Raw genomic sequence first — 278,504 nt, forward strand, 5'->3', positions numbered from 1 at the left:
CAGTTTTGAAGAGCATTCAGAATTGGTAACAATATAGCGTGTGCGCACGTGTTCAGATTCAAACAGACATTGGGTGCCGGTGTGCTCGCAGTGAACTGCAGTGTATGATGTGTCAGGGCGTTTGAGTGGTTCAGGGCAAATACAGTGTGTGTGCGCGTGTTCCAATTCAAACAGATACCGAATACAGGTGTGTTCACAGTCAACTACAGCATATAGTATATCGGTGTATCCGGATCAAACAGTTAAAGGCAGAATCGACTATGGCAGTTAGGTATTCTACTTTGCAAAAAATAAAACGGGAAAGAATATACCTTGGAAGCACCGTATGAAAGGTGCATCTCTAGCTCGCGCAGAAGCAGCTTTGGTGGCACCCTCCTGTCAAAACTCCTGAACTGGCGAAGTCCGTTAGGAGGCAGCACATGAATCGCTGGTCTGTAGGCCGTCGGATCGAACGACCGAATGTGAAGCGGCAAGGGCTCGGCCTCTGGGTCCATATCTATCTCTGGGGGAGCCCCACCGCCTGGAATGTCATCCACCATCTCAAGAATGGTGCGAAAATGGCCGGAAGAGTGAAAACCGGGCAAGAATATGAAAAGTCAACCGAAAAGTCAACCCCGGGAGGGTGAAAAATGGCCAGGAAGGTCGAAGTCCGAAAAGGGCACAGAAGTCGAGGTAAGCTCAAGGAAAACAAACCCCGAGTGGTGAGAATCAAGAAAAAGACGCCGAAACAAAGTTTTGTTCGGTTCAAAATATTCGAAATGCGAAGGTATTCGCGAATCGAACGTCGAAACGGGCCCTAAAACCCAGGAAAATGGCGGATCGAAGGAAGAAAAATAGCCTAGAGAGAAGGAGGAGGAAATTTCAAGCAAGAAGGAAGTGAAAATATAGGGCTAGAAGCCCTATATTTAAAGACCCGTGCCGATTTGACCAAACTACCCCGATTCAGGCATTTTTGGCCGGTCGGCCAAATAGATGGCTGGTGGACTTTTTTGGTGGCTGGTGGATGGTCGGTGACCTCCCACTATGGCCGGTGAACCTCCTACACCTTTGTTTGGGTCTTTGATGTGGCCTCCATTGCTCAACACAATGCAAGAGAGTGCATTTTTTAAGCTTAACCGGACTCTGTTTTGACCTCGGACCGTGTTTTCTGTGTGTAGCACTTGAATGAGTGCAAGGGTGTATCCTTTTTGTATCCTTTTTGTATCTTGCAAACATTCAGAAACTACTTCAAATGCATTGCATCATTATGCATGCATACACGCATTGTCATGCGCACGCCGACTTGCATTGTTATGCACCTCCAGGCGGTCTGGCGAGACCTTAAATACACTTGGTCTAGGAGACCTTAAATCCTCTGAAGGTGCAAGACCTTTGGTGTTTGTTGTGCCCGAACGACTCTTGGCGGGTTTTATCCTAGGTTGCATTGTCATGCATCCTTCGCTCGCATTGTTATGCACCGCTCATATGAGCATTTCAAAAGACATGCATTGTTGTGCGTTCAATTTCATGCATTATCATGCACATTTCATTTGCATTTCAAAAAAAAAACAAAAAAAAACAAACATGCATTGTCATGCATTCACTGTAAATAGTGCATATGTCATGCATCACTATAAATATTGCATTTACATACATTCCATTGCATATTGTATATATTGCGTTGTAGCTCGCATGCATTCACTGCATCACATCCATCTACGGCTTGCGCCTTTCCATGTTGAGCTTGGTCTGGTATGTGCCTGTATTTTTCGCGTTGAAGCACGGTTATGATATTATGTGTACGCACCTAGTGTTGTGGGTGATGGCATCGTTTCCATGTTAAATGTGGTCTGTATGTGTCCATGCCTTTCCTAGGCGAGATACGGTTTGGCCGTGTGCCTTATCCATTGTAAATATTACATTCCATTGCATATTGTATATATTGCATTGTAGCTTGCATGCATTTATTGCATCACCTCCATCTACGGCTTGCGCCTTTCCATGTTGAGCTTGGTCTGGTATGTGCCCGTACTCTTCGCGTTGAAGCACGGTTATGATATTATGTGTACGCACCTAGTGTTGAGGGTGACGACACCGTTTTCGTGTTAAACGTGGTCTGTATGTGTCCATGCCTTTCCTAGGCAAGATACGGTTTGGCCGCAGGCCTTATCCACTGCATCTATTACATTTTAGCTAGTAAATATTGCATTGTACATAGCTTGCATTGTCATGCATCTTTCCTTACATGCATTGTAGTGCATTCTTCCTTACTTTGCATTGTCATGCATCTCATTGTAAATATTACATTCCATTGCATATTGTATATATTGCATTGTAGCTTGCATGCATTCACTGCATCACCTCCATCTATGGCTTGCGCCTTCCCATGTTGAGCTTGGTCTGGTATGTGCCCATACTTTTCACGTCGAAGCACAGTTATGATATTATGTGTACGCACCGAGTGTTGAGGGTGACGGCACCGTTTCTGTGTTAAACGTGGTTTGTTTGTGTCCATGCCTTTCCTAGGCAAGATATGTTTTGGTCGCGCGCCATATCCATTTCATTCATTACATTGTAGTGCAGTGTTTTGCATCCAGCATTTAGGATCACGATCTCTCCTGAGCAGAGCATGCCTCACTTATATCATCCCACCCAATTACTTGTATCTTGTATTCCGTCCACACACTCATAGTTCTGCATGTGTACGCGCCTATTCCACTGCTAGTATTGTGGTTTGAGGGTGTCGGCACCTTTTCTATGGTAGACGGACTTTACATCTCCATCATCTTTATGATATTTGTGTGGTTTTGAACTGCTTATGGTTTGATCATGGTTCAATTGCATTGCATATCATTTGCATTGCTTATACATAGTTTTGTATATATTGCATTATCATTTTGCATCCATTCCGCATTGTTATGCGTTGTCACACATAGGTTGCATTGTCATGCACTCCTTCACTTGCGTTGTTATGCAGCTTAGATTGCATTGTTATGCATGTTGCTAACGATATCGTACCTGCTAAGTTTTCTTTCTCTTTTAGGCGCGATATTGTATGTACGGTTCATTTGAAGCTAGTGCAACCAGACGAGCTGCACAGGTATTGTATTCTCCGTGTGAGACGTATCGAGAATTGAATAATTCTCTTACATCCTTTCTGCATTGTAATGTAGCTGGGTTCTTGCTTAAAACTGTTGCATGTTATGCTTCGTTACAGCTTTCTTTGCATGATCATGAGTTATGTTCGGCTTCTTGGATTGTCAGTTGCATTTTGCCCCCGCCTTCGGGCGCATATCTTTATTGTCTTGCATGTTTGTCTAAGTCTTCGGCCTTGTCAAAAATAGGTCGTCTCTAGGCTTTGACATTCACTCCGGTCATTGTTATGACTTTCGAGTTCTGTCAAAGAGGGGCAACTGTAGACATCCCATTTTTGACCGTCCTCAAGACTTCGACATCATTGTTTGAACACTCGGTGATCATCCATGTTCGTGTTCGTCTTAGGTTCTCGGAGGTCTCGGCCATGCGCCTTGCCTCAAGACCTCTCGACTTGCCTGTTTTGTGTTTGGTTTTGCACCAAACACTTGTGTTTTGCTTTTGAGGAGCAGGGAATGGCTTGTTGGCCATCCCTACATCTTACCAGCCATGGCTTGAGGCCATCGGCCAAATGTTTGGTCGGTCGGCCATTTATTTGGTCAATTTGGCATTTTTGGCTGGCCAACCACTGTGCATCTACTTTTGGTAGATATTTTGTGCCAGCTGTGCTAGCTGGCACCCACTTTTCACCCCCTCCATACACGTGTATGGAGGGATTTCACTCTTGCTTAGCTTGTTTTGTAAGCTTTGCAAGTGTGATCCTCTATAAAGGGAGACCTTCTCCTCCCTCCTCAAGGGTTCCAGAAGTTCAAGAGAGAGCTCTGAGATTAGGGTTTGCATAGTGTATCTATCTTTATATCTCCCTCTCCTTTTGCCTTTGTGTGTGTTTGTTCTTATTTTTGTGCACAAACACCTAGTTCTACACCTTACCTTGGTTGCTGAGGAGCCAATAGGTTGGTCTTGAAGTTTTGGAGCTGGTTTGGACCTAAGGAAGCAGTTGGAGTGCTTTTCTTGAAGAAAGTCTTCAAGGGTAAGAACTTTGCCCCTTTATTCCCCATTTTTTCATAGTCTTTTAACCTACCTTGCATCTATTTTTAGACTTTGTGTATAACTAATAAAAGTCTTGTTTTTGAGTGCTCTAAATAGTTGTTTAAGGTCACTTTGTTGTTTGGGATTGTTTGACCCCTCTTAGGCCTTGTTTGATCCCTATTTTGTGCATTTTTGGTGAGCTCTGGGACCACCTTGTTTAGGCCTCCTCACCACTGAAATCCCAGATTTCAGTGGTGGGGATGGTGCTTTAAGGTCCCAAGAAGGATAGGGCCATCCCCTCTCCTTGTTGCCTTCAATGTTGGCCATTTTAGCCTCATGTGTGAGCATCTTGTTTAAGTGCATGTTGGCCATGTCTTAAGTGTTATTTGTGCTTATTTTGCCATGATATAGCACCGTTTTTAATTGGTTTAGGCACACCATTGTAGACACCCCATTTTTGACCGACTTTAAGACTCAGATGTCACTGATTGAGCGCTTGGTGATGTTGCATAATGTGCTCGTTCAGAAGTTTCAGAGTTGCGGCCGTGAGCCCTGCCTCCGGACTTCCGAACCCTCTTCTGTGCCTTGTCTCGGTTTGCGAACCAGACTCGGTTTTCTCTGTTTCTTTTCCTGAGGGGAGGGAGAGGTCCAGTAGACCATCTTTCAGTGGCCGTGGGCTGCATTTTGTGGCCGTAGGCCATTTTGCCCATTTCGGAGTCCGGTTTCCGGTTTTTCGGGACCGTTGGCCGTGTGCCTCGGTTCGGGACCGCCTAACCACCTCCGTTTGTTCTAATTTTTGACATACATCTTATTTAATCCCTTTTGAGGGACACTGGGGTCTGAGAAACCCACTTCGTGGCCGAACGCCACTTTCGGTGCTTAACAGCCCATTTTCGGGACCTCGAACTGCGCGTTTTGGTCTCCGAGCATTCGTTTTGCAACGGTTTTCGTTCATTTTTGGCAAGTACCTCTGTTTTATCACTAGAGAGGTCACTGAAGGGTGGGAGGCCAACAATTGTTGCAGCAACCAGTTATACATCCTCCGACGCCCGTTTTTCGCACTTCCGGGCTAATGTTGAACACCTTGGGCCCATTTTCTTAAACTTTGAACCACATATTTGTGATGTACACACATGGGAGGACCCTAAAAAATGGTGGCCGGCCATTAATGTTACTTGACCCTTTTGACCCCCTCCTTCCGGGCTAATGTTGAACCCCTTGGACCCTTTTTCTCGAACTTTGAACCACATATTTGTGATGTACACACATGAGAGGACCCTAAAAGTTGGTGGCCGGCCAGTAATTCCACCTGACCCTTTTGAACCCCTCTTTCCGAGCTAATGTTGAACCCCTTGGACCCACTTTCTTGGACTTTTAACCACAGGGTTGTGTTGTATACAGATAGGAGGACACCATCAGTTAGTGGCCGGCCACTAAATCTGATTGACCCTTTTGACCCCTAGCCGGCCGGCTAGGGGGTTTGGCCGGCCGGCCACCTGCAGCAAAAGTAATAGGCCCGCCGAGCTCCTTGCACTGTGCACTTTACAGCTGTGGAGCTTTATCCCCCAGAAAATATCAATATCCGGGGGATATTTTGTGGGGGAAAGTTGCTCTCCTTTTCCCCCACCTTTACACCCCCTTTTTGGCCCTTATAACTAGCTGGTGGCTTCACTTGTAGGGGTTAGAAAAATTGTTCTTCAAGCTTCCATACACAAATCCCTTTCTATACCTCTCATTTCCTTGAAAATTCCTAAGTCCCTAATCACCATTTCTTCTACACCACCAAGCTCTACCACCACCACCTCATTTCCAGCAACAAGGAAGGCTTCTCAAAGGCTAAAGGAGCTTCAAATTGGTCCAAGAAGCAATAAAAGCTTTGATCTTCAAGGGTGAGTAACACTTCTTCTCTTTTGACCCTTTTTCTTGATCCATTTGTAAGCCTTATATGCTTTTTGTTTCAAGCTCCGGCCCTAACTGAAAGGGGCCCTCTTTTGAGCTCATTTTCACTTTTCATTAAGGGCTCAACCCTGTTTGAGCCCTCCATGATGCACTTGCTTCATTGATCCTCTTATATGTCATAATCTTGCATGCTATTTTTGGCCCATGAGTAATCTGTTTTTGAGCATGTTGTAAACTGATATTAGGCTTATTTTGAGCCCCTCTTCAACATTGAAGAAGGGCTCAACACCATTTGGGACTTCCATGTTATACTAACCTTTATACTCCTCTTTTCTTCCCCATTCTTGCATGCAATGGCAGCCTACCATGCTTTTGTTTTTGGCCATTTTACAGTTCTGAAAAAGTGCTTATTTTGGTCCATTCTTCATATTTCATTTAGGTCCTTTCATGGTTTGGGACCTCCATGTGCCACTTCATGTTATATCTCTCTTTTATTCCCCATTCTTGCATGTTTAGTTAGCCTATCATGCTTTTGTTTTTGGCCATTTTACAGTTCTGAAAATAGTCCTATTTTGGCCCATTCTACATGTTTTATTAAGGGTCTTTGACTGTTTGGTGAATATTTTGCATACCTCATGTTATAGCCACTTTTGAACCTCATTTTGCATCACATTTCTATCATGTTTGTATACTGATTTTGGGGCTGCCATATACTGTAAATATTCATATTTTTGGTCCCTCTTCAGTGTTGTAGAAGGGAATTTTTCAGTTTGGATTTTGCTTATATCACTTGCTTCATTACCCCTCTTTTGGCCCCTATTCTTGCATGCCATTTTTGCCATACCTATGCTTGCTGTTTGGCCATGTTTATAACTGTGAAAGTGCCTTTTTTGGGACTGTCTAGCTTCTGTCTTTGCATTGCATGTCCATATTGTGCATGTTTGGCATAGCTATAGGCCATTTCGGGTGCCTAAATTCGCATTTCGGGACAATTCCATGCATTTGGTGTCATTTCGCCTCATTTCGGGACTGTTTTCCCCCATATTTTAGTGCTGAAATTCCATTAGAATGATTGCATGCCATTTTCATGCCATTGCATCGCATTTTGTCATCGCCTCGGTTTGCGTGCCCGTGTGCACGCATTTCGAGGCACCTCATTTTTATCCGTCGGCATCCTATGTGAGTGTGGCTGAGGCTCACTCATGTTGGTATAAGCCCACATCATCATTTCATGCCATTGCATCGCATTTTGTCATCGCCTCGGTTTGCGTGCCCGTGTGCACGCATTTTGAGGCACCTCATTTTTATCCGTCGGCATCCTATGTGAGTGTGGCTGAGGCTCACTCATGTTGGTATAAGCCCACATCATCATTTCATGTCATTACATCGCATTCTGCCATTGCCTCGGTTTGCGTGCCCGTGTGCACGCATTTCGAGGCACTTCATTTTTATCCGCCGGCATCCTATGTGAGTGTGGCTGAGGCTCACTCATGTTGGTATAAGCCCATATCACATTTTCATGTCATTCGCATTGTGTATGCCATTGCCTCGATTTGCGTGCCAGTGTGCACGCATTTCGAGGCACCTCATTTTCGTAGCATTGTGCATACTAGGTTGTATCTTAGATTGCATTCTGTCATTGCCTCGGTTTGCGTGCCCGTGTGTACGCATTTCGAGGCACCTCATTTTCACAGCATTGTGCATACTAGGTTGTATCTTAGATTGCATTCTGTCATTTTCTCGGTTTGCGTGCCTGCGTGCACGCATTTCGAGGCACCTCATTTTCGTAGCATTGTGCATACTAGGTTGTATCTTAGATTGCATTCTGTCATTTTCTCAGTTTGCGTGCCCGCGTGCACGCACTTCGAGGCATCTCATTTTCACAGCATTGTGCATACTAGGTTGTATCTTAGATTGCATTCTGTCATTTTCTCGGTTTGCGTGCCCGTGTGCACGCATTTCGAGGCACCTCATTTTCGTAGCATTGTGTATACTAGGTTATATCTTAGATTGCATTCTGTCATTTTCTCGGTTTGCGTGCCCGTGTGCACGCACTTCGAGGCATCTCACTTTCATAGCATGGTGTATGTTAGGATTGTATCTTAGTCGCATTTCATGCATGTCATGCATATTGCATCATGTTCGGAATAGGAGTTAGCCCGGGCACGGGAAACGAGGTGCGTTTCGTACTTCGAGTGACGGAACGTGTCTCAATTCCCCAGTCACCGACACTCCGGATTATCCATGATGGAGTTAGGTTTTAGCTGTAGTTTCATGTGCATTCATCCTATATCGAGTTGTGCATTTCGACTCCTCGGCCATCATGCCTCGGTATGCGTGATTGGTGGCACGAGGATCGAGACATGCATACATTTGTGAAAATACATTGCTATGCCCCTTTCCTGCTCTCTGTTGCAACAAAATCAGGAATTAGCAACTTTTCGGGACTTGGCACGCTTTTCAAGAATAACAGGTGTAAACAGAGGCTAATTGGGGCATTTCGGTGGATTTCCGCGCAAGACAACCCGGACATGCATCATCCATCAGAAGCAAGGCAGTCCCTGGCTTGCATGCCAGTTTTACCGCTTTCTTAGTTAATTCATTAATTAATTAGAAATTTGTACATTATTTGGGCTGTAATATTTGGACTGTAATATTCTTTCATTTGGGACTGTATTATTTATTCGGACCCTCTGCGCGAGGGCACAACTGTAATAAGTGTGCGTGAGTGTGATGTATGTCTTCCAACCCCACGTCTTTCTCCCTTTTATTTATCTGCTTATGATGGTTAGATTAGGGCATATTTAAATTAGCATACAGTATGACAGCATGTTTGCATTCATTCATCTGTATTGCATGCACCGGGCTCGGCGTATCATACTAACTGCATTGTACTTTCAATTTCAAAGTTGAATACATGATAGTTGTAACATTTCATATGCCATCTTGGAATAGCCGAGCCTGCTATAATTGCATTTTGCATGTGTTGCATTAGGCATTTCTGTATAGTTAGGATCGTGCATGATTTCTAATGAATTCCTATTTTGGCTTGGAGTACTCGGTAAGCTTTATGCTTTAGCATCCTTGCATGCGTGTGAGTGACTGCCATGAATAGCATGCTTACCATGAGGCTATGTGCTTATCTGATATAAGTGCCTGAATGCCTGTGGTGAAGGTTGGGTTACTTAAATTGGAAAAAGTCATCAAATGTTTTAAAGCCTACCTGCGGGTAGCAAACCATTTTCAAAAACGAACATGAAATGTTTTGTTCCAATTCAGGCGATCCAGTCTATATTTGTATGCTGTGCGCATCACATAGTAACCTAGGCTAATAAACCGGAATAAGAACTCACAATGTTTTCAAAAATTGATATCATGATTAGTAGAGGCCGGTCTATGACCGGGCGAGCGGGGGTGCTCACGAAGTGACCTTCCCTAATCGTACCCAAGTTCCCGAGCCGAGGCAACTTTGGTGATGACGGACACGTGGCCTTTTGGCACCAAGTCAGGGTTTCCTAAATTTCCCAAAAATAAAATATTTAGGTGGCGACTCTGTATCTGGCAAAGCAGTCCATGTTTGACACTTCTTTCAAAAAATCAGTTTTCTCAAAAACGATTTGCCAGATTTGGACTCTTTGGTTCAGATTAAGAACCGTGACTGACGAAAGTCGAGTCCGAGCTGTAGCGAGGTCCCCCCGCGGGCTTGTCTACAACCATGCATGCTTAGCATACTTGTCTTGTAATGCCATGAATTGCCTTAACATGTGCCTAGCATTTAGACCACCATACTTACTTGTTTTGGCCTAGCTTTGTGAAGCTTTTATGCATGTTTTAGCGTGCCCAATGTCTTTTTTTGGTTGCTCGGGTCATCCATTCTTTGCTTTGTATAGCTACCATGTAGTCCCCCTTGTGAGCCTTGAGTGTTGACCATGTGGCTATATGCTTATGTGATATAAACTGCCTGAATGCCTGTAGGTGAAGGTTAGATTGTTTGAGTTGGAACAACTCATTGAAATCCGTGTTTTAGCCTACTTGCGGGTAGCAAATTTCAAATTGTTTTTCAACCAAACGGATATGCGATGCTTTGTTCCAAATCAGGCGATCTAGTCTATACTTTTGTGTTGTGCGGATCACATAGAAAGATTAGGCTAATAGCCGGAATAAGAACACATAACGTTTTCAAAACTAAATATCATGGTTAGTAGAGGTCGATCTTCGGATCGGGCGAGCGGGGGTGCTCATAGCTGACCTTCCCTAATCGTACCCAAGTTCCTGAGCCGAGGCAACTTTGGTGATGACGGACACGTGGCCTTAGGCAACGAGTCAGGGTTTCCTAAATTCCCCCAAAATAAAATATTTAGGTGGCGACTCTGTATCTGGCAAAGCAGTCCATGTTTGGCACTTCTTTCTAAAAAATCTGTTTTCCAAAACGATTTGTCGGATTTGGACTCTTTGGTGATTTATCAATCTCACATTGCACATTGTGAGATCAGATTAAGAACCGACACACAAATCGAGTTCGAACTGTAGCATGGGGCCCAAGGGCGCGTCTACAATTGGTAAGGTGGTACTTCACCTTTCTACTATTTCAATTTAAAATAATCTTCATCAATCAAGTGTGAGATGTTTTTGTTGGAAATATAAGAAGATAACAAAAATAATTTTGAACCTTTGCGAAGTTTCCCTACTCAAGATCATCAATTTATTTTCCAGAGCTATAATTTGACAATTATTAATTTCATCAAATTGCAACAAAGGGGAAAGAAAATAAACAATATAAAACTTACTACAAACCAATAAAAAATTTCACCTTCTGAAAGTAAAAAAATTTAAGCAAGTCATTGAACGAGAAAATTAGCAAAAGGGAAAAAAAATTAATGATAGGAATAATCACAATCAAAAAGAATAAGTGCACATGTGTTTTATGTTGGAATGAAAGAAATTACGGCCTTGTTTGGTTTGTTTTTCGGAAAAAATTTTGAGAAAAATTCTCTATAAACAAATTTTCAAAAGTAATCAAACCAAACAAATTTTTCCAAAAAAAATCTCAAAATTTTGTTTGGTTACCTATTTTCCAAAATCACTATCTCTCTCATATACATCAAATCAATCACTTTTTTTAAAACTCTCTCCCCAAAACAATTTTCCAAAACCATTTCTAATAAAAAGCAAACCAAACAAGTTTTCGTACTTTTTATCTCAAAAACTACTCTACATACACAAACCAAACACACCCTACATGTTTGTAAGAAGGAACAACTCGAATCCCTATTATCTTCTTCTAGATCTGGGGCTCGGTTATTCCAAACTTCAAATGCCAATGCCTTGCTACCCAAACAAAAGCCTTCTTCCTTGTTTCACTTGTTTCCCTTGTACTCAAATCTCTTAGATCTTCACAAGGGTTGAGGCTCGAGAATTAGGGGAGAAGCAAATGAAAAACTGAAAAGTGGGATCGTACAAAAGATATGATGTGTTTGATCATATTACTAGTTGAATTATAGAATATGTGAGACTAGGGTTAGGGTTAGAAAGAAGAAGAAGAGAGAAGATGGAGAGTAAACAAAAATTATAGGAATAGGTATTAGGGTCATACCCTCCACCTTAGCCCATATTTATGTTAGAGTAATAAAATAACATAATGACAATAACACCCTCACTAATAACAACAAAAGACACTCGATATATAAATTACATATATTCGAATATTACCATTTTTTTTTGTGGGCTCGAAATAGCCTTTTTTGCAAGATTTGTCATTAATAACCTTACTCTTGATTTATATTACCAAATGAAATATATATATATATATATGTATATATATATTCTAAGCATGGAAATATACACCTCAAGCAAATAATACAACCTTAACAACTAAAGAACCCCAAACAACGAAACACAACATGGAAAGAAGATAATAAGATATAATTTCTTGGTCACACTAGTATGTTCCTAACTAAAGTGGAAAAGATTAAGGACTTTGGTTTGGAGTGGTCTTGATATGCAAACAACTAATAAATTTACTACATAGTTGTTAGCAAAAATCTGGTTTGGGTCAAATCAACAGAGGTGATTCGACAGAGAAACCACAATTTCACAAACAACAACAAATTAAGTGATTGTGGTTGGTGTTCTATGCCTTGATAGATTCAAAGACTTCTTTGGAGGTTGTAATGCGAAGATAAAATGGAAATAAATTGAAAATTAATTAAAGAACAAGTAAACTTCCCACTTAATTACAAGAATTAAATTACAAGTTCAATGTGCATAACAATTGACAGAGAAAGAACTTGGCCACAAAGGCTGAATTATAAACAAACTACTCCTAAACAAAAAGCTACTACTAATTAATTTAAGTTACTTCTAATTTCACATGGGTTGTGAATTTGGTCGAAGATCCCTCTTTACTTCGAATTTCCAACCTTTATACTGCTGGCCCTGCCACTTCTTTGCTGCCACGTGTCCCATTATGGAGCTAGTTACCTCCACTTCCTGCACAATTGCCCATGATCTCCATAACCGTTGATAACTGCTTCTTTGTTGTAGCATTCTTTTTATCTTGCAAACTAGCCACATACCATGCGTCATTTGCATGCCTAACTTCATGGCTTGGCACCTGGGCCACGTTTGGCCACATCTTACTACACTCTCAGATGAATGGATAGGAAAAACTGCACCTGCCACATCTACTCCTTTGACTGTCTCGCTGCTCTGCATTTTGGGACTCATATTCCATTATGAACTTGTGGTCTTCACACCTAGCACCCACTGGATCAACTCTCTGTATTTGTTATGCTTAATCGACAGAGAATATAAATTTTAGTGTCAACAATGCCCCATCATTCAAGACAAAAAGATGTTTTTGTTTTGAATGAATATTAGAAAGGACAAAATAAAGTTTGGACACTTATATATTTGGGCAATTCATTCAGATTTATAAAGACAAATCCACATATAAAAGCCCAAAAACTTATAATAAAACCCAGATGCTAAAATTGACCCAACACAAAATTAAATCGGCCTAACTATTAAGCCCAATTATCAGTAATAAGCCCAAGCCCAATTAGGAGGGTCCACCATAAGCTATTTGAATTCCATAATTCAAATCATCACTTCACTACTCTTAATCCCTCCGTCTTACTTTGTTCTTTGTCTCTTCAAACCTTCTGCTTCGAAACCCTTTTGCTCATACACTCCAATGGCGCCCAAACGAGTTCAAACCAAAGGGAAGAAACAAACAGAAACGTTGCCTGTGCAACGCTTCCCAACTGAGTTCCTGTAGCTACTCCGTCAGCACATCTTCAACAGCTGCATTATTTCACGCCGCGATGGTTCTGCACTAGGGGAATTAGGCCTTACTTTTATTGTAACCATTCCTAATGAACTTACTCATTATTATCCTATCGCAGACACCGAAATGATGCTCTTCAATAAAGCGAAGCTGGCTTGGCATCATTGGGACTCAAGCCGTAACCCCCTGCGCTCATGGCAAAAACCTAACCCTAATTGGAGACTTTGGGTCCAGTGAATGATGGTATATGATATTGATCTCTGGAGGGCTTTAGGTATTTATGATGCCGTTAGACTGTCAACCTTTGCCCTAGACATGGATAAATGGGCCATCAGTGCTACTGCTTGTTTTTGGTCTATCTCCTGCAACTCTCTTATGTTGAGGTATGGTATGATTTCTCTCACCATTCTTGATGTCGCTCATTTAACTGGCCTCCCTACTTTTGGCCAACATATCAGTGCACTTTTAACCCCAAAGACACCTATCAAACTTGATATTGACCTTAGTTATGGAAAATTCCAGACTACGTATCAAAAGTTTGGCCTTGAACCCTCAAATGAAGAGAGAATAACTTTTTACCTCTTGCGGCTTTCTCAACACTTCTTGTGTGTTCCTGGCTTTAAAATCACCTACGAATACTTAGCTCTTGCCACATATATCCAAGAAGGCATAGAACTAGCCTTTGATCCTTATCTTTTAGGCACCCTATATAGAGGTCTATTCTCCTTAGTTGAAAAGGAAATTGATCATAACTGTAGTGGCCCCCTCTGGCTTTTCCAAGCCTGGCTTTATACTTATTGTCCTGAAATCAGGCCTACTACCCAAACTCCATACCTCTCAGTATGTGAAAGCTATGCTAAATTCTTTCTCTCATTCAGACCAGCTATCTCCAATTCCTTCACTAAGGTGTTCACCATTCTCTATGAGCTACATATCGATAGGGATCCTCAGCTTTTCATCTCTTTCTAACATCTTCATTTTACTTCATCTAGACTCACATATATTAATGTTGAACCCCATACTCTAGATGATGACTGGAGGCAAAAACAAAAAAACCTTTTGGGCTCAAATTATTACTCCTAGATATATTCTGGTAGGAGGGTCAATCTCCACCAGTAGACTCTTAAGCAGCAGCTTTAAGAGCTATAACCCTTACCAATAAGCCAGGCAAATGGGTTTGTATCAAGCTATTTTCTGTCCCTATTTCCACCCCACAATTCATGAACAAGTTGGGGTTAGATTTCAATTTAAAGACCATTCAGATGTGAAAGCTCTCTTAGCTAAGAATCAAAACTTATTTGATTAGTTTAGCTTCTATTATTGCAACACCACACCTTACCTTACTACAAGATTTAAAGAATGGTGGCTTCTCATGAGTGCATTAATTTTTGACAAAGAAGTTCAAGTCTGCCTCTGGAATGTGTATCCTGACAACAGGAAAGGGGTGGAAATGAGCATTGGTAAACACTTGTGCTCTTTTTTACCTATACATGTTATTAAAATGGCCTTCCTTGGGTGTGTATTGGTACTGACTTGCCATGTTTCCTTCATGCAACCAAATCTCCTATCAAGGCCACTCTTTTAGCTATAGAGATGCCTGCCCAAGCCATTCTAGCCCCAAAAAACAAAGGTAAAGCTCCAATGAACCCACCAAAGAAGCACAAAGGCAATCCCTTAAACGCCACTAGCTATGAAGGATTCATCCCTTACAACCAAGGTGTTAAGATTGAAAGGAGGACTAAGAATAGACAAGAAGAAATTCAAGAAATCCTGTCCTCTCAACCACAATTGGAGGGTGGTGCATCTTTTGAGAGGAGATCAAAAAGAAAACAAGAACAATTAGTCCTTCCTCAAACTGCAGCTCCTGCTGCACCAACCTCTTCTTCTTCTAGCAGTTCTTCTTCTCTTCCTATAATGGTATAGATTTCACTCAAATTTTGCTAAACCATTATATATTATGTTTAATGTACTGACACTCTATTTTACTTTTCTTCCTCTCTTTCAGACATATAAGAGAAGAAAAATTCTCTCTCCAGCTGCACCTCCTTCTCATGAGGAATTGCCTGAAACCTAGACTAATCTACCCCCTTCTTTGCCTGAGAATAAACAGCTTCCTGAAACTCAGATCAATCCCCCTTCTATATTTGCAAACCAGACTAAACTGCCCTCTCCTCAACCAAACCCAGAACACTAACATCCTTATCATGAAGAACAAATTAGTCAAAAGAGAGTAGGCCTAAGAGAATTGGCCCCTAAACTAGCCCAAATTCTGTCTGATATTCCTCAAGGAATAGTTCTAGGAGACTTAATGGCCTTCCCTCTCAGAAGGGTGCGCCATGGAACAAATGAAGTCATTAATTTCCTTGGTGTGGCCTCTCCCTCCTCAGAAGAATTAGAAACCCTTGGCCATACTAGAAAAACTCCAGCTGACTTGGGCCATGTCAGAGAGACTCTCATTGACTTAACCGACAACCTTGACAGCCATATAGCTCTTGTCAACAGAAATTTCCCTGTCCATGACCCTGTCTTTGACCAAAATGATAACATTCATCACGATAGTCATGTTTCATTCTTCAACCAAGGGAATGAGGTTGACGGAGCTGACATTGAGGTACTGGACAACGAATCAACTTCAAGTGACATGAGAACTCCTCATGAGGTGCTTACACAACCAGTTCACTTCCCTACTACCTCTATCCAAGTACCTTCATTTCAACCACCTTCACCAGTAGATACCCCCTTACCAGTCCATACTAAAATTCCTATGAGTAAAGGGATGGGGGCTAGCCAAACCCAGATGTTCTAGCCACCAATACTCCCACTGCTCAGACATTATCAATACAAGTAATATTTTTCTCACAAATATACACCTTATCTTTTCATATTTTCTATGTGGCCTAATAATCTTTCTTTATATTGTCTTGCAAGACCACTATATCTTCCCAGATACTACTGATTGCTGAAATAGGAGTACAGACCACACCAACCCCAAGTCCTTCAAGGGAGGCTTCAACCATCTCCATCATTCCCCACATTGAAGCTACCACCATACCTTTGACAGAAGTAACCTCACCTCCAATTACTTTCTGTTTTTATATTATATTATACGTTACTTTCAATTGTTAACTTTATTCTCTGATTGTCACAGCCTGCAGTTGTCCCTCCTTCCACAATTAAAGACTAGATTCTTGGCATTTCTATTGTACAAGAAACTGTTGCCAATCTTTCTGTCGAAGAAAGAGTAAAACAACTGACTGGTGAAGAACAAAAATTGGTGGATCAGTTCTTCAACTAACTTGACCAGCCCTTAGATGATCTGGGTCTTTCTTACACCACAGTTTTGACTGACTGCCTGCAGGCCTTAGCGCCTCTAGTGCCTCAACTCTTTGACCCAGACCAATTGCAAGCTTTCCAGAACTTCCTTTCAGAACTTCCAGAATACTTAGCTGCTAGCAATCAATTTCACTCTGAGCCAAAAACTGTTGAAACTCAAAGGGATCAAATGAAAAAAATAGTCACTGCTTCGACTGAAGCCTTCACCAGATCACAGGCCCTTAGTCTTCATCTTGCCAATCTCACAGTAGAAGAAGCCTAACTGGAAGCTCAGTCAACATTTGTGAGGGCTCAGAAAGCTGCTGGTGAACAAGAACAAGCCAACATTTCTCAACAAATTCCAACTCTTCTTGTTCAAGCAGAAGGTGGCCCACTTGCAATTGAACAAGCTTAAGCCAGACTTTGGCAAAATAAAATTAGGCGCCAAACTACCCTTCAAGCCCGGAGTAGACTTTCAATGTACTTTCAAAAAGACGAGACCAAATGTATTTATTTTGATTGTACTCTTGACATAATTTAATGAAAGATATCTCCTCTTTACTCTAGTTTATCTTGGCTTGTCACGTATGCTCACTCTTGTGCTTTTATGACTTATTCATTCATTCCCACATAGTTGGATAGTATTTCTTTAGGTATTTACCATTAATAACTCTCCTATGTGGCTCACCTTCCAAAGAAACAAGATGGTTAGCTCCTCCACTAAGGACCTTATGTATTTTAAATGGACCTTCCCAGTTTGGAGACTACTTGCCATAGTTTGGGCTTTTTAAGCCAACTGGTAAGATGGTTTTCCATACTAACTCTCCTTCAGAAAACACTTTACTTTTCACTTTCTTGTTGTAGCTTCTCTCAACTTTGTTTTTCTGAGCTATCAAGTGATTAAAGACCATAATCCTTTTTTTCTCTAAGTCTTGCAATTCAATCGACATGGCTTTTGTATATTCATCTATAGGAATATCCTAATGCCTGGCCAGTCGATTAGACCTCATAGTTACTTCCAGGGGCAACACAACATCATGCCCACTCACCAACTAATATGGAGTTGTTCTTGTGCTATTTATTCTTGAGTTTCTATAAGCCCAAAGCACTTATAACAGGAGGTTATGCCAATCCTTAGGATTGTCTTCAATCATCCTTTCTAAAGTGTTCTTGACAATCTTGTTTGTTGCCTCAGCCTGCACATTTGCCTGAGCATAATAGGGTGAGGCATTCAATAGTTGAATGTCATATTCTATGGCAAACCCTTTAATCTCATCTCTACTGAACATTGTGCCTTGATTAACAGTTATGGATTGGGGTAAACCAAACATATGGATCGCATTCTTTTTTAAGAACTCAATGACTTGAGTCTGTGTCACCACTTTTAAAGGTACTGCTTCTACCCATTTAGTAAAGTAATTAGTGGCTACTAGCAAATAAGAATGTGCTATTGAAGAGGCTGGAAAAATTTGCCCTATCAAGTCCATGGCCCATCCTCTAAAGGCCAAGGTTTCACCACTAAATGAAGACTTATGGCTGAAACTCTTTGAATATTGCCATGTTTCTGGCAATTCTGACATCCTTTTGCATACATTATGCAATCTTTTCTGATAGATGGCCAAAAATAACTATGTCTGTTAATCAACCATCTCATCTTGTCACCAGCCTGATAGGCCCCATAAATTCCCTCATGTGCTTCAGCCATGGCTTTCATTTGGTCTAACTTACCAATACAAAGTAAAGTCAAACCATCATATGCCTTCCTAAATAATTCATCTCCCATGATAACATAATTTAGGGCTTGATAACTTACCTGCCTATTACTTCCTTCACTAGGATTCAATAGGTATCTAATTAAAGGAAACCTCCAATCTTCCTCTGTCACATCCAAAGTAAAAATGGGCAAGAAATTTCTACACCTATTCCCAAGTGTAGAAAAGTTTCTCCTCTTAATTCGAATCACCCTTTCTTGAGCTCCCTTAGGAATTTTTAAACCAGAAGCTGCTTGAGCCATTTCATTGGCTTCCTTATTCTCCAGCCTATATCTATGTGTAAATGTGACATGATCAAAGAAGCTGATTAACCGTTTGACCTCTATCAGATACTCTTCTAGAGCACCATTTACACATTTGAACTCTCCCAAAACTTGTCTAATGACCAACTGGGAATCCCCAAAAACTTGAAGACTTTTAATTTTGAATTCTATGGCTAACTCTAGGCCAATTATCAGAGCTTCATACTCAGCCTGATTACAAGACTGAATATGTTGTGCTTCCAACTAATATGCAAATTGGTACATTTACTTATTTGGTGCAATCAACACAATACCTGCTCACACTCCTTCATCTGTCTTTGAACCATCAAACATCAACTTCCAAGGTTCATTCTCCACCATGTTGATTTCATATAAATCTATATCGATAGATGTACAAGGGTGTTCTGCCAGGAAATCAGCCAAGGCTTGCCCTTTGACTGCTTTTTGTGGCACATACTTGAGACAATATTCAATTAATGCTAAAATCCATTTACCATGTCATCATCTCAAGATTGGTTTAGATAACATGTACTTGATAACATCTGTTTGTGCTATCACAAACACTTTTGTGGGCAACATATAATGCCTCAGTTTAATGGCTGCAAAATAAAGTGCCAAACATAGCTTTTCGACAAAGTTATACCTAGTCTCAGCATCATTTAACCTTCTACTTAGGTAGTAAATGGCTTGTTCATGACCCATATCACTTTCTTGAGCCAATAAACAAACCAATCGACATGTCAAAAGCTGAAATGTACAACTTTAGAGGCTTTCCTACCATTGGGGGCATAAGCACTGGATGGTTTGTCAAATATCTTTTGAGTAAATCAAAAGCTTCTTGATGGCATGTTTCCCACTTAAACTCATGGTCGGACTTGATTTTCACCAAAAGAGAAAATGCTAAGTTTTCTTAGCCAAATTGGCTATGAATCTCCTCAAAAAACTTACCTTCCCAAGAAAAATTTGTAGCTTTTTTTTGTTGGTTGGGGGTTTTGCCTCCAAAATTGCTCTGGCCTTATTAGCATCCACTTCTATCCCTTTATGGTGTACTAAGAAGCCCAAAAAATTTCCAGCAGATACCCCAAATGCACACTTTAAAGGGTTCATTTTAAGTTTGTAAGTCCTCATTCTTTGAAATGTCTGCTGCAAATGTTCGAAATGTTCATCAAAACTGTCAGATTTGATGGCTACATCATCTATGTAGACTTCTAAATATTTTCTAATCAAATCATGAAAAATAAAGTTCATTGCCCTCTGGTATGTTGCTCATGCTTTTTTTAATCCAAATGGCATGACTACCCATTCAGATGTCCCTAAAGCACCAGGACACCTGAATGTTGTCTTGTGTGCATCCTTTGGGTTAATAAAAATCTGATTATACCTAGCAGGACCATCCAAAAAAGGATAAAATCTTGCTCTTGGATGTTGAATCTACTAACAAGTTAGCCACTGACATGGGATATTCATCTTTGGGAGTTGCTTGATTTAGGTTTCTAAAATCTATGCACACTCTTAATTTACCATTTTTCTTCATAACAGGGACAATATTAGACAACCACTCAACATATCTGGCTGTTCTAATAAAATCAACTTTGAGTAATCTTTCAATTTCCTCCTTAACCAATAAGGTGACTTCATTGGTCATCCTTCTTTGGGGCTGTCTATGGGGAAGGAAATTTCCTTTAATTAAGAGCCTATGCTCTACCAATGTTCTATCTAATCCAGGCATTTCTTCATAATTTCATGCAAAGCAATCCACATACTCAAAAAACAAACCAACTAGTTTGCTCTTACATTTATTAGATAGATTAGCATTTACACAGATAGGCCTTTTACAGGCCTTACTCCCTAAGTTATATTCATCTAAAGGATCCTGCACATCTGCTTTAAGGTCATCAAGCTTAGCAGGAGCAGCCTTCAAATGTTCCAGTTGCACCTTTATAACTCAGAGGGCTACTATCGATAACACATTTTGCCCAAGAACAATTGGGCAAACACTTAGGGCTAAACTTGCTCTCAAAGAAGAAATAAAAAAAAAAAGCCTAGAGAAAGTAGATCTAATTACATTAGATGTCTCATCCAGCTTGTCTTCTTCTATCACTTGTACTTGCATTACTCCTCATCTTCAGCAACCTCCTCTATTACAGGCCTTTTTTGCATCTACATCAGGCTTGGCTTGGCCAATTCCTGGCCTATCTACTTAGAACCTTCCTCAATGAAGGTCTTGAACTCTTCATTTGTCAAATCTTTCCCCTGGGACTTAACCTCTTCCTTATCAATCACAACTAGACCCAAATCCTCATTATACAGCACAACTTCTATGTTATTAACATCAGCAACAAAGGGGTTTGCATCTGCCCAGTAAACTTGCATCCCTCCTTTACCACCACTGGTTAAAAAGATCAATGCTTGATGTAGAGAAGAGGGTAAACAACCATTAAGGTGTATCCAATCTCTACCTAGTAACACATTGTAGTTAGAAGTGGAGTCTATTACAAAGAAAGTTGTTCCCATTGACCTGGAACCAACCTGAAGTTGTAAAGCCACTACTCCTCTGGCCTCAGATGATCCACCGGCAAAATTACTTATATTCACATCAGTAGGAAGCAAGTCATCAACAGATTTCCCAATAGCTTTCAGTGTCCTAGAAGGAAGAATGTTGACAATGGCTTCATTATCAACTAACACCCTTTCCACTAGCACCCCATCTAAATAAGCTCTGACATATAAAGGCCTTAGATGCCTAATGAGCTTGTCTTCTGGTTTTTGTAGCACAACCTTTTCTTCATTGACAGGCCTAACCACCTTAACTGACCTCAGTAGCTTGGTTTGTGTCTCAATTAATGCTATCTGAACTACTGGTTCAGTCAAATCTTCAACTTCACCTGCCAATTTATCTGGCTGATTTGGCTTGGCCAGAAACCTCTGAGGGATGGTCATAATCATGTTGCACTCCTTAGATGGAGTTAAAAAAACCAAATTGAATAACAGCCAACTTCTCTCCAAAGTCGCCACCAGAACTATCTGACTTGACTTTATCTTCTTTAACCCCCTCATTATTATTCACGTCATCAATAGCCATCTCCCGGTCCTGAAACCCTTTCATTACCACATCTTTCTCATTGTTGTCATCCTCATCTGACATTAAATATTTCTCCAACTCTTTCAATTTATGCCTCAGCAAAGCCTTCTCAGAAAGCTTCCCAATAGGTCTGTCATCTGTCTTTTCTGGCTCCTTTTTCCTTTTCAGAATTTGAATTGGTTACACTGGATGGGCTCTAGAAATTGAACCCTTCATTTTCTTTCCTCCAACAGCAAAAACCAATCCCTCTCTGGTCCATACTAAATCTTGTCTTCTAACTAGCTTATCCGCTACAGCTGTAGATATCATGGCATGGAACCTTCTTTGTTTTCTCCTTTTCTGAGTTCTTGTTTCTCCCATTGGTCTCCAATCATTTATTGGGAACTTTAGGTGAGATACTCCTTGCCATCCTAGATGAGATGGAAATGGAGGCTTTACCATCCTTGGCTAAACTAGTTGTACTTCTGGCCTCACTCTTAGGCCATGATGTTGTTGATGAAATCCCCCAAATGGTCTCACAAACTATTACTGCTCTCCATATGGCCTTCTAGTCTATTGATGGCCACTATGTGATACTCCAGATTGCTATTGCTGGCCACTGTATGGCCTAGTCAAAACCCTTGGGCTTCCATAGGGCTTAGAACCCTTGTGTTGTTTAAGCATAGCCCGTACATTACTTGATCCACCAAAGCATGGATGAACAGGATCTCCTTGGAACAAAAATGGAGCATCATCCTTACCATAGTTCTCCGCAGGACCAAATATCCCTGGGTCTGTCCCATCATAGAACAAACAATCATTGTCAAAAATCTGCAGATCACCACTACCCATAGTGTTAAACTTCAAGCCAACATTCTTTCCAATTTTCTAAATACCATCAATCACAATGGCCTTGGCTTTTTCTTTCTCAGTACCACATCTGAAACAAATGAACCTCTCACCAGGCTCTTCCTGAACCTTTTTCCCTTTTGCTTCTTTTGCCATCTTCTCCATCCTCTCTTTGTGGAGTTTCTCTAATTCTACTAAGAGAACTTTGGATTTTTGTCTTTCCTCTTTTGATCAATTGATTGGAAGTCAGTTGATACCATGTTAATCTACACCATGTTTGGGAATGGGTTACTGTCGACTGCCATAACCCCTTTATCTTTTTTAGCATATTTCAACATTCCTTTTTTAATTCAGTCCTATACACAATTTCAAAATGTAACACAACTGTTAGTGGAATGCCTAAAAGAATTATACCATTTACAATACTCCTTGCCAACCATGTCCCTTTCTTTGGGAATGTTGTGGCCAGGAGTCAAAGTTAAAACTTGTTTTCTAATAACTCATCAAATAATGCATCTGCTTTTGATAAATCAAAAGAGTACTGCCTATGTGACACAGCCACATTCTTTTTGGCTAGTTGTGTTGTTGGCATGTTCACAGGCTTATCAGCTTTCCTTAGTGTTTCACAAACCACAAGTTTTTTCCCTATTACTTGAGCCACATCTATGTCGATATCCATGTCAAACTCAACCTCTTGGCAATAAGTCCCTAATAAGGCTACATTTCTTTGCTGCTCTTCTCTAAGAATGGCATCATAACTAGTTGCCCTTGAAGACAACTCAAATAAGTCTCTAAACATCATACCCTCAAATTTGTTCCTAAGTTCAAAGTCTAAGCTATTTTGGGCTAGTCTTATAACTTCTATTTTGGGCATGTACACACGACATCTATTTTTTGCTTTTTTAAACCTGTCGATGTACTGTTCTACACTTTCTCCTTGCCTTTGTTTAAATTTTGATAAATCCACCATTGTCACTTCAAGTTCAGTTCTAAAGAACTAGGCATGGAACTGACTCTCCATTTCTTGCCAAGTATGAACATAATTTTCTAGCAAGTTAATAAACCATGTAAATGCCACTTTCGACAGAGAATGAGGAAAGAGTTTTAATTTTAAATTGTCATCATAGCCAGGTTCTCCACACTGGAGTATGAACCTGCTTACATGCTCTATGGTTGATTGTCTCTCTTCCCTTGTAAATAGAGTAAACTCAGGAATCCTATAATTTCTTGGAATGGGGGTCGTTTCTACCCATGGAGGGTAAGGACTCCTAAACATTGGCCTATCTGGCCTTCTTAAGCCCAGGCTAGACATTTCCTGTATGATGTTCATTATTTGCTGCCTATTATTAGTCTGAGGGTCTAAGTATTGTTGTTGTTGTCCTCCTCCTTGGACTTCAGGTTGGAAGTAAGGAAAAGGGGGACCAGGCCCTCTAAGCCTTGGATGCATCATGTTAGGTTCATAATATGGTTGTTGCATGGCATGGTCTCATATATTCTGGGGCCTTACTTAATTAATTGGCCTATTTCTTTGTTCTTCCATAGCTTGATAACCTGCTACAGCCCATCAAATGCTTGAGTAACATACATTTGTGGCCTTGATTGCCCCCCAGGTCTCACTCCCCTATTATTTAAGTTGTGATTAAACATTGAGTTTGTAGGGTATTCCCTCTCAAACATAGGATTTATGGTCATTCCCTCTTCATATCTTTCTTGAAGTGTGGGAGGTCTATAAAATGACACATATTCATTTACATTTTCATGTTGTTGAGGAGCTACAAGAGGTATGAATTGTGCTTTATTTACTCGAGTCTCATCCCCAACCCTTCTTGATTGGCTGGGCTTGATGTTAGCCTTCTCAAACAAAGCCAACAAGTCATCTATCATCACTTGGTTCTCATATGTAGACATAGAACCAATTGTTTGCTGAGTATGCAGCAGAAGAGCCCTTCTTGGATCAATAGGAAGACAACTAGACTGGCTAGTTTTGGCCACATTTTGGCCATTTCCTTGGCCTATTTCCTGTCTATCCACTGAATGGGCATCACCTAAGTTGTCCTGCACTCCTTCAAGTCCGCCATCCAACTCTTCTCCATCTTCAACTCTTTTCTCAGGGTCTTCAAAGACTTCGTGATGTTTCTTCCTAGCCATCACTCCAAATTAGACAGGTCCCACTGGGCGTGCCAAAATATGTTAGCAAAAATCTAGTTTGGATCAAATCGACAAAGGTGATTCAATAAAGAAACCACAATTTCACAAAAAACAATAAATCAAGTGACTATGGTTGGTGTTCTATGCCTTGACAGATTCAAAGACTTCTTTGGAGGTTGTAATGCGAAGAAACAAATGGAAATAAACTGAAAATTGATTAAAGAACAAGTAAACTTGCCACTTAATTACAAGAATTAAATTACAAATTCAATGTGCATAACAATCGACAGAGGAAGAGCTTGGCCACAAAGGCTGAATTATAAACAAACTACTCCCAAACAAAAAGCTACTACTAATTAATTTAAGTTACTTCTAATTCCACATGGGTTGTGAATTTGGTCGAAGATCCCTCTTTACTTCGAATTTCCAACCTTTATACTGCTGGCCCTGCCACTTCTCTGCTGCCACGTGTCCCATTATGGAGCTAGTTACCTCCACTTCCTGCACAATTGCCCATGATCTCCATAACCGTTGATAACTGCTTCTCTGTTGTAGCATTCTTTTTATCTTGCAAGCTAGCCACATACCCAGCGTCATTTGCATGCCTAACTTCATGGCTTGGCACTTGGGCCACATTTGGCCACATCTTACTGCACTCTCAGATGAATCGATAGGAAAAACTGCACCTGCCACATCTACTCCTTTGACTGTGTCGCTGCTCTACATTTTGGGACTCATATTCCATTATGAACTCGTGGTCTTCACCCCTAGTATCCACTGGGTCAACTCTCTGCATTTGTTATTCTTAATCAACAGAGAATATAAATTTTAGTGTCAACACTAGTGCCCAAGTGTCAGTGACAATTTGACAGACATAAGCATTGGGATTTCAAGGCAACAAAACCAAAGTAGCCAATAAAACCCCCCTATGTTGATAATTTATGTTCTTATTAACGGAACTTTATATAGAAAATCAAGTGGATATTACTAACATCAAAATTTAATGGGTAAATTGCTTTGTTAGTCTCTACACTTTGTTTGTTGTGTCATTTTGGTCCCTATAATTATAATTAGCTCAATTTTGACCTTTAGTTTTAAATTTTGTGTCAATTTAATCCAATTGAAAATGTTGATTAGGGTTTTTGAAAGAAAATGGTCACCATGTTGGTTGAAATTAACTCACTAAGTTGAACAAGTCTACAATTTTAGATAAAAAAACATAACACGTTCCGTTGAAGTAATGCTAGGGATCATATAAAAAAATCATGAAAAAGATCATGAAAGATTCTCCACCTTTAGATTATACATACAATAAAACACTACACTCTAATCAAAGGATGAAAAATCTTCATGATGCATTTCATTATATTTTTTTCATGATCCCTATCATTTTTTGTTCTATTTATATGTGCATTTTTCGTCAAAAAAATTAACAATCATAAATAATGGGAGTAAGAGAAAATTACACTGGTGGTTCCTTCATTTTGCCCCTTGTGTCATTATGGTCCCTACTTTTTCAATTGGCTCAATTTTGACCATTAATTTTAGATTTTGTTAATTTAGTCCAATTGATAAAGTCGTTAGTATTTTTGACCAAAAAAAAAATCACTAAATTGGTTGAAGTTAACTCATTGAATTGAGTAAGTTTACAATTTTGCACTTGAAAATATAACGGTAAATTACACTTTGCACCAAATCCCACTTTGGTCCCTATACAAGTGTCAATGTCCTCCCTTTTTACTCTACTGTTTAAGTTTTTAACAAAATCCAGTCATGTGATAAGCATATCACTATAAAGTAAAGGGTAAAAAAGGAAAACCATGTCAATTTCTCACAAATGCACGCTTTGTCCTACGTGATAAACATGTGAGAGTTATGTGTGTGTGTGTGTGTGTGTGTGTGTGTGTGTGTTAATATGCTGAAAATTGGAACGAAATTGTAAGAAAATAGAGCTTTTGAAATAGAAAACAATAGTAAAGAACTCGAAAAGAAAGGAAGAGGAATAGACTGAAGATTGTGTTACTGTGGAAAACAAAGCTTCGTAATTCTAATTTGTTTAAAATCCTAGTTTATTTATTTAAGTGTTCACAATCTGCGTTTTATTTTAGCCTAATACAATTATAATTTGATGTTATTTTTTAGATGAAATGTGTATAAGCGGAAAATGGGGGTGATTTTTCTCCTTTGCCCTCATTTCACTTCTATGCATATTTTTCATTAAAAAAAAATGCTAAGAGTTGTTATCAATTGGAGTAAATTGAAACAAAGTCATAAATTCAGGGTCAAAATTGAGCCAATTGAAATTATAGGGACCAAAATGACACAAAATTCAAAGTACGGGGACTATTGTCGTAATTTGCCTATATAACAAAATCGTAAATTAAGGGTCACAATCGAGTCAAGTGAAATTATAGGAAACAATATGACTCGAGTAAAAATATAGACATCTAGTGTAATTTGCCCAAATTTGATTTTGACTAGTTGATTGTGAGAAAGTCTTTTAGGGTTATTACACTTTTCACTCTTACAGTTTGACTCAAAATTCATTTTGATTTCTATTGTTTCCTTTGAACAATTTGGTCTCTACACTTTAACTTGAGCTTCAATTTGGTTCTTCCATTCAAATTGGAGACTAAAATTTATGGTTTGGGGATACTAGTCAATTTTCTGAGTGTACACATAGTAAAAATTAATAAAAATTTGGACGAAATGACCAAAATTGAACATAAAATAGATGACCAAATTATTTAAGAGAAATTTTCATTTTACCTTCCAAACTGATGATCAATTACACCCCCAGACTTCGAATAATTTCAATTTTACCCTCAAAGTTTTTGAAATCGTATCAATTTGTCCCATACCGTCACATTTAAACAGAAAATGTTTTAAAAAAATTACATTTTGGCCCTAAATTTCAAATTATAGATGCAAACTCACCCTTTCTTCTCCTCTCTCATCATTCTCTGAATTACCCAAATCCCTCTGCCGCTATCCTCCCTCATCCACTGTTATCTTCCCCACCACCACCACCACCACTACTAAGAAGCTCTTTCCTCTCACTATACACATGAAATTGTCTACATCATCATCAAGAATGGCGGCGGCACCATGAAGTCCTTATTCCTTCAAGCCTCTGTAATCTCTGACCTCATCTGCCTCTCTTGCGTCGGCATCTACATTATCTTTGTCTGTGGCGGCAGCCCCGAGATCAACCAATGGTTGAATCGACTCGGCATCCAACCCAAATTCCTGAACGACCTCTAACTCACCAACACTTGCACAATCATATCACTCCATGATCCTAATTTGACAATAGGGTTTATTATAATTTCAAAAATTGAAGTTTTAAAGCCAACAAATCTCGAGTATGCCAAGCAAATTGAACCACAACCAATGAATTGAAGATTGTGAACCCATCTTTTCATGGTTTACAATAGCTGAAAAACAATTTTTGAATTACGTTTGAAACAAGAGGGATTTGAGTTTTCTGGGGGTGATTTTGGTTGTTTGAACTTGAGTTCGCTTAAGCGGTGTTTTGGTCGCTCGAGCTATCTTTTCTACAGAGATAAACTTTTGGGAGTTTGATTTCTTCACTGAAGCCTACGTTTGGTTGCTTAAGTGATATGTTGTTTCTGACGCTCGAGCGCAGGTTTCATCGCTCGAGCAGTCTGTTTGTATAAAGCTGCAAGAAAAGTCAATTTTTACTCACTTTTTGGATTCCTCTTTCTCTACAAAATATCTCAGCTCTTTTGCTCTCACGTCTCTCTAAAACCTTCCCCATAAATCTTTCGATCTCTCACAATCCATGGATTTCTTGATATCCTTGCTTTGGGATTTAAGGTTGGGCTTGAGGAGAGGATCGTTTTAATCGAAAAAGTTTGACTTTTCGTCTCCGTCGATTTTTGGGATTTATTTATCTTTTCTTCTACTTTTGAGATAAGGATTTCTTTAATGATTTTCATGTTATTTAGCTTTGTTATGTGCTATTTGATTAAAGTAACATTTTGAGGGATTTGGATTTAATTATATTATGTTTTGATGTCTAAAGATGGGGTTTCCTTCAAGTATTTTAAAACATGATTTGGGAGTTTGAAATGATGAATGGTATTGGTAATTGATGAGTTGGTTTTAAAAAGAATGAGAAACCCCAAGTCTTTTTATGAAAACCCTTGATTGGTGTTCAAGGAGGAAAAGTGAATTGTTTGTTATGGAATCATGGTTTTGAACCATATGGAAATTAATGAGATTTCTTTGGAAGAATGTTGAGACAAAACTATATTTGTCGTGAAAATGATGTAGGAATGGTTGGTTTTACTCTTTAGTGATATATTGTCCATTTTGAAATATGTTGAATAGAGATACATGTTTTGACTATCGGTAATGGATAGCATTGTGTAGACACCTCATTTTAACCGGCCCTAACACTTGGGCGCCTTCTTTTGATTACCCGATGATGAAAACAAGAATATGTTTCTCACATAATTCTCGGAAAGAAATATGGAATTTGTGCTTCATTCCCAACCTAAGCCTGTTTTGTCCAAGTGCTTAAGTTCCGTTCAAAACTCTCTTTTGAAACCTTCTTTCCGCACTTTGTTCCGAATATTTTCATAGTATTCTGAGGCTCACTTTTAAACTTCAAAATGAAACTTTTTCTGAGGAAATTGAGCAACGAACAGTATGGAAATAGGAGGAAATAATGAAAATTTCATAGAAAAATCTTGTTTCATGCAAAATAGTCAGCCACAGCCAATGTTTTCGGTCGGCTGGCCGGCCAGCCAAGACAAGGTTTTGGCTAGCCAGCCAAGGTTTTTTGGCCAACCGACCAATTTTTCCAAGAGCAGGCTAGTTTCGGCAGAATTCCTGTTGAATGCGTGTGGGTCACACCATTTCAGATCTTTTGTTAATATATTCATACACGAGGTACACACTCACCCCCTCCATTATCTTCCATTGGCCTCCATTGTCAAAAGAGGGATTGTCTTCTTCCCAAAAGAGGGTATCCATTTTCAACCACCCTTATCATCCAATCAACCTTGTCTCCCACCTCCTTGATTGAGCCTACCATCATTGTCTATATGGAGAGATAGAGAGGATCAGAACGGGAAAGGATGGAAAAAGAAGAGAGGAGAACTAGAGAGCAAAAGAGAAAAGTTTTTGTTTTAAGCCAAAACACTTCCATTTTTCCATTCACTGATATACCACATTTTCCTACATCAAAACCATCCGATAAATTTTGTTATGGCCAAATTTCGAGATTCTTGATCAAAAGAGAGTGAGTGTTGTCAAAAGAGAGAAAAACAGAGAGTTGTAACTCCCCCTACACTGTTAAATAGCCTAAAAACACCATTCAAACAAGAATTTTGAATTTTCAAATTGAGAATTGAAAACACACTTCCTAAACTTGAGGGTAATCAAAAGGAAGTTTAGAAATCAAATCCATCATTAGAAGGTAAATTTTGCACACTTTTCATTTTTTTTTTTTTTTTACTTCCTTGCATTTTCTTTCTTCTATTGCTTTTCTTGTTTTGATTTCATATTATAAACTTGTTTTAAGCTAACTGGAAGTGGTTAGTTAAGCCACTTTTATATTTTCTATTTCGTCTTTTCTAGTGTTTGAACAAAACAAAGTTTTCGATCTAGCCTGATTCAAAAAGTTAGCCGGCTAGCTCATCTTTTGGTCGGCTAGCTTCTTTCTCCTAGACAAAACCAAGCAGCTTCCCGGATGTCAAGTAGAACAATCTCTGATGATCTCCGAGGCCCCCTGGAGGTTCTGTTTTTTTGCTTATTTATTTTAGTTTTAGAAACACTTATGAGGATTTAATTTTGTTGTAATATTTTTATTCCTCTCCTCCTTTATTCGGATTTGTAATATTCAAAGTGATATAATAATTCCGCACTCCCACTTCTTTATATCTCGTCCTTTTATTTTCTTTCCCTATTTGTACATATGTAGTACATCATGCTGCTCATCATGCCCATGCTTTGCATCCATGTTTTATGCCTTAAGATTTGACTAAATTTGCATTTGTGGGTTTAATCGTTTATTATGTGATTTTTTGCACTACCTCATGTCTTGAGACGATTCACATGCCATATAATATAAGCCAAATCTTTAGTTGAATTTCATGAGTGAATTACATTAGGATCTTGTATATAGGATCTTGCATTTGTTTACTAACTTTATTTTTTGTACTTGTTTGCGGGACGTCGGTAAATATGTAAGTTTTTGTGCTTTAGCATCCTGCTTGTGTGTATTTTTCTGCTATGTTTAGCATTTTACCATGTGGTTGTATGCTTATTTAATATAACTCTATGCATGTAGTGGGTGAAGATTGTGCTATTTAATTTGGGATAAATTTTATTTTCATGATTGCATTATTCAAAACATTTTCAAGATAATGAAATCAAGCTGTTCCAAAATAGACAACACAGTCTATATCTGTTTGCTTCACATAGTAAATTTTAGGATTTACTAAATAATTGGAATATGAACATGCGGGCGCCAGATAATGTTGATGTACATGCGAGTAAGCTAAATAACAGGTCTGAGGATAATCAGGATAAATATTGTATTCGGCTTCGTCTTGGACAATCCCAAAGCCGAATAAACTAATCGGCCGCAAAACCAGTTAAATAACAGTCGAATAAATAAACGTGCAATAGATTAAGAGTGGGCTGGACCCTGGGGCCCAAAAGAAGATATAAATAGAGGAACATCAGCTAAAGAAAGGTATGTGACAAAAAACCTAAGAAACTTAAGACATAAGTAAACGAGAGACATACACTAACTTGTCCGTCGGAGTGCTAATTCTGGCATCTCCGACCGGAGTGTTTATCCCTTTTTTCAGGTGACATTCAAAGGATCAGGAGTGTCCTTCAGGATCCAAGAGTATTTCCGGATCACATCACCACAATTGGCGCCGTCTGTGGGAATACTCAAGTACATCCATGGCGAGCGTAACGGAAGATTCTCCGATAGTCGCTGACGAAACTACACCAAGAGATGACCTCACTCCAAGAAACATGATGGGACCGGAGAATATCGCCGTGCGACGTGCCTTGAACTTTGACTCAGTAGCTCAGACCTCACCCTCAACTTCTATGGATGAGACAATGCAGACGATTATGGATCAGGCAAAGCAAAGTGAACAGCGGCTGGAGAACATGATGGCTGAGAATGAGCGCCTACGCCAGGATTTGGCTTTGGAGGTAGCGAAGTCCCAACAAGCCGCATGCGAAGACCGGGCTCGACCTTCGGGAAAGAAGGATGGTCACCAACGTCGACTTCAGAAATGCAGTAATGATAGTGATTCAAACTTGCCATCCCCGAAGCCTAGAAAGAAAGGGCGCGCTGATGTATCCAACTTGTCTGAAGGAAGTCCATATGTACGGCATAGACGAAGGAAAGGTGATGATTCAGATGAGGAAGATAAACACGACCCACTCGTGCGACGAATTGCCAGGGCTGTGCTACCCAAGAAGTTCAACGTACTGTCGTTCACCCTCTATGACGGAAAATCAGACCCAACTAATCACATTCGTCATTACAAGCAAGCGATGACCCTCCATGTAGACGACGAAGCCCTTATGTGTCGGATATTTCCAAGCAGTTTGGGACCACTGGCCATGAGGTGGTACTATAAATTGGAGCCAGCATCAATTAAGAGCTTCCACTAACTCCAAAAGTCATTTAGGGTGAGATTCATCACTAATGAGGTCCAGCTGAAGCAAGCCGACTCTCTCTAGGCCATGCAAATTAAATCGGAAGAAACTCTTTGTGAATTCTCAGCCCGCTATTGGGACTTTAATCTGGTCGATGATGCTTGCAATGATTCCATGGCCATCACCACCTTTAAGATGGGATTGCATCTTGATAGCCCTATCCGTAATTCATTGACCAGGCGTCCCTTAAAAATCGTCTGGGCATTAATGAAGAAGGTTAAAGAATACTGCAAAGTGGAAGACGATGCCCTTCGAGTCAAAGCCGGACGTAAAGCCGTTGAGATGGCCACATCGGGAGTTGTTCAGCCGATTAGCGTCGTGCCTCCAAGAAGCCTTGAGAGGCGAAATCGACCCAAACGAGACAAAAGGCATGATTCGCGCCGATCAACCGGCCAATATTCACAACGAGCCAGTGAACAATACCAAGTGGATAACAGGCACACAAGGCGTTCAGGCAAGAAATACACGGAGTTGACAGAGCCGATCAATAAGATTCTGTTAAAAGTACAACACCTTTTGTACTTCAAGTGGCCGTCCAAGATGACGGGACCTCCCAATGTGAGAAGATAGGACAAACGGTGTGAGTATCATAGAGACCATGGTCACAAGACCGATAGTTGTTATTCATTAAAAGATCACCTTGAAGAGTTGGTGCAAGACGGTCGTCTTACACAATACGTTCGAAAGAATAATTCAACAAATACTGTAGCCCTACGACTGAAGTCGCCTCCTCTTGGTGTAATTCATATGATATATAGCTTGCCGGCGCCACCCAAGGTGCTCACAATCCAGTTGCCGTCTAGCACCCATAGCCCTTTGACACCGGCAAAACGGCCACACGACACCGGAAGGATCAACCTCGATGACAGTGATTTAGTTGGAGTGACCCACCTTCACACTGATCTCCTTGTCATCGAGTTGCATGTAAATAGATTCACCATTGATCGTGTTCTCGTTGACCAGGGTAGCACTTCGGAGATAATGTATCATAAAACCTTTGTCAAACTTGGTTTCACCGATTCGGACCTGTCTCCGGTTGATTACCCTTTATTCGGCTTCAATGCTAACCCAGAGTATCCTTTGGGAAGGATCACACTGCCAGTACGGACCGGCACCAGATCAGTAGACGTAGAATTTATGGTGGTCAAGCTCCCTTTGTCGTGTAATCTGATCATGGGAAGAACTTGGTTACATACAATGTAAGCCGTGCCAAGCATCTACCACCAACTACTCTGTTTTTTGACTGAATACGGTATTGAACAAATTCACGGCTCTTAGAAATTGGTACAGGCATGCTATCTTCTAGCTACAAAAAGACCAAGGGAACTGGACGTGCATTCAATTGAGGTACCGGATAGGGAGAGTCTCGAAGACATTGGGACGATCCCAAGTGAAAAAGCAATTGAAGCCCTACATCGGGTCGAAATTGACGGAAATCCTGACAAGTTCTTCATGATCGGCACTTCTTTGGATTACGTCGAAAGGCATGAATTTGTAGTCTTTTTACTTAGCAATGTTGATGTGTTTGCATGGTCCCTATACGAGATGCCAAGAGTCGATCCATCAATGGCCCAACGTCGCTTGAACGTTGATCCGAAATGTAAGCCAATTGTTCAAAGAAGCCGGTGGTCAGCCGCGGAGCATACTTCGGCCGTCATTGAAGAGGTAGATAGGTTACTTGACGCCGAGGCGGTTCGTGAAGTAAATTATCCTACATGGTTGTCCAATACTGTGGTCGTAAAGAAGAAGAATGGCTCTTGGCGCGTCTGTATGGATTTTACAAACTTGAACAAAGCTTGCCCCAAGGACTGTTTTCCCCTGCCTAGAATAGACCAACTCGTAGATGCAACGACACATCATCAACGCATGAGCTTCTTGGATGCCTACAGAGGCTATCATCAAATTGCTATACATTCGGAGGATCAAGAAAAAACTGCATTCCTCACCCCAAACGGAACCTATTGCTACAAGGTCATGCCTTTTGGGCTGAAGAATGCAGGGGCAACTTATCAAAGACTAGTGACTTCCATGTTCAAGGAACAACTCGGCCATACCATGGAAGTATACATCAACGATATGGTGGTTAAATCCAAGGAAAAGCACTCCCATCTAGCTGATTTGTCAGAAACATTCGGCATTCTTCGAAAGTACAAGATGAAATCGAAGCCAATCCAAGGCAGATCACGGCAATTATAGAGCTTAGATCCCCTCAGTCAGTCAAAGAGGTTCAGAAGCTAATTGGGATGGCCGCCACGCTCAACAGATTTATTAGTCGTTCCACAGATCATTGCCGACAATTCTTTCATACACTTCGGCAAGGTAAAGCATTTGATTGGACTCTCCCGAGTGCCATGCTGTTTTGGACGGCTTGAAATCTTGCCTCCGATCAGTTCCACTCTTGGCAACACTTGCAGCTGGCGATCCTCTCATTTTGTATCTGGCAGTATCCAACCGGGTGGTCAGCGCCGTATTTCTAAAAGAAGAACTAGGGGAGCAGCGACCAGTTTACTATGTGAGCAAAACTATGGCCGACGTCGAGACACATTACCTTCCATTAGAAAAGCTTATCCTTGCTCTCGTCATGGCTGCAAGAAAACTGATGCACTACTTTCAGGGGCATACCATTGGAGTGCCAACGAAATATCCCCTCCGGTTAGCGCTCCGCAGCATGGAGGCATCTGGGCGCGTCTCGAAATGGGCTCTTGAACTCAGCCAGTATGATATCCAGTTTCTACCTAGAACTTCTATCAATGGGCAAGTGCTTGCCGACTTTGTTGCCGAGTTCACAGGATCCCCGGCCAACTTTAAGTCTGATCAAGTGCAAACTAAGCCCGACTGGAGAATGTATATTGGCGACGTTTGGCAGATGCATTGTAATGGGTCATCCAACTAGCGTGGCAGCGGGGCTAGCGTAGTAATCATGACCCCTGAAGGGGCAATAATCGAACAAGCCGTCAAATTGGGATTCGACGGATCAAACAATGAGGCCGAATATGAAGCACTGTTAACCAGCCTGCGAAATGCACTTCACCTCGGTGCGCGGTGTCTGCTTGTTTTCTATGACTCAAAGCTAGTAATCAATCAGTTGAAAGGGGAATATGCAGCCAAAAATGACCGCATGGCAGCCTATATGAAAATGGCGAATTCTTTGCTCGCGAAATTTGATCACCATGAACTGAATCAAATAACCTGGGATCAGAACACGCATGCAGATGCCCTGGCTTGCCTAGCCTTTGCTATCAACTCAGAAATTAAGCGGACAATTGAAGTAGGGTTTGTCCCCGAGCAGAGCATTGCCTCTTCAGAACCAGTTCACGTCAACGTTATCGAACCAGGTCCAAGTTGGATGGACCCTATCGCCGCATTCCTATCTTCAGAACAGCTCCCGATGGATAAGAAAGAAGCACACAAACTCCGAAACAAAGCCCTCCGATACTATTTGGATCCGCATGAGAAGCACTACAAAAAGTCTCTCTCCGGGTTGTACTTAGAGTGTGTTCACCCGGATAAAGTCGAGGAACTTTTATCTAAAATACGTGAAAGCAGTTGTGGAGCCCATTCGGGCGGACGTTCTCTGGCTCACCGCACCGTATCGCAGGGGTACTATTGGTCGACCATGCGAACCGATGCCGAGTGTTATATCAAGAAATGTGGTCAATGCCAAAAGTTTTCCCCTTCAACTCACCTACCAGCCGAGGAGAAATTTTATCATTAGTCCTTGGTCGTTCGCTTAATGGGGCCTTGATATCATTGGACCGTAACCACGGGCCCTAGGCAACAGGCGATTCCTAATTGTTACGACGGATTATTTCACAAAATGGGTCGAAGCAGAGGCACTAACACATATTCAAGATTTCGACGTTAAGCGTTTTGTATGGAAAAACATCATAACAAGATTCGGCATACCACGAGCACTTGTTTCTGACAACGGTACCCAGTTTGATTGTGGCGTATATCGAGAATTGTGCGACACTAATGGTATGCAACCCTACTTTTCCTTACCGGCTTACCCCCAGAGTAATGGTCAAGTGGAGGCCACCAACAAGGTTATTTTGGATGGCATCAAGAAAAGGCTGGAGAAAGCTAAAGGCAGATGGGTCGAAGAGTTGCCCAGTGTGTTGTGGGCTCATCGCACTACTCTAAGGCGATCCACTGGGGAAACGCCGTTTGCTCTATGCTTCAGAACCCAGGAAATCATCCCCCTAGAGATCGGCCTCCCAACCTTGAAATCGAAAGTTTTTGATATGAGCCGAAATGACATGATGTTGGCCTTAGACTTGACTCTGATTGAAGAACGCCGAGACCGTGCCCTTACATCCATGGCACGGTACCAGCAACAGCTCGCTTAGTAATATAATCAACGTGTTCAGCTGTGCCGTTATACACCAAGAAAATTGGTCCTCAAGAAAGTGCTTCCCGCTGCTACGAATCTGGCTAACGGAAAATTAGGTCCTAACTGGGACAACCCCTATCAGATTGATTCAATCGCAGGGATAGGGGCATATCGGCTCAAAGACATGTATGGAAGAAGCTTGCCACGCCCGTGGAATTCCACACACTTGTGCAAATTTTATCATTAACTTGTATGGCATAACAGCTTGTTTTGATTTTACGCCGTGTATATCTTTCTTTTTTCAATATAATGTCCTCTTGCTCAGTGAGTTCTGGTTGTGTGAAAAAGCCTGTGAATTTGGAGCGCCCTTCATGAATGACACACTTGGGCCGAATAAGCCTCCGAATTCGGAGCGCCCTTTGTGGAAATCACGATTGGCCAACACAAAAAAAAGCCTCCGAATTTAGAGCGCCCTTCGTGGAAATCACGATTGGCCAACGCAAGAAAAGCCTCCGAATTCGTAGCGCCCTTCGTGGAAATCACAATTGGCCAATACAAAAAGCCTTCGAATTTAGAGCGCCCTTCGTAAATGACACGCTCGGGCCGAATAAGCCTTCGAATTCGAAGCGCCCTTCGTGGAAATCACGATTGGCCAACGCCAAAAAAAAAAAAAACCCTCCGAATTCGGAGCGCTCTTCGTGAAAATCATGATTAGCCAACGCAAAAAGAGCATCCGAATTCGAAGCGCCTTTCGTTAAAATCACGATTGGCTAGCACAAAAAGCCTCCGAATTTGGAGCGCCCTTCGTGGAAATCACGATTGGCCAGCACAAAAAGTCACCAAATTCGGAGCACCCTTCGCAAATGACACGCTCGGGCCAAATAAGCCTCCGAATTCTGAGTGCCCTTTGTGGAAATCACAATTGGCCAACGCAAAAAAAGCCTTCGAATTCGAAGCGCCCTTCGTGGAAATCACGATTGGCTAGCACAAAAAGCCTCCGAATTCGGAACGCCCTTCGTGAATGACAAGCTCGGACCGAATAAGCCTCCGAATTCGAAGCGCCCTTCGTGGAAATCACGATTGGCCAACACAAAAAGCCTCTGAATTCAAAGCACCCTTCGTGAATGACACATTCGGGTCCAAAAAGCCTCCGAATTCGGAGTGCCCTTCGTGTATGACACGTTCGGGCCAAAAAATCCTCCGAATTTGGAGCACCCTTCGTGAATGACATGTTCGGGCTGAATAAACCCCCGAATTCGAAGAACCCTTCATGAATGATACGTTCGGGCCGAATATGCCACTGAATTCGAAGCGCCCTTCGTGGAGATCACGATTGGCCAAGGCAAAATGCCTTCGAATTCGAAGCACCCTTCGTGGAAAACACGGTTGGCACAAACGAGCATCCGAATTCGGAGCTCCTTTCATGAATATTGTAATTGATAAGCACCAACGCAATTGACATAAAATGGTAGATGATCATAGCTAAATTTATAAACATTGACTGAAATAACTTGCAAACATTTCAAATAATATTTTTCATTAAATTGATCGAGAATACATAATCAGCATCCAATTTGCGTTAAAAAGGTACAATGTGTTCAGTTTTATTCGGTACCACCTTCGTCGTCACTCTTCTCAACTTTGAAAGTCGCGAAGGAAAAATTGTGACCCTAATATAACAGTGATGCTGAATCAACGCCTGCTACATAGAAAGCCTCTGCGGCCTAGAGAGCCTTGATCCACCAGTGCTTAAATCCACGATTCTCGCATCGACAGACCTCCTCGGCAAGTTTTTCCTTAGTCTTTTGTATCCCAACTTTTCGGCCGTCATAGAAGCCTTGTTCATAGGCCCTGGCCTTTACACCCTCTATCGCAAACATGCTTTCCATTTCTTGATCAGCAATCGCATGACTTATAAGCCATTGGGTCACCCTTTCTTCCACAATCGGGTTAGCTTGGCCTGCCGACAACGTCTCGGCGGCTTTGACTGTTCTTAATTCACGTTCAGCTTTCTCCGCACGAGCTTCTAAGTTTCAAATGTGTTCATCTTTCTGCTCTATCTCTCGCCGTGTGGCACATAGGCGCATGCCGATTTCATAGGCAGTGTATAGCCCTTTCACCGCTCTATGAACGCCCTCCCGAAACACTTCGAAATCAAGTCGACCGATCATCAACTGCTGGACTTTTGGCGGAAAAATTTGTCATGCGAATTCAACTGCCATGTGTGGATCTCGGATAATTGAATCTGCCTCCGTCATCGGTTTGTTCCCGATAAAGACTGAAAAACTCAACGGACGCGGTGGCCCACTAGCCTCACTTCGTGAATGAGGGGAGTTGCCCCACTGCCTCTTATCCTTCCTAGGTGACCTACTTTGACGACGTGGAGAGTGACGCCTCTTGCGCTCCCCAGACGTCCTAATTCCCGTTCGTGAAGGTTCGCCACCTTGATTCATCACTGAGTCCAGCTCAACCAGTGTCCTACCTTCCCCTCTGCTGTTGAAGAATAGTCTACTTGACATTCGTACTTTTCCAACCTCATTAGACGCACTACGTTGAGTTGAGTTTGGACACACTAATGGAATCTACGCGCACAAAGCAACCACCCCTTTTTATTACTCACGGGTGCACCGCTTCCAAAGTGATCCCATCAAAGTTATGCACTATGAACTACCGATATTCGGCGGCCACGTTCACTAATCCGCTGGGGCAAGGACAGATTGATTGATCTATTCGGCCTAGTATCAGTAAATTGTGCCGAAATAATGGTCCGCCCTAGCCAATTAATGAACTACCGATATTTCGTGGCCACGTTCACTAATCCGCTGGGGCAAGGGCAGATCGATTGATCTATTTAGCCTAGTATTAGTAATTTGTGCCGAAACGATAGTCCGCCCCAGCCAATTCATGAACTACCGATATTCGGCATCCACGTTCACTAATCCGCTAGGGCAAGGGCATATTGATTGATTTATTTGTCTTAATATCCGTAATTTGTGCCGAAACGACAATCTGCCCTAGCCAATTCATGAACTACCAATATTCGGCGGCCACGTTCACTAATCTGCTAGGGCAAGGGCAGGTTAATTGATCTATTCGGCCTAACCTCGGTCATTTAATTAACTAATTTGGCCTACTTTTAAAACCATGCAGTTATTTGCCCACCGATTTATCTTATTAAATTGTTTATTTTGTTAAATTGTTTCAACAATCCCATTCTGTGATTACACATGTAACAAACAGAAAAACAAAGGAAATTTTCATTAATAAATTGAGTACAAATGTAGTCATTTTACACATGAAAATTACCTTACATTCAACTTCTAACCAAAGTAAATAAACAAAACTCTACAAAAACTATACGTAGAAGATTCTTAACAAAAATCAAGTTATCACCCTAATCAATCTTCACGGTCAAACTCGAGCGGCTCAATGCCCACCTGCTCGTATGGAATCGACTGGGCCAATGTCACATTAGCAGCAGCGAGGGCTTTGAGCCAGCCGTGTTTGAAGCCCTAATTCTCGAACTTGGGCACTTTTTCCACGTAGTCCTGTAAGGCGGCGTCCTTCCCAGCTTGGAACACTTTGGAAATCTCAGAGTCAGCTACTTCCTTCGCCTTCTTCGACTCTTCCAAATCGGCTTCCAGTTTGACAATCACCTCCTGGGCTAACTTGAGTGCGTCTTTGCTCACGTTTGCCCTCTCTTCGGCGGCTAACCTGAGCTGGTCGGAGCTTTTTGCCTTTGCTGACTCAACATCGGCCCTTGCACTTTCCTCCGCCGCTTTTGATGCCTCGTACTCGGCTCTTTGAGAGGCCTCTGTGGCCTTGCTCTCCTCACTTTCAATTTCTACTTTCAGAAAGCCAATCTGTTCAATAGCATCGTATTGACGGCGGCCGATCTCGGCTATCCCCCCCGCCGTCTACAAAATAAGGAATTAGAATAAAAATAAAAATATAGGTGGAAAACGGCAGATGAGGATCAAGTCATGTACCAATATGGCCCTAATGCTATTGCCAGCAAATCTGGCTCTGCCCAAAAAGTCACCCTGTTAGCCGGCAGGGAAATTGAGGAGGCCATGCTCAATGCCACGGCCGGATCTTTCAGAGTCGACGAATCAGAGGAAATCGGCACTTTTTTATCCTTGGTTGAACAACAAATGGCATAACCAAGTCCGACTACTCTATACGCAACCGTTTATCGGTAGGGCTTTCCTCAAGGCCGACTTACGGTGGGACGCTTCTGCCCCCTCTACTCGGCCTCCTGACTCAACCGTTCGACTAACTGCTCCGTCTCGGCCATCTCAATTTGAGCCATTTCTTCTACGATAACAAGTGGAGAAGACTCAGTCACAACAACAAGTTTAGAACGGATGGTCCCGGCCCTCCTTTGGGCGGCCATCCTTTCGGCGTTTTTCCTCCTTGCTAGCTGCGTAAGCGATTCCCCGGCTATGTTCTCAGGATACAAACCAAGGAGATCCCCTAAATCAGTAAAAATGTCTTCAAATGTGGCATCCCCTCGACCTGAAGTGGATGGAGGGTTGGATAGATTAAGGTCGACTTCTTCAAAAGCCAAGTTTAGAGCCTCGTCAACTTCTTCGGCTTCCAAAGTGGACTGACTCGGTGGCTCAGCGACTTCTTTGGCTACTGGTTCTTCGGCCTGCTCCGAATCAAAAGCTTCCAAACCAATCTGCCTAACGCTTTTGAAGCGGGGAAAGATAAGGATCGTGAGCTGCTGTTCGCCCCGTGGAATCGGAATGTTGTCCGCGGCCAAAAATGTTGTGTAAGTTGGCTCATACCTCAGAAGTATATGGGTCGCCCTCCCTTGCTTCTAGAGGTTTGGACGGCCAAAGAACAGGAGTGCGGTTTTGATTTCCGCAAGCACAGCATCGTCGGCCGAAACCAGAACTTTCTTCAAATCGTTGCCTGCACAAATAAAACGATAAGTGCATGGAAGGAAAGCCGAGTAAATATAAAGTAAATAAACGTGAGGAACTATACGGCCACCTGGTTCGCCTTTCCGTCTAGGAACAGGATCTAGGCGATCTTCGCCTTCGCCGAATTCCCAGTTACCTTGGACAACGACCATGACATCATCAACTCGCTAGCCAGAGCTGGCAAGCATAGTCACCAAGTGATGGTCGATATCCTTGGCCCTGAGAAAATAGCGCCCCTGCCGGCCAGATGATTTGGCCAAGGCATAACAATGCCGAATAGCAAGTATGCCAAGATTGATCCTAAGGCGTCGGTTCAACTCTATAATCCCCATTATGATTCGAAAAAAATTTACGTTGGGTTGAGAAGGGGTTAGACCCCAATGGCGAAGGGCAACCCTAAGAAATGGGTGAAGGGGGAAACAGACTCCGCCCTCAACAATTGATAGGAGAGGAAAGATGATTGTACTTTCATCAGCCCTCTCCATATCAAGGGTGTTGTCTGCCACGAGTAACAGATGGACATCGTCAGGGATGGAAAAATGGCATTAAAAACTATAAATTCGATCTGTAGAAAGGAGGTCTTTCAAATGTTTTTCCATCCTATCTAGTATAAGGAGTATGCTAAACTAAAAACAAACAACGAAATAGGATTCAAAATGAAGGAGAAGAGAACTTACAAGAAACAGAGGAGACAATAAGAAACGGAAGGAAGTTGCAGAGGTTGCGAAATGGAGAAGGTATACTGAAAGGCAGACCAGAAGCTTTGAGCATTCAAAAAACATACATTCGAAGGGACAACATAGTTTCAAATCGCATTAAATGATGAAAGCGTACAAAGGGGTGGGAAGATGTAATGATGCCTAAAAAGTGTGTGTATTGACATACGTTAGGATGAGGCTAACCGCCATTTTTTCTTTGACTTTTCAAGTTCGAAAACAACCACGCCATTCTGAACCAAGCATGTCGTCTAACTGGTGTTAATAGGATGTTTGGGGGGCAATTGTGGACGCCGAATAATGTTGATGTACATGCGAGAAAGCCGAATAACAGGTCTGAGGATAATCAGGATAAATATTGTATTCGGCTCTGTCTTGGACAATCCCAAAGCCGAATAAACTAATCGGCCGTAGAACCAGTTGAACAACAGCCGAATAAATAAACGTGCAATAGATTAAGAGTGAGCCCGAGCCTGGGGCCCAAAAGAAGATATAAATAGAGGAACATCAGCTAAAGAAAGGTATGTGACAAAAAACCTAAGAAACTTAAGACATAAATAAATGAGAGACATACACTAACTTGTCCGTCGGAGTGCCAATTCCGGCACCCTCGACCGGAGTGTTTATCCCTTTTTTCAAGTGACATTCAGAGGATCAAGAGCGTCCTTCAGGATCCAAGAGTATTTCCGGATCACATCACCACAGAACATATAAAGTCAATAAAAATCATATCATGGCTTAGTAGAGGTCGATCTTTTGATCGAGTGAGTGGGGGTGCTCAATTAATGACCTTCCCCCTTCATACCTAAGGTTCCGAGTCAAACATCCTTGGTTACGACAAACAGTGGCCTTGACACGAGTCACGGGTTTTCTAATTTTCTCAAAATATTAGGTGATGACTCTAAGATCTGGTGATGTAGTCCATTTCTAGTAAAGAATTTGTAATAAAATAGATTTTCTATAAAATTTGCCAAATCTGGACTCTCATCTGTGTTTCACATTGCACTCATGAGACTAGATCGAAGAAATCGAGGGTTCGAACTATTAAATGTGCACGGATACCCCCAAACAATGTTACACATTGCTTGTTATAGAAATTGCATGAAAACTAAATTCACTAAAACACATCCACTCATGCATTGCATTTACTCAATTGTTTCATACTTATGCATTGAAAAGTATTGTTTTGATGAAAATGGGTAAATATCATGGTGAATCTAGTTACGGGGTATGGTTGTGATTATTTAAATTATCCCTTGTGTCCTTGGTGAAAGTCCAAAAATCCATGCAATCAGGTGTCGATCCTTCCAGTTAATACTGGTAAAATGACTTTTGGTAGTGCTTTTACAGCCTACTTGCAGACACGTACCTAAAGGTTCCCAACGTATGTATTTACTGTCTTGTTTTCAATCTTGAAGAAAAGATATATAAATTGTGGTTTGAACTCTGGCATAGCATTGTTTTGAAAAGGAAAAACACATGTTTTGGCAATGGCATTCATGTACATTCACCATATGGCTTTGTTAAACATCATACATATCATTAAATTTGTCTCTACTGGACTTTAGCTCACCTTAAATGGAAACAACTTTCAAGTGTTGATGGTATGCCTCTGTCAAGGGGATAGCTTAGGAGGATATTGAAGTTGGACGCTCTTTTTTGTTTTGTAAATTTGTTTTGTGTAAGCCTAGGGCTTTCCTGTATTGGGTTTCAGCCCCTTTTGTTGTAACCAAGTGAAAGTCTTGGAAACTTATAGCCTTTAAGGCATAAACTTGTATTTATTTGCTTTTGTTTCGATATATAGATCACATATAAATTCATAATCTAGGATTGATGAATGTATTAAAGCATGTGACATGTTTTGTAATACTTTAAGGAGATTGATGAATAAAGTATGGTTTTGGGAATATTTATGATATTAAATAACTGAGATTAGTAAACTTCTGCATGTTTGTTTGACAGTTATGAGGCGTATCGAATATCATTATTTTCGGGATGTGACAACTATAGCTAAAAGAAAACTAAATCATTTTGGCCTAATTGGTTCAGACCATCAAATCGAAAGAGCATATATATCATCAAGGTGTAGATGTCTTCAATGAAGAGTATGTTCCTGAGTTTAAAACACATACGTTCACATGCTAATTTGTACTCAAACACCTAACCTCCATGGGTGAAATACATATTCTATTCCACAAATTAGACTATTTAAAACTCTTAAAACAATAGAATGTGTGTGTGCATATATATAGACTAGTTTAAATTCTTGATTTTCACACAAGCTACCAAAAATATATTCCCATATAGAATAGTTCAATATCATAATACTTGAGCAAAGACTTATCAAATTAATTATGGTGTATAATTATTGAACAAAAAAGAACCACATCCTACATTTGAATCTAACACAATGTATAATTAGCATGCGAATGATTTATGAGTAAGTCCATTCCATATCCATGTAAGACTGGAATTAGTGTAAGTCACATGATGCCTTATATTACTATTAGAGAATGCATTATAGGATAGAACATGATTCAATTCAGCACTTACTATCAGTAAAGGAATCAACTTCGGGCCAAGATTACTATAGCCAAACCTAAATTGTCCTCAAAATATAATCTATGTATACTACTCAATGGTGTTATGACATCAATTGTTGTGCGATGGCAAGCTTTGAGTTAAGGTAATTTTTTAAATCAAAGATAAAAGTAAAATTATTATGAACATAAGGAGATTCTTCTCCTTGTAGTTTGAGAAAGCCTAGGAACAAACAAAACATTTATGGAAAGTCCCATTCAATTGCAAACCATTATTATGAATAATGACACTATGTGAACAAGAAAAGATAAAACAAGAAGTTGTCTCTCCTGGACAGTCATTTTCAATTTGAAAATGTTTTAACTAGAGAAAGCTAAGCATGCCAAACAAATGTCAAATACATTCATATAAAAACCAACCCTAACCCACGTTTTACGTTTCTACATGTATGCGAACACACAGCGGAAGCTAACTTCACAGATCTACATAATTTTTTTATGAAGTAGGCAACACACAACATAAACAAAAGCAAACCACCACACACAAAAGCAAAGACAAACAAAAGTTTACCAACCACTTAGTCTTCAATCGTTAAGGAAAATACCTTGCCCAAACTTCATCCAATCCCTTACTATTTTCCTAATCAACTTCCAAGCCTTATTTAGAACAAGTTGCTTAAAAGAAAACAAAAAACAAAATAAAACATTCAGACAAAAAAGAACACCGTAAGAAAATTATACGAATAACTTGGACATCGATAATGGTAGAAAGTGATGAATTTCAGAGAATGAAATGAATTTTCTATATTATTCTTCTATCATATCTTTATAATGACAGATTACATTGATATTTATATACATTCATAACCATCTAATCTAACTCTAGTTCTAACTAATTCTAAACTCAACATACTCTAACTATAGCTAGTTACAACCACTAACTAATACAGTTATTATTCTGTTACACTGGATGAGCTTGCACTGCTTGTAGTGGACTGATTTTGCTGCGGCTTGCTCTGCTCTGGTTGCTCTGATTTGTGTGATATCCTGTCATCCCCCCGCAAGCGAATGGGTGGAGGAGACACCAAAAGCTTGTTTGTGAGAAATTGAAACCTGGTAGTGGAAACAGGTTTGGTGAACACATCTGCAATTTGATCCAAAGTAGGAATATAGCGAAGAACTAACTAATGGGCAGCAACCTTTTCCCGCACAAAATGGCAATCAACCTCGATGTGTTTGGATCGACAATGGAAAACTGGATTGGCAAGAAGGGAAACATCAGATTGATTATCACACCAAATGATATGAGGAGAGGGAAGAGAAATAGCAAACTCAGCTGAAAGCATTTGCAACCAAGTGACCTCAGCAACAGTATGAGCCAAAGCCCTATATTCAGCTTTAGTGGACGAACGGGACACAGTAGCCTGCTTTTTAGAGGACCAGGAGATGAGATTTAACCCAAGAAAAATGCAATAGCCAGAAGTAGAACGCCGATCTAAAGGATCACCAGCCTAATTTGAATCTGTGAAAGCCTGCACCTAAAATGAGCTAGGAGAAAAGGTGAGACCATGAGACAAGGTACCCTTAACGTAGCGGAGAATCTTCTTTACAGCAGAAAAATTGGCATTAAAAGGAGAATGCATAAATTGGCAAGCTTGATTCACAGCATAGGCTAATTCAGGCTGGGTAATAGTCAAATATTGAAGACCGCCAACAATACTGCAATAAAGAAAGGGATTAGAGCAAGGAAGAACATCAGCTACAGAAGAAGAAGGCTTGCTAGAGACCGAGGTGGCACAAGGTTTACAATCCACCATACCAGCTTTTACGAACAGTTCAGAAGCATATTTATGCTGGGAAAGAAAGAAACCCAAGAAGGAAGAAGTAACAGAAATGCCCAGAAAATAGGAAAGGGAACCCAACTCTTTCATGAAGAAAACCTTGTGCATATGTGTTAACAAGGATTGAATATAAATTGAGTCATTGCCAGTGAGAAGCATGTCATCGACATAAATGAGCAAATAGGTAATAGTGGTAGAAGTTTGTGAACAAACAAGGAGTGGTCACATTGACTCATGACAAAACCTTGAGAGATAAGAAAGGAAGAAAATGTGGAATACCAAGTCCAAGGTGCTTGTTTGAGGCCATACAAAGCCTTATGAAGTTTACAGACCAACTATGGGTGAGAAGGATCAACAAAGTCGGGAGGTTGAACCATATAGACTTCCTCTTCCAAACGACCATGGAGAAATGCATTGGAGATGTCCAATTGCTTTAAAGACCAGTTAGAGTGCAAAGCCAAACATAAAAGAATGTGTATAGTGGGCTGTTTGGCAACAGGACTGAAAGTGTCTTGAAAATCAATGCCATGTTCTTGAAGAAAACCCTTAGCAACCAGGCGAGCTTTATGTCGAGCCACCGTACCATCAGAATTTTTCTTAAGTTTAAAAACCCACTTACACCCAATGGCTTCTTTATTTGGTGGAAGAGGAACCAATGACCAAGTGTGCTGCATTTGCAAGGCAGAATATTCATCTAACATGACTTGAAACCAAACAGGAGAGGTAAGAGCGGATTTGTAAGAAAGAGGTTCAGTTGAGGAAGTAGGACTAGAAGCAAGAAAACAAGAAGAAGAAGGAAGAGAAGAAGAAAGTTTGGACTTGGATCTGGTTTGCATATTATGAGTGTTAGAAGTAGAAGAGGGAGTAGGAAGAGGTAAATGAATAGCAATAGAATTAATAGGAATAAGAGGCTGGTGAGACTGTTGTGACTGCTGAGTAGGTGGAGACTGCTAAAGCTGCTGTGTATGTTGAGACTGCTGTGGCAGTCTAGGCTGCTGGAACTGTTGAGGCAACTAAGATGATTGAACAGGCTGTGGGGACAATTGATTAGGCTAGGAAGGTGATAAAGAAGTAGGCAGAGGCTATGATGACAACAGAGGAGACTGTGAAGGAGGCATGGGATGTCGAGGCTGTGAAGGAACAGACTTAGGAGAAGAAGACCAAAAGAAGGAAGAGAGAGTAGAATGAGTAGGTGTAGTAGATGTAGGAGATGTAGTAGAAAAGGAAAAAATTGTTTCATGGAAAACAACATGTCTAGAAATAAGAGTTTGACCAGTTTGCAAATTGAAGCACCTGTAACCTTTAATGGATGGATGATAACCAAAAAATACACGAGGGCTAGATTTAGGTTGTAGCTTATGAGTGGAAGAAAATCGAAGCCAAGGATAGCAAAGGCAACCAAACACTTTAAGCAAAGAATAATCCGGAGAAATGTGAAATAAAAGTTGAAAAGGGGAAACATGAGACAATGAAGCACTAGGAAGCCTATTAATAACAAAAGTGGCAGTGGCAATAGCATCAAACTAGTAGGTGAGTGGTAAAAAAGACTGATGGAGAAGGGCAATAGTAGTTTCCGTAATGTGCCTGTGTTTCCTCTCAGCAACACCATCTTGAGAGGGTATATGAGGGCAAGATTGTTGATGCAAAATGCCATTGGTTTTGATAAAATGTTCCATTTGATGATTAATAAATTCTCCACCGCCATCTGTTCTAAGGATTTTGAGAGGAAATCCAAATTGTTTTTCAACAAAAGATTTAAACTCCAAGAACTTGGAGTAAACCTCACTTTTATAACTCAAAGGATAAAGCCAAGTAAAGCGAGAGTAATCATCAACAAACAACATATAGTATTTATAGATGGAAGTAGAACTAACAGGGTGAAAGGGACCCCAAACATCACTATGAATAAGAACTAATGGTTGATTTACATGAGAATTAGACAATTTGAAAGGCAACCGATGACTCTTGGACATAGAACAATCAATACAAGAAAATGAAGTTTTACTTGAACCTAAAGGTACATTCAAAAACTTAACATTGGTCAAATGCAAAAAAAAAATAAAATAAAATAAATAAATAAAATTTGTACAGTTCCTGTCAAGCAGCCAAGTCAACTGGTGGGACGATCGGTTAATACAAATTTTTCCGCTTTTGACCGCGTTTTCAAAAGTGAGTGTGAAATTAATTTTTGAAAATAAAAAACAAACGCCATGTTCAAATGGAGCTCTGTTCCAGAGCTCCACCAAACAGAGCCTTAATATTCATTTTAGATTGGTAAGGTGGTACCCCATTTTTCTATAGTTTCAAATTAAAATGATCTTCATCAACTGAGTGTGAGATATGTTTATCGGAAAGATGACAAAGCTAGCAAACATAATTTTGAAACTTGGCAAAGTCTAACCTAACTTAAAGTCATTAGTTTTTATTTTCCAGAGCTCTAATTTGACAATTTAATTTAAAAAATTCCAACAAAGAGAAAGGAAAAGAAATAATATAAACTTACCAGAGACAGATAAAAAATAGCACCTTCCGTAAGCAATAAAATTCAAGCAAATCATTCAAAGAGAAAACAAATTAATGGTAGGAATAATCACAATCAAAGGCAATAAGTGCATACGTGTTTGCATGTTGGAATAAAAGAATATTCATGTTCGTTGAAAGGAACAACTCGAATCAGCAAAGAGAAAAGAAAGAAACAATAGATTGATAAAAAATCACACCTTCTGAAAGCAATAAAATTGAAGCAAGTCATTCAACGAAAAAATTAGCGAAGGGAAAACAAGTTAATAATAGGAATAAGGAAAATTACACTTTGCACCCTTACACTTTCCAGCTAATTGTCTCAATCAACCCCCTAGACTTTGAGTCAAGTAGCAAGGTGGTCCATTTGCATAACATCGTTTCGAAAATTAACAGAAAACAATCGTGTGATAGTATTAATTACACTTAATACCATTGCACTTTTATCAAAATTCCAATATAGTCTCTCAACTTTAGTCTTTAGCACCTTGGTACTTTACCAAAATCTCACTTTAGCCCCTATAATTTAGTTTCTCCTTTAAATTTTGAAACGGCGTCATTTAATTGGACACAATTGTAACTTGATTCAAAATGTTAGATGTTAACTGAGACAATTAAAAGGACAAGAAGTAAAGTAAAATTTAGTATAAAGTATAAGGGTGCAAAATGTAGTTTGCCCTAAGAATAATCACAATCAAAAGCAATAAGTGCATGTGTTTGCATGTTGGAATAAAAGAAAATGAACATTTGCCAGCAGGAACAACTCGAATCCCTCCATAGGGCTCAGTGATTTCGAACTTTAATTGCCAGTGCTTTGCTACCCAACCAAAACCTTCTTTCTTGTTGTTTCACTTGTAGTCAAATTAAACATGAATCCCTTGGATCTTCACGAGGATTGAGGCTCAAGAATGTAGGGAGAAACAAATGAAGAAAGGGAAAGTGAGACTGTTCGAAAGAGAGGATGGCTTTTATCACTTATCAATTTTTTCTTTTTTTCCAAAATAACCTTTTTTGTATGATTTGTCCTTGATAACCTTACTCATGATTTATATTACAAAACGGAAATATATATATATATATATATATATATATAGAAAATCAAGTGGCTATTGAAATATGAATTGATATAGCATATTAGAAGTGCACTAACATTTGTTGAGCTATTTAACATGAAGAATATCTAAAACATATTATTGACATCAACATTTGATTTTGATTAGCTGACTGTGACTAAAATCCTTTTTAAAAGAAGACAAATATAAAAAATGGTAAACTACAAATACACCCCTTAAGAATTGTTTAAAATAGAGATTGTTCTATGTGATTTTGGAAATTATAAATATCTCCTTGTTAGAATTTTTTATTTAATAAAATTTACAAAAAAAAATAAAATTCCTAACTACTCTCCTACATAACAATAAAATTATCTTAATTATTGATTGAAATATATTTTTCACATAATTAAAAATTGTTAATTAATTTGATAATTTATTGATAAAAATGGTCATTTGTTATGCAATCAGAAACTTAAAGGAAAGAAATATAATTTTCCGAACCACAAGAAGTAATCCGTATTTTAAGCAAAACCTGAGAGGGTGTATTTAAAATTTACCCCCTAAAAATATAGTTTATACTAATAAGCATGTTTTGACATCTCAAAATTGCAAACATGTCTTCAGAAATTACACTCAAAAAAGTTTTTGATTTCGAAGCATTGTTGTAGAATCGTGATATGTATCATGATCGTTGTATTACTTTTATGTATTGTATAGCATATTGTATTCGTGTATCAAAAGATACATTGACATAGAAAAAAACATATAAAAAAATTTTTTTCTTCATATTATATGTAAATATATTATAAGAATAAAGAACTATACCATATAATTATCATATAACCAATGACTTGGAAATTTATCTCTAACTTACAAATTGGTCGAAGAGACAAATATGCATTCATAAAAAATCCAAGCATCCAACTCATAAGACATGGAGGGGGGGGGGGGGGAATGAAGATTTAATATAACAAAGGGCCAAAAAAAAAATGGAAAGGACAAATAATAATGGCAAATTACTGGGATTTTGCCCACAATTGCAATATTGATGAAATATTGAAAATTAATTACAAAGATAATAAATCTTCAGTCAAAAAGACAAAAATGACCCTTCCCTTTCATCTATTCTTTTCTCTCTACAACTCCAGTGGCTTGCCAATCGCCACCGGCCACCATTGTCATTGTCGCCATCTCTATTGTTGCCACCGTTGACCCTCAAATAAACCCCTTCCCCACCATCATAACCACCACCGTCAACCACCACCAAACCCACCCACTTGTTTGCCCAATAACTCGAATCCCAATCCCCTGCCTCTACTCCCCTCAAACACCACTGAACCAACTCTACAGCCACGATCACCATGAAACTCCAATCACAAACCACCATCTCACAGATCTAGCTTCTTAACTCATTGAGCCAACCACCATTATCATCATCACTCAAAATATCATCGGCCACCGCCACCTCAAACAAAACCCAAGGAAAGAGAGTTGATTCAAATCAAATTCAAACCAAATCTGGATCAGATATATATATATATATAGACTGGCCTAAATGCATGAGTTCCATATAGAACTATTTAATAATGTAATACTTAGAACAAAGACTTTTTGAATTAATTAAGGTGTGAGAAAAAGAAAAGCAAAAAAAGAACCACATCCTAAATTTGAATCCGACCCAATGTATAATGAGCATGATTTATGAGCAAGTCCTTACCATATCCAAGTAAGACCAGAATTGGTCCAAGTCACATGGTGCCCCATCACTGTCAGAGAAAGCATTTGACGATAGAATGTGATTCAAATTAGCACTTAGTACCTTTAAAAGAAACAACTTAAGGCCAAGATTAATCTATTGCCAAACCTAAATGTCCTCAAAATTTAATCAATGTTATACTACTCCATGGTGTTATGACATCAATTATTGTGCGATGACAATGTTTTAAAGTAATTTTTCGAAATCAAAGCCGAGAAGTAGCCTAGTGATAGAGTACGATTCGGAGATGAGGGGACATGATATGACTATCTTATCGCAGCATGTTTCAAATTTTGTGACTTAAGGTAACTTTCTAAAATAGATATTATGTTAATTTTTGGTTCACACTTCTTTCCCAAAATGTAAAATGTGGAAAATTACTTATTATTTTTATATGGTAAAATATGAAGTATTTCCAATCTAAAAAATAAAGGAATAGTTTTCGATACATATGTATAAAATAAACTTCTATTTGTTATCAGGACCCTTTGTGTCAAGTCCTAATTTTATTGGAATTTCTTGTGCCATGTTCATATCATGTCATATTCATGCCTCTTAGCCAATAAAAATTCTATACGGTTGAAAGTCATTAACAAGGAAGATTTTAGTCATTATTTTGCAGCTCTTTCCTAGTTCATAGGCAAAATAGATTTTGCATGCTCCATGATATAAGATTGATAGTATTTCCCCAATTAGAGCATGTTATCTAGTCACCTTTTCAATGGGAATGGCTCCTACAGTCTTGCTCTAGAAATTACGCTAGTCTCTATTGTGTTAGAGTTAGTACTCTTAGGCCCTGTTTGATTTCAGCAGAATTAATAGTGAAAGAATCAACAATCCATAAAATTCGTGTAAGATTGATTATCCAGTTAGATTAGTGAGATAAATAATTGCCTAATGTCCACTTTTGTTTTGCAATGGATGTAGAAATATATAATCTCAATTATATGTTTGTTTTGCATTATTAGTTGTAGGATTAAAAAAATCACCAATTTTTTTTTGGATAGAATGTGCATCGAAGCCTAATTCGTATAACAAAAATTACAACAAAACAATAAAATGTGAGTCTCATAGGTTAATAATCTCAATTTTATGCTATAATCCACTCAATCAAACAAGCTCTTATAGTATAATCACACTTAGTGAAATTTAAAAAACACCAAAGAATATGACATCATGAAATTAGTTTCATTTGGATGGAAAATATAAACTCTTTCGGGTGAAAAATCAAATAATTGAGCATATAGATCTTGGTAGAGTGGAACAAGGAAAAACACATTCTGTAATTGACCCCACCAAATTGGAACAAAAGGCTCAATTTGGTTTGGTTTGATTTTGTTTGGTTTAGGTGAAGATTGAAAGTTCCTTGCCTTCTTTTGAAACATTGCACTTCCTCATATTTAGGTGGACCTAACACAGCCGAATCCCATGCTATCAATTCCATTTCAATTCAACACACTTAACCCTAGATTTTCAAGACCCCTTTCTCAAAAAAAAATGTTGGTGAAAAAATCCCGGCACGGCAGATTGTACTTTATAGTTACTTTGCAGATAACTTTTGGTAAAGATTTTCAACCCATAACATGTAAGAACCAAGTTTTTTTTTTTTTTTTTTTAGAGAGAATAAGCAATTACACAGAAGAAGACGCCTTAGACATCACCAACGCCATTAAAGAGGACGGAAGGGTAAAACTGTGACCTAGTGGTATGTAAAGGAAGGTGCTGTCCACATCTGGGCCAGATGTGGACAGTTTTCGTGGTTAAAACTGTGATCAGAATAAACTGGCCCACATTTAGGGGATGGATGGGTGCGGCGACCTAGTGGTATGTAAAGGAAGGTGCTGTCCACATCTGGGCCAGTGTCTTTGCTGGCTCATGGTGCGTCTGGAGGGGTTACAGTGGCCCATACATCAGTGGAAGCAGAATGGTTTTGTTTGTTAGATCGCTCACTGGTGGGTCAATTTCGGGGTATGGATGGCAAAGGAATCAGCTTTGCGGATATTTCCAACTGGGTCATACGGTGGTGGAAGTTCTCGGCCAAGGTGGAGGTGCGACCATTGGGTAATTAGGCTTTCTTGTTTGTGTTACCTACGCGTAGTGAGGCGGAGACGTTATTACGTCAGCGTTGGACCATTGGTGGTTGTGATCTGGAGTTGGTATGGTGGAATCCTCTGGCCCTTTGTGCTTCGGGCAAGACATCACCTTCGGAATAGCGAGTATGGGTCCAGGTGGTGGGTTTGCTGATCCATCTTCGTGGGTTGGAGGTTTATCGGCAAATTGGCTATCAGTTTGGCGGCTTTGTGGTGATTGATGAGTCACCGGTGGATATGGGTTCTGTTCGGCTGTGTGTCAGGAGCTTTGTGCACATCCCACCGTGAGCTTCCATCGGATGGGACTCATGGAACTTTTCGTTGCTGATCTGGGTCGAGGCAAGGCCAATGGTGGAACCGGCAGTGACGGTAGCCGTTACGAGTGCCAATCTTCAAATAGATAAGGAAGGGCGTGATTCATGCCGTCCGAATCGAAGGATCTCAAAGATCTTGGGGGTAAAGGATTATATGCATCGATTTGAGAGGGAGGCCAAGTATAGGGGCTCACGGATTAGGCATCTGGTCCATACTGGGAATCGTTTGGGCTTCAAAGGAGATTTAAGGCCAACATCTTTGGGCCATGCTAAGGCCCACAGGGATAGGTTTAATCCCATGGGCACCCACAGGTGGGTCAAGAGCAAACAGTTTGCACCATTGGTTTTGGGCCACATGGATGATGTGGGTCACCAGAAGCGAGTTAAATCCCAAACCAACCAACCAACCCAACCAAGGAGGGTTGTTTCAGGCTAACCTGGGTAACCTAATCCGACAATCAGTCAGGTTTTTGCTTCACTTCGTGCTGGGGTTGGGCCTAGCCAGCCACTTTGCGAGGTGAGCTTGTCGATGGAGGCTACGCGACCTCCTGTAGGGGATACCGGTAGTGGGTCAGTGGAGTTACAGTCATCACAAGGTTTAATCGGTGATGGGTGTCAATCGGGTGAGGCTGGGTTTGTGATGGAGGAGCACAGCCAGGTGGTTATCGGCTGTCAGGATATGCGAGAGACAATGGAGGTCGTGGCTGAGGCTCGCTGGGCAAGCTTGGTGGATGAGCTAGCTTTGGTGGTGCGTCCTAAGGTGGCGTGTGACGGAGAACAGGCGATGGATGCTGCAGCTGAGGCTGATGACCAACCAGAACTTTCAAGGGATGAGTATCCGAGCACAGAGGAGGTCTCGAATTGGGTTCTCTCACGTATACACGAGGTTAGTCAATTTTGGAGGGTTTCTTTTGAGGGTCATGAGAATGAGGCAATGAAATTGTTTATTGCAATCGAGGAGTCATAGAATGAGGGTGCTCCTATTGGGCAAGAGGTGGACCCTGCGAAGCAGAATGGGTGGAGTGCCCGAGAATTACGAAAACTGGAGTGTTCCATAAATTATGACCGACGTAAGGGTGAGGATGGACAGGGTGTAAGGAAGGGTCATGGAAATCAGCTGTTGTTGCAATGCGGTTAAAATTTCTGACTTGGAATGTGCGTGTGTTAAATGATAAGAGGAAAAGCGTGTTGGTAAAATCTGTGTTAAAAAATACAAGGGCAGACATGGTGTGTCTCCAGGAGACCAAGTTAGGGTGTGTATGGGAGGGGGAGTTAGTTCGGGAGCTGTGGGGTGGTCGGTATGTGACTTGGACTTATTTACCTGCTCTGGGAGTGGCAGGGGGAGTTCTTCTTTGTTGGGATGAGAGGGTGGTTGAAATTGAGGAGGAAGAGTTGGGCGCTTTTTGGGTATCCTGTCTATTTCGGTGTATTGCGGATAGTTTTCGCTGGGCCTTTACAGGGGTATATGGGCCAATTCATGGAAGGGAGTAGCCTAGTTTCTGGAATAAGTTACAGTGTATTGCTTTTCGATGGGGGGTTCCTTGGTGTGTAGGCGGAAACTTTAATGTGGTTAGGAGTGTGGAGGAGAAGATGGGAGCAAGTTCGGTGGTGGCTTCTATGCGGGTTTTCTCTTCATTCATTGATGACCTAGAGTTGGTGGATTTGCCACTGCAGGGGGGGCGACTATACCTGGTCTGGGGGCAGTGCGATGTCTCGACTTGACAGATTTTTGGTGATAGGGGAGTAGGAGGTGCATTTCTCACAAGTGGCTTAACTTCGGTTGCAATGTCCAATTTCAGATCATTGGCCAGTCTTATTGGATAGTGGGGGAATCAGGAGTGGTCCCGCGCCATTTCGATTTGAGAATATGTGGCTGTTGTCGGAGGGTTTCAACGATCTGGTGTAGGGTTGGTGGGACATTTATAGTGTGTCTGGCTTGTCGAGTTGTCGCCTAGTGCAGAAACTGAAACTTCTTAAGTCTGATTTGAAGCAGTGGAATAAGGAGGTGTTTTGGTGCCTAGAGGTTTAGAAGGCTAATGTGTTAGCTGTATTGTAGGAATTGGATCATATAGAGACTGTAGGGGGCTTGTCTGTGACGAATTTAGTTCATCGAGATAGGGTTCGAAAAGAGTTTGGTCAAATTGCACGTATGGAGGAGATTAGCTTTCGACAAAAGTCTAGATGTTTGTGGCTGAAGGACGGGGATTGAAATACCAAATTCTTCCATCGTATGGCTAATGCCCATCATAGGGTAAATCATATTGGCAGATTGTGAGTAAATAGTACGAAGTTGTCTTATTCAGAGGAGATTAAGGCCCGGATTGTGGGATTCTACGACCATCTATTTTGGGACAAGGGGGAGGTGTGGAGGCCAAGTCTGGACGGAGTTGTGTTCAATGTTATTTTAGAGGCGAATAATTGCATGCTTGAACGGGCTTTTTACAGAAGATGAGGTGTTTGCATCTTTACAGAGTATGCCTGGTGATAAGGCTCCGGGTCCAGATAGTTTTTTGATAGCATTTTTTCAGCAATGTTGGGGAGTGGTGAAGGCAGATGTGATGGCCATGTTTGAGCAGTTTTATCAAATCTGAGAGTTTGAGCGTAGTCTCAATGCCACGTTTATTGCTTTGCTCCCCAAGAAGGGCGGGGCGGAGGATATTTGGGATTATCACCCTATCAGTCTTTTGGGTAGTGTGTACAAATTATTGGCAAAAGTGTTGGCCAATCGGTTGCGTAGTGTGTTGGAAGGGGTGGTTTTCGAGTCTCAAAATGCTTTTGTGGGTGGGCGGCAAATTCTAGACACGGTCTCAGTGGCAAATGAGTGTGTAGATTCCAGGATTCGCTAAGAACAAGAGGGGCTTATTTGCGAACTTGATATCGAAAAGGCATGTGATAATATCAATTGGAAATTTTTATTGTATATGTTAGGCAAATTAGGTTTTGGGGAGAGATGGCGGAGGTGGATTAAATTCTGTATATCTACGGTGCGGATGTCGGTTCTTGTTAATGGGTCTCCAGCGGGATTCTTTCCTACTTATAGAGGTTTACGGCAAGGAGATCCTTTACCTCATTTACTGTTCATTTTGGTGATAGAGACGTTGGGGCATTTGTTATCTAGAGCGGTACAAGGTGGTTTGTTGTATGGGTTTGAGGTAGGGGTGGCTCCAGTAGTTTTGACGGTTTCATATTTGTTTTATGCGGATGATGCGCTTACTTTTTGCGATGCAGATGTTACTCAAATTGGACATTTGAGATGTGTGTTGTTGTGTTTTGAGGCAATGTCGGGCCTTCAGGTGAATCTGGCAAAGTCGGAGCTAATTCCAGTGGGAGAGGTGGCACGAATTTCGGTATTGACAGCTATTCTGGGGTGTAGGATGGCATCTTTCCCAGTTTCATATCTGGGTTTACCTCTAGGGGCATCATTCAAGGCGACGAGGGTATGGGATGGAGTGGTGGCCCGTGTTCAGCAACGACTGGCAGGCTGGAAAAGGCAGTATTTATCAAAAGGTGGCAGACTTACATTGATTAAGAGTGTCCTATCCAACATTCCGACTTACTTTATGTCCGTTCATGTGATTTTGGTGTCTGTAGCAAAGCGAATTGAGTGGTTACAGAGGGATTTCTTCTGGGAAAATGGAGGGAGAGGGATCTTATCATTTAGTGGCTTAAGATTGGATTTGTAGTCCCAAGGTTCATGGGGGTTTGGGGGTTCGGAGGTTGGTCCTATTTAATGTGGCTTTGTTGGGCAAGTGGTGGTGGTGTCTTGTGGAGGAGAGGGACTGCCTTTGGAGGAGAGTGGTGGTTGTGAAGTTTGGTGTGGGGCGGGAAGGGTGGTGTTCAGATAGAGTAGGGCAATCGCATGGCCGTGGTCTTTGGAAAGGGATTTGGTTAGGATGGGAGGAGTTTTGGAAGAGGGTTCTGCTCCAGGTAGGGGTGGGGGATAGAATTCGATTTTGGTGGGATAGGTGGTGTGGTGACGTTCCATTGGAAGTGCGGTTCCCTTTGATTTATGGTCTTGCTATTGACAGAGAGGTCACGGTGGGTGATGTAAAGTGTGGCCATAGAGATTCAATTGTTTAGAATGTGCACTTGCGCTGTGCTATTCAGGATTGGGAGCAGGATCAGTTGATAGCGCTATTGGGTTTTCTATATGTGTTGCGAGTTTGGAGGGCTGGGCAGGATTCTTTGGTTTGGAATTGTCCTGGGGCTAAGGGGAAGTTTTATGTGTCCTCGTATCATGCAGAGCTAGCTCATGCAGAGGCTGTTGTTTTTTCGCGGAAATGTGTCTGGGTGTCAAGTTCGCCATCCAAGGTGGTCTTTTTTGTGTGGACGGCCATGTTGGGGCGTATCTTGACATTGGATAATCTAATTCGCCGTGGCCATACATTGGTTAATTGGTGCTGCATATGTTGTGGTGATGCAGAGTCGGTGGCGCATTTGCTAGTTCATTGTCCAGTTACTCATCGTCTTTGGATGCTTGTGGTCGCGACTTTTGGTTTGGCCTGGGTGCAGCCGGTTTCAGTTACAGCAGTTTTGCAAAGTTGGATGGGGGGTCGTGTTGGTAGGCAGCGTCGGAAAGCGTGGTTGCTTGCTTCTCATTGTCTTGTCTGGTTAGTTTGGTTGGAACGTAATTGGCGTATTTTCTAGGGGGTGTCTCATTCGGTTCCTTGGTTGGAATGCCGATTGCTCATGGTTTTGCATAGTTGGCTGACCTGTTCGGTTGATCTTGATGTTTTGGCATTTGTAGATTTTGTGGAGGATTTGACTTGTTGATATGTTGAGCCTTTATGGATTCTAGTTTGTATTCTTTGCATCATCTTGATACTTTTCTAATAAAGTTTGTTATTTATCCAAAAAAAAAATTACTATGAAAAATATGGAGCATTGTCACAAGAGCAGAGAAGCTATTGGTTGAACAATTAAAAAGAAAACTAGTTATATTTAGATTATGAATTTTGGTAGGAATTTGGCAAAGGAAAGAGAAAAAGTAACGAGAAATATGAATATAATATAAGTTAAATATTCCACCATTTCCGTCTTCCTTTCGCTATCGAAATTTCTATCTTGATTATCCAAACACAATGCAAATATAAAATATAAAATATAAAAAATAAAAAATTGAATATAATTGAATAAGTAAAACTCACATAGAATATTGACAAGCAAGTCTTACCTTAATTTAGTTTTTTTTGGACTCCACTCATGCCATCAAAATTTTTAAAGTTCCAAGTAAACCTATTTTATTGCCAAAAAAAATAAAAAAGGAGGATGATATAAAAGCATTTACTCTTGTTTCCAAGCATTAGAAACATTTTGAAGGACAAATTACACCGATGGTCCTATATTATATCTCATGTCATTGGTCTTTACACTTTTAAGTGACTCAATTTTGATCTTTAATTTTAAATTTTGTATTAATTTAGTCTAATTGATAATTCTATTAATGTTTTTCCAAAAAATTAACATTGAGTTGATTGATGTTAACTCACTCAATTGAATAAATTTATAATTTTGCCATTTAAAATACAACACATATCACTTATCTACGTATTTATCATAAAAAAATGTTAAAATTTGTAATCAATTAGATCAAATTAAGACAAATTCATAAATTCATAATAAAAACCAAATCAATTGAAATTATTGAGACCAAAGTAGAGGGACTACCACCGTAATTTGCCCTGTCTAGAAATAAAACAACAACAAATCCAAAACAGTGAAACCAAGATCTTAAAAAAATGACCTGAAGACTGAGGAGGCATGGTTCTCACTCCTTTTGGGTCCAACCCAATAAAATAATGAAACAGGGGTGCTGAAGAATGGTTCTGATGATACAGTTCGTGATGGCAGAACGGGTCGGACTGATCCACGCTCCTTTAGCCTATGTCCGAATGACCAAGCCCACCTGAAGACCTGCACAAGAGTTCAACGGGGAACGGGGAGTCCCCCAGCGAACCCTCAGACGAGCAAATTAGAGAGAGAAGTGGAGTGTAGAGATGGAATACAGATAAAAAGGCTTAACCTTCTACATGTCTTCGACGTCTGCTTATATCCTTTGGTAATCATTATGTTGTCTCTCCCGACCTGTCACCTTGGCCGAAAGTCTATGTTGTAGCTTATCTTGTTCAGGGTGAGGGCGTGTTGTCCCGACAGAGAGGGGATATCGCAATAAATGCTATAAGGGGGCCTCATTAATGGCGATGTGCAGTGGCAATAACTTTGCAGATCTTTGTCTGCTGATATGGCTTGCCCTTTTCTTGCCATGTGTCTTGATGTCATTGGTTCTAATTGCTACATGGGGCTTCGACAGTGCTGGGCTTCAGCATTTGAGATATGTGTTGGGCCCTAAATGGTGGGCTCTAGTCTTTATGGGCTTAGCCATGTCAGTAGTCCCCCATTCCCGAGTGCAGCTTTAGTCCAATGAAGGGAATATTGAAGAGAATAAGGGCTGTGAAAGACCGGCAGGGTGAAGGCCGACTGAGCGGGGTGACCGACCGTGAGGAGGGCCGACCGCGAAGGGTGGCCGAGTGGGGGGATCGACCATGCGGAAGGCCGACCGCGAAGGGTGGCCGAGTGGAGGGGCTGACCACGCGGAAGGTCGACCGCGAAGGGTGGCCGAGGGGTGTGGCGCGGGGCTCGAGAGGTGGTGAGGCACGTGCTGAAGTGAAGTGGAATAAACAGGGAAGGGAAAAGGGGCAGTGGATCGTGGCCGTACACGTGGCAGAATCTTGTAGTAGGGGAGGTTAGGCGTTGGGCGATAGGCGAAACGATAGGTCATTATAGGGTGTTGAAAAGACAGTTGTGGCGGAATTTTGAAAATTTTCAAACTGGCGAGAATTAATTGTGACCCTTGGAATACAGGCAAGCCGTGGGCCTTTGGTATTATCCGCTTTACCTACCTTTTTGTAAAAAATCAAAACATTCCAAGTGTAAACTCCTTCGTTGCTAGCGATACACCTCTGCAACACTTTTTGAATTTTCTTGCGCCCGCATCCGAAGCCATTCGTAGACACACGACAGAAATGGCCCAGGAAGAAGCTAGAACTGCCAGGGTTGATCCACTAGGGAACGACGATGCGGTGGAGTTGGCGGAGCAGTACAGGACGGAGAGGCAAGTGAAGAGAGTAGGGGAACCAGCGGGACCACCGCGTTCGTTGACAATGATGGCAGCTCTGAAGCCAATCAACCAGGCTGAGCCAGATCACTGGCATACGAAGGCCGACAAGTCGATCGTTACTGCAGGGGAGTTGGAGGGTATGCACAAAAAATACCAGGTTCCCGCAGAAATAGAATTGATGCTACCAACACCAACAGAGAGGCCGTCCGACACCCGACCGGGAGAGTTTGCCCTCTACGAGGAGGCGTTGAAGGGTGGGTTGAGGTTGCCACTTCCGCAGGTAGTAGTGGATGTCTTAAACCAACTGGAAGTGACGCCAGGCCAACTAATGCCCAACGCGTAGAAGATTGTACTGGCCTGAGCAAGTGCGTGGCCGAGGGAGAACGAGGGGGCGGCTATGACAGTGGACAAGTTTTTTGCCTACTACAATGCCTCAGGCCAGCAAGAAACTTGGGTTACTTTGCTAGCGGCGGTAGGAAGGGGTCTGGTGGCAGGGTTGCTGTCATCAATTAAGGGATGGAGGCCGCGGTGGTTCTACGTGTCCACGAACGGGGGAGTGGGAGTGCGCACGGTGTGGAGAGTGCCCACCAAGTCTGTGGAGCCAAAACTGGGGACCGCAGCGGAGGATAGGGTGAAAAAGGTGAAGTCATGGAGGGAGAAGGAGGGAGTCAAATGGGACGATCTCGTCCAGTCGTCCGCTTTGTTCACCGCGGGACTAGGCCCTCAGCCGATCAGTGGAGATCTGGCACCGGCAGAACTAGAGGCGAGAAGGAAGGCACAAGAGGCGGAGGATCGGACCATTTTTACCAAAGCCTAAAAGTTTAAAGAAACGCAGTTAGGCCCGCCACCAAAATCGGTCGAGAGGGAAAGAATCCGACCGCACCCCAAGCCGCTGGGGGGAAAAGACTTGGGTAGTTTTGAGCCGCGACCACCGCCAGTTGATCCGGTGAAGGAGAGGGCAAACGAGAAGGGGGAGGCTCTGAAGAAGAAGAAGAAGAAGAAGAAAAAGAGGAGGGTTGCCCTTGAGGGGGCCTCAGATGCGTCTGTATCGAAGAGGGTGAGGGTTGGCGAGAAGGTTACCCCCATGGCGGAGGAGGCAGGAGAGGAGGGAGTACGGGCGACCCCAGAAAGGGTGGTTACCCCAGAAATGCAAGGGGACGAAGGTCAGGGGGGCCAGGAGGAAGAAGAGCACCTGAGTGCCAGGCCCAAGGTGCCAGTGGAGCGTGGGTCAGCTGACCCTGAGGAAGTGATGAAGCAGCAGCCTAAGGGGGGCCCTGCGCCCCAAAAAGGGGGGGTCAGGGTGAAGTATGCGATCTACCATGCTCTTGCAGTGTCTGGGCGACTGGAGGGAGAAGAAAGCCCAGCCAAGACAGCTGCAGATCTTCTTTTGGGGGTAGTAGACGAGGCAGCCGTGCGCTCCGTGACTAAGTTCAATGAGGCTGAGCTGCTAAGGGGGTTGTGCTTTGCTCAAATGGAGGCGACCACCTTAGCAAGGGCTCTACTGAGGAAGGCGGCGACGGCAAAGGGTGAAATGGAACTGTTGAAGGTGAAGTTGGAGGAGGCGAAGGCCCAACTTAAAATTTTCAAGAAGGAGAGCGCAGGCTGGAGGAAAGCTGCGCGAAGTGCGTGTGCCAGGGGGTTGGAAGAGGCTGAGAAGGCGAAGAAGATGAGGGTGTTGGCGATCGTGCAGCGCAATGTTGTCGCTCGAGCCCATGCTAATCTGCTCGCGGCCAAGTTGGAGCTGGAGGACGAATGCCGCAAGGTAGTGTCGCTCAAGTTCCAGCTGGCTGGCGAGCAGAAGAAGCTGGGGAATGCTCAAAAAGCCTGTACAGTCGCCACCAAGCGGTTTGAAGAGGCTATGACTAGCAATGAAGATCTGCGCGCCCAACAAATCAAAGAAAAGGATGAGGCAGACCTGAAGATTACTGAGCTGCAGAAGGAGCTGGAAGATGAGCGCGCGAAGGCAATGGAGGAGAAGGCGAGATTGGAGAAGGAGTTGGAGGAAAAAAAAACCAAGGCAGCCTTTGAAAGGGCAGCGTACCCCGACCTGTACGTCGCAGTAGTGGAGCAATTCAAGGGGTCTGTTGACTTCCAGATGGCGATCGATGTCGTGGTCGCCAGCAACTTGGCGAGAGAGGGGGCTGGGGGGGCTGGCCCGTCGGGAGCGACCGCTGGGGGCAGGAGTGAAGCAGAGGTGATCCAGTGCCTCCAACGATTGGACTTTTACAAGCACGAAATGGCTGAGTTCTGGGATAGCGAGTGGAAGATGTTCAAGCATAAAGCGGAAGAGCTGTTCCCAGACTTAGACTTGAGCGGCGTCAAAATTGACGATGATGGCGTGGTCCAGACCTCCCTAGACGAGGGCGTTGAAGAAGAAGACGTTGTGTCAAGTGAGGAGAAATGATGGAAGTGGACAAAATTTGTACTTAGAGTTTTTTTTTTTTTTTTTTGAATGACTGTAATAAACTTATGTACAGGTTTGTGCATAAATAAAATTTTGAGTCTTGTTTTCATGCTATTGCTTTTGTTTGTGCATCTGAAATGAATGAGAATGGTGACTTGTATAAGGCTTGTGTATAAATCATTGTGAAGTGCAAAATGTGAGGAAAACTCAATGTAAAGTGAAGTTTAAAATGTAAGGCAACCTGAAGAATGTTAAAAATGAAGTTCAGCTTGTAAGAATGTTAAAAATTGAAAGTTTCAAATCATGACCCAAAAGTGGAGTCAGTCTGGCTTGTAAGGGTGTTGATAAATGAAAGATTAGTTTGGAATTTGACTAAGTAAAGAATGTTGTAAAAACATAGACCTAGAATTTTGACTAAGTGTGGCCAGTATGCCATAACCGTGAAGATTGCATGACTGGCCTTAACCGAGCTCTACATCCGTGCTCAGTTTGGGAGAAGGTATGATTAACTGACCCTTCAAGCAATTCAGTAGCTTCAAGTAACTCAGTCTGGCCGAGCTCTTCAGGCTCAGTCTGGCTGAGGCCTTAAGAAACTCAGGCTGACTGAGCTCGTCATGCTTGGTCTGGCTGAGGCTTGTTATGCTCAGTCTGGCCGAGGCTTTTATGCTCAGTCTGGCTGAGGCTTTGTATGCTCGGTCTGGCAGAGGCTTGTCGTACTCAGTCTGGCTGAGGCTTTGCATGCTCGGTCTGGCTGAGGCTTTAAGTGACTCGGTCTGGCCGAGCTCTTCATGCTTAGTCTGGCTGAGGCTTTTTGTGCTCAGTTTGGCTGAGGCTTTAAGTGACTCGGTCTGGCCGAGCTCTTCATGCTCAGTTTGGCTGAGGCTTTTTGTGCTCAGTCTGGCTGAGGCTTTAAGTGACTCGGTCTGGCCGAGCTCTTCATGCTCAGTCTGGCTGAGGCTTTTTGTGCTCAGTCTGGCTGAGGCTTTAAGTGACTCAGTCTGGCCGAGCTCTTTATGCTCAGTCTGGCTGAGGCTTTTTGTGGTCGGTCTGGCGGAGGCTTTAAGTGACTCAGTCTGGTCGAGCTCTTCATGCTCAATCTAGCAAAGGCTTTTTGTGCTCAGTCTGGCTGAGGCTTTAAGTGACTCGGTCTGGCCGAGCTCTTCATGCTCAGTCTGGCTGAGACTTTTTGTGCTCAGTCTGGCTGAGGTTGCAATCAAAACGTTATTGGAATACCATAGATAATTGAGAAATAAGCTTGCTGTCATACAAAATGTAGCCCACTGGATCATAAATTTACACCGTATAAGGAGAAAATGAGAACATTCAAGTGTGCAGATTGTCAAAAAGAACATACAGCAATTGGACAATACAAAAGTACAACTTTTATTGAAAATAGCGCTTCAAATGTTCAGCGTTCCAAGGATGGGGGAGGTCTCGACCTTCCATATCCTGAAGTCAGTAAGTGCTCGGACGTGGTTTGGCTTTCACAATGTAAGGCCCCTCCCACTTGGTTGCCAGTTTGCCCTCAGTCGGATTTTTGGTGGCAAGGGTTACTTCTCGCAAAACAAGGTCCCCCACGATGAGTTCCCTCGGTCTGACCTTGCAGTTGTAGTGTGTTCTCATTTTCTGTTGGTAGGAGGCCCGTCTGACAGCGGTGGTTTCTCGGAGTTCTTCGATCAGATCTAAGTCTGCCCGACGCAGCTCTTCAGTTAGTTCTAGATTTGGATATAGAACCCTTGGGGTGGGCAGACCGATTTTCACTGGGACGACTGCCTCAGCGCCATATGTTAAGCGAAATGGGGTCTCCCCAGTGGGAGTTCGAGCAGTAATGCGGTAGGCCCAAAGTACATTCGGTAATTCGTCAGCCCAGAGTCCCTTAGCAACTTCCAGTTTAGTTTTGATAATCTTCAAAAGAGAACGGTTGGTGACCTTAACTTGGCCATTGGCTTGGGGATGGCCTGGAGAGGAGAAGCATGGCTGGATTTGGAGCTCTGCACAAAATTTCCTAAACTTGGCATTGTCAAATTGTTAACCGTTGTCAGAGACGATGGCTTGAGGAATGCCAAATCTGTAAACGATCGACTACCAGATGAATCTGGTTGTGTTCCGCTCGATAATTGTGGCAAGGGGTTCTGCTTCCACCGATTTAGTGAAGTAATCGATGGCGACAATGGCGAATTTGGTTTGGCCTTGGCCAGTGGGCAATGGACCGACCAGGTCGATTCCCCATTTGGCAAATGGGTAGGGACTGCAAAGTGTGATCAATTCTGTAGGAGGAGCATGGGGAATGTTGGCAAAGCGTTGGCACTTATCACATTTGAACACGAAGTCTGTCGCATCTTGATTGAGAGTGGGCCAGAAATAACCAGTGCGAAGTATTTTGTGGGCTAAGGACCTGCCACCCAAATGATTGCCACATACGCCCTCATGGATTTCTCTCATCACGTAAGTAGCCTGAGCAGGGTTGAGGCATCGGAGGTATGGGCGTGAAAAGCCCCTCTTGTACAAAAGACCATCAACAAGAATGTAATTGGATGACCGGACCCTGACTTTGGCAGCCCGCTATTTGTCATCTAGTAGTTCCCCCGTTGTCAGAAATAGAAAGAGGTCGGACGCCCAGGGGATAGGTTCATTTTGGAGGAAGTGGACCGCTTGCTAGTCGGGGGATATGGCAAGGTGGGTCAGGTATTCGAGGCGAACACCGTGGTTGAGATCTGACTAGTCTGCAGAGTCTAATTGAGCCATCTCATCTGCCTTGGAGTTTTCCGCCCGAGGGATATGCTGGATGTGGAAAGTATTGAAGAGACGAGCAAGGGGGAGTGCAAGATCCCTATAAGCCCGCATTATGTCGTCCATGGCCTTGAATTCCCCCGTAATTTGTCTGACAATAGCTGGGAGTCACTGAACACTCGGATATGGATGACACCAATGTCTCTGGCTAGATAGAGACCTGCTATCAATGCCTCATACTCGGCCTCATTATTGCTTGCATCAAACAGGAAGCGGAGAGCACTTTTGAAATAACCACCGTCAGGGGCGGTGAGGATGAGACCAGCCCCGCTACCTTCTTTGCGGGATGATCCGTCGACGTTGAGGGTCCAAGAGTGGGGGTCTTCTAGCTCGATAAGGGTCGGTGGGGGTGGAGGAGTTGTGGTTGGGGTGAGGTTAGTGAATTCCAGGATGAAGTCGGCAACATCCTATCTCTTAATTGTTGTTCGAGGCCGGTAGGAGATATCAAACTGACTGAGTTCGACGGACCATTGCATAAGCCTGCCGAAAAGCTCTGGTTGCTGCATTATCTTCTTCAACGGTTGGTCAGTGAGGACCACTATGGAATGGCCTTGGAAGTAAGGGCGGAGTCATCTGGAGGCGGTGACCAAGGCCAAGGACATTTTTTCTAATAATGGGTAGTTCTGTTCCGCCCCCCGAAGAGCCCAACTGATGTAGTAGACCAGTCTCTAGACAGATCTGTCTTCCTTGACGAGTGCTGCACTGAGTGCAGTATGCGACACGATTAGATAGAGGAAGAGGGGTTCACCCGTGATGGCTTAAGAAAGTAAGGGGGGTTAGCCATGCACTGTTTCAACTGCTGAAAGGCCTCTTCAGATTCTGCCGTCCACTCAAAAGTTTGTCGAAGGACTTTGAAGAAGGGGAGGCACTTATCCGTTGCTCGGGAAATGAAGCAGTTGAGGGCGGTCACTCGGCCAGTAAGCCTCTGAACCTCCTTGACCGTTCTGGGTGACTGTATTTCGATTAAGGCCTTGATCTTTTCAGGGTTAGCCTCGATGCCCCGCTAACTGACCATGAACCCCAAAAATTTCCCAAATCCTACGCCGAAGGCATATTTTTCCGGATTGAGCTTCATCTGGTACTTTCGTAGGGTGGCGAAGGTTTCTCGCAGGTCGGCCAGATAATCGGTGGAGAGTTTGCTCTTGACCAACATGTTATCGACATATACTTCCATGTTCCGGCCTATCTAATGATGGAAGACGGTATTGACCAACCGTTGGTAAGTGGCCCTGGCATTCTTTAACCCAAATGGCATCACACGGTAATGGTAGGTGCCTCGGTCGGTGATGAAGGAGGTGTGCTCCTGATCAGATGGGTGCATCAAGATTTGGTTGTATCCAGAGAAGTCATCCATGAAACTGAGCAATTGATGACCGGCCGTGGCGTCAACCAGCAGATCTATGCGAGGGAGAGGGTAGCTGTCCTTGGGGCAAGCTCAGTTGAGGTCGGAGTAGTCGACACAGAGTAGTCATTTTCCATTGTTTTTACGAACCAGAACCACATTCGACAGCCATCTGGGGTAGTCCACATTAGTGATAAACTGTGTCTCAAGGAGTTTGTCTACTTTAGAAGCAATAAGGTTATTGCATTCCGGGTGAAAAATGCGCTGCTTCTGGCGGATAGGTCAGAAATGGGGCTCAACACTGAGACGGTGGCTGATGAAGGAGGGATCAATTCCCGACATATCGAAGTGAGTCCAAGCAAACACGTCGTTGTGTTCAACCAAGAGGGCGGTGAGGTCGACTTTGGCTTAGGGGGATAGTTGGCTGCCGATCTTGGCGATTTTGGCCAGGTTGGTGGGGTCGACAAGGACTTCGACGAGCTCCTCCACTGGTTCCCCTCTGACCAGCTCGTCTTCATCTCTGACATCGAGTCCTTCAATGATCATAGCCTCCTTCAGCTTGACTTCTTTAAGTGAGGCGACATAACATTCTCTGGCCACGATCTGCTCTCCCCTCACTGTTCCGACCCCAAGATCGATGGGGAACTTGATGGTAAGGTGATAAGTGGATGTGATAGCTTGGAAAGCATTTAAGGCAGTACGGCCAAGGATGATGTTGTAGGCAGAGGGGCAGTCAACAACAAGGAAGGTGAGCAACTTTGTGGTCTGCCGTGGGTACTCGCCAATTGTGATAGGAAGATCGATAGAGCCGATAGAGGTCACCCGGTCACCAGTGAAACCGACCAAAGGGGTTTGGAGGGGAGATAGACTTTTTTTCCCAATCTTGAGCTGGCAGAAGCAGTTGAGGAAAATGATGTCTGAAGAACTACCGTTGTCGACGAGAACCCGTCTGACCTTGTAATTGGAGAGGAGAGCGGAGATGACGAGAAGGTCGTCATGGGGGTAATGGATGCCTGTGCAGTCGGCGTCCGTAAAGGTGATAGGCTCGGTCCATTGTCTAGACTGTTTGGAGGGTCGGTCTAGTGTGGCAACTTCTTTGTCTAAGCTCTGTCTTATTTTCCTGAGTTCTGCCCTCTGAGCCGAGTGGGATGGGCCTCCACAAGCAAGCCCGCCAGCAATAACTCTGATTTCTCCAACAGGTGGGGCAGGGTTACCTTGTGCTCGGGGTTGCTGCGGAGGGCGGTCATGACCTTGGTTAGGTTGTGCTGGTTGTCGGGGAGGTGTGCGCCAGCGGTTGTTTCTGATGGGTTACATCTGCTGCCTCTGCTGAGGGCGAGTATCCATGAATCAGCTGAGGCGTCCTTGACGAATCAGGCCCTTGACTTGATCTTTGAGGTTAACACACTCCTCGGTATTATGGCCGTGATCTTGGTGAAAACGATAATATTTGGACTGGTCTTTCCGATTGGAGGGGTTTCGTGATGGTTGGGGCCATTTGAGGGGGTAATCCCGCTGGATCTAATTGAGGACTTGCTCTATGGGGGAATTAAGGGGTGTGTACCGCTCGAACCGACCGGGAGGTCGGGCTGGTGCTGACCTGTTGGCTCAGGGGGGCCGGTCGGTATAATACGGTGTTTGGTTATTGTACTAGGTGTTTCTAGCTTCTGAGTCTTTTCGCTTTTCTCGGGAGGTCAGGTTTTTTGTTGTAGGATCTTGGTGAGCGGCTAGGGAATCTTCTGCGTTCATGTATTTTTGGGCTTTGAAGAGTAGTGCTGCCATGGAGGTCGAGGGATTTTTTGAGAGGGAGAAAAGGAAATCAGATGACTGTAGGCCGGCCATGAAGGCTGTAAGGATGACCTTGTCATCGTTTTCCGCCACCTACAAGGCTTCGGTGTTGAAGCGGGTAACGAAACTGCGCAGTGACTCCCCCTCGGTCTAACGGATATTGAGGAGTTAGGTTGCCGGGCATCGCTGGCGCTGGGCCCCTATGGAATGGCTGAGGAAAGAGTCGCTGAGGTGCTGGAAAGTGGAGACGGAGTCTGCTGGGAGTTGACTAAACCAAAGTCGAGCCGACCCCTTGAGTGTTACGGGGAAAGCCCGACACATGATTTCGTCAGGGAATGCATGGAGGATCATGAGGGTTCTATAGGTCTCCAAATGATCGACTGGGTCTGTTGTACCGTCGAAAGAGTCGATGGTGGGCATTTTGAACTTAGGAGGGAGAGATTTGTCTCTAATGAAGGCAACAAACGGGGAGTTGGCTGTGGTAGATGGTTTATGTTGTATGTTCTGCATGACCCCTTGGAGTTGGAGCTTCATGGCTCGGAGTTCCGCATCCCAGAGAGGGATGTTGTCACCACCGGAGGGCAGTGGGGGCTGGACGCTACTGGCCTCTCCTTCAGGGATTGGTGCCGGGATCGATGGTTGTGGGCCTCGGGGTGGCAGGTTTATACCTGGGGGAAGGGGTTGCAAGCCTTCCCAGTTGGGTGGATTAGGCTGCGAGATAGTGTGGCTCGGGGCTCATTCTTGGTTGGGAGGAACATCTGGAGGTGGTGGAGGGGGCATAGGAAGGTTTCTTTGGAGTAGAGCATTAATCAGGGCTTGGTTTTGCTCGGCCATGCGGTTAATGCTGTTGGTAAGCTCGATGAAATATTGTGGTGGGTTGTTTGGATTGAGGGGGTCAGTCTGATGGTTAGCAGCATTATGGTGAGAAGCCATGGATCTAGTCGTGACCATACATTTTGATGGGTGGTAGGAAAGGGTTATTGGGACAGGGTCTCCGGCGACAATGAGCACAACTAGCTCGCGGAGCAAAGCATTCCCACAGACAGCGCCAACTGATGATACAGTTCATGATGGTAGAACGGGTTGGACTGATCCACGCTCCTTTAGCCTATGTCCGAATGACCAAGCCCACCTAAAGACCTGCACAAGAGTTCAACGGGGAACGGGGAGTCCCCCAGCGAACCCTCTGACGAGCAAGTTAGAGAGAGAAGTGAAGTGTAGAGATAGAATAGAGATAAAAAGGCTTAACCTTCTACATGTCGTCGATGTCTGCTTATATCCTTTGGTAATCATTATGTTGTCTCTTCCGAGCTGTCACCTTGGCCAAAAGTTTATGTTGTAGCTTACCTTGTTCAGGGTGAAGGCGTGTTGTCCCGACAGAGAGGGGTTATCACAATAAATGCTATAAGGGGGCCTCATTAATGGCGATGTGCAGTGGCAATAACTTTGCAGATCTTTGTCTGCTGATGTGGCTTGCCCTTTTCTTGCCATGTGTCTTGATGTCATTGGTTCTAATTGCTACATGGGGCTTTGGCAGTGCTGGGCTTCAGCATTTAAGATATGTGTTGGGCCCTAAATGGTGGGCTCTAGTCTTTATGGGCTTACCCATGTCAGGTTCTATAAAAACTCAAAGTTCCAAAAACCTGCCAATCAATCACTTAATCAATCAAGAAATAAAATATAAAAAAAAAAATGTTTCATCCCTCCATAGATTATGTTTTTGTCGGATATTCATCTCAGGTGGAATTGTTTCCATGAAAAGCATTTTTCTTATATAAAATTAAGTTTTACAATTGGAAGGAATAAAAAAAACCCATTGGAAAATGACAAGATCTTTTAATATCCTTCCTCTTGGTGGACTAATTTAAGGAAAATGAGTGAGACTTCTTTTTTGGAAGACTCCTACAACTCTCAAAGTGATTCACATCACTCATGATGTGTGGGGCTCACTCCACATTATGAGTGATGTGAATCACTTTGGAAGTTGTGAGAGTCTTCCAAAAAGAGGGTCTTTATCATTATTGTTAATTTAAAAAGAAAAAAAAATTAAGAAAAAATGTTTGTCCACCAACTCAACACATGAGGTAAAGGATCTCATCTCAATCCATAAAATGATAGCAAATAATAAACTACTTACTCGAAAAAAGAAAACAATTTTTCTTAGTCCTGTTGAATCCTAACCCAATTGTTCAAAGTGGGTTTTCTTGCCCTGAGATGACGACAGTAAAGTAGATGGATGACGATTATCAAGTACGAAATATTGAAGTAAATTTGTCAAGAAAATTTGATTTACAAGCAGATTATGTGAGCAACCTTTATTTATATACCATTCAAAATATCTCACTACACACTACTTCACTACAAGAAATTACACTTTTGGCGACCAAATTTAGCTACTAAAATTAATTTAGGCGCCAAAAGTCAGCCCTTTGGCGACTAAAATTTGAATTGGTCGGCAATGTTCCATATTTTAGCTACTAAAATTTTTTAGTAGCCGTATATTACTTATTGGCGACTAAAATACAATTAGTAGCTAAAAAAGGACCCAATCAGCGACCAAAAAATAGTTCGTCACTAAAAATAGCCAAATTGGCTACTAAAATACAATTAGTAGCTAAAAAAGGACCCAATCAGCGACTAAAAAATAGTTAGTCGCTAAAAATAGCCAAATAGGCGACTAAAAGACAATTAGTAGCTAAAAAAGGACCCAATCAGCGACTAAAATACAATTAGTAGCTAAAAAGTGACTCAATAGGCCACTAAAAATGACTTAGTCACTAAAAAAATACCCTATACGCGACCAAAACAATTTTGGTTCCTAAATGTATAATCTTTAGCTACTAAAAATAATTTAGTCAGTATTAATATACTTTTAGCGACTAAATTTTAGTCGACGATTATAATTAAAAAAATTTAAAATTAGACCTCAAATTTTGGAGGGAATATCAAATGGCTACTAAAGTCGGTAGTCGGGAAAAACGTCTTTATTATTATTGGCGACTACAAAAATTGGTTGGGAAAGAAAATAAACTAGGTTCAAAAAATACACTTCCACACGCTCAAACTCTCTCATACGTTGTCTGTCTCTCACTCTGTGACTCCCTCTCTCTCTTTCTCATCTTTCACGCCTCTGCCCTCCTCCAGCTCTCTCCCTCGCTTTTGTCTCCATCATCGTCAGGTATGGGAGCATCACCGCCATCGCACACGAGCACCACCGTCAATCCACCATTGAAGCATTGCCGCAGGTATGTCCTCTCTCTATCTTTCGGTCTCTCTTTCCCTAATTTCAGCCTCTAGGGTTTTCTTCTTCCATTTGCATACCTTCACACATACCTGACCCCAAATCGATGGGGTTTCTTCTTCTAGGGTTTTCTGCTCTGTTTTGATCTTAGGATTGTGGGTTTGATGGCTGCATTTGTTCTTGTTTATCATTTAGATTTTTTTTTAAAAAAAAAATTTAATTCTTCTGTTGTATACAACGCGAATCCATTGGAAGATTATTCGAGCAATATCATTTTTTCGTCACCCCAGATTTTGAAGTGAATGTTTTCTTTTTTGTATTTTGATTCATTGTTGAATTTATGCTTTTCTTCGTAACTACGATGGCTCAGAAGCAGTTTGAAACAATGCCTCTCTCAGTCCAGAACACCATCTGGGTATCTCTCAAAAGACACAAATCCAGATGGGTTCTTCTATTTTCTCAATATCTTTGTATTTGCAGGTCAAATTAACATGAAATGGATTTGATTCTTAGCTGTGACTCGGCTTTTTAGTAGTTATTCATTCTGTTTTAATATGATTTTTATTGGATTGGTTTGGAATGGTGTTTTCTCTATTTGTGTTGGTGTGTATACATAGTGTGTATATATAAATCTGTAGTATGTATGATTTAAAATCTGTTTGTATATATAAAATCTGTCTGTGTGTATATATAAATTTGGTTGTATAATTCTGTTTGTATATATATAAATATGTTTATATATATGAATTTTGTCATAAACAGGCCTGAAGGAATATATAAAATATGTTTATATATATAAAACATGAGACTCTCATCTGTATATATAAAATATATAAAATATGTTTATATATATAAATCTCATCTGTACTTTTATAATAATTCTATTTAATTGCATTTTCTTGAACAGGCCTGAAGGAATTGAGACTCTTTGTTCAGATCTGCAAGTAGACCATACTGATGTCAGGATATTGATGCTTGCCTTGTAAGTTTCTTTTGTAGTCAGTAAGACTTCCCAAGTTATTAATCTTTAAAACAATATAATTGATGGACTACTCATTTCAGGAAGATGAAAGCTGAAAAACAAGGATACTTTACCTTGGTAAGAAGAACAATTCTGATATACACATTGAATATAATAATCCTATTTGTTGAACCTACTTCCTAGTGCTATTGTCATATACCCAAATCTGCAACTCCAGCAGTCTATCCTTCATCTAAATCTTCAATATGCCATGTTCTTGAAAATCCAACCACGAAAATGTCAATGTTTGACTTCAAAGCATTGACTTGGTTTTCATTAAAAAGATGTTGATTTTTTTTTTTTTTGGGTGATAAATTTGGAGTAAATTACACCAAGACTTGAGCTATGACTCTGTTTCACTTAATCCCCTTCACCTGAAAAACATGACAGCTTGTATACATTTTCCTTTTTGTTCGCCGCCGTCAACCCCTCATAAATACACCATATTTTTATATATGTATTGTGACAGAGAAGATATTACCAGCACACTGTAAGTTCTTGCTCTTCACAGCTCTGCTTTTATGAACTTAGGAACACTAATGTCTCGTTGTTTTGTAAATCCTATGATCACCATGTTTGCTGATTTGCCTTGGGTTTTATAACTATAGCTGTTATTTTTCTCATTACTATTATGTGCACTTGCATAGGACAAATTAGGACCACTCAATATGAGTCAAAATCTTGTTTGAACCGCGTTCCCATCGAGATAGAATTCGATTTCAACTGGGATGGGACCACTCAAACATATGAATTTGGTTCTCTTCTTAGGAATTAAAGGATTGAGATTTTTTTATGGATATTTCAGTTTGGACTTGTGAGGATTGAAGAGTAAAGATATATGTTATTGGTGATGAATTGTTACTTTTGTAATAAGAATTTACTATATTTATGAGTTTAAGTGAATTTACCATATCTATGAGTTTAAGTGCTAGTACAATGTTTGTGAATTTACCTTTCTAATATGTCTGTTATACAGTAGGCATAATAATGGGATCCTCTTATGTTAGCTGGGGACTTGGATTCCTTGTATAAGTATATTTATATAGATTTGGATTCTATTCGGTGAAATAGATTGTAAAGGTTTGCTTGGAAAATTTAAAAAGGGTTTTTTTCCCCATTGGTTATGCACAAATTTAGAGTCGGATTTGACATAAAGGCAAATATTCATTATCTTTTTGTTGGAAGTTAACTTTCTCTATCTTTGTCGCTCTCGCTGTAGTGGTTGTTGTAGGTGAATATACTCACAAGGAAATGAATGTGTATATAATATATATTTCTAAGAATTTTTTTTCCCACTATTATAATGTTGTTGTGAACTCAGTGCTTGGTGGGTCATTAAGTCAAACTTCATCAATTTAGAAGAAAACTAGATAAATAGTGTCCTAGTACAAAATTTTTAATGTTCAACTACTGTTGAGTCATATTTTATTCTTTTTTTTTCTTTTTTGGCTAGGCCACAATGGGAAGGTGGTCAGTATGGGGGTGATGAAAACATGCAGTTGGATACACTTCGTTCGGCTAAAGAACTAGGAGCAGATTATATTGATTTGGAGCTCAAGGTATTTGTATTTGACATCAATTCATCTACAGGAAAATAGATTGAATTCTGTTAGATGATGTCAAGTTATTTGGGATTTTACATGCTTTCTCCAATAAAATTTGAACTAATTACAAGCCAAGAAGTCTAATCATATTCAAAGCAACTTAAACAAACTGCAATCTGATGTCATTTTCCCTAGCTCAATGGTGGCCCTGGTTGCTCTAGCTTTGATGGATTTGTCTATGAGCATGGTAATCATTCAATCAATTTTTTTTTTTTACATTCTAAGATTATATTATTGATTATGTTTAGTCATTTTTTTTTTCTTTTCTTTGTGTTACTGTATGGTTTCCATATTGTCTTTTTTGGTTTGTTGAGGAAAACTTGATTGAAGCTTTTGCTAATCTTGTGAATCACTGAAACTGCTTGGATTCCTTGGATTGAGGCATAGATGAAAATTTTATACTGTGTACTTCAAAATATGTGAAGTGTGTACTGCAAAATATGTGAAGTGTGAAATGAAATAATAAGAAAATGAAAACGGGTATAATATTGATTTTACATATACTTGCGTTCTAATATGTTAAAAAGATCGAGTTTCTTGAAATTGTTATTGTGTAACAAGAAAATGGAAATGCTTTTATTCCGTTTTCATATGGGATGGGCCTCATCTCACAAGACCTATTTGAGGTGGTGGAGCTTTTCATTTTTTATCTACAATAGTCATGCTAGTTTCATCTACCTCATTACCTAAATATGCTTTCGAGTTTCAATGTATGGTGAAAGTATTGTTTGAGGTTATGCTCATATCAATGATTTAAAATTGATGGAAAATTTGAAGATTTTGACACTTTGTTTGTTTTGAATCCAAACAGAGTTTTAACAAAAGCATACAATTTACTTATTTTTTTTTACTTACCTTTTGTTTTTTGTCTCAATGCAGACCGTTGAAGGTCTAAACATATATAGTATTCTGGAACCATGCTATCATGGCACAGAAGTTTTAGAGATGACTACTGGTAATACAAAGTTGCCACAGAGCTTCAAGAAATTAGGTGAGACTGAAAGACCCCTTCCTGTAAGGAAAAAGATGTTTGGGCGTGCATGGCCTCTTAGAGCTCCAGTAAGAGATGGAATTGTTCCAACTTGGCCACAACTTCTTCAAAGTAATAATGTCCCATGTACTGTAAGTCACTCAAGTTACCATCCTTCTAACCTTTTTATTCAGCCGATTTTCGTTACCTTGGTTTGCTTGAACATGGACATTTAAATTGTCAACTAACATTAGTAACTTGAACTGTGGTATTTTGAATAGTAACTCGAACCACTGTTTTAACGTAATGGTAAGCTTCCCGGTGACAAATGTGACATGTAGGGACAGACGGTACGTAAATAGGACACATACATTAAGAGTTAGAGTTGAAAATGTCATAAACTTAGTCAAAAAAAGGGGTTCGGGGGGCGAAAATGCAAAACAGCCCCTGAAACACTGTTTTCTCGTAACGGGAAGCTTCCCGGTGATAAATGTGACATGTAGGGACAGACGGTACATAAATAGGACACCTATGTTGGGAGTTAGAGTTGAAAATGTCATAAACTTAGTCGAAAAAAGGGGTTGGGGGGCGAAACTGCAAAACAGCCCCCGAAACACTGTTTTCTCATAACGGGAAGCTTCCCGGTGATAAATGTGACATGTAGGGATAAACAGTACGTAAATAGGACACCTACGTTGGGAGTTAGAGTTGAAAATGTCATAAACTTAGTCGAAAAAATGGGTTCGGGGGGCGAAAATGCAAAACAACCCCCATCTCACTGTTTTCTCGTAACGGGAAGCTTCCCAGTGATAAATGTGACATGTAGGGATAGACGGTATGTAAATATGACACCTACGTTGGAAGTTAGAGTTGAAAATGTCATAAACTTAGTCGGAAAAAGGGGTTCGGGGTGGGAAAATGCAAAACAAGCCCCGAACCATTTTTTTTTGTAACGGGAAGCTTCCTGGTGCTTATCATGTCATGTACAGACAGACAGTACGTAAGTAGTACACGTACGTTGGGATTTAGGGTTGAAAATGTCATAAACTTAGTCGGAAAAAGGGGTTCGGGGGGTGAAAATGCAAAACAGGCCCCGAGCCACTGTTTTTTCGTAACGGGAAGCTTCCCGGTGATAAATGTGACATGTAGGGACAGACGATACGTAAGTAGGACAAGCACGTTGGGAGTTAAGAGTTGAAAATGTCATAAACTTAGTCGAAAAAAGGGGTTCGGGGAGCACCATTTTGCAAGAACTAAATGTGAGGAAGGATATATCCTGTTGACCTAATCGGTTGGAAATTCGAACAATGGATTTGTAAAGTTTAGCTAAGGTTTAGGCGCAATTGTGTATTTGATCAGTTTAACTATCACCACTACAAAAATGTGCAACAACAGTTGAACAATAGACAATTCATATATATAACATGGCCTCAAGATTTGACTGATGGGAGGATAATTCCTCAGCAACAGATCAGGGAACTTAGGACTAAAGAAGCTAAGTATTGAAGATACCTATCAAAATTAGATGGTGTTATGGAAGAATAGTTAAGCATAATCTTTTTTAGCTCTTGTCCCCATAAGCCAATAAAGAACCCAAGGCATTACTCTTAAAAAAATAGAAGCCTATCTATATCTATAAACCCACTAATTAGTTAAATAGAAATGAACAGTATTATGAAAATATTATATTATTGACTTAGTTTCTTTTTTAAGGAAAGCGTTTCCAAAATTTCTATGATTATATCGAAAAATTAGAATCCTTTATGAAGAAAAAGACCATATTAATTTCCATCCGTGGAGGTCACAAAAGCACTGTTTTAACGTAACTGGAAGCTTCATGGAGGTCACAAAAGCATAACCATAGTGAGTTTTATGAATACCAGACAAACTCTAATGATGGGTCCTCTTACATTTTTATAACAAATAATTTTTGGATGAAATGGCAAGTACACCCATAATTTCTGTAATTTGGTAACACCTACATATTTTACTTTCACATTTAATTACTAAAATTTACTTAGATAGATTTAGAGATTAAAAAGCTAAAACAAGAACTCATGATGGGTCCATGTTTGGATGTCTTGCATTAGTTAATAGATATTACTCTCCTTGTCTTTTAATGTTTGAAATTATTACGATATATATATGTTGTCCAGAAGTGCCTCTACACGCACCAAACTAATGATTTTTTTCCCCTTTTTTGCAGATGTTTTTGGACATACAAATGTGGATATGTTTTTGTTGACAAGTACGGGAGGGCATCGTTTTTATATCTCTATCCATATATAGTGGTTTGTACAAATTAATTTTTTGGTAGAGTAAATATCAGCTAATTTGGCATGGTAGAAATTAACATAGCACGTGGTACAAAATAGTTTTGGGGCAGTACAGAATATAATTTTTGTTGTGGTACAGAAGTTCTACGCAAAAACAATGTATTTGTTTATTCCTGTATTATGTATGGAATTAAATTATTGACGTTGGATTAGACTTGGTTCTTATGAAATTGGTAATATATATATAATTGGATGTTCAATATTAATTTTCTGGATGGTTGGAACTGAAATGTGTGCACATTGTTGAATGCTTGATAACATATTTACCGTTGATCAATTATATTGTTTATACAAGGTACAGGTTGTATTAATAATGGATACGGGTTGTTTAGAAAATTTTATTTTAAAAAAAAAAAACACTTTAAAGTATTTGGCCACCAAATATTTTGGTAGCTGAATACGTAATCAAAAGTTTTGGTGACTAAGAATTTAGTAGCAAAAACATAACCCAATAATTTTTTGCGACCAAATAATTAGTATCTAAAACAATTGAGAATGAGAGAAAGAAACTATTGGCCACTAAATTTTTAGTCATGGAAAAAAATGGTATCATTTGGCGACTAAAACGTTTGGTGGCAAAAAGTGAAGAAGTGAATGTTAAGAGGCTTTTGGCTACGAAACTTTTAGTGGGCAAAAGTAACAACGACAAAAATTAATTAGTCACTAAAAATATGTATTCTATTGGTGATCAAAATGTTTGGTCTATAATAGTCATTCTCATTTTATGGTAGCACTTTTAGTGACTAAAACTTTAGTGGCCGAAATCACCTTTTGCTGACTAAATAATGTTTCGTAGCCAAATGTGTACTTTCGGCGACCAAGTGTTTAGTAGCTAAAGGTGACACCTTCCCTGACCAAACCAACTTAGTAGCCAAAAAGTCTCATTCAGCGACTAAAGGTTTTGGTGGCGGAAACATAACATTTGCCGAGAAAACTAAATTTAGTAGCCAAATGTAATAACTTTTGGCCAAACAAAGTTTAGTCGCCAATACTATCGCCGACAGGGTAAAGGCGACTAGCTTGGCGACAAAATATTTTAGTCGCTAAATCGTTTCAGCGACTAAATGTTGGACTTTCGGCGACTAATATTTTGGTAACCAAAAGTGACATTTCTTGTAGTGCTTACTCACACCAAACACATTGATTTTTTTTTTCTTTCTCAAATATCACTGATAATTTTAAAAAAAATTATCAAATATACCTTATCTTCATCAATTTTAACGCTCAACCCTAATTTTAATTTTAACCCTCGACACCATTCATCACTGTCGCCATCGCCAGCCCTTTCACCCCCGCAACATAGCCCTTTAGTTGTTGTTGTCTTACCATTTTTAATGAATCTCTGTTTCTCGCTTTCTCCCTTGCAAAGAGGGGCCGCGAAAAATAGTGTCGTAATAGTAATAGGTCATCAGGGATGAAGTTGCACTAATGGTAATTATGGGGCCGTTGGGCTAGGGGCTGACAACGATCTAGGAATCAGTATCAGAAGATGGAGGAGGTTTCGACAATAGTTGGTAGTGTGAACTGAAAAAATAGTTTTGTTTAGAATGGTAATTTGGTTAATGGATACAATAGGAATTTAAAATTTAAAATTTAAACACTTAACAATAATGTAAACTATCCAATTATGCAGTAGTGTTTAAATAGAATTATCTGATTACGTGTTGTTCAATCAATATACACTTAATGCAAGTAATAAAAGATTTTCTTTTTAAAATAATATTTTATAAATTTTAGTTGATTGTTTATTTGTATATCTATATATATAATTATTTTACAAAACAGGTTGCGACTTTGATAATAACTGTCAATAATCTTAGTATTTTGTGCTATAAAAAATATAACTTAAATAAATATATTTAATAATCTTTAACTAAATAATTTATCTATATATGAAATTATTTTGAAGGACTAGCTTTTCTCCGATCTCAAATCGGACTAACGAGATGTTGTCCAGTCCATTTGGCCTAATTTGGGCCTCATTTTGAGAATCCAAACCATTCATATTTTAGGGTTCGTCGAGTACATCATCCTCACAAAATATTAATTCGATTAGATAAGGGCAACCACGTGTTCAAACCAGTTTTTTTTGAAAAAAAAATTAACGGTGAGAAAATAAAAGGTTCATACAAAATTGATCTAAACATGTGGTTTTCGTTATCCAATCGATTTAATTTTTTACAGTGATAATATACTCGACGAACCCTAAAATATAAATAGTTCAGATCATCAAAATGGAACTTAAAAGTGGGCCCAATGGGCCGAATTGGACTGTTCAGTTTGATTTTAGTTGGAGATAGTCCAGACCCTTATTTTAAAGAGTCGTTCTACATCTCCACAAAAGCACCTTTAACATTGCCCGGGAGGGTCCCATGAGCGTTAAACAGTTCAGGCTCTCGATTTCTTTGATCTACTCTTACGAGTACATGTGAAACATAGATGAGAATCTAGATTTGGCAACTTTTATAGAAAATTCATTTTATTGCAAAACATTTTCCAGAAATAGACTATATCATCAGATCTCAGAGTCACCACCTAATATATTGGAAAAATTAGGAAACCTGTGACTCGTTCCAAGGCTATTGTTCGTCGTAACCAAAGATACTTGGCTCGGAACCTTAGGTATGAGAGTGGAAGGTCATTAGTCGAACACCCCCACTCACTCGATCAAAGATCGGCCTCTACTAAACCATGATATGAATGTTATTAACTTTATATGCTCATATTCTAATTATTTAATAAATCCTAAATGTTGCTACGTGAAGAATACAAATATAAGCTATGTCATTCATTTTGGAACAATTTTAATTTTATGTATTTTGAAAGAGTTTTGAAGATATACAACTCAACGAAATTGAGTTTACAAACATAAAAATCAATATCATTCCAAATTAAACGACATAATCTCCATCCACCGGCATTTATAGAGTTATATCAAATGAGCAAATAGCCTCATGGTAGAATGCTAAACATAGTAAGGAAAACACACACAAATGGGATGCTAAAATGTAAAAACTTCCATATTTACTGGCGTCCCGTGAACAGCTACAAAAACAAAGTTAGAGAAAAATATGCATGATCTTATATACAAAATCCTAATGCAATTCACTCATGAAATGTAACTAAAGATTCGACTTCTAGTATATGACATGTGAATCATTTCAAGACATATTGTAGCGCACAAAATCACAAAATAATCGATTAAGTTCAGAGATGCACATTTAGCCGAATCTTAAAACATGAAACATGGATGCAAAGTATGGATATGAAGAAAAGACAACATATTCTGCATATTACAAATAATGAAAACAAGTAAAAGAACGAGATAAAAAGAAGCGGGACGAGAAATTATTACAACACTTAAATATTACATATCCAAATAAGGAAGGAGAGGAAGAAAATATTATAACAAAATAAAACCTCACAAATCTCTCAAATTAAAATAAAAACAGAAACATCATGTGCTTCAGAGACAATCAAAAACTGTTCTGCTCATTATCGGAAGACTGCACTGTTTTGTCCCATAATAAGTTGGTCGGCCGGCCAAAAAGATAGTCGACCGGTCAATTAGGCCTAGCAAAAACCTGTTTTGTTGCAACACCCAGAAAGAACAAGCAGGGAATATGTGGGTGGCTCAACTAACCACTTCCAATTAGATTACAACAATTTATAATATGAAATTGAAGCAAGAAAATCAAATATAACATAGAAAATATAAGAAAATGAAAATTCACTTTTCAAGGAAATGATGAACTTCTTTGATTTCCAAACTCTCTATTGATCACCCTCAAGTATATGAAGTGTGTTCTCAATCCTCAATTCGAAAACTTGGAATTCTTGCTAAAATGGTGACTTGAATTGTTTAACAATGTGTGTGGGGAAATATTGCTGAACTCCCTGATTCTCTCACTTTCAACAACAATCACTCTCTCTTTGACCAAAGCTCTAGAATCTGATTACAATGATATGTTTTGGATAGTTTTGGAAATAAAGAGAATATAACAGTGTATAGCTAAGAAAATGGAAGTCCTGGTTCAAAGCTTAGACTTCTCTTTTTCTATTAACCACTCTCTCCTTCAATCAATCCCTCTGATCTCTCTCTAGCCTCTCTAGTCTCTTTTTTTTCCTGTCCCCTCTACATACAATATGATGTTCTCCATATATGGAATGCTGGAAAGCTAAGTGAAGGTAATGGTGGAAGACAAGGTGGAGGACAAAGCATAATGGAGCATAAAGAAAGATGGTGGGTTATTTCTTTAGCCCTCTCTTTTTTGAAGAGGCAAGTGCTTTTGGGTAGGTGGAGGCAGTGTATATACATTTCATACATGAGTGACTCAGAACATGGGGTAGTGGGGTGGCCCACACACACTAAACAAGAATTCTGCCAAAAATGCTCGAATTCTGAACAAATTACCCGGCTAGCCAATTTTTTGGTTGGCTGGCTGGTTTGGCCTTGTTTTGACTATTTTACATGAAACAAGATTTTTGACAGAATTATCATCCTTTCCTCCTATTTCCATACTATTCTTTGCTCAATTTCCTTAGAAAAAACATTTTATTTTGAAGTTTAAAAATGAGTCTTGGAACATTATGAAAATACTCGGAACAAAGCGCAGAAGAGTTTCGAAAGAGAGTTTTGAACAAATACTAAACACTTGACCAAAACAGGCTTAGGGTTAGGAGTAGAGCTCAAATTCCATATTTCTTATAGAGGATTTTGTGAGGAACACATTCTTATTTTCATCATCTGGTAATCAAAAGAAAGCGCCCAAGTCTTAGGGCCGATCAAAATAGGTTGTCCACAGCACCCCTTCATAAACTTTGACCGGCAAGAGTCTATTCACTTACTCTGTAACGCTAAGCTCTTAAAGGTCAAAGTCTATGAAAGGGTTCTTTTGTAGGAGATTTTTGTGGCGATGGAACATTTTTCTATTTTAAATACGGCAAAGACTTAAATTCTTAAGCCTATGTAAATTACATTTCCATGGATAGATAGATTGTGTCGTTAAAATCTCTCATACCCGTTTTTAAAATCTTTATCTTAAATTTCTCAAGTATTCAATTCTTTGTTCAACTTCCTTTTATATCTCAAATTTATTATCTCTGTAAATTACAATCTAGCACTTAGCGTATGAATTAAATGTCCTAATACTCTATTTGGTTCATTAGAATGAGATGGAATAAAATGGAATATTAATTTCTTAGACTTTCTTATGGAACGATCATTTTCTTAGTAAAAGATGATTTCATTTATAAATGTAAATACAACTTTAGATCTACCAATTTATGATAGGATCTTAGAAAGATTTTTGAATAGGGTATTTCGGCCATAAGTCCTTCATTAACAAAATTTCATAGACACGGGATATCATTTTGATGTTTTGCACGCTAAGAACAGAAGTGTACAACTTATAACTTATTGACAAAAGTAATTTTTTCATTTTTTATTTTTAAAATTTTAAATTTTCAATAGTTTTGATATACATTGATTTTTAATGAAATTAGTATTTTTCGAGTTCTTATATTGAAATCTATTAAACAATATCTATATCGACTAGGAAATTCTATTTAAAAAAGAGAAAATTTGAGATAAATCCAATCTAAAGAGGATATAAGGAATTAAATCCAAAGAAAAATCTTATTTAGTAATAAGGGCATTGTTGGTCAAAAGTTCATTAACACTTATCTGTTGAAATTTTTATATATAACCTATCTGTTCAAAAAATCTATCTATTGAAATTCTTTATGTTGAAACTATATATGTTGAAATTCCTTTAATGTATATGCCCTTATTTTTTTTATCTATCCAAATTATTTTAATATTTTTAATCTATCTATTGAAATTCACTAAGCTTATTTTTTTCCTATATGTTGAAATTAACCAAGCTTATTTTTCTTATTTGTTGAATTTTTGTTTCTCTCTAGATCCACTTTTTCTTTCCTCTTCTTCTTCTTCATCTTTGCCCTCTACTTGTTTCCCATCCCTCTCATCTCACTCTCTCTACAATTTTTTGTTTCTCTCTCTAGTGTCAGAGTTAGGATTAAGTATCCATCTTCAGAAGTAACCTATGGTGACGAAAAGTAGTGAAGAAAATAAATTTTGTCACTAAATAAGAATAATCCGTGACGAATTATAAAATTTTGTCACGTATAATAAAAAAATAAAAATAACAGGTGACGAAATTTATTTTTGTCAACAAATACTTCTTTTTAGGTGAGGAAAAATTAAGTTTCGTCACCGAAGGTTTTCCCGCTAATATTTTTTGAGTGGCGCCAAAATTTTAGACTTTTGGTGAGAAAAAAATTTATCACCAATTATAAAATTATTAGCGAGGAATACATTTTCGTCACCAATAATTTTGTATATATATATATTTTTTTTTTGAGAAACTTGATTTTAAATGTTTTAAGACCATTTGGTTAGAAATATATTTTTGTCACTAATAATTTTTAATATTTTGAGACATTTTAGTGAGGAAATTATTTTGTCACCAATTTTGGAGGAAAAATTTTAACATATTGGGTGGTAATGGAAAAAATAGACTACTAACTTTTTTCACCCTTTTATTTTTTTTTATCAATTTTTCTCTCCCCTCTCTCTCTCTCTCTCTCTCTCTCTCTCTCTCTCTCTCTCTCTCTCTCTCTCTCTCTCACACACACACACAAAACAAAAACACAAGTTAATTAACTCTCTAAACCTATGGTGACGAAAAGTAGTGAAAAAAATATTTCGTCACTAAATAAGAATAATCCGTGACGAATTATAAAATTTTGTCACATATAATAAAAAGTAAAAATAATAGGTAACGAAATTTAATAAATACTTATTTTTAGGTGAAGGAAAATTAAATTTCGTCACCAAAGATTTTTCCTCTAATTTTTTTTGAGTGGCGTCAAAATTTTGAGATTTTTAGTAAGAAAAAAAGTTGTCACCAATTATAAAATTATCAGTGAGGAATATATTTTTGTCATCAATAATTTTAAATATTTAAAAAAAATTAATTTTAAATATTTTAAAACTATTTAATAAGAAATATATTTTTATGGTCAATAATTTTAATATTTTAAAATTTTTAATGACAAAATTATTTTATCACTAACCAATCTTGAAGGGGAACTTTGAAATTTGATGGTAATGAAAAAGAGAAACCCTAGGAATGGCAACAAAAACCATACCCAATGGTTACCCATGGATACCCTACCCGAAAGACGTGGGTTTCCCTAGTTTTCAATCCATCGGGTCAGTCAGTGATCTAATTTTAATTATCCATCGGGGAATGGGTCGGGAAATGGATACTACTCATTTCTCCATGTGTTTTGACACAGCTTGGGATTTCTCACTCCCACTTCACATACTGCTCATTTGATTTCTCACTCTCTCTCACTCCCACTCTAGATCAGAGTTCCAGCGTGGTGAGTTCTATCGTTCTCCAACGATCTCGTTGGCGCTTAACACAGTTCTCGAGATTGGTGAGTTCTATCACTCGTCTCTCTCTCTCTCTCTCTCTCTCTCTCTCTCTCGTTCTCTCTTGTTCTCTGGCTATTCACGACCCCTCTTACAACGACGTGTGTTCGGGGACTATGAACCACTCGGAGGTCGTTAGGGTTCAGTATGATCCCAAGGAGTGTAGCTATGAGACCTTGCTTGATGTGTTCTGGTCCAGGCATGACCCTACCACGCTTAATCGTCAGGTGGCTTTGTTGAATTTTGTGGTTTTGGTTGTTTAATTTTAATGGGTTTTGGTGAATTTTGATGGGTTTTGATTGAATTGGTACTTAGCTTCTTGTGGCTTGTAAACAAAAGGGCTTTATCAGGTTTTGCTAATTGTTAGAATAGTAATTAGTCATTTAATTTATAGGTAGATGCTTGAATTTTGAGGGCTTTCAATTTTTAATCTTTGGGTTTGATTTTTTGATGGGGTTTTTTTTTTTTGTCCATCTTAAGAGGCCTTTTTTTCATGGCATTTACTTTGATTTTCAACTGATGTAGCATAAAAATCTATATGTATATACCTGTATATATATACAGGTTTCCTACCCCTTTTCTTTGGAGCTGAATCTGGTTCTGTTTCCAGATTCACTGCCTTTGTAGAGTCCAAATAATCAGAATGGGTATTGCTCCTTGCATCTATACTTTTGCCATCATCTTTTTCATTAATAGAATGGCCATTACTACATGGACAAAGCAATAACAATTACAACCACAAAGTTCTACATGGCTGAGACAGTTCATCTCAATCTTTAATATCAGACAAGTTGTCCTCGTCTTTCCAGAAGCATGTCATTTTCATTTTCTTTCATTGTCTTTTGTTCAAAGAGAACCTTTTTTACTGCAGATTTTAGATCATAATGAGAGTTGGGAGGGTATTTTTTTCCCAAGATTGTAGACATGTAATTGATTTAGCCACATTCTCATTTAGTTAGTTTTTTTTTTTTTTTTTAAAGCTCTTTTGCTATGTTAGGTTTAAACACTATCAGGAACATAGTTTTCAATTGAGACACAAATATTCAGAATTCCAGTATCTGTATGGCTGATTCGGAGGTACTTGCATTGGATAGCACTGTGCCTGATGGTTGTATCAACTATTTTTGAGACATTTAGAACTTGTTCCGTTAACATATGAACCTCTTCTCAGAATGTAATAAACAGCAGCTCAGAATTAGTGATGTACTATTACTATTATCATTAGAACAAGGATTTTTGATTTATTTTGAAGAGTTCATTAGTAAATAACTAACCAATCAAACATGGCCAAAATGTGAGGGAGACATTATATTTATCATCACTTATCAGGTCTAGAATGAGAATTACTATTACTATTATCTTTCCTTCATTTGTCTTTGTGAAATGTCTTTGCTTAATTCTAATTTTTCTGGTACACCAAGTCAGATTTGAGTTGGAACGTTTAGATGGCATCACTGATTTGATCTAGTTAAGATGAATGATAGAGGATGTGTTTTTTACCTTAACTTAAATGAGGTATATTTTTTGGAATTTTTTTTCTGATGTTTAGAACTTGAATATGAAAATGTCTTTATGTTCCGTTCAGTCATTTTGTTAGTAGGAGAATCTATTCTGTACTAGGAGAATCTCTTGCACTGTGAGCATGATTTTATCTAATTTTGGTTTTTATAATTCTTGGTTTTTATATACCATAATTAAAAAATAATCCTAACCGTACATTACCTTACCGTATGAGAGTGTGAGAAGAGAGATAATGAGTTAAATACATTGTGAGACTGGAAGTGGAGAGATAAAAAAGGGAGAGACTTGATGGTTAGTGATATAATTTCATCTATCAATCAAGTTACATATTCATCTTAAGTGGTTTGAAAAGAAAAAAAAGAAATCAGACAATGAATTAATATATTTTTTTGGACTTTTTTGGGAATACAAAATGTGGTGGAGCTTCAAAAACATGCTTCACCACCAAGGGGGTAAATGCCAAGACTGGGTTTTTAGCCACATTTCATAAAGGATTTCCTTCTTGTAATGTTTGATGAGTAATTTTCTTTGCTTGTCTAAATAATATGTTTGTAGTCTGTACTCTGTACTCTGTAACACATAGTAATGTTGCTAGTCTTAAATTTGTGAATTTGTTGATATCTTACTATCACAAGGTAAGATTCTAGGAAGTGGGATTCACCCAATATTGGTTTGCCTGAAACTGATTTTGTGAATTAGTCTGTGTGGGCAGGTGATGTGTACAAAATACCGTCAAGAAAGAAAAGAATTGGTCCAAGCATTGCACAAGGATATAATCTCTTATTTTGTCTGTCACCATATTATTTAGCTCCTGCTTTGTTTCTCAGTTACTAGTTTGATTGGCTCGCTAATAACGTAATTTCTCCATGATGTAGCCTATGTTAATAATCTAGGGAAATCAAGATCAGATATGTCCACTGGAATTGGCGCACAGATTAAAAAGGTCAATACAAAGAAATTTATAATTTTAGTAACATTTTTTAGATGTAAGGTTTTGTATTTTGGCCCTCTCTGGTTTCCAAGAGGTTGGAGGAAAAGAAAATGACAGCTTGTAACCTTTTTTATTTGCAAGATTTCTTGAGTTTTAATATCATTTGTCTTCTTGGCAACCAAGTGGGGCTTTTGCATTTTCTAATGTTTTGAATTGCTTTAAAGCCTAAGGCTTGATTCATTTTCATTGAATCATGTTCTGTTTATTTTTTCAGCCATCTGGGTGAGAACACACACTAGTGATCATAAAGAATGCAGGTCATGCAATCAATGTAGAGAAGTCGCAAGAGATGTTCAAACATTTGAAGTCATTCCTTGTCGATTCTTCCTCCTAAACTAGAAAGCAATGGCAACAACGGCAAGACAAACTAAAGGATTCAGGAAAAAAGAAAATTCAAATCAGGAGCTGTTCTGACCATCCTCATGTGGGTTATACAGAATGTTTCTGACAACACAAGTTATTTAGAGGCTTGAAAGTTTTCATTACAGATTTTTAAAAAGATATGTATTTTATACAGTAAACAGTGCATATAAAATGAGTCTCACTGGACCTGTGCAAGCATGGTAAATTACTGACTTGAATTTAGGTTTGATGACTGTTGCAGAGGCTCTTTAACTATTAGTTGGATAATGAACTATTCGCCTTAATATCATTGCAGAACCTGGCTCCAGCCATTGCAGGCACCAAAAGAATCTAAAACAGTTGAGAGTTCGGGAAATAAGAGGATTAATGTTAGTGGATCAAGTAGTTCCAGCAGTTCTAGCAGTGACTCTGGTTCTTCTTTAAGTGGTAAATGTTATCTGTTTTAGTTATTATGCAGTATTTGTATATCTATATTCACCGTAATTCAACTGCCCTTTAAGGGTTTCTGTTTGACTGTGAAATACATTTATTAATTGAATCTCATACAGTACTTACAGATTCCGATAGTGATAGTTCCTCTGCATATGGATCAAATGCAGGGCGGTTACCTACGAATTGAGTGGATTCTGAATAGGAGATAGCTGCACTTCTATGTTGGGTACAAAAATAAAGAGAGAGAGAGAGAGAGAGAGAGAGAGAGAGAGAGAGAGAGGGAGAAAGAGTAGGTACATGCACCAAATATCCAATAGATGCTCATATAGAAGAGGGTCAAAGATGTTCTCATTAAGTTTATTTGTGAGAAAACTCTTAAGATGTGCTCTGTATGTAGCTCTATTTCAAGAGGGATGGAGAACAAAATTCATAAACTTGACACCAAAATATTTTCTCACAAGTCTTGTTCAGTGACATCTAATTAATGCCAATGCGTTTTTGTCCATTGCAGATGAAAGCTTGGGCAAAAGCACAGGATATTAACAATTCAAACAATGAACTCCTTATCCATAATATTATTGGTTGCATTCCATCTCCAGGTATGATTATTTTATCATGTCTCAGTGGTACTGGACAGTAGTGAAAAGGTCAAAAATTTAAACATCGAAATGCTTAGTATTAGTGGATTATGTACAAGACATCAAGGTCGATCAGTTAACAAGAATGGCTTAAGTTCTTAGATCGAGAGTCATTTATCTATCATAGATAGTGAATGCTGTAGTTTCTGTAATTTTTTTGCTGAGTTCTTGAATAAGTTGTAAATTTTCTCACGCTTCAATGATTTTTTTCCCCCTTCTTTTGTACTTTCCTAAGCAGCTTTCTACTGTGTTCAGATTGATGCTAGTCATAACACTTCAGTTCCTGGCTATTTTTTGAAAAATTGAAATAGTTTTCCTTTTCTGCCAGCTCTCTTGAAATACAAGAGCAAAAGGAGGAAATTCAGTCACAAAAAGAAGAAATTACAACACAAAAACATGAAATTCAAGCACAAAAGACGAAGTTAGAGGAGGAAGTATCCCATGAACTCGTAGATTGCCTTTTTGGTAAGTCTCGCTTGTTTTATCGTTTTATTTTTCTCATGTTGGTTAGTATATACTAATTAAAGCACAGTAGTTTGACTAATTAATAACTAATATTTAACAAGTTTCAAGATTTATTTAATGAAAATAGATTCATTAGTTACTTCTTACTTAGCATGACCCTAGTGAAAATACACACTAACCAAAGTAGAGACAAAACTATATGTTTACTTTTTTGTGTATTTTTTCTAGGCAGTGTTGGAGTTACTCTAAGTTAGTGATGTGATTAATAGGACCTTGCCATGTAGAAAGGACCTTCTGGTTGTTAAGCTAGATTCATTGTGTACACAATTTGTATTTACATGGATAAAGCTATTATTTGCTAGCTATTGATGTCTCTGTAACCCAGCTTTTGATGTCTCTCTAATCTATCTTTTGATGTCTCTGTGGATAATTTTCACTTAAGAACCTTTATAGAGATATGCAAGCCCCTTTGCCATTCCCAATATGATGTCAAACTGCTACTTCCAGCTTAGAATTTGAGTCTTGTTCTTATCTGTATGGAATAAAAGAGTCGCCACTTAAAGATACAATTGAAAGAAGGTGCAAGGATATATCTTAGATTTTGCTTTATATGCTTTTGTCAATTATAATATAGCCACGCCCAAAAAAAAAAAAAAAAAAAAAAAAAAGTTACAAGTTTTGGGTCATAGTAATGTGAAACTACATCAGGGAGTAGGATTAATCTCATATAGACAAGTTGATGGTAAAAGCAGTATTAGTTAAGAGTTTTTTGGAAACTCTTAAAACATATAAGTATGTTTGCCTAGTTTTTTGGAAAGCATGTTTGCGTGGTTTGTTATGTGATATGATTACATGAATACATCTGTAATTGCAATTTTGAGTGAATTCAGTGATCCTTTAATTTGTGTAGTAATGCAAGTTACACAATTAACTTCAATTACACAAATCTAATGATACATGGGTTCTTCTAAATATATGAAGAAATGTAAAAATGTGTATTGCTCCCATTTTATTGCAATAATATGAAAATAAGAAAAAAATTTAAACAATTTATTATTTTATCTTTAGCCAAAAGAGGCCAAAATTAAAACCCAAAGTAAGAGCCAAAAAAACATGAGCATGTTTATAAATAAAAAATCTCAATGATTCCTTATCAAAGAAGATTTGATTAAGGTTTTTGTTGGGTACAAATTCATAAACAAGGCGGTCTGGACCTTCAATGGTACAACCCAAAAGTCTTACAAGGTTCTTGTGTTGAATTCCACGAATCAAATTTACCTCATTGAAGAAGTCATCGACCCATTGTCATGAATCAAATGTATCTCAATGCTACATTATATTTTCAAGCTATTAAATATATTCTGGTATTAGTGATAGTGATATATGGTATTCCTGCAATCTTTTGGCATCTCCTGTTATCTGTGTTGCTTTATCATCAAGGATCACCTCAACTCTTTGAAGTTTTGGATTGTTATATGCATTTCTACTAAATTGGTTAATAAAATAAAATTATTTATATATGAGTTTAGATGTAATTCATAATATATTAATGTTTTCTTTGTTTATTTTCTTTGCAGATTGGTTTTTGATGACGTTTATTAGAAGCATATATACTTGCAAATCAAGATCAAAGTGTTGAATTTTTTTTCCTGAACTGATACTTAGTTCTAGTTTTTAACCTAGTTGAGTGTTATTTTTTTTAGTAGACTCCGCGTTAGTTCATTTTGAAATTTGTTATGGTGGTTTTTTTTATTGTACTTAATGGATTATTATTAAATTTGTTTGATGGAGATATTTTCATTTATGACATAAATTGTTTAGTGAATTATTTTGTGGAGTGGTGTATAATGGCTAGTAGATTTCTAGATACATTTAAAAGGCTATTGGGATATGAGCAGGGATATTTGTAAAATAATAATTTAAATTGAAATACAAAATATGGAACAAGTTCAGTGACAAATTTTTTTCGTCATTTGTACTTGTTATTATGATAAAGTGACTATTCGTCGCTAATAAACATTTTTTTGTGACAATTTACTATAATTTATATATGAAACATTTAATTGATTTTGTTGTTTGGTGACTAAAAATTTCGTCACGTATATATATATTTGTGACGAAATATATTTTGTCACCCATGTATGACTTTTGGAGACGAAAAATTTCATCACCTTTACATTTTACTGTGACGAAATTATTTCCTCATCAATGATCAACATGTGTGACAAATTTATTCGTCAACTAAAGTTATAAATATGGTACTGAATAACTATTTGGTGACGAAAATGAGAGTTTTTTACGACAAAATATTATTATATTGGTGACAAAAAATTTCGTCACTGAAGTAAATTCATTAGTGACGAAATTAGTTTTCATCACGATGGTTTTTAGTGACAAACATTCAATAATGAAACAGGTAACGAAAATATTTCCTCACAAACATCTATAGTGACGAAATTAGCTCTTTGAAGACAAAAAAATTTCCTCATTCAAGACCCAAGTTGTTGTAGTGGTGACGCCGTGATCATCCCCTACATGTGCCCCACTTTCGTCCTCTACAGCCCCGATTGTGGCACCATCAATCTATCCTTGGTAGATACAGACGAAAAGTCTCAACAAAGGCTCGAGGATAATTTCGATGCAATCACAGCTACAAAAGTCAAGAATTTGGAGAGAGTGGATCTATCGCCATCGCAGACCACCAAGAGGATTAAGTAGTAGAAGTCTATGCGGAGGCTTTGGCAGGTGGTGTCAAGCATTGGAGACTATTCCTGCAAGATAAAAGAGAGAAATGAGAAATGAGAGAAAGCGAGAGAGAGAGAGAGAGAGAGAGTGTGTATGTATGTGGTTTTGTGGAGAGAGAGGAATATAAAGTGAGGTTAAATCTAGGGTTTAGGTAGGTGTGTTTGAGAGAGAGAGAGAGAGAGCGCGCGTATGTGTGTGTGTCTGTGAGTGGAGTATTATAACACAAATAGATGGATGAGATGGAGGAAAATGGGTTTGATTTCAACAAATAACAAGCGTGGATCCTAACAAATTGAAAGGTGTGTCCTTATTAACCCAAACAAAAGGGCCCTTGAATCTATGTCCTTAAAAGATGAATGGACCAATGGCCTGGAGTCTGGATCCTCTGGTCACTCTCTCTAGTGACCCCTACAAAGGATGGCCCAGATAAGGTCACATCACTTGCAAGGAGATGGGTGGCACAGATTTGTTTCTTTAAACAAAAAATTCCAAAACACACACTCACATGGAATTCCACTCCCGCTTTTTCTAACACACTCTCTCTCTCCGTCCCTCTCTCACTGACAAACGTACACATTCACAGTACACACACACAAACAAACACACACATTTTTAATAAAAAAATTAAAAAACTATTTTAAAAAACTATTTTAAAACAAATTTTTATAGTAATTTTGCAGACTGTAAAAGACTGCTTGCGCAAACAGATAAATCTAAGCAACAACTCATTGAAAAATTGACTTTCTAACCTGTTCCAAACACAACCAACACTCCCAATAGCCAAACTCAACAAGCAATAAGATGGAAATGAGATGAACAATAATTAATTACATGGATTCTCGAATCCGGAAACAAGTAAATGGGTTGAGTCTAAATCAAAATCGCTATATTATAACTAACAAGGCAAGCACAAATCATTCAATAACTACATATTCAATATATTACTATCAGTATCAAGCACACACATAAGTAATGAGATATATATACCAAGGGCTTATTTGGTACCACCTTAGTTTTCTAAAAAAAAAAATTTAAGACAAAAATAATTGAATGAGCTACTTATATATATATATATATATATATGTATGTATGTATAAACATAAGTTGTTTTTAAAATTTTACAATATATTTTTACATGAAAGCTCCGTTTGTTTTGACGTCAAATATTTTTGTCAAAAATATTTTACTCATTTTTCGTTCTTTGATTGTTTTTAAAATTTTACAATATATTTTTACATGAAGGCTCCATTTGTTTTGACGTAAAATATTTTTGTCCAAAATATTTTACTCATTTTTTATTGTTTGGTTAAACAAAAAATAAGCAAAATATTTTTGCATCATTTTCTCAAAAATAATTTGCCTTTAAAAATTCAGTAAATCAATTTTTATAAAATTGACTTTCACTCGCTACTTTTTAACACATTTAGCATTTTCAAATATATATCTTAACTCACGAAAAAGTCATAAATGACAATTTATTGAATCAAAATTTCTCTTTTACGCAATAAAATATTTTTGTTTCAAGTGTCAACCAAACACCAAAAAATAAAAACAAAAACAAAAACACTAACAATTTTTATGTGTAAAATCAATTTACAAGAAAAATAATTTTTTTGTATAAAATATTTTATGTCGAAACAAACAAAGCCGAAGTGTAAATAATATAAAATAAATAAGTATTTTCAAAATTTTCATTGTTTTAATTTGTGAAAACCAGAAAAACCTAAAACTACAAAATAAAAATCATATTAAACAAAGTGAGCACAACACTCACAATTGCACAACACTCACAAGTGTGCACTAAATAGGGCTTATTTTCAGTTCGATTTTGATAAACTGAATCGTTCTTTTTTTAGGGTATATCGAGTAAAATGTATCTATAAAAAAATAATTAGATATCGATAGTCCTTTCATTAATCGCATTTATATCTAAAACTGACTATAAAAGGTTATTAATATCCGATCAACTTAATTTTTCATAAATATATTTTTCTTGATATACGTGAAAAAATAAATAATTTAAATTATCAAAATAAGATTAATAAATCCCATCAGAAACACAACAAGAACTCCAATGTTGGAAACACAACAGCCGCCCCTTTTCTACTAAACAGACCCTAAATTTATGGACTTGACATGGATGGGTGTTTCTCAAATGGTTTTGAATTCTGACGTCAAATTCCATCCTCTAGTGGAGTTTTGTGGTCTTTGAATTGATAAATCACATTGATGGCCAAAAAGAAATTTTTTTTTTTTTTTTGAGGCAAACCAAATTTTGTCTCAATTCACACCATTTTGTGATTTGGATGTCAATTTTTGAATAAAAATCAATTGTTCAAGTATCAACTTATGAATGAATATACTATTCAATAGTTAATATCCGAACAATTTTTTTTTATTTAGAAATAAATATCCAAATTACACAAACAATGTAAACATGGTTGTTTGCAGAGCAACTTTTTGTCTAAAATAATTAAAAAGTCAAATCAAATTATCACATCACTTTCTCTATTTTTTGTACGTCTTTTCATAAAAAGTCAAAACTTAACTAAAATCAAGCTATGTATAGTTTGCGAATAGAATTATTCCCAAGAAGTCAAGACCAAAAACCAAAATTTCTGAGTTCCTTCATGACCCCATGAATTGCTTCTCAGGTTCCACAATTATTCTCTACCAAATCTATACTATATATTAAGTAAAAAGAAATTTTTAACCCCAAAACTTGTGAGAGCTCTAATCTCCTAATCCTAATTTTCTAATTTTTTGATTTAAAAAAAAAAAAAAAAAAACTCAGCATTTATTGACTTCTCCCAACCCACAATCCCTTTTGACTTCTCTCATAATTATTGCAACACCCTTTTCAATTTCCCCCATACACTATGGTTACACACAAGAATAAAAAAGAAAGATAAGAATTTAACTATAGATCTCAAAAAGATATAACATCTAAATTTGAATTATAATTTAATTATATAATTATATATTTTTTTTATGTATATCTATCAAAATTTTAAATCACTTAATGAGACAAATTAATCAATTTTTCAAAATTATTGTTTTTTAATTTACAAAATAGATTAAAAAAAACTATTGACTGATTTATTTATTTAATAACAAAAATATTTCATAATCTCTCCCTCCTAATCTCTCTCACAAATTTTCAAAAAAAAATATTAAAACTTGTATTCATTTTCTCTTTCCCAAAAAATCAGATAATATTTTTTTATTAAAGTTGTACATATCTACCTATATTTTATATATTATATTATAACATTACAAAAAAAACTAAAAAACTAAAAAAAAAATCTTTAAAGTTTATCTAAATAAATTTTAAATCAATAAAACTCACATGTCTATCACATATCTAACTCACATCATAACTTACCTAAATAATCTATATCTATACTATATATTAAGCAAAAGGGGATTTTTAACCCCAAGGCATGTGGGAGCTCCAATCTCCTAATCCTAATTTTCTAATTTTTTGATTTAAAAGAAAAAAAACCTCATAAATGGAAACCACAGAGAAACTATATTAAAAAAAAAAAAAAAGATAACCGCAACTCCATCTTAAATAAATTGAAAAAAAAAATACCCGATTAGAAACCACACAAAAATAAAAATAACAATAAAAAGATATATCTATCTATCTATCTATCTATCTATCTATCTATCTATATATATATATATATATATATATATATCTATACTATATATTAAGCAAAAGGGGATTTTTAGCCCACAAGTCTTGTGGGAGCTCCAATATCTCAATCCTAATTTTCTAATCTTTTGATTTAAAAAAAAAAAAAACTCAGCATTTATTAATTTCTCTCAATCCCCATGCCTTTTGGGAGATTTGGTTAAAATCCCCTCATAATTATTTAATCGTTTTATTTACTATTTTAATGGTTCTTCTTTACAAATATCTTTTTTATTATGAAAAAAATATGATTGTAATTAGATAGTATAAAAATATTTATGATTTGTATGATTGAAGTTATCTCATTTTTTGATGTATTTGGTCTAGCCAAAAAAAAAAAAAAATTATAATTTGTATTTGGTTTAGCAATTTCTTTGTTTTTTAATTTACAAAATAGATTAAAAAAAAACTATTGACTGATTTATTTATTTAATAACAAAAATATTTCATAATCTCTCCCTCCTAATCTCTCTCACAAATTTTCAAAAAAAAATATTAAAACTTGCAGTCATTTTCTCTTCCCAAAAAAATCAAATAATATTTTTTTATTAAAGTTGTAGATATCTACCTATATTTTATATATTATATTATAACATTACAAAAAAAACTACAAAACTAAAAAAAAAATCTTTAAAGTTTATCTAAATAAACTTTAAATCAATAAAACTCACATGTCTATCACATATCTAACTCACATCATAACTTACCTAAATAATCTATATCTATACTATATATTAAGCAAAATGGGGTTTTTAATCCCAAGGCATGTGGGAGCTCCAATCTCCTAATCCTAATTTTCTAATTTTTTGATTTAAAAAAAAAAAAAACTCAGAAATGGAAACCACAAATAAATTAAATTAAAAAAAAAGATAACCGCAACTCCATCTTAAATAAATTGAAAAAAAAATACCCGATTAGAAACCACACAAAAATAAAAATAACAATAAAAAGATATGTCTATCTATCTATATATATATATATATATATTTATCTATACTATATATTAAGCAAAAAGGGGTTTTTAGCCCACAAGTCTTGTGGGAGCTCCAATATCTCAATCCTAATTTTCTAATTTTTTGATTTAAAAAAAAAACTCAGTATTTATTAATTTCTCTCAATCCCCATGCCTTTTGAGAGATTTGGTTAAAATCCCCTCATAATTATTTAATCGTTTTATTTACTATTTTAATGGTTCTTCTTTATAAATATCTTTTTTATTATGAAAAAAATATTATTGTAATTAGATAGCATAAAAATATTTGTGATTTGTATGATTGAAGTTATCTCATTTTTTGATATATTTGGTCTAGCCAAAAAAATAAAATAAAATTATAATTTGTATTTGGTTTAGCAATTTCTTCTTTTGTGTACTATTTTAATAGTTCTTTTAATGATTCTTTTGATTGAAGATATCTCCTTTTGTGATTTGTAAAAAAAAAAATTATAATTTGATTTTTTAATATGATTGAAGTTAGATAAATATAAATACTCACAAAGAGAAAAATGTGATTGTAATTAGTTCAACAGTTTTTTTTTTTTTTTATGTGATTATAGTTAGTTCAATGATTCTTTTTTTTTAATGAGATTGTATTGTAATTAGTTTAATGGTTCTTTTTTTTTCAATTATTTTTTTTATTATGAGAAAAATGTGATGTGATTGTACTTTGTTCAATTATTCTATTTTTTAATGTGATTGTATTATAGTTCAATACTTCTTTTTTTTCATTTAATTTTTTTTATTATGAGAAAAATGTGATTTAATTGTTTTATTTACTATTTTTGATGGTTCTTCTTTACAATTATTTTTTTTTATTATGAAAAAAATATGATTGTAGTTAGATAGCATAAAAATATTTGTGATTTGTATGATTGAAGTTATTTCCTTTTTTGATTTGTATTTGGTCTAGCTAAAAAAAAATTATAATTTGATTTTTTAATATGATTGAAGTTAGATAAATATAAAAACTTACAAAGAGAAAAATGTGATTGTAGTTAGTTCAACGGTTCTTTTTTTTAATGTGATTATAGTTAGTTCAATGGTTCTTTTTTTTTAATGTGATTGTATTGTAATTAGTTTAGTGGTTCTTTTTTTCATTTATTTTTTTTATTATGGGAAAAATGTGATATGATTGTAGTTTGTTCAATGGTTCTTTTTTTTAATGTGATTATATTGTAGTTAGTTCAATGGTTCTTTTTTTTCATTTATTTTTTTTATTATGAGAAAAATGTGATGTGATTGTAGTTTGTTCAATATTTTTTTTAACGTGATTTAATCGTTTTATTTACTGCTTTAATGGTTCTTCTTTATAATTATTTTTTTATTATGAAAAAAATATGATTGTAATTAAATAGCATAAAAATATTTGTGATTTGTATGATTGAAGTTATCTCATTTTTTTTATTTGTATTTGGTCTAGCCAAAAAAAAATTATAATTTGATTTTTTAATATGATTGAAGTTAGATAAATATAAACACTCACAAAGAGAAAAACGTGATTGTAGTTAGTTCAACGGTTATTTTTTTTAAATGTAGATTGGTCAGAAGAATGTCTATACATTTCAGAAGGTTAAAAAAAATATGTAAGTATAACATTTTTACTTTATAACATTTTATAAATACATAATATATGTATTGTTCATTAATTATAATACTAAGCCTTTGTTTGGCAATGACTTTTTTAGTTGGCTTTTTGGCCTTTTTGACTTTTTTAGCCTAAGACCTTTTTGTTTGTTTGGTATTCTTGATTGGATTTTTGGCTTTTTAGCTTTGGAATAGTGATTTTTTTTTATCTTTTTGTGATTTTTGGCTTTCTATGATTTTTTGAATTTTTTTTTTGTCTTTTTGTGATTATTTAGCCAAATATGATAACCAAACACCACCTAACTATCATGTTGACAATGCAGGAATGCTGATGAAATGCTCACAACAATTTAGATTTTAGTTATTTTTTTGTTTTACATATTCAGTGAATTTCGAACAAATGTAATAAATTCTTATTTTTATTACTTTAATTATGCAATGTCAACATTTTCTTTTAAAATTACATACATTTTATGCTAATGATTTATAAATATGTTTGGCATAATATAAATAGTTTTTTTTTAAAAAAACAAATTTAATCCCGTGCATAGCACGGGTGATATGCTAGTACTATATATTAAGCAAAAAGGGGTTTTTAACCCCAAGCCTTGTGGGAGTTCAAATCTCTTAATCTAAATTTCCTGATTTTTTGATTTAAAAGAAAAAAAAAATCTTAGCATTTATTAACTTCTCCCAACTCCCAAGTTTTACCCTCATAATAACACTTTAATGCATTAAGAACAAGCATAAAAAAATTCTTTGAAATCCAACACATAAGAATTTCTTGAAAAGTCCCAACACATATGATTATTATCCCTCCTAATAACACTTTAATGCATTAAGAACAAGTATAAAAAAAAATTCTTGAAAAGTCCAACACATATGATTATTATCAAAATATTAAACTTTAATATAATATAATATAATATAAAAAAAAAGACATTTAATTCTTTGAAAAGTCCAACACATATAATTATTATCAAAATATTAAACTTTAATATACTGTAAAAAAGGAAAAAAAGAAGACATTTAAAAACAAATAAAAAAATTTAAAAATCACAATTCACATATATAGATAATTGTAAACACAATAAAATATGAGGGCATTCATGTCTACATGTTTTTTTTTATAAAATCTCCTCCATTATAATAAAATCTCCTCCATTATAACACTTTATTTCTCTCATCTTATAATCTCTATATATATATATATATATATATATATACTATATATTAAGCAAAAAGAAATTTTTAACCCCAGGGTCTGTAGGAGCTTCAATATCTCAATCTGAATTTTCTAAACTTTTTATTAAAAAAAAAAAAAACTCAGCATCTATTAATTTGGTCAAAATTCCCTTATCAGCATTTATTAACTTTTTTCAATCCACATGTCTTTCCACATGCCTGCATTTATGGATTTGGTCAAAATCCCCTCATACAAATAATTATAGATACAATCTGTGTATAGTTACTGCAGTATCCTTTTCAACTTCTCTCATACACTATGGTTAGTGATAAGATTGTTAAATTATTTTTATAAAAAATCTTAAAAAACATAATTTATATATTAAAAAAAATCTAAAACAAATATAAATATCTATAATTATCTCGTGCATAGCACGAGTGATAGGCTAGTACTATATATTAAGCAAAAGGGGATTTTTAACCCCAAGCCTTGTAGGAGCTCCAATCTCCCAATCTAAATTTTCTGATTTTTTGATTTAAAAAAAAATTCTTAACATTTATTAACTTCTCCCAACTCCCAAGTCTTACCCTCATAATAACACTTTAATGTATTAAAAACAAGCATAAAAAAAATTCTTTGAAATCCAACACATGAATTCCTTGAAAGGTCCCAACACATATGATTATTATCCATCATAATAACACTTTAATGTATTATGAACAAGCATAAAAAAAATTTCTTAACAAATCCAACACATATGATTATTATCAAAATATTAAACTTAATATAATATAATAAAAAAAATATTTAATTCCTTGAAAAGTCCAACACATATGATTATTATTAAAATATTAAACTTTAATATAATATAAAAAAAGAAAAAAAGAAGACATTTAAAACAAAAAAAAATATATTTAAAAATCACAATTCACATATATTAATAAAACAGGTTCTCAGGTTCCTTCATGACCCCATGAATTGCTTCTCAGGTTCCACAATTATTCTCTACCAAATAGTCATTTTATCAGAAAGGACAATTCAGGCTTTGTATAAAACAGGTTCTAGGGAGGCTATCATGCAAATAGTGCTGTCCCAGATTTCCGAAGAGGTTTATGTGAACCTGAAAATAGCCACTCCAAAAATAAAGTCCTATAAAAAGACTCTTTCTGTGACTCAAACTTGAAAATAGTTTCTCCAAAAATAAAACAAACCTTTTACTGATCACTTTTATTGCTCACTGTCCATCCCCTATGCAACTCTCTCATAATACAATTGCAAACCATTATGCATACCAAACAGATGTCTCTCTTTGACAGTAAAAACTGTTCTCAATTTTAAAATGTTCAACGAGAGAAAAATATGCATACCAAACAGATAAACACATTCACATGAAAACCAAGCAAAACCCACAAATGCTATGTTCATCACTATATTGCATACACAGGGCAAAAGGTAACTTCATAAATCTACAGAATTGTTTTATGAACTAGGTAACACACAACAGAAACAAAAGTAAACCACCACACACAAAACCAAAGACACTTCAAAGTTACCAACCACTTAGTCTTCAACTATTAGGGCCAATACCCTGCCCAAACTTCATTCATCCTTTGCTATTTTCCTAATCAACTTCCAAGCCTTATTTATAACAAACTGTTGCAAAAATACAAAAACAAAAAAAGCATACACTATAAGAAAATTATACGCACTTGGACACCGATAATGGTTCAAAGCAAGTTACCCCCAAGTTGGTATACATAATCTTTTATAAACTCTGGCGTCATGCAAAGAAATAGAATTTAAACTCCAAATGTTGCAGCTTAGCTTCTGCCAACATTTTATGTTGATGAGACTCCTCCTCTCTTGTCCTTGCCTTCTAAATGCTTCCTGCACAAACAGAGCATACAGATTTAAGGATCCAAATAAAAGCAAAAATACCATGTGCATGTGTGTATTTACTAGTATGCTTCGGAACGTAATTACTAGTATGCTTGTCACTACTGCATCATTTTTACACATCATACATTTCGTTCTTTTTCTTTTAAGTTTTTATTTTTTGAGGACACATCAGATATTACTAATCATCCTCAATCTAGACTACTATTACTACTTTGTACATTAAGAGTTATGGACTTGGAAACTTCCAATTTTCCAATAGAAATGTTGGCCAACTTACATACCAGATATATTGCATAAACCTTTTAGGTGTTGATGAAACATGTTCCTATTCAGTGGCATAAGTAGGATTTTAATTCTGTAGTCATTCAACAAATATCATCAAGTCATTAAGTAAAAATTTGGTTCTACACAACCTATCAAAATCAACTCTCACATAATACATTATAATTTTATATATTTTCATCAAATAGACAAAAGTAATTCAAACTTGTCAAATTACATATAAAAACAAACATTGAGAAGGGGTCATTTGTCAACTCTTCCGTTTTTGTTTTGTGTTTTAGTATATTGTTTTCATTTTCATAAAGGTAGAATCAATTCTAAAATTTTAAAAACGAAAACAAAATAAGTTTTTTTTTTTCCTTTCAAAACAATTATTCACTCCCTCCCCTTCCCTATCCTTCCCTCTCCCTATAATACTATTGCTTCAACAAAAATAAAGCAAATATCTACAGTTAACTCATACAATCAATGACAATAACATTTGCTATTGTTTTCCACATTATAAATACACTTCAAAATTTATATTCTAATATGCATTAAGAATCATGTCATGTATAAGTTTAAACAATAAAGACAAATTTTAGATTGGGTTTATAATGAAGTGGAATAGCAAAAATAACTCTTTTTTTCTCTATCACTAGGTTCAATTTGTAAAACTCCAAACATTTTGGATAAATTTCTACATTTAATTTTTTAAAAAAAATCAAAATTGAGTGTAATCAACTGACACCACTCAATATGACAGGCTATCGAGTGGTCGATATGTGAGGTTAGTAGGTGGTTGCATGTATCTTGAGTTTGCACTTCTAAGGTGGGTCCCAAAGACCCCTTACTAGGGTCGGTTCTCGGTTATAAAAAAAAATTATAACTAAGACCATTCATTAAGATGTAGCTCCATCTGTTCCTTTTAGGCAACAAATTGTGCTACCTATCTATCCTTTCTTCCTGAAATACAATTTACATAATTCTTCATCCCCTCTTGTTTATGTTTTATCTTTTTCTACAAATAATAATATTAGGAAAAAAAAAGAAGAAAAAAGGTGTCTACTTACCCATTCTACACAACACCCAGATGGGTACCCACATATCAGGTACAAGAAAATAAACAATTAATAAAGTCTTCAACTAATAAAATTCGTGAGTACAAGCAAAAATGATTTCATAGCCAATAATAAAAAGAAATACTTAATAGTCTTGAATGCATATTTACCATGAAACAAGGCTGTTGGTGTGTTTCCGTATGAAATCAGGGCTGAAAACATCGAAGGATCTTGCCTCTCCTGTTTTCACATTGTAAGCCACAACCAACTTTTCAAAGTGAATGAAGACCAAGATTTGGCCATCATCCAGCCAACCAACAGGTATGAAACTCTCACATAAAAAATTCGGTCCATCTATTGCTTCTGTAATCTTGTAAAGTTTAGCCCCTTCATTGCAATGTAAGTCCTTTAATATGCATACATAAACCTCTGCTGAATGTCTCACAATGAAAGATAAACTATTCCCCAGCTCAAGAAGACTATAACAACTCCCAACAAATTCATTTGGAACTTGAACGGAGTGAGAAGTGTCATCATAAAGGTCAACAGCAAAAATATGACTGTTCATTTGAGAGTAATAAATAGCGCGCCTCCAACAGACACTGAAGCTCTATCGTCACAATAAAAACTGATTCCTTTTAGTGAAGTCACCATTCTTCTCCATGAAATGTTATTATTATCCAGAGACAATACAAACCACCTATTTTCTCCACGTGATATTTCACAATGGCAAACCACCTTGTACTCCTCAGTGCAAGAAATGTAACCAATATGACAAGAGAGCAAAAGATGACCTTTCGCAATAGGAAAAGGTAGGTTCTTATACTTTTGTGTCACATGATTCCCAACAAAAAGAAATCTCTCAGGATGAGCCTGAAAACAGTGATAAGCCACCACAACTAGAGACCATATGTCCATGACAATTTAGGTGTGTTGTTTGAATTCTCCCTCATTAAACTCAAGGAAACATAAATGATATAGCTTACCAAATTTTTGGATGAACAAGGCATCCTTTGATTGAAGGACGTGTGCCATGATATAAGAAGGATCATATATAATTTTGGCCCAAGCCTTGCACACAAATTTCCCACAGTAATGCAAAAACTCAGCAATAAGGCAAACAAGAATGTGAAAAATGATGTCCTCGGGAATAAATGGGATGTCATTTTTCTGTTCATTTATTTGAGAGGATGAAGCATTCCTACAACAATGTAGAGAATACTATAAGAATTTTATAAATGATGATAAAAAATAAGACAAATAACAACATTGTTCACACATCTATGGAACAAAAAGTTATAGGTTCGGACATGAAAATGTCTTTGGCACAAAATGAAATACAAAAGGAAGAGAAGCACATACAAAACAAAAATCTCACTCAAACCAACTAACCAAAATAATAAACTCAATGTCACCTTTTTATTATACGAAAAAGTAAATTTTTTTTTGAAAATAGAAACCAAACGTGGTGATTATTTTTGTTTTTTATGTTTTAAGGAGATGTCTTAATATTTTTGGTTTTTATACATTTTCTTGATGCTTTATTTTGATTTAAGAAATTGTGTATCTACCCAAATTAGGTTAAAGAAAATTTCTATCGAACAGTTCTAAGACTTGAGCAAGATGAAAATGACAAGTGAATTGACATGGAAAATCAAGAGTCTCTTGATCACCAGGAAAAAGTGGCGCCAAAAACTTCTTGTCCACCATGAATCAATGTATCAATAGAAATCAACGATCAACCATTTATCAATGTATCAATAGAAATCAACGATCAAAAGGGTGTCAAGAATCCTAAAATCCCAAGGATGGGTGGCTGTTTATTAGGCTTTACAACAAGGCAAACTTTTCTTAATTTTTTTTTTTTAAAAAAAATGTAATTTATAAATGTAAGATCTCATTGTCAAATTTCCAACCATAGTTTCCTGGCTTTGCAGACTCTCTCTCTCTCTGACACACACACAAACACAAATTTGTACTGTACTTAAGTTTTAACAGTATGAAGCACTGTCGTTAACGAAAAAATATTGACCTTCTCGGAATTTAAGAACAAAATTGAATTACTTACAGACTTGCATTAAAAGTGCAACACTAACAAAAAGGATACGAAAGGCGCTTGTACGATAGGCACTTGATCAGTCTTTAAGAGCCTGTCAAGTGCCTTACAAATCCTCTCTGTCAGTTTTGCAATTCCAACGCAAATCTGTGAGCAAATCAATTTTGTTATTCAATCCCAAGAAGATAAAAAGTAAAAATAAATAAATAAAAAAAGTAAATTACAAAAATAAGATCTCTTTGTCAAATTTTCAACCATAGTTTCCTAGCTTTGCAGACTCTCTCTCTCCCTCTCTCTCTCTCTCTCTCACACACACACTGTCACGCCCTCAAAATAAACCCATTATATATATATCATTGACATGCCATATTTAAAGAAAACAATTCATTATCTCATTCATCAGAGTATTACTAAATAAAAGCATTACATGTAACATCAAATTAAATGCCCTACGGGCTTACATCTTTCCAAGCCAACACTTGGACACAAAAGTATGAGTTCTAACTCAAATACAAGTATAGCCCTAGGCTTGAATGTTTACACGTACTATCAAATAAAAACAACTAACTAAAGATAGTCTTCAAAATCTAAAAAGTCCAACCCTTCCAAGCTAAGTCCTTGGAGGTAGCTTATCACCTGAACCTGAAAATGATGTTCCCATAAAGGGTGAGCCACAGCCCAGTAGAAAAATACTAAACCAAATATAAACATTGAATAAAGCTATAGCATTCAATAGATGGTTAACCAAGATAATCAATTGTATCATTATACAGTCTCATGACACTAATGTCTAAGACACAATTCACTTTCCATTATTATCAACATGGCTCAGAACCTGGCCAAACTTACAACAGTGAACTACATATCATATTCACATTACTTTCAATATCAACAAAACAAATGAGACTCAGGCTCATATCAAAACACTTCATACTTCCCGTTTGATACACATAGTAGTGTTGTATCAATAACATGTAAAAACACTTCAATATAATAAGCACACATAATAGTGATGCTAATGGAGTCCATCCCCTATCTCCTCCCAAACAAAATCCGGTTTAGAGGTCCATCCCCTATATTCCCCTAAACCGTGGAGTACATCCCCTATCTCCTCCCAAACAATATGCATATGCAATGCTCAATCAACACATGTATTTTCTGTATTAATTCAATAGTCTAAACTTATGACCAAAACAAATTGATTAGTTTCAATTTTCCCTAATTCACATGCAATGTCTACAACAAACACGACTATCCTCCACCGATAGCCCAAAATAGTTTATTTCTAGACTGGAAATAAATATAACAACAATTCAACAAGTGAGTGATTTAAATTATCCAACTACACCATTTAATCAATGAATTCCTCAATTTCATGAATTTAACCATATTCTCCAATTTCCTCAAACAAATTATACAAATTAATTTATTAATACAACTAGGGTTTTTCCCAAAATTACCAAAGTACTCCCAACATATCAAAATACCAAAACTTAGAACAAAACTTATAAGATGGAGTAGGAAATCCCTACCTCGAAGAAAATAACCTGAATGGAGAAGACGGAGATGAAGACCAAATTCCAATGTGCTCCAAACCACCAAACGTTCAGATTAAATGGAAGCCCTGGACTCACTCTATCTTTTTAACAAAGAACTTAGGGTAGAAATACACTCTAAGTAGATCAAACCTAAGAGAGAAGGTGTGTAGGGAGAGGGAGAAGACGGTTCTAGGGTTTTAGAATCAAAAGGGAGATGAAAAATGACCCAGAAAGTCGGGTCTCGGATTTATATAGTCGACTCCCCGCTCGAGCGTGAAAATCCCCGCTCGAGCGTCAGACACAGACTCACGCTCGATCGTGAAAAGAGCCGCTCGAGCGTCGATTGCACACTTCCAGAAGTTTTGCAGGTGATGGTACGCGCTCGAGCGCTAAACTCTCCGCTTGAGCGGAGGGACTGCAGAGTAACGTACTGGGAGATGGAAAAACACGCTCGAGCGTCAAAACTCCCGCTCGAGCGTATAAGCAACAACGAAGAGCCCGCTCGAGCGTTAAAACTTCCGCTCGAGCGTGAAGGCCAAAATCTGGGCATCACCTTTTGGTTTCAAAGTGCAACCAACCTGTTTCAAACCTGCCCATCACAACCTAAGACCCTAATACAAAGAGTAAAGGCTAGAAGTGATAATGATACAAAAACAAGTCCACGGAACCAAGTCCAGAATACCGTATACAAAGGAAGGAAAAACCGGGATCGCTATAACCTCCCCCCTTAAAAGAATTTCGTCCCCGAAATTAAGCATAAGTTTTTGAAAAAAAGTTTTTTTTTTTTTTTTTATATGACAATTCAATAGTAAACAACTTGACCCAATACTGGTCATTTCATCTCTTTTCAAAAGGCATTTCACATTATACATAACAACTTGCATTATCAACATGTATTTTTCTTTCAAATTCAACAGTTTTCAATATATATAATTTTCATTTCCATATCATATTCAATCTCATGATATAACTCCAATTCTACATCACATTCAACATATACAGTGTTACACTAACCCTCCATTATGAGGCAAGTTTCGAAATACTTCCATTAACCAAAACATAACTATGTTTCACAACTTAAGTTATATTTAATACACTTAAGGTGCAATATTACAACAAAATAAGCAACATATGCTCAAGCATCTACAAATAGATCCTGATATTTCTCTCGGACCTCCAATTCTCGTTCCCATGTGGCTTCCTCCACCCCGTGATGTTTCCACAAAACTTTTACCAAAGGGATGGTCTTGCCTCGCAAAACTTGATCCCGTCTATCCAAGACCCGGACCGGTCTCTCCTCATACGAGACATCCTCATCTACCTCTAAGTCGGTCCAATCCAATACGTGCGATGGATCTGGCTCACACTTCCAGAGCATACTCACATGAAACACGTTATGTACTCCGGATAACTGCGGCGGCAAGGTTAAACGATAAGCAGCCTCGCCAATCCTCTCAAGGATCTCAAAAGGGCCAATAAATCGAGGGGACAACTTCCCGCTCTTCCCGAACCTCATCAATCCCCGCCTAGGTGATATCTTTAGAAAGACATGATCACCCACCTCAAACGCCAAAGGTCTCCTCCTACGGTCGGCATAAGATTTCTGACGACTTTGGGCTGTAATAAGCCTCCTACGGATAAGCTCAACTTTCTCCGTCGTTTCCCTTACCAATTCCGGACCCAGCAAAGGTGCGTCGCCCACCTCGGCCCAGCAAACTGGAGACCTACATGGTCGGCCGTACAAGGCCTCAAATGGTGCCATACCGATACTAGACTGGAAACTGTTGTTGTAAGCAAACTCCACTAATGGCAAGTGCCTCTCCCACGACCCGCTAAAGGCAAGAACACAACCCCGAAGCATATCCTCAAGGATCTGAATAGTACGCTCGGATTGCCCATCAGTCTGAGGATGATAAGCTGTGCTAAAGGTCAACTTAGTGCCTAAGGCACTCTGCAAGCTCTGCCACAATCTGGCAGTAAAACGAGGGTCCCTATCGGAGACGATCGTCACCGGAATTCCGTGCAACCTCACTATGTCCCGAATATACAAGTCGGCAAGATGATCTACTGAATCTCTAACGCGCATAGGAATGAAGTGCGCCGACTTAGTCAACCAGTCTACAACTACCCAAATAGCATCACTACCCCGCTGAGTCCTCGGAAGACCTACAACGAAGTCCATAGTGACATGCTCCCACTTCCACTCGGCAATAGGCAAAGGTTGCAACAAACCCGCTGGCCTCTGATGCTCGGCCTTCACTTGCTGGCAAGTAAGGCACTTCGATACAAAAACAGCCACATCTCTCTTCATACCCCGCCACCAAAACTGGCGACCCAAATCCCGATACATCTTAGTGCCTCCCGGATGCACCGCAAGGCGTGAATGATGAAACTCTCGGAGTACCTCCTCTCGACAAGACTCCGGCACAAACAGACGGTCTCGGTATCTCACACTGAGGTCGGGATACACCGTCAAACCCTTCTCAACCTTCCCACCGGAAATCTTCTCACGGAGGGATTCTACCTCAAGGTCACCCCCTTGAGCCTCTAACACTCGAGTCACAAGTGTAGGCTGTGCAACAACAGAAAACAAGGCCGCAGCCTCAACGGATTCGCTCAAAAGCAAATCAAACTCCCCAAGTGCACCCAACATCTTCCACTCCCGAACGACTATACTAGCTATGTCACCAACAGGTTTCCTGCTAAAGGCGTCGGCCACCACATTGGCCTTTCCCGGATGATAATGCAACTCGAAGTCATAATCCTCAATAAACTCCATCCACCTCCTCTGCCTCAAGTTCAAGTCTTTCTGTGTAAACAGATATTTCAGACTCTTATGATCCGAGAATACCTCGAACCTCTCACCATAAAGATAGTGCCACCAAATCTTCAAGGCAAATATCACAGCTGCTAACTCTAAATCATGCGTAGGGTAATTCTTCTCGTGAATTTTCAACTGGCGTGAGCCATAGGCAACTACTTTCCCTTCTTGCATCAACACACAACCCAAACCCTCTCGTGAGGCGTCACAATAAACTGCATAACCTAACCCTCTCTCAGGAATAATCAAGACCGGAGCAGTGGTCAGTCTAACTTTCAACTCCTGGAACGACTTTTCACAAGTCTCACTCCATACAAATTTGACTCCCTTCCGAGTCAAACTAGTCAAAGGTAAAGCTAACCTGGAGAAATCCTTCACAAACCGGCGATAATACCCAGCTAACCCCAGAAAACTGCGGATCTGAAACACACTCTTAGGCTGTGCCCAATCTTGCACTGCCTCAGTCTTGGATGTATCAACAGACACTCCTTCCCCAGAAACTACATGGCCTAAGAACTTGACCTCTTCTAGCCAGAACTCACACTTCCCAAACTTAGCATAAAGCTTATGGGCTCTAAGTAACTCAAGCACCACTCTCAAATGTTCCTTGTGCTTCTCCTCAGAAGGTGAATAGATAAGGATGTCGTCCACGAAGACAACTACAAAACGATCTAAAAATTCCCGAAATATCCGGTTCATCAAATCCATAAATACTGCCGGTGCATTGGTGAGCCCAAATGGCATCACCAAAAACTCATAGTGGCCATACCGCGTACAGAATGCCATCTTCGGAATATCCTCCTCCCTGACTCTCAACTGATGATAACCCGATCTCAAGTCTATCTTCGAGAAACAACGGGAACCCTTCAACTGATCGAACAGATCATCTATACGAGGCATAGGGTACTTATTCTTAACCGTAGCCCGATTCAATTTCCGGTAATCTATACAGAGTCTCAAAGCACCATCCTTCTTTTTAACAAAGAGGGCCGGTGCTCCCCATGGCGAAACACTAGGACGTATAAAGCCCTTATCTAGCAACTCCTGGAGTTGGATCTTCAACTCAACTAACTCGGCTGGGGCAAAACGATAAGGTGACATAGAAATCGACGTCGTGCCGGGCACTAAGTCAATAGAGAACTCAATCTCTCTGTGAGGTGGCAAACCAACAAGGTCCTCGGGAAAGACATCCGAGTACTCACAAACCACCCATGCCAACACAATCTGGGTCTCATCACACTCACTACTCAAAAAGCTAGCAAGTAAACCATTAAGCTCACTCCGCCCTCGCGAATCATACCCTGGTGGCAAAACACAACCAACCCGGTCCCCTAGAAAATAAAAACATTCCCCACTCACGGTACAACAAGTGACCCTCTGGCGGTAGCAATCAATAACTGCCCGGTATGACGATAACCAGTCCATACCCAAAATAACATCGAAGCCCTTCATGGGCATAACCACAAAAGGAAACGGAAGCCTATGATAGTCGACCTCTATATCACAACCCCTAACACCTTGTTTCAAGATCAACTCACCCCCAAGAGGTGACACTACACAAATAGGAGATGCTAACTGTGCTAACTCCAAGTCCAAAACAGATGCAAATGCAGCAGACACAAAGGAATGAGATGCACCCGTATCAATCAAAACACTAGCAACCGAGTTGCAAAACAAGAAGGTACCTCTCACAACTGATGGTGCCGGCACAAGATCCTGCGCGGTAACAGCGTACACGCGCCCAGAAGACCTTTGATCAACCTGCTCACCCCTAGGAGCATAAGATTGCTGCACCGACTGGGACGATGAAGCCCCCTGATTGGCCCTCGAGGCCTGACCCGACTGAGCTGGCTGCTGACCCTGAATCTGCCTCAAACCAGATGCACCAGGTGTGCCACCCAACTGCGGGCAATACCTCTTCATATGCCCTGGCTGACCACACTGATAACACGAGAGTGGCTGGCCTCTACCCTGACTCTGGCTCTGAGATCGAGCCGAAGATGATGCTGCTCTCTGCACTCCTCCCCCCTGGGGACAAACTGGAGACTTGTGGCCCAGCTGGCCACACTTGAAACAGGTAATGTCTCCCTGACTGCCTTTCCCCGAACTAGCACTCGGCACAGGAAAAGTCGATCTAGAAAAGCTACCCTGAGACTGCTGAGGATTAAAACCCTTCTGTCTCCTACCATCACTCTGACCATCTTGACTCCTCTTAGAGCCCTTCTGTCCTTCCTCCTCCTCCTGCATCATGATTTCCATGTGGGCTGCAGCATCGACCATACGCCCGTAATCCCGAATCATAGTTCCCCCAACTCGCAGTTTAAGGCCATGCCTCAACTTCTTCTCAAACTCGATACAACGGCGTTCCTCAGACGCCACCAACTCAGGTGCAAACCTGGACAAGCTAGTAAATGCAGCCTCAAACTCGGCCACTGAAGAACTTGACTGCTTAAGCTGGCAGAACTGGTCTCTCAGCTTCTCCCTAACTGCTGGAGATAAGAACCTCTCCTGGAAAGCATTCACAAAAGCCTCCCATGTACCTCCTATACGACCTTTAGTGAACTTCCACCATTGACCCGCATCCCCCTTCAGCTGGAAAGATGTCAAGGTCACTTTCAACCCCTCGTCTTCGATGCCAAGCATCTCAAACGTCTTCGTTGTCTGTTCGATGCCAAGGATCACCCACAAATTCATCCGGGATAGACCGGAAGAACTCCCTCTTCAGAAAGGAAGGTCCTGCATCCGCAACAACAACCCGCGCTTGATTCTCAGCTCTGAGAATGCCTACTGACTCCTTGAATGCCCCTGCTATCTCTCGGGCTAGAGCGCCCATAGCCTGCTGGCCTACTGGCTCGGCCACATTGGCCTGGCCAACTCCCTCCTGAACTGCCGGAATCTCCTCTGGCACAGGCACCTCCTGCCTACCCGGCCTACCACGCCTACCGCGTCCTCGTCCTCGTCCTGACATCCTAATAAAGGAAACACAGACGTTAGCACATTAATAAATGTGCCGAAGCTAAACACTCGCGTCCTAATGCATTGGACAACAATAATTCATTCCACGTAAGCACATAATCACATAAGCACCTACGAATTTCATTCCTGGATGATGATAGTCCCGAAGTGTTACTATAGTTCCGGTTGGAAGCAGCATTGATCAAGTGCCTTTCCAACAAGAGTACTAGAAACTCAAGGGTCCAATCAACATGCTAGGAACTACATTCCATACCCACATAATCACATAAACATGTTATCATATAAGCATATAACATTTCACTAAGTCTCTATCAAACGAGACGAACCCATTGTGATACTAATCACTTCCCACGTACCCAAAGTATTCAAACCCGGTACGCTCTGATACCAAGTTGTCACGCCCTCAAAATAAACCCATTATATATATATCATTGACATGCCATATTTAAAGAAAACAATTCATTATCTCATTCATCAGAGTATTACTAAATAAAAGCATTACATGTAACATCAAATTAAATGCCCTACGGGCTTACATCTTTCCAAGCCAACACTTGGACACAAAAGTATGAGTTCTAACTCAAATACAAGTATAGCCCTAGGCTTGAATGTTTACACGTACTATCAAATAAAAACAACTAACTAAAGATAGTCTTCAAAATCTAAAAAGTCCAACCCTTCCAAGCTAAGTCTTTGGAGGTAGCTTATCACCTGAACCTGAAAATGATGTTCCCATAAAGGGTGAGCCACAACCCAGTAGAAAAATACTAAACCAAATATAAACATTGAATAAAGCTATAGCATTCAATAGATGGTTAACCAAGATAATCAATTGTATCATTATACAGTCTCATGACACTAATGTCTAAGACACAATTCACTTTCCATTATTATCAACATGGCTCAGAACCTGGCCAAACTTACAACAGTGAACTACATATCATATTCACATTACTTTCAATATCAACAAAACAAATGAGACTCAGGCTCATATCAAAACACTTCATACTTCCTGTTTGATACACATTGTAGTGCTGTATCAATAACATGTAAAAACACTTCAATATAATAAGCACACATAATAGTGATGCTAATGGAGTCCATCCCCTATCTCCTCCCAAACAAAATCCGGTTTAGAGGTCCATCCCCTATCTTCCCCTAAACCGTGGAGTACATCCCCTATCTCCTCCCAAACAATATGCATATACAATGTTCAATCAACACATGTATTTTCTGTATTAATTCAATAGTCTAAACTTATGACCAAAACAAATTGATTAGTTTCAATTTTCCCTAATTCACATGCAATGTCTACAACAAACACGACTATCCTCCACCGATAGCCCAAAATAGTTTATTTCTAGACTGGAAATAAATATAACAACAATTCAACAAGTGAGTGATTTAAATTATCCAACTACACCATTTAATCAATGAATTCCTCAATTTCATGAATTTAACCATATTCCCCAATTTCCTCAAACAAATTATACAAATTAATTTATTAATACAACTAGGGTTTTTCCCAAAATTACCAAAGTACTCCCAACATATCAAAATACCAAAACTTAGAACAAAACTTATAAGATGGAGTAGGAAATCTCTACCTCGAAGAAAATAACCTGAATGGAGAAGACGGAGATGAAGACCCAAATTCCAATGTGCTCCAAACCACCAAACGTTCAGATTAAATGGAAGCCCTCGACTCACTCTATCTTTTTAACAAAGAACTTAGGGTAGAAATACACTCTAAGTAGATCAAACCTAAGAGAGAAGGTGTGTAGGGAGAGGGAGAAGACGGTTCTAGGGTTTTAGAATCAAAAGGGAGATGAAAAATGACCCAGAAAGTCGGGTCTCGGATTTATGTAGTCGACTCCCCGCTCGAGCGTGAAAATCCCCGCTCGAGCGTCAGACACAGACTCACGCTCGATCGTGAAAAGAGCCGCTCGAGCGTCGATTGCACACTTCCAGAAGTTTTGCAGGCGATGGTACCCGCTCGAGCGCCAAACTCTCCGCTCGAGCGGAGGGACTGCAGAGTAACGTACTGGGAGATGGAAAAACACGCTCGAGCGTCAAAACTCCCGCTCGAGCGTATAAGCAACAACGAAGAGCCCGCTCGAGCGTTAAAACTTCCGCTCGAGCGTGAAGGCCAAAATCTGGGCATCACCTTTTGGTTTCAAAGTGCAACCAACCTGTTTCAAACCTGCCCATCACAACCTAAGACCCTAATACAAAGAGTAAAGGCTAGAAGTGATAATGATACAAAAACAAGTCCACGGAACCAAGTCCAGAATACCGTATACAAAGGAAGGAAAAACCGGGATCGCTATACACACACAAACACATGCACACACCCACATAAATTTGTACTACATTTAACCAGTATGAAGCATATTTATGGGAAAAAAAATATCATATTTGTGAAAAAAATATTTAAAAAATTACTAAATACCAAAATTACAAAAAAATAATACGCAAATTCAATACATTTTTTGTATTTGTAAATATTTATTAATTTTTTAAAATATCTTTTTACAAATATTTTACTTTTTAGATACATCTAATTTTTTTAAATATTTGTAAAAAAAAATCTTTAAAAACTCACTAAATACCAAAATTATAAAAAAATATATATATATAAAAATTCAATACATTTTTTTATATTTTGTATATTTATTAATTTTTTACAAATATTTTACTTTACCAAATTTTAATATTTGTAAAAAAAAATCTTTAAAAAATCCATAAATACCAAAATTACAAAAAAATAATACGAAAATTCAATACGTTTTTGTATTTTTGGATATTTATTAATTTTTTAAAATATTTTTTTACAAATGTTATACTTTTTAGATAGATCTAAATTTTTTTAATATTTGTAAAGAAATCTTTAAAAAATCACTAAATACCAAAATTACAAAAAAAAAAATATAAAAATTCAATTCATTTTTTATATTTTGTATATTTATTAATTTTTTACAAATATTTTACTTTACAAAATATCATATTTGTGAAAAAAAAATCTTTAAAAAAATCCATAAATACCAAAATTACAAAAAATAATACGAAAATTCAATACATTTTTGTATTTTTGGATATTTATTAATTTTTTAAAATACATTTTTACAAATGTTATACTTTTTAGATAGATCTAAATTTTTTTAATATTTGTTTAGAAAATCTTTAAAAAATCACTAAATACCAAAATTAAAAAATATATATAAAAATTCAATATATTTTTTTGTATTTTTAGATATTTATTAATTTTTTAAAATATTTTTTTACAAATATTTTACTTTTTAAATAAATCTAATTATGGTGAACTTAAAAAGTATTCATTTAAAAAATAAAAAACACATTGTGATACTCTTAGCTGTAAAAGTCTACCAATAAGCAACCAAAAAAACACCCATAAGATGGATGAGGAACTAACATAACAACATAACATGGAACTAACATAACATAACATAAAAAACACGTTTAGATGGACAAAGATGACGCTTCGAGAGAGAGAGCCGATGGTCCGTATGCGGCTCTCCATTGAGGATAACCAAAAAATAAATATATGAATCAAATAAAATTAAAACAATAGAAATATCATTCTCAAATCAAACAAACTTATAACTACTAAAATAGTTTTTTAAAAATAAATCAAACTAAAAATCAATCTAACAAACCTTCAAGCCTCAGAGAAGTTGTACCCTCATGGACTAATAATGATGAGGGGCCTGGAGAAAAAAAAAATCAAACAAATAAGAACCCCAACAAAACAAGAAAAAAATTTAAAGTAATGAAATTTGGAAATGTTCAAGTAGATAAGAAAAACAACAACCACAAAATGGTCAATTGGTCAGAGTGCTAAAATCTCTAATCATCAATTCCTCCTCCTCCTCAAACTAATACTAAATCTGGCAGGGGCTCTCCTAATTCGAACACTCCTCCTTTTCCCTTATCTACTAACATGAAAAACAAGTTTAAGACTGGGACGAGGCTTCAAGAGAGAGGCGATTGTCCGTATGCGGCTCTCAGCTGAGGACAACAAAAACATATATATGAATCAAACAAAATTAAAACTATTAAAATAGTTTTTTTAAATAAATAAATAAATCAAACTAAAAATCAATCCAACAAACCTTCAAGCCTCAGAGGAGTTGTACCCTCGTCACACGAGGGGCCTGGAGAAAAATAATAAGAACCAACAAAACAGGAAAAAAAATTAAACTACTACAATTTGCAAATATTCAAGTAGATAAGAAAAAACAAAAGTGACAGTCTGTCGGAGGTTCTCAGCTGAGGACAATGGAAAAAAATATATCAATCAAAATCAAACAAAATTAGAACTATGGAAACTATCAATCAAACCAGTGTTTTTAAAAGTCGGTCTACCAAAAAGCAACCAAAAAAAAAAATCCTGGGTAGTGATACTCTTAGCAGTAAGAGTCCACCACAAAGCAACCAAAATATCCATAAAAATAGTCAATTGGTCAGGGCTAAAAACTCCATTCATCCTAATTCAGGTGAAAGAACATAGTGTTTACACACAAATTGTAGGATTTGAGCCAAAAGGCTTATTTCGACCATGACAATAAACCATATAACAAGTATGTTTGCTACTACTCATATCCAAACAAGTATTAAAGAATATCTTTGGTTGCAAATCATGAACTAGAAAAAACACTCACATAAAAAGCAAGCAATAACTTCTATCATAGGACTACAACTGATCATCAATCAAATTAACATAAATGAAATTTTATTTAGTACTAAAACTAAAACAAGATATAAATTCAAGTAAGAAGTTTGTAACAATAAAGGTGGACCAAAAGGCAATGTTGAATTTGTGACGTATGTTTCCACAATTAAACATATTTAGCAAAAGAGAAGAAATATCAATTGCATTCAATCTCATAATCTTCGTGATTATTGAACTTAGAAACAAGTGCCATGTTTTCACAAAAACACTGGTTACTGAATATAAATATCTCGGTAAAACTCTACATGACCATAAGTGTATTAATAGTTTGAACTATAGATAAAAGAAAACTAAATCATTTTAATCTAATTGGTTCGGACCATCAAATCAAAAAGCATGCACATATTTATTGAAGATCAAATTTGTATGATCCTGAGCTGATCCACCAATCTTGCAAAAGAAGTAGTGAGTCTTTAGTGACACCACTGTGGTGTCATCCAAAAGCCCTTCGATGGTTCAATCGGGTACTCATTTTGATGGAACAGAATAAGAGTAGAGAGAGAGAGATTGAGGGGAGAGATTTAGGGTTGCTAAATATTGCCTACCTTGTGTTTGTCTTACCTTAAGTCTTTTATAGAGAAACTCTAATATGAGTTAGATTAGTGAGATAAATAATTCCCTAATGTCTACTTTTGTTTTGCAATGGATATGGAAATATATATATATAATCTCAATCATATGTTTGTTTTGCATTATTAGTTGTAGGATTAAAAAATTCACCAATTTTCTTTGGATAGAATGTGCATTGAAAGCTAATCCGTATAACAAAAATTGCAACCAAACAATGAAATGTGAGTCTCTTAGATTAATAATCTCAATCATATGGTATAATCCACTCAATCAAACAAACCCTTACAGTATAATCACACTCGGTGAAATTTAAAGAAAAACACCAAAGGATATGATATCATGAAATTAGTTTCATTTAGATGGAAAATATAAACTCTTTCGGGTGAAAAATCAAATAATTGAGCACATAGCTCTTCATAGAGTGGAATGAGGAAATACACGTTCATGTAATTGACCCCACCAAATTGGAACAAAAGGGTCTATTTGTTTGGTTTAAGTGAAGATTGAACGTTCCTTTCCTTCTTTTTAAACATTGCACTTCCTCATATTTAGGTGGACCTAACACAGCCGAATCCCATGCTATCAATTCCATTTCAATTTGACACACTTAGCTACAGATTTTCAAGACCCCTTTCCAAAAAAAAAAAAAGCTGGTCAAAAAATCCAGGCACGAGAGATTGTAATTTGTAATTACTTTGCAGATAATTTTTGGTAAAGATTTTCAATCCGTAACACATAAGAACCAAGTTTTAACCACGAAAGGCATAATAAGAAAATACCAACCAACCCAATACCTGAGTTACACAATGAATCAAAAGAATTTGTAATTATTATTTCACCAAATTACTATGAAAAATATGCAGCATTGTCACAAGAGCAGAGAAGCTATTGATTGAACAATTAAAAAGAAAACTAGTCATGTTTAGATCATGAATTTTGGTAGCAATTTGGCAAAGGAAAGAGCAAAAGTAACGAGAAATGTGAATACAATATAAGTTAAATTTTTCGTCATTTCTCTTTTCATTTCGCTATCCAAATTTCTATCCAGATTATCCAAACACAACGCAAATATAAAGTATAAAAAATAAAAAATTGAATCTAATTGAATAAGTAAAATTCACATAGAATATTGACAAGCAAGTCTTACCTTAATTTATTTTTTTTCCGACTCCACTCATGCCGTCAAAATTTCCAAAGTTCCAAGTAAACCTATTTTATTGCCAAAAAAATCAAAAATCAAAAATCAAAAATCAAAAATCAAAAAAGGAAGATGATATAAAAGCATTTACTCTTGTTTCCAAGCATTAGAAACAATTTGAAGGACAAATTACACCGATGGTACCTATATTTTGTCTCGTGTTATTTGGTCTCTACACTTTTAATTGACACAATTTTGACCCTTAATTTTAGATTTTGAATTAATTTGATCCAATTGATAATTCTGTTAATGTTTTTACAAAAAATTAACATTGAATTAGTTGATGCTAACTCACTCACTCAGTTGAGTAAATTTATAATTTTGCCATTAAAAATACAACTCATGCCACTTATGTACCTATTTTCCAGACAAAAATATAAAAAGTTATAAACAATTGAACCAAATTGAGACAGATTCATAAATTCATGATAAAAATCAAATCAATTGAAATTATTGAGACCAAAGTAGAGGGACTAACATCGTAATTTGCCCTATTTAGAAATATAACAACAGCAAATCCAAAACAGTGAAACCTAGATCTCAAAAAAATGACCTGAAGACTGAGGAGGCATGGTTCTCTTCTCACTCCGTTTTGAGTAACCGATGTGATGAAGAATGGTTTTATAAGTTCCAAAAACCTGCCAATCAATCAAAAAAAAAATTTAAAAAAAATATCCATCCATAGGTTTTGTTTTTGTCGGATATTCATCTCAGGTGTAATTGTTTCCATGAAAAGCATTTTTCTTATATGAAATTAAATTTTACAATTGGAAGGAATAAAAAAAACCCATTGGAAAGTAACCAGATCCTTTAATCTTCCTTTTGGTGGACTAATTTAAAAAGAAAAAAAAATTAAGAAAAAATGTTTATCCACGAACTCAACACATGAGGTAAATGATCTCAATCCATAAAATGATAGCAAATAATAAACTACTTACTCGAAAAAAGAAAACAATTTTCCTTGGTCCTGTTGAATCCTAACCCAATTGAAATGTGAACAATCTTCCCCTGAGAAGACGAAATGGAAGAACAAGGAGAGCTAATGAAGACAAATTAAAAGTGTAAGACGGATGAAAATGAGAAACAGAGGAGGTTGTCTTGGGCAGATAAAAGAATCAAACCTATTGTTTGGAAAGTGGGTTGGCTTTTTGACTTTTTGATTTTTTTGACTATTTTAGCCTGGGCTTAAAAGCTTGGTTTGGGAAGGGTTTTTTGGTTTTTTTGAGTTTTTTTGTGAGAGAAGAATGTAATGATTATGGGTTGGATGTGATGTTTTGTTTGTTATGGCTAAAATAGCCTATTTTGTTTTTTGTGGCTAAAATAGCCAAAAAAACCTGCAAACCCACTTGCCAAACACAGGCTCAATATATAATTAACATATTCTGTCAAGATGACCTAGGAAATGGACGACGTTTTTTTGGAAAGTAACAAATCCTGATATAAGTTTATATTATATTATATATATATATATATATATTAATTTATTACTTGTGTTATGTATGGAATAATTATAGATATTTATATTTATTTTAAGAATTTTTATAAAAATAATTTAATAATCTTATCATTAATCATAGTGTATGAGAGAAGTTGAAAAAGGTACTGCAGTAACTATATACAGATTGTATTTATAATTATTTGTATGAGGGGATTTTAAATGCTGATAAAGGAATTTTGACCAAATCAATAAATGCAGGCATGTGAAAAGACATATGGATTACAAAAAAGTTAATAAATGTTGATCAGAGAATTTTGACAAAATCAATAAACGGTAAGTTTTTTTTTAAATAAAAAATTTAGAAAATTCAGATTGAAATTATTTAGAGCCATTGAACAAATTATAATCACATTTTTCTTTTTGTGAGTTAACTTCAATCATATTAAAAAATCAAATTATAAACAAAATGAGATAACTTCAATCATATAAATCACAATTTTTTTAATACTATCTAACTACAATGACATTTTTCTCATAATAAAAAATAATAATTGAAAAAAATAACCATTAAAATAGTAAATAAAAAAGATTTTTTAGAACCATTGAATAAACTACAATCACATTTTTCTTTTTGTGAGTGTTTATATTTATCTAACTTCAATTATATTAAAAATAAAATTATAAACAAAAGGGGATAATTTCAATCATACAAATCACAATTTTTTTAATGTTATCTAATCATCATCAATAATTAAAAAATCAATCACATAAAGTCAATTGATAATTAAAAAACACAATAATTTATTTTTCAAAAAACATAGTGAGTTAAAAAGATCAATTACAATTTTTTTAGGTCAAATTACAATCTAATCATCATCAATAGTTGGTACATTATGTGATTCTAATGATTACAATCCATTTTGTTTTTCAAAAAACACAGTGAATTAAAAGTCAAATCACAAATTAAGTGAATTAATAGTTAAAAAAACACAATAATTTTTTTTCAAAAAACACAGTAAGTTAAAAAAATCAATTACAATTTTTTTTTTCAAAATACAATTTAATCATTATCAATAATTGGTACTTTAAAAATCAAATCAGAAAAAAATCAAATCAAATCACAAATATTTTTAAGCTATCTAACTACAATCATATTTTTTTCATAAATAATTGTAAAGAAAAACATTAAAACTATAAATAAAATATTAAATCACATTAAAAAAAAGAACCATTGAACAAACTACAATCACATCACAAATTTTTCCCATAATAAAAAAAAAATAAATAAATGAAAAAAAGAACCATTGACTAACTACAATCACATTAAAAAAAAAAAAAAATTGAACTAACTACAATCATATTTTTTTCTTTGTGAGTGTTTATGTTTATCTAACTTCAATCATATTAAAAATAAAATTAAAATAATAAATAAAAAGATTAAATAACATTAAAAAAAAAACATTGAACTAACTACAACAATCATATTAGAAAAAAGACCCATTGAATAAACTACAATCACATCACATTACAATCATATTTTTTTCTTTATGAGTGTTTATATTTATTTAACATCAATCATATTAAAAATAAAATAAAATAGTAAATAAAAAGATTAAATAACATTAAAAAAAAGGGCAAATTACATATACCCCCTTGAGGTTTAGCTAAATTAAAAATACCCCCTGAGGTTTGAGAAATTACAAATTCTCCCCTGAATGCTATATTTTCATAACAAATTAGGGGGCAATTTGTTATGAAATATAAACCTCAAGGGATAAACTATTATGAAAATACAAACCTTAGGGGGCGGAATGTAATTTTCGCAACCTCAGGGAGGTATTTGTAATTTAGCCAAACCTCGAGGGAGGTATATGTAATTTGCCCAAAAAAAAAACCATTGAACTAACCACAACAGTCCTATTAAAAAAAAGAGTCATTGAACAAACTACAATCACATCATATTTTTTCCATAATAAAATAAATAAATAAATAAAAGAACTATTAAACTAATTACAAGCACATTAAAAAAAAAAGAATCATTTAACTAATTATAATCACATTTTTCTCTTTGTGAGGGTTTATATTTATCTAACTTCAATCATATTAAAAAATTAAATTATAATTTTTTATTCGCTAGACAAATCACAAATATTTTTATGCGCTATCTAACTGCAATATTAAAACAGTAAACAAAAAGAAAAGTCAAGAATGAGAAAACAAAAAGAAGACTTATTATTTGCATATGTGGTCACTGAAGTTGAAAGTGTAGAAGTGAGAAGTCAAGAAGGAGAAAACAAAAAGCAGACTCACTGTTTGCACTAAGTATATGAAAAGTTAAAAAGAGAGTGTGTATTGGCAAAGTTAAAAAGACTTTGAAGAATTTAATAAGTACTAAGTTTTTTTTTTCAAAAAAAATCAAAAAAACTAAGAAATTAAGGTTCAGATATTACAACTCCCACAAAACTTGTGGGTTAGAGATGGATATAAATAAATAGATAGATATAGATATAGATATTTATATTTGTTTTAAATTCTTTTTAATATACAAATTATTTATTTTGAAAAATGAACTACAGTAATTATGAGAGAAGTCTAAAAGTCTTGTGGGTTGAGAGAAGTTAATAGATAGCTCCGTTTAATAGTTTGTTTTGACGTGAAATTATTTATAGATAGCTCCATTTGTTTTGACGTCAAATATTTTTGTCAAAAATATTTTACTCATTTTTCGTTCTTTGATTGTTTTTAAAATTTTACTATATATTTTTATATGAAGGCTCCATTTGTTTTGACGTAAAATATTTTTATCAAAAATATTTTACTCATTTTTCGTTGTTTGGTTAAACAAAAAGTAAGCAAAATATTTTTTTAAGGAAAGTATTTTTGCATCATTTTCTTAAAAATAATTTGCCTTCAAAAATTCAATAAATCAATTTTTATAAAGTTGACTTTCACTCACTACTCTTTTAACACATTTAGCATTTTCAAATATATATCTTAACTCACTAAAAAGTCATAAATGACAATTTATTGAATCAAAATTTCTCTTTTAGGCAATAAAATATTTTTTTTTTCAAGTGTTAACCAAACACCAAAAAATAAAAACAAAAACAAAAACACTAACACTTTTTCTGTGTAAAATCAATTTACAAAAAAAATAATTTTTGTGTGTAAAATATTTTACGTCGAAACAAACAGAGCCGAAGTGTAAATAATATAAAATAAATAAGTATTTTCATTGTTTTAATTTGTGAAAACCAGAAAAACCTAAAACTACAAAATAAAAATCATATTAAACAAAGTGAGCACAACACTCACAATTGTGCACTCAATAGGACTCATTTTAAGTCTGATTTTGATAATCTGAACCGTTCTTTTTTTAGGAGGAAACCGTGATCCGTGATCCTCCTCCACGTTTGCCCCACCTCCGTCACAAAAAGTCTCAACAAAGGCTCGAGAATGATTTCGATGCATTCACAGCTACGAAAGCCAAGAATTTTGAGAGAGTAGGTCCGTCATTGTCGCGGACTGCTGAGAGGATTAAGTAGTGAAGGTCTATGTGAAGGCTTTTGCTGGTGGTGTCGAGCACCAGAGACTTTTGCTGCGAAATGAGAGAAAGAAATAAGGAGTAAGAGAGAGAAAGAGAGAGAGAGAGAAAGTTTGTGAAGAGAGAGAAATAGAAAGTGAGGTTGAATATATCTTGGGTTTTGGTAGGTGGGTTTGAGAGAGAGAGAGAGAGAGAGAGATGGGAGTATTATAGCACACATTGTAACGCCTCAACTTTTATTATCCAAATCCATTACCGAATCCTTTATAGGCTTCGTTTGGGAAGAAGGGTTGGATTGGGTTGGGTTTGGGGCTATTTTAGCCACAAAAAGACAAAATAGGTTTTTTAGCCCAATAAGACAAAATATCATATCCAACCCATAATCATTACATTCTTTCTCTCACAAAAAGTCAAAAAACCCAAAAAAACCCTTTCTAAATGAGACTTTTTAGCCCCAGGCTAAAATAACTAAAAAGTCAAAAAGGTAACCCACTTTCCAAACGAACCCATATTATTACCAATTTCAATAATATCAAACATGTGCCAACATAACAATATATAAATAATAACATGCTGTAGACACCCCATTTTTGACCGACCTTAAGACTCAGACATCACTGATTGAGCGCTCGGTGACGTTGCATATCATGCTCGTTTAGAAGTCTCAGAGTCGCGGCCGTAAGCCCTACCTCCGGATTTCCGAACCCTCTTCTGTGCCTTGTCTCGGTTTGTGAACCAGACTCGGTTATCTCTGTTTCTTTTCCCGAGGGGAGGGAGAGGTCCCGTAAACCATCTCTTAGTGGCCGTGGGCTACACTTTGTGGCCGCAGGCCATTTTGCCCATTTCGGAGTCCGGTTTCTAGTTTTTCGGGACCGTTGGCCGTGTGCTTCGGTTCGGGACCGCTTAACCATCTCCATTTGCTCTGATTTTTGGCATACATCTTATTTTCTCCCTTTCAAGGGACACTGGGGTCGGAGAAACCCACTTCGTGGCCGAATGCCACTTTCGGTGCTTAGCAACCCGTTTTCAGGACCCCGAACTGCGTGTTTTGGCCCCCGAGCATTCGTTTTGCATCGGTTTTTGTTCATTTTTGGCAGGAACCTCTGTTTTATCACCAGGAAGACCGTAGAAGGGTGGGAGGCCAGCAATTGTCTCAACAACTAGTTTTTACTTCTCCGACGCCCGTTTTTCACACTTCCGGGCTAATGTTGAACACCTTGGAGCCATTTTCTTCAAATCCAAACCACATATTTGTGATGTACACACATGGGAGGACCCTAAAAGTTCATGGCCGGCCACTAATGTTTCTTGACCCTTTTGAACCCCTCCTTCCGAGCCAATGTTGAACACCCTTGGGCCACTTTCTTGAACTTTGAACCACATATTTGTGTTGTACACACATGGGAGGACCCTAAAAGTTTATGGCCGGCCATTAATTCCATTTGAACCTTTTGAACCCCTCCTCAAAATGGCTTGTTCTCTCTCCTGTTTTAGAGTTTCCAAATTCGAACCACAGGGTTGTGAAGAGGAGACCTGGGAGGCCACCAATATGTGGTGGCCGGCCACTAAAGCCACTTGGCCTTTTTGACCCTTGGCCGGCCGACTAGGGGGGGTGGCCGGCCGGCCACATCCAAGTCCAATAATGGGCCGGCCATGTTCCTCTCTCTGTGTACTTTACAGCTGTACAGCTGTTTCCCCCAGAAAATATCTATATCTGGGGGATATTTTGTAGGGGAACAAGAGCCTCAATTCCCTCCACTTTGGCCTAGAGTCTTCTCTCCCTCTCTTGCATTTTTTTGCTGGCCTCCCAACTCAAGAAAAGGGGTTACAAGGATTGGTTGGAGCATATACATACATATCACCCCATTTCCTTCAAGTTTTGGGCGCCATTTCTTCATCATCTTCAAGCTCCACCACCACCACTCCATACCAGCAACAAAGGGGAGGAATTTCAGTAGCCTAGAATCATCAAAATTGGTCCAAGAAGCAACAAAAACATTGGTCTTCAAAGGTGAGTAGCATTTCCCCCTTTTTGGTCCATTTCTTGCACCTTTTGCAAGCCATACATGCTTATTGATTTGAGCTCCGACCAAAACTGAAAAGGTCATTTTTTTGAGCTCATTTTCTTGTTTCATTAAGGGCTCAACCCGGTTTGAGCCCTCCATATTGCACTTGCTTCAATATCCTCTTTGGTCCCCATTTCTTGCATGCTTTGGCAGCCTATCATGCTTCTGCTTTTGGTCTTTTTACAGGCCTAGAAATAGTCTTATTTTGACCTTCTTAACATGTTTCATTAAGGGTATTTTGCCGTTTGTGGAATATTTTGTATACTTTGTGTTATAGCCTCTTTTGAGCCTCATTTTGCATTGCATTTCTAGCATGTTTGTATACTGTTTTGGAGTTTTTACAATTCTGTAAATATGCTTATTTTTGGTCCCTCATCAATGTTTTAGAAGGGAATTTTTCAGTTTGGGCTTTTCATATACCACTTGCCTCTTTAGCCACCTTTTGGCCCTTTTTCTTGCATGGGAGTGCAGCCATACCTGTGTTTGTTTTTGGGGTTTTTACAGTTCTGGAAAACATCATATTTTGGACCCCTCTTCAACTTTGTTGAAGGGCCCTAACCTGTTTGAGGACAGCAGCTATGAGTTGCTTCTTAATCCCATGTTTAGGGCCATTTCTTGCATGCTAGTTTTGCCCTGTTTTTGTTTGTTGTTTGGCCATGCTTTGAACTGAAAAAGTGCTTATTTTGGGGCTGCCTTGCTTCTGTATTTTCATTGCATCTCCGTATTGTGCATGTTTGGTATAGCTGTAGGCCACTTCGGGTGCCAAAATTCATGTTTCGGGACTATTCCATGCATCGGGTGTGTTTTCGCCTCATTTCGGGGCTGTTTTCCCCCACATTTCATTGCTGAAAATCCATTAACATGTTTTCATATCATTTTCCATGCATTTGCATTGCGTATGCCATTGCCTCGATTCGCGTGCCCGTGTGCACGCATTTCGAGGCACTTCATTTTCATCCATCGGCCTCTTATGTGAGTGTGGCTGAGGCTCTCTCATGTTAGTATAAGTCCATGTTGCATTCTATATGCCATTTTAGCCATATTGCATTGCGTATGCCATTGCCTCAATTCGCGTGCCCGTGTGCACGCATTTCGAGGCACTTCATTTTCATCCATCGGCCTCTTATGTGAGTGTGGCTGAGGCTCTCTCATGTTAGTATAAGTCCATGTTGCATTCTATATGCCATTTTAGCCATATTGCATTGCGTATGTCATTGCCTCGATTCGCGTGCCCGTGTGCACGCATTTCGAGGCACTTCATTTTCATCCATCGGCCTCTTATGTGAGTGTGGCTGAGGCTCTCTCATGTTAGTGTAAGTCCATATTGTATTCTATATGCCATTTTAGCCATATTGCATTGCGTATGCCATTGCCTCGATTCGCGTGCCCGTGTGCACGCATTTCGAGGCACTTCATTTTCATCCATCGGCCTTTTATGTGAGTGTGGCTGAGGCTCTCTCACGTTAGTATAAGTCCATGTTGCATTCTATATGCCATTTCCATGACATTTGCATTGCGTATGTCATTTTCTCGGATTGCGTGCCCGTGTGCACGCATTTCGAGGCATCTCTTTTTCATAGCATTGTGCATACTAGGTTGTATCTTAGATCGCATTCTGTCATTTTCTCGATTTGCGTGCCCGTGTGCACGCATTTCGAGGCATCTCATTTTCATAGCATTGTGTATGTTAGGATTGTATCTTAGTTGCATTTCATGCATGTCATGCATATTGCATCGTGTTCGGAATAGGAGTTAGCCCGGGCACGGGAAACGAGGTGCGTTTCGTAATCCGAGTGACGAAACGTGTCTCAATTCCCTAGTCACCGACACTCCGGATCACCCATGATGGAGTTAGGTTCTTGTTGTGTTTACACGTGCATTCATTCTATATTAAGTTGCACATTTCGACTCCTCTGCCATCATGCATCGATATGCGTGATTGGTGGCACGAGGATCGAGGCATGCATATATTTGTGAAAATACATTGCTATGCCCCTTTCCTGCTCTCTGTTGCAGCAAAATGAAGAATCAGCAACTTTTCGGAGCTTGGCACGCTTTCCAAGAATAACTGCTAAACAGAGGCTAATTGGAGCATCCCAGTGGATTTCCGCGCAAGGCAGCCTAAATATGCATCATTCATCAGAAGCAAGGCAGTCCCCTGGCTTGCATGCCAATTTTACAGTTTTCTTAGTTAATTTGTTAATTAATTAGGAATTTGTACATTTATTTGGACTGTAATATTTGGACTGTAATATTCTTTTATTTGGGACTGTATATTTATTTGGACCCTCTGCGTGAGGGCATAACTGTAATAAGTGTGCGTGTGTGTGTTGTATGTCTTCCAACCCCACGTCTTTCTCCCTTTTATTTATCCGCTTATGATGGTTAGATTAGGGCATATTTCAATTAACATACAGTATGATAGCATGTTTGCATTCATTCATCTGTATTGCATGCACCGGGCTCGACGCATCATACTAACTGCATTGTACTTTCAATTCCAAGTTGAATACATGTTAGCTGTAGCATTCCATATGCCATGTTTAGAATAGCCGAGCCTGCTATAGTTTGCATTTTTGCATGTGTTGCATTAGGCATTTCTGTATACTTAGGGTCATGCATGATTTCTAATGAGTTTTTGTTTTGGCTTGGAGTACCCGGTGAGTTTTATGCTTTAGCATCCTTGCATGCGTGTGAGTGAATGCCATGATAGCATGCTTACCATGAGGCTATTTGCTTGTGTGATATAACTGCCTGAATGCCTGTGGGTGAAGGTTGGGTTGTTTAAATTGGAACAAATCATTGACTGTGAATTTTAAGCCCACTAGATAGTGGCAAAACCATCTTTTCTAAGCCCACCCGAGGGTGGCAAAATCTGTATTTTAAGCCTACTTGCGAGTAGCAAACCATCTTTCAAAAACAAACATGAAATGTTTTGTTTCAATTCGGGCGACCCAGTCTATACTTATATGCTGTGTGCATCACATAGTAACCTAGGCTAATAACCGGAATAAGGACACACAAAGTTTTCAAAAATAGATATCATGATTAGTAGAGGCCGATCTTTGATCGGGCGAGCGGGGGTGCTCATGAAGTGACCTTCCCCAATCGTACCCAAGTTCTCGAGCCGAGACAACTTTGGTGATGACGGACACGTGGCCTTTGGCACCGAGTCAGGGTTTCCTAAATTTCCCATAAAAAAACATTTAGGTGGCGACTCTGTATCTGGCAAAGCATTCCATGTTTGGCACTTCTTTCAAAAAATCTGTTTTTTCTCAAAACGATTTGCCGGATTTGGACTCTTTGGTTCAGACTTAGAACCGTGACAAATTTGAGAGTCCTGAGCTGTAGTGACCCCAATATGAACAGAACGGGAGCTCATTCCTCTCGGGGCGTTCGGGGACGTCTACACATGCCCTCTTGAAAGTGATGATGTTATATAAATGAAATCTGATACAATGTCCTTAGGCTTACATTGAACAATAATAAATAAAAGGGATTTCCCCTTATATAATACGTGGTATTCAGCCAACAAATAAAAAGTCTCGTGGCAAAACATAACAAAAGACTTCAAGTCCTGAACAATCTTCCAGCCATGTACCTGAAAAATTTGACAACACGTAGAAGGAACATAAAGTCTAGTAGAGATCTCAAAAATCCTAACCAATCACAACATATAGTTAAATACGATCATGCATGCACCACAACATACCGTATAAGTAATGCGACAGTTGGTATCGAAAAGTATACTCATATAAATACATTTTTCTTCCTCAAAACATTCTCTTAACACAACACAGAATAAAATCATTTCTTTTATTTCTAACTTCCGTTTCACTTCAAAAACGCTTCAAAACCCGTCTTCTTTTCTCTTAAACCTTCCACGGTGACATAAAAGAATTTCATTTAAACATTGATTTGAAGACATGTGAACACATACTAGTCATAATTCGACCCCACATGCCAACACACTATACACATTTACACACCAAAACATCTACTACATTCTCTAGCCATAGACCCAAGGGCAAGGGACACCCACAACATGAAACCATGAACATATATTGAGAAACACACATATCGGAATGTAATAAGTCCTTCCATTCTCATTTCCACTGACATACCGGCCTCACCCAGAAGGGAACAACCCCAAGGTCACACTTTACCAGGCACAAACCCGAAGGAAAAGGTACCTATCACAAGGTGCCATGCTTTATCGACCCCACCAAGAGAGGAACAGATCTCCATTCATACTTTACCAGGCGTAAACCAAAAGGGAGAGGAACCTCTGCCAAGGTACCATGCTTTACCGACCTCACCCGACGGGAAACAGACCCCTAATCCATATCACAACAAGCAAGATACATAGCTAGTATATGAGTGTAATACATACACTTAATCCAATCAACACAACAACAACCACTAACGGTCAAATGCATTAACCCATTTTTGCAAAATGTGCTCCACGCACCACCGTTCAACAACAGGGTTTCATTCATTTCCAAAACACTTCAAGGTTTACAATCCACCACCAATACCTTTACTCCCTAATGGTTACCACTTACTCAACAACAAGATAATGAAACAAATTATATTACCACAATCCCAACTCATCACTCATTCACCAATTCTCATTTCAATAATGCAACACTTAGTAACGAACAGATAATGTTAACCATCGACACTTAACAATACATAATAGATAAATAAGATCAACTATCAATAACTAATAACATATCACTTTACAATAATATTCATAGCACCTACCTAGCAACAATCAATGCCATCCTCTACCGATAGCCAAAGATAACACTCTAAGACTACAATTACATAATAAAAAACATAAAGATAATAACGTGCACCTCCTACCAATCCCTTCCAATTCTCATTTTCTTTTAAAAAAGAAGTAATCAATTACACTTTGTTTTGAAAATCAGCTCACAATTTTTTTATAAAAAGATTACCAACTGTAGTCAACCCATTTTGACAGGCCCTAAGACTTGGGCGCTTTCTTTTGATTACCGGATGATGACAATTAGAATATATTTCTCACAGAATCCTCAATAAGAGAGATGGAATTTGAACGTTAATCTTAACCTTTATACATTTTTTTTGGCCAAACTATTTTAGACCTTAAAACCCTCTTTTCAAAGTATTTTTTCAAATACTTTTACGATGTTCCGAGACTCCCATTTCGATTAAAATATTGCACTTTTCAGTAAACTAAGTAAGGAAAAAATGGAAATAAATGGAAAGAAGGTGAACTTTTTGAAGAATATTTAAAAACATCTTCTTTATAGGTTTAGAGTTGAAGGAAATAAGAGGGAATGGAAGAAAACTGGTTTAGGAAAAGGATGAGCATCAAATTGTTAAGAAAGAAATGAACAACCATTACTAAATTAGACATATCTCTTTGTATACTTGAAATTTAGATATGAGGCCACAAACATTGGAAAGTATACTTCTGGAGATTCAATTTAGACCCAAGAATCACCTAAAATCTAGTCTGGATAAGCGAGATAAGTCCATTTGAAGTTGGGCTTAAGAGTAGATTTCGTTGACCTGACCTTAGAAAAATGAACAACCTTCACTAAATTAGGCATATCTCTTTGCACACTTGAAATTTATATGCAATGCCACCACCATTGGAAATTAGACTTCTGGGGCTTCAATTTAGACCTAAGAATCACCTAAAACCGAGCTCGAATAAGGGAGTTATGCCCGTTTGAAGTTGGGCTTAAGAGCAGATTTTGTTGACCAGACCTGAAACAGCATCAGACCTCTTTTTTTTGGTTTTGGTTCGGTTGGGACACCCCATTGAGCCATTTTCTGATCCATTCAAGTGCACACACTCATCCTCCATTATCTTCACTCACCCTTCATTATCAAAAGAGGTTTTGGCCTTGTCATAAAGGATGAATCAAAAGCAACAAGTCTTGGTCATCGTTATCATCCTTGTCATGTCCATCACCTTTGTCTTCCACCCTGTCCCCTATTCCTTGACTTATTTATTCCTATATGGCTTATACACTCAAATGTTATATTGAAGATGGGGATGACAGAAAAGAAGAGGGGAAAATCATTTGAGAGAGTTAGAGAGAAAAGAGAGCAAAAGAGGAAAGAATGTCTAAAGTGCAACCTTGAGCCAAAACACTTTCAAGCTTCCATAGCTACTGGAATTCCTCATTTCCATACACCAAAACCACTCCAAAAATTCTTATATAGCCAAAGATCAATTTCCTTGATCATAAGGAAGAGTGTTTAGTAATTGAAAGTGAGAGAAACTAGAGAGTTAGTCAGTTTCCATTCCATAAACTCCATAATTTCGAATTGAGGATTCGAGAACACACTTCCTACACTTGAGGGTGATTAAGAGGGAGTTTGTGAACTAAGGAGTTCATCCTTTCCTTGGAAGGTGAATTTCACAAACTTTTCATTTTCTTGCATTTCTTATTTATTTTGCTCTTTTGCTTTGATTTCTTGTTATATTATATATTGTTGTAATCTAATTGAAAGTGGTGAGTTGAGAGTCCCATATATATTATTTTTAGTTCTATTTTAAGCATGAGAAAGAAACCTTTCATGCTAAATGGTTTAATCTCTTCGAAGGTTCATTACCAAGGCATTACATATCTCTCTCTCTCTCTCTCTCGTGCCAAAAACAAACTTCTTATTTAACGCTTCTCTTCATTAGTGGATGTAATTATCACTTTTGGACAAAATAAGTAAAGAATGGAGAGGTATAAAAAGGGCTAATAAAATTGGACTCAAAGAGACACAAGACAATAAAATTAAGTTGGGTTCAATCAGACGTCATATTGAACCCATTGCATTTCTTACTTATTTTGCTCTTTTGCTTTAATTTCTTGTTATATTATGTATTGTTGTAATTGAAAGTGGTGAGTTAAGACTCCCATATATATTATTTTTATTTTTATTTTTATTTTGTTGGAAATCTAAGAAAACAGAGTTTGGCCGAGCCTATCGAGCTACCCAGCCCATTAGTTGAACGGGTAGCCACCTAAAAGTACACCATCGCACCCACAACCTTCATGAGACCTCTAGGCAAAATCGGGTAGCCTTCCAATGTTAAGAAGATCAACCTCCGATGGCCTTTGAGACGCTTGAAGCTGCTATTTTCTTATGTTTATTTTATTTTGAGCGTTTGTGAGGTTTTTTATATTGTGTTGTAATATTTATTCATCTCCCTTGGATTTGTAACATTTAAAATGTTGTAATAATTTCCCACCCTGCTTCTTTTTATCCCATTCTTTTACTTGCTTTCTTTATTTGAGAATATGCATCATATTTTTTTTTTTTTCATTATATCCATGCTTTTCATCCATGTTTCATGTATTTGATTCAGCTAAGTTTGCATTTATGGATTTAATCAATTCCTATGTGATTATGTGCGCTATCTCATATTTTTGAGATGTCATATCTTAGAAGATGAATCTTTAGTTGCATCTCATGAGTAAATTACATTAGGATTTTGTATATAAGATCATGCATGTTTTACTAACTTTGTTTTGTAATTGTTCGCGGTACGTCGGTAAATATGTAAGTTTTTATGCTTTAACATTATGTGTGTTTTTCTTATTATGTTTAAGCATTCTACCATGTAGCTACATGCTTACTTGATATAACTGTATGAATGCTAGTGGATGAAGGTTGTATCACTTAATTTGGAATGATGTTGATTTCTCATGTTTGTAAACTCAATTTATTTGGGTTGTACATCTCTAAAACTCTCTCAAAATACATGAAATTAAATTGTTCCGAAATGAATGGCATAGTCTATACTTGTATGCTTCACATAGTAAATTTTAGCATTTATTAAATAATCAAACATGAGCATATAAAGAAAATAAAATTCATATCATGGTTTAATAAAGGCCAATCTGTTGATCGGGTGAGCAGGGATGCTCAATTAATGACCTTCCCCCTTCATACCTAAGGTTCCGAACCAAGCATCTTTAGTTTCTCCAAAAATAAAACAAACCTTTTACTGATCACTTTTATTGCTCACTGTCCATCCCCTATGCAACTCTCTCATAATACAATTGCAAACCATTATGCATACCAAACAGATGTCTCTCTTTGACAGTAAAAACTGTTCTCAATTTTAAAATGTTCAACGAGAGAAAAATATGCATACCAAACAGATAAACACATTCACATGAAAACCAAGCAAAACCCACAAATGCTATGTTCATCACTATATTGCATACACAGGGCAAAAGGTAACTTCATAAATCTACAGAATTGTTTTATGAACTAGGTAACACACAACAGAAACAAAAGTAAACCACCACACACAAAACCAAAGACACTTCAAAGTTACCAACCACTTAGTCTTCAACTATTAGGGCCAATACCCTGCCCAAACTTCATTCATCCTTTGCTATTTTCCTAATCAACTTCCAAGCCTTATTTATAACAAACTGTTGCAAAAATACAAAAACAAAAAAAGCATACACTATAAGAAAATTATACGCACTTGGACACCGATAATGGTTCAAAGCAAGTTACCCCCAAGTTGGTATACATAATCTTTTATAAACTCTGGCGTCATGCAAAGAAATAGAATTCAAACTCCAAATGTTGCAGCTTAGCTTCTGCCAACATTTTATGTTGATGAGACTCCTCCTCTCTTGTCCTTGCCTTCTAAATGCTTCCTGCACAAACAGAGCATACAGATTTAAGGATCCAAATAAAAGCAAAAATACCATGTGCATGTGTGTATTTACTAGTATGCTTCGGAACGTAATTACTAGTATGCTTGTCACTACTGCATCATTTTTACACATCATACATTTCGTTCTTTTTCTTTTAAGTTTTTATTTTTTGAGGACACATCAGATATTACTAATCATCCTCAATCTAGACTACTATTACTACTTTGTACATTAAGAGTTATGGACTTGGAAACTTCCAATTTTCCAATAGAAATGTTGGCCAACTTACATACCAGATATATTGCATAAACCTTTTAGGTGTTGATGAAACATGTTCCTATTCAGTGGCATAAGTAGGATTTTAATTCTGTAGTCATTCAACAAATATCATCAAGTCATTAAGTAAAAATTTGGTTCTACACAACCTATCAAAATCAACTCTCACATAATACATTATAATTTTATATATTTTCATCAAATAGACAAAAGTAATTCAAACTTGTCAAATTACATATAAAAACAAACATTGAGAAGGGGTCATTTGTCAACTCTTCCGTTTTTGTTTTGTGTTTTAGTATATTGTTTTCATTTTCATAAAGGTAGAATCAATTCTAAAATTTTAAAAACGAAAACAAAATAAGTTTTTTTTTTTCCTTTCAAAACAATTATTCACTCCCTCCCCTTCCCTATCCTTCCCTCTCCCTATAATACTATTGCTTCAACAAAAATAAAGCAAATATCTACAGTTAACTCATACAATCAATGACAATAACATTTGCTATTGTTTTCCACATTATAAATACACTTCAAAATTTATATTCTAATATGCATTAAGAATCATGTCATGTATAAGTTTAAACAATAAAGACAAATTTTAGATTGGGTTTATAATGAAGTGGAATAGCAAAAATAACTCTTTTTTTCTCTATCACTAGGTTCAATTTGTAAAACTCCAAACATTTTGGATAAATTTCTACATTTAATTTTTTAAAAAAAATCAAAATTGAGTGTAATCAACTGACACCACTCAATATGACAGGCTATCGAGTGGTCGATATGTGAGGTTAGTAGGTGGTTGCATGTATCTTGAGTTTGCACTTCTAAGGTGGGTCCCAAAGACCCCTTACTAGGGTCGGTTCTCGGTTATAAAAAAAAATTATAACTAAGACCATTCATTAAGATGTAGCTCCATCTGTTCCTTTTAGGCAACAAATTGTGCTACCTATCTATCCTTTCTTCCTGAAATACAATTTACATAATTCTTCATCCCCTCTTGTTTATGTTTTATCTTTTTCTACAAATAATAATATTAGGAAAAAAAAAGAAGAAAAAAGGTGTCTACTTACCCATTCTACACAACACCCAGATGGGTACCCACATATCAGGTACAAGAAAATAAACAATTAATAAAGTCTTCAACTAATAAAATTCGTGAGTACAAGCAAAAATGATTTCATAGCCAATAATAAAAAGAAATACTTAATAGTCTTGAATGCATATTTACCATGAAACAAGGCTGTTGGTGTGTTTCCGTATGAAATCAGGGCTGAAAACATCGAAGGATCTTGCCTCTCCTGTTTTCACATTGTAAGCCACAACCAACTTTTCAAAGTGAATGAAGACCAAGATTTGGCCATCATCCAGCCAACCAACAGGTATGAAACTCTCACATAAAAAATTCGGTCCATCTATTGCTTCTGTAATCTTGTAAAGTTTAGCCCCTTCATTGCAATGTAAGTCCTTTAATATGCATACATAAACCTCTGCTGAATGTCTCACAATGAAAGATAAACTATTCCCCAGCTCAAGAAGACTATAACAACTCCCAACAAATTCATTTGGAACTTGAACGGAGTGAGAAGTGTCATCATAAAGGTCAACAGCAAAAATATGACTGTTCATTTGAGAGTAATAAATAGCGCGCCTCCAACAGACACTGAAGCTCTATCGTCACAATAAAAACTGATTCCTTTTAGTGAAGTCACCATTCTTCTCCATGAAATGTTATTATTATCCAGAGACAATACAAACCACCTATTTTCTCCACGTGATATTTCACAATGGCAAACCACCTTGTACTCCTCAGTGCAAGAAATGTAACCAATATGACAAGAGAGCAAAAGATGACCTTTCGCAATAGGAAAAGGTAGGTTCTTATACTTTTGTGTCACATGATTCCCAACAAAAAGAAATCTCTCAGGATGAGCCTGAAAACAGTGATAAGCCACCACAACTAGAGACCATATGTCCATGACAATTTAGGTGTGTTGTTTGAATTCTCCCTCATTAAACTCAAGGAAACATAAATGATATAGCTTACCAAATTTTTGGATGAACAAGGCATCCTTTGATTGAAGGACGTGTGCCATGATATAAGAAGGATCATATATAATTTTGGCCCAAGCCTTGCACACAAATTTCCCACAGTAATGCAAAAACTCAGCAATAAGGCAAACAAGAATGTGAAAAATGATGTCCTCGGGAATAAATGGGATGTCATTTTTCTGTTCATTTATTTGAGAGGATGAAGCATTCCTACAACAATGTAGAGAATACTATAAGAATTTTATAAATGATGATAAAAAATAAGACAAATAACAACATTGTTCACACATCTATGGAACAAAAAGTTATAGGTTCGGACATGAAAATGTCTTTGGCACAAAATGAAATACAAAAGGAAGAGAAGCACATACAAAACAAAAATCTCACTCAAACCAACTAACCAAAATAATAAACTCAATGTCACCTTTTTATTATACGAAAAAGTAAATTTTTTTTTGAAAATAGAAACCAAACGTGGTGATTATTTTTGTTTTTTATGTTTTAAGGAGATGTCTTAATATTTTTGGTTTTTATACATTTTCTTGATGCTTTATTTTGATTTAAGAAATTGTGTATCTACCCAAATTAGGTTAAAGAAAATTTCTATCGAACAGTTCTAAGACTTGAGCAAGATGAAAATGACAAGTGAATTGACATGGAAAATCAAGAGTCTCTTGATCACCAGGAAAAAGTGGCGCCAAAAACTTCTTGTCCACCATGAATCAATGTATCAATAGAAATCAACGATCAACCATTTATCAATGTATCAATAGAAATCAACGATCAAAAGGGTGTCAAGAATCCTAAAATCCCAAGGATGGGTGGCTGTTTATTAGGCTTTACAACAAGGCAAACTTTTCTTAATTTTTTTTTTTTAAAAAAAATGTAATTTATAAATGTAAGATCTCATTGTCAAATTTCCAACCATAGTTTCCTGGCTTTGCAGACTCTCTCTCTCTCTGACACACACACAAACACAAATTTGTACTGTACTTAAGTTTTAACAGTATGAAGCACTGTCGTTAACGAAAAAATATTGACCTTCTCGGAATTTAAGAACAAAATTGAATTACTTACAGACTTGCATTAAAAGTGCAACACTAACAAAAAGGATACGAAAGGCGCTTGTACGATAGGCACTTGATCAGTCTTTAAGAGCCTGTCAAGTGCCTTACAAATCCTCTCTGTCAGTTTTGCAATTCCAACGCAAATCTGTGAGCAAATCAATTTTGTTATTCAATCCCAAGAAGATAAAAAGTAAAAATAAATAAATAAAAAAAGTAAATTACAAAAATAAGATCTCTTTGTCAAATTTTCAACCATAGTTTCCTAGCTTTGCAGACTCTCTCTCTCCCTCTCTCTCTCTCTCTCTCTCTCTCACACACACACTGTCACGCCCTCAAAATAAACCCATTATATATATATCATTGACATGCCATATTTAAAGAAAACAATTCATTATCTCATTCATCAGAGTATTACTAAATAAAAGCATTACATGTAACATCAAATTAAATGCCCTACGGGCTTACATCTTTCCAAGCCAACACTTGGACACAAAAGTATGAGTTCTAACTCAAATACAAGTATAGCCCTAGGCTTGAATGTTTACACGTACTATCAAATAAAAACAACTAACTAAAGATAGTCTTCAAAATCTAAAAAGTCCAACCCTTCCAAGCTAAGTCCTTGGAGGTAGCTTATCACCTGAACCTGAAAATGATGTTCCCATAAAGGGTGAGCCACAGCCCAGTAGAAAAATACTAAACCAAATATAAACATTGAATAAAGCTATAGCATTCAATAGATGGTTAACCAAGATAATCAATTGTATCATTATACAGTCTCATGACACTAATGTCTAAGACACAATTCACTTTCCATTATTATCAACATGGCTCAGAACCTGGCCAAACTTACAACAGTGAACTACATATCATATTCACATTACTTTCAATATCAACAAAACAAATGAGACTCAGGCTCATATCAAAACACTTCATACTTCCCGTTTGATACACATAGTAGTGTTGTATCAATAACATGTAAAAACACTTCAATATAATAAGCACACATAATAGTGATGCTAATGGAGTCCATCCCCTATCTCCTCCCAAACAAAATCCGGTTTAGAGGTCCATCCCCTATATTCCCCTAAACCGTGGAGTACATCCCCTATCTCCTCCCAAACAATATGCATATGCAATGCTCAATCAACACATGTATTTTCTGTATTAATTCAATAGTCTAAACTTATGACCAAAACAAATTGATTAGTTTCAATTTTCCCTAATTCACATGCAATGTCTACAACAAACACGACTATCCTCCACCGATAGCCCAAAATAGTTTATTTCTAGACTGGAAATAAATATAACAACAATTCAACAAGTGAGTGATTTAAATTATCCAACTACACCATTTAATCAATGAATTCCTCAATTTCATGAATTTAACCATATTCTCCAATTTCCTCAAACAAATTATACAAATTAATTTATTAATACAACTAGGGTTTTTCCCAAAATTACCAAAGTACTCCCAACATATCAAAATACCAAAACTTAGAACAAAACTTATAAGATGGAGTAGGAAATCCCTACCTCGAAGAAAATAACCTGAATGGAGAAGACGGAGATGAAGACCAAATTCCAATGTGCTCCAAACCACCAAACGTTCAGATTAAATGAAAGCCCTGGACTCACTCTATCTTTTTAACAAAGAACTTAGGGTAGAAATACACTCTAAGTAGATCAAACCTAAGAGAGAAGGTGTGTAGGGAGAGGGAGAAGACGGTTCTAGGGTTTTGGAATCAAAAGGGAGATGAAAAATGACCCAGAAAGTCGGGTCTCGGATTTATGTAGTCGACTCCCCGCTCGAGCGTGAAAATCCCCGCTCGAGCGTCAGACACAGACTCACGCTCGATCGTGAAAAGAGCCGCTCGAGCGTCGATTGCACACTTCCAGAAGTTTTGCAGGCGATGGTACGCGCTCGAGCGCTAAACTCTCCGCTTGAGCGGAGGGACTGCAGAGTAACGTACTGGGAGATGGAAAAACACGCTCGAGCGTCAAAACTCCCGCTCGAGCGTATAAGCAACAACGAAGAGCCCGCTCGAGCGTGAAGGCCAAAATCTGGGCATCACCTTTTGGTTTCAAAGTGCAACCAACCTGTTTCAAACCTGCCCATCACAACCTAAGACCCTAATACAAAGAGTAAAGGCTAGAAGTGATAATGATACAAAAACAAGTCCACGGAACCAAGTCCAGAATACCGTATACAAAGGAAGGAAAAACCGAGATCGCTATAACCTCCCCCCTTAAAAGAATTTCGTCCCCGAAATTAAGCATAAGTTTTTGAAAAAAAGTTTTTTTTTTTTTTTATATGACAATTCAATAGTAAACAACTTGACCCAATACTGGTCATTTCATCTCTTTTCAAAAGGCATTTCACATTATACATAACAACTTGCATTATCAACATGTATTTTTCTTTCAAATTCAACAGTTTTCAATATATATAATTTTCATTTCCATATCATATTCAATCTCATGATATAACTCCAATTCTACATCACATTCAACATATACAGTGTTACACTAACCCTCCATTATGAGGCAAGTTTCGAAATACTTCCATTAACCAAAACATAACTATGTTTCACAACTTAAGTTATATTTAATACACTTAAGGTGCAATATTACAACAAAATAAGCAACATATGCTCAAGCATCTACAAATAGATCCTGATATTTCTCTCGGACCTCCAATTCTCGTTCCCATGTGGCTTCCTCCACCCCGTGATGTTTCCACAAAACTTTTACCAAAGGGATGGTCTTGCCTCGCAAAACTTGATCCCGTCTATCCAAGACCCGGACCGGTCTCTCCTCATACGAGACATCCTCATCTACCTCTAAGTCGGTCCAATCCAATACGTGCGATGGATCTGGCTCACACTTCCAGAGCATACTCACATGAAACACGTTATGTACTCCGGATAACTGCGGCGGCAAGGTTAAACGATAAGCAGCCTCGCCAATCCTCTCAAGGATCTCAAAAGGGCCAATAAATCGAGGGGACAACTTCCCGCTCTTCCCGAACCTCATCAATCCCCGCCTAGGTGATATCTTTAGAAAGACATGATCACCCACCTCAAACGCCAAAGGTCTCCTCCTACGGTCGGCATAAGATTTCTGACGACTTTGGGCTGTAATAAGCCTCCTACGGATAAGCTCAACTTTCTCCGTCGTTTCCCTTACCAATTCCGGACCCAGCAAAGGTGCGTCGCCCACCTCGGCCCAGCAAACTGGAGACCTACATGGTCGGCCGTACAAGGCCTCAAATGGTGCCATACCGATACTAGACTGGAAACTGTTGTTGTAAGCAAACTCCACTAATGGCAAATGCCTCTCCCACGACCCGCTAAAGGCAAGAACACAACCCCGAAGCATATCCTCAAGGATCTGAATAGTACGCTCGGATTGCCCATCAGTCTGAGGATGATAAGCTGTGCTAAAGGTCAACTTAGTGCCTAAGGCACTCTGCAAGCTCTGCCACAATCTGGCAGTAAAACGAGGGTCCCTATCGGAGACGATCGTCACCGGAATTCCGTGCAACCTCACTATGTCCCGAATATACAAGTCGGCAAGATGATCTACTGAATCTCTAACGCGCATAGGAATGAAGTGCGCCGACTTAGTCAACTGGTCTACAACTACCCAAATAGCATCACTACCCCGCTGAGTCCTCGGAAGACCTACAACGAAGTCCATAGTGACATGCTCCCACTTCCACTCGGCAATAGGCAAAGGTTGCAACAAACCCGCTGGCCTCTGATGCTCGGCCTTCACTTGCTGGCAAGTAAGGCACTTCGATACAAAAACAGCCACATCTCTCTTCATACCCCGCCACCAAAACTGGCGACCCAAATCCCGATACATCTTAGTGCCTCCCGGATGCACCGCAAGGCGTGAATGATGAAACTCTCGGAGTACCTCCTCTCGACAAGACTCCGGCACAAACAGACGGTCTCGGTATCTCACACTGAGGTCGGGATACACCGTCAAACCCTTCTCAACCTTCCCACCGGAAATCTTCTCACGGAGGGATTCTACCTCAAGGTCACCCCCTTGAGCCTCTAACACTCGAGTCACAAGTGTAGGCTGTGCAACAACAGAAAACAAGGCCGCAGCCTCAACGGATTCGCTCAAAAGCAAATCAAACTCCCCAAGTGCACCCAACATCTTCCACTCCCGAACGACTATACTAGCTATGTCACCAACAGGTTTCCTGCTAAAGGCGTCGGCCACCACATTGGCCTTTCCCGGATGATAATGCAACTCGAAGTCATAATCCTCAATAAACTCCATCCACCTCCTCTGCCTCAAGTTCAAGTCTTTCTGTGTAAACAGATATTTCAGACTCTTATGATCCGAGAATACCTCGAACCTCTCACCATAAAGATAGTGCCACCAAATCTTCAAGGCAAATATCACAGCTGCTAACTCTAAATCATGCGTAGGGTAATTCTTCTCGTGAATTTTCAACTGACGTGAGCCATAGGCAACTACTTTCCCTTCTTGCATCAACACACAACCCAAACCCTCTCGTGAGGCGTCACAATAAACTGCATAACCTAACCCTCTCTCAGGAATAATCAAGACCGGAGCAGTGGTCAGTCTAACTTTCAACTCCTGGAACGACTTTTCACAAGTCTCACTCCATACAAATTTGACTCCCTTCCGAGTCAAACTAGTCAAAGGTAAAGCTAACCTGGAGAAATCCTTCACAAACCGGCGATAATACCCAGCTAACCCCAGAAAACTGCGGATCTGAAACACACTCTTAGGCTGTGCCCAATCTTGCACTGCCTCAGTCTTGGATGTATCAACAGACACTCCTTCCCCAGAAACTACATGGCCTAAGAACTTGACCTCTTCTAGCCAGAACTCACACTTCCCAAACTTAGCATAAAGCTTATGGGCTCTAAGTAACTCAAGCACCACTCTCAAATGTTCCTTGTGCTTCTCCTCAGAAGGTGAATAGATAAGGATGTCGTCCACGAAGACAACTACAAAACGATCTAAAAATTCCCGAAATATCCGGTTCATCAAATCCATAAATACTGCCGGTGCATTAGTGAGCCCAAATGGCATCACCAAAAACTCATAGTGGCCATACCGCGTACAGAATGCCATCTTCGGAATATCCTCCTCCCTGACTCTCAACTGATGATAACCCGATCTCAAGTCTATCTTCGAGAAACAACGGGAACCCTTCAACTGATCGAACAGATCATCTATACGAGGCATAGGGTACTTATTCTTAACCGTAGCCCGATTCAATTTCCGGTAATCTATACAGAGTCTCAAAGCACCATACTTCTTTTTAACAAAGAGGGCCGATGCTCCCCATGGCGAAACACTAGGACGTATAAAGCCCTTATCTAGCAACTCCTGGAGTTGGATCTTCAACTCAACTAACTCGGCTGGGGCAAAACGATAAGGTGACATAGAAATCGACGCCGTGCCGGGCACTAAGTCAATAGAGAACTCAATCTCTCTGTGAGGTGGCAAACCAACAAGGTCCTCGGGAAAGACATCCGAGTACTCACAAACCACCCATGGCAACACAATCTGGGTCTCATCACACTCACTACTCAAAAAGCTAGCAAGTAAACCATTAAGCTCACTCCGCCCTCGCGAATCATACCCTGGTGGCAAAACACAACCAACCCGGTCCCCTAGAAAATAAAAACATTCCCCACTCACGGTACAACAAGTGACCCTCTGGCGGTAGCAATCAATAACTGCCCGGTATGACGATAACCAGTCCATACCCAAAATAACATCGAAGCCCTTCATGGGCATAACCACAAAAGGAAACGGAAGCCTATGATAGTCGACCTCTATATCACAACCCCTAACACCTTGTTTCAAGATCAACTCACCCCCAAGAGGTGACACTACACAAATAGGAGATGCTAACTGTGCTAACTCCAAGTCCAAAACAGATGCAAATGCAGCAGACACAAAGGAATGAGATGCACCCGTATCAATCAAAACACTAGCAACCGAGTTGCAAAACAAGAAGGTACCTCTCACAACTGATGGTGCCGGCACAAGATCCTGCGCGGTAACAGCGTACACGCGCCCAGAAGACCTTTGATCAACCTGCTCACCCCTAGGAGCGTAAGATTGCTGCACCGACTGGGACGATGAAGCCCCCTGATTGGCCCTCGAGGCCTGACCCGACTGAGCTGGCTGCTGACCCTGAATCTGCCTCAAACCAGATGCACCAGGTGTGCCACCCAACTGCGGGCAATACCTCTTCATATGCCCTGGCTGACCACACTGATAACACGAGAGTGGCTGGCCTCTACCCTGACTCTGGCTCTGAGATCGAGCCGAAGATGATGCTGCTCTCTGCACTCCTCCCCCCTGGGGACAAACTGGAGACTTGTGGCCCAGCTGGCCACACTTGAAACAGGTAATGTCTCCCTGACTGCCTTTCCCCGAACTAGCACTCGGCACAGGAAAAGTCGATCTAGAAAAGCTACCCTGAGACTGCTGAGGATTAAAACCCTTCTGTCTCCTACCATCACTCTGACCATCTTGACTCCTCTTAGAGCCCTTCTGTCCTTCCTCCTCCTCCTGCATCATGATTTCCATGTGGGCTGCAGCATCGACCATACGCCCGTAATCCCGAATCATAGTTCCCCCAACTCGCAGTTTAAGGCCACGCCTCAACTTCTTCTCAAACTCGATACAACGGCGTTCCTCAGACGCCACCAACTCAGGTGCAAACCTGGACAAGCTAGTAAATGCAGCCTCAAACTCGGCCACTGAAGAACTTGACTGCTTAAGCTGGCAGAACTGGTCTCTCAGCTTCTCCCTAACTGCTGGAGATAAGAACCTCTCCTGGAAAGCATTCACAAAAGCCTCCCATGTACCTCCTATACGACCTTTAGTGAACTTCCACCATTGACCCGCATCCCCCTTCAGCTGGAAAGATGTCAAGGTCACTTTCAACCCCTCGTCTTCGATGCCAAGCATCTCAAACGTCTTCGTTGTCTGTTCGATGCCAAGGATCACCCACAAATTCATCCGGGATAGACCGGAAGAACTCCCTCTTCAGAAAGGAAGGTCCTGCATCCGCAACAACAACCCGCGCTTGATTCTCAGCTCTGAGAATGCCTACTGACTCCCTGAATGCCCCTGCTATCTCTCGGGCTAGAGCGCCCATAGCCTGCTGGCCTACTGGCTCGGCCACATTGGCCTGGCCAACTCCCTCCTGAACTGTCGGAATCTCCTCTGGCACAGGCACCTCCTGCCTACCCGGCCTACCACGCCTACCGCGTCCTCGTCCTCGTCCTGACATCCTAATAAAGGAAACACAGACGTTAGCACATTAATAAATGTGCCGAAGCTAAACACTCGCGTCCTAATGCATTGGACAACAATAATTCATTCCACGTAAGCACATAATCACATAAGCACCTACGAATTTCATTCCTGGATGATGATAGTCCCGAAGTGTTACTATAGTTCCGGTTGGAAGCAGCATTGATCAAGTGCCTTTCCAACAAGAGTACTAGAAACTCAAGGGTCCAATCAACATGCTAGGAACTACATTCCATACCCACATAATCACATAAACATGTTATCATATAAGCATATAACATTTCACTAAGTCTCTATCAAACGAGACGAACCCATTGTGATACTAATCACTTCCCACGTACCCAAAGTATTCAAACCTGGTACGCTCTGATACCAAGTTGTCACGCCCTCAAAATAAACCCATTATATATATATATATCATTGACATGCCATATTTAAAGAAAACAATTCATTATCTCATTCATCAGAGTATTACTAAATAAAAGCATTACATGTAACATCAAATTAAATGCCCTACGGGCTTACATCTTTCCAAGCCAACACTTGGACACAAAAGTATGAGTTCTAACTCAAATACAAGTATAGCCCTAGGCTTGAATGTTTACACGTACTATCAAATAAAAACAACTAACTAAAGATAGTCTTCAAAATCTAAAAAGTCCAACCCTTCCAAGCTAAGTCTTTGGAGGTAGCTTATCACCTGAACCTGAAAATGATGTTCCCATAAAGGGTGAGCCACAACCCAGTAGAAAAATACTAAACCAAATATAAACATTGAATAAAGCTATAGCATTCAATAGATGGTTAACCAAGATAATCAATTGTATCATTATACAGTCTCATGACACTAATGTCTAAGACACAATTCACTTTCCATTATTATCAACATGGCTCAGAACCTGGCCAAACTTACAACAGTGAACTACATATCATATTCACATTACTTTCAATATCAACAAAACAAATGAGACTCAGGCTCATATCAAAACACTTCATACTTCCTGTTTGATACACATTGTAGTGCTGTATCAATAACATGTAAAAACACTTCAATATAATAAGCACACATAATAGTGATGCTAATGGAGTCCATCCCCTATCTCCTCCCAAACAAAATCCGGTTTAGAGGTCCATCCCCTATCTTCCCCTAAACCGTGGAGTACATCCCCTATCTCCTCCCAAACAATATGCATATGCAATGTTCAATCAACACATGTATTTTCTGTATTAATTCAATAGTCTAAACTTATGACCAAAACAAATTGATTAGTTTCAATTTTCCCTAATTCACATGCAATGTCTACAACAGACACGACTATCCTCCACCGATAGCCCAAAATAGTTTATTTCTAGACTGGAAATAAATATAACAACAATTCAACAAGTGAGTGATTTAAATTATCCAACTACACCATTTAATCAATGAATTCCTCAATTTCATGAATTTAACCATATTCCCCAATTTCCTCAAACAAATTATACAAATTAATTTATTAATACAACTAGGGTTTTTCCCAAAATTACCAAAGTACTCCCAACATATCAAAATACCAAAACTTAGAACAAAACTTATAAGATGGAGTAGGAAATCTCTACCTCGAAGAAAATAACCTGAATGGAGAAGACGGAGATGAAGACCCAAATTCCAATGTGCTCCAAACCACCAAACGTTCAGATTAAATGGAAGCCCTCGACTCACTCTATCTTTTTAACAAAGAACTTAGGGTAGAAATACACTCTAAGTAGATCAAACCTAAGAGAGAAGGTGTGTAGGGAGAGGGAGAAGACGGTTCTAGGGTTTTAGAATCAAAAGGGAGATGAAAAATGACCCAGAAAGTCGGGTCTCGGATTTATGTAGTCGACTCCCCGCTCGAGCGTGAAAATCCCCGCTCGAGCGTCAGACACAGACTCACGCTCGATCGTGAAAAGAGCCGCTCGAGCGTCGATTGCACACTTCCAGAAGTTTTGCAGGCGATGGTACCCGCTCGAGCGCCAAACTCTCCGCTCGAGCGGAGGGACTGCAGAGTAACGTACTGGGAGATGGAAAAACACGCTCGAGCGTCAAAACTCCCGCTCGAGCGTATAAGCAACAACGAAGAGCCCGCTCGAGCGTTAAAACTTCCGCTCGAGCGTGAAGGCCAAAATCTGGGCATCACCTTTTGGTTTCAAAGTGCAACCAACCTGTTTCAAACCTGCCCATCACAACCTAAGACCCTAATACAAAGAGTAAAGGCTAGAAGTGATAATGATACAAAAACAAGTCCACGGAACCAAGTCCAGAATACCGTATACAAAGGAAGGAAAAACCGGGATCGCTATACACACACAAACACATGCACACACCCACATAAATTTGTACTACATTTAACCAGTATGAAGCATATTTATGGGAAAAAAAATATCATATTTGTGAAAAAAATATTTAAAAAATTACTAAATACCAAAATTACAAAAAAATAATACGCAAATTCAATACATTTTTTGTATTTGTAAATATTTATTAATTTTTTAAAATATCTTTTTACAAATATTTTACTTTTTAGATACATCTAATTTTTTTAAATATTTGTAAAAAAAAATCTTTAAAAACTCACTAAATACCAAAATTATAAAAAAATATATATATATAAAAATTCAATACATTTTTTTATATTTTGTATATTTATTAATTTTTTACAAATATTTTACTTTACCAAATTTTAATATTTGTAAAAAAAAATCTTTAAAAAATCCATAAATACCAAAATTACAAAAAAATAATACGAAAATTCAATACGTTTTTGTATTTTTGGATATTTATTAATTTTTTAAAATATTTTTTTACAAATGTTATACTTTTTAGATAGATCTAAATTTTTTTAATATTTGTAAAGAAATCTTTAAAAAATCACTAAATACCAAAATTACAAAAAAAAAAATATAAAAATTCAATTCATTTTTTATATTTTGTATATTTATTAATTTTTTACAAATATTTTACTTTACAAAATATCATATTTGTGAAAAAAAAATCTTTAAAAAAATCCATAAATACCAAAATTACAAAAAATAATACGAAAATTCAATACATTTTTGTATTTTTGGATATTTATTAATTTTTTAAAATACATTTTTACAAATGTTATACTTTTTAGATAGATCTAAATTTTTTTAATATTTGTTTAGAAAATCTTTAAAAAATCACTAAATACCAAAATTAAAAAATATATATAAAAATTCAATATATTTTTTTGTATTTTTAGATATTTATTAATTTTTTAAAATATTTTTTTACAAATATTTTACTTTTTAAATAAATCTAATTATGGTGAACTTAAAAAGTATTCATTTAAAAAATAAAAAACACATTGTGATACTCTTAGCTGTAAAAGTCTACCAATAAGCAACCAAAAAAACACCCATAAGATGGATGAGGAACTAACATAACAACATAACATGGAACTAACATAACATAACATAAAAAACACGTTTAGATGGACAAAGATGACGCTTCGAGAGAGAGAGCCGATGGTCCGTATGCGGCTCTCCATTGAGGATAACCAAAAAATAAATATATGAATCAAATAAAATTAAAACAATAGAAATATCATTCTCAAATCAAACAAACTTATAACTACTAAAATAGTTTTTTAAAAATAAATCAAACTAAAAATCAATCTAACAAACCTTCAAGCCTCAGAGAAGTTGTACCCTCATGGACTAATAATGATGAGGGGCCTGGAGAAAAAAAAAATCAAACAAATAAGAACCCCAACAAAACAAGAAAAAAATTTAAAGTAATGAAATTTGGAAATGTTCAAGTAGATAAGAAAAACAACAACCACAAAATGGTCAATTGGTCAGAGTGCTAAAATCTCTAATCATCAATTCCTCCTCCTCCTCAAACTAATACTAAATCTGGCAGGGGCTCTCCTAATTCGAACACTCCTCCTTTTCCCTTATCTACTAACATGAAAAACAAGTTTAAGACTGGGACGAGGCTTCAAGAGAGAGGCGATTGTCCGTATGCGGCTCTCAGCTGAGGACAACAAAAACATATATATGAATCAAACAAAATTAAAACTATTAAAATAGTTTTTTTAAATAAATAAATAAATCAAACTAAAAATCAATCCAACAAACCTTCAAGCCTCAGAGGAGTTGTACCCTCGTCACACGAGGGGCCTGGAGAAAAATAATAAGAACCAACAAAACAGGAAAAAAAATTAAACTACTACAATTTGCAAATATTCAAGTAGATAAGAAAAAACAAAAGTGACAGTCTGTCGGAGGTTCTCAGCTGAGGACAATGGAAAAAAATATATCAATCAAAATCAAACAAAATTAGAACTATGGAAACTATCAATCAAACCAGTGTTTTTAAAAGTCGGTCTACCAAAAAGCAACCAAAAAAAAAAATCCTGGGTAGTGATACTCTTAGCAGTAAGAGTCCACCACAAAGCAACCAAAATATCCATAAAAATAGTCAATTGGTCAGGGCTAAAAACTCCATTCATCCTAATTCAGGTGAAAGAACATAGTGTTTACACACAAATTGTAGGATTTGAGCCAAAAGGCTTATTTCGACCATGACAATAAACCATATAACAAGTATGTTTGCTACTACTCATATCCAAACAAGTATTAAAGAATATCTTTGGTTGCAAATCATGAACTAGAAAAAACACTCACATAAAAAGCAAGCAATAACTTCTATCATAGGACTACAACTGATCATCAATCAAATTAACATAAATGAAATTTTATTTAGTACTAAAACTAAAACAAGATATAAATTCAAGTAAGAAGTTTGTAACAATAAAGGTGGACCAAAAGGCAATGTTGAATTTGTGACGTATGTTTCCACAATTAAACATATTTAGCAAAAGAGAAGAAATATCAATTGCATTCAATCTCATAATCTTCGTGATTATTGAACTTAGAAACAAGTGCCATGTTTTCACAAAAACACTGGTTACTGAATATAAATATCTCGGTAAAACTCTACATGACCATAAGTGTATTAATAGTTTGAACTATAGATAAAAGAAAACTAAATCATTTTAATCTAATTGGTTCGGACCATCAAATCAAAAAGCATGCACATATTTATTGAAGATCAAATCTGTATGATCCTGAGCTGATCCACCAATCTTGCAAAAGAAGTAGTGAGTCTTTAGTGACACCACTGTGGTGTCATCCAAAAGCCCTTCGATGGTTCAATCGGGTACTCATTTTGATGGAACAGAATAAGAGTAGAGAGAGAGAGAGAGATTGAGGGGAGAGATTTAGGGTTGCTAAATATTGCCTACCTTGTGTTTGTCTTACCTTAAGTCTTTTATAGAGAAACTCTAATATGAGTTAGATTAGTGAGATAAATAATTCCCTAATGTCTACTTTTGTTTTGCAATGGATATGGAAATATATATATATAATCTCAATCATATGTTTGTTTTGCATTATTAGTTGTAGGATTAAAAAATTCACCAATTTTCTTTGGATAGAATGTGCATTGAAAGCTAATCCGTATAACAAAAATTGCAACCAAACAATGAAATGTGAGTCTCTTAGATTAATAATCTCAATCATATGGTATAATCCACTCAATCAAACAAACCCTTACAGTATAATCACACTCGGTGAAATTTAAAGAAAAACACCAAAGGATATGATATCATGAAATTAGTTTCATTTAGATGGAAAATATAAACTCTTTCGGGTGAAAAATCAAATAATTGAGCACATAGCTCTTCATAGAGTGGAATGAGGAAATACACGTTCATGTAATTGACCCCACCAAATTGGAACAAAAGGGTCTATTTGTTTGGTTTAAGTGAAGATTGAACGTTCCTTTCCTTCTTTTTAAACATTGCACTTCCTCATATTTAGGTGGACCTAACACAGCCGAATCCCATGCTATCAATTCCATTTCAATTTGACACACTTAGCTACAGATTTTCAAGACCCCTTTCCAAAAAAAAAAAAAGCTGGTCAAAAAATCCAGGCACGAGAGATTGTAATTTGTAATTACTTTGCAGATAATTTTTGGTAAAGATTTTCAATCCGTAACACGTAAGAACCAAGTTTTAACCACGAAAGGCATAATAAGAAAATACCAACCAACCCAATACCTGAGTTACACAATGAATCAAAAGAATTTGTAATTATTATTTCACCAAATTACTATGAAAAATATGCAGCATTGTCACAAGAGCAGAGAAGCTATTGATTGAACAATTAAAAAGAAAACTAGTCATGTTTAGATCATGAATTTTGGTAGCAATTTGCCAAAGGAAAGAGCAAAAGTAAGGAGAAATGTGAATACAATATAAGTTAAATTTTTCGTCATTTCTCTTTTCATTTCGCTATCCAAATTTCTATCCAGATTATCCAAACACAACGCAAATATAAAGTATAAAAAATAAAAAATTGAATCTAATTGAATAAGTAAAATTCACATAGAATATTGACAAGCAAGTCTTACCTTAATTTATTTTTTTTCCGACTCCACTCATGCCGTCAAAATTTCCAAAGTTCCAAGTAAACCTATTTTATTGCCAAAAAAATCAAAAATCAAAAATCAAAAATCAAAAATCAAAAATCAAAAATCAAAAAAGGAAGATGATATAAAAGCATTTACTCTTGTTTCCAAGCATTAGAAACAATTTGAAGGACAAATTACACCGATGGTACCTATATTTTGTCTCGTGTTATTTGGTCTCTACACTTTTAATTGACACAATTTTGACCCTTAATTTTAGATTTTGAATTAATTTGATCCAATTGATAATTCTGTTAATGTTTTTACAAAAAATTAACATTGAATTAGTTGATGCTAACTCACTCACTCAGTTGAGTAAATTTATAATTTTGCCATTAAAAATACAACTCATGCCACTTATGTACCTATTTTCCAGACAAAAATATAAAAAGTTATAAACAATTGAACCAAATTGAGACAGATTCATAAATTCATGATAAAAATCAAATCAATTGAAATTATTGAGACCAAAGTAGAGGGACTAACATCGTAATTTGCCCTATTTAGAAATATAACAACAGCAAATCCAAAACAGTGAAACCTAGATCTCAAAAAAATGACCTGAAGACTGAGGAGGCATGGTTCTCTTCTCACTCCGTTTTGAGTAACCGATGTGATGAAGAATGGTTTTATAAGTTCCAAAAACCTGCCAATCAATCAAAAAAAAAATTTAAAAAAAATATCCATCCATAGGTTTTGTTTTTGTCGGATATTCATCTCAGGTGTAATTGTTTCCATGAAAAGCATTTTTCTTATATGAAATTAAATTTTACAATTGGAAGGAATAAAAAAAACCCATTGGAAAGTAACCAGATCCTTTAATCTTCCTTTTGGTGGACTAATTTAAAAAGAAAAAAAAATTAAGAAAAAATGTTTATCCACGAACTCAACACATGAGGTAAATGATCTCAATCCATAAAATGATAGCAAATAATAAACTACTTACTCGAAAAAAGAAAACAATTTTCCTTGGTCCTGTTGAATCCTAACCCAATTGAAATGTGAACAATCTTCCCCTGAGAAGACGAAATGGAAGAACAAGGAGAGCTAATGAAGACAAATTAAAAGTGTAAGACGGATGAAAATGAGAAACAGAGGAGGTTGTCTTGGGCAGATAAAAGAATCAAACCTATTGTTTGGAAAGTGGGTTGGCTTTTTGACTTTTTGATTTTTTTGACTATTTTAGCCTGGGCTTAAAAGCTTGGTTTGGGAAGGGTTTTTTGGTTTTTTTGAGTTTTTTTGTGAGAGAAGAATGTAATGATTATGAGTTGGATGTGATGTTTTGTTTGTTATGGCTAAAATAGCCTATTTTGTTTTTTGTGGCTAAAATAGCCAAAAAAACCTGCAAACCCACTTGCCAAACACAGGCTCAATATATAATTAACATATTCTGTCAAGATGACCTAGGAAATGGACGACGTTTTTTTGGAAAGTAACAAATCCTGATATAAGTTTATATTATATTATATATATATATATTAATTTATTACTTGTGTTATGTATGGAATAATTATAGATATTTATATTTATTTTAAGAATTTTTATAAAAATAATTTAATAATCTTATCATTAATCATAGTGTATGAGAGAAGTTGAAAAAGGTACTGCAGTAACTATATACAGATTGTATTTATAATTATTTGTATGAGGGGATTTTAAATGCTGATAAAGGAATTTTGACCAAATCAATAAATGCAGGCATGTGAAAAGACATATGGATTACAAAAAAGTTAATAAATGTTGATCAGAGAATTTTGACAAAATCAATAAACGGTAAGTTTTTTTTTAAATAAAAAATTTAGAAAATTCATATTGAAATTATTTAGAGCCATTGAACAAATTATAATCACATTTTTCTTTTTGTGAGTTAACTTCAATCATATTAAAAAATCAAATTATAAACAAAATGAGATAACTTCAATCATATAAATCACAATTTTTTTAATACTATCTAACTACAATGACATTTTTCTCATAATAAAAAAAAATAATTGAAAAAAATAACCATTAAAATAGTAAATAAAAAAGATTTTTTAGAACCATTGAATAAACTACAATCACATTTTTCTTTTTGTGAGTGTTTATATTTATCTAACTTCAATTATATTAAAAAATAAAATTATAAACAAAAGGGATAATTTCAATCATACAAATCACAATTTTTTTAATGTTATCTAATCATCATCAATAATTAAAAAAATCAATCACATAAAGTCAATTGATAATTAAAAAACACAATAATTTATTTTTCAAAAAACATAGTGAGTTAAAAAGATCAATTACAATTTTTTTAGGTCAAATTACAATCTAATCATCATCAATAGTTGGTACATTATGTGATTCTAATGATTACAATCCATTTTGTTTTTCAAAAAACACAGTGAATTAAAAGTCAAATCACAAATTAAGTGAATTAATAGTTAAAAAAACACAATAATTTTTTTTCAAAAAACACAGTAAGTTAAAAAAATCAATTACAATTTTTTTTTTCAAAATACAATCTAATCATTATCAATAATTGGTACTTTAAAAATCAAATCAGAAAAAAATCAAATCAAATCACAAATATTTTTAAGCTATCTAACTACAATCATATTTTTTTCATAAATAATTGTAAAGAAAAACATTAAAACTATAAATAAAATATTAAATCACATTAAAAAAAAGAACCATTGAACAAACTACAATCACATCACAAATTTTTCCCATAATAAAAAAAATAAATAAATAAATGAAAAAAAGAACCATTGACTAACTACAATCACATTAAAAAAAAAAAAAAATTGAACTAACTACAATCATATTTTTTTCTTTGTGAGTGTTTATGTTTATCTAACTTCAATCATATTAAAAATAAAATTAAAATAATAAATAAAAAGATTAAATAACATTAAAAAAAAAACATTGAACTAACTACAACAATCATATTAGAAAAAAGACACATTGAATAAACTACAATCACATCACATTACAATCATATTTTTTTCTTTATGAGTGTTTATATTTATTTAACATCAATCATATTAAAAATAAAATAAAATAGTAAATAAAAAGATTAAATAACATTAAAAAAAAGGGCAAATTACATATACTCCCTTGAGGTTTAGCTAAATTAAAAATACCCCCTGAGGTTTGAGAAATTACAAATTCTCCCCTGAATGCTATATTTTCATAACAAATTAGGGGGCAATTTGTTATGAAATATAAACCTCAAGGGATAAACTATTATGAAAATACAAACCTTAGGGGGCGGAATGTAATTTTCGCAACCTCAGGGAGGTATTTGTAATTTAGCCAAACCTCGAGGGAGGTATATGTAATTTGCCCAAAAAAAAAACCATTGAACTAACCACAACAGTCCTATTAAAAAAAAGAGTCATTGAACAAACTACAATCACATCACATTTTTTCCATAATAAAATAAATAAATAAATAAAAGAACTATTAAACTAATTACAAGCACATTAAAAAAAAAAGAATCATTTAACTAATTATAATCACATTTTTCTCTTTGTGAGGGTTTATATTTATCTAACTTCAATCATATTAAAAAATTAAATTATAATTTTTTATTCGCTAGACAAATCACAAATATTTTTATGCGCTATCTAACTGCAATATTAAAACAGTAAACAAAAAGAAAAGTCAAGAATGAGAAAACAAAAAGAAGACTTATTATTTGCATATGTGGTCACTGAAGTTGAAAGTGTAGAAGTGAGAAGTCAAGAAGGAGAAAACAAAAAGCAGACTCACTGTTTGCACTAAGTATATGAAAAGTTAAAAAGAGAGTGTGTATTGGCAAAGTTAAAAAGACTTTGAAGAATTTAATAAATACTAAGTTTTTTTTTTCAAAAAAAATCAAAAAAACTAAGAAATTAAGGTTCAGATATTACAACTCCCACAAAACTTGTGGGTTAGAGATGGATATAAATAAATAGATAGATATAGATATAGATATTTATATTTGTTTTAAATTCTTTTTAATATACAAATTATTTATTTTGAAAAATGAACTACAATAATTATGAGAGAAGTCTAAAAGTCTTGTGGGTTGAGAGAAGTTAATAGATAGCTCCGTTTAATAGTTTGTTTTGACGTGAAATTATTTATAGATAGCTCCATTTGTTTTGACGTCAAATATTTTTGTCAAAAATATTTTACTCATTTTTCGTTCTTTGATTGTTTTTAAAATTTTACTATATATTTTTATATGAAGGCTCCATTTGTTTTGACGTAAAATATTTTTATCAAAAATATTTTACTCATTTTTCGTTGTTTGGTTAAACAAAAAGTAAGCAAAATATTTTTTTAAGGAAAGTATTTTTGCATCATTTTCTTAAAAATAATTTGCCTTCAAAAATTCAATAAATCAATTTTTATAAAGTTGACTTTCACTCACTACTCTTTTAACACATTTAGCATTTTCAAATATATATCTTAACTCACTAAAAAGTCATAAATGACAATTTATTGAATCAAAATTTCTCTTTTAGGCAATAAAATATTTTTTTTTCAAGTGTTAACCAAACACCAAAAAATAAAAACAAAAACAAAAACACTAACACTTTTTCTGTGTAAAATCAATTTACAAAAAAAATAATTTTTGTGTGTAAAATATTTTACGTCGAAACAAACAGAGCCGAAGTGTAAATAATATAAAATAAATAAGTATTTTCATTGTTTTAATTTGTGAAAACCAGAAAAACCTAAAACTACAAAATAAAAATCATATTAAACAAAGTGAGCACAACACTCACAATTGTGCACTCAATAGGACTCATTTTAAGTCTGATTTTGATAATCTGAACCGTTCTTTTTTTAGGAGGAAACCGTGATCCGTGATCCTCCTCCACGTTTGCCCCACCTCCGTCACAAAAAGTCTCAACAAAGGCTCGAGAATGATTTCGATGCATTCACAGCTACGAAAGCCAAGAATTTTGAGAGAGTAGGTCCGTCATTGTCGCGGACTGCTGAGAGGATTAAGTAGTGAAGGTCTATGTGAAGGCTTTTGCTGGTGGTGTCGAGCACCAGAGACTTTTGCTGCGAAATGAGAGAAAGAAATAAGGAGTAAGAGAGAGAAAGAGAGAGAGAGAGAAAGTTTGTGAAGAGAGAGAAATAGAAAGTGAGGTTGAATATATCTTGGGTTTTGGTAGGTGGGTTTGAGAGAGATGGGAGTATTATAGCACACATTGTAACGCCTCAACTTTTATTATCCAAATCCATTACCGAATCCTTTATAGGCTTCGTTTGGGAAGAAGGGTTGGATTGGGTTGGGTTTGGGGCTATTTTAGCCACAAAAAGACAAAATAGGTTTTTTAGCCCAATAAGACAAAATATCATATCCAACCCATAATCATTACATTCTTTCTCTCACAAAAAGTCAAAAAACCCAAAAAAACCCTTTCTAAATGAGGCTTTTTAGCCCCAGGCTAAAATAACTAAAAAGTCAAAAAGGTAACCCACTTTCCAAACGAACCCATATTATTACCAATTTCAATAATATCAAACATGTGCCAACATAACAATATATAAATAATAACATGCTGTAGACACCCCATTTTTGACCGACCTTAAGACTCAGACATCACTGATTGAGCGCTCGGTGACGTTGCATATCATGCTCGTTTAGAAGTCTCAGAGTCGCGGCCGTAAGCCCTACCTCCGGATTTCCGAACCCTCTTCTGTGCCTTGTCTCGGTTTGTGAACCAGACTCGGTTATCTCTGTTTCTTTTCCCGAGGGGAGGGAGAGGTCCCGTAAACCATCTCTTAGTGGCCGTGGGCTACACTTTGTGGCCGCAGGCCATTTTGCCCATTTCGGAGTCCGGTTTCTAGTTTTTCGGGACCGTTGGCCGTGTGCTTCGGTTCGGGACCGCTTAACCATCTCCATTTGCTCTGATTTTTGGCATACATCTTATTTTCTCCCTTTCAAGGGACACTGGGGTCGGAGAAACCCACTTCGTGGCCGAATGCCACTTTCGGTGCTTAGCAACCCGTTTTCAGGACCCCGAACTGCGTGTTTTGGCCCCCGAGCATTCGTTTTGCATCGGTTTTTGTTCATTTTTGGCAGGAACCTCTGTTTTATCACCAGGAAGACCGTAGAAGGGTGGGAGGCCAGCAATTGTCTCAACAACTAGTTTTTACTTCTCCGACGCCCGTTTTTCACACTTCCGGGCTAATGTTGAACACCTTGGAGCCATTTTCTTCAAATCCAAACCACATATTTGTGATGTACACACATGGGAGGACCCTAAAAGTTCATGGCCGGCCACTAATGTTTCTTGACCCTTTTGAACCCCTCCTTCCGAGCCAATGTTGAACACCCTTGGGCCACTTTCTTGAACTTTGAACCACATATTTGTGTTGTACACACATGGGAGGACCCTAAAAGTTTATGGCCGGCCATTAATTCCATTTGAACCTTTTGAACCCCTCCTCAAAATGGCTTGTTCTCTCTCCTGTTTTAGAGTTTCCAAATTCGAACCACAGGGTTGTGAAGAGGAGACCTGGGAGGCCACCAATATGTGGTGGCCGGCCACTAAAGCCACTTGGCCTTTTTGACCCTTGGCCGGCCGACTAGGGGGGGTGGCCGGCCGGCCACATCCAAGTCCAATAATGGGCCGGCCATGTTCCTCTCTCTGTGTACTTTACAGCTGTACAGCTGTTTCCCCCAGAAAATATCTATATCTGGGGGATATTTTGTAGGGGAACAAGAGCCTCAATTCCCTCCACTTTGGCCTAGAGTCTTCTCTCCCTCTCTTGCATTTTTTTGCTGGCCTCCCAACTCAAGAAAAGGGGTTACAAGGATTGGTTGGAGCATATACATACATATCACCCCATTTCCTTCAAGTTTTGGGCGCCATTTCTTCATCATCTTCAAGCTCCACCACCACCACTCCATACCAGCAACAAAGGGGAGGAATTTCAGTAGCCTAGAATCATCAAAATTGGTCCAAGAAGCAACAAAAACATTGGTCTTCAAAGGTGAGTAGCATTTCCCCCTTTTTGGTCCATTTCTTGCACCTTTTGCAAGCCATACATGCTTATTGATTTGAGCTCCGACCAAAACTGAAAAGGTCATTTTTTTGAGCTCATTTTCTTGTTTCATTAAGGGCTCAACCCGGTTTGAGCCCTCCATATTGCACTTGCTTCAATATCCTCTTTGGTCCCCATTTCTTGCATGCTTTGGCAGCCTATCATGCTTCTACTTTTGGTCTTTTTACAGGCCTAGAAATAGTCTTATTTTGACCTTCTTAACATGTTTCATTAAGGGTATTTTGCCGTTTGTGGAATATTTTGTATACTTTGTGTTATAGCCTCTTTTGAGCCTCATTTTGCATTGCATTTCTAGCATGTTTGTATACTGTTTTGGAGTTTTTACAATTCTGTAAATATGCTTATTTTTGGTCCCTCATCAATGTTTTAGAAGGGAATTTTTCAGTTTGGGCTTTGCATATACCACTTGCCTCTTTAGCCACCTTTTGGCCCTTTTTCTTGCATGGGAGTGCAGCCATACCTGTGTTTGTTTTTGGGGTTTTTACAGTTCTGGAAAACATCATATTTTGGACCCCTCTTCAACTTTGTTGAAGGGCCCTAACCTGTTTGAGGACAGCAGCTATGAGTTGCTTCTTAATCCCATGTTTAGGGCCATTTCTTGCATGCTAGTTTTGCCCTGTTTTTGTTTGTTGTTTGGCCATGCTTTGAACTGAAAAAGTGCTTATTTTGGGGCTGCCTTGCTTCTGTATTTTCATTGCATCTCCGTATTGTGCATGTTTGGTATAGCTGTAGGCCACTTCGGGTGCCAAAATTCATGTTTCGGGACTATTCCATGCATCGGGTGTGTTTTCGCCTCATTTCGGGGCTGTTTTCCCCCACATTTCATTGCTGAAAATCCATTAACATGTTTGCATATCATTTTCCATGCATTTGCATTGCGTATGCCATTGCCTCGATTCGCGTGCCCGTGTGCACGCATTTCGAGGCACTTCATTTTCATCCATCGGCCTCTTATGTGAGTGTGGCTGAGGCTCTCTCATGTTAGTATAAGTCCATGTTGCATTCTATATGCCATTTTAGCCATATTGCATTGCGTATGCCATTGCCTCAATTCGCGTGCCCGTGTGCACGCATTTCGAGGCACTTCATTTTCATCCATCGGCCTCTTATGTGAGTGTGGCTGAGGCTCTCTCATGTTAGTATAAGTCCATGTTGCATTCTATATGCCATTTTAGCCATATTGCATTGCGTATGTCATTGCCTCGATTCGCGTGCCCGTGTGCACGCATTTCGAGGCACTTCATTTTCATCCATCGGCCTCTTATGTGAGTGTGGCTGAGGCTCTCTCATGTTAGTGTAAGTCCATATTGTATTCTATATGCCATTTTAGCCATATTGCATTGCGTATGCCATTGCCTCGATTCGCGTGCCCGTGTGCACGCATTTCGAGGCACTTCATTTTCATCCATCGGCCTTTTATGTGAGTGTGGCTGAGGCTCTCTCACGTTAGTATAAGTCCATGTTGCATTCTATATGCCATTTCCATGACATTTGCATTGCGTATGTCATTTTCTCGGATTGCGTGCCCGTGTGCACGCATTTCGAGGCATCTCTTTTTCATAGCATTGTGCATACTAGGTTGTATCTTAGATCGCATTCTGTCATTTTCTCGATTTGCGTGCCCGTGTGCACGCATTTCGAGGCATCTCATTTTCATAGCATTGTGTATGTTAGGATTGTATCTTAGTTGCATTTCATGCATGTCATGCATATTGCATCGTGTTCGGAATAGGAGTTAGCCCGGGCACGGGAAACGAGGTGCGTTTCGTAATCCGAGTGACGAAACGTGTCTCAATTCCCTAGTCACCGACACTCCGGATCACCCATGATGGAGTTAGGTTCTTGTTGTGTTTACACGTGCATTCATTCTATATTAAGTTGCACATTTCGACTCCTCTGCCATCATGCATCGATATGCGTGATTGGTGGCACGAGGATCGAGGCATGCATATATTTGTGAAAATACATTGCTATGCCCCTTTCCTGCTCTCTGTTGCAGCAAAATGAAGAATCAGCAACTTTTCGGAGCTTGGCACGCTTTCCAAGAATAACTGCTAAACAGAGGCTAATTGGAGCATCCCAGTGGATTTCCGCGCAAGGCAGCCTAAATATGCATCATTCATCAGAAGCAAGGCAGTCCCCTGGCTTGCATGCCAATTTTACAGTTTTCTTAGTTAATTTGTTAATTAATTAGGAATTTGTACATTTATTTGGACTGTAATATTTGGACTGTAATATTCTTTTATTTGGGACTGTATATTTATTTGGACCCTCTGCGTGAGGGCATAACTGTAATAAGTGTGCGTGTGTGTGTTGTATGTCTTCCAACCCCACGTCTTTCTCCCTTTTATTTATCCGCTTATGATGGTTAGATTAGGGCATATTTCAATTAACATACAGTATGATAGCATGTTTGCATTCATTCATCTGTATTGCATGCACCGGGCTCGACGCATCATACTAACTGCATTGTACTTTCAATTCCAAGTTGAATACATGTTAGCTGTAGCATTCCATATGCCATGTTTAGAATAGCCGAGCCTGCTATAGTTTGCATTTTTGCATGTGTTGCATTAGGCATTTCTGTATACTTAGGGTCATGCATGATTTCTAATGAGTTTTTGTTTTGGCTTGGAGTACCCGGTGAGTTTTATGCTTTAGCATCCTTGCATGCGTGTGAGTGAATGCCATGATAGCATGCTTACCATGAGGCTATTTGCTTGTGTGATATAACTGCCTGAATGCCTGTGGGTGAAGGTTGGGTTGTTTAAATTGGAACAAATCATTGACTGTGAATTTTAAGCCCACTAGATAGTGGCAAAACCATCTTTTCTAAGCCCACCCGAGGGTGGAAAAATCTGTATTTTAAGCCTACTTGCGAGTAGCAAACCATCTTTCAAAAACAAACATGAAATGTTTTGTTTCAATTCGGGCGACCCAGTCTATACTTATATGCTGTGTGCATCACATAGTAACCTAGGCTAATAACCGGAATAAGGACACACAAAGTTTTCAAAAATAGATATCATGATTAGTAGAGGCCGATCTTTGATCGGGCGAGCGGGGGTGCTCATGAAGTGACCTTCCCCAATCGTACCCAAGTTCTCGAGCCGAGACAACTTTGGTGATGACGGACACGTGGCCTTTGGCACCGAGTCAGGGTTTCCTAAATTTCCCATAAAAAAACATTTAGGTGGCGACTCTGTATCTGGCAAAGCATTCCATGTTTGGCACTTCTTTCAAAAAATCTGTTTTTTCTCAAAACGATTTGCCGGATTTGGACTCTTTGGTTCAGACTTAGAACCGTGACAAATTTGAGAGTCCTGAGCTGTAGTGACCCCAATATGAACAGAACGGGAGCTCATTCCTCTCGGGGCGTTCGGGGACGTCTACACATGCCCTCTTGAAAGTGATGATGTTATATAAATGAAATCTGATACAATGTCCTTAGGCTTACATTGAACAATAATAAATAAAAGGGATTTCCCCTTATATAATACGTGGTATTCAGCCAACAAATAAAAAGTCTCGTGGCAAAACATAACAAAAGACTTCAAGTCCTGAACAATCTTCCAGCCATGTACCTGAAAAATTTGACAACACGTAGAAGGAACATAAAGTCTAGTAGAGATCTCAAAAATCCTAACCAATCACAACATATAGTTAAATACGATCATGCATGCACCACAACATACCGTATAAGTAATGCGACAGTTGGTATCGAAAAGTATACTCATATAAATACATTTTTCTTCCTCAAAACATTCTCTTAACACAACACAGAATAAAATCATTTCTTTTATTTCTAACTTCCGTTTCACTTCAAAAACGCTTCAAAACCCGTCTTCTTTTCTCTTAAACCTTCCACGGTGACATAAAAGAATTTCATTTAAACATTGATTTGAAGACATGTGAACACATACTAGTCATAATTCGACCCCACATGCCAACACACTATACACATTTACACACCAAAACATCTACTACATTCTCTAGCCATAGACCCAAGGGCAAGGGACACCCACAACATGAAACCATGAACATATATTGAGAAACACACATATCGGAATGTAATAAATCCTTCCATTCTCATTTCCACTGACATACCGGCCTCACCCAGAAGGGAACAACCCCAAGGTCACACTTTACCAGGCACAAACCCGAAGGAAAAGGTACCTATCACAAGGTGCCATGCTTTATCGACCCCACCAAGAGAGGAACAGATCTCCATTCATACTTTACCAGGCGTAAACCAAAAGGGAGAGGAACCTCTGCCAAGGTACCATGCTTTACCGACCTCACCCGACGGGAAACAGACCCCTAATCCATATCACAACAAGCAAGATACATAGCTAGTAAATGAGTGTAATACATACACTTAATCCAATCAACACAACAACAACCACTAACGGTTAAATGCATTAACCCATTTTTGCAAAATGTGCTCCACGCACCACCGTTCAACAACAGGGTTTCATTCATTTCCAAAACACTTCAAGGTTTACAATCCACCACCAATACCATTACTCCCTAATGGTTACCACTTACTCAACAACAAGATAATGAAACAAATTATATTACCACAATCCCAACTCATCACTCATTCACCAATTCTCATTTCAATAATGCAACACTTAGTAACGAACAGATAATGTTAACCATCGACACTTAACAATACATAATAGATAAATAAGATCAACTATCAATAACTAATAACATATCACTTTACAATAATATTCATAGCACCTACCTAGCAACAATCAATGCCATCCTCTACCGATAGCCAAAGATAACACTCTAAGACTACAATTACATAATAAAAAACATAAAGATAATAACGTGCACCTCCTACCAATCCCTTCCAATTCTCATTTTCTTTTAAAAAAGAAGTAATCAATTACACTTTGTTTTGAAAATCAGCTCACAATTTTTTTATAAAAAGATTACCAACTGTAGTCAACCCATTTTGACAGGCCCTAAGACTTGGGCGCTTTCTTTTGATTACCGGATGATGACAATTAGAATATATTTCTCACAGAATCCGCAATAAGAGAGATGGAATTTGAACGTTAATCTTAACCTTTATACATTTTTTTTGGCCAAACTATTTTAGACCTTAAAACCCTCTTTTCAAAGTATTTTTTCAAATACTTTTACGATGTTCCGAGACTCCCATTTCGATTAAAATATTGCACTTTTCAGTAAACTAAGTAAGGACAAAATGGAAATAAATGGAAAGAAGGTGAACTTTTTGAAGAATATTTAAAAACATCTTCTTTATAGGTTTAGAGTTGAAGGAAATAAGAGGGAATGGAAGAAAACTGGTTTAGGAAAAGGATGAGCATCAAATTGTTAAGAAAGAAATGAACAACCATTACTAAATTAGACATATCTCTTTGTATACTTGAAATTTAGATATGAGGCCACAAACATTGGAAAGTATACTTCTGGAGATTCAATTTAGACCCAAGAATCACCTAAAATCTAGTCTGGATAAGCGAGATAAGTCCATTTGAAGTTGGGCTTAAGAGTAGATTTCGTTGACCTGACCTTAGAAAAATGAACAACCTTCACTAAATTAGGCATATCTCTTTGCACACTTGAAATTTATATGCAATGCCACCACCATTGGAAATTAGACTTCTGGGGCTTCAATTTAGACCTAAGAATCACCTAAAACCGAGCTCGAATAAGGGAGTTATGCCCGTTTGAAGTTGGGCTTAAGAGCAGATTTTGTTGACCAGACCTGAAACAGCATCAGACCTCTTTTTTTTTGGTTTTGGTTCGGTTGGGACACCCCATTGAGCCATTTTCTGATCCATTCAAGTGCACACACTCATCCTCCATTATCTTCACTCACCCTTCATTATCAAAAGAGGTTTTGGCCTTGTCATAAAGGATGAATCAAAAGCAACAAGTCTTGGTCATCGTTATCATCCTTGTCATGTCCATCACCTTTGTCTTCCACCCTGTCCCCTATTCCTTGACTTATTTATTCCTATATGGCTTATACACTCAAATGATATATTGAAGATGGGGATGACAGAAAAGAAGAGGGGAAAATCATTTGAGAGAGTTAGAGAGAAAAGAGAGCAAAAGAGGAAAGAATGTCTAAAGTGCAACCTTGAGCCAAAACACTTTCAAGCTTCCATAGCTACTGGAATTCCTCATTTCCATACACCAAAACCACTCCAAAAATTCTTATATAGCCAAAGATCAATTTCCTTGATCATAAGGAAGAGTGTTTAGTAATTGAAAGTGAGAGAAACTAGAGAGTTAGTCAGTTTCCATTCCATAAACTCCATAATTTCGAATTGAGGATTCGAGAACACACTTCCTACACTTGAGGGTGATTAAGAGGGAGTTTGTGAACTAAGGAGTTCATCCTTTCCTTGGAAGGTGAATTTCACAAACTTTTCATTTTCTTGCATTTCTTATTTATTTTGCTCTTTTGCTTTGATTTCTTGTTATATTATATATTGTTGTAATCTAATTGAAAGTGGTGAGTTGAGAGTCCCATATATATTATTTTTAGTTCTATTTTAAGCATGAGAAAGAAACCTTTCATGCTAAATGGTTTAATCTCTTCGAAGGTTCATTACCAAGGCATTACATATCTCTCTCTCTCTCTCTCTCTCTCTCTCTCTCTCTCTCTCGTGCCAAAAACAAACTTCTTATTTAACGCTTCTCTTCATTAGTGGATGTAATTATCACTTTTGGACAAAATAAGTAAAGAATGGAGAGGTATAAAAAGGGCTAATAAAATTGGACTCAAAGAGACACAAGACAATAAAATTAAGTTGGGTTCAATCAGACGTCATATTGAACCCATTGCATTTCTTACTTATTTTGCTCTTTTGCTTTAATTTCTTGTTATATTATGTATTGTTGTAATTGAAAGTGGTGAGTTAAGACTCCCATATATATTATTTTTATTTTTATTTTTATTTTGTTGGAAATCTAAGAAAACAGAGTTTGGCCGAGCCTATCGAGCTACCCAGCCCATTAGTTGAACGGGTAGCCACCTAAAAGTACACCATCGCACCCACAACCTTCATGAGACCTCTAGGCAAAATCGGGTAGCCTTCCAATGTTAAGAAGATCAACCTCCGATGGCCTTTGAGACGCTTGAAGCTGCTATTTTCTTATGTTTATTTTATTTTGAGCGTTTGTGAGGTTTTTTATATTGTGTTGTAATATTTATTCATCTCCCTTGGATTTGTAACATTTAAAATGTTGTAATAATTTCCCACCCTGCTTCTTTTTATCCCATTCTTTTACTTGCTTTCTTTATTTGAGAATATGCATCATATTTTTTTTTTCATTATATCCATGCTTTTCATCCATGTTTCATGTATTTGATTCAGCTAAGTTTGCATTTATGGATTTAATCAATTCCTATGTGATTATGTGCGCTATCTCATATTTTTGAGATGTCATATCTTAGAAGATGAATCTTTAGTTGCATCTCATGAGTAAATTACATTAGGATTTTGTATATAAGATCATGCATGTTTTACTAACTTTGTTTTGTAATTGTTCGCGGTACGTCGGTAAATATGTAAGTTTTTATGCTTTAACATTATGTGTGTTTTTCTTATTATGTTTAAGCATTCTACCATGTAGCTACATGCTTACTTGATATAACTGTATGAATGCTAGTGGATGAAGGTTGTATCACTTAATTTGGAATGATGTTGATTTCTCATGTTTGTAAACTCAATTTATTTGGGTTGTACATCTCTAAAACTCTCTCAAAATACATGAAATTAAATTGTTCCGAAATGAATGGCATAGTCTATACTTGTATGCTTCACATAGTAAATTTTAGCATTTATTAAATAATCAAACATGAGCATATAAAGAAAATAAAATTCATATCATGGTTTAATAAAGGCCAATATGTTGATCGGGTGAGCAGGGATGCTCAATTAATGACCTTCCCCCTTCATACCTAAGGTTCCGAACCAAGCATCTTTGGTTACGACGAACAGTTACCTTGGTACGAGTCACAGGTTTCCTAATTTTCTCAAAATAAATATTAAGTGGTGACTCTGAGATCTGATGACACAGTCCATTTTTGGAAAATGGTTTTTGCAATAAAATGGATTTTTTAAAAGTTGCCAACTCTGAACTCTCATCTATGTTTCACACTGCACTCGTGAGACTAGATCAAAGAAATCAAGGGTCTAAACTATTTAACGCGCATGGGTACCCCCGGGCATGTAACACTTTCTGGGGACTCTGCTGGGGATTTTATGAAACCTTAACTCGAATTCCATGATATGACTTTTATTTTCAATTATATGTTTATTGCATTACATGCATTGGTGCACTTAAAGTCCCTGTGTTGCCCAGATATTAGTGGGAGCACAGGCACACTTTTTGTGACACTACATCTATCTCTACGTTACTTTGGAGGCCTTGTGTTATAACCTTTTGAGATCTTAAGGTTCTCAGACTTTGAAGAGAGGCTATATTGACTTTTCTGATATCCTGGGATCTTCATTGGTTATGACCCAAAGGACTCTTTGGTAATGTCACCTTAAGTTTAACCCGGGTAGAGCCAACCTTATGCATATAATGAGCTATAGTGCCTTCCAAAAGTAAGACAAGATGCTCTCCCATTTCTAGAATGTATGATACCTTTTGTTTGAATAGTGAAACCCTAGATGATTTCAAAAAGCTAGGATAGAGTAACCCTCCTCCCCCATAGGGGTGTTTGTTCTCTTTCTTGTTATGTGTAATGTATGGGATCGATACAGGAAATCTCAAATTCAGATGTGTGGTTCAGGCATTTTAGGGTTAAGTTCAGTGTGTCAGTATGAGTTAGTAGTAATCAATAATCAATTGAGTTGAAATGCTACTAAAATTCTGATTGGGGGTCCCATTGTTTTTGCAAGGTAGTTTGCAAACATAGCTTCAGACAGACCTAATATCCCCTAAGTTTTGTGGACTCGCTCCGGCAGACTTTGCAAAATCCTAGATCTTGTTGATGGTCAGCCAGCATTAGTCTCTTTCCCACCAGTTACTCAAAGAAGAAGGAATAGACAGTCAGCAGCACCAGTACAAAGCACTTAGCAAACATCCACCTGTTCTCACCAAAACAGTTCACCAGCATCTAACTCACCCAGACCAACAATGGCACAGAACACCGAAGAATTTGCTGCCATGATGACAACTTTTCAAAGAACAATGGATACCGTAAATCAAAGGATAGCCGCACAGGATGAAATCATCGCTGATCTACGATGCCCATTTGGGGCATCCACATCTACCATGCATCCAACCCTGGCTGCTCAGCCAAATCTTGATCTACCTCCACCAGTGGAAAATCCCCAGGTCCCAGATCCTTAGGAGATGTTTTCACTGGCTCCGGCTTACAGACCTTTGGCACAGCCTCCTGCGAGACGCCTTCCCTTTGACATTAATGATGTAGATCTGTTCTTGATCAAGATTGCCAGGCTAAAGAAAGCGCTGAAAAAGTCCCAAGGCTTCAATTCCATTTCAAATATTGAAAACGGGTACTCTGAGGCTTCGGTCAGATTATCAGAGAAGTTTAAGATGCCCCACATCGATAGATTCGATGGAAATAGGGATCCGATTGTACATGTCCGCCAGTTTTTGGATGTTTTGAGGCTCAGGGGTCTTTCTTAAGCTCAAAAATTGTTGTTGTTTGAGAGAACTCTATCCGATGTGGTGGCCATCTGGTATGCAAAACTAGAGGATTCTACGAAGCGAAACTGAGAGGAGCTGTTTGAGGGGTTTGTTAACCAGTATTCATATAACACTCAGATAGAGGTAACCTTCAGTGAGCTGAAAGCAACTACCTAGAACCCTAAAGAACCTTTTATTGACTTTTTCGCCAGTTGGAGAGCAAAGGCTTGGATGACAAACAGACTCTCTGAAAGGAAGCAAGTCCGGCTGGTGGTCTAGAATCTCAAGCCCGATATGCTGCAAAGAATAATAGTGGCGCCGTTGTCTAGATTTGCTTCATTACATGAGTTGGGGGTCCAAATTGAAAGTGCATTCAAGAAATGCATCATCCACAGGAGTAGTGAACCTGTAAAGAGGCCATTCACCAGGAGTACCAATGCTTATAATAACACTATTCCACGGCCTGCAGATGTCAGTATTGTTGTCGCAGCGGCCAACATGGCCGATCCCTTTGCCACAACAACCTCATAACCCTCACAACCTATCGGCCCAAATCAAAACCGAAGAACCTTTACCCCCTATACATAAGCCCAGCCCATGCCCTTAAACTCCTGATGGAGAACGGGCATATTAAGCCTCTTGATCCTCGACCCCTCCCTGACCCACTATCACTTAGACATGACTCTACCCGGTATTGCATTTTCCACCAACAGCACAGTGACCCCATAAACCTGTGCTACCGCTTTCATTATGAGATCCAAGATCTCACTGACAATAAAATCATCGCTTCACCTGCCAAACCAAACGTAACCACCAATCCACTTCCTACTCATAACCAAGTCCCCCCACTCAGAAATATTAACCTAATCCATACACTACCACCCACTTTTAACCCCAGCATATATATTACCTCATCCCATCTACCTAAGCCAGAAATGGTTATTCCGAAAAACATGAACATGTGTATGATGGACATAACACCACAAACCCAACTAGGGCCTATGGCGGCAGAGGCAAAAAAGAGGGAGAATGCACTAGAAAAGGGGTTGCTTGACACCCAAGTCATAGAGAAAGGGGCCTCACTTGCAGAGAATTTGGGGATTTTTGGAAAACATGGAAATGTCCATGGAATTTCTTGTTTTCTTTTGATAAAAAGATGAATGTATGTAGATTCCATAATGCGGTTGCAAAGATGGAAAGCTTTTGACATGTGGAAATTGAGAACTTGTTTTAGAAACTATTGTTAAATATATGGTGATATATGGTTGTGAATGTAGAGTTGTGACTATGTGTTGATGACACTTGGTCTTCTTGTGAAAGGACAATGAAAAAAAAGAATGGGAATTGTGATTATTGGCATTATTGTAGAGACATTTGAAGTTTGAGAAGTGTTATGAGATATGGAAAGATCATGGCATTGCATATTCATTCAATTCTTATTATGCATTGTAAATCTAGATTGAGGATATTTATTTCATGAAAGAAAAAGATAATGTAATAAGAACTATGGAAATGTGTTATGGGGTAAATACGTTGGTAAGCCTAGTTAGGAGGTGTAAATGAATTTGATAAGTTGGCCTGAGTGTCCATGGTGAAAAACCAGAAAGCCACGCGGATAGGTGTCGAGCCTTCCGGTTAATACCGGTAAAAATGACAGTTTGGTAGTACTTGTATAGTCTACTTGCAGACACCAGCCTAGGTATTACCAGTGTTGTATTTACCGCCCCTATTGATTTAAATTGGAAGTTTTGAATGTGTTGAGATTCCAAACTCTGATTGAAAAGTGGTAATCTTTAAGAAGAACATGAAATGAAATTTCTTTAAGGAATATGGCATGCATTAACATTTGCATTTTTATCATGAATTTTGCATAATTGTATATACTTTGTAAGAATTCTCTACTGGGCATTACGCTCACCCCTATGGGACTTTGGTGCAGGTAAAGATGTGGTGATCCCACCGAGTTAAGGGCGTGGATATGTTTTGGTGAAGAGTGGTTTCGTTCTTACTTCTGTTGTGATATTTTTGTAAGCCAGGGGCTAATGTGTATGGGTCCGAGAGACCATTTTGTGTATCCGGGCTATTGCCTTGGAATATGTAAGCCCTTAAGGGCATTTTATTGTTTTGAGACTAGATGTTTCACATGCTATAGATTCCATGTGTTCTTTTATCATTGAATGTATATCCGCATGTGAAACTTTTGTATAAACTCATCTATTAACTATGTAAAGATGGAAGGATTATTGTCATTATTTTAGTGAATGTTAATTATTGTGAGTAGTTCATGTTAAATTATTTCGGGGCGTTACAGTTGACATATAGTCACCTCGGGAATAGCTTGGAATTGAGCCTGAGGTTTGTGTAGTTGAATGGTGTCATGGTGTGGGTTTATAGTAATCGGGTTGGAGTTACAGGTAGGAATTTTGGTTTTGTGAGCGCTGTTACGCCATCATGTGAGTGGTGGTTGTGAATTTATTTTTTTTCTCGTGTTTATTGTGTTGTTGGCAACTGGAAAATTTCTAAGGATTATTATCATCGTAGAAATTTTGTGTTGGTATGGTGGCATCACCGTGGGTGTGATGAGTGTTGTTGGGTGATTGTGTGATGTTTCACCAGTGAAATGTCAAGGTAATTATTTTGGAGAAAAACAAAGTTTCTTTTGGTGTTATGGCCTTGACTTTTTGGCTTTATTCAAGAAATTATGTTTTTGGTTTGAAAAGAAGCTAAGCCTAACAAATCATGAAAGTAAAGAGAGTTCTAAAATCTAAATAACACTTAAGGTTTTTGAAAAATAACAAGGTTTAAATCTTTGGATTTTGTTGGAGTAGGTTGAAAAAAAGATATTATGGTCATGGGCAGTGCGAGGTTGAGCACCGTTTGAGAAATAAAGTATTTTCAAAAAACATAATAATAATAAAGGAGGATTTAAAAAAATAAAAATAAAAATAAAAATAATAATAATAATAATAATAATAATAATAATAATAATAATAATAATAATAATAATAATAATAATAATTTGAACGAGTTATATTCTATTTGTATTGCGGAGTGTCTCGTGATCAAGCCTGAGTTGGTAGTTATGTGTTGAGCAGTCCTTTGGCAGGGAGCCTAGACTTTATTGGGAGTTAGTGTGTCATAATGTTGCCTATTTAACCGTGCTTTATTTCGCATTCTCGTCTTACAAGTGTTGGTTGGGAGCTTTAAGTGCGAGTGATTTCATATCCTCTGTGTTGGAGTGTTAGGCATTCAGTGATGGTTTAGGGTATTGTAGGTAGTCAAGACGTGGTGGACGTCTTTGAGTTCAGGTTGTCGCATTGTTGTGGTCTGGGGTGGTTATTTCGTGTTTCGTAGACCACTGCGAGTTGTGTCGGTCGGTGAGGCATCCGTGTTCGTTTCTTGTTGTGTGGTGGTTCTGATATCTTTGGGCCACAAGACGTTGACCGGAATTCGGAAGTTATCCCAAATGGATCTAGACTTATGTTGGTGAGTGAGAGTGCCTTGTGTGGGAGAGACTGGTTTGAGTTTTAGATACATGGAGTCAAGTCTTGTGAAGTAAGGCGTTTCTATTGGTTAAGGTATTGTGGGGACACCATGAGGTTGAGGAAGCAACTTGGGAACGTGAGTTGGAAGTTCGTGAGAAGTATTCGGACCTATTTGTTGGTACTTGAGAATGTTTTGCGAATTTTGTGGTGTTAATGTAATGTAAACATTGTATATGTTTTGAAAATGTGAATTATATATTCAGTATTGAGAACTTGTTTATCATGTTGATGAGAATTAATGACTAGTAGAGGGGTCATGGTATTGGAATTGATTGATTATCATTGTTACAATTGGTTTGAACATAGTTTAAAGTTTGTTTTATAATTTCAGAGACGAAATTCCTTAAGGATGGAGGTTATAGCGATTCTGGTTTAAGACCCGACCCATTTGATATTCTAGATTCGAGTTTCATTGTTTTTTTTATTATTGTTCATGTCTTATTCATCTTTTCCCTCCATGAGTTTGGTTATTGAGATGTGTTGATTGCGTTTGGAACGGGTTAGTAGCTTGATTTTCAAAACTTTGGTTGCCTAGATTTTGGCCTCTACGCTCAAGTGGCCTTTGTGGACTCTTAGCATATTGGCAGGTCTACAAAACTACTGGGAGAGTGTATTCTACGCTCGAGTGGTGCTTCCAGCTCTTAAGCGGTCATGCGCTCGAGCGACACTTCTTAAGCTCAAGCGGTAGGCATCTGACTGTAAAACTTCTGAGAGATTGTATTTTCCGCTTGAGTGTCACTTCTTGCGCTCGAGCGGTGATGCCTTTTTTCTTATGTCTTGATACTCGAGCGTCACTTCTTGCGCTCGAGCAATGATTATTTTTGTGTCTTACGCTCGAGCGTCACTTCTTGCGCTCTAGTCTGAGCATATATTAGTTCGTAAAAGTCACTTTTTACATCACTTTTTCATTTCACTCTCTCTCTAAACGTTCCAAAAACTCTAAATATAGACACTCTCTCTCTATAAAACCTACCTTCTCTCTACAAAAACACCAAGATCTTGTGGTTTCTTCACCCTACTTCCTTTGTTAAAAACGTTGAACACTTCGTGGGCTCTCTTTTCATCCGAACGAAAGTGGGTTTCAACTTTTTTGTGGTTTCTCCACTCTCTCCTTGGTCTTCTAGCTTTGAGGTAGGGATTCTTCACACTCTTGTATGAGTTTTACCTTAGTTATTTACTATTTCGAAGGATTATAGTGGATTGGGGATTTTTATCAAAAACCTAGGGTTTGAAATCAAAATGTAAAAGAGGGGTTTTCAAATGGTTTCTTAGAAAAGCTTGTGGATATGATATTGGGGTTGATATATGATGAAATGAGATATTTTCTACATTGAAACTAATTTTCAAAGAGAATGGGATTTTGTCTTAAAATATGAATGCTTGATATTGTAAAGAGAAAATGGAATTGATGTTGAGAATTATGAAATTAAAATAATGTTAATGGTGATGGCGGAATTGGATATGTATTATCACTCCCATTTAGAGATTTTGGAAAAGTGTATCTTTAATGAAATTTATTTATCTGTTTAGAAATATCTATTTTGGGTTATCGGTGAAGGATAGTTGTAAAAGTGCTGTAGAAATTGTATGAGAATTAGGTGAACTAAAACTAATTTCTCATCCATGTGCATTAAACATTGTTACTACTTTAATACATTGAAAAGGTATATGATTTGAGAAAAATGGGGTGAACGTTGGAAAGAGATGTGTATCACCAAATCAAGTTGGCCTGTGCATCCAGGGTGAAAGTCCCGAAAAACGCGCGTATACATGGGTGTCGGTTCCCGTAGACGAAATATCCGTAAAATGGCAATAGTAGTGCTTATATAGGCTACGTTTACATGGGTGTCGGTTGCTTTCGCGGATGAAATATTCGTAAAATGGAAATAGTAGTGCATCAAGGACATGATTTTTGAGAATTGTGATATAACCTTGGCATGACATGGTTTTTGGAAAAAAAATGTAAAATGTTTGGCATAGGCATTGCATATGCATTCACTTTATGGTTTTGTTAAGATTTATACATTGTGTGTAGTGTTTCTATTGGGTTTTGCCTCACCCTATGTGGGAAAATCATTTTCAGGTGCTAGTGATATGCCTCCACCAAGGACTTAGCTTGGGAGGACTGTAGAGCTGAAGGCTCATTGTTGTTATGTTGTATTTAAGTTTTATATAAGCCTAGTGTAGACACCCCATTTTTGACCGACCTTAAGACTCAGACGTCACCAATTGAGCACTCGGTGATGATGCATATTGTGCTCGTTCTGAGGTTTCAGAGTCTCAGCTGCGAGCCTTTCCTCCGGACACCGGGGCTCTTTTATGCTTCTTCTCGGTTTGCGAACCAGGTCCTGTTTTCTATGTTTTCTCGTCCCGAAGGGAGGGAGAGGTCTCGTAGACCATCTCTCAGTGGCCGTAGGCTATGTTTCGTGATCGTAGGCCATTTTTCCCATTTGGAGCCCAGTTTATGGTTTTCGGAGCCGTTGGTCGTGCGCTTCGGTTCGGGACCGCTTAACTACCTTCGTTTGCTCCGGTTTTTGGAACACACCTTCTTTTCTCCCTTTAGAGGGACACTGTGGCCCGGGAGACCACCTTTGTGGTCATACGCCACTTCCGGTGCCTAATAGCCTGTTTTCGGGGCCCCGAACCGCGCGTTTTGGCCCCCGAACCTTCGTTTTGCATCCGTCTTGGTCCATTTTTGGTAGGGACCCTATTTTCATTGCTAGGGAGGTTGTAGGATGGTGGGAGGCCACCTTTTCCCCTGAAAAATCAATTTTCTCATTTTCTCTCTCCAAAAGTCGATTTTTCTGACAGAAAGCTGGTTTTTCTCACTTTTGAGCCACAATTTCTAGCTTTTCATACCACTATTGTGTTGTGCTCATCTGGGAGGCCACCAATATGGGTAGGCCGACCAGTAATTCACCTTGACCCTTGTGAACCCCTCTGAAAAGCTGGTTTTTCTCTCCTGGTCACATTTTTTGGTTTTTCACTATACAGCTGTGTTACACTCATCTGGGAGGCCACCTTTTTGGGGTGACCGACCAAAAATTCTTCTTAAACCTTTTGACCCCTGGTCGGCCGACCAGGGGGAGTGGCCGGCCGGCCACTTGAACTGGCCGGCCTGCTTCTTGCTTTTTGCCCTCTCTGAATGCATCACAACTGTGCCAGCTGTGAGGCAATTGGACCATCCTCCATACACATGTATGGAGGATATGTGAAGCCACTTTAAGATATTTTGGAGCCTGTCCTCTATAAAGGGGAGGCTGATCTTCCATTGCAAGGGTTGAACCATTTGGTTAGAGCATACATACACTTCCCTCCATATTTCTCTCTTCCAAGCTCCAAACCCTAATATTCTTGCACCATTTGCACACCAACCCTTAGCACAACACCTCCTCTATCCATTCCAACACTTTGGGACTGATTTGCAAGGGTTGAAGGTTCACCAACTTGGTCCAAAAGCTCCAGCTTTGCTACTCTTCAAGGGTAAGCACCTATTTCCCTTAAACTTGTATTTTTTTGCTCCATTGATTAGCCTTACTTGCAAATATTTTTGGACTTTTTCATAAACTAAAAAGTGTAATATTTTGAGCTCCTCTTGAATATTGATTAAGGACATTTTTCTGTTTGAGGTCTCCTACATCCTTGTAAGCTTTATCCCTCTTTGTAGGCCTATTTTGCATCATATCTTAGTCCTACTTGTGAGCATTTTCGAGATTTGTCATAAATTAGAAAAAGTCTTGTTTTTGAGCTTATAAACATGTTTGTTTAAGATACTTTTTCTGTTTGGGGTCATCTACCCCCTTTCATGCCTTATTTCCTCATGTTTTGAGCTATGCATGTGAGCACTTGCATTGGCCTTGATTTGGCCTTTTAGCCACTGAAATCCAGTGGATTTTCAGTGGCTTAGATGTGCCTTTGAGCTTCAAAATCATAGAGGGGTGACCCTCTCACCCCTCATTCTCTTTACTAGCTTTGTTGGCCTTCCAAAGAGACCCTCACTTGCACGTTATGAAGTCACTTTTTGGGCTCAATTTGGTGAGTTTCAAGGCCTGCCTTAGCTCTGTCCAAGGCCCTTTTGGCCATATTTTATGTCTATAATGCATGTGTAGAACAATTCCATTCAAGGCCTTTTGAGGGGGCCTTTCATTGTATGCTTCATTGACCCATTTCAGGGCCAATTTGGTGAGTTTTAGGTTTTTCATATTTGATTTCCAGAGTTGGTTTTGCCATGCTAAGTGTCCTTGTTGTATGTGTTGAGTAACCCCTTGCATGGACCTCCAAAGAAGCTCATCATTTTTGCATGCATTGGATGCATTTCAGTGGTTATTTGGGCATATTTTGTCATGTTTTATTCACTGTTTTTGGCTGGTTTGATGAGTTCTCATACGCTTCATATACATGCAATGTAAACCATGCTTGCTAGCCAAATTTGCATGCTATTTTAGTCCATCATGTTAGCACTTTTTGGCCATGCTTTAAACTAGAAATGTGTATGTTTTGGGACTGCCTTCGCTCTGTCTTTGTACTTCATGGCCAAATAATGCTTGCTTTGCATAGTTATAATTCAATACATGTGTCTAGCTTTGAGTTTCGGGGCTTATTTCATGCATCGGGTGCCATATTTCCATGTTTCGGGACCATTTAGCATCATGTTTCAGTGCTGGAAATTACATGTTTGTATGCCATCTTTCATCCCTTGCCATGCTTTGGTAGAGTGACATTTTATGCCTTAGGTTCAGTCCTCGATATGCGTGCATGTGTGCACGCATTTCGATTGTCTCATTTCCATCACATGGCCACTGATGTGAGTGTGGCTGAGGTCCACTCATATTGGTATAAGTCCATCGTGCATTGTGTATGCCATTTCGGTCCATAGCATTGCGTATGCTAGGTCGCATGTTAGAGCATTGTGTATGCCATTTCATAGCATTACGTATACTAGGTTGTATGTTAGTCGCATTGTGTATGTCATCTCATTTGCATCGTGTTTGAGATAGGAGTTAACCCAAGCACGGCAAATGAGGTACGTTTCGTACTCTGAGTGACAGAACGTGTCTCAATTCCCTGTCGCCGACACTCTGGATTACCCATGATGGAGTTTAGGTCTTGTTGTGTTTTCATGTGAATTCATTTCATATTGAGTCGTGCAATTCAACTCCTCGACCATCATGCATTGATATGCGTGATTGGTGGCACAAGGATCGAGGACTACACTCCCTGAAGAGTAGTCATGCATACATATGTGAAAATACTTTGCCATGCCCCTTTGTTGCTCTCTGTTACAGTAAATCAGAAATTAGCAGCCTTCTAGAGCGTTGTGCAAATTCTAAGAACAATTGCAAACAGAGGCAAACTGGGGCATCGTAATGGATTTCTACGCAAGGCAACTCGAGCATGCATCATTCATCATTTGGAACAAAGCTGAGACGGTCCATGGATTTGCGTGCTAATTTACCTGCTTTCCTAGATTAATTTGTTAATGAATTAGGATTTTGTATTTATTTGGACTGTACTATTTATTCGGACTGTATATTATTTATTCGGACCCTCCGAGCGAGGGCAATGCTGTAATAAGTGTGCGTGAGTGTAATGTATGTCTTCCAACCCCACGTCTTTCTCCTTTTTATTTACCAGCTTATGATAGTTAATTTAGGACATGTTTCAATTAGCATGCAGTATGATAGCATGTTTGCATTCATTCATCTGTCTTGCATGCACCGGGCTTGGCGCATCATACTAACTACATTTGTATTTCAATTCCAAATTGAATACGTGTTAGCTGTAGCATTTCACATGTCATTTTAGAATAGCTGAGGCTATTGTAGTTGTATTTTTGCATGTGTTACATTAGGCATTTCTGTATAGTTAAGATCATGCATGGATTTTTAACATAGCTTTTGTTTTGGCTTGGAGTACTCGGTAAGTTTTACGCTTTAGCATCCTTGCATGTGTGTGAGTGACTGCCATGATAGCATGCTTACCATGAGGCTAATTGCTTATGTGATATAACTGCCTGAATGCCTGTGGGAGAAGGTTGGGTTATTTGGATTGGAACAATTCATCAATTGTGAGTTTTAAGCCCACTTGAGAGTGGCAAATCATCTTGTTTTCTAAGCCCACCTGAAGGTGGCAAATCCACATTTTAGCCTACTTGCGAGTAGCAAACCGTTTTCAAAACAAATATGAGATGTTTCGTTCCAATTTAGGCGACCCAGTCTATACTTGTATGCTGTGCGCATCACATAGTAAATCTAAGCTAATAACCGGAATAAGAACGCATAATCTAGGTTATCTGTTTAGCTTTTATTTCCTTTCATTATTTTGTAACACATTCTGTAGATTCAGGATGTACTGTTTATGAATGTATATCATATCTATCACCTTTTGTATATCAAATTCTGATTAATGAAGACTTATCATTTCATTTATGTTACTATTTATTAGTTGTTATGAGATGAGTTTATTGTGTTTGTTTCGAGACGTCACAAATGTGGTATGAACATAAAGTCCAATAGGAATCCTAACATGATCTTAAACAATAGAACTTACAGATGGTTATGATCATGAATGCTCCAACTCATACTATGTAAATAATGTGACAGTTTGTACTAAAGTATATTTACATAATTACCTTTCCCAAAATCATCCAATTCGTTTAACAATACAGATAGTTTATATTTCCTTTTTGTTTTTCATTTCAACAATATCACATAACGACCGTTTTGTTTTTGAAATACATTAACAAAAGTTATGATTTCCTCCTATTACTTACAAACTCAAACTCAATACGTAACCTACGTCCATTCCCAACTCAAGGACATTAGTTTATTTTCCATAGCTATAATTTAACAATTTAATTGCATCAAATTGCAACAACGGGGAAAGAAAAGAAACAACATAAACTTACTACAGACTAATCAAAAATACCACCTCAAGAAAGCAATAAAGTTCAATAAAGTCATTCAACAAGAAAAATTAGCAAAAAGGAAAACAAATTAATGAGAAGAACAATCACAATTAGAAGCAATAAGTGCATGCATGTTTGAATGTTGGAGGAATTAAAGAAAATGAATGTTTATTAGAAGGAACAACTCGAATCCCTCTTATCTTCTTCTAGATCTAGGGCTCAGTGATTTCGAACTTGAATCCCTTGGATCTTCACGAGGACTGAAGCTCACGAATTAGGGAGAGAAGCAAATGAAAAAAGAGAAAGTGAGATAATTCAAAAGGAAGGATGGGTTTTATCCTCTTACTAGCTGAATTATAGAATTTGTGAGATCAAGGATAGGGCTAGAGAGAAGAAGAGAAGACGGAGAGGAAACAAAAAAATATAGGAATAGGTATTAGGGTTGTGTCTCGTACCCTCTACCTCGGTCCATATTTATACTAGAGTAATAAAATAACAAAATGACAACAATACCCTCGCTAATAACAATAAAAGACACTCGATATATAAACGACATCTATTCTAACATTACAAACTTTCTTTTGCCCAAAATAGCCTTTTTTCCTATTTCTCATTATTAACCTTAGTCATCATTTAAATTACAAACGAAAAAAATTATTTCCCAAGCCAAACCAAGATGACAAAAAACCCCAAGCAACGAAACACAAGATGACAAAAGAGGTAATAAAATTTAATTTCTTGGTTACAATGGTATGTCCCCAACTAGAGTGGAAAAGATTATTAACTTTGGTTTGCAGTTTGCAGTGATCTTGATATGGAAACAACTAATAAATTAGCTAGCTAGAGCCCAAGTTTCAGTGACAAACGTAAGCTAAGAAAAATTAAGGCAACAAAACCAACCTTGCTAGTAAACCCCCTAAGTTCATAATTTATGTTATGATTAATGAAAACATTATAGAAAATCAAGTGGGCATTGAAATATGAATTAACATAGATGATTAGAAGCGCACCAACATTCATTGGTCCTGTTTGGTAGAGCTATGGGAAAGTGCTTATAGCTTATGCTTAAACAGCTTATAGCTTATAACTATGAATATAAGCTGATTTCTGACTTATAAATTAAGCATCTCCTGCCACACTCAAAGAATAAGCTAATTTCTTACTTCCAAAAAGTTATAAGCTATAAAGTAAACCAAACACATCAAAATAGTTTAAATTAAGCTGAAAGCTGAAATAAGCAACTTTTAAGCTGCACCAAACAGGCACATTGAGTTTTTTAACATGAAGAATAAGGCAAACCACTAACATTAGATTTTGATTTGGGTTAATTACACTTTTAAGCCCTACACTTTGACTCAAATTTTACCTTGGTCCCTATAGTTTCAAATTGAACAACTCGATCCCTACGATTTTAATTCAATTTCAATTTAGTCTTTCCGTCCAATTTTCCGTTAATTTTCCTACATGGGTATTAGGAGACTAACAAGTGACTCAAAATTGTTAACTTTAACCTCAAACTAGAATGGAATGACCAAGCTAAAATTAGATTTAGAGTGTAGGGATCAAATTATCCAATTTGAAACTATAGCGACTAAAGTGAAATTTGAATCAAACTATAAAGGTGAGAAGTGTAATCAACTCTTTTGATTTTGACCAACAGATTATGAGTAAAATTACAAATTGGTTAAAGAGACAAATATACATTCATAAAAAAGCAAAGCATCACACTCATAAGTTATTAGGAATAAAAGTGAAATTTTAATATAACAAACGATAAATGATATTTCATTGCAAATATAAAAAATAAGAAAAAAAATTCAAATCGGGCTCAGCTACTTTAATCTTTGGTCGTACTACTAGTGACTTAAATGATGAAATGTTTCTATAATGTATGATTTGGTATTGCATCGCAATTCAATACACATCACACAACTAATTAATCTTTACCTTTGACTCTGTTAACAGTTTTTTTTTATTCTTCGTCTTTTTCACTATCAATCATCACGACCAATTGACGTAGATGGAGAGGGAGAAACGGATAGAGGAAAAACAAAAGGGCCACAACCCAAATCACACAAATCTATTAATCAACTATGTCCAATACAATTACCACAACTTCTTATTTATAGGCAAAAATCCCAATACTAAAAAGAAATTTAGAATTCTTAACAAAATAGGAAACCAAATACTAAAGAATCCTAATTAAACAATAATTTAAAATACTAAAGACATCAAATTATAAAATTGTAAATAAAATTTCCATATCAAATTGGTGTGCCAACAGTCAACCATACAACAATGATACATCCCCTAATTTATCACCCCTAAATGACCCCTAACGATGTGACATTGAGATTAGACCCCACATGATGGAATGTTTGACAAATCAAAATTTGACACTTGTTAGACACATAATTAGGGGTAAATTTTAGGGGTGATAAATTAGGTGTCTCAAGCATTTCTTGTGAACCATATTCTTAATCCCATACAAAGAATACCAATATCCAAATAAACTCGCAAGCAAAAATGAATGCCTTATTCCCTTTCCTACAAGAAATTGAATTACTCTTATGCACCTAATTCAGGTGAAAGAACATAGTGTTTACACACAAATTGTAGGATTTGAGTTTAGACTAGAGATTTGAGCCAAAAGGCTTATCTCGACCGTGACAATAAACCATATAACAAGTATGTTTGCTGCTACTCATATCCAAACAAGTATTAAAGAATATCTTTGGTTGCAAATCATGAACTAGAAAAGCACTCACATAAAAGGCAAGCAATAACTTCTATCATAGGACTACAACTGATCATCAATCAAATTAACATAAATGAAATTTTATTTAGTACTAAAGCTAAAACAAGATATAAATTCAAGTAAGAAGTTTGTAACAATAAAGGCGGACCAAAAGGCAATGCTGAATTTGTGACGTATGGTTCCACAATTAAACATATTTAGCAAAAGAGAATAAATATCAATTGCATTCAATCTCATAATCTTCGTGATTATTGAACTTAGAAACAAGTGCCATGTTTTCACACAAACACTGGTTGCTGAATATAAGTATCTCGGTAAAACTCTACATGACCAGAAGTGTATTAATAGTTTGAACTATAGCTAAAAGAAAACTAAATCATTTTAATCTAATTGGTTCGGACCATCAAATCAAAAAGCATGCACATATTTATTGAAGATCAAATCTGTCTGGTCCTGAGCTGATCCACCAATCTTGCAAAAGAAGTAGTGAGTCTTTAGTGACACCACTGTGGTGTCATCCAAAAGCCCTCCAATGGTTCAATCGGTACTCATTTTGATGGAGCGGACTAAGAGTAGAGAGAGAGAGAGATTGAGAGGAGAGATTTAGGGTTGCTGAATATTGCCTGCCTTGTGTTTGTCTTACCTTAAGTCTTTTATAGAGAAACTCTAATATGAGTTAGATTAGTGAGATAAATAATTCCCTAATGTCTACTTTTGTTTTGCAATGGATATGGAAATATATAATCTCAATCATATGTTTGTTTTGCATTATTAGTTGTAGGATTAAAAAATTCACCAATTTTTTTTTGGATAGAATGTGCATCGAAATCTAATCCGTATAACAAAAATTGCAACCAAACAATGAAATGTGAGTCTCATAGATTAATAATCTCAGTCATATGGTACAATCCACTCAATCAAACAAGCCCTTACGGTATAATCACACTCAGTGAAATTTAAAGAAAAACGCCAAAGAATATGATATCATGAAATTAGTTTCATTTAGATGGAAAATATAAACTCTTTCGGGTGAAAAATCAAATAATTGAGCATATAGCTCTTCATAGAGTGGAATGAGGAAATACATATTCATGTAATTGACCCCACCAAATTGGAACAAAAGGGTCTATTTGTTTGGTTTAAGTGAAGATTGAAAGTTCCTTTCCTTCTTTTTAAACATTGCACTTCCTCATATTTAGGTGGACCTAACACAGCTGAATCCCATGCTATCAATTCCATTTCAATTTGACACACTTAGCTACAGATTTTCAAGATCCCTTTCCAAAAAAAAAAAAAGCTGGTCAAAAAATCCAGGCGCGACAGATTGTAATTTGTAATTACTTTGCAGATAATTTTTGGTAAAGATTTTCAATCCGTAACACGTAAGAACCAAGTTTTAACCACGAAAGGCATAATAAGAAAATACCAACCAACCCAATACCTGAGTTACACAATGAATCAAAAGAATTTGTAATTATTATTTCACCAAATTACTATGAAAAATATGCAGCATTGTCACAAGAGCAGAGAAGCTATTGATTGAACAATTAAAAAGAAAACTAGTCATGTTTAGATCATGAATTTTGGTAGGAATTTGGCAAAGGAAAGAGCAAAAGTAACAAGAAATGTGAATACAATATAAGTTAAATTTTTCGTCATTTCTCTTTTCATTTCGCTATCCAAATTTCTATCCAGATTATCCAAACACAACGCAAATATAAAGTATAAAAAATAAAAAATTGAATCTAATTGAATAAGTAAAATTCACATAGAATATTGACAAGCAAGTCTTACCTTAATTTATTTTTTTTCCGACTCCACTCATGCCGTCAAAATTTCCAAAGTTCCAAATAAACCTATTTTATTGCCAAAAAAATCAAAAATCAAAAATCAAAAATCAAAAAAGGAAGATGATATAAAAGCATTTACTCTTGTTTCCAAGCATTAGAAACAATTTGAAGGACAAATTACACCGATGGTACCTATATTTTGTCTCGTGTTATTTGGTCTCTACACTTTTAATTGACACAATTTTGACCCTTAATTTTAGATTTTGAATTAATTTGATCCAATTGATAATTCTGTTAATGTTTTTACAAAAAAATAACATTGAATTAGTTGATGTTAACTCACTCACTCAGTTGAGTAAATTTATAATTTTGCCATTAAAAATACAACTCATGCCACTTATGTACCTATTTTCCAGACAAAAATATAAAAAGTTATAAACAATTGAACCAAATTGAGACAGATTCATAAATTCATGATAAAAATCAAATCAATTGAAATTATTGAGACCAAAGTAGAGGGACTAACATCGTAATTTGCCCTATTTAGAAATATAACAACAGCAAATCCAAAACAGTGAAACCTAGATCTCAAAAAAATGGCCTGAAGACTGAGGAGGCATGGTTCTCTTCTCACTCCGTTTTGAGTCCTAACCCAATAAAACAATGAAACCGATGTGATGAAGAATGGTTTTATAAGTTCCAAAAACCTGCCAATCAATCAAAAAAAAAATTTAAAAAAAATATCCATCCATAGGTTTTGTTTTTGTCGGATATTCATCTCAGGTGTAATTGTTTCCATGAAAAGCATTTTTCTTATATGAAATTAAATTTTACAATTGGAAGGAATAAAAAAACCCATTGGAAAGTAACCAGATCGTTTAATCTTCCTTTTGGTGGACTAATTTAAAAAGAAAAAAAAATTAAGAAAAAATGTTTATCCACGAACTCAACACATGAGGTAAATGATCTCAATCCATAAAATGATAGCAAATAATAAACTACTTACTCGAAAAAAGAAAACAATTTTCCTTGGTCCTGTTGAATCCTATCCCAATTGAAATGTGAACAATCTTCCCCTGAGAAGACGAAATGGAAGAACAAGGAGAGCTAATGAAGACAAATTAAAAGTGTAAGATGGATGAAAATGAGAAACAGAGGAGGTTGTCTTGGGCAGATAAAAGAATCAAACCTATTCAATATATAATTAATATATTCTGTCAAGATGACCTAGGAAATGGACGAGGTTGTTTTGGAAAGTAACAAATCCTGATATAAGTTTATATTATATTATATATATATTAATTTATTACTTGTGTTATGTATGGAATAATTATAGATATTCACATTTATTTTAAGATTTTTTACTTGTGTTATGTATGGAATAATTATAGATATTCACATTTATTTTAAGATTTTTTATAAAAATAATTTAACAAAATTATCATTAATCATAGTGTATGTGAAAAGTTGAAAAAGGTACTACAGTAATTATATACAGATTGTATTTATAATTATTTGTATGAGGGGATTTTAAATGCTGATAAATGAATTTTGACCAAATCAATAAATGCAGGCATGTGAAAAGACATATGGATTACAAAAAAGTTAATAAATGTTGATCAGGGAATTTTGACAAAATCAATAAATGGTAAGTTTTTTTTTAATAAAAAATTTAGAAAATTCAGATTGAAATTATTTAGAGCCATTGAATAAATTACAATCACATTTTTCTTTTTGTGAGTTAACTTTAATCATATTAAAAAATCAAATTATAAACAAAATGAGATAACTTCAATCATACAAATCACAATTTTTTTAATACTATCTAACTACAATGACATTTTTCTCATAATAAAAAAAATAATTGAAAAAAATAACCATTAAAATAGTAAATAAAAAAGATTTTTTAGAACCATTGAATAAACTACAATCACATTTTTCTTTTTGTGAGTGTTTATGTTTATCTAACTTCAATTATATTAAAAAATAAAATTATAAACAAAAGGGGATAATTTCAATCATACAAATCACAATTTTTTTAATGCTATCTAATCATCATCAATAATTAAAAAAATCAATCACATAAAGTCAATTGATAATTAAAAAACACAATAATTTATTTTTCAAAAAACATAGTGAGTTAAAAAGATCAATTACAATTTTTTTTGGGTCAAAATACAATCTAATCATCATCAATAGTTGGTACATTATGTGACTCTAATGAGTACAATCCATTTTGATTTTCAAAAAACATAGTGAGTCAAAAGTCAAATGACAAATTAAGTGAATTGATAGTTAAGAAAACACAATAATTTTTTTTCAAAAAACACAGTAAGTTAAAAAAATCAATTACAATTTTTTTTTCAAAATACAATCTAATCATTATCAATAATTGGTACTTTAAAAATCAAATCAGAAAAAAATCAAATCAAATCACAAATATTTTTAAGCTATCTAACTGCAATCATATTTTTTTCATAAATAATTGTAAAGAAAAACATTAAAACTATAAATAAAAGATTAAATCACATTAAAAAAAAGAACCATTGAACAAACTACAATCACATCACAAATTTTTTCCATAATAAAAAAAATAAATAAATAAATGAAAAAAAGAACCATTGACTAACTACAATCACATTAAAAAAAAAAACCATTGAACTAACTACAATCATATTTTTTTCTTTGTAAGTGTTTATGTTTATCTAACTCCAATCATATTAAAAATAAAATTAAAATAATAAATAAAAAGATTAAATAACATTAAAAAAAACATTGAACTAACTACAACAATCATATTAAAAAAAAGAGCTATTGAACAAACTACAATCACATCACATTACAATCACATTTTTTTCTTTGTGAGTGTTTATATTTATTTAACATCAATCATATTAAAAATAAAATAAAATAGTAAATAAAAAGATTAAATAACATTAAAAAAAAGGGCAAATTACATATACCCCTTGAGGTTTAGCTAAATTATAAATACCCCCTGAGGTTTGAGAAATTACAATTCTCCCCTGAATGCTATATTTTCATAACAAATTATGGGACAATTTGTTATGAAATATAAATCTCAAGGGATAAATTGTTATGAAAATACAAACCTCAGGGGGCGGGATGCAATTTTCGAAACCTCAGGGGGGTATTTGTAATTTAGCCAAACCTCGAGGGAGGTATATGTAATTTGCCCCAAAAAAAAAACATTGAACTAACCATAACAATCCTATTAAAAAAAAGAGTCATTGAACAAACTACAATCACATCACATTTTTTCCATAATAAAATAAATAAATAAAAAAAAAGAACTATTAAACTAACTACAAGCACATTAAAAAAAAGAATCATTTAACTAATTATAATCACATTTTTCTCTTTGTGAGGGTTTATATTTATCTAACTTCAATCATATTAAAAAATTAAATTATAATTTTTTATTCGCTAGACAAATCACAAATATTTTTATGCGCTATCTAACTGCAATATTAAAACAGTAAACAAAAGGAAAAGTCAAGAAGGAGAAAACAAAAAGAAGACTTACGATTTGCATATGTGGTCACTGAAGTTGAAAGTGTAGAAGTGAGAAGTCAAGAAGGAGAAAACAAAAAGGCGACTCACTGTTTGCACTAAGTATGTGAAAAGTTAAAAAAATGGTGTGTATTGGAAAAGTTAAAAAGACTTTGAAGAATTTAATAAGTACTAAGTTTTTTTTTTCAAAAAAAATCAAAAAAAATTAAGAAATTAAGGTTCAGATATTACAACTCCCACAAAACTTGTGGGTTAGAGATAGATATAAATAAATAGATAGATATATATATAGATATTTATATTTGTTTTAAATTCTTTTTAATATACAAATTATTTATTTTGAAAAAGGAACTACAGTAATTATGAGAGAAGTCAAAAAGTCTTGTGGGTTGAGAGAAGTTAATAGATAGCTCCGTTTAATAGTTTGTTTTGACGTGAAATTATTTATAGATAGCTCCATTTGTTTTGACGTCAAATATTTTTGTCAAAAATATTTTACTCATTTTTCGTTCTTTGATTGTTTTTAAAATTTTACAATATATTTTTATATGAAGGCTCCATTTGTTTTGACGTAAAATATTTTTGTCAAAAATATTTTACTCATTTTTCGTTGTTTGGTTAAACAAAAAGTAAGCAAAATATTTTTTTAAGGAAAGTATTTTTGCATCATTTTCTTAAAAATAATTTGCCTTCAAAAATTCAATAAATCAATTTTTATAAAGTTGACTTTCACTCGCTACTTTTTTAACACATTTAGCATTTTCAAATATATATCTTAATTCACTAAAAAGTCATAAATGACAATTTATTGAATCAAAATTTCTCTTTTAGACAATAAAATATTTTTGTTTCAAGTGTCAACCAAACACCAAAAAATAAAAACAAAAACACTAACACTAACACTAACACTTTTTCTATGTAAAATCAATTTACAAGAAAAATAATTTTTGTGTGTAAAATATTTTACGTCGAAACAAACAGAGCCGAAGTGTAAATAATATAAAATAAATAAGTATTTTCATTGTTTTAATTTGTAAAAACCAGAAAAACTTAAAACTACAAAATAAAAATCATATTAAACAAAGTGAGCACAACACTCACAATTGTGCACTCAATAGGACTCATTTTGAGTCTGATTTTGATAATCTGAACCGTTCTTTTTTAGGAGGAAACCGTGATCCATGATCCTCCTCTACATTTGCCCCACCTCCGTCACAAAAAGTCTCAACAAAGGCTCGAGAATGATTTCGATGCATTCACAGCTACGAAAGCCAAGAATTTTGAGAGAGTAGGTTCATCGTTGTCGCGGACTGTTGAGAGGATTAAGTAGTGAAGGTCTATGTGAAGGCTTTTGCTGGTGGTGTTGAGCACCAGAGACTTTTGTTGTGAAATGAGAGAAAGAAATAAGGAGTAAGAGAGAGAAAGAGAGAGAGAGAGAGTAAGTTTGTGGAGAGAGAGAAATAGAAAGTGAGGTTGAATATATCTAGGGTTTTGGTAGGTGGGTTTGAGAGAGAGAGAGAGAGAGAGAGAGATGGGAGTATTATAGCACACATTGTAACGCCTCAACTTTTATTATCCAAATCCATTACCGAATCCTTTATAGGCTTCGTTTGGGAAGAAGGGTTGGATTGGGTTGGGTTTGGGGCTATTTTAGCCACAAAAAGACAAAATAGGTTTTTTAGCCCAATAAGACAAAATATCATATCCAACCCATAATCATTACATTCTTTCTCTCACAAAAAGTCAAAAAAGCCAAAAAAACCCTTCCTAAATGAGACTTTTTAGCCCCAACCTAAAATAACCAAAAAGTTAAAAAGCTAACCAACTTCCCAAACGAACCCATATTATTACCAATTTCAATAATATCAAACATGTGCTAACATAACAATATATAAATAATAACATGCCCTCTTGAAAGTGATGATGTTATATAAATGAAATCTGATACAATGTTCTTAGGCTTACATTGAACAATAATAAATAAAAGGGATTTCCCCTTATATAATACGTGGTATTCAGCCAACAAATAAAAAGTCTCGTGGCCAAACATAACAAAAGACTTCAAGTCCTGAACAATCTTCCAGCCATGTACCTGAAAAATTTGACAACACGTAGAAGGAACATAAAGTCTAGTAGAGATCTCAAAAATCCTAACCAACCACAACATATAGTTAAATACGATCATGCATGCACCACAACATACCGTATAAGTAATGCGACAGTTGGTATCGAAAAGTATACTCATATAAATTCATTTTTCTTCCTCAAAACATTCTCTTAACACAACACAGAATGAAATCATTTCTTTTATTTCTAACTTCCGTTTCACTTCAAAAACACTTCAAAACCCGTCTTCTTTTCTCTTAAACCTTCCACGATGACATAAAAGAATTTCATTTAAACATTGATTTGAAGACATGTGAACACATACTAGTCATAATTCGACCCCACATGCCAACACACTATACACATTTACACACCAAAACATCTACTACATTCTCTAGCCATAGACCCAAGGGCAAGGGACACCCACAACATGAAACCATGAACATATATTGAGAAACACACATATCGGAATGTAATAAATCCTTCCATTCTCATTTCCACTGACATACCGGCCTCACCCAGAAGGGAACAACCCCAAGGTCACACTTTACCAGGCACAAACCCGAAGGAAAAGGTACCTATCACAAGGTGCCATGCTTTATCGACCCCACCCAGAGAGGAACAGATCTCCATTCATACTTTACCAGGCGTAAACCAAAAGGGAGAGGAACCTCTGCCAAGGTACCATGCTTTACCGACCTCACCCGACGGGAAACAGACCCCTAATCCATATCACAACAAGCAAGATACATAGCTAGTATATGAGTGTAATACATACACTTAATCCAATCAACACAACAACAACCACTAACGGTTAAATGCATTAACCCATTTTTGCAAAATGTGCTCCACGCACCACCGTTCAACAACAGGGTTTCATTCATTTCCAAAACACTTCAAGGTTTACAATCCACCACCAATACCATTACTCCCTAATGGTTACCACTTACTCAACAACAAGATAATGAAACAAATTATATTACCACAATCCCAACTCATCACTCATTCACCAATTCTCATTTCAATAATGCAACACTTAGTAACGAACAGATAATGTTAACCATCGACACTTAACAATACATAATAGATAAATAAGATCAACTATCAATAACTAATAACATATCACTTTACAATAATATTCATAGCACCTACCTAGCAACAATCAATACCATCCTCTACCGATAGCCAAAGACAACACTCTAAGACTACAATTACATAATAAAAAACATAAAAATAATAGCGTGCACCTCCGACGTACCAATCCCTTCCAATTCTCATTTTCTTTTAAAAAAGAAGTAATCAATTACACTTTGTTTTGAAAATCAGCTCACAAATTTTTTATAAAAAGATTACCAACTATAGACAACCCATTTTGACAGGCCCTAAGACTTGGGCGCTTTCTTTTGATTACCCGATGATGACAATTAGAATATATTTCTCACAGAATCCTCAATAAGAGAGATAGAATTTGAACGTTAATCTTAACCTTTATACATTTTTTTTTGTCCAAACTATTTTAGACCTTAAAACCCTCTTTTCAAAATATTTTTTCAAATACGTTTACGATGTTCCGAGACTCCCATTTCGATTAAAATATTGCACTTTTCAGTAAACTGAGTAAGGACAAAATGGAAATAAATGGAAGGGAGGTGAAATTTTTGAAAAATATTTTAAAACAACTTCTTTATAGGTTTAGAGTTGAAGGAAATAAGAGGGAATGGAAGAAAACTGGTTTAGGAAAAGGATGAGCATCAAATTGTTAAGAAAGAAATGAACAACCTTTACTAAATTAGACATATCTCTTTGTATACTTGAAATTTAGATATGTGGCCACCAACATTGGAAAGTATACTTCTGGAGATTCAATTTAGACCCACGAATCACCTAAAATCGAGTCTGAATAAGGGAGATAAGTCCATTTGATGTTGGGCTTAAGAGCAGATTTCGTTGACCTGATCCTAAAAAAATGAACAACCTTCACTAAATTAGGCATATCTCTTTGCACACTTGAAATTTATATGCGAGGCCACCACCATTGGAAATTAGACTTCTGGGGCTTCAATTTAGACCTAAGAATCACCTAAAACCGAGCTCGGATAAGGGAGATATGCCCGTTTGAAGTTGGGCTTAAGAGCAGATTTTGTTGACCAGACCTGAAACAACATCAGGCCTCTTTTTTTTTGGTTTTGGTTCGGTTGGGACACCCCATTGAGTCATTTTCTGATCCATTCAAGTGCACACACTCATCCTCCAATATCTCCACTCACCCTTCATTATCAAAAGAGGCTTTGGCTTTGTCATAAAGGATGAATCAAAAGCAACAACGTCTTGATCATCGTTATCATCCTTGTCATGTCCTTCACCTTTATCTTCCACCTTGTCCCCTATTCCTTGACTTATTTATTCCTATATGGCTTATACACTCAGATGATTCATTGAAGATAGGGATGACAGAAAAGAAGAGGGGAAAATCATTCGAGAGAGTTAGAGAGAAAAGAGAGCAAAAGAGGAAAGAATGTCTAAAGTGCAACCTTGAACCAAAACACTTCCAAGCTTCCATAGCTACTGAAATTCCTCATTTCCATACACCAAAACCACTCCAAAAAATTCTTATATAGCCAAAGATCAATTTCCTTGATCATAAGGAAGAGTGTTTAGTAATTGAAAGTGAGAAAAACTAGAGAGTTAGTCAGTTTCCATTCCATAAACTCCATAATTTCGAATTGAGGATTCGAGAACACACTTCCTACACTTGAGGGTGATTAAGAGTGAGTTTGTGAACTAAGGAGTTCATCCTTTCCTTGGAAGGTGAATTTCACAAACTTTTCATTTTCTTGCATTTCTTATTTATTTTGCTCTTTTGCTTTGATTTCTTGTTATATTATATATTGTTGTAATCTAATTGAAAGTGGTGAGTTGAGAGTCCCATATATATTATTTTTAGTTCTATTTTAAGCATGAGAAAGAGACCTTTCATGCTAAATGATTTAATCTCTTCGGAGGTTCATTACCAAGGCATTACATCTCTCTCTCTCTCTCTCTCTCTCTCTCTCTCTCTCGTGCCAAAAACAAACTTCTTGTTTAACGCTTCTCTTCATTAGTGGATGTAATTATCACTTTTGGACAAAATAAGTAAAGAATGGAGAGGTAATAAAAAGGGCTAATAAAATTGGACTAAAAGAGACACAAGACAATAAAATTAAGTTGGGTTCAATCAGACGTTATATTGAACCCATTGCATTTCTTACTTATTTTGCTCTTTTGCTTTAATTTCTTGTTATATTATGTATTGTTGTAATTGAAAGTGGTGAGTTAAGACTCCCATATATATTATTTTTATTTTTTATTTTTTTTTGTTGAAAATCTAAGAAAACAGAGTTTGGCCGAGCCTATCGAGCTACCCAGCCCATTAGTTGAACGGGTAGCCACCTAAAAGTACACCATCGCACCCACAACCTTCATGAGACCTCTAGGCAAAATCGGGTAGCCTTCCAATGTTAAGAAGATCAACCTCCGATGGCCTTTGAGACTCTTGAAGCTGCTATTTTCTTATGTTTATTTTATTTTGAGTGTTTGTGAGGTTTTTTATATTGTGTTGTAATATTTATTCATCTCCCTTGGATTTGTAACATTTAAAATGTTGTAATAATTTCCTGCCCTGCTTCTTTTTATCCCATTCTTTTATTTGCTTTCTTTATTTGAGAATATGCATCATATTTTTTTTTTTCATTATATCCATGCTTTGCATCCATGTTTCATATATTTTGATTCAGCTAAGTTTGCATTTATGGATTTAATCAATTCTTATGTGATTATGTGCGCTATCTCATATTTTTTAGATGATTCATATGTCATATCTTAGAAGACGAATCTTTAGTTGCATCTCACAAGTAAATTGCATTAGGATTTTGTATATAAGATCATGCATGTTTTATTAACTTTGTTTTGTAATTGTTCGCGGTATGTCGGTAAATATGTAAGTTTTTATGCTTTAACATTATGTGTGTTTTTCTTATTATGTTTAAGCATTCTACCATGTGGCTACTTGCTTACTTGATATAACTGTATGAATGCTAGTGGATGGAGGTTGTATCACTTAATTTGGAATGATGTTGATTTCTCATGTTTGTAAACTCAATTTATTTGGGTTGTACATCTCTAAAACTCTCTCAAAATACATGAAATCAAATTGTTCCGAAATGAATGGCATAGTCTATACTTGTATGCTTCACATAGTAAATTTTAACATTTATTAAATAATCAAACATGAGCATATAAAGAAAATAAAATTCATATCATGGTTTAGTAAAGGACAATCTATTGATCGGGTGAGCATGGGTGCTCAATTAATGACCTTCGCCCTTCATACCTAAGGTTCCGAACCAAGCATCTTTGGTTACGACGAACAGTTACCTTGGTACGAGTCACAGATTTCCTAATTTTTCCAAAATAAATATTAGGTGGTGACTCTGAGATCTGATGACGCAGTCCATTTTTGGAAAATGGTTTTTGCAATAAAATGGGTTTTTTAAAAGTTGCCAACTCTGAACTCTCATCTATGTTTCACACTGCACTCGTGAGACTAGATCAAAGAAATCGAGGGTCTGAACTATTTAACGCGCATGGGTACCCCCGGGCATGTTACACTTTCTGGCGACTCTGCTGGGGATTTTATGAAACCTTGACTCGAATTCCATGATATGACTTTTATTTTCAATTATATGTTTATTGCATTACATGCATTGGTGCACTTAAAGTCCCTGTGTTGCCTAGATATTGGTGGGAGCACAGGCACACTTTTTGTGACACTACATCTATCTCTACGTTACTTTGGAGGCCTTGTGTTATAACCTTTTGAGATCTTAAGGTTCTCAGACTTTGAAGAGAGGCTATATTGACTCTTCTGATATCCTGGGATCTTCATTGGTTATGACCCAAAGGACTCTTTGGTAATGTCACCTTAAGTTTAACCCGGGTAGAGCCAACCTTATGCATATAATGAGCTATAGTGCCTCCAAAAGTAGGACAAGATGCTCTCCCATTTCAAGAATGTATGATACCACTTGTTTGAATAGTGAAACCCTAGATCATTTCAAAAAGCTAGGACAGAGTAACCCTCCTCTCCCATAGGGGTGTTTGTTCTCTTTCTTGTTATGTGTAATGTATGGGATCGATACAGGAAATCTCAAATTCAGATGTGTGGTTCAGGCATTTTAGGGTTAAGTTCAGTGTGTCAGTATGAGTTAGTAGTAATCAATAATCAGTTGAGTTGAAATGCTACTAAAATTCTGATTGGGGGTCCCATTGTTTTTGCAAGGTAGTTTGCAAACATAGCTTCAGACAGACCTAATATCCCCCAAGTTTTGTGAACTTGCTCCAGCAGACTTTTCAAAATCCAAGATCTTGTTGATGGTCAGCCAACATTAGTCTCTTTCCCACTAGTTACTCGAAGAAGAAGGAATAGACAGTCAGCAGCACCAGTACAAAGCACTCAGCAAACATCCATCTGTTCTCACCAAAATAATTCACCAGCATCTAACTCACCCAGACCAACAATGGCACAGAACACAGAAGAATTTGCTGCCATGAAGACAACTTTTCAAAGAACAATGGATACCGTAAATCAAAGGATAGCCGCACAAGATGAAATCATCGCTGATCTGCGATACCCATTTGGGGCATCCACATCTACCGTGCATCCAATCCTGGCTGCTCAGCCAAATCCTGATCCACCTCCACCAGTGGAAAATCCCTAGGTCCCAGATCCTTAGGAGATGTTTCCACTTGCTCCGGTTTACAGACCTTTGGCACAGCCTCCTGCGAGACGCCTTTCCTTTGACATTAATGATATAGATCTGTTCTTGATCAAGATTGCCAGGCTAAAGAAAGCGCTGAAAAAATCCCAAGGCTTCAATTCCATTTCAGATATTGAAAACGGGTACACTGAGGCTTCGGTCAACCCCAAAGAACCTTTTATTGACTTTTTCGCCAGTTGGAGAGCAAAAGCTTGGATGAAAAACAGACTCTCTGAAAGGAAGCAAGTCCGGCTGGTGGTCTAGAATCTCAAGCCCGATATGCTGCAAAGAATAATAGTAGCGCCGTTGTCTACATTTGCTTCATTACACGAGTTGGGGGTCCAAATTGAAAGTGCATTCAAGAAATGCATCATCCACAGGAGTAGTGAACCTGTAAAGAGGCCATTCACTAGGAGTACCAATGCTTATAACAACACTATTCCACGGCCTGCAGATGTTAGTACTGTTGTCGCAGCGGCCAAAATGGCCGATCCCTTTGCCGCAACAACCTCATAACCCTCACAACCTATCGGCCCAAATCGAAACCGAAGAACCTTTACCCCCTATACATAAGCCCAGCCCATGCCCTTAAACTCCTGATGGAGAAAGGGCATATTAAGCCTCTTGATCCTCGACCCCTCCCTGACCCACTACCACTTAGACATGACTCTACCCGGTATTGCATTTTCCACCAACAGTACAGTGACCCCATAAACCTGTGCTACCGCTTTCATTATGAGATCCAGGATCTCACTGATAATAAAATCATCGCTCCACCTGCCAAACCAAGCGTAACCACCAATCCACTTCCCGCTCATAACCAAGTCCCCCCACTCAAAAATATTAACCTAATCCATACATTACCACCCACTTTTAACCCCAGCATATATATTACCTCATCCCATCTACCTAAGCCAGAAATGGTTATTCCGGAAAACATGTACATGTGTATGATGGACATAACACCACAAACCCAACTAGGGCCTGTGATGGCAGAGGCAAAAAAGAGGGAGAATGCACTAGAAAAGGGGTTGCTTGACACCCAAGTCATAGAGAAAGGGGCCTCACTTGCAGAGGAGTATGACCCCAGCTTGTACATTATAGTTGTTGATCAGCCAAAGCCAGTAATTATATTGTCAGACTTCCTCAGCATCAACGCCAGTAGGGAAGCTGAACTAGGGAAAAATCAAAACGATTGGCCTGAACAAGGCCAAAATGACTTGGCGGAATTAGAAGAGGACCTGGCCGACCTTGAGAAAGATCTTGAGAACCTTTACTTCCTTAAAGAAGAAGGTGTGGGCAGTGTACAACTTGGGTGGTGAGATCCAAGCCAACTCGAAACCAGCAATGGGTGGTTGAGTGAAGAGGAATCAGATGTGGAGGAGCAAGTGAGAGAGGCTGTGAAGGAAGAGGAAGTTGGTGATAACAGCAAAGTTGAGGCCGTACCTTTCACTAAGAAGAAACAAGTGTTGGAGCAATTCCAATCCGAAAGGATAGAAGAAATCCAGAGAAACATAGCCCTAGAGTAGGGAAATGGGAAAGGAAAAACAGAGACTGAGCCAATAACGGTAGATGTCCAAAGCATGGGAAAGCCCGAGTGGGAGCCTAGTGATAGGAAAAGAATGCCAAGAAAGCTCAGGAAGTACTGGAACGCAGAAACCAAAGCTGTTGTGGAAGAGGAGTGGTATGATGATGGGGGGCGTAGTGTGAACATGCTCCAAGTAGAACCTGATAATAGCCCTGCTATGACTGCAGAGGAGTGGTGGGAAGATAGTGATCTAAGTCATGCGTACACAAACGAAGGGTGGAAAGTTGATACCCTTAATGATACATGGTGTATAGACAAGATCAATCATATGACCCGTGGTGGTCGGTATTTCAAACCCCTAACTTTAGAACAGCCAGAATCCTCTGACAATGAGGCTAAGAAATCAAAAGAGAAGGACGTTGAAGAAGACTTGGTCTTGAAACAGTTCAAGAAGATTCAAGCAGACATATCAATCTAGGGGCTGCTGATGGCTTCCTGGGAACATAGGCAGGCGCTGCTAAAGGCCATGAACAAGACAAAACTGCCCATCGACACTACCATTGACCAACTAGTGTCGTTGGTCACCTCCGGGGATGTTATGCCAATGATATCCTTTACTGATAAAGAGTTGCCACCTGAGGGTGTGAACCACAACAGACCCTTATACGTGATGCCGGAGTGCCAGAATAATGGATCCTGGTGGTACTAGTGGATACTGGCTCGACAATTAAAGTATGTCCGACAAGGCCAAAGGCTTGAAGCCAGTTGACTTCACGTCTACAACTCAAACTATTCGAGCCTATGCTAACACTAGTTGAGATGTCATGGGGACTTTCAAGAGCCAAATACTGATTGGCCCGTCCGAGCATGAGGTTGAATTCCATGTTATGGACGTGCAAGCAACTTTTAATTTGCTCTTGGGAAGGCCTTGGTTGCGCCAGATGTGGGCAGTCTCATTAACGGTTTCACTAGCTGGTGAAATATCCATTCAAAGGTGGGATTACTACTATTTATGACAATTCTTCTATCCACCCTTCCTAGGAAACTACCACGTCCTTGTTAGAAATCTTCCATAGAGAAAATGATGTATTCCTCTCCAGTTTTTACTTGGTAGAGGCCCGGCTGATTCAATCTATCATGGCAGAGGATGACGGGAACTATGTGAGCGCCCAATCCATTTATATGATGAATAAACAAGGACACATTCTCGAATTGGGACTGGACAGGAGTGGCAGGCAAGGAGGTACTATTGCTAGAGAAATAAGTCACAACCCCCATGCTTTTGGGCTGGGGTATAAGCCTACTGCCGAAGACTGAAAGAAACAGGGGGATAAGTTAAGAAGGAGACTTAAAGCAAAAAAGGCAGGGAGGCAACATGAACTAGTCCACAAGCCGATTCGGGGAACCCAGAATGGACGCTTTGTCTGCCAAGGGAAAGATTTCCCATTCTGTGGATTTCCAGAGCCATGGGTTGACCGGAAAACGAAGATAAGGTACTCGGGATTTGAGATCTTCTTCGAGCACCATTTATCAAAAGATGAGGATGAGCAGATTGACCTGAGCAACATTACAGAGTAAGGTAGGACTGCAAGCTTGGACATCGACGAAGAGGAGTTGCTAACGATGGCACTAGTTGACCTACTAATGGATTCTAATGCTGGGGCTAAGCTCGTTAACTTGGGGGACAGTATTACTATCTCTATGATCAAGGATAAACTGGTAGTAGATTACTCTAGTCTCATTGTGGAAGCGTCTGAAGCCTAGTCTAGCAATTTAAGAAAGGCACCATTGGCAATTCTGAACCAGATAAAGAGTCCGAATCTGATTCCACTGAGTCTGTTGAGTCAGGATCAGATTTGAGTTCTTCTGAGGAGTCCGAGTCTGGTACTTCCAATGGTGTAACCCAAGTGCCAAAATCCTGTCAAGGTCTTTTTTTAGTTTTTCTTTTAAGTCGACTGTAACAGAGGATTCAGACTTTGCTAATGAGAATACAATGGATTTCATTTACTTCTCTGTGCCTTTAGTTTGTTACACTGATCTTGATTTTCAAAATTTTGACTTAAACGAAGAGGAAGAAATTTCTCAGGCTTTGAAAATTTTGGTTGACCGAGAGGAGGAAATGCGTGTTAAGCCCTGCACAGATGAAATCATTGCAATTAACATAGGTACTGAGGAGGATCCCCGCTTGGTCCAGATCGGGTTCACATTGTCTTCGGAGGAGCGCGAGCGTTTAATCGCTTTATTAAAAGATTTCAAAGATGTTTTCTCATGGTCCTACGAAGACATGCCTAGAATCGATCTTGAGATTGTATAACACCGGATCCCTCTTGACCCTAAGGCCAGACCAGTTAAGCAGAAACTTTACAAAGTCCGTCCAGACTGGGCGTTGAAGATTAAAGAGGAGGTCACCAAACATATTGATGCGGGTTTCTTGATGGTATCAGAGTACCTGACTTGGCTGGCTAATATCGTCCCCGATTTTGAAAAAAGATAGCAGAATCAGGGTTTACGTCGACTTCCGGGATCTAAATAGAGCTAGTCTGAAGGATGACTTTCTATTGCCACATATCAATGAACTTGTGGACTTGACCGCAGGCCATGCATTATTTTTGTTCATGGATGGGTTCTCAGGGTATAAATAGATTTTGATAGCACCAGAGGATAAAGAGATGGCTGCTTTCACTATTCCGTGGGGTACTTACCGCTATAGGGTCATGCCTTTTGGGTTGAAAAACGCTAGGGCTATATATCAGAGGGTTTCGACCACAATCTTGCACTACATGATTCATAAAGAAGTTTGAGGTGTATGTGGATGACATGATTGTCAAGTCCAAGGAGCGAGAAGGCCATTATGCAGCACTGGAAAAATTCTTTGAACGGATTAGAAAGTACAAATTGAGGTTGAATCCGCAGAAATGCACCTTTGGTATGACTGTAGGGAAAATGCTTGGGTTCTTGATCATGCAGAGGGAAATTGAAGTAGATCTTTCCAAAATTAAGGCCATCTTAGAAATGCCACCATTGAGGACTGAAAATGAGGTATGCGGCTTTCTAGGTAAAGTAAAATTCATAAGACGGTTATCTCAAAATTAACCTTAACTTGTGAACCACTGTTTGGTCTCCTAAAGAAAGGGAAGAAGTTCCAATGGAATGATCATTGTTAGTTCGCCTTTGTATAGGTCAAACAGTACTTACAGAACTCACCTGTATTGTCGCCACCAGAACCTGGGAAGCCGCTGATCTTGTACCTATTGATAACATATTCGACTATGGGGTGCATGCTAGCTCAAGAATCAGAAGCTAAAGTGGAGAAGACCATCGACTATCTAAGCAAGAAGATGCTGGATTACGAGACCCGTTACACTTCCCTCGAGAAAGCTTGTTTAGCTTTAGTATGGGCAACGAGGAAGTTGAGGCACTATCTGTTAGCTCCCTCCGTAATTCTGGTTTCAAGATTAGATCCCATCAAATATTTCTTTAAAAAACCAGCATTTACGGGTAGGCTAGCTTGCTAGTTGCTCATTCTTTCTGAGTTTGGCCTTAAGTATGTCACGCGCAAGTCTGTCAAAGGGAGAGCCGTAGCTGAATTTTTGGCAAACCACCCAGTGGAAAGAGATGAAGTAGTAGAGTATCTTTTCCCAGACGAGGACATTCTGCAGATAGAAGAGAAAACATGGACAATTTACTTTGACGGAACGTCTAATAAGTACGGTTATGGGATAGGTGTCTTGCTAATAACACCCAATGACTCCTATATATCCCTAGCCTTTAAACTATGATTCAAAGTGTCCAATAATGAAGCAGAATACGAGGCATGTATCGCTGGATTGGAAGCTACCCTAGAACTAGGGGCAATAAGGTTGGACGTCATTGGAGACTTGAACCTGATTGTTTCTCATGCCAACGAGGATTGGAAAGTCAAGGAAGAGAACATGAAGGTTTATCATCAGACCCTGGATGTTTTGATTCTGAGGTTTGAACAACTTACATTCACACATTTACTAAGAGAGAACAACCGGTTCACTGATACATTAGCAACTCTATCTTCCGTGGTAGACATCCAGCTGGGAGTGAAGATGCGTCCAATCATCATTGAGCAGAAATATACACCTGCTTATAAGACCATTGCCATGATAGACGAAGTTCAAGACAAGAAACCTTGGTATTATGACATTTGGAAACTTCTAGAGAATGATGCATACCTACAAGGGGCAAATGCCAAGGATAAACAAGGAATACGAAGTTTGGCCATTCAGTTCATCATCTGTAGAGATAAGTTGTACAAGAGAGGCCATCTGGGAATGCACAAGCTCTGCGTCGAAGAAGAGGAGTTGAAACGTCTCATGAAGTCCATCCACAAAGGAGAATGTGGAGCACACATGAATGGTGTGATGCTAGCTAGGAAGATCCTCAAGCACAACTATTATTGGTCAGTCATGGAAGAGGATTATATCAACTTTGTTCGGTGATGCCACAAATTTCAAATTCATGTTAATCACATAGACGTCATGCCGTTAAGGCTCTACAACATGACTTCACTATGGCCTTTCTTAGTTTGGAGAATTGACGTCATCGAGGCTGTCTCGCCAAAGGGTTCAAATAGACATGAGTTCATCTTGGTGGCGATCGATTATTTTACTAAATGGGTGGAAGCTCAGTCTTATTCAGTGTTGAAGGCGTCACATGTGGCTAAGTTCATTAGAAACAACATCATTTGCAGGTGTGGGGTACCAAATGAGATCATTTCAGATAATGGCTCACACTTCAAGAAGGAGGTGGTAGATTTGCTTGAGAAATACAATGTGGCTTTTAACAAGTCATCAACATACAAACCACAGACCAATGGAGTTGTTGAGGCCGCTAACAAGAATGTCAAGAACACCTTGCGAAATATGGTGGAAACTTACAAGGATTGGCCGAATAAACTGCCATTTACACTCTAGGGTTACAGAATGTTAATTTGAACATCTACAGGGCAACCCCCTATTCGCTAGTGTATAGGATGGAAGCTATTCTACCGATTGAAATTGAAGTACCGTTGCTGAGAATTATGGCAGGGTGTCAAGTAATAGAGGCGGATTGGCAGTAGAGCAGGTTCGAAAAATTGATGTTGTTTGACGAGAGGAGGTTAAAGGCGTTATATCACATCCAAGGGTATCAGCACAGAATTTCTAGGGCCTTCAATAAGAAAGTTACATCCAGAAATCTAAAAGAAGGAGATATGGTACTCAAGGACAACCGAGCTCCCATCCATGACTCTAGGGGCAAGTTCAGACCTAATTGGACTGGTCCTTACATCATCAAATCCATTTGGTCAGGAGGAGCGATTATTCTTATGGATTTATATGGCCTGGAGTTCTCACAGCCGATCAATATGGACAAGTTGAAGAAATACTATCCCTAGCAGGCTCACTATCTTTAACTCAACTGTCCTATCCCTTCTGTTTGATCGGTCTGTCTTTTTCTATTTTCCGTGCTTAGTTGTGTTATCTTCATTTGGTAGAAGGGCCAGTTACAAGATAAAGCGATGATGGTGAATGCAGTTGTGAGCAGTTATGATCTTCTGATTCGGGGCTGTTCATCTTGAGGATTGATTCCATGTGTGTCAGGTTATAACTGTTTTCGAAAATTATTTTGAAAGGTTTTAATAAAAGTGGATTTTTCTCAAAATTTTACATTGTACAACATTAACCACTCTTTAGACCAAAAAGGAAAATTTTTAGTGCTCACAATTTTAATTCCATTGATTTCAACACAAGTACATTCCCTAACTCTCTAGTTAAATCAAAGTTGCTTTTATATCATAAAAAATCAAAAGAAAAGGTGAAAGCGATGAACTAGGGGCACAGTCGAGTCAGGTTTTTGTCCTTTACCCGTACTTCGAATTCTTGTCACCTTAATCAAGCAATCGCCGAAAAATGCACAGTAGTTGTCACCGGTGATACTTTTCCGTCAGGCGATCGACCTGTAATGTTTTTTTTTTGTGTCCATTTTATTCCAGTAAGCATAAAAAGGTGCGTTTGGGATGGTTTTTGCTCGTTGTCACTGGCGATGCTTTTCTGTTAGGCAGTCGAGCGGTGTTGCTCTGATTTGTGTCCATTTTATTCCGACAAGCGTAAAAGGGTGCGTTTCGGATAGTTTTTTCTTTGTTTTCCTTTCATTGAGTTGTATTTTATGTTTTGGTTAGTGATAGGCTCAATATTCAGTTCAGAATTCATTAAAATGCAGTCATTTTCAAGTTCAAAATTCAAAACAAAATGATTTTTATGCTTAGTGTTGTGCCATTCATGCCATCTGGATTTGCAGAACAAACTTGTTTTATTAATGCTAGGGATTAACCCTAATCAAATTTGTGCAAGCATATATACAGAAACAAAAACAAAAACAAAAAAAATAAAAATAAAAAAAAATGAAGGAATTTGTTTTGTTTTCTGATGAAGGCCACACGTTGACCTTACTTACTCGATTCTCCTACCAATCTCTTCATCTTGATTTCGTCTTGGGAGATCCTTATAGACCCTGCCTCAGTGCTTACAAAATCGCCAAGAGAGTTGACTCCTCGCTGACTATCAAAGGCAGAGTATGACGGTACTCCGAATCGGAACATGGAGGTAGCCTGCCATTTCAGCTCTTTATTCTCTGCCTTCAGGCCACAAATCTTTACTCGTGCATCCTTGTACATGCTTTGGAGCAGAGAGAGTTGGGCATTGACTTGGTGTACCTCGCTTGTCCTGTTCTGTAGTCGGAGAGCCAATTTAGAGATTGCAGTCATCGTCTCTATACAAGACTTCAGCGTGTAGTGGTTGGCTTTAATGTCAAATTGAGCTGTCATTATTTGTTTGACTGATACGTAGGAAAGTTAAGAAGCGTAGGAGCAGGGGCACTCGGTCTAAGGGAGCTTATGGGATCATTAAGGTTTAGAAAGAGAGTGAGGGGATGAGACAAGGCCCTGTGTTAAAGGAGAGAGGTGTAAAAGAAAGGAGTCCCAGAAAAATAGCAGAGAGCAGACTAAGTTTTGGGCAGCCTTTCTCCTCCGCTCAGTCTCTCTGTTCTGTCTCTCTCAAGCAGTGATTAAGAAGAATACGGAAGACAGTGATTAAGAAGAATACGGAAGAGAATAAGACAAAGAGGGAGAGAGTGTCGAGGCAATTGTTACAAATCAGGGAGGGTCTAGCTTTGTTGGCTGGCTGACGCAAAAGTCAAAGCTGTATATCAGGCGTGACATTCAAATGGAGAGAAAGATAAAAACAGGAGAGGCGGGAGAGTTATATGCATATGTGTAGATATATTGTATATCTATGTATTATAAATATTTGTTTGAATATTTTGTCACAAGAGTGACTTGGTTAAGTGATCTGGTTCTACAGTTAAGGATTAAGAGGCTAAGCCTGAGGTCAGAGGTTCGAACCCCCATAGCAACGAGTGTTTCTTTTTGTGCTTTGGTTTATGTCTATGTGTATTGTATACCTATGTATTATATATATATTTCTTTGAAAATTTTGTCACAAGAGTGGCTCGGTTAGGTGGTCTGGTTCAATGGTTAAGGACTGGGAGGCTGAGCGTGAGATTGGGAGTTCGAACCCCTGTATCAACGCATTTGTGTTTTTTTCCTTATTTTTGTGTGTTTTGCGTACGCTGACGTTAGCAAACGAAATATTCCTTATCAGTAATGGAATATTCCTAACTGATGTTAGCAAACAGAATAGTCCTTATCAGTAACAGAATATTCCTCGAATGTGTATATGTATATCGTATGTACATATATGTATGTATTTTGTTTGTGTATGACTATGTGTATATCGTATATGTCTGTGTTTGTGTTTTTTTTTGTCTCTGTATATGTGTATAGCTTGCCTGTGTGTGCCTGTATACATATGTTTGAATTTGTTCGCTATTTCTCCTCTCGCGTGAGACCCGTTTGGATCTCAAGTTCACATTTCTCCTCTCATGTGAGACGTGCTTGGATCTCAAGTTCACATTTCTCCTCTCGCGTGAGACGTGCTTGGATCTCAAGTTCACATTTCTCCTCTCGCGTGAGACGTGCTTGGATCTCAAGTTCACATTTCTCCTCTCGCGTGAGACGCGTTTGAATCTCAAGTTCACCTTTCTCCTCTCACGTGAGACGTGCTTGGATCTCAAGTTCACATTTCTCCTCTTGCGTGAGACGCGTTTGGATCTCAAGTTCACTTTTCTCCTCTCGCGTGAGACACTTTTGGATCTCAATTTCACTTTTCTTCATTGCATGAGATGCGTTTGGATCTCAAGTTCACTATTTCTCTTCTTATATGACACGCGTTGGGATTTGTTCACTATTTCTCCTCTCGCGTGAGGCGCATTTAGGTTTGTTCACCATCTTTCCTCCTTTCACGTGAGATGCGTTAGGTTGTTTATTTACTCGGTTAAAAACATCAGGTGCGCCTGGTGTTCACACCATCTTTCCTCCTTTTGCATGAGACGCGTTAGGTTGTTTAGTTACTCGGTTAAAAACATCAGGTGTGCCTGGTGTTCACACCATCTTTCTTCTTTTCGCATGAGATGTGTTAGGTTGTTTAGTTACTCAGTTAAAAACATCAGGTGTGCCTTGTGTACACACCATCTTTCCTCTTTTCGCATGAGATGCATTAGGTTGTTGTTTCACTCGGTTAAAAATATCAGGTGGGCCTGTTGTTCACACCATCTTTTCTTATTTTGTGTGAGAAGCGTTAGGTTATTATTTCACCTCAGTTAAAGACATCAGGTGCGCCTGTTGTTCACACCACCTTTTCTCGTTTCGCGTAAGATGCGTTAGGTTGTTGATTTCTCTTGGTAGAGGTCTTCCCTCTCTTTTCGTATGCAACGCGAGGAGATATTTCTGATTGGTTACACCGTCTTATTATTTGCTTACTTCTTTCCGTGTGAGACATGGCTTTCTTTTTGTTTTGATTTAAGCTTTTCATTCATGTTATCACATTGCTCATTGCATGATCATAAGTTTTTCAAAAATAATCGGCTTCACGTAGCGTATAAGTTCAGTTCCTAAAATCTTCCTGCATATCATTAGCATCTTGCCCCTGAACTACGCTGGTTTGATTCCTTACAATGGGATACGTAGGCAACCTTCAGGTTCAATCATTTGCATTGCGTCTTGTTTGTTTGCCCAAGTCTTATGGCCTTGTCAAAAGGGTCGTCTTCGGGCTTTGACATTCACTCACATCATGAAATGACTTCGAGCTCTGTCAAAGAGGGATAACTATAAACACCCCATTTTGACCGGCCTTAAGACTTGGGCGCTTTCTTTTGATTACCCGATGATGACAATTAGAATATGTTTATCACAGAATCCTTAATAAGAGAGATGAAATTTGAACTTTAAACTCAACCTTTACACAATTTTTTTTTTGCCAAACTATTTTAGACCTTAAAACTCTCTTTTCAAAATATTTTTTCTAATGTTTTTATGATGTTCCGAGGCTCCCATTTCGATTAAAATATTGCACTTTTTAGTAAACTGAGTAAGGACAAAGTGGAAATAAATGGAAGGCAGGTGAACTCTTTGAAAAATATTTAAAACCATCTTCTTCATAGGTTTAGAGTTGAAGGAAATAGGAAGGGATGAAAGAAAACTGGTTTAGGAAAATGATGAGCATCAAATTGTTAAGAAAGAAATGAACAGCCTTTACTAAATTAGACATATCTCTTTGTACACTTGGAATTTATATATGAAACTACCACCATTGGAAAATAGACTTTTAGAGCTTCAATTTAGACCCAAGAATCACCTAAAACTATGTCCGGATAAGGGAGATACGTCCATTGAAGTTGGGCTTAGGAGTAGATTTCGTTGACTTGGCCCGAGGGAAATGAACAACCTTCACTAAATTAGGCATATCTCTTTGTACACTTGTAATTTATATGTGAGGCCACCACCATTGGAAATTAGACTTCTAGGGATTCAATTTAGGCCCAAGATCACCTAAAACCGAGTTTGGATAAAGGAGATATGCCCGTTTGAAGTTGGGCTTAAGAGTAGATTTTGTTGACCGAACCTAAAACAGTATCAAACCTCTTTTTTTTTTGGTTTTGGTTCGGTTGGGACACCCCATTGAGCCATTTTATGATCCATTCAAGTGTACCCACTCATCCTCCATTATCTCCACTCACCCTTCATTATTAAAAGAGGTTTTGGCCTTGTCATAAAGGATGAATCAAAAGCAACAAAGTCTTGATCATCGTTATCATTCTTGTCATGCCCATCACCTTTGTCTTCCACCTTGTCCCCCATTCCTTGAATTATTTATTCCTACATGGCTTATACACTCAGATGATATATTGAAGAGGGGGATGACAGAAAAGAAGAGGGGAAAATCATTCGAGAGAGTTAGAGAGAAAAGAAAGCAAAAGAGGAAAGACTGTCTAAAGTGCAACCTTAAGCCAAAACACTTCCAAGCTTCCATAGGTACTGAAATTCCTCATTTCCATACACCAAAACCACACCAAAAATTCTTATATGGCCAAAGATCAATTTCCTTGATCATAAGGAAGAGTGTTCAGTGGTTGAAAGTGAGAAAAACTAGAGAGTTAGTCACTTTTAATTTCATAAACTCCATAATTTCGAATTGAGGATTCGAGAACACCTTCCTACACTTGAGGGTGATCAAGAGGGAGTTTGTGAACTAAGAAGTTCATCCTTTCCTTCGAAGGTGAATTTCACAAATTTTTCATTTTCTTGCATTTCTTATTTATTTTGCTCTTTTGCTTTGATTTCTTGTTATATTATATATTGTTGTAATATAATTGAAAGTGGTGAGCTAAGAGCCCCATATATATTATTTTTAGTTCTGTTTTAAGCATGCAAAAGAGACCTTTCATGCTAAATGGTTTAATCTCTTCGGAGGTTCATTACCAAGGGATTACATCTCTCTCTCATGCCAAAAACAAACTTCTTGTTTGACACTTCTCTTCATTAGTAGACGTAATTATTACTTTTGGACAAAATAATTAAAGAATGGAAAGGTAATAAAAGGGGCTAATAAAATTGGACTAAAAGAGGCACAAGATAATAAAATTAAGTTGGGTTTAATCGGACGTCATATTGAACCTATTGCATTTCTTACTTATTTTGCTCTTTTGCTTTGATTTCTTGTTATATTATGTATTGTTGTAATTGAAAGTGGGGAGTTGAGACTCTCATATATATTATTTTTAGTTTAGTTTTTTTTTTTTTTTTGTGGAAATCTAAGAAAATAGAGTTTGGCCGAGCCTATCGAGCTACCCAGTCCATTAGTTGGCCAGGTAGCCACCTAAAAGTACACCATCGCGCCCGCAACCTTCATGATCATGCCCGCGACCTCTAGGCAAAACCGGGTAGCCTTTCGACACTAAGAAGATCAACCTCCGATGATCTTTGAGACGGTTGAAGCTGTTATTTTCTTATATTTATTTTATTTTGAGTGTTTGTGAGGGTTTTTATATTGTGTTATAATATTTATTCATCTCCCTTGGATTTGTAATATTTAAAATGTTGTAATAATTTCCTGCCCCGCTTCTTTCTATCTCATTCTTTTACTTGCTTTCTTTATTTGTGGATATGCATCATATTTTATTTTTCATTATATCCATGCTTTGTATCCATGTTTCATGCATCTTGATTCAGCTAAGTTTGCATTTATGGATTTAATCAATTCCTATGTGATTATGTACACTACCTCATATTTTTTAGATAATTCACATGTCATATCTTAGAAGCCGAATCTTTAGTTGCATCTCATGAGTGAATTGCATTTGGATTTTATATATAAGATCGTGCATGTTTTACTAACTTTGTTTTGTAGCTGTTCGTGGGACGTCGGTAAATATGTAAGTTTTTATGCTGTAGCATTGTGTGTGTTTTTCTTATTATGTTTAAGCATTCTATCATATGGCTACTTGCTTACTTGATATAACTGTATGAATGCTAGTGGATGGAGGTTGTGTCGCTTAATTTGGAATGATGTTGATCTTTCATGTTTATAAACTCAATTTATTTGGGTTGTACATCTCCAAAACTCTCTCAAAATACATGAAATCAAATTGTTCCAAAATGAATGGCATTGTCTATATTTTTATGCTTCACATAGTAAATTTTAGGATTTATTAAATAATCAAACATGAGCATATAAAGAAAATAAAATTCATATCATGGTTTAGTAAAGGCCGATCTTTTGATCGGGTGAGCGAGGGTGCTCAATTAATGACCTTTTCCCTTCATACCTAAGGTTCCGAGCCAAGCATCCTTGGTTACGACGAACAGTGGCCTTAGCACGAGTCACGAGTTTCCTAATTTTTCCAAAATAAATATTAAGTGGCGACTCTGAGATTTGATGATGCAGTCCATTTATGGCAAATGGTTTTTGCAATAAAATGGATTTTCTAAAAGTTGCCAATTCTGGACTCTCATCTAAGTTTCACATTGCACTAGCGAGACTAGATCAAAGAAATCGAGGGTCCGAACTGTTTAACGCATACAGATACCCCCTGGGCATGTTACACCAACATCAATACATTTTGAAAACTAGTTTTTTTTTCTCCAAATCCCCAACATACATATACAACAACCCAACTCTCATGGTTATTTATCAAAACCCCCAAATTTGATGATATACAACCATCGACAATTCTTTTAACATTATGACATTAACAATTTAAACACCAGGCCTTCCGGCCCCTCTTTCTAACCATGCTCCTACAACACATAACCAACCACAATTATAAACCATAAGCCCCCAAATTTAAACCCAAACCAACCCACATGAGTTTAATAAAATCAAACATGAAAACTATGCTTTTAATGCAATAAAAAGTACTACAAATCTATTTATAGTGAGATATTGAAAAGAAACTCAAGAATCTCTACCTTTTGAAGCGAAGAGAAGACCACCCAAAAATCAACGGCGACGAAATCACGATCTGCTCAGATTAAAACAACGCTCGCCACCCTCTATGTTTTGGTCCATGGAACTAGGGATAGAAAACGGGTATAAATAGATAAAACCCAAGCTTCTAGGTTGAAAAAACCCAAAAATGGTGGAAAGAGAGAGGGTGGAGAGGAAGGAAACCAGAAAAAGGTGACTTTTCAATGCACTGTGGACTTATATAATCTCACCATCGCAGCCGCAGTCTAACCCTTTGAGGGCGTGATCTCACCGACATAATAGGTCGTGGGCACGACCAATTCCACTTTTGGTCACGACCCATCGTGGGCATGACCTCCACCCTTCAACATCGCGGGCGCAGTCACATAGGTCACGAGTGTGACCAAGCTCACACAACAAACCTGGGCTGCTGTTCTGTAGCCAAGCCAAAGCACACCAGGGTCTAAACCACCCCGACAAGGTCAAAGTCAACCAGGACGACATGTGTCCCATCCAAAAACAAATCGGGTTAGGTTTTCTGACCCTAGGCCATTACACACATGGATGGAAGAGATAGAGGAAAATGGGTTTGATTTCAACAGATAACATGCGTAGATCCAAACAATTTGAAAGATGCGTCCTTATTGACCCAAACAAAAAGGCCCCTGGATCTACGTCATTAAAAGTCTATAAAATGGACCTATGGCTTGACCACCCTTAAAAGAAGAGTAAAATTTACCGTGTTTATATAAAGATTTATATATTTCTATGCACCACCTCATTAGTGAGCTCCTAAACCAATCACAGGTACCTTGCCCCTCATGTTGGCCTAATGAATGCAACTTGGGGTCTAGGGGTGCGCTCTCTTTAAGTCATAGGTTCACTCCCATTAGGAGTAATCCGCTCCTTGAGACCACGCCCGTGGGCTCTTTGGAGGAGGTTTTGCGTGGGTCCCGAAATTAATCGAGGTACGTGTAAGCTAGCCTGGACATTCAATCATTAAAAAAAAAAAATCTAATATAAATGTAATTGACCAATTGTCAAAGCAATCAAAGAAGAGAATGGTATCACATAACATTTACTTTCCAAGTACACAAAACAAAATTACTCGTACAAGGGCATCTCCAACGGTGCATTATTTTTTTCATCAAATTTGAGTAAAAACTCTCTTTGATATCGCCTGCTCCAACGGAGGGATTTGGCGTTTTAGCAAACCAGCGGTCGACCAGTCAGTGCAAAAAAGGTCATAACAGAATACTCATGTGGCAATAATTGCAAGCAGCACACTGGGATTCCCATTGTTAGAAACAATTTAAAACAAACCTGGTTCCATTACAATCTAGAAGAAAATGGTTGCTTCTTCTTCTTTTTTTTCCCCTTTTTTTTTTCTCCTCTATTTTTGAAATTTTGAAATGTGAGAATATTGGTGAAAATGAAAGCAGCAAACTTTTGCTTAAGAATAAAAACCAAAGGCACTGTAATTTGAGATGCCAACTTAGGCCTTGTTTGGCATAAACTAAAAAAGTCATTATCCTATTTAAGTCACATCATCTTATTTAAGTCATATCATCTCTCTACCACATCACTTCAAGCTCAACCCATAACCAACCCATATTTCATAAAAAGTCAAAAAGTGCACTTATTTAAAACATCTCAAACCACCCCTTAGTTGATGAAGTGTCTTCTTAGTAATATATGGTTGCCAGGCCTCCACCTCCACCTCAATCTTCCTCTCGATCCACCCTAAAAAAAATACCTATTATAGTGATCAAACATGAAGATTTTTTTTCTTCCAAAATTTTTAATTTTTTTTATACCAGAGATCAAACACTTCTCACCCTTATAGTTTGACCCAAAATAATCTACTGTTTCAATTTGAACAATTTAGTCATTACATTTGAAGTTTAGTTTCAATTTAGTTTTTTTATTCAATTTTTTGTTAATGTTTACTACGTATACACCTTAAAAAATTGTAAAGCGTTCCAAACTCCTCACATGACATTATACAAAACAAAGAAGAGCAGAGCTAGAAGAAAAGATCCCAATCCAAACCCTTCATCTTCATAACTCAATCTCTCACTTTGTCGATTTCCAATATAAAAGATGTCAAGTATGGGAAAGAAGAGAGTGAGCAAGTACATTACCATCAACATTAAGCTCATACAAAGCAGCATCATAAAGGTGAAACCACCTTCATATAGTCCATCACTTCTTGATACAGAGATGAGAAAGCTTCAACTACAGATTCCAAGAGAGGTCCAAAGATGAGCAGAGCAAGGACTTCCACCATTAGTAGTGGAACTAATGGTGATGGCCCTCTGTTACTTCCCATTTTGTTCTTGGTCCTTTATACAGCAACAATAATCACTGTAAATTATATCAAAACTGGCCATTTATACTTAACTTGGAACCTTGGAGCTATGTCACCTATTTTTGTGGGAAGTTTTCAACAAAGCAGATGACCTGGTGGACATATGGCCCGACGCTCGGCCAGTCGTCCGGGGGGTCGTCCGATGCCTGAAAACGACGGTTCTGAACAGTGAAATGTTGAAAGGTCCCAGATGTTCTCAATTTGGGGAAAGATTTTTGATATTCTCGATTTGATATGTATTTGGTGAAACCGTTGGAACAAGAAAAGAAGCTACTTTTCATCAAATTTGAATTTGGTGATAGATTTGGTATACGGTTGGAGATGGCCTAAGAGCATCTTCAATTCTCCTTCTTTTATTATATCAAATTCAAATTTGAAGAAAAAGTATTAAAAAATCATCTCTAATGCTTTCATTAAATGTTAATCAAATTAAGCGAGAATGATTTTTTTCAACAAATTTAAAACTCATTAATCCTTTGTTGAAAATTTGAATTTGAAAAAAATTTAAAAAGATGAAGTAATGAAAATGAATTTTCTTTTTTTTAATCAAATTTGATGAAAAGGGAAATTTAGAATAAGACGAGAATTTTTAAAAAGATTTTGATGAGAATTTTATGAAATGATTGGAGTAGTTCAAATCAATTCATATCAAATCAAACCTTCTACTCAAACTTGGAATCAAATTTGTGAAGGGTTGGAGATGATATAAAATAGCAAGCATATATATGTATATAACTAACAATAATGAGATTAGGTGCCCATGAACTGGGGAAAAAAGAAAGCGAAATTATCATTCAACGTAGTTTTTAAAAATTATTGCACATTATCATAATTCAATTTTGAATCGCAAATTATCATAATTCTATTAGAAAATTACATAACACTTGCCATAAAAATATATAACATACATCACAATAATACATATGGTGCATATAATTTCCCGAAGTTTCAGTCATCATCAATCATGTTCAAGAAAGAAAGTTATGCGTGTTTATTTGTTTATTTTATGATCTTCTCATTGTTTGCATTTAACTCTGCAAAAAAATCTCATGGATATATTTTACAATAAAAAGGGTAAGCATAATTTGATTGTTCTTGATACATGATAAATTTAGTTTAAAGGAGTTTATGCAATAAAAAATATTTATTTGTTCTTGTATCACTATACAAATATGGTGAAGAATTTTTACTTACCCAAAAAAAAATATGGTGAACAATTTTTGACCAAATTTTCATTTCTCTAAACCATAAAGCTCATTGGGATCACATTTTTGCTACACATGATAAAAGATTTGCTTTGATTGTAAGACTCTATTTGGATTGAGGGGAGGCGAGGGGAGGGAAAAGCTAGCTGTGAGCAGTGGCGGAGACAGGGTTTTGGCTCAGAAGGGGCACCTTTAAATTAAAATCTTATCAAAACTCATAATTTAACTTAATTTTTATTTGATGGTAGGACTAAAAATTAGTGCGATGCAAAAGTTATATTTAAATATAAGATCAAGTTGACTAATCATTATCTTTATTGTTATTAATTTATTTTATATATGATGGTCATCACAGTTTAAAAAATAATCACATATACCCTCATAAAATATGAGAACAAAATTATATTAAGATGCACACGCACAAATAAATAGATATGGTGAAGATAGAGAAAGAAATGAGAAAAAAATGAATAAATAATATACAGAGGCTATTATATATTACTTGTTTTTTTTTCACTGTTTTGAATAATTTAATTACATGGCAACATATTATTAGTTGTCATTAATTGTGTAATAATTATGTATCGTATAAGAAGTGATATAAAACAGTGACAAAATATCAGTGATATATAACATTTCTCTACTATAAAATTTATAACAATTTTTTTTAGCATAATTAAACATTTAAAGTGATAAATTAAACATTTTTTTTATAAAAAAAAAAAGTAAAGAAAATAGTGGTATTAAAATTTCAAGATATTACTTGGATTAAATTGAAATATACATTTTTATTAGAGGCAAAAGAATAATTTCCCAAAAGTTGAGGGGGGACACGTGACCCCTCTGAGCCTCACGTGCCTTCGCCCCTGCTTGTGAGAGAAGGAAAGGAAGAGAAAGTCTCCTCTATCTTATTTGGTTAGACAATATTTAATTATGAACATATATTTTAATTAGATATTTGAATATATTATTATGAAAAATACTTCACTTACCTTCCGTTTCCTCCCAATTTTGGAGAAAAAATAAAGTTCTTAAAAACTTGTACTCTCTTCCCCGCATAACCCCCTCTATGCCGTTCCATTTCCATCCTTTAAAAGAATTCAAGCATGATTTAAATAACCTTACCCTCCAAATCCTTTACTTTTCCTCCTACATCATCAATCCAAACGGACTGTGAATAAATAGGGAAAATTAGCAATAAATCTCTCATTGCATAAAAATAAACAACATAAAAAGTTTCTATAACAGGGGAGATTATTGGGAATGGGTTCAAGCCCGATACTAAAAAAACTTCTTAATTTCAAATCCACTCACTTGACCCAACATATATGAGTCGTACATAGATTGTAAGGGTTTTTTTAAAAAAAAAAAAAAAACCAAAAACAAAATAAAAATAAAAATTGGAAATAGAGAATCCTTAGTTGTTAGATGTAGCTAAAAGAAGCTCCAATTTTTATTTATTTATTTTATTTTGTGTGTGTGGTGTTGTTGTGTGTATCTATATTTAATAAGAGTTTTCTTAATTAATTTTTGTGTGCCATTTAGGTTCAAGGGCTCCACTCTTTCAGTCCCTATGTCAATAATCCATTCTATTTATAGTGGAAAGAGTTAAGTTGGTGTTGACATTTTTTGTCACAAAATTTTTATTCCAAAATTATCTTTTTGTAACTAACAAGTCAAGCACAAATTATTTTGTAATTCAATCAATAACTATCAATTTCAAGCATACACATGGGTGATGATATATATACCAAGGGCTTATTTGGTATCACTTTAGTTTTTAAAATTTTTATTTTAAGACAAAAATTATTGAACGAGCTATTTAATATATATATATATATGTATACACATAAGTTTTTTTAAAAAAATTTACAATATAATTTTACATGTAGACTCCGTTTGTTTTGACCTAAAATGTTTTTGTTAAAAATATTTTACTCATTTTCCGCCGTGTTTGATTGTTTTTAAAATTTTACAATATATTTTTACATGAAGGGTCCATTTGTTTTGAGAGAAGATGTTTTTGTCATAAATATTTCTTACTCATTTTCCGTTGTTTTGTTGAACAAAAAGCAAGTAAAATATTTTTTTAAATAAAATATTGTTGCATAATTTTCTCAAAAATCACTTACCAATAAAAATTATGTAAGTTAATTTTTACAAAGTTGACTCTCACTCACCATTTTTTCAATACATTTAGTATTTTGAAATAAATATCTTAACTCACTAAAAAGTCATTAGATGACAATTTATTGAATCAAATTTTCTCTTTTAGGCAATAAAATATTTTTATTTCAAGTGTCAACCAAACGCCAAAAAACTAAAAGAAAAATATTTTTTCGATGTTAAATCAATTTACAAGAAAAATATTTTACGTTAAAACAAACGGAACAAAGTGAAAATAACATGAAATAAATAATTAGTTTCAAAATTTTCATTGTTTTAATTTGTGAAAACTAAAAAAACCTAAAACTACAAAATAAAAACCATACTAAACAAAGTGAGCACAACAATCACGGTTGTGCACTCAATAGGACTCATTTTGGGTCCCACTTTAATAATTCGAACAGTTCATTTTTTAAGGTATATCAAGTAAAATATATTTGCAAAAAATTGATTAGAGATCGATAGCCCTTTCATTAATCACATTTATATCTAATCAACTTAATTTTTTGTAAATATATTCTACTTGACATATTTTAAAGAGTGCATAATTTAGAGTATCGAAATATGATTCAGAATAAATCCCATCGGAAGCACAGCAATAACTGCAATGTTGGAAACACAACAGCCACCCCTTTTCCACTAAACAGAACCTAAATTTATGGACTTCACATAGATGGGTGTTTCTCAAATGGTTTTGAATTCTGACATCTAATTCCATCTCTTGAGTGGACTTTTGTGGTCTATGAATTGATGGAATTGTCTCAAGTCACACCATTTTGTGATTTAGATGTCAATTTTTGAACAAATATCAGTTGTTCAACTACCGACTTACAAATAAATACACTATTCAGCAGTAGATATCCGAACAATTATTTATTATTTAGAATAAATATCAAAATGACGCAACAAACAAGATTGTTTAGAGAGTGACTTTTTGATTAAAATAGTTAAAAAATCAAACAAAATTATCACATCACTTTCTCTATTTTTTATACGTTTTTTCATAAAAAGTCAAAAATTAAATAAAACAGCCAATTTTCAAACAAGCTCTAAGTATAGTGTGTGAATAGAATTATTCCCAAGAAGTCAAGACCAAAAACCCCAATTTTTAAGTTCCTTCATGACCCATGAATTGTCTCTCAGGTTCCACAATTATTCTCTACCAAATAGTCATTTTATTAGAAAGGACAATTTAGGCTCTGGACAAAACAGGTTCTAGGGAGGCTATCATGCAAATAGTCATGTCCCAGATTTCCAAAGAGGTTTCTGTGAACCTGAAAATAGCCATTCCAAAAATAAAGTTCTATAAAAAAAACTATTTATGTGACTTAAACTTGAAAATAGTTGCTCCAAAAATAAAACAAACCTTTTACTGCTCACTGTCGATCCCCTATGCAACCGTCTCTCATAATACAATTGCAAACCATTATGAATAATGGTGCAATCTGGACAAGAATGGATAAAACCAGAAGTTGTTTCTCTTTGACAATAAAAACTGTTTTCAATTTAAAAATGTTCAACTAGAGAAAAATATGCATAACAAACAGATAAACACATTGACAAGAAAACCAAGCACAACGCACAAATGCTATGTTCATCACTATATTGCATACACGGGGCAAAAGGTAACGTCATAAATCTACAAAAATGTTTTATGAACTAGGTAACACACAACAGAAACAAAAGTAAACCACCACACAAAACCAAAGACACTTTAAAGTTACCAACCACTTAGTCTTCAACTGTTAGGGCCAATACCCTGCCCAAACTTCATTCATCCCTTACTATTTTCCTAATCAACTTCCAAGCCTTATTTATAACAAACTGTTGCAAAAATACAAAAACAAAAAAAGCACTCACTGTAAGAAAATTATACGCACAACTTGGACACCAATAACGGTTCAAAGCAAGTTACCCCCAAGTTGGTATACATAATCTTTTATCAACTCTGGCATATCATGCAAAGAAATAGAATTCAAACTCCAAATGTTGCAGCTTAGCTTCTGCCAACATTTTATGTTGATGAGACTCCTCTCTTGTCCTTGCCTTCTAAATGCTTCCTGCACAAACAGAGCATACAAATTTAAGGATCCAAATAAAAGCAAAAATACCATGTGTATGTGTGTATTTACTAGTATGCTTCGGAACGTAATCACTAGTATGCTTGTCACTACTGCATCATTTTTACAGATCATGCGTTTTCGTTCCTTTTCTTTTAAGTTTTTATTTTTTGAGGACACATCAGATATTACTAATCACCCTCAATCCAGACTACTATTACTACTTTGTACATTAAGAGTTATGGACTTGGAAACTTCCAATTTTCCAATAGAAATGTTGGCCTACTTACATACCAGATATATTGCATAAACCTTTTAGGTGTTGATGAAACATGTTCCTATTCAGGGGCATAACTAGGATTTTAATTCAGTAGTCATTCAACAAATATCATCAAGTCATTAAGTAAAAATTTGGTTCTACACAACCTATCAAAATCAACTTTCACATAATACATTATAATTTTATATATTTTCAATCAAATAGACAAAAGGGGTCATTTGTCAACTCTTCCATTATTATTTTGTGTTTTAGTATATTGTTTTCATTTTCATATAGGTAGAATCAATTCAAAAATTTTCAAAACATTTGAAACGAAAACAAAATACGTTTTTTTTTTTCTTTCAAAACAATTATTCACCCCCTCCCCTTCCCTCTCCCTATAATACTATCGCTTCAACAAAAATAAAGCAAATATCTACAGTTAACTCATACAATCAATGACAATAACATTTGCTTTTGTTTTCCACATTATAAATACACTTCAAATTTTATATTCTATTATGCATTAAGAATCATGTCATGTATAAGTTTAAACAGTAAAGACAAATTTTAGATTGTGTTTATAATGAAGTGAAATAGCAAAAATAACTCTTTTTTTCACTACCACTAGGTTCAATTTGTAAAACTCCAAACATTTTGGATAAATTTCTACATTTAATTTTTTTTAAAAAAAATATCAAAATTGAGTGTAATCAACTGACACCACTCAACATGACAGGCTATCGAGTGGTCGATATGTGAGGTTAGCAGGTGGTTGCATGTATCTTGAGTTTGCACTTCTAAGGTGGTTCCCAAAGACCCCTTACTTGGGTCGGTTCTCGATTATAAAAAAAAAAAAATTATAACAGAGACCATTCATTAAGATGTAGCTCCATCTGTTCCTTTTAGGCAACAAATTGTGCCTACCTATCCATCCTTTCTTCCTGAAATACAATTTACAAAATTCTTCATCCCCTCTTGTTTATGTTTTATCTTTTTCTACAAATAATAATATAAGAAAAAAAAGAAAAAGAAAAAAGGTGTCTACTTACCCATTCTACACAACACTTAGATGGATACCACATATCAGGTACAAGAAAATAAACAATTAATAAAGTCTTCAACTAATAAAATTCATGAGTACAAGCAAAAATGATTTCATAGCCAATAATCAAAAGAAATACTTAATAGTTTTGAATGCATATTTGCCATGAAACAAGGCTGTTGGTGTGTTTCCGTATGAAATCAGAGCTGAAAACATCGAAGGATCTTGCCTCTCCTGTTTTCACATTGTAAGCCACAACCAACTTTTCAAAGTAAATGAAGACCAAGATTTGGCCATCATCCAGCCAACCAACAGGGTATGAAACTCTCACATAAAAAATTCGGTCCATCTATTGTTTCTGTAATCTTGTAAAAGTTTAGCCCATTCATTACAACGTAAGTCTTTAATATGCATACATGAACCTCTGCCGAATGTCTCACAATGAAAGATAAACTATTCCCCCGCTCAAGAAGACTATAACAACTCCCAACAAATTCATTTGGAACTTGAATGGAGTGAGAAGTTTCATCATAAAGGTCAATAACAAAAATATGACTGTTCATTTGAGAGTAATAAATAACGCCTCCAACAGACACTGAAGCTCTATCATCACAATAAAAACTGATTCCTTTTAGTGAAGTCTCCATTCTTCTCCATGACATATTATTATCCAGAGACAATACAAACCACCTTATTATCCAGAGACAATACAAACCACCTATATTCTCCACCTGATATTTCACAATGGCAAACCACCTTGTACTCCTCAGTGCAAGAAATGTAACCAATATGACAAGAAAGCAAAAGATGACCTTTCGCAATAGGAAAAGGTAGGTTCTTATACTTTTGTGGCACATGATTCCCAACAAAAAGATATCTCTCAGGATATGAGCCTGAAAACAGTGATAAGCCACCACAACTAGAGACCATATGTCCATGACAATTTAGCTGTGTTGTTTGAATTCTCCCTCATTAAACTCAAGGAAACATAAATGATATGGTTTACCAAATTTTTGGATGAACAAGGCATCCTTTGATTAAAGGAGGTGTGCCTTGATATAAGAAGGATCATATATAATTTTGGCCCAAGCCTTGCACACAAATTTCCCACGGTAATACAAAAACTCAGCAGGAAGGCAAACAAGAATGTGAAAAATGATGTCCTCAGGAATAAATGGGATGTCATTTTTCTGTTCCTTTGTTTGAGAGGATGAAGCATTCCTACAACAATGTAGAGAATACTATAAGAATTTTATAAACGATGATAAAAAATAAGACAAATAACAACATTGTTCACACATCTATGCAATAAAAAGTTATAGCTTCGGACATGAAAATGTCTTTGGCACAAAATGAAATACTAAAGGAAGAGAAGCACATACAAAACAAAAATCTCACTTAAACCAACTAACCAAAATAATAAACTCAGTGTCACCTTTTTATTATACAAAAAAGTAAATTTTTTTTTGAAAATAGAAACCAAACGTGGTGATTATTTTTGTTTTTATTTTTTAAGGAGATGTCTGAATATTTTTGGTTTTTATACATTTTCTTGATGCTTTATTTTGATTTAAGAAATTGTGTATCTACCCAAATTAGGTTAAAGAAAATTTCTATCGACCAGTTCTAAGACTTGAGCAAGATGAAAATGACAAGTGAATTGACATGGAAAATCAAGAGTCTCTTGATCACCAGGAAAAATTGGCGCTAAAAACTTCTTGTCAACCATGAATCAATGTATCAATAGAAATCAACGATCAACCATATATCAATGTATCAATAGAAATCAACGATCAGAAGGGTGTCAAGAATCCTAAAATCCCAAGGATGGGTGGCTGTTTATTAGGCTTTACAACAAGGCAAACTTTTCTTAATTTTTTTTTTTAAAAAAAAAGTAATTTATAAATGTAAGATCTCATTGTCAAATTTCCAACCATAGTTTCCTGTCTTTGCAGACTCTCTCTCTCTCTCTTAACACACACAAACACAAATTTGTACTGTACTTAAGTTTTAACCAGTATGAAGCACTGTTGTTAACGAAAAAATATTGACCTTCTCGGAATTTAAGAACAAAATTGAATTTACTTACAGACTTGCATTAAAAGTGCAACACTAACAGAGATACGAAAGGCACTTGACCAGTCTTCAAGAGCCTGTCAAGTGCCTTACAGATCCTCTTTGTCAGTTTTGCAATTCCAATGCAAATTTGTGAGCAAATCAATTTTATTCTTGAATCCCAAGAAGATAAAAAGTAAAAATAAATAAGTACATAAAGTAAACAAGGCTTTACAACAAGGCAAACTTTTCTTAATTTTTTTTTAAAAAAAATGTAATTTACAAATGTAAGATCTCATTGTCAAATTTCCAACCATAGTTTCCTGGCTTTACAGACTCTCTCTCTCTCTCTCTCTCTCTGACACACACACAAACACAAATTTGTACTGTACTTCAGTTTTAACCAGTATGAAGCACTGTCGTTAACGAAAAAATATTGACCTTCTCGGAATTTAAGAACAAAATTGAATTTACTTACAGACTTGCAATAAAAGTGCAACACTAACAGAGAGGATACGAAAGGCACTTGACCAGTCTTCAAGAGCCTGTCAAACGCCTTACAGATCCTCTCTGTCAGTTTTGCAATTCCAATGCAAATCTGTGAGCAAATCAATTTTATTCTTGAATCCCAAGAAGATAAAAAGTAAAAATAAATAAATAAATAAAGTAAATTACAAATATAAGATCTCTTTGTCAAATTTTCATCCATAGTTTCCTAGCTTTGCAGACTCTCTCTCTCACACACACGCATGCACACACCCACATAAATTTGTACTACATTTAACCAGTATGAAGCATATTTATGGGAAAAAATATATCATATTTATGAAAAAAATATTTAAAAAATTACTAAATACCAAAACTACAAAAAAATAATACGAAAATTCAAGGTAGCGTTTGGTAGAGTTTTGTAAATGTGATTTGAGAGTATGAGTTGTATTTTGAGTTTGTGTGTTGTGGAGTTATGATTTGAGTGTAGAAAATTTGTTTGGTAAAGAGTTTTGAAAATAGTTTTGGAAAAGAGGTTTGATTTGAGTGGGGAATTATTGATGTGACATTTGATATGTGATACAAAAATTTACAACTCATAACTAAACATACAATTCAAAATTATTTTAAAGCACATAAAAAATTTAAAAAATTTCAGAAAATATTTTTTCCGATTATATAAATCAATTGCAAAAAAAAAAATTACTGTTCCGGACAGCCGGACGACCGGCCGGACGTCCCCTTAGCAAAAATTTTGAAAAAAAAAACAGAACAAAAGAGCGGCTGAGACAGATTTGGTACAGAGCTCTCAGCAGAGCTTTTGAAACGTGATTACAAAATCTTAAACAAACATCATACTGAAACACAGGTGTAGAATCACGTTTCAAAAGCACAACCAAACACAGCCCAACACATTTTTTGAATTTTTAGACATTTATTAATTTTTTAAAATATTTTTATACAAATATTTTTACTTTTTAGATACATCTAATTTTTTTTAATATTTGTTAGAAAAAATTTAAAAATCACTAAATACCAAAATTACAGAAAAAATATATATAAAAATTCAATACATTTTTTATATTTTTGTATATTTATTAACTTTTTACAAATATTTTACTTTACCAAATTTAATATTTGTAAAAAAATTCTTTAAAAAATACATAAATACCAAAATTACAAAAAAATAATACGAAAATTCAATACATTTTTGTATTTTTGGATATTTATTAATTTTTTTAAATTTTTTTTTACAAATGTTATACTTTTTAAATAGATCTAAATTTTTTTTAATATTTGTAATCTTTAAAAAATCACTAAATACCAAAATTACAAAAAAAAAATATAAAAATTCTGTACATTTTTTGTACTTTTAAATATTTTTATTAATTTTTTAATCCTACAACTAATAATGCAAATCAAACATATGATTGAGATTATATATTTCCATATCCATTGCAAAACAAAAGTAGACATTAGGGAATTATTTATCTCACTAATCTAACTCATATTAGAGTTTCTCTATAAAGTCTTAAGGTAAGACAAACACAAGGTAGGCAATATTCAACAATATTACTCTAGTATAAATATGGACCGAGGTAGAGGGTACGAGACACAACTCTAATACCTATTCCTATATTTTTTTGTTTTCTCTCCATTTTCTCTTCTTCTCTCTAGCCCTAACCTTGATCTCACATATTCTATAATTCAGCTGGTAAGAGGATAAAACCCATCCTCCCTTTCGCATGATCTCACTTTCTCTTTTTTTCATTTGCTTCTCTCCCTAATTCGTGAGCTTCAGTCCTCGTGAAGATCCAAGGGATTCAAGTTCGAAATCACTGAGCCCTAGATCTAGAAGAAGATAAGAGGGATTCGAGGTGTTCCTTCTAATAAACATGCATTTTCTTTAATTCCTCCAACATTCAAATATGCATGCACTTGTTGCTTCTAATTGTGATTGTTCTTATCATTAATTTGTTTTCCTTTTGGCTAATTGTTCTTGTTGAATGACTTTCTTGAACCTTATTGCTTTCTTGAGGTGGTATTTTTGATTAGTCTGTAGTAAGTTTATGTTGTTTCTTTTCTTTCCCCTTTGTTGCAATTTGATGCATTTAAATTGTTAAATTATAGCTATGGAAAATAAACTAATGTCCTTGAGTTGGGCAAAACTTTTCCAACTTTCAAAATTATTTTGTTAACTTTCTTTTCTTGCCAATAAAACTAGGGGAAATTGCAAGTCAGTGGGACAGTTATAAAATAATTGCACTACAGATGGAATATTTTTTGGTCCTATTTTGACACAGTAAAGACTTGCACCAAACACATAATGGACTTGCACCACACACCTAGATGGTGTTTGGGAAGTGGGTTTTTATGTAGGTTTTTATTGGATAAAAAATTTTTGGTGTTTGGGAAGATAGTTGGGTTTTTATGTGGTTGGATGTGATGTTTGTGAGAGAAAAAGTGAAATGATTATGGGGTTGGATGTGATATTTTGTTTGGATATGTTTTTTTTGATTTTGTAAAAAGTTTGTCTTTTAGTGGAAAAAATGAGAAAAAAATTTGGAACCTAGGTTCCCAAACACCACCCTAGTAGACTTGCACCACCATGAAAATAAAATTATATTTCTATTGTTCCACTAAAGAGCAATTTCCCCATTAAAGTATCTCACGTTTGGTTGATGAAGATTATTTTAAATTTGAAATGGTAGAAAAGTGGGGTACCGCATTACCAATCTAAAATGAAAATTAAGTTTTCTGCCGCCAATAGGAGAGGTGTAGGGTTCAAAGCTCTACTAGGGCATGAATAACTCTAAAATTTATCCAAATGAATGAAAGATAACCAAACCAAGCCAAGCCTTAAGTCCCATCAACTGGGGTCGACTACATGAATCCTTCTTCTCCACGCGGCCTTATCAAAGACTATTTCGTTAGTCAAATTAAGTAGATCCATATCTTTATTTACAACGCTAACCAACGTTAATCTAGGCCTACCTCGTTTCCTAACACTTCCATCTGCTATTACAGCATCGCATCTCTTCACTACTGCCTTTTTTGGTCTCCGTTGAATATGGAAGCCTTATGAAAGGTTACCTGTGGACTTTCTTCCACTTCCTTTGAGGGGACAGGCCATCATAGGCATGTCCCGAACAATTCTTATTTGTTTTGAGAAGGCTGTCGATCATCGGCCTGACTTAAGCCCTGGGCAATTTGGTTTGGAGGAGGATTTTCAGTGTACTTTGACGGACCCTCTTGTGGAAATAAGAACCATATCTCGGGGTGGGCCAAAGGTCAACCGAGATTAGTCAAAATTTGGTGATTCTCATCGGTTTAATCAAGAGTGGGAAAGAAGACACATTTTATTAATCAACTATCAAGGTATATACACCGTTTATGTGGTTTTTTAAAAGTATGTTTACGTATAGCTGTAGTTGATTTTTATTGTCTACTATTATTTTCTCTAATGTAGTTGATGGGCCCAATCCTTCCACTTCTGAAATCCCCCAACAAACCTGCCTTTCACAACATCCACTGCCTCCTACATTTGTATATAATGAAGGTAATTATAAGCCCGCCATTCCACCCATGATTTCTACTATTCTTTTCTCTACAGCTCTATAACATTGAACTGTTTTTTGAATTTTGAATTTTCTATATAATGAAGGGCCCAATCCTTCCACTTCTGAAATCCCCCAGCAAACCAACCCTTCAGAACATTCGCCGCCTTCTACATTTGTATATAATAAAGGTAGTTATAAGCCTGCCATTCCGCCCACGATTTCTCTATAACTAGTCTATGATTATTTACAGCTGTAGTTGATACTCTTCTTTTCTCTACAGCTCTATAACATTGAACTGTTTTTTGAATTTTGTTGTAGGTGAAGAGAGTCTTTCTGATGTATTGGGACTCCGCACTAAACTTTAGTTTGGGAAGTGGGAACTTTTTAGGTTAACTGTTTTTTGAATTTTTTTTATGAACTGTTTTTAGGTGAACTATTTTTTGAATATTTTTTATGTTCTATATTTCATAGGTGCATTTGTTGGGGAAGGTGGTCTGGATGATGTAGCTACCGGGTCCACAACTCCCAATTCAACAGGTAGTTTGCAGCACTGTCAAGATAAAGTTTTCCTCTTCATTTTTGTTTGTCCTACTTTGTTGTTTGATTGATATAGTTTCTATAGTTTTAGTTTTGTTTGATTCATATATTTATAATGTTTTTAATTTTGATGTTCTATATTTCATAGCTGCCACTGTTGGGGACACTCAGCACAACTCACCACCACCGCTGACCCCCAATCCAACCGGTTTAATAGTTTGTTGCACTGTCAAGATAAAGTTATCCTCTTTTTTTTTTTTTTTTTTGGTCTTACCTTGTTTTAGTGGTTATGAGTTGTGAATTATTTATTTTGATTATGTGTATGTCCAAATTATTAGTCTATGTTAATTATTTATTTTTTATTGAAAGGTGTGCCTCGCTTCAATGAAGCGTGCACCTCACCTTGTGCCTAAGCCACAATGAAAAGTTTTGGAAGTGAGAACTTTTTAGGTTAACTGTTTTTTGAATTTTTTCGATGAATTGATTTTGGCGGTGTTTGGGAAGCCTAGGTAGAGGCTATTTTAGCCTCAACAATAAAAAAAGCCTTTTAGCCCCTTTAGGCCATTGATTTAAGAAAAAAAAAAAATAGCCCGACTGTGGGCTGTCACAGTGACAGTGTAAGACTGTCACTGTGACAGGTTGGTTAATTACAATTTTACCCCTCTAAATTAATTTTGAAAAATGTGATGTCATTTTAACTTCAAACATCATTTCAACACATTTTTCAATACACCAACTCAAATAAAAATCCATCCCATCTTCCCAAACACAAACTAAAATAGCCTACTAAAATAGCCAAAAAGCCTCAATTGAAGTATTTCATAAAAATGAACACTTACAATGGTCCGAACTCAGCCTCAGAGAGGTTTACAACAGCAATCTACTTGAATCTACTTGAAGCTACTCTTATGAATCGAAGTGCAGTGCGGGTATTTAAAGTGCAGGTATTTAAAGAACAGATATTTAAAGACTGGAAATGTAAAAGACTGGGAAAGAAAATATATGAAGTAAATGACTGATTTGTATGATCTGAGTCCGTCCTTTTTTTCTGGGGGCTGCCCTGCTATTTATACTCGTCAGTGATGACCTTCGAACTGCACTTCGAACCGTCGAACTGCTCCTCCATGATCGCTGATCATGCTTCCTTACAAGTAGCTCCATTACGCCATTACTGGCAGTTGAGCTTCCCTCTTGTACTTGAATTTGAATATGAGTAACCGTTGAAGATATGTCATCTTGCATCCCGTTATTGATCTAATGTTACCCAGATCATATGAGGACCAATATTTATTGCCACGTGTACGATCAGGATTAAAGGCTTGAATAACCTTCCTTTATTACCCTTACTCTGCCACGTGTCGAACTGTAACTGGCTTTTACAAAATATGTAGCCAACATTACCCCCCGCACTAATATACCCAATACTTGGTGATATTAGTGGATTACAGTTTTCCCGCGCCTCTAGAACGTGTATGGAGTCCAAATTCTGGAAACACAACCGTCATCCATTTGGTGATCATTTGCATTAACTCGTCGAACATCCCAATACCTTAGTATTCGAACAGGCTATGGCTGCATCAACTTCCCTTACTACTGATCAAGCATATGAAGAGCCTTTGAGTGATGTTATTCCCCCTCGAAAGAACCTCCACGCATTCATTAGCCACCTTTACCCGCCCTTCTCTATTCAGGTAATGGAGGCTTTTGCAGATTATAAACCTTTGGACTACGAACACATTGTCTGTAATCCCTTGGTTTACAAACTTACAGATACAAAGAGTTCTTCCCCTAAGCTCCCTTTGTATTTTGACCGAACTACTCTCAAGCCTTTGCTTCGACAAGTTGCAAATATGGACTTAGGAAACTCTTCTTCACAGACCTCTGCATGGGATGAAACTGTAACCTCTTCACCCTCTGGGGCTTCTGGCTGGACAAGCTGGTCAACTCATGAGACTTATGATTTAAGGGAGCGAATCAATCACCATTTTGTTGAGTTCACTGACCCCTTGGAGCTTCCCTCCTACGCTCGAAGCTCAGTAGTCTACCCTTACGTGCCCATTGACCTTCGACGTAGCTTGGAAGAGACTCTGCTTGTGGCTTGGTATACTTCTTCCATGCCTACAAAGATAATGCATCCTGCCCGGCGTCCAGAAGAAGCACAAGGGTACACCCCTTCATTCTTAGCCAAGAAGGCGAAGATTTGTTCTTCTGATTGGCTTGATTACATTAATGCCTTTGTTCCTTCTGCTCCCGTGCCATCTCCCATGATAGAGGCATCCACACCCTCTTCTGCATCTTCTGAGATAGAAACATCTACTCCCTCCCCTTTGTCTTCTGAAGCAGAGCCATCTACTCTCTTCCCATCTTCCGAAGCAGGATCATCTTCTCCTTCTCCTTCTCTCATTCTTTCCTGGACAGAGAAACTAAGACTTGCCCTTCCAATGGACAAAGTTTTTCCACCTTACCAACCTCCGTCACCCCCTTCTCCAGCCGAGCGAAAGCAAGCTCAACTTTTGCTCGCGGCTTTCTCCCACCTGCCCTTCAATGTTCTTGAGGATGACATTCCTCTTAAGAACTTTCAATGGGCTTGTGATGTCCTGACTAGGGGTCATGTCCTCAACCCTCTTGCCCAAGCAGAGCTTCATTTGTTTTTGGACCAACTCCCAGTGCTCCTCTACTGGCATCGGAATTCTAAGATCACCATCCAAAATCTGGATCAACTTTTATATCTCCGAATTCATGCCCAGTATGAAGCAGAGAATTTTATCGCGATGACTTCAGGAATAAAGATTCTGCGTACTGGGATGATTTGGTTATAGATGAATTGGAACAAAAATCGAGGGAAGAGGCTTTCGAAGCAAAGGCTGAAGCACTCTATTATGAAGTGAGGGCTCATCAGCTTATGCAACCAACTTTAGAAGAGATAGAAGAAATAATAAAGAAAGAACAGAAATTTATTGACCATTGCTGGACAAAATTTCATGACCTTGTTATTTATTCTATTCCTTATTTTTATGAGCTTGAATTTGAACCCAGATAGGGTTACTTAATGTAATCATCTTGGCTTTAATATAAACAAAGTCTTTCTGTACTTAACATTGTTTGACTCTGTTTCCTTTCATCTCTAAAAGCTAACTCATAACTTCGAATTGAACAATCTCATCCTTCGAGTCAATTGCTTAATGAAATACTAAAAGAACCAACATGTCTTATTCCAATTTGTGGAGTAAAATTGACAATTCTGGCCGATATCGTCTGGAATTAATGCTTTAAATTTTAACAATATTACCCCTCAAAGCCAATTACGACCAACATATGGTCATGGTTAATATAATCAATGGCTCGGGGGGTCCAGATTGCTGATATTGTTAGGGAGATATTGTTAGGGAGATATGTGGACCAATGGCTCGGGAGGTCCAGACTCCTATATACAGAAAACCATACCCAGAATGGGTAGATAGGGTACATGAATACCCAAGAGGATTCAGAATACCAGATTTTACTCTATTTTATGGAACTGGAAATCAGTCAACTGTAGAGCATATTGCTAGATTTTCTGCTCAATGCGATGAATTCACTAACCATGATTATATGAAACTGAGATTATTTCCAAATTCTCTGACTGGAGGAGCATTCGTATGGTATATCAACCTTACACCTGGGTCCATTCAAAATTGGCAACAGATGGAAGAGGCATTCCATGCCCAATTCTTCCAATCAGAGCCAGAAGTTTCCATGGCAAACTTGGCTAGATTGAGTCAAAGGCCTGAGGAAAAGGCTACTCAGTTTATTGCCAGATTTAAAAGGGCTCGAAATAAATGTAGAGTCATCCTGCCAGAGCCAGAATTCGTCAGATTGGCTCAAAATGGTTTAGAATTCAGGCTTCGAAAGAAGTTTGATTCAACTGAATTCAGAGATTTGGTCGAACTGACCTATAAGGTGTCTCGATATGAAGCATTATTAGAAGAGGAACAAGATCGAAATAATGCATCATATAAGACATTATAGAGATCCTACTTATGAAATAGATGCAGCAGAGATTGTAGGCAAAGAACCTGTAATCTGTGAAGCATTAATTCATAAGGATACAACTATAGACCAGCAGTTTAAAAAGAAAGACTTTCACAGAAAATACTCTTTCGATTTAACAAAAGCAGATGACATCTTTGATCATTTGCTCGCGGCTAATTTCCTTAAGTTACCTAAAGGAGTAAAACTACCATCTCCAGATGAACTAAAAGGAAAAGTATACTGTAAATGGCATAATTCTTGGTCTCACTCGACTAAAAACTGCATTGTTTTTCGAGACAGGATCCAAGAACAGATTCGAAAAGGAAGTTTGAAGTTCTCAGCTAAAACAGAAAAAGCCATGGGAATTGACAGGGATCCCTTTCCAGAAGTTGGAGAGGCAGCAGCCAATGTCATTAATCAGACTTCCAGAACTTGTCCTTGACAGAATTGGAAGAAGTCAATGTGCAGATGCACGTTGCTAATCAAACCAACATCAAGAAGAATACTAGAAGCCCACCAGTTATTGAACAAGGTTTCTCGCACCAGAGGGAACACTCTGATGAAGAATCACTGGATGATGATTCTTTAGAAACAGCGGTGATGCAGAGAATGTGCCCCAGGTGCAGACTCAGTTACAAGTGGTTGAAGGGGCTCCCAACTGATGGGAAGCAACAGGGATGTTCAGAGACGTCCTAAGTCAACCAATGCTTACAACAAAAGGCCGTATCCGGCTAGTGATAGGCAGAGACCACCAGTGGTTGAGCCTGTGGTGAACAGAATGCATGACAAAGGCAAGAAGCTCTTGCATGAATCCAGGCCACATAACTATTATAGAATGGAGAGTAGCCATTCTGAAAGAAAACTGGAGAGAGGTTCAGTTCATGGAATCAAAGCCAGAGATTGGCCCCCTAGACCAGTTTCACGCAGGACAAAAAATGGTCACCCTTATCGAAGGTCTGAATCAGATTCAAAACATGAGGACAAAACCAAGCACTTACCTTCACGGCCAGTTTCGAAGATGGCTTCGAAGGTGGAAAAGGGCAGATCAGCGTCTGAATCAGCAAGTTCATGGGTACCTGGAGTCCCAGACTGGTTTGTAATGCAAAACAAACCTAGAGAATTGCCTGTTCGAGGAGATGTTGTAAACCAAGGCAGGATGATCAGGCCTCCTATGGTGGCTCCGAATAACTGGGTGCTGCTTAAACACCCAAAGACAAGGGAACCAGACATGGTCCCAGTCATCTCAAGATCACAGAGAAGAAAAATTCAACACAGGTACACCCAGTATTAGAAAGATCTGAAGGAAAGTGGAGAAAATTCTTCACCAGTCAAAACGGAAGGGAGGAAGAACCCAAAGTCAGACTATGCTCCAAAGCCAGTTCCACAGAGCAAAGTGGTCTGCAGCCCAGAACAGTTGGCCAAGGTTCATTCTGAACTGAAAACCAGAGAGAAGGCTAGTTTGGTAGGGTTGGAGAAAGCTCTGATGGAGACAGATAGCGAGACCGAAGAAGAGATTAGCATAAGCCAGAAGAAAGAGGTCGTGGACGAAGAGATGTTCGAAGCCTTCATGGCTGAGCAAACGTTTCTGACTGAAGAGCCAGTTGAGAAAGATCCTTCGAAGGGATCAGTTAGCAATGAAATACCAGAATGCATCATGCAGGATGTTTCTGAGGGAGTCAACCAAAGTCACCAAGAGGGGGAACAAGTACAGCCAGCCATCCAGTTTGGCTCGTTTCCCCCAGTATCAGTGAACATGGTACACATACTACCACAGGAATTCCAAGCTGGAGATGAAAATCAGGAGGGGCAGGAAGCTGATCCAGTTCAGATCTCTAGTGAAGACTCGCAAGCAAGTATGATGCAAGATAATTTAAAAATGGTTACCCCGATGGAAGATGAATATGAAAGTGAGGAAGTGGTAAGCATCAATCTATCGTATCCATTTGAGTACCCCTCGGATTCAATGACGCAGCACGTCAGGCCTTTGTACATCAAGGCTTTCTTTGATGGTCCTGATAGACAATGGGGCAGCAGTAAACCTACTCTCGAAATCTTCTTTGAAGAAACTAGGAAAAAAGAATCCCAGGTTGATACCAACCAGCACAACCATTGCTGGTTTTGCTGGAGATAAGCAAATGGCTCAGGGGATTCTACCCATTAATTTAAGTGTGGGAACCAGGGATTGTATGACAGCATTTTTCGTAATCGACAGTAATGCTAAATACAATGCTTTGCTTGGAAGGGATTGGATCCACACTAACAAATGTGTGCCTTCTCTACATCAGAAAATCATGATGGCTTTAGGCAATGGAGAGACAGAGGAAATCGATGCAGATCCTCAACCCTTCATAGCCTGTGCAGACTTTGCGGAGGGTAAATTGTATATTGAGGGAGTGACACCGCTCAGTATACTGATGAAAGATGACAGTTCAGCCGAAGTGACGGCTGATGAGGAGGTGACATACCTGAAGCACTTAGTCCAAGAAAGTGCTGATGAAGAGGTTGTCCTTAGAGATGACAATGATGCCTGATTATAGGCAAAGAGAGGAACCACAAGAAGCCAAGTACTTGGCTTTGATTAAATTTTCAGCATTGGATATAAAAGCAATAGTCCAGAAAGTTCAAGAGTAAGAGAGAGAGGCCATGATAATTGGCTGCAAACAGCAGAAGCAACAGGCTAGAGTCTTGAACCTAAATGGCTGCAAACAGCAGAAGCATGTGCCTGGAGTTAGAAGGCATAGATGAAGCCAGAATCCTGGCTTTGAATAGCATTCTTTTCCAAAAAAAGAAAGCAGCCAAGAATTATAATAAGAAAGTTAAACACATTGGCTTTGATGAAGGTGATTTGGTATGGAAGACAATACTCCCAATTGGGATTAAAAGCCATAAGTTTGGCAAATGGTCACCTAACTGGGAAGGACCATATCAAATTCATAGGGTTCTGCCTTTTAGAGCATACCATTTAAGAAATTTGAATAGTTATGTACATCCCAAAAGGATTAATGGCAGATATTTAAAACCTTATTTTCCAACCATTTGGGAAACACAAGGGATAGAGTGAACACCATATGCAAAAACACAAGCTTGCTCAAATGATATACAAAATATTGTGCTTTCATAAAGAATCAAGTACATTGTGCCACAAATTGGCCCAAAAATCATTACAATACTTTAATTGTTTTTGTACAATAGCTTTCCTATTGCTAAGGGAAGGAAATAATTGAATAGCTACAGCCATGTCTTCTTTTCGATCAGCCAGCCCTTGATTGGTGATATGCAGTTTCTTATCAGTTCGAACCAAGGCTTGGTTTACTGCGGCTAACTCCTCTTCAAGCTGAGCTTTCTTCTCCAGAAGTTGGACTCGAAAGTGGGAGGCAAAAAAGTGTTGTTCTTTCAGAGTTGATACTTCAGTATGCACTTGAGAAACAAAACTCTGGTCCTTAGCCAGCTTCTCATCCGCAGTCTTAGCAGCATGGCAAATGTTGAGATAAAAATCAATAGTAGCTGCAGCCTGAGATAGATGACTTGAGACACTCATGGCAGACTGCTCAGCAATGTTACAGCATTGAAGGAACCCATTCCTGATGATAGGCCTTTGTAGAGCCTCGAAGGGGATCCTTGAAAAAGAAGTCAACAGTTGCAAGCATGTGTCCAAATCTACTGAAGGTGCAAAAGGCTTGTTGCTGGAGGAAGGAGAACTCTTGAAAATTTCCAGTAGGGAGTCAACCAAGGCTAATGGCTCAGCTTCAGCAGTAGAGGTGGGAGAGGTAGAAGGTATGTCAAAGAGACTAGCTAGTCTTCCTTCAAAGATGTCTACCTCGTCCCTTGACATGAAGGGCATAGAGAGTGTTGTGGTGGAAGACACAAAGGGCTGCATAGGGATGGGAGAAACGGATGGAGCATCTTTGGCAGCCTCTATGGTCTTGGCCACCAGCAAATCAAGTGAAAAGGGGCTAGAAGTGGGCATTGGTGATGAGCCATGAATTGAAGAGCTACCAATGTCCTCTGTGGAAGAATCAACTGCCCCTGGGAATGGAGCAGCAGTTGGAGTTTCTGTAAGGGACGAAAAAAGAGCAAGGCTCAAAGGAAAAGTAGACTGAGGTAGGTCACGAGCCAAAAAAGGGAGGTATGGCTTTAATCCAAGAAAAGGAGATGCAGGAATACTGGGACTTAAGGAAGGTACGTCAAATATAGGCTTTGGAAGTGGAAGTACGATTCGAACAACCCTGACGTTCTGCATTTGATCAACCTCAACCGAAATTGAGGAAGGCCTTATTGGAAAGGTGAGTGCAGTAGTTGTCGCTGCAAAAGGAAGAAATGCAGAACAATGTTAAACTTCAATACCACAAGCTGACAAAGTAAAAAAACAGCAGAGGTATGAAAGAAATTACTTGTTCCAGAGGCACTGGTACTGATGGGAGAACTGCGGAGAGAATAGTGTCCAGCAGTCCGTTGTTTTCTGGCTAGTTCCCTTTGCAATGCATCAGCAGCAGTAGCTCTCTCTCTTAAAATTTGTTGTTGCCGTCTTTTCTCAGCCTTTTCAAAGACGACTATGGCTTTGGAATGTTTTTGTTCCACGACCTTGGCGGCTACCTCACGGAGAGGATCTTCAATCAAGGCAGTAGTTGAAGTAGTCATTTTCCTTCTCTTTCCTATTGCTTGGGCAATTGTCTCAGAATCAGAATCCTCATCAAAGTTGGAAGGGGAGATATTAAACTCAGAAGAAGAGACAGTAATCTTTCTTCTCTTTTTTCTTTGAATTGGCATTGTCTGCTCCTCAACAGTTTTCTCAGCTCCTTCAGCCTGAGGTTCGGATTCCTTAAAAATAACCTCCTCCTCTACTTCCCTAGTGGTTGTCTCTTCTTGGGACAAATCAATTACCCTTTTTCTCCTCATCAAGGGTGACTCATGCTCTTGATCTTTTGCATCTTCTTTTTCTTCTTCTTGCACCTTAATTGTTTTCTTCTCAGGCTCAAGCAGTCTCCGCTTTTTTTGTTTCTGATCACCTTCAACTAAATAAACTTCCATATTACTCACCCACCAACTCTGATATCTCTTCAAAAAGGTGCCTTGAGGTATGAAAGGGATGTACTCAAAAGTGGCCAAATCATCCATAAACTTGAAGGTTGCCTCTTCTAGCCTTGACTTTCGAACCTTCAAATCTCTCTTGGTCAGAGTTAGGTTGGTGTTGCTGCAGAGAGGTATTGGAACTCCTTGTGTGAGGCCAAATTGTCTAGCAAATTGAGCAGGACAATAAGGCTCAGCTATGCATTTATAGGCTCTGGGGTTGGTGGTCCCAATAAACAGTTCTCTGGGGATCAGTAGGGAAGCCCACATGTCTTTATGAATAGGCAAGGCACAGAGCCTGTCACTGAGGAAGTGATTCAACCAGGCTGGACCTATGCTAGCTTCGAAGGGACGGAAACGGTGATCAGGAAGAGCAACTGGTAGTTGATGAAAGAAGGAGAAATAAAAGGCAAAAATAGCTGGATAAAGTGAAGCATTGGCTAGTTTTATGCCATGAGTGAGAGAGTGTAGCCCAGAAAATTTAAGGCATTTGGATTGTAGTTCAGTAAAATAGGCAAAGAGCCAAAGCTGAAGGATCCAAAATGGTCCCCCTTGACTAGCATCTAAGGGTTTCTCACAAAAGAGGGAACAAACTCTATATACATGACCCAGAATGTATGGGGCTAAGGCTACTCTTTTCTGCAAAACCAAGGCTTTGGCAAGAGGGGCAAATTCAGGCATGATTCTTTGGGAGCAGATGCAGAAAAGAAATTTGCAAAGCCAATATAATAAAAAGGAAAAGAATTCCCTATCAGTTACTGGACCCACTCTTTTGTTCTCGGCTCTAACAAAATCACTGTAAGATGAATTAAGAGAGGGGAGGGAGAAAGGGACTGCAAAGTCAGGAAAATCTGGTGTGATGGGGGTACCAATGGGGGATACTCCTAATAGATGGCAAATATCAAGAACAGTGGGGGCCATCATCCCACATCTGAATTGAAAGAAATTGAAGACGGGGTTCCAAAAGCACAAAGCAGTAGGAACTAGGAAAGGGTCCTCTGAGATAGTTACCCTAGATAGTCGAAGGGCATCGAGGAGGCAGAGCTCTTGGAGATCCAGTGTCTTAGCAGGAATGATCCGATCATACCATTCTTGCCATTCCGGTCTTATCGTGGGCCAGCATCGATGAGGACGATTGCTTTTCCAGTTCTTCCAGTCAAGGCCACCTTCATAAAGGAGACGTTGGTCCACCAGACGCGGATAAAAGGTTGGAAGCTCAGTAAGGACTTCCTTGAAAATTGGTCCGAGCACGTAGTTCTGCTGCTCATGATGACGAGGGACGAAGATACGCCCATCGATAGCACTTTTCTCTCCAGCCTTGTACTTCTCACATTCTGCGTCAATAAGCCTCTTCAAAGCTAAAGATGAGCCTACGCGCTCTGGGGTTAGCACTTTTTGTGAAGAAGAAGCCATTGATGATACACTTTTCAGAAGATGAAGACCGAAGCAAAGAGGAACCAGTAGAGAGAAGGGTTTGTAAAAGGCAAGAGATTTCGGAACACGAAGCGAGAGGGTTTTAAAATCTGTGTCCGAAATTATACCCCGTGAGTCGTTAAGTATTAAAAGTACGAATGCGAGGAATCTCTTCCAATATTGATAGTTTTGGAGGGAAGAGCTTATTCCGGGATTAGAGCCAGCATCGAAATGAAATATTTGGCTTCGAAGACAAGATGCTGGCGCCAAAAAATCAAATAACAACGGCTTCGAAATACATAAGCCGGCTTCGAAGCCCATTATATGTGTAAAGGTGCTAAATTGCTTGATTATTGGTCTATTTCAAAGGGTTTAAAGACCTGTTTAGGGATTATGAATCAAAGTAACGACTTTCGGAGCAAACCCTAGTATTCTTTGAGTATGAGAAACACTGTTTAAAGCATCAAAACCAATTGTTGGTTTTTTATACATATTACTCTTCGGAAAAAAAAAATGATCAATTTTAAATTGATTGATTATATTAACCATGACCATATGTTGGTCGTAATTGGCTTTGAGGGGTAATATTGTTAAAATTTAAAGCATTAATTCCAGACGATATCGGCCAGAATTGTCAATTTTACTCCACAAATTGGAATAAGACATGTTGGTTCTTTTAGTATTTCATTAAGCAATTGACTCGAAGGATGAGATTGTTCAATTCGAAGTTATGAGTTAGCTTTTAGAGATGAAAGGAAACAGAGTCAAACAGTGTTAAGTACAGAAAGACTTTGTTTATATTAAAGCCAAGATGATTACATTAAGTAACCCTATCTGGGTTCAAATTCAAGCTCATAAAAATAAGGAATAGAATAAATAACAAGGTCATGAAATTTTGTTCAGCAATGGTCAATAAATTTCTGTTCTTTCTTTATTATTTCTTCTATCTCTTCTAAAGTTGGTTGCATAAGCTGATGAGCCCTCACTTCATAATAGAGTGCTTCAGCCTTTGTTTCGAAAGCCTCTTCCCTTGATTTTTGTTCCAATTCATCTATAACCAAATCATCCCAGTACGCAGAATCTTTATTCCTGAAGTCATCGAACTCTTCGATAAAATTCTCTGCTTCATACTGGGCATGAATTCGGAGAGATAAAAGTTGATCCAGATTTTGGATGGTAATCTTAGAATTCCGATGCCAGTAGAGGAGCACTGGGAGTTGGTCCAAAAACAAATGAAGCTCTGCTTGGGCAAGAGGGTTGAGGACATGACCCCTAGTCAGGACATCACAAGCCCATTGAAAGTTCTTAAGAGGAATGTCATCCTCAAGAACATTGAAGGGCAGGTGGGAGAAAACCGCGAGCAAAAGTTGAGCTTGCTTTCGCTCGGCTGGAGAAGGGGGTGACGGAGGTTGGTAAGGTGGAAAAACTTTGTCCATTGGAAGGGCAAGTCTTAGTTTCTCTGTCCAGGAAAGAATGAGAGAAGGAGAAGGAGAAGATGATCCTGCTTCGGAAGATGGGAAGAGAGTAGATGGCTCTGCTTCAGAAGACAAAGGGGAGGGAGTAGATGTTTCTATCTCAGAAGATGCAGAAGAGGGTGTGGATGCCTCTATCATGGGAGATGGCACGGGAGCAGAAGGAACAAAGGCATTAATGTAATCAAGCCAATCAGAAGAACAAATCTTCGCCTTCTTGGCTAAGAATGAAGGGGTGTACCCTTGTGCTTCTTCTGGACGCCGGGCAGGATGCATTATCTTTGTAGGCATGGAAGAAGTATACCAAGCCACAAGCAGAGTCTCTTCCAAGCTACGTCGAAGGTCAATGGGCACGTAAGGGTAGACTACTGAGCTTCGAGCGTAGGAGGGAAGCTCCAAGGGGTCAGTGAACTCAACAAAATGGTGATTGATTCGCTCCCTTAAATCATAAGTCTCAGGAGTTGACCAGCTTGTCCAGCCAGAAGCCCCAGAGGGTGAAGAGGTTACAGTTTCATCCCATGCAGAGGTCTGTGAAGAAGAGTTTCCTAAGTCCATATTTGCAACTTGTCGAAGCAAAGGCTTGAGAGTAGTTCGGTCAAAATACAAAGGGAGCTTAGGGGAAGAACTCTTTGTATCTGTAAGTTTGTAAACCAAGGGATTACAGGCAATGTGTTCGTAGTCCAAAGGTTTATAATCTGCAAAAGCCTCCATTACCTGAATAGAGAAGGGCGGGTAAAGGTGGCTAATGAATGCGTGGAGGTTCTTTCGAGGGGGAATAACATCACTCAAAGGCTCTTCATATGCTTGATCAGTAGTAAGGGAAGTTGATGCAGCCATAGCCTGTTCGAATACTAAGGTATTGGGATGTTCGACGAGTTAATGCAAATGATCACCAAATGGATGACGGTTGTGTTTCCAGAATTTGGACTCCATACACGTTCTAGAGGCGCGGGAAAACTGTAATCCACTAATATCACCAAGTATTGGGTATATTAGTGCGGGGGGTAATGTTGGCTACATATTTTGTAAAAGCCAGTTACAGTTCGACACGTGGCAGAGTAAGGGTAATAAAGGAAGGTTATTCAAGCCTTTAATCCTGATCGTACACGTGGCAATAAATATTGGTCCTCATATGATCTGGGTAACATTAGATCAATAACGGGATGCAAGATGACATATCTTCAACGGTTACTCATATTCAAATTCAAGTACAAGAGGGAAGCTCAACTGCCAGTAATGGCGTAATGGAGCTACTTGTAAGGAAGCATGATCAGCGATCATGGAGGAGCAGTTCGACGGTTCGAAGTGCAGTTCGAAGGTCATCACTGACGAGTATAAATAGCAGGGCAGCCCCCAGAAAAAAAGGACGGACTCAGATCATACAAATCAGTCATTTACTTCATATATTTTCTTTCCCAGTCTTTTACATTTCCAGTCTTTAAATATCTGTTCTTTAAATACCTGCACTTTAAATACCCGCACTGCACTTCGATTCATAAGAGTAGCTTCAAGTAGATTCAAGTAGATTGCTGTTGTAAACCTCTCTGAGGCTGAGTTCGGACCATTGTAAGTGTTCATTTTTATGAAATACTTCAATTGAGGCTTTTTGGCTATTTTAGTAGGCTATTTTAGTTTGTGTTTGGGAAGATGGGATGGATTTTTATTTGAGTTGGTGTATTGAAAAATGTGTTGAAATGATGTTTGAAGTTAAAATGACATCACATTTTTCAAAATTAATTTAGAGGGGTAAAATTGTAATTAACCAACCTGTCACAGTGACAGTCTTACACTGTCACTGTGACAGCCCACAGCCGGGCTATTTTTTTTTTTTTCTTAAATCAATGGCCTAAAGGGGCTAAAAGGCTTTTTTTATTGTTGAGGCTAAAATAGCCTCTACCTAGGCTTCCCAAACACCGCCAAAATCAATTCATCGAAAAAATTCAAAAAACAGTTAACCTAAAAAGTTAACACTTCCAAAACTTTTCATTGTGGCTTAGGCACAAGGTGAGGTGCACGCTTCATTGAAGCGAGGCACACCTTTCAATAAAAAATAAATAATTAACATAGACTAATAATTTGGACATACACATAATCAAAATAAATAATTCACAACTCATAACCACTAAAACAAGGTAAGACCAAAAAAAAAAAAAAAAAAGAGGATAACTTTATCTTGACAGTGCAACAAACTATTAAACCGGTTGGATTGGGGGTCAGCGGTGGTGGTGAGTTGTGCTGAGTGTCCCCAACAGTGGCAGCTATGAAATATAGAACATCAAAATTAAAAACATTATAAATATATGAATCAAACAAAACTAAAACTATAGAAACTATATCAATCAAACAACAAAGTAGGACAAACAAAAATGAAGAGGAAAACTTTATCTTGACAGTGCTGCAAACTACCTGTTGAATTGGGAGTTGTGGACCCGGTAGCTACATCATCCAGACCACCTTCCCCAACAAATGCACCTATGAAATACAGAACATAAAAAATATTCAAAAAATAGTTCACCTAAAAACAGTTCATAAAAAAAATTCAAAAAACAGTTAACCTAAAAAGTTCCCACTTCCCAAACTAAAGTTTAGTGCGGAGTCCCAATACATCAGAAAGACTCTCTTCACCTACAACAAAATTCAAAAAACAGTTCAATGTTATAGAGCTGTAGAGAAAAGAAGAGTATCAACTACAGCTGTAAATAATCATAGACTAGTTATAGAGAAATCGTGGGCGGAATGGCAGGCTTATAACTACCTTCATTATATACAAATGTAGAAGGCGGCGAATGTTCTGAAGGGTTGGTTTGCTGGGGGATTTCAGAAGTGGAAGGATTGGGCCCTTCATTATATAGAAAATTCAAAATTCAAAAAACAGTTCAATGTTATAGAGCTGTAGAGAAAAGAATAGTAGAAATCATGGGTGGAATGGCGGGCTTATAATTACCTTCATTATATACAAATGTAGGAGGCAGTGGATGTTGTGAAAGGCAGGTTTGTTGGGGGATTTCAGAAGTGGAAGGATTGGGCCCATCAACTACATTAGAGAAAATAATAGTAGACAATAAAAATCAACTACAGCTATACGTAAACATACTTTTAAAAAACCACATAAACGGTGTATATACCTTGATAGTTGATTAATAAAATGTGTCTTCTTTCCCACTCTTGATTAAACCGATGAGAATCACCAAATTTTGACTAATCTCGGTTGACCTTTGGCCCACCCCGAGATATGGTTCTTATTTCCACAAGAGGGTCCGTCAAAGTACACTGAAAATCCTCCTCCAAACCAAATTGCCCAGGGCTTAAGTCAGGCCGATGATCGACAGCCTTCTCAAAACAAATAAGAATTGTTCGGGACATGCCTATGATGGCCTGTCCCCTCAAAGGAAGTGGAAGAAAGTCCACAGGTAACCTTTCATAAGGCTTCCATATTCAACGGAGACCAAAAAAGGCAGTAGTGAAGAGATGCGATGCTGTAATAGCAGATGGAAGTGTTAGGAAACGAGGTAGGCCTAGATTAACGTTGGTTAGCGTTGTAAATAAAGATATGGATCTACTTAATTTGACTAACGAAATAGTCTTTGATAAGGCCGCGTGGAGAAGAAGGATTCATGTAGTCGACCCCAGTTGATGGGACTTAAGGCTTGGCTTGGTTTGGTTATCTTTCATTCATTTGGATAAATTTTAGAGTTATTCATGCCCTAGTAGAGCTTTGAACCCTACACCTCTCCTATTGGCGGCAGAAAACTTAATTTTCATTTTAGATTGGTAATGCGGTACCCCACTTTTCTACCATTTCAAATTTAAAATAATCTTCATCAACCAAACGTGAGATACTTTAATGGGGAAATTGCTCTTTAGTGGAACAATAGAAATATAATTTTATTTTCATGGTGGTGCAAGTCTACTAGGGTGGTGTTTGGGAACCTAGGTTCCAAATTTTTTTCTCATTTTTTCCACTAAAAGACAAACTTTTTACAAAATCAAAAAAAACATATCCAAACAAAATATCACATCCAACCCCATAATCATTTCACTTTTTCTCTCACAAACATCACATCCAACCACATAAAAACCCAACTATCTTCCCAAACACCAAAAATTTTTTATCCAATAAAAACCTACATAAAAACCCACTTCCCAAACACCATCTAGGTGTGTGGTGCAAGTCCATTATGTGTTTGGTGCAAGTCTTTACTGTGTCAAAATAGGACCAAAAAATATTCCATCTGTAGTGCAATTATTTTATAACTGTCCCACTGACTTGCAATTTCCCCTAGTTTTATTGGCAAGAAAAGAAAGTTAACAAAATAATTTTGAAAGTTGGAAAAGTTTTGCCCAACTCAAGGACATTAGTTTATTTTCCATAGCTATAATTTAACAATTTAAATGCATCAAATTGCAACAAAGGGGAAAGAAAAGAAACAACATAAACTTACTACAGACTAATCAAAAATACCACCTCAAGAAAGCAATAAGGTTCAAGAAAGTCATTCAACAAGAACAATTAGCCAAAAGGAAAACAAATTAATGATAAGAACAATCACAATTAGAAGCAACAAGTGCATGCATATTTGAATGTTGGAGGAATTAAAGAAAATGCATGTTTATTAGAAGGAACACCTCGAATCCCTCTTATCTTCTTCTAGATCTAGGGCTCAGTGATTTCGAACTTGAATCCCTTGGATCTTCACGAGGACTGAAGCTCACGAATTAGGGAGAGAAGCAAATGAAAAAAGAGAAAGTGAGATCATGCGAAAGGGAGGATGGGTTTTATCCTCTTACCAGCTGAATTATAGAATATGTGAGATCAAGGTTAGGTCTAGAGAGAAGAAGAGAAAATGGAGAGAAAACAAAAAAATATAGGAATAGGTATTAGAGTTGTGTCTCGTACCCTCTACCTCGGTCCATATTTATACTAGAGTAATAAAATAACAAAATGACCACAGTACCCTCGCTAATAACAATAAAAGACACTCGATATATAAACGACATCTATTCTAACATTACCAACTTTCTTTTGCCCAAAATAGCCTTTTTTCCTATTTCTCATTATTAACCTTAGTCATCATTTAAATTACAAACGAAAAAAATTATTTCCCAAGCCAAACCAAGATGACAAAAAACCCCAAACAACGAAACACAAGATGGCAAAAAGGTAATAAAATTTAATTTCTTGGTCACAATGGTATGTCCCTAACTAGAGTGGAAAAGATTATTAACTTTGGTTTGCAGTGGTCTTGATATGGAAACAACTAATAAATTAGCTAGCTAGAGCCCAAGTGTCAATGACAAACGTAAGCTAAGAAAAATTAAGGCAACAAAACCAACCCTGCTAGTAAACCCCCTAAGTCAATAATTTATGTTCTGATTAATGAAAACAACATAGAAAATCAAGTGGGCATTGAAATATGAATTAACATAGATGATTAGAAGTGCACCAACATTCATTGAGTTTTTTAAAATGAAGAATAAGGCAAACCACTAACATTAAATTTTGATTTGGGTTAATTACACTTTTAAGCCCTACACTTTGACTCAAATTTTACCTTGGTCCCTATAGTTTCAAATTGAACAGCTCGATCCCTACGATTTTAATTCAATTTCAATTTAGTCTTTCCGTCCAAATTTCCGTTTATTTTCCTACATGGGTATTAGGAGACTAACAAGCGATCCAAAATTGTTAACTTTAACCTCAAACTAGAATGGAATGACCAAGCTAAAATTAGATTTAGAGTGTAGGGATCAAATTATCCAATTTGAAACTATGGCGACTAAAGTGAAATTTGAATCAAACTATAAAGGTGAGAAGTGTAATCAACCCTTTTGATTTTGACCAATAGATTATGAGTAAAATTACAAATTGGTTAAAGAGACAAATATACATTCATAAAAAAGCAAAGCATCACACTCATAAGATATTAGGAATAAAAGTGAAATTTTAATATAACAAAAGATAAATGATATTTCGTTGCAAATATAAAAAATAAGAAAAAAAATTCAAATCGGGCTCAGCTACTTTAATCTTTGGTCGTACTACTTGTGACTGAAATGATGAAATGTTTCTATAACGTATGATTTGGTATTGTATCGCAATTCCATACATATCACACGACTAATTAATCTTTACCTTTTTCTTCACCTCTGACTCTGTTAACAGTTTTTTTTTATTCTTCGTCTTTTTCACTATCAATCATCATGACCAATTGATGTAGATGGAGAGGGAGAAATGGATAGAGGAAAAACAAAAGGGCCACAACCCAAATCACACAAATCTATTAATCAACTATGTCCAATACAATTACCACAACTTCTTATTTATAGGCAAAAATCCCAATACTAAAAAGAAATTTAGAATTCTTAACAAAATAGGAAACCAAATACTAAAGAATCCTAATTAAACAATAATTTAAAATACTAAAGACATCAAATTATAAAATTGTAAATAAAATTTCCATATCAAATTGGTGTGCCAACAGTCAACCATACAACAATGATACATCCCTCTAATTTATCACCCCTAAATGACCCCTAACGATGTGGCATTGAGATTAGACCCCACATGATGGAATGTTTGACAAATCAAAATTTGACACTTGTTAGACACATCATTAGGAGTAGATTTTAGGGGTGATAAATTAGGTGTCTCAAGCATTTCTTGTGAACAATATTCTTAATCCCATACAAAGAATACCAATATCCAAATAAACTCGCAAGCAAAAATGAATGCCTTATTGACTTTCCTACAAGAAATTGAATTACTCTTATGCACCTAATTCAGGTGAAAGAACATAGTGTTTACACACAAATTGTGGGATTTGAGCCAAAAGGCTTATTTCGACCATGACAAAAAACCATATAACAAGTATGTTTGCTACTACTCATATCCAAACAAGTATTAAAGAATATCTTCGGTTGCAAATCATGAACTAGAAAAACACTCACATAAAAGGCAAGCAATAACTTCTATCATGGGATTACAACTGATAATCAATCAAATTAACATAAATGAAATTTTATTTAGTACTAAAGCTAAAACAAGATATAAATTCAAGTAAGACATTTGTAACAATAAAGGAGGACCAAAAGGCAATGTTGAATTTGTGACGATTGTTTCCACAATTAAACATATTTAGCAAACGAGAATAAATATCAATTACATTCAATCTCATAATCTTCGTGATTATTGAACTTAGAAACAAGTGCCATATTTTCACAAAAACACTAGTTACTGAATATAAGTATCTCGGTAAAACTCTACATGACCAGAAGTGTATTAATAGTTTGAACTATAGCTAAAAGAAAACTAAATCATTTTAATCTAATTGGTTCGGACCATGAAATCAAAAATCATGCACATATTTATTGAAGATCAAATCTGTATGGTCCTGAGCTAATCCACCAATCTTGCAAAAGAAGTAGTGAGTCTTTAGTGACACCACTGTGGTGTCATCCAAAAGCCCTTCGATGGTTCAATCGGTACTCATTTTGATGGAACAGAATAAGAGTAGAGAGAGAGAGATTAAGAGGAGAGATTTAGGGTTGCTGAATATTGCCTACCTTGTGTTTGTCTTACCTTAAGACTTTATAGAGAAACTCTAATATGAGTTAGATTAGTGAGATAAATAATTCCCTAATGTCTACTTTTGTTTTGCAATGGATATAGAAATATATAATCTCAATCATATGTTTGATTTGCATTATTAGTTGTAGGATTAAAAAATTCACCAATTTTCTTTGGACAGAATGTGCATCGAAATCTAATCTGTATAACAAAAATTGCAACCAAACAATGAAATGTGAGTCTCTTAGATTAATAATCTCAATCATATGGTATAATCCACTCAATCAAACAAGCCCTTACAGTATAATCACATTCGGTGAAATTTAAAGAAAAACACCAAAGAATATGATATCATGAAATTAGTTTCATTTAGATGGAAAATATAAACTCTTTCGGGTGAAAAATCAAATAATTGAGCATATAGCTCTTCATAGAGTGGAATGAGGAAATACACGTTCATGTAATTGAGCCCACCAAATTGGAACAAAAGGGTCTATTTGTTTGGTTTAAGTGAAGATTGAAAGTTCCTTTCCTTCTTTTTAAACATTGCACTTCCTCATATTTAGGTGGACCTAACACAGCCGAATCCCATGCTATCAATTCCATTTCAATTTGACACACTTAGCTACAGATTTTCAAGACCCCTTTCCAAAAAAAAAAAAAGCTGGTCAAAAAATCCAGGCGTGACAGATTGTAATTTGTAATTACTTTGCAAATAATTTTTGGTAAAGATTCTCAATCCGTAACACGTAAGAACCAAGTTTTAACCACGAAAGGCATAATACGAAAATACCAACCAACCCAATACCTGAGTTACACAATGAATCAAAAGAATTTGTAATTATTATTTCACCAAATTACTATGAAAAATATGCAGCATTGTCACAAGAGCAGAGAAGCTATTGATTGAACAATTAAAAAGAAAACTAGTCATGTTTAGATCATGAATTTTGGTAGGAATTTGGCAAAGGAAAGAGAAAAAGTAACAAGAAATATGAATACAATATAAGTTAAATTTTTCGTCATTTCTCTTTTCATTTCGCTATCCAAATTTCTATCCAGATTATCCAAACACAACGCAAATATAAAGTATAAAAAATAAAAAATTGAATCTAATTGAATAAGTAAAATTCACATAGAATATTGACAAGCAAATCTTACCTTAATTTATTTTTTTTCCGACTCCACTCATGCCATCAAAATTTCCAAAGTTCCAAGTAAACCTATTTTATTGCCAAAAAAATAAAAAATAAAAAAAGGAAGATGATATAAAAGCATTTACTCTTGTTTCCAAGCATTAGAAACAATTTGAAGGACAAATTACACCGATGGTACCTACATTTTGTCTCATGTTATTTGGCCTCTACACTTTCAATTGACTCAATTTTAACCCTTAATTTTAGATTTTGAATTAATTTGATCCAATTGATAATTCTGTTAATGTTTTACAAAAAAATTAACATTGAATTAGTTGATGTTAACTCACTCACTCAGTTGAGTAAATTTATAATTTTGCCATTAAAAATACAACCCATGCCACTTATGTACCTATTTTCCATACAAAAATGTAAAAAGTTATAAACAATTGAACCAAATTGAGACAGATTCATAAATTCATGATAAAAATCAAATCAATTGAAATTATTGAGACCAAAGTAGAGGGACTAACATCGTAATTTGCCTTATTTAGAAATATAACAACAGCAAATCCAAAACAGTGAAACCTAGATCTTAAAAAAATGACCTGAAGACTGAGGAGGCATGGTTCTCTTCTTGAGTCCTAACCCAATAAAACAATGAAACCGATGTGATGAAGAATGGTTTTATAAGAACTCAAAGTTCCAAAAACCTGCCAATCAATCACTTAATCAATCAAAAAATAAAATAAAATAAAATAAAAAATGTTTTATGTTTTTGTCGGATATTCATCTCAGGTGTAAATTGTTTCCATGAAAAGCATTTTTCTTATATGAAATTAAATTTCACAATTGGAAGGAATAAAAAAACCCATTGGAAAATAACCAGATCGTTTAATCTTCCTTTTGGTGGACTAATTTAAAAAGAAAAAAAAAATTAAGAAAAAATGTTTATCCACGAACTCAACACATGAGGTAAAGGATCTCAATCCATAAAATGCAGGGGGTGTCACGGGTCGGTTCGGCTCGGGTTACAGAATCGGCCATCCGTCATCGACCGAACTACCATTCGAAATCGACCGAATAGAACAGATCAGTTTGGCGGTCGGTTCGGATGATTTCGAATATCTAACAAATTTTTTAAAAAAAAATATGAAAAATGAAATAAAATTTTAAAACAACAAATTTAAAATTATATATATATACATATATACAGACCTATGAAAAAGAATGGAAGAGAGGAGAATATAAGGAAGAGAGAGAGGGGGGGAAGACTTGCCATTACCCTCAGTGACCGTCCACGCCACCGTTCAACAACATCACATCATCGCTCATCGCAATCGCAATCGCCACCATTGTTACTGAGATGAGGAAGATAGTGAGAGATGGGTTTGTCATGAGAGAGAGACACGAAAGGGGAAAAAAACAGAGATGAGAAAGACTTAGATGGGTTTGTCCCTCAAAAGGAGAGAGAAAGAGAGTGCCAAACGGGGGAGGAAAAAAAAAAAGCACAGAAATAATAAAGGATGGGTTTATCTTTCAAAGAGAGAGAGAGAAGAGGATGGAGCCGAAAGGGAGTAAGAGGGAGATGAGAGGTTTCAGAAGAAGAAAGGAAATGAGAGAGATGAAACGTGATGATGCGGTGGGAAGTCAGATCAATCACTTGGAAAGATGATAAATGTATCGGGAAGTTACAAAAGTTTTCTTGAAAATAATCAAATGGTTTGTTATCACTTTTTAAAAAATATTTTTTAAATAATTTTATTTTTTTATTTTTTGTATTTTTTTATTTTTATTAAATTTTTTTAATATTTTAAGTAAATTTTTTATTTTTTAGATACACCTGATATAAATACACTTAAAAAGTAAAAAAATTATAAAATTTTTTTAAAAAAAAATTACTAAATACAAAAAATATATAAAAAATATAAAAATTCAGTATATTTTTTATATTTTTATGCATTTATTAATTTTTTAAAATATTTAAAAATTTCTTACTTTTTAAATACATCTAAATAAGGTGCATCTAAAAAAGTAAAAAAAATGTTTAAAATTTTAAAAATATTCACTAAAAACAAAAAAATACGAAAACTAAAAAAGTCTAAGTAAGGTGCATCTAAAAAAGTAAAAAAAATATTTAAAATTTAAAAAATGTTCACTAAAAACAAAAAAAAAATACGAAAACCAAAAAAGTCAATTTTCAAAAAATTTAATCCAGAAAACTCAAACCAAACACACTGAATGATATTATGCTGTTGTTGTTTTATTTTTCTAGGCAAGTAAATCCCAAGTGATGGTTAAAAGTATATATATTACACGTATATATTTTCGGTCGAGTCGGATTGGGTGAATATTTTTTAAATAAATCCGACCTCCGATCGAAAATTAAATAAAATTAAAGAATTTCAACTGCAGTTGACCGTGAAGTTGGTCGAAACCGCCTGTACCATGAACAGGTCGATCAGGTTAGGTCAGTTCTACGAGTAATTCGATTTTTTGAACACTCCTAATAAAATGATAGCAAATAATAAATTGCTTACTCGAAAAAAAAAAAAAACAATTTTTCTTGGTCCTGTTGAATCCTAACCCAATTGTCCAAAGCCTGGGTTTTCTTTCCCTGTGGGTATCCATGGAGACCCAACCCAAATACATGGGTTTTCTTCTCTTTTTCTTATCCATTGGGTAGGGTAGGTGATATTCTTTAAATATCCACAGGGGATGGGTTGGGGATGGGTACCCACTAATTTCCCCATATGTTTTTTTTTTTTTTTTTTTTTTTTTTTTAAGATTCACAACTAAAACTAAATATACATTCAATCTTTTTTCTTTTTTTTATTTATTTATTTTTTCAGGTTCACAACCAATTTTTTTTTTTTTTTTTTTTTTTTTTTTAAGATCCACAACCAAAGCTAAATATACGTCCAATCTTTTTTTATTTTATTTTTAAGGTTCACAACCATTTTTTTTTTAATTTTTAAGATTCACAACAAAAGCTAAATATACATTTAATTTTTTTCCTTTTTTTAATTTTTTTTAAGGTTCACAACCATTTTTTTTTTTTTTAAGATTCACAACCAAAGCTAAATATATATTTAATTTTTTTTTCTTTTTTTTTACCAAAGCTAAATATATATTTAATTTTTTTTTTACCAAAGCTAAATATATATTTAATTTTTTTTTATAAAGGTTCTGACTTTGTTATATAAATTTAAAGGTTCTGACTTTTTTATAAAGGTTCTGACTTTGTTATATACTCCATGTGTGGAAACTTTATTTCCATTTATACTTTTTTTTTTTAAAAAAAAATTTAAATTCTAAAAAGAAAACAACTTCCAATCGTTTGCCATATCGCTGCAATATTTAAGGTAATTAATTGATGGTTATCAATTATACATGGAACTACATGGTTGGAAGAGCTAAAGGTTCTGACTTTGTTATAATTTATATATTTAGTTTTGGTTGTGAATCTTTAAAAAAAAAAAAATTAAATATATATTTAGTTTTGGTTATAATTTAAATATATATATTTTAAAGAGTAGGTAACTCATCCAATATATAAATTTTTTTTTTACCAAAGCTAAATATATTTTTTTTGTTAAAAAAAATAAAAAATAAAAAATAAAAAATAATAAAAAAAATTGTTAACATTAAATATATTTAAAAAGAAAGAAAAAAGATTGAAGGTATATTTAGTTTTTGTTGTGAACCTTAAAAAAAAAAAAAAAAAAAAAGTGGTTGTTAACATTAAATATAAAAAATAAAAATGGGGATTAAAGTGGGTTGGGGAAAATCCATACCCATTAAAAAATGGGGAGGGTGGTACCCATGGGGAATGGGGAATGGGGAATGGGGAAAATTTATTATAGGGGAATGGGGATGGGAAATTAATATCCACCCCCATTGCCATTCCTAGGAAGAACAGTAAAGTAGAGGGATGACAATTATCAAGTACGAAATGTCGAAGTCAATTTGTCAAGAAAATTTGATTTACTATACCACTCAGAATTTCTGATTACACACTACTTACTACTAATTGATTTTTTTCCCCCCTCAAATCTTACTAATCACCTTGCTTGGTTTTTAGTTTTCTAAAACACTTTTCAGAAAATTTTACTCTCTTATTTTTCGTATTTTTTTGTTTTTACTGAATTTTTTTAATATTTTAAGTAATTTTTTTATTTTTTAGACACACATAACATAAATATACCTAAAAAGTAAAAAAATTGTAAAAAAAATCTTTTAAAAATTTATTAAATACCAAAAATACAAAAAAAATACAAGAATTCAGTACATTTTTTATATTTTTATGTATTTATTAATTTTTTAAATTATTTTTTCACAAATTTTTTACTTTTTAGATATATCTAAGTAAGGTGCATCTAAAAAAGTAAAAAAAATGTTTAAAATTTTAAAAATATTCACTAAAAACAAAAAAACACAAAAACTAAAAAAGTCAGTTTTCAAAAAACTTAATCTAGAAAACTCAAACCAAACACAGTGAATAATTTTTTTAAATATTATCAAGTATACCTTGTGAATGTTTGGAAAGTGGATTTTTATGTAAATTTTTTTAGTTGTAGGATATTATTGGAGAAAAAATTTTTGGTGTTTGAATAGATAGTTGGGTTTTTTTGTGGTTAGGTGTGATGTTTGTGAGTAAAAAAAAATGATTATAGGGTTGAATGTGATATTTTGTTTGTATGTGTTTTTTTTTGATTTTGTATAAACTTTGTTTTTTAGTGAAAAAAATCAAAAAAACCCAACAAAAAATCTTCCCAAACACCACCAAATCTTTATCAATTTTAAAGCTCAACCCTAATTTAATTTTAACCCTCAAACACCATCCACCACTGTTGTTAGGGTTGCGTAAAATACCGCATAATCTGCTAAAATTGTACTGATCCGTATCGATCTGCACCACTCTATCTGCTAATCGCAGTTTAAACTTTAAAATTTATAAATCGCCTTCGAAACCGCTTCACTCTACTATAGTTAATACATATATATTTTTTAATCTATAATGAAATATCAAAGTAAAAATAAATATGAGAAATATTTAATATGTAAAATTTATTACAAATTAGTAATTATATATATAGAAAATATTACGTAAATTAGTGTCATATATTATGCAAGTGTCATATATTATGTAAATTAGTGTCATATAAGGAATAAGAGAGAGAGAGAGAGAGAGAGAGAGAGAGAGAGAGAAATAGAAAATGAGGTTGAATATATCCAAGGTTTTGGTAGGTGGGTTTGAGAGAGAGATGGGAGTATTGTAGCACACATTATAACGCCTCAACTTTTATTATCCAAATCCAGTACCGAATCCTTTATAGGCTTCGTTTGGGAAGAAGTCTTGGATTGGGTTGGGTTTGGGCTATTTTAGCCACAAAAAGACAAAATAAATTTTTTAGCCTAATAAGACAAAATATCATATCCAACCTATAATCATTACATTCTTTCTCTCACAAAAAATCAAAAAAATCAAAAAGTCCTTCCTAAATGAGACTTTTTAGCCCCAGGCTAAAATAACCAAAAAGCCAAAAAGCTAACCCACTTCCCAAACGAATCCATATTATTACCAATTTCAATAATATCAAACATGTGTTAACATAACAATAAATAAATAATAACATGCTCTCTCAGAAGTGATGATGTTATATAAATGAAATCTGATACAATGTCCATAGGCTTACATTGAATAATAATAGATAAAAGGGATTTCCCCTTATATAATACGTGGTATTCAACCAACGGTTAAATGCATTAACCCATTCTTGCAAAATGTGCTACGGGTTTTCATTCATTTCCAAAACACTTCAAGGTTTACAATCACCACCAATACCATTACTCCCTAATGGTTACCACTTACTCAACAACAAAATAATGAAACAAATTATATTACCACAATCCCAACTCTTCACTCATTCACCAATTCTCATTTCAATAATGCAACACTTAGTAACGAACAGATAATGTTAACCATCGACACTTACCAATACATAATAGATAAATAAGATCAACTATCAATAACTAATAACATATCACTTTACAATAATATTCATAGCACCTACCTAGCAACAATCAATACCATCCTCAACCGATAGCCAAAGACAGAACTCTAAGACTCCAATTACATAATAATAAACATAAAGATAATAACATGCACCTCCGACGTACCAATCCCTTCCAATTCTCATTTTCTTTTAAAAAAGAAGTAATCAATTACACTTTGTTTTGAAAATCAGTTCACAATTTCTTTTATAAAAAGATTACCAACTGTAGACAACCCATTTTGACCGGCCCTAAGACTTGGGCGCTTTCTTTTGATTACCCGATGATGACAATTAGAATATGTTTCTCACAGAATCCTCAATAAGAGAGATGAAATTTGAACGTTAATCTCAACCTTTATACTTTTTTTTTAGCTAAACTATTTTAGACCTTAAAACCCTCTTTTCAAAATATTTTTTCAAATACTTTTACGATGTTCCGAGGCTCCCATTTCAATTAAAATATTTTACTTGTAAGGACAAAGTGGAAATAAATGGAAGCGAGGTGAACTTTTTGAAAAATATTTAAAAACATCTTCTTTATAGGTTTAGAGTTGAAGGAAATATGAGGGAATAGAAGAAAACTTGTTTAGGAAAAGGATGAGCATCAAATTGTTAAGAAAGAAATGAACAGCCTTTACTAAATTAGACATATCTCTTTGTATACTTGGAATTTAGATATGAGGCCATCAACATTGGAAAGTATACTTCTGGAGATTCAATTTAGACCGAAGAATCACCTAAAACCAAGTCTGGATAATGGAGATAAGTCCATTTGAAGTTGGGCTTAAGAGCAGATTTCGTTGACCTGACCCGAGAAAAACGAACAGCCTTCACTAAATTAGGCATATCTCTTTGTACACTTGAAATTTATATGCGAGGCCACCACCATTGGAAATTAGACTTCTAGGGCTTCAATTTAGACCCAAGAATCACCTAAAACTGAGTTCGGATAAGGGAGATATGCCTGTTTGAAGTTGGACTTAATAGCAGATTTTGTTAACCGGGCCTGAAACAGCGTCAGACCTCTTTTTTTTTTTTGGTTTTGGTTCGGTTGGGACACCCCATTGAGCCATTTTCTGATCCATTTAAGTGCACCCATTCATCCTCCATTATCTCCACTCACCCTCCATTATCAAAAGAGGTTTTGGCCTTGTCATAAAAGATGAATCAAAAGCAACAAAGTCTTGATCATCGTTATCATCCTTGTCATGCCCATCACCTTTGTCTTCCACCTTGCCCTCCATTCCTTGACTTATTTATTCCTATATGGCTTATACACTCAGATGATATATTCAAGATGGGGATGACAAAAAAGAAGAGGGGAAAATCATTTGAGAGAGTTAGAGAGAAAAGAGAGCAAAAGAGAAAAGAATGTCTAAAGTGCAACCTTGAGCCAAAACACTTCTAAGCTTCCATAGCTACTGAAATTTTTCATTTCCATACACCAAAACCACTCCAAAAATTCTTTTATAGCCAAAGATCAATTTCCTTGATCATAAGAAAGAGCGTTTAGTGATTGAAAGTGAGAGAAACTAGAGAGTTAGTCACTTTCCATTCCATAAACTCCATAATTTCGACTTAAGGATTCGAGAACACACTTCCTACATTTGAGGGTGATCAAGAGGGAGTTTGTGAATTAAAGAGTTTATCCTTTCCTTGGAAGGTGAATTTCACAAACTTTTCATTTTCTTGCATTTCTTATTTATTTTGCTCTTTTGCTTTGATTTCTTGTTATATTATATATTGTTGTAATCTAATTGAAAGTGGTGAGTTGAGAGTCCCATATATATTATTTTTAGTTCTATTTTAAGCATGAGAAAGAGACCTTTCATGCTATATGGTTTAATCTCTTCGGAGATTCATTACCAAAGCATTACATCTCTCTCTCTCTCTCTCGTGCCAAAAACAAACTTTTTGTTTAACGCTTCTCTTCATTAGTGGACGTAATTATCATTTTTGAACAAAATAATTAAAGTATGGAGAGGTAATAAAAAGGGCTAATAAAATTGGACTAAAAGAGGCACAAGACAATAAAATTAAGTTGGGTTCAATCAAACGTCATATTGAACCCATTGCATTTCTTACTTATTTTGCTTTTTTGTTTTGATTTCTTGTTATATTATGTATTATTGTAATTAAAAGTGGTGAGTTAAGACTCCCATATATATTATTTTTAGTTTTTTTTTTTTTGTTGGAAATCTAAGAAAACAGAGTTTGGCCGAGCCTATCGAGCTACCCAGCCCATTAGTTGAACGGGTAGCCACCTAAAAGTACACCATCGCACCCACAACCTTCATGATCGTGCCCGCGACCTCTAGGCAAAATCGGGCAACCTTCCGACATTAAGAAGATCAACCTCCAATGGCCTTTGAGACGCTTGAAGCTGCTATTTTCTTATATTTATTTTATTTTGAGTGTTTGTGAGGTTTTTTATATTGTATTGTAATATTTATTCATCTCCCTTGGATTTGTAATATTTAAAATGTTGTAATAATTTACCGCCCCGCTTCTTTCTATCCCATTCTTTTACTTGCTTTCTTTATTTGTGAATATGCATCATTTTTTTTTTCATTATATCCATGCTTTGCATCCATGTTTCATGCATTTTGATTCAGCTAAGTTTGCATTTATGGATTTAATCAATTCCTATGTGATTATGTGCACTATCTCATATTTTTGAGATGATTCACATGTCATATCTTAGAAGCCGAATCTTTAGTTGCATCTCATGCGTAAATTGCATTAGGATTTTGTATATAAGATCATGCATGTTTTACTAACTTTATTTTGTAATTGTTCGCGGGACGTCAGTAAATATGTAAGTTTTTATGCTTTAACATTATGTGTGCTTTTTTTATTATGTTTAAGCATTCTACCATGTGGCTACTTGCTTACTTGATATAACTGTATAAATACCAGTGGATGGAGGTTGTATCACTTAATTTGGAATGATGTTGATTTATCTTGTTTGTAAATTCAATTTATTTGGGTTGTACATCTCCAAAACTCTCTCAAAATACATGAAATCAAATTGTTCCGAGATGAATGGTATAGTCTATACTTGTATGCTTCACATAGTAAATTTTAGCATTTATTAAATAATCAAACATGAGCATATAAAGAAAATAAAATTCATATCATGGTTTAGTAAAGGCCAATCTGTCGATCGGGTGAGTAGGGGTGCTCAATTAATGACCTTTCTCTTTCATACCTAAGGTTCCGAGCCAAGCATCTTTGGCTACGACGGACAGTTGCCTTGGTACGAGTCACAGGTTTCCTAATTTTTTCAAAATAAATATTAGGTAGCGAATCTGAGATCCGATGGCGCAGTCCATTTTTGGCAAATGGTTTTTGCAATAAAATGGATTTTCTAAAAGTTGCCAACTCTGAACTCTCATCTATGTTTCACATTGCACTCGTGAGACTAGATCAAAGAAATCGAGGGTTCGAACTGTTTAACACGCATGGGTATCTCCCGGGCATGTTACACTTTGTGGCGACTCTGCTGGGGATTTTATGAAACCTTGACTCGAATTCCATGATATGACTTTTATTTTCAATTATATGTTTATTGCATTACATGCATTGGTGCACTTAATGTCCCTGTGTTGCCCAGACACTGGTGGGAGCACAGGCACACTTTTTGTGACACTATATCTATCTCTACATTACTTTGGAGGCCTTGTGTTATAACCTTTTGAGATCTTAAGGTTCTCAGACTTTGAAGAGAGGCAATATTGACTCTTCTGATTTCTTGGGATCTTCATTGGTTATGACCCAAAGGACTCTTTGGTAATGTCACCTTAACTTTAACCCGGGTAGAGCCAACCTTATGCATATAATGAGCTATAGTGCCTTCCAACAGTAGGGCAAGATGCTCTTCCATTTCTAGAATGTATGATACCGCTTGTTTGAATAGTGAAACCCTAGATCATTTCAAAAAGCTAGGACAGAGTAACCCTCCTCCCCTATAGGGGTGTTTGTTCTCTTTCTTGCTATGTGTAATGAATGGGATCGATACAGGAAATCTTAAATTCAGATGTGTGGTTCAGGCATTTCAAGGTTGAGTTCAGTGTGTCAGTATGAGTTAGCAGTAATCAATAATCAGTTGAGTTGAAATGCTACTAAAATTCTGATTAGGGATCCCATTGTTTTTGCAAGGTAGTTTGCAAGCATAGCTTCAGATAGACCTAATATCCCCCAAGTTTTGTGGACTCGCTCCGGCAGACTTTGCAAAATCCAAGATCTTGTTGATGGTCAGCTAGCATTAGTCTCGTTTCCACCAGTTACTCGAAGAAGAAGGAATAGACAGTCAGCAGCACCAGTACAAAGCACTCGGCAAACATCCATCCGTTCTCACCAAAACAGTTCACCAGCATCTAACTCACCCAGACCAGTAATGGCACAGAACACAGAAGAATTTGCTGCCATGATGACAACTTTTCAAAGAACAATGGATATCGTAAATCAAAGGATAGCCGCACAGGATGAAATCATCGTTGATCTGCCATGCCCATTTGGGGCATCCGCATCTACCATGCACCCAATCCCGACTGCTCAGCCAAATCCTAATCCACCTCCACCAGTGGAAAATCCCTAGGTCCCAGATCCTTAGGAGATGTTTCCACCGGCTCCGGCTTACAGACCTTTGGCATAGCCTCCTGCGAGACTACTTCTCTTTGACATCAATGATATAGATCTATCCTTAATCAAGATTGCCAGGCTAGATAAAGCGCTGAAAAAGTCCCAAGGCTTTAATTCCATTTCGGATATTGAAAACGAGTACACTGAGGCTTCGGTTAGATTATCGAAGAAGTTTAAGATGTCCCACATCGATAGATTCGATGGAAATAGGGATTCAATTGTACATGTCCGCCTATTTTCGGATGTTTTGAGGCCAATGGGTCTTTCTCAAGCTCAAAAATTGTCATTGTTTGGGAGAACTTTATCCGATGTGGTGGCCATCTGGTACACAAAACTAGAGGATTCTACGAAGCGGGACTAAGAAGAGCTGTCTGAGGGGTTTGTTAACCAGTATTCATATAACACTCAGATAGAGGTAAGCTTCAGTGAGCTAGAAGCAACTACCAAGAACCCCAAAGAACCTTTTATCGACTTTTTCGCCAGATGGAGAGCAAAGGCCTGGATGACAAACAGATTCTCTAAAATGAAGCAAGTCCGGCTGGTGGTTTAGAATCTCAAGCCCGATATGCTCCAAAGAATAATAGTGGCGCCGTTGTCTACATTTGCTTCACTACACGAGTTGGGGGTCCAAATTGAAAGTGCATTCAAGAAAGGCATCATCCACAGGAGTAGTGAACCTGTAAGGAGGCCATTCACCAGGAGTACCAATGCTAGTAATAACACTATTCCACGGCCTGCAGATGTCAGTACTGTTGTCGCAACGGCCAAAATGGCCGATCCCTTTGCCGCAACAACCTCACAACCCTCACAACCTATTGGCCCAAATCGAAACTGAAGAACCTTTACCCCCTATACATAAGCCCAACCCATGCCCTTAAACTCCTGATAGAGAAAGGGCATATTAAGCCTCTTGCTCCTCGACCCCTCCCTGACCCACTACCACCTAGACATGACTCTACCCAGTATTGCATTTTCCACCAACAACACGGTCACCCCACAGACCTGTGCTACCGCTTTCATTTTGAGATCCAGGATCTCATTGACAATAAAATCCTCGCTCCACCTGCCAAACCAAATGTAACCACCAATCCATTTCCCGCTCATAACCAAGTCCCCCTACTCAGAAACATTAACCTAATCCATACACTACCACCCGCCTTTAACCCCGACATATATATTACCTCATTCCATCTACCTAAGCTAGAAATGGTTATTCCGGAAAACATGAACATGTGTATGATGGACATAACACCACAAACCCAACTAGGGACTGTGGCGGCAGAGGTGGAAAAGAGGGAGAATGCACTAGAAAATGGGTTTCTTGACACCCAAGTCATAGAGAAAGGGGCCTCACTTACAGAGGAGTATGACCCCAGCTTATACATTGTAGCCATTGATCAGCCAAAGCCAGTAGTTATATTGTTAGACTTCCTCAGCATCAACACCAGTGGAGAAGCTGAACTAGGGCAAAATCAGAACGATTGGCCTGAACAAGGCCTAAATGACTTGGCGGAATTAGAAGAGGACCTGGCCGACCTTGAGAAAGATCTGGAGAACCTTTACTTTTTTAAAGAAGAAGGTGTGGGCTTATAACTTGGGTGGTGAGATCCAAGCTAACCCGAAACCAACAATGGGTGGTTGAGTGAAGAGGAATCGGATGTGGAGGAGCAAGTGAGAGAGACTGTGAAAGAATAGGAAATTGGTGATAATAGCAAAGCTGAGGCCGTATCTTTCACTGAGAAGAAATAAGTGTTAGAGCAATTCCAACCCGAAATGATTGAAGAAATCCAGAAAAAGATAGCCCTAGAGTAAGGAAAAGGGAAAGGAAAAGCAGAGACCGAGCCAATAACGGTAGATGTCCAAAGCATGGGAAAGCCCGAGTGGAAGCCCAGTGATAGGAAAAGAATGCCAAGAAAGCTCAGGAAAAACTGCAACGCAGAAACCAAAACTGTTGTGGAAGAGGAGTGGTATGATGATGGGGGGCGTGGTATGAACATGCTCCATGTAGAACCTGATAATAGCCCCGTTATGACTGCAGAGCAGTGGTGGGAAGATAGTGATCTAAGTCATGCGTACAAACGAATGGTGGAAAGCTGATACCCCTAATGATACATGGTGTATAGACAAGATCAATCATATGACCCGCAGTGGTCGGTATTTCAAACCCCTAACTTTAGAACAGCCAGAATCCCCCGACAACGAGGCTGAGAAATCAAAAGAGAAGGACGTTGAAGAAGACTTGGTCTTGAAACAGCTCAAAAAGATTCAGGCAGACATATCAATCTAGGGGCTGCTGATGGCTTCCTGGGAATATAGGTAGGCGCTGCTAGAGGCCATGAACAGGACAAAACTGCCCATCGACACCACCATTGACCAACTAGTGTCATTGGTCACCTCCGGGGATGTTATGCCAGTGATATCCTTTACAGATAAAGAGTTACCACCTGAGAGTGCGAACCACAACAGACCCTTATACGTGATGCCAGAGAGATAGAATAAATGGATCCCGATGGTACTAGTGGATATTGGATCGACAATTAAAGTATGTCTAACAAGGACCGCTTATGCCATAGGCTTGAAGCCAGTTGACTTCACGTCTACAACTCAAACTATTCAAGTCTATGACAACACTAGTCGAGATGTCATGGGGACTTTCAAGAGCCAGATACTGATTGGCCCGTCCGAACATGAGGTTGAATTCCATGTTATGGACGTGCAAGCAACTTTTAATTTGCTCTTGGGAAGGCCTTGGTTGCACCAAATGTGGGTAGTCTCATTAACGGTTCACTAGCTGGTGAAATATCCATTCAAAGGTGGGATTGCTTCTATTTACGACAATTCTTCTATCCACCCTTCCCAGGAAACTACCACGTCCTTGTTAGAAATCTTCCATGGAGAAAATGATGTATTCCTCTCCAGTTTTTCCTTGGCAGAGGATGATGGGAACTATGTGAGCGCCCAGTCCATTTATATGATAAATAAACAAGGACACATTCTCGAATTGGGACTGGACATGAATGGCAGTTAAGAAGGTACTATTGCTAGAGAAATAAGTCACAACCCCCATGCTTTTGGGCTAGGGTGTAAGCCTACTACCAAAGACTGGAAGAAATAGGAGGATAAGTTGAGAGGGAGACTTGAAGCAAAAAAGGCCGGGAGGCAACATGAACTAGTCCACAAGCCGATTCAGGGAACCCTGAATGGATGCTTTGTCCGCCAAGGGAAAGATTTCCCATTCTGTGGATTTCTAGAGCCATGGGTCGACTGGAAAACAAAGATAAGGTACCCGGGATTTGAGATCTTCTTCGAGCACCATTTATCAGAAGATGAGGATAAGCAGATTGACTTGAGCAACATTACAGAATAAGGTAGGACTGCAAGCTTGGACATCAACGAAGAAGAGCTGCTAGGGATGGCACTAGTTGACCTACTAATGGATTCTAATGTTGGGGCTAAGCTCGTTAACTTGGGGGATAGTATTACTATCTCTATGACCAGGGATAAACCAGTAGTAGATTACTCTAGTCTCATTGTGGAAGCGTCTGAGGTTTCATGCCTAGTCTAGCAATTTGAGAAAGGCACCATTGGAAATTCTGAACCGGATAAAGAGTCCGAATCTAATTCCACTGAGTCTGTTGAGTCGGGATTAGATTTGAGTTCTTCTGAGGAGTCTGAGTCTGGTACTTCCAAGGGTGTAACCCAGGTGCCAAAATCCTGTCAAGGTCTTCTTTTAGTTTTTCTTTTAAGTCGCCTGTAACAGAGGATTCAGACTTTGCTAATGAGAATACAATGGATTTCACTTACTTCTCTGTGCCTTTAGTTTGTTACACTGATCTTGATTTTCAAAATTTTGACTTAAACGAAGAGAACGAAATTTCTCAGGCTTTGAAAAATTTGGTTGATCAAGAAGAGGAAAGGCGTGTTAAGCCCTGCACAAATGAAATCATTGCAATTAACGTAGGTACTGAGGAGGATCCCCGCTTGGTCCATATCGGGTCCACATTGTCTTCGGAGGAACGCGAGGGTTTAATGGTTTTATTAAAAGATTTCAAAGATGTTTTCTTATGGTCCTACGAAGACATGCCTGGAATCGATCTTGAGATTGTACAACACCGGATCCCTCTTGACCCTAAGGCCTGACCAGTTAAGCAAAAACTCTGCAGAGTTCGTCCAGACTGGGCGTTGAAGATTAAAGAGGAGGTCACCAAACAGATTGATGCGGGTTTCTTGATGGTATCAGAGTACCCGACTTGGCTGACTAATATCGTCTTCGGTTTTGAAAAAGGATGGCAGAATTAGGGTTTGCGTCAACTTCCGAGATCTAAACAGAACTCGTCCGAAAGATGGTTTTCTATTGCCACATATTAATGAACTTGTGGACTTGACCGCAGGCCATGCGTTACTTTTGTTTATGGATGGGTTCTCAGGGTATAATTAGATTTTGATGGCACCAAAGGACAAAGAGAAGACTGCTTTCACTATGCCGTGGGGTACTTATCGCTACAGGGTCATGCATTTTGGGTTGAAAAATGCTAGGGCTACATATCAGAGGGTTTCGACCACAATCTTGCACTACATGATTCATAAAGAAGTTGAGGTGTATGTGGACGACATGATTGTCAAGTCCAAGGAGCGAGAAGGCCATTATGCTACACTGGAAAATTTCTTTGAACGAATCAGAAAGTACAAATTGAGGTTGAACCCATAGAAATGCACCTTTGGTATGATTGCAGGGAAAATGCATGGGTTCTTGATTATGCAGAGGGAAATTGAAGTAGATCCTTTCAAAATTAAGGCCATCTTAGAAATGCCACCATTGAGGACTGAAAAAGATGTGTGTGGCTTTCTAGGTAAAGTAAAATTCATAAGACGGTTTATCTCAAAATTAACCTTGACTTGTGAACCACTGTTTGGTCTCCTAAAGAAAGGGAAGAAGTTCTAATGGAATGATCATTATTAGTTCGCCTTTGAATAGGTCAAGCAGTATTTACAGAATCCACCTGTATTGTCACCACCAGAACCTGGGAAGCCTCTGATCTTGTACCTATCGATAACATATTCAACTATGGGGTGCATGCTAGCTCAAGAATCAGAAACTAAAGTGGAGAAGGCCATCTACTAGCTAAGCAAGAAGATGTTGGATTACGAGACCCGTTACACTTCCCTCGAGAAAGTTTGTTTAGCTTTAGTATGGGCAACGAGGAAGTTGAGGCACTATCTGTTAGCTCACTCCGTAATTCTGGTTTCGAGATTAGACCCCAGCAAATATCTCTTTGAGAAACTAGCATTTACGGGTAGGCTAGCTTGCTAGTTGCTCTTTCTTTCTAAGTTTGGCCTTAAGTATGTCACGCGCAAATCTGTCAAAGGGAGAGCTGTAGTGGAATTTTCGGCAAACCACCCAGTGGAAAGAGATGAAGCAGTAGAGTAACCTTTTCCCAGACGAGGACATTTTGCAGATAGAAGAGGAAACATGGACAATGTACTTTAACGGAACGTCTAATAAGTACGGTTATGGGATAGGCGTCTTGCTAATAACACCCAATGACTCCTATATACCCCTAGCCTTCAAACTCTGATTCAAAGTGTCCAATAATGAAGAAGAATACGAGGTATGTATTGTTAGATTGGAAGCTACCCTAGAACTAGGGGCAATAAGGTTGGACGTCATTGGAGACTTGAACCTGGTTGTTTCTTAAGCCAACAAGGATTGGAAGGGCAAGGAAGAGAACATGAAGGTTTATCATCAGACCCTGGATGTTTTGATTCTGAGGTTTGAACAACTTACATTCACATATCTGCTAAGAGAGAACAACCGGTTCATTGATGCATTAGCAACTCTATCTTCCGTGGTAGACATCCAGCTGGGAGTGAAGATGCGTCCAATCATCATTGACCAGAAGTATACACCTGCTTATAAGACCATTGCCACGATAGACGAAGTTCAAGACAAGAAACCCTGGTATTATGACATTTGGAAACTTCTGGAGAAAGATGCATACCCACTAGGGGCAAATTCCAAAGATAAACAAGGAATACGATGTTTGGCCGTTCAGTTCATCATCTGTAGAGATAAGTTGTACAAGAGAGGCCATCTGGGAATGCACAAGCTCCGCGTCGAAGAAGAGGAGTCGAAACGTCTTATGGAGTCCATCCACGGAGGAGAATGTGGAGCACACATGAATGGTGTGATGCTAGCTAGGAAAATCCTCAAGCATGACTATTATTGGTCAGCCATGGAGGAGGACTATATCAACTTTGTTCGGCGATGCCACAAATGTCAAATTCATGTTAATCACATAAACGTCCTGTCGTTAAGGCTCTACAACATGACTTCACCATGGCCTTTCTCAGTTTGGGAAATTGACGTCATCGGGGCTCTCTCACCAAAGGGTTCAAATAGACATGAGTTCATCTTGGTGAAGATCCATTATTTTACTAAATGGGTGGAAGCTCAGTCTTATTCAGTGTTGAAGGCGTCACATGTGGCTACGTTCATCAGAAACAACATCATTTGCAGGTATGGGGTACCAAATGAGATCATTTCAGATAATGGCTCACACTTTAAGAAGGAGGTGGTAGATTTGCTTGAGAAATACAATGTGGCTTTTCACAAGTCATCAACATACAAACCACAGACCAACGGAGCTGTTGAGGCCGCCAACAAGAATGTCAAGAACACCCTGTGAAATATGGTGGAAACTTACAAGGATTGGCCGAATAAACTGCCATTTGCACTCTAGGGTTACAGAATGTTAATTCGAACATCTATAGGGGCAACCCCCTATTCTCTAGTGTATGGGATGGAAACTATTCTACCGATTGAGATCGAAGTACCGTCGCTGAGAATTATGGCAGAGTGTCAAGTAATAGAGGCGGATTGGCAGCAGAGCAGGTTTGAAAAATTGATGTTGATTGACGAGAGGAGGTTGAAGGCGTTATATCACATCCAAGGGTATTAGCACAGAATTGCCAGGGCCTTCAATAAGAAAGTTACATCTAGAAATCTAAAAGAAGGAGATATGGTGCTCAAGGACAATCGAGCTCCCATCCATGACCCTAGGGGCAAGTTCAGACCCAATTGGACTGGTCCTTTCATTATCAAATCCATCTAGTCAGGAGGAGCGATTATTCTTATGGATTTATATGGCCTGGAGTTCTTACAGCCGATCAATATGGACAAGTTGAAGAAATACTATCCCTAAAAGGCTCGCTAGGCTGAAAATCCAAAAGGGCGACCTAGACAAAAGTTAGAGCATGAAAAAATTAGAAATAAAGAAAAATAGAGCTCGCAAGGTTGAAAACTCGAAAGGGCGGCTTTGGCAAAAGTTAGTGCGCAAAAGGAGAGAGTTAACATTCGAGCGAATCCTAACCGAACTACGTAAGGCCTGATTCCCATCTTTGGGAGGAACATGGGTCCCTGCTGTGCTCAAAGCACAGCAGTGACTGTGGTGCCTCCGTTTGAGGTGTATTATGGTCTTATTTTTATGATCTAAACCGTTATATTGTAGGGTTTGTTAAGTACTTCATGCCTACAAAAAATCATATTAATTGGATATCAATAACTATATGATCGAATCGCATATTGTTTATGCTATTTCTCAAAAGAAAAATTTATTATTTATTTTTTTGGTTATCGATCATATAGTTGTTGATATCTGATTAATATGATTTTTGGTAGGCATGAAGTACTCAACAAACCCTACAAAATCTACGGTTTGGATCATAAAAATAAGGTCATAATACACCTCAAACAAAGGCACCACAGTCATTGTTGTGCTCAAAAGCACAGCAGTGACCCCTTTTCCTTTTTGGGATACGTAGGCAACTTCATCCTGAAGTTCGGCCATAACTATCTTTAACTCAACTGTCCTATCCCTTCTGTTTGATCGGTCTATCTTTTTCCATCTTCTGTGCTTGGTTGTGTTATCTTCATTTGGTAGAAGGGCCAGTTACAAGATAAAGCGGTGATGGTGAATGCAGTTGTGAGCAGTTATGATCTTCTGATTCGGGGTTGTTCATCTTGAGGACTGATTCCATGTGTGTCAGGTTATAACCGTTTTCGAAAACTATTTTGAAAGGTTTTAATAAAAGTGGATTTTTCTCAAAATTTTACATTGTACAACATTAACCACTCTTTAGAGCAAACAGGAAAATTTTTAGTGCTCACAATTTTAATTCCATTGATTTCAACACAAGTACATTCCCCAACTCTCTAGTTAAATCAAAGTTGCTTTTATATCATAAAAAACCAAAAGAAAAGGTGAAAGTGATGAACAATGGGCACAATCGAGTCAGGTTTTTGTCCTTTACCCGCGCTTCAAATTCTTGTCACCTTAATCAAGCAATTGCTGAAAAATGCACAGTAGTTGTCGCCGGTGATACTTTTCCGTCAGGCGATCAACCTGTGATGTATTTTTTTGTGTCCATTTTATTCTAGCAAGCATAAAAAGGTGCGTTTGGGATGGTTTTTGCTCGTTGTCACTGGCGATGCTTTTCTGTCAGGCAGTCAAGCAGTGTTGCTCTGATTTGTGTCCATTTTATTCCGACAAGCGTAGAGGGGTGCGTTTCAGATAGTTTTTGCTTTGTTTTCCTTTCATTGAGTTGTATTTTATGTTTTGGTCAGTGATAGGCTCAATATGCAGTTAAGAATTCATTATAATGCAGTCATTTTCAAGTTCAAAATTCAAAACAAAATGATTTTTATGCTCAGTGTTGTACCATTCATGCCATCCGGATTTGCAGAACAAACTCGTTTTATTAATGCCAGGGATTAATCTCGATCAAATTTGTGCAAGCATATATACATAAACAAAAACAAAAACAAAAACAAAAACAAAAAATTAAAAAAAACAAAAAAAATGGAGGAATTTGTTTTCTTTTCCGATGAAGGCCACACGCTGACCTTATTTACTCAATTCTCCTGCCAATCTCTTCATCTTGATTTCATCTTGGGAGATCCTGATAGAACCTACCTCAGTGCTTACAAAATCGCCGAGAAAGTTGACTCCTCGCGGACCATCAAAGGCAGAGTATGACGGTACTCCGAATCGGAACATGGAGGTCACTTTCCGTTTCAGCTCTTTATTCTCCGCCTTCAGTGCGCAAATCTCTACTCGTGCATCCTTGTACACGCTTTGGAGCAGAGAGAGTTGGACATCGACTTGGTGTACCTTGCTTGTCCTGTTTTGCAGTCGAAGAGCCAATTTGGAGACTGTAATCACCGTCTTCATACAAGACTTCAGCGTGTAATGGTTGGCTTTAATGTCAGATTGAGCTGCCATTATTTGCTTGATTGATACGCAGGAAAGTTAAGAGAATTAGGAGAAGGGGCACTCGGTCCAGGGGAGCTTATGGGATCATTAAGGTTTGGAAAGAGAGTGAGGGGATGAGACAAGGCCATGTGTTAAAGGAGAGAGGTGTAAAAGAAAGGAGTCCCGGAATAATAGCAGAGAGCAGATTGACTTTTGGGCAGCCTTTCTCCTTTGCTCAGTCTCTCTGTTCTATCTCTCTCAAGCAGTGATTAAGAAGAATACGGAAGACAGTGATTAAAAAGAAGACGGAAGAGAATAAGACAAAGAGGGAAAGAGTGCCGAGGCAATCGTTACAAATCGGGGACGGTCTAGCTTTGTTGGCTAGCTGACACAAAAGTCGAAGCTGTATGTCAGGCGTGACATTCAAAGGGAGAGAAAGACAAAAACAGGAAAGGTGGGAGAGTTATATGCATATGTGTATATATATTGTATATCTATGTATTATATATATTTGTTTGAATATTTTGTCACAAGATTGACTTGGTTAAGTGATCTGGTTCTACAGTTAAGGATTGAAAGGCCAAGCCTGAGGTCAGAGGTTCGAACCCCCATATCAATGAGTGTTTCTTTTTGTGTTTTGGTTTATGTGTATGTGTATTGTTTACCAATGTATTATATATATATTTCTTTGAAAATTTTGTCACAAGAGTGGCTCGGTTAGGTGGTCTAGTTCACTGGTTAAGGACTGGGAGACTGAGCTTGAGATTGGGAGTTCGAACCCCCGCATCAACGCATTTGTGTTTTTTTCCTTATTTTTGCATGTTTTGCGTATGCTAACGTAAGCAAACGGAATATTCCTTATCAGTAATAGAATATTCCTAACTGATGTTAGCAAACGGAATAGTCCTTATTAGTAACAGAATATTCCCCGAATGTGTATATATATATCGTATGTACATATATGAATGTATTTTGTCTATATATGACTATGTGTATATCGTATATGTCTGTGTATGTGTTTTTTTTTTGTCCCTGTATATGTGTATAGCTTGCCTGTGTGTGCCTGTATACATATGTTTGGATTTGTTCACTATTTCTCCTCTCGTGTGAGACGCGTTTGGATCTCAAGTTCACCTTTCTCCTCTCGCGTGAGACGCGCTTGGATCTCAAGTTCACATTTCTCCTCTCGCGTGAGACGCGTTTGAACTCAAGTTCACCTTTCTCCTCTCACGTGAGACGTGCTTGGATCTCAAGTTCACATTTCTCCTCTTGCGTGAGACGCGTTTGGATCTCAAGTTCACTTTTCTCCTCTCGCGTGAGACACTTTTGGATCTCAATTTCACTTTTCTTCTTTGCGTGAGATGCGTTTGGATCTCAAGTTCACTATTTCTCCTCTCACGTGAGACGCGTTGGGATTTGTTCACTATTTCTCCTCTCGCGTGAGACGTAATTAGATTTGTTCACCATCTTTCCTCTTTGCACGTAAGATGCGTTAAGTTGTTTATTTACTTGGTTAAAAACATCAGGTGCGCCTGGTATTCGCACCATCTTTCCTCCTTTTGCGTGAGACGCGTTAGGTTGTTTAGTTACTTAGTTAAAAACATCAGGTGTGCCTGGTGTTCACACTATCTTTCCTCCTTTCACATGAGACGCGTTAGGTTGTTTAGTTACTCGGTTAAAAACATCAGGTGCGCCTCGTGTTCACACCATCTTTCCTCATTTAGCGTGAGATGTGTTAGGTTATTTAGTCACTCGGTTAAAAACATCAAGTGCACCTGGTATTCACACCATCTTTCCTCCTTTCGCATGAGGCGTGTTAGGTTGTTGTTTCACTCGGTTAAAAACATCAGGTGCGCCTGTTGTTCACACCATCTTTCCTTATTTTGCGTGAAAAGCGTTAGGTTATTGTTTCACATCAGTTAAAGACATCAGGTGCGCCTGTTGTTCACACCACCTTTCCTCGTTTCGCGTGAGATGCGTTAGGTTGTTGATTTCTCTTGGTTGAGGTCTTCCCTCTCTTTCCGTATGCAATGCGAGGAGATATTTTTGATTGGTTACACCGTTTTATTATTCGCTTACTTCTTTCCGTGTGAGACATGACTTTCTTTTTGTTTTGATTTAAGCTTTTCATTCATGTTATCACATTGCTCATTGCATGATCATAAGATTTTCAAAAATAATCGGCTTCGCGTAGCGTATAAGTCCAGTTCCCAAAATCTTTCTGCATATCGTTAGCATCTTGCCCCTGAACTACGCTGGTTTGATTCCTTGCAATGGGATACGTAGGCAACCTTCAGGTTCAACCACTTGCGTTGCATCTTGTTTGTTTGCCCAAGTCTTATGGCCATGTAAAAAGGGTCGTCTTCGGGCTTTGACATTCACTCACGTCATGAAATGACTTCGAGCTCTGTCAAAGAGCAGCAACTGTATACACCCCATTTTGACCGGCCCTAAGACTTCGGCATTTTCTTTTGATTACCTGATGATGACAATTATAATATGTTTCTCACAAAATCCTTAATAAGAGAGATGAAATTTGAACTTTAAACTCAACCTTTACACAATTTTTTTTTTTTTGCTAAACTATTTTAGGCCTTAAAACCCTTTTTTTCAAAATATTTTTTCTAATGTTTTTATGATGTTCCGAGGCTCCCATTTCGATTAAAATATTGTACTTTTTAGTAAACTGAGTAAGGACAAAGTGGAAATAAATGGAAGGCAGGTGAACTCTTTGAAAAATATTTAAAAACATCTTCTTTATAGGTTTAGAGTTGAAGGAAATAGGAAGGGATGGAAGAAAACTGGTTTAGGAAAAGGATGAGCATCAAATTGTTAAGAAAGAAATGAACAGCCTTTACTAAATTAGACATATCTCTTTGTACACTTGGAATTTAGATATGAAGCTACCACCATTGGAAAATAAACTTCTAGAGATTCAATTTAGACTTAAGAATCACCTAAAACCATGTCCAGATAAGGGAGATACGTCAATTTGAAGTTGGGTTTAAGAGCAGATTTCGTTGACTTGGCCTGAGGGAAATGAACAGCCTTCACTAAATTAGGCATATCTCTTTGTACACTTGTAATTTATATGTGAGGCCACCACTATTGGAAATTAGACTTATGGGGCTTCAATTTAGGCCCAAGAATCACCTAAAACCGAGTCTGGATAAAAGAGATATGCCCATTTGAAGTTGGGCTTAAGAACAGATTTTGTTGACCGGACCTGAAACAGCATCAGACCTCTTTTTTTTTCTTTGGTTCGGTTGGGACACCCCATTGAGCCATTTTATGATCCATTCAAGTGTACCCATTCATCCTCCATTATCTCCACTTACTCTTTATTATCAAAAGAGGTTTTGGCCTTGTCATAAATGATGAATCAAAAGTAACAAAGTCTTGATCATCGTTATCATCCTTGTCATGCCCATCACCTTTGTCTTCCACCTTGTCCCCCATTCCTTGACTTATTTATTCCTACATGGCTTATACACTCAAATGATATATTGAAAGGGGGGATGACATAAAAGAAGAGGGGAAAATCATTCGAGAAAGTTAGAGAGCAAAAGAGGAAAGATTGTCTAAACTGCAACCTTGAGTCAAAACACTTCCAAGCTTCCATAGCTACTGAAATTCCTCATTTCCATACACCAAAACCACTCCAAAAATTCTTATATGGCCAAAAATCAATTTTCTTGATCATAAGGAAGAGTGTTTAGTGATTGAAAGTGAGAAAAACTAGAGAGTTAGTCACTTTCCATTCCATAAACTCCATAATTTCGAATTGAGGATTCGAGAACACACTTCCTACACAAGGGTGATCAAGAGGGAGTTTGTGAACTAAGAAGTTCATCCTTTCCTTGGAAGGTGAATTTCACAAATTTTTCATTTTCTTGCATTTCTTATTTATTTTGCTCTTTTGCTTTGATTTCTTGTTATATTATATATTGTTGTAATCTAATTGAAAGTGGTGAGTTGAGAGTCCCATATATGTTATTTTTAGTTCTGTTTTAAGCATGCAAAAGAGACCTTTCATGCTAAATGGTTTAATCTCTTCGGAGGTTCATTACCAAGGCATTACATCTCTCTCTCATGCCAAAAACAAACTTCTTGTTTGTCGCTTCTCTTTATTAGTAGACGTAATTATTTTTGAACAAAATAATTAAAGAATGGAAAGGTAATAAAAAGGGCTAATAAAATTGGACTAAAAGAGGCACAAGATAATAAAATTGAGTTGGGTTTAATCGGACATCATATTGAACCGATTGCATTTCTGACTTATTTTGCTCTTTTGCTTTGATTTCTTGTTATATTATGTATTGTTGTAATTGAAAGTGGTGAGTTGAGACTCCCATATATATTATTTTTAGTTCTGTTTGTTTGTTTGTTTTTTTTTTGTTTTTTTGTTTTTTTGTGGAAATTTAAGAAAACAGAGTTTGGCCAAGCCTATCAAGCTACCCAGTCCATTAGTTGGCCAGGTAGCCACCTAAAAGTACACCATCGCGCCCGCAACCTTCATGATCGTGCCCGCGACCTCTAGGCAAAACCGGGTAGCCTTTCGACACTAAGAAGATCAACCTTCGATGGTCTTTGAGACGATTGAAGCTGCTATTTTCTTATATTTATTTTATTTTGAGTGTTTGTGAGGTTTTTTATATTGTGTTGTAATATTTATTCGTCTCCCTTGGATTTGTAATATTTAAAATGTTGTAACAATTTCCCGCCCCGCTTCTTTCTATCTCGTTCTTTTACTTACTCTCTTTATTTGTGAATATGCATCATATTTTATTTTTCATTATATCCATGCTTTGTATCCATGTTTCATGCATCTTGATTCAGCTAAGTTTGCATTTATGGATTTAATCAATTCTTATATGATTATGTGTGCTACCTCATATTTTTTAGATAATTCATATGTCATATCTTAGGAGCCGAATCTTTAGTTGCATCTCATGAGTGAATTGCATTAGGATTTTGTATATAAGATCGTGCATGTTTTACTAACTTTGTTTTGTAGCAGTTCGTTGGACGTCGGTAAATATGTAAGTTTTTACGCTTTAGCATTGTGTGTGTTTTTTTTATTATGTTTAAGCATCCTACCATGTGGTTACTTACTTACTTGATATAACTGTATGAATGCTAGTGGATGGAGGTTGTGTCGCTTAATTTGGAATGATGTTGATTTTTCATGTTTGTAAACTCAATTTATTTGGGTTGTACATCTCCAAAACTCTCTCAAAATACATGAAATCAAATTGTTCCGAAATGAATGGCATTGTCTATATTTTTATGCTTCACATAGTAAATTTTAGGATTTATTAAATAATCAAACCTGAGCATATAAAGAAAATAAAATTCATATCATGGTTTAGTAAAGGCTGATCTTTTGATCGGGTAGCGAGGGTGCTCAATTAATGACCTTCCCCCTTCATGCCTAAGGTTCCGAGCCAAGCATCCTTGGTTACGACGAACAGTGGCCTTAGCACGAGTCACGAGTTTCCTAATTTTTTCAAAATAAATATTAAGTGACGACTCTGAGATTTGATGACGCAGTCCATTAATGGTAAATGATTTTTGCAATAAAATGAATTTTCTAAAAGTTGCCAACTCTGGACTCTCATCTAAGTTTCATATTGCATTAGTGAGATTAGATCAAAGAAATCGAGGGTCTGAACTGTTTAACGCATACGGATACCCCCTGGGCATGTTACACCAACATCAATACATTTTCAAAACTAGTTCTTTTTTCTCCAAATCCCCAACATACATATACAACAACCTAACTCTCATGGTTATTTATCAAAACCCCCAAATTCGATTATATACAACCATCGACAATTCCTTTAACATTATGACATTAACAATTTAAACACCAAGCCTTTCGGCCCCTCTTTCTAACCATGCTCCTACAACCCATAACCAACAACAATTATAAACCATAAGCCCTCAAATTTAAACCCAAACCAACCCACATGAGTTTAATAAAATCAAGCATGAAAACTATGCTTTTAATGCAATAAAAGGTACTACAAATCTATCTATAGTGAGATATTGAAAAGAAACTCAAGAATCCCTACCTCTTGAAGCGAAGAGGAGACCACCCAAAAATCAACGGCACCGAAATCACGATCTGCTTAGATTAAAACAACGCTCGCCACCCTCTACGTTTTGGTCCATGGAACTAGGGGTAGAAAACGGGTATGAATAGATGAAACCCAAGCTTCTAGGTTGAAAAAATCCAAAAATGGTGGAAACAGAGAGGGCGGAGAGGGAGGAAACCAGAAAAAAGTGACTTTTCAATGCACTGCGAACTTATATAATCTCACCATCGCAGCCGCAGTCTAACCCTTCGAGGGCACGATCTCACCGACATAATAGGTCGTGGGCACGACCAATTCCACTTTTAGTCGCGACCCATCGTGGGCATGACCTCCACCCCTCAACATCGCGGATGCAGTCACATAGGTCACGAGTGTAACCAAGCTCACACAACAAACCTAGGCTGCTGTTCTGTAGCCAAGCCGAAGCACACCAGGGTCTAAACCACCCCGACAAGGTCAAAGTCAACCGGGACGACATGTGTCCCATTCAAAAACAAACCGGGTCAGATTTTTTGACCCTAGGCCATTACACACATGGATGGAAGAGATAGAGGAAAATGGGTTTGATTTCAACAGATAACATGCGTAGATCCAAACAAATTGAAAGATACATCCTTATTGACCTAAACAAAAAGGCCCCTGGATCTAAGTCGTTAAAAGTCTATAGAATGGACCTATGGCTTGACCACCCTTAAAAGAAGAGTAAAATTTACCGTGTTTATATAAAATATATATATTTCTATGCACCACCTCATTAGTGAGCTCTTAAACCAATCACAGGTACCTTGCCCCTCATGTTGGCCTAGTGAATGCAACTTGGGGCCTAAGGGTGTGCTCTCTTTAAGTCTTAGGTTCACTCCCATTAGGAGTAATCCGCTCCTTGAGACCACGCCTGTGGGCTCTTTGGAGGAGGCTTTGCGTGGGTCCCGAAATTAATCGAGGTACGTGTAAGCTAGCCTGGACATCCAATCTTTAAAAAAAAAAAATCTAATATAAATGTAATTGACCAATTGTCAAAGCAATCAAATAAGAGAATAGTATCACATAACATTTACTTTCCAAGTACACAAACAAAATTACTCGTACAAGGGCATCTCTAACGGTGCATTACTTTTTTTTTTATCAAATTTGAGTAAAAACTCTCTTTGATATCGCCTACTCCAACGGAGGGATTTGGGATTTTAGCAAACCAGCGGTCGACCGGCTAGTGCAAAAAAGGTCAAAACAGAATACTCGTGGCAATAACTGCAAGCAGCATACTGGGATTCCCATTGTTAGAAACAATTTAAAACAAACCTGGTTCCATTACAATCTGGAAGAAAATGGTTGCTTTTTTTTTTTTTTCTTTTTTTTTTCTCCTCTATTTTTGAAATTTTGAAATGTGAGAATGTTGGTGAAAATGAAAGCATGCAAACTTTTGCGTAAGAATAAAAACCAAACGCACTGTAATTTAAGATGCCAACTTAGTTGATGAAGTGTCTTCTTAGTAATATATGGTTGCCAGGCCTCCACCTCCACCTTAATCTTCCTCTCGATCCATCCTAAAAAAAATACCTATTATAGTGATCAAACATGAAGATTTTTTTTCCTCCAAAAATTTTAATTTTTAATTTTTTTTATACCAGAGATCAAACACTTCTCACCCTTATAGTTTGACCCAAAATAATCTACTATTTCAATTTGAACAATTTAGTCATTACATTTTAAGTTTAGTTTCAATTTAGTTTTTTTATTCAATTTTTTGTTAATGTTTACTACGTATACACCTTAAAAAATTGTAAAGCGTTCCAAACTCCTCACATGACATTACACAGAACAAAGAAGAGCAGAGCTAGAAAAAAAGATCCCAATCCAAACCTTTCATCTTCATAACCCAATCTCTCGCTTTGTCGATTTCCAATATAAAAGATGTCAAGTATGGGAAAGAAGAGAGTGAGCAAGTACATTACCATCAACATTAAGCTCATACAAAGCAGCATCATAAAGGTGAAACCACCTTCATATAGTCCATCACTTCTTGATACAGAGATGAGAAAGCTTCAACTACAGATTCCAAGAGAGGTCCAAAGATGAGCAGAGCAAGGACTTCCATCATTAGTAGTGGAACTAATGGTGATGGCCCTCTGTTACTTCCCATTTTGTTCTTGGTCCTTTATACAACAAAAATAATCATTGAAAATTATATCAAAAATGGCCCTTTATACTTAACTTGGAACCTTGGAGCTATGTCACCTATTTTTGTGGGAAGTTTTCAACAAAGCAGATGACCTGGTGGACATATGGCCCGACGGTCGGCCAGTCGTCCGGGGGGGTCGTCCGATGCCTGAAAACGACGTTCCTGAACAGTGAAATGTGGAAAGGTCCTAGACGTTCTCAATTTGGTGAAAGATTTTTGATATTCTCGATTTGATACGTATTTGGTGAAACCGTTGGAACAAGAAAATAAGCTACTTTTCATCAAATTTGAATTTGATGATAGATTTGGTATACGGTTGGAGATGGCCTAAGAGCATCTTCAATTCTCCTTCTTTTATTATATCAAATTTAAATTTGATGAAAAAGTATTAGAAAATAATCTCTAATGCTTTCATTAAATGTTAATCAAATCAAGCGAGAATGATTTTTTTCATCAAATTTAAAACTCATTAATCCTTTGTTGAAAATTTGAATTTGAAAAAAATTTAAAAAGATGATGTAATGAAAATGATTTTTTTTTTTTTTTTTTTTTATCAAATTTGATGAGAAGGGAAATTTAGAATAAGACAAGAATTTTTAAAAAGATTTTGATGAGAATTTTATGAAATAATTGGAGTAGTTCCAATCAATTCATATCAAATTAAACCTTCTACTCAAACTTGGAATCAAATTTGTGAAGGGTTGGAGATGATATAAAATAGCAAGCATATATATGTATATAACTAACAAGAATGAGATTAGGTGCCCATGAACTGGGAAAAAAAGAAAGCGAAACTATCATTCAATGTAGTTTTTAAAAATTATTGCACATTAATGAAAAAAAATTCTAATTTTAATATTTATAATATTTATTATTTTTTATAATTATTGTTTTTCTAGCAATCACTATTATGTTATTTGCCAAAAAAAGAAAGAGGTTTTATTTTCAAGAACAAAGACAATTAAAAAGAAATCTGGTGTGGGCACATTTTAATCCATCTCTTACTCTCTTCTTGTCTATATTTGTTTTGATTGGATGTGTGCATTTAAATGGGTGACACCATAAAACAAAACTGTTAAAATTTTAGATCTGAAATAGAAGAAGTGCGAATGTAGTGAATAAAGTTGTAGGAAATGGTGTGTACTATATACATTCTATTGTATGTATATTATGTATTTTTATGATAAATATTATATAATTTTTAGGTAGAATTATGATATTTGTTGTTCATAGATGAAGTATCTTCATTTCTGAATCGCAAATTATCATAATTCTATTAGAAAATTACACAACACTTGTCACAAAAATATATAACATACATCACAATAATACATATGGTGCATATAATGTCCCTAAGTTTCAGTCATCATCAATCATGTTCAAGAAAGAGTTATGCGTGTTTATTTGTTTATTTTATGATCTTCTCATTGTTTGCATTTAACTCTGCAAAACAATCTCATGGATATATTTTACAATAAAAAGGGTAAGCATAATTTGATTGTTCTTGATACATGATAAATTTATTTTAAAGGAGTTTATGCAATAAAAAATATTGATTTGTTCTTGTATCACTATACAAATATGGTGAAGAATTTTTGACCAAATTTTCTTTTCTCTAAACCATAAAGGTCATTGCGATCACATTTTTGCTACACATGATAAAAGATTCGCTTTGATTGTAAGACTCTATTTGGATTGAGGGGAGGGAGGGGAGGGGAAGTGAAGGAAAAGTTAGCTGTGAGCAGTGGCGAAGCCAGGATTTTGGCTCAGAAGGGGCACTCTTGAATTAAAATATTAACAAAACTCATAATTTAACTTAATTTTTATTTGATGGTAGGACTAAAAATTAGTGCGATGCAAAAGTTATATTTAAATATAAGATCAAGTTAACTAATCATTATCTTTATTGTTATTAATTTATTTTATATATGATAATCATCACAGTTTAAAAAATAATCACATATACCCTCATAAAATATGAGAATAAAATTATATTAAAATGCACACACACAGATAAAGAGATATAGTGAAGATAGAGAAAGAAATGAGAAAAAGATGAATAAATAATATACAGAGGCTATTATATATTACTTGTTTTTTTCACTGTTTTGAATAATTGAATTACATGGCAATATATTATTAGTTGTCATTAATTGTGTAATAATTATTTGTCGTATAAGAGATGATATAAAACAGTGACAAAATATCAGTGATATATAACATTTCTCTACTATAAAATTTATAACAAATTTTTGTAGCATAATTAAACATTTAACGTGATAAATTAAACATTTTTTTATAAAAAAAAAGTAAAGAAAATAGTGGTATAAAAATTTCAAGATATTACTTGGATTAAATTGAAATATATATTTTTATTAGAGTCAAAAAAATAATTTCCCAAAAGTTGAGGGGGGACACGTGACCCCTCTAGGCCTCACATGCCTCCGCCCCTGGTTGTGAGAGAAGGAAAGGAAGAGAAAGTCTCCTCTATCTTATTTGGTTAGACAATATTTAATTATAAACAAATATTACAATTAGATATTTGAATATATTATTATGAAAAATACTTCACTTCCCTTCCGTTTCCTACCAATGTTCGAGAAAAAATAAAGTCCTTAAAATACTTGTACTCTCTTCCCCTCATAATCCCCTCTATGCAGTTCCATTTCCATCCTTTAAAAGAATTCAAGCATGATTTAAATAACCTTACCCTCCAAATCCTTTACTTTTCCTCATACATCATCAATCCAAACGGACTGTAAATAAATAGGGAAAACTAGCAATAAATCTCTCATTGCACAAAAATAAACAACATAACAAAAAGTTTCTATAACAGGGAAGATTATTGGTAATGGGTTCAAGCCCGATACTAAAAAAACTTTTAAATTTCAAATTCACTCACTTGGCCCAATATATATGAGTTGTACATAGACTGTAAGGGTTTAAAAAACAAAAAAACAAAACAAAAATAAAAATTGGAAATAGAGAATCCTTAATTGTTAGATGTAGC

General features: G+C 37.1%; 3 protein-coding genes and 3 long non-coding RNA genes across 12 annotated transcripts; 4 read left to right on the top strand and 2 right to left on the bottom strand.

The window, feature by feature from the left end:
- Positions 1-35,335: 35,335 nt before the first annotated feature.
- LOC145791609 (uncharacterized) lies at positions 35,336-36,130 on the top strand. The gene has a single exon (XM_082871985.1). The coding sequence runs from the start codon at positions 35,336-35,338 to the stop codon at positions 36,128-36,130; it is 795 nt and encodes a 264-aa protein (XP_082728111.1).
- Positions 36,131-57,501: 21,371 nt separating this feature from the next.
- LOC114285481 (uncharacterized) lies at positions 57,502-59,284 on the top strand. The gene is made up of 3 exons (XM_028228528.2): positions 57,502-58,083; positions 58,619-59,121; positions 59,215-59,284. Exons 1-3 carry the CDS (start codon positions 57,502-57,504, stop codon positions 59,282-59,284), a joined length of 1,155 nt encoding a protein of 384 aa, XP_028084329.2.
- A 27,608-nt stretch (positions 59,285-86,892) lies between these two features.
- On the top strand, positions 86,893-92,771 carry LOC145790182 (uncharacterized). Its single transcript, XR_014328846.1, has 6 exons — positions 86,893-89,050; positions 89,313-89,661; positions 89,757-89,887; positions 90,405-90,492; positions 90,860-90,996; positions 92,574-92,771. It is a non-coding gene; the product is annotated as an uncharacterized LOC145790182 (long non-coding RNA).
- Positions 92,772-102,610: 9,839 nt separating this feature from the next.
- LOC114298205 (uncharacterized) lies at positions 102,611-186,237 on the bottom strand. Of its 5 annotated transcripts, none has more exons than XR_014329975.1 (11): positions 186,028-186,237; positions 185,623-185,728; positions 153,255-153,316; positions 121,280-121,349; positions 120,895-120,979; positions 120,291-120,352; positions 117,954-117,995; positions 117,653-117,849; positions 117,498-117,548; positions 104,600-105,630; positions 102,611-103,095 (listed from the first exon to the last, which is right to left on the bottom strand). It is a non-coding gene; the product is annotated as an uncharacterized LOC114298205 (long non-coding RNA). The 5 variants fall into 5 exon arrangements; XR_014329976.1 differs by lacking the exons at positions 185,623-185,728; positions 186,028-186,237 and adding exons at positions 153,873-153,957; positions 154,258-154,433; XR_014329973.1 differs by lacking the exons at positions 102,611-103,095; positions 104,600-105,630; positions 117,498-117,548; ... (3 more) ...; positions 120,895-120,979; positions 121,280-121,349 and adding exons at positions 135,583-136,067; positions 137,572-138,602; positions 150,458-150,508; positions 150,613-150,809; positions 150,914-150,955.
- A 38,219-nt stretch (positions 186,238-224,456) lies between these two features.
- Positions 224,457-227,134, top strand: LOC145790790 (uncharacterized). The gene is made up of 3 exons (XR_014329979.1): positions 224,457-225,878; positions 225,970-226,059; positions 226,165-227,134. It is a non-coding gene; the product is annotated as an uncharacterized LOC145790790 (long non-coding RNA).
- A 13,414-nt stretch (positions 227,135-240,548) lies between these two features.
- On the bottom strand, positions 240,549-248,911 carry LOC114284180 (uncharacterized). Of its 3 annotated transcripts, XM_082869503.1 has the most exons (8): positions 248,543-248,911; positions 247,872-247,976; positions 247,289-247,350; positions 241,505-241,594; positions 241,316-241,399; positions 241,116-241,185; positions 240,967-241,032; positions 240,549-240,818 (listed from the first exon to the last, which is right to left on the bottom strand). In XM_082869503.1, the coding sequence occupies exons 4-8, from the start codon at positions 241,589-241,591 to the stop codon at positions 240,667-240,669; spliced, it is 459 nt and encodes a 152-aa protein (XP_082725629.1). In that variant the 5' UTR covers positions 241,592-241,594; positions 247,289-247,350; positions 247,872-247,976; positions 248,543-248,911; the 3' UTR covers positions 240,549-240,666. The 3 variants fall into 3 exon arrangements, 2 of the variants coding, with proteins under 2 accessions (XP_082725629.1, XP_082725630.1); XM_082869504.1 differs by lacking the exons at positions 247,289-247,350; positions 247,872-247,976; positions 248,543-248,911 and adding an exon at positions 241,686-243,113; XR_014329971.1 differs by lacking the exons at positions 241,116-241,185; positions 241,316-241,399; positions 241,505-241,594.
- Between the last annotated feature and the right edge of the window lie 29,593 nt (positions 248,912-278,504).

The sequence above is a fragment of the Camellia sinensis genome, chromosome 5 (assembly GCF_055761805.1).
Source record: "Camellia sinensis isolate YWXY chromosome 5, ASM5576180v1, whole genome shotgun sequence".
NCBI classification, from domain to species: Eukaryota; Viridiplantae; Streptophyta; class Magnoliopsida; order Ericales; family Theaceae; genus Camellia; species Camellia sinensis.

Coding starts and splice junctions, on each gene's coding strand:
- LOC145791609 (XM_082871985.1), top strand. CDS start 35,336: ATGACCCCTGAAGGGGCAATAATCGAACAAGCCGTCAAATTGGGATTC.
- LOC114285481 (XM_028228528.2), top strand. CDS start 57,502: ATGTCGGTTCTTGTTAATGGGTCTCCAGCGGGATTCTTTCCTACTTAT. Junction 58,084..58,618: donor CTTACTTTATGTCCGTTCAT/GTGATTTTGGTG, acceptor TGTGCTATTCAG/GATTGGGAGCAGGATCAGTT. Junction 59,122..59,214: donor GCTTCTCATTGTCTTGTCTG/GTTAGTTTGGTT, acceptor GGTTTTGCATAG/TTGGCTGACCTGTTCGGTTG.
- LOC114284180 (XM_082869503.1), bottom strand. CDS start 241,591: ATGGGCCCAATCCTTCCACTTCTGAAATCCCCCAACAAACCTGCCTTT. Junction 241,400..241,504: donor TACATTTGTATATAATGAAG/GTAATTATAAGC, acceptor TATATAATGAAG/GGCCCAATCCTTCCACTTCT. Junction 241,033..241,115: donor GGGAAGTGGGAACTTTTTAG/GTTAACTGTTTT, acceptor TGTATTTCATAG/GTGCATTTGTTGGGGAAGGT.